The sequence below is a fragment of the Tamandua tetradactyla genome, chromosome 9, assembly GCF_023851605.1.
Source record: "Tamandua tetradactyla isolate mTamTet1 chromosome 9, mTamTet1.pri, whole genome shotgun sequence".
Lineage (NCBI taxonomy): Eukaryota > Metazoa > Chordata > Mammalia > Pilosa > Myrmecophagidae > Tamandua > Tamandua tetradactyla.
The window spans coordinates 60,875,350-61,163,707 of NC_135335.1; the positions used below are offsets into that span (position 1 = coordinate 60,875,350).

The window sequence follows — 288,358 nt, forward strand, 5'->3', positions numbered from 1 at the left end:
CCAACTTGTTTTGCTGGGTAATGCTGTGAAATGTCGAAGCATGCATGTGTGTATGAGTGCATGTACCCCCGTGGGTGTGGCTGTGTGCGTATGTATATGTGTGACTGTGTGTGCATATGGGGACTTAGCAAATACTTATTTCTCTCCAGTGACACAGATCATGATGCACAGGGTTTCCTGCCATCCAGGTTCTTACTCCACATTGCCACATCAGTTACCCAGTTCTTATTTATTTTGTTTGTTTATTCATTTATTGCGAAGTTGCAATGTGTGCCTGTCTGTTTCCAAAGCAGTTCCCCATTCCTGGTAATCCCTGTTGGTCTCTGCCCTAAACTGTGAGCTTCGGGATGCTAGAGACCTCATATGTTTATACGTTGCTTTGCAACCAGCATTTAGCTGATTGCTCTGCACCAATTAGGCACACCATAAATATATATTTAATGAATATGAATATGGAATGAATATTTAATGAATACGCTTACAAAATTCTAAAATGTTGAAAACTAAAATAAATCCCATAAGGAATTTCTGTGGCTTTTCACAGTGATTTTAAGAATATGTGCTTCTATTACACTTATACGCCTTTCATTTGAAAATGAAACTCATTCGATATATTTTGATTTAATTTCATACATCAATGTAAAGTTACTGAAAGATGTTTAGCATGGCTGGAGTATCAGTTCAATCCTCTGAGGCTTTTTAGCAGTTAATCCCATTCAATATGTGCTAGATAGTATTTTCAGACCTAGACCAATGAGGCAAATGGAGATTATGTTCTAATTCTATGTGGAATTTGAAATATCCTAATGGATCTGAGGGCTACATAAGTAAATTGTATAAGCCCTGTATTTACTGACAGATATTTATATCCCATCAGTTTTGGAAAAATATTTTTGCCATCTTTGAGATGTAATTCAGGTAGCTTACTACAATACCATATCTCAATATTTTCTCAAATTTATAGTGCTTTTTTTTTAGCAAGAGTGGAATAATTATTTTCATATATTTTGCAATTGATGTATAATAGATTTTTTCCCCATAACAATACCTAACTCATGGAGTAACTGTTTGATTTGGGTTCTATTTTTTATGTATTTTATTGGCAAACACTTTAAAATAGCTTCATCAAATATAAATTACAATGATTAATTTAATACAGCACATAGAGTGAGATAGGAATGAGCATTTGCTTGAGAAAACCCACTATTTTAGTAATTCAACACAATGGCTTACCAAATGGTTTCCTTGATGACAAGAGATAGTAAAAAATTATTTGTGAGTTTAAAATTGTGTTGTCTCAATTCGATGCACATTTTCATTGTTTTAATCTTGCCAGGAGAAAACTCTTTCGTACTAAACAAAAGCAGGCAAAAGAGCTGTGACCAATTTTAAAAGAACAAATTCTAAATTTACCCAGATAAAGAGAATACAAGGAAGATGGAATTAAGTAATATAGGCCAGGTTCAATTTAAGTTAAAAAATAATCATTTAGTATTTTTGAAAGCAACAAATAGTTTCAGAATAATAAAAATTGAATCAAATGAACCTAGGATCAAGGATATTGAAATCTGTAGGCTGTCCAGAGACATACCAAACATAGTTTCTTTCACAGAAAATGAGAATGATGATGATTTTATGTAATTATTCTCATTGACTATTAACATTATTATCTATTATTTGAACTACTTGTGAACTAGAACTACTGCATCTGCTATGAATATTTCAATTTGAAGTAACAGAAACCCCGACTCACAATGGCTCATACAGTAGGGATACTTATTACTTCACAGCAGAGGTTACCTGAGGTAACCACAGTGTTGACGGAAGCAGGTTATTTCTTTCCCTCAGCTCTGGTATTTTCCATGTTGACCTCATCCTCAAGCTATAGCATTTTGAGGGCTCATATCCCGGAGCCAGAGAGGAAGAGTATTTATTCCTATCTTTTTCTTAGACTTAAGAAATGCCTTCGCAGGAATCCCACTATCAGACTTCCCTTCACTTCTCAGTGGCCAAAATCAGGTCACATGCTCATTTCTGTTCCAATCACTGTCAAGAGGAATGGGGAATCTCAGCCTGGAGTGATTGTCTGATGAGAGATACCTGTTTTGGTTATGGTTGACTAGCCATAACCAATCATATTTTAGCTACATTTTTCATATAGCTCTGTGATTATGCAGATTCGACTTACAGATTTTGTTATTTATTTAAAAATTACTGATAACCACGTAGATATGCCTCAAATCCTTAACTTTCTATTCCTTACTAGGTGTTTCTACCTGGATCTGACCTAGCTCCCTGAAATTCAACATTTGTAAAACAGAATCCTTACACTCAATTTTTCACAAAATCTTGGCGGTTTCACCCTAAACTGTTGGGCCTCAGAGTCATCCTCTCCATTCCAATTACTGCTTTCTTGATCTAGACCCTTTGATTCAAACACAGTGAAGGGATGCTCGTCCCTGCCTTTATTCTGCTCACGTGCCTCTTCACTTCTGAGGCATACTGTTTTGAAGCAAATTTTTTTTTTCTAAAATTCAAATCTGATCATTTTGCTAACCTACTCAAAATTCTTCAAAAGGACATTCTTTAGCTGATGGATAAAAATTTAGTTCCTTGACAAAGTCTATATCTGTGTGTGTGTGTGCATGTGCGTATGCATGCATGTAAATAAATTTGTGATTCTCTATTACCTCCTGTCATGCCAACACCTCTTTCTTTGATAAAACTGTACTTATAAATTAATTTCCTAAACAAGCATGATTTGTTCCAGCCCTCGGCTGCTTCCCACACTAATCATCATCCAAGAACGAAATTCCTTTCTCTCCATGAAACAAAGGTTTCATTAGTTAAGGCTCAATCCAAGCTTTAAGTCACTTGCTAAATCTTCTGGGGCCTCTCCCTTGATCCCAGAGAAGGAAACATTTACTCCTTCTTTATTTTTAATTAAATCTCTCTATATGTATATATTCATTTTGTCTAATAGACTTGGACTCAAATGAGGGCTAGAACTAACATTCAACTTCACATCACAGAGGTTAACAGGGTCGCTGTTACTTACGTGATGTTCAATGGAAAGCTGTAATGGTGATTTGATAAACTGGTATTTATTTAGCCCTTACTATGGTTTCAGGACCTGTACTAGGATTTTGAAATTACAAGGATTTACAAATTGCCAAACAATTTAAATGGATTATGCTCTTTAATACTTCTAAAAACCCTATGAGGCATGTGATATCATTGCCCTTTTTTTTTTTACTGAAGAGGAACACAGGTATAGTAGTTTAAAGTTGTATGCACCCCAGAAAAACATGTTCTGAAAGCTAATCCATTCCTGTGGGTGTGGATCCATTGTAAGTAGGTCTTTTGGTGAGTAGGATCTTAAATTGAAATGTGACCCACCTCATGCAGGGTGGATCTTAATCCTTTTACTGGAGTCCTTTCATGAGGGGATAAAGACAGAGAGAAGACACAGAAAAAAAGGTGCAGAGAAGCTAAGAGAGGACACACAGAAAACAAAGATCACTGAAGCCAGGCACTGGAAGCAACAACACCTGGGAAGGAAGGGAGAGAATAGCTGAGATCACCATGTACCTTGGCTATATGTCAAAGAGGCTGAGGATCATCAGTAGCTGGTCTACTCATCTACTTCCTGATCTATCAGGAAGATAACTTCACCTGTTGTGCTAATGTGAAATTGTAATGTACCCCAGAAAAGTCTTCTTCTTCTAATCCTGGTTCAACATTGTAAATTGGTAACCTCTTGATTAGATTGTTTCCATGGAGATATAATCCACTCAATTGTGGGTGTGACCTTTTGATTAGATGCAGCTGTGACTCCATCCATTTAAGGTGTGTCTTGATTAGTTTAATGAAGTCTTTTAAAGGGGGAAGCATTTTAGAAAGAGTTCAGAGCTGACAGAGGCAACCAAGCCAGCACACACGGGGCCCAGGTGTCTGGAGCTGCAGGAGGAAAATGCCTGTGGGAAAGCTGTTTGAAACCAGCAGCCAGATAGTTTCAGCAAATGCCAGTCACATGCATTCTTGGCTGACAGAGGTGTTCTGGACTCACTGGCCTTTCTTGAGTCAAGGTATCTTTCTTCAGATACCTTAGTTTGGATATTTTAATGGCCTTAGAACTGTTAACTTATAATGTAATAAATTTCATTTTTAAAACCATTCTATTTCTGGTATATGGCATTCCAGCAGCTTTAGCCAAACAAAACATCTGTTAATGCCTTAATTTGGTTTTCTCATGGTCTCAGAACTGTAAACTTGTAATTTAATAAATCCTCATTGTAAAAGTCACTTCCAGTATATTACATTTCATTAGCTTTAGCAAACTAAAACACCAAATATTAAAGTGAATGGTAGTAAAGACAAGATTCAAACTGAATCCAATATATACAATCATAAAGTACTGCTTTTATGAATAAATAAATCATTAAATTAATGACTCTGCTGCATTGTTTCACCATCGCACTGAAGGATTGTCTAAAAAAATGCTATGTCTTTTTCCTACTTGCTGAACAGGTCTTCTTGCTCCCTGAATTTTTTCTACTACATATAAATAAAGCTTCAAATAATTATACTTGAGATACATCCAATGACTACCAGCTTGCATGCATGTGTTCATACATGCATTCATTCAGAAAGCACCGGTTAAGTTTGTATTTATTTCAAAACAGTGTAACATGTGAAATCCTGCTTTTCACAAAAACAATGTGGCAAAACTCGAGATTAATTTCTAATTAAAGCCAATAAAATGACAATATTCCTAGGTGATTGGAATTCATTTTCTTCGTTAACTTTTTACTGATGCTCACTCTCTAACTTCTTACATTAAAATCGATTCGCAAGTTTATGACTTAAATTATGTTAGGTTGACAATTAGTGTATACATGTATGTGTATGTCTAAATCTGGAAATCTGCCCCTGTATACTTTAATTAAGATAGACTTTGCCAATTTTAAAACAACAAGTAAACCAATAAAGAAACTAAACTTACTAACAACTGATGAATGCTATTCTTAAAAAATGCCTTCAGTGAATTAACATTTTTTACAAACATAATTTATTTCTTTCATGGAAGTGAGGATATTATCACTACTGGAAATCCCCATTATCATGAGAAGTCTGTCTTAAACATTTCTTTTTTATTACTTTTTTTCATGTGCATTTATCATCACAATTGACTTTTTTTTCTTTTTTGTGAAAAATAATGTATATACAAAAAAGCAATAAATTTCAAAGTATATTGAAACAGTTGTGTGGAATATATTTTAATATATTTTAGAGTTCGGTATGGGTTACAATTCCACAATTTTTGGTTTTTACTTCTAGCTGCTCTAAGATACCGGAGACTAAAATAAATATCAATACCAGGTAGGCCATGGTGGCTCAGCAGGCAGAGTTTTCACCTGCCATGCTGGAGACCCAGGTTTGATTCCCAGTGCCTGCCCATGCAAAATAATAATAATAATAATAACAATACCAATATCATGATTCAGCAATCATGCTTGTTCATTAAACCCTAACTTCTCTGTATAACTCCACCATCACCTTTGATGTTTCTCCCACTCTTTAGGGGTATTTGGGCTACACCCATTTTAACTTTTTCATGTTGAAGAAGCTATCAGTAATATAGAATAGGCAGATCAAACTAGCTCATGTTCTGGAGAGGCTGGCCTCTCTAGGGTTCAGGACTTATCTGGTCCAGGAACCCATCTGGAGGCTGTAGGTGTCTGGAAAGTTATCCTAGTGCCTGGAACCTTTGCAGAATCTTATATATTGCCATAGGTGTTCCTAGGAGTGGCAGGAATGGTTTTGGCTGGAGTTCAGCAAGTTATGGAGGGCAGCAATATCTGACTGCACTTGCATAATAGGGACCTCCTGAGTAGCCTCTAGATTCTATTTGAACTCTCTCAGCTACTGATACCTTGTTTGTTATATTTCTTTTCCCCCTTTTAGTCACGATGGCATTGTTGATCCCATTTGCCAGGGCCAGGCTCATCCCTGGCAGTCATCTCCCATGTTGCCAGAGAGATTTTCACCCCTGGATGTCATGTCCCATGTAGGGGGGAGGCAATGATTTCACTTGCAAAGTTGGGCTTACAGAAAGTGAAGCCACATCTGAGCAGCCAAACAGGTCCTCTGGAAGTAAGTCTTAGGCATACCTACAGGTAGGCTAAGCTTCTCTGTTACTTATGTAAGTTTCACGAGAGCAAGCCTCAAAATCAAGGGCTTGGCCTATTGATTTGGGTGTCTCTAATGTTTGAAACAGAATCTGGGGTTTCGCCAGTGGTAATGTTTAATGGTTCCATATTTTTTCTCCCATCCCACAAGGGACTTTGCCAACAGTTTTTGATTATCTGCTTAATGTACTCTGGGATGTCTCCAGGTATTACAGGATTAAAGCCTCTCATTCTTATTCTGGGCTCCCTGTGTTTCAATTGTTTAAATGATCTATCCAGACAGGTTGAGTTAGATTATGTGCTACAGAAAATTGAAGTTCTAGACAAATAAACCTTTCTTCCTTTGGTCTCAGAGAATAGATGAGGTACTAAATATAGACAATGTCTTCCTTACGCCTGTGTTCTGAGTTACCTTAATACAGCTTGATCAGCTTCATTCTTATCTCTAAATACCAGGTTATACATATATTAAAACAGCTTCTCAAAATCCAGAAATAAGAATTACCACTCTGGACTAAACGTGACTGCTATAAGAGTTTATAATCTAGGCACCTTTTTTCTTATAAATATTTTCTAAATGAGACCGTACAATATTTGTTCTTTTGTTTCTGGCTTAATTTGCTTCACCAAGTGTCCCACAGCTTCATTCCCAATGTTGGATGCCTTACAATTTCATTCCTGTTTGTAGCAGCACAATATTCAATCATACAGGTACGTCATTGTTCACAAATCTACTTCTCAGTCAGTGTATCCTTCAGCCACCTCCATTTGTTGGGCATCATATATAATGCCCAAAGTCAACAGTCCGTCAGCACTCTTAATTTTTAGATAATTTCATTGTTCCCAAGAAAAAGATAACCATTAAACACACCCTCAGCAAATAGAAAATCTAAACTTCCCCTTAACTCTTGCCCCCCCCCCCCAATATTTAACCTTGGTGTTGCTGTGGTACTGTTAATATTTCACTATTAAACAAAACTCATAGCATGCAATAGCAGTTTTCCCCCTATACCCTGAACTTATACACTCTTTGCACAAGATTCATACCTTTGCAGTAGTTCTTGCAAGAACTTATTTGTATTTGGGGTGTTAATCAGTAGGGCACATGGGTTTATACAACCCCTTTCAATTATATTCACCTTCAATATGGTAATATTACTTGTAGACCTGCTAGTGAACAGCCCTCAGTTCTATCTATTCCCTTACATTTAAGTTCAACCTCCTTAGCTAACCGTTTACCCATTTCTAGCTTCTGTGTGTCTCTAGGTCCCCTATATTCTGTATTATAAGACTGTTAATCATTTTTTAAACCTCAAGGAATTAAATTAACCACTTAGATAAAAGTGCTAAGTTGATCTAGGGTAGGTAATCCTTTTTAAATTTTAAAAATTTTTGAAAAGCAATGTGTCTTGTAATGCATTAATAGGATAAAATTATCTAGAAAAAGTTTATCCTGAAATATGTCTCTCATTGTGTTACCTTTTAGTAATTAGAATGATAAGACACCTTAAATGGATTATAAAACATACTACAATAGGTAAATGTTTCCAAGGACTCCAAGTTTACGCATGCAAGGTAGTTTAAAAGTATTTTTATGTCACATTGAAGAATGGTGAACCAAAATCTAGAAGTTACTTTGAGTAGAAATTAAATAGAAAATGAAATTTTTAAAGGAAAGACACATGCACAAACATGCACACAAACACAAAGGTCCTCTAGATTTAGAAGATCAGAGGTTTTACAAACTGAAAAATGTTGAACTATATCTTATCTCTGCTCATGATTTGGATGATGAATTAACTGATCACTAACCTTTCCATTCCCAAATTCAAACAGAAAGGCTGTTGAAAGCAGAGATTCTTCTCTGAAGTCATGCAGTAGGGCTGCTGCAGTACTGTCTTTTGATAATCCAGAAATAGTTGCTGAGATCCAACCCTGCTTCTGTTACCTATCTCACATTCAAACTGCAGACATCTGTGAAAAGGAAAGGAACACAATATCATTTGGATAAGAACTCATTTCATTATACTTACTTTATCTGCACCAAATGCAAATACAACCTCAGACACTACTGTAACCTTATCAGTGAATTGTTCTCATTCATTAAGACTGTCAGAAGACGAGAAGGGGAAAATGAGAACACTGCAGTATTTTCCTATTTTACTCTGACAGCTGAAGCAACCCAAACTATTTCAAAATCCAACCAGACATCTCTCTTAGGTTTGGGGCCTCCTCTGTGGATGGAGACTACATCCTCCATAGGCTCTGCCTTATGGATCCATAAACCTCCAGCCTCTACTTCTGTTCCTACAGCTCCAATTTCTGGGCTTCAAAGCTTTTCCCTTGGAATTGCCCTTCCTTTTTTCACGATAGGTAGCATGCATTTACAGCTGAGTAATATTATTAGCTTGTTTATTGCCTGTAGAATTTTGGGAGTCCAGGACCCTTCTATCACTTCATGCTATCTCTCTCTCTGTGAGTCCAAGATGGCAGTGTTTCTGCTGATGTAACATTCTCATCGACCTTTTGGGTCTCACTATATGTCATAGGAATTCATGCTATTACATATGACGGCCATCCACAAACCTTTCCTGGGTAGTTGCATCTTTATTCCTAGCTTTGACTGAGTTGGTTGATAGACTCCATGAGACATACCTTAACCTCATCAACCCTAGCAAAAGTATAGACACATGCTTGGTTTTACTTCCAGAGGACTTTTTCCAAGTAGTGACTATCCTAATTTTAACATTTTTTAACAATCTGGATTGGCTGAAATTCTCAAATCATCACGTTCTTGTACCTTTTGCTGTACAGTTTTTTCCTTCAATGTATCTCTTTTCTCTTACATTTTACTATAAAGCAAGAAGAAACCAGGTCACATTTCCAATACTGCTTAGAAATATCCTCAGCTAAATATCCGAGTTATAAGATCTTCTTTACACACAACCATAGGACACAAATCAGCTTAGGTTTTCTGTCACTATGTTACAAGGATTTCTATTATCCGGTGTTGAATATTTTGTCACTTCCTTTTGAGCTCTCACCAGTAGTACCTTTAATGTCCATATTTCTATGAACCATCTGTTCATCTTTTGATTCCCTCAATTTTTCTAGCCTATACAATTATCCAGTTCACAAGCCACTTCCACAATTGTAGTTATTATAACAGCACCTGTTACTAAAATTAGCATTCATTTCTCATGGCATAAAACAACAGAAATTTACTCTCTCACAGTTCTGGCAATGAGAAGTCTAAAATCAGTTTCACTGGCCCCAAATTAAGGTGTCAGCAGAGTCTTGCTCCCTCTGGAGGCTACAGGGGAAACTCTGTTTCTTGCCTTTTCCAGCTTCCAGTTTTGTTTTGTTTTTGTTTTTATTTTCATTTGAATATATGGCTGTTACCTGGGCTGTCCTAGGCAAGTTACTTTTTGGAAGAATTAAGATTGTGGTGGTATTATATAAACACAATAAATGTTTTTATGTAGACAAGAGGTTGTTTTTATAGTATCTGGATTACATATGCATGACCTCAAGAAGATGGCAGACAAGGCATGCAGGTTATTAGGCCAACCATGGGAGACCTGCTCTGCATAGCAATAAAATAGTAGGGAGGCATTCAGGGTTCTTAGCTGACCTATGCATTTGTGTGCCATCTGCTGTGTGTAGTCTATAAACTATATATGTGCCTGCCTTAATGCATACAGAAATGAGCTGTGACTGGGGCATATCAGAATTCTATGTTCCACAGTGTTTAATTAGTAAATGCAACTGAAGCAAGGATTCAATTATTGGGAAAATGCTTTGAATATAAAAAAAAATACAAGATGCAAAATGAAGCCAGGAAGGGTAAAAGCAACACATTTTCATGAACTATAGCATAGCAATTAACTGAGCCAGACTCAGATGTGGAATTATCAGATAATAATTAAAATAAATATGATTTGTATGTTAAAGGTCTAGTAGAAAAAATGGACACTAGGCATGAACAGTTGGAAAATTTCAGCATGTACATGGAAATGACAAGAAAGTGGCAAAGAAAAATGCTGCAAGCAATGTCATATTTAAAGAATTCCTTTGGTGGGATCATAAAAATGCATGGTTGGGGAAAGAATATGTGTACTTGAAAATCTGTTAAAAGAAAACAAAATTCATGGAAAAATATAAAAATATTTTAAAAAATCGGAATAGAAATTCCAAGAGCTGTGGGGCAATATCAAATGATCTATGGTACACTTATTTGGAGTTCCAGTAGAAGAGAATGGGACAGAAGAAGTATTTGAATAGAGAATAAACTGAAAATTTCCAAAAATAATAAAAGTCAGCAATCACAGACATAGGAAACTTAGGATAAAAATGACGAAAATGAAAAACCCGTAAACAACAGATTTAGAAAAATTAGAGTCACGATGCTGAAAATAAAGAGGAAAGAAATCTTGATGGTAGTCAGAGGGAATAGATCACATTATCTATAGGGGACCAAAGATAAGAATGATAGCAGAGTTCTTGTCAGAAACTTTGAAAGTCATAGGAACATGTAATAATATTTTAAATAAATGGAATAAAAAAACTGTCAATATAATTCAGTGCCTAACCAAAACATCTAAGATATTTGAAAGTAAATGTGTAGCAACATCCACACAAAGGAGAGCAGGAAAAAACTGGAAGTACACTTTTGTAAGATTCTTACATCATATGTGAAGGTTTATAATATCATTTGAAAATAGATTTTACTAAGTTGTAAGTTGTAAAATCAGAGCATCAATTAAAAATAGAAAGAGGTATAAGTAATAAGCCAAAAGTGAAAATAGAGTAGAATAAAAAAAATTTCAAAATTAATCCAAAAGAATGCAGAAAAGGGGAGGGACAAAGAATAAATGTGGCCAATGGAAAAGAACCAGTAAGATAGTAGAATTGCAAACAACCACATAAATTTACATTAAATAAATTTGTCTAAACAACTGGCAAGATGGGAGAATAAAATCAATCCACATAAAATTGCATTATATGCAAAAGTCTAAACATTAAAATTGAAAGGTAAAGATTGCCAGATTGAGTAAAGCAAGCAAAACTCGATCATATACATAACTATTTTAAATATAAAGAAATAGATAGGATAAAAGTAAATGTTCTTGAAATCAGCAAAAGAAAGATGAAATGGTTATACTACTATGAGACAAAGTAGACATGACACCAAGAGTAATAACATTAAAGGGGCCAGTTAATAAAGAAGACATAACGATTCTAAGTATGACGATAATAAGTTCAAATTACCTACAATTGGAGATGAAAGGGGAACATCAATGCTGTGCTCCACTCTCAACAAAGCAAATAGACATAAAAGGGAGAAGGGAATAGAAGACAACTTAACCTAATTGACATTTATAAACCAATGCACCTCAAAACAATAGGGTGCACACTTTGTCCATGTACATATGGACAATTCATCATGAAAGTCTCTAAATCAACACATAATTTCACCAACGTCCTTTGTATGAACATTTAGACATTTGACAGTTATTTGCTATTTTAAACGATATATCTGTAATCATTCTTTTGCATGTATGTGTATATAAAATCACCCTTAATCCATTTTCTTCTCAGAATATGTTCATTGATATGGAACAGCTGGGTTAAATGACATGCACATGTTAAATGTTCTGAACCAGAAAACAAATCTGAAAATAGTTGAAATCATATAGAGCATATTATCTGATCATATTAGAATTTAATAGCAGAAAGATATTTAGAAATATCTGGAAATTAAATAAGCACATTTCTGAATAATTCATGGGTTAAATAGTCCTAAGGGAAATTACAATATTTTTTGGATTGAATAGATATAAAAATTTGTTGGATGCAGCAAAAGCAGTATTTTAGAGGCTATTTATTATTTTGAATGCTTGTAACAGAAAGTAAAAAGATTTAAAATCAATAATAAAAGTGTTCATCTTAAGAAACTAGGGAAAGAAGGTCAATGTAAATCCAAAGCAGAAAAAAATCAGGAACAATAAAAAGGGGAAATACATACAATTGAATACAGAAAAAGATAGAATTGATGAAACTAATGGGTGATTCGTTGCAAAGATCAACAAGATTAATAAATCTGTCTCCATAAAAAATGCAAAAAGAAAGACAACACAAAATGTTCAACACTGAGAAATATGGAACATCAATAAATATCCTATAGACATAACAAGGAAAATAAGAAACTATTTTGAACAACTTTAGATCAATAAATTGGATAACAGATGGAATGGACACATTTCTCGAAAGACACAAACTATAAAAGCTCGCTCAGGAAGAAATAGATACTTTTAAAAGGTTATTTTCAAAATGAATTACTTTTAGTAATAGATAACCTTAAGTCTCTGTGATTGGCTCTTGCAACACCAAATCCTCTGATCTGGGAATATAATTTTCCTGGGGATAATTATTCTCAGTGTTGAGGTCTGATTTGTACTCTAAATTTGGTGAATGTGGGTCCCAAATTGGGAAAACCATGGGGCTTTATTAATTCTTTAAACACTTTAAAAAGTGAGAAGTGCATCTGGAATTTAGCATTGATGTGATAAAGTTCAGAAGCTGTACAGGAGCCAATCTCAATCCAGGGAGGCGAAATCAGGCAGTAGTAGCTGTAAGAAAACTGCCACCATCCAGGGTGGGAGAGAATCGCTGAATAAGAGTCAGTAGAATAAGAAAATGGTGCATGGAGGCAGAATTTGTTTGTTTGGGAATTTAAGATATGCATTTTTTTTTTTTTTTTACTTTGAGTAAGGATCATTATTCCTCATGCCACATAAAAACAAGATAATTTAATTTTAGACTCTAATTTCTTTGAATTTTCATACCTTAAGGAGATTTAGTTATTATAACAGTTTAAATTTTTGGAATTTCTATGTAGCTGTACTTCATAACTAAATCTTTTTGCATGGCATTTAGTCTCATTGTGGGTTTTGATAGGCTATGGTCAACAATTTTGGATAAAATTCATCATGGAGTAAGTTTTCAGACTTGGTCAAAGAAAGTCTTGGAATTGATTCAAATACATTTCAGAGTCTTTGGTGGCAAATCATGATTAGCCAATAGCAATTCCTGGGAGATCCACGAGTGAGCTGTGGTAGGGGGACTGGGCCCTGTGAATGCAGGAACAAGATGGCAATGCTGTGGTTTTGATAATCTCCCTCCAGAAGAATAGACATCAATACATGCAGACAGAGGAGAAGTAGACTCAGTATTCATGAATGCGTTTGAATATTGGTAATGTTGGAAGAGGGCGTTATTCCTCACACCTTATATTATTATGCAATAGTATTTTTCTTAAAAACTGCTAGTCTCTTGCCCCTTTTCACACTTCTCCAGAGGAGGAAGGATCACTTAGCTGATTGGAGTGTTTGAGAGAAGGCACTGAGAGACCAGATATTTCCTCTTTCCTTTTCTTAGAAGCCAGATTTCCAATTGATTTGCTTCTCTGTAAATGAAATTCTATTAACTACTAGTAACCCCATGATTGTCCTATTGCCCTAAGAATGGTTGAGTAAAATGCCTGATTTTGAGGTAGAATGCAATATTAGGAAGCCTATTGTTAATTTGCAAATAAGCCATGGCCTCAAACCACTACAAGCTTTATAAATAATATTGGCAATATTTTCTCCGCATTTGATTTATTCTTTTTTAAAACTTTCATTGAGTTCAAAACTTAAGCTATGGCGAGAAAGGGTGCTTATTCATCAATCTCTCTTATCATCTCCCAAATATGTTTCCATCTCTGTGCCTTCTATTGCCAAGAGATGATTGTGAGTTGGCAAAATACTTGACTATGTAAATCATATGAATTTTGTTGAAGAAGAAATGAGTTTACTATAAAAATTAGGACTTTGAAATCTATATTAAAGGGATGAATATTTAGTGGTAACTGTTGTTACTATATGCTTTAAAAATTCAATAAGATGTGTCCTATATAGTCAGTACTTTGTGACAGAGAGAACAATTACTAGTGAATAACATTTTATTTTGCTATATTCTGTTGTCAAGGCGACCTTTCATTTTCTATTTAATTACAAAGCAGTAGCAAAATTATTGTTTCTTAGTCCCATTTACATAATTGAACTTGCAATATGCATTGTTTTTAATAGTGGTTTTCTAACCTTAAACTAATCATTAGAATTGCTGCACTTTAAAATGATTCAAGGCGGTGTAGATGGTTGTATCTGTATAAAAATTTTAGAACAACTAATTTAATTTTAAGGCTATGTGAAAGTTGGGCACCCATTTCACTAAGGTGTAAAGGACTTCCATGAAGAAAACTATCATAAAAGTAATGGCATCATGCTTTGTAACTCCTAAAGGCACTATTATAGAAAATCTTCTAATGATATAAAAATGCATATCTTAACATGAGGGAATATTTACTATGTAAGAGAATCTTACAAATAATACATTTCTCTGAGTACAGAGCCTGATGTGACCTGTGATGATAAAAGTTTTCTACCTTCTTCTACTAGACTGGTGTTCTCAAGGTCAGTACATTTACTAGTTTCTTGTATGTTCTTATCAGTAGGTAGGTAACTGTATAATTAATTAATACATTTATTTCCAAATTACTTTTATAAATATTTAAAAAATGTATTTTAGGTGTTATGTACTAGACCTAAAGCTGTGAGGACAGATAATTCCTCTGTTATCATGGAGGAATGTAGAGGTGCTTCGTCCCCCACTTCTAGAAAAGAGAGCCAACTCAATTATTCAAACAAAGTGAAAAAATGTTCTGGAATTATTAAAAATTGTGTTCAATGTTCATTTTAAGCTTTGCATTTCTTTGGTATATATGTCACAGATAAGATTATGAGTTTCTATTATAAAATGATAAATAATAGAGTGGAACCATAAGCATTTTAAAAATCCTGCTTATTTTCTGTTTCCTACTTCCTATATTAGTTAACTATGTAACAGTTTTGTATGCATTTCACTAAACATATTAATTTTTCTTAAAAATTAAGAAAATATGGATTTATATCTTTATTAATCAGATTACAACTGGAAATCAATTATTTTCTTCTTACCTTTTTACACATATGTTTTACATTTATATATTTCTTTGTCAATTAATATAGCACTAAATCTTTTTTTGTCTTCACAGAAGGAATTTAGTGTCTTACAGTGTTGGACGTTGGAAGTCTGAAATGAAGGCTTCAGCAGGACCACGTTTCTCCGAGAACTCAGCTGCATTTTGGTGCTGGCGGGCTGCGGTCCCTGGGCTTCCTTGGCTTGCACTTCTACCTCCTGTCACATGTTAATGTCCTTGAGCTCTTCCTGTCTGTCTGCTCTTCCTGTTCCTTCTTGACCTGTGGCCTTCTCTGATGGGCTGTGTCCACATTCCTTCTGCTTCCCTAGAACCCCAGTACTATGGATTAAGGCCCACCCTGAGTCAATTGAACCGCATCCTAAATACCAATAACTTCTGCAAAAGGTCCTATTTACAATGGGTTCACACCTGCAGGAATGCAGATCAAGAATGGAACGTGCCTTTGTCGGAGGTACATACTTCAATCTCCCAGAACTCACAAAAGAAAAATGTACAAAAATCAAGAACAGATAATTTACACACATTTAAAAAGTGCAAATCGTCACTAAACATAGGTAGATAGCCTTTTCCTCAGTAATCCAAGAAATGCAAATTAAAACAATGAAATCCATTATTTTGCAATGAAATTGAAAAGTACTTTTAAAGTTAAAACATCCAGTAGTAGTAGGTATTCGGGAAAACCAAACAGTTTGATAACAAGCATACACTTGGACCCAACATTTGCATTTCTAGATATTTACTCTAAGGAAATAGGGACATATACTGAAATTAATGGCAGAGACAGTCACTAAAAATTTATTCCAAATTTAGAAACAACCCAAATGCCCAACAATAGGTGATTATTTGAATAAATTATATTACTTTTTTACTTCTTATTTTGAAATAATTTTATATTTACAGTTTCTGCTTTATTAGCAGAACAACTTTCCATTGTTGCTAAAACAAATTACCACAAATGTAGCAATTTAAAAAATCACAAATTTTTTACCTGCTAGTTCTGGGGGGGTGCAGAATTCTAGCACAGAGTGTGAGTGTGGTTGAAAGGGAAAGTTTAAGACATGTATGTCATTGAAAGGAAATCTAGAGGATGGGAGTGTATGGGACTGTATAACATAGTGAGTCCTGTTGTGAATGATGGTGGTGGTTCATGGTACAAATATAAGAATGTTCTTCCATGAACTAGAACAAAGTATGACACACCTACAAGGCATTAATAATAGAGCGGTATATGAGAAATAATACAACTAAAGCAAACTATGGACTGTAGTTAGCAGTAACATTGTAATATCCTTTCATCAATTCTAATATAGATACCATACCAATGCAAAGTGTCAGTAATTAAGAGGTATAAGAGGGATGAGATTTTTCTTTTTGAAGTAATGAAAATGCTCTCAAGTTGATTGTAGGGAGGAATGCACAACCCTGTGCTGATACTAACAGCCATTGATTGTATACTTGGCATGTATCATATGGTGTGTGAATAAAATTGTTTTTGAATAAAGGAGGAGGAGATTATCTGAATTAACTGGATGGACCCAATATAATCACAAGGGATCTTAAAATTGGAAAAGAAAGGACAGTTATTGCTGGCTTTGAGAGGGAAGAAGGAATCCAAAAGCCATGGAATGTGGGCAGCTTTTAGAGGCTGAGACAGGTCTCAGCTGATGGCCAGAAAGGAAATGGGGTCCTCAGTCCAAAAATTGTAAGGTGTTGAACTCTGCCAAAAACTTGAATGTGCAAAGAATATCCAATTCTCCCCTAGAGTCTCTGGAAAGAGTGCAGCCTCGCCAACACCTAAATCATTATTTTAAATTGATGCTAAGTATTGCACAGAGTAGTTAGGTCATAGTCTCTTTAACTATTGGAAAGTTGTCAATTGGTATGTCTCCAAAGATTTATTATTACAAAACTGCTGTACAGTACTCTGCTGTATTAGTCAGGATCCTCCAGAGGAGCAAAACCAAAATAATATATTGAGATTTATTATAGGAATTGGTTCATGTGAACTTGGGTTTTGGCAAATCTGAATCCATGGGGCAAACCCCAAGTTGGGAACTCTGATGAAGGTGATTATAAATTCCCTGAGAAAAGCTGGCTGGCTGAAGTAGAGATAGAATTTCTTCTTACTGACTGCTGAAATCCTCAGTTCTCCTATTAAGGCCTTCAATTGATTGGATGAGGAAACTTCTTTCATTGCTGAAGGCATATCCTTTGTTAATTGGAGATGTGATCAACTAAAGATGCAATCAACCAGCTAATGATTTAAATCCATGAAATACCCTCACAGTGACAATCAGGCCAGTGCTTGCTGACTGAACAACTGGACACTAGAACCTTGCTAAGTGGACACATGAACTTAACCATCACAAATATTATGCTAGTTTCTTCGTCTGTGTGGTAGTATATGCCTAAAAGAATTGCAGAATACTGTGATCTATAAGCTTTTAAATTTGTGAGATATAAAATAACCATCCAGAAAATCTGCACTAACTTAAACCCTCCATGAAAAATGTATAAAGATTTGTATAAAAACTTCCTCACACCATTTCAATACTGAATTGTATCATATTAAAAATTATAGGTGACCAAATTATAAGGGAAAATTATATACAATTTTGTTAAAATATACATTTTCTTGATAATTACTAAGGCTGAACATTTTTTCATGCTTAGTCATTACTATTTTTATGGATTTAATCTCCGAATTTCTTCTTCATATTCCTTGCCTATTTATTTTAGCATAAATAATCTTTTAAAATTCTAAGAAATTACAAGTGCTATGAAAGAAGGTAAAATCTATCCAAATCCAACCAGGCAGGAGAAAACTGCCTTTAGCTTGCTGAGAAATAACTTCTTTCCTCAAACATACCCAAATCAAAAGGCATACATTATGCCTACAGTTTTCTCAAGAGCTTTTTCTTTCATTCAAATATAAGTTCTGGTTCTTTACTCTATCAATTGCCACACACGGTCAAACTCTTTTTTAATGGCAATATATGCATCTCTTGTCTGGATGTATGCAATTTATTTAACCATTGTCATATGAGTGACTATGTATTGACAGTTATTTGCTATTATAAGCAATACCACAATGATCATTCTCACATGTGTGCCTGTATGTTTGTGTATGTGCATGAAAACATCCCTAATCCATTATCACCTCGGGGTATGTTCATTGACATGGAACAACTGGACTAACTGTTATGCACATTTAAAATATTGATTGACATCATAAAATTGTCCTTGCTGAAGGTTAAAATATTTACAAGTTAATATAAAACTGGTTTACATATGAAATTGCAATTCTCAAATAAGCTTACTGTTTATTTTGCAATCATTTAGATGGAGAAACTATTTTAAGTTTGTGAGTTGATTTATGAATATGGTTAATATATGTTGAGTAATTATGGTCAGTTTTATTTCTTCCTTTGTGAATTACTTGTCTGTGTTCTTAAATTTCTTGTGGGAAATTTTCCTTGTCATACGATTTGAAAGAGCCCTTCTTAATTTTTTGTCTATGATAAGATGGAATACATTTTTGTCATTTAAATTTTTTAAAAAATATTTGTACAATAAAAAATCTGTAATATTTATGTAATTTAACTTATAATAGCATTATTATTAATATATTATTTTGTTTTGTTCTTTAATTTTTTCCCATTATTTTAAGAATGGATCCTTTAACTCAAGATTTTATATTTAAATAGATATTTTTATGCTGGTATATTTCTAAATACTTTTTTATTTATGTACATTTATCTGTCTTTTACTGTTGTCATAGTGTTTAATTAAATGTACTGTATTTTGATTGCTGAGTAGGAAGTTTTTTCTGTATGAGTTTTTATTTTCTTGCCATTTTCCAAAGTTTTTTTTTTTTTCTTTCAGGCTAACTTTTAAAGCATTGTAAAATACTATGGAATGGGCAGGCCACAGTGACTCAACAGGCAAGAATGCTTGCCTGCCATGCCAGAGGACCCGGGTTTGATTCCCAGTGCCTTTCCATGTTCAAAAAAATACTATGGAAGTCTAGAACTCAGTAAATTATTTTAATATATAAAAGTATTGTGGATATATTCAAAGTAATTCCAATAATATTCCAGCAGATATCTAAGAAGAAATTGAAAAGCAGATTCAAATTTTATATGGAAATGAAAAAGTACCTGTAAGAGATAAAAACAATTTTGAAAAAGAACAACATTAGAGGCATTATTCTATTTAATATTAAGATTCATTGAAACTCGGTGTAATCAATGTGATATTGAAATAAGGTAGAAAAATAGATCAATGGAAAAGAATAGGAAGTCCAGAAATAATTCCACAAATATATGGTCAACTGATTTTTGAAAAAGTTGCTGAGGTAACTCAATGGGGAATCAATATGATGTTTGAGTGTATGGTACTGGACCAATTATATATCTTTTAGGAAGAATAAATGAAACTTAGTCCAACCTCCAACCATGCACAAATTAATCATGATAAATCTTAAACATAAGCATAACCCTGGAAGCACAAAATTCTCAAATAAAGCATAAGAGATTATATTTACAAACTTGGGGTAGACAGAGATTTCTTGAACAGGGCAGAATGATCAAGCCATGAAAGAAAAAAAATATTAACTTTGACTTTATCACAATGAAAGATTTCTACTGTGTAAGATAAACTGGTAAGAAAATAAATAGAAAAGCCATAAGCTTGGAGATAATATTCAAAATGCATATATCTAGCAGAAGACTTGAATCCAGAGTATAGAAGGAACTCTTACAACTCATTAAGAAAACAAAGCAAAATATGAAATAAAGGGGCAAAATCTTTGAACAGACTCTTCATAAAACAAGATATGCCAATAGTTAAGAAGCACTCATTGTTGTTAAGGGGAATGCAGATTTTAAGCACAAGAAGGTATTACTTTACACTGATGAGAGTGGATAAATTAAAATGACTTGTAAGGGTGTTGTGGTAGGCCTAAAATGGTCTCAAATAATCTGCACCTCCTGGAAGTCACAGACTTCATAATCCCCTCTCTTTGAGTGATTTGCTTCTAATTAACAGAATATGGCAACATTGAGAGAATGTAGAATCCATGGTTAAGTAACAAGAGATTGTAACTTCTACTTTGACCTTAGACTTTCTTTTGCATGCTTTGATGATACTCATATGGCAAACAATTGAGGACAACCTCTGTCAACAACCAGTAAGGAAGTAAGGCCCTCATCCTGACAATCCTCAAGAAATCAAATCCTAATAACAATTATGTTAGTGAGCTTGGAAGTAGACCATCCTATCCCTAATTGTGTTTTCAGATGAGACACTAGTCCTCGATGACACTTTCATTGTGAGAGACCATGAGCTAGATGGCCCAACTAAGCCATCCATCAATTCCTGACCCACAGAGACTTGGAGGCAATAAATGTGTGTGGAATTAACATGCTAAATTTGGGGAGAGGGTAAATTTTGCACAACAATAGATGTCTGATATAGATGTGGAACTGGAAATATTACACATTTCAGGTGAAAACACAACATATTTCATTGTCATTGGAAAACTGTTCAGCGTTATTCACATAATTAAAAATATACCCACCCTAAAAAATAATTATTCCATCCATGGGTATTTATTGAAGAGAAATGTGAACATGTCTACAAAAAGAATTCTAGTAGAATATTCATAGCAAGTGTTTTCATAACAGCCCCAAATTGAAAACAACATGAATAGCCACCGCAGATAAATGTATAAACCAAGTATGACATATTTATACAAGGGATTGCAATTTAGTAATAACGTGAATAAGCTACTCATGCACGCCATGGCATGGGTGACTCTAACTAACATTATGTTAAGCAAATAAGTCAAACACAAACAATTATATGTCCATAATCCCATTCAGACTAAACACAAGAAAAGGCAAATTAATCTATGGTGCCAGGAATCAGATTATTGGCTGTGTGAGAAAGAGGAGGAGGGAAATTCTCTGCAAGAGAAGGCATAAGGAATTTTATATTGGAGAATGTAAAAGCTAAGTGGTGAAAATGTTCAGTATCTTTACTGAGGTAGTGGTTAATGGAGAGTTTTCATTTGTCAAAGCTTGAGCTCTACATTCAGAAATCTGTTTGTCCTGGTTTGAAACTCTTATGTACCCTAGAAAAGCCATGTACTTTTAATCCAATCTTGGGGGACAGACCTACTGTTGGGCAGGAACTTTTGATTAGGTAAACTCCATGAAGATGTGACCCTGTCCATTCCATGTAGGTCTTAATTCACCTACTAGAGTCCTTTAAGAGAGCTGATACAGAGAGTAGAGAGAACACAGCTGCTTGGAGACAGAGTTGCCCCAAGAGATGCCAAGCAAGGACCCACAGAAGCACAGAGAAAAAGCCACTGGAATCAGAAGCTGAAAGCAATGCAACCCAGGAGCAAAGAATGAGGACATGTTAGCCACATGCCTTTCCAGTTGACAGAGGGGTTCCAGATGCTTTTTCTTCAGAGCCAAGGTACCATCTTGCTGATGCCTTAAATTTGGGCATTTTCATGACATAAGAATGGTAAATTTGTAACCTAATAAATCCCCTTTAAAAGCCAATCCTTTTCTGGTATATTGCATTCCAGCAGAGTTAGCAAACAAAAACAGGTTTTGGTACCAGAGAAGTAGAGTGTTGTGAGAAGCAAATATCAAAAATGCTGGAATATCTTTCTAAACTGATGAGGGTGAAGATTCAGGAAGAATTGGGAGATGCTTGATAGAGAAGGTCTGGTTTGCTTTGAAGAAACTATGGTAGAAAAAATGATGCTCAATGTTCTTCCAATGAGGCCTTAGATAGAAAGGATAAATGAGTCATTGCAAACTGGAAGAAAGGCAATGCTTATTTTATAGTGGCAGAGAATTTAGAATTGAGTTCTGGTGTTGATGGGAAGTAGGATTTGAAAGCAATGAGATGGGATACTTAGCTGAGGAGATTTCCTAACTAAGTGTGAAAAATGCAACCAGACTGCTTCTTGCAGTTTATATTAAAATGTGACAGGAAAAGGATAAGCTGGAAACTGAATTCCTGGGTACAAAGAAACCAGAAATTGGTGGCCTAGAAAATTATAAGCTTTTGGATGGTGAGACCCCAAGGCCTAGTGACCCATGTGAGGGTTTAACATGGAACCAGTTGGCTATGTCAGGACAAGCTAAGATTGGAAATGAAGTTATCCAGAAGAATTTGTGGAAAGTCCTGTTGTGTGATCATTTTGACCCCTGAATGATAAATGCAAAGTTAAAAACTATTCTGTGAGGTCTGTATAAATGGAACCACTTCCAGTCTGGACTAAAAGAGATAGAGAAGGGACAGATTGAAGGAAAAATAACTTCAAAGGCAGAACCATGGAAACTAAGATCTGAAGCCAGGAAATCTCTGGCTGGGGGAGTGGATTCATCCTTGCATGTGGGAAGAATGAATCTGACCCTGAGACAGAGGGTCGGTCTTCTGCTTCATTGCTGAAGGAAGCGTTTTCCTCCCTCAAGCCTCAGAGAGGGCAGAGTGCATTCTTCAGGGATTTGAGGGAGCTTAGAGTCTATCCCATTTTCTGAAAGGGTTGAGCATGTGTTATGGAGATGGCATTGAGTCCAGCGCTGCCCTGATGCTTAGAGAGGGTAGAACCGAAACTAAGGTGGTCTCCCCAACGTGGAAGCCCTCATCCAAGTGCTGGGAGAGAACAAAGCTGCAGCATAAGCTCTTGTAAAGCACGAGACTGCTACTGTCTCAAGCCCCAAGAATAAATGATTTTCAGATTTTGAAATCTAATGAAGTTTGCCCTACAGGTTTTCAGAACTGTTTGGAACACTTTGACCCCTGTTTTTCTTCCAATATTACTCTTTGTGATATGTTTCCTATGACCGTCCCTCCTTTGTATATTGGCAGCAAAGAACTTGTTCTGAGTTTCACAGGTTCACAGCCAGAGGAGAATTTTGCCTTAGGCTAGACCATGCTTGTAATGGGCTTTGATGAGATTTTATATTGTTTTTGATATGGTGTTGTTACTGAAATGATTTAAGACTTTTGTGATGATGGAATAAGTATATTGTGTATATGGAAAGAAGATTTCTTTGGGGGGTCCAGAGGATGGAATGTGCTGGTTTGAAACTGTTATATACCCCAGAAAAGCCATGCTCTTTGGTAATCCAGTCTGGTGTGCAGCAGGTCCACTGTTGGGTAGGACCCTTTGAATAGCTTATCTCTCTATAAATGTGACTCCACCCATTCAAGGTGAGTTTGAATTTGCTTACTGGAGTCCTTGAAGAGAAACAATTGGTGCATTGTGTAAGTTATTTTCTGCAGTTTTACTAGACAACTGTATTATCAGTGAGGAACATAACAACAAGGTTCATATAATTAAAAAGAAAATTAATAGATCGTATGCGAATATGCTCACTATTTGAATACAGAGAGGAGTTTTCAAAGTTTAGGATCTTTGTTAATATTTTAATCTTAATATTTTTTCATACCCAGGATGAGCTATTGCATTAATAAAGCCTCATTCTTTCATGCATTCACATATTAATTTATTCCAGAGCATTTATGTATAGCTATTCTATGCATGAGTACTGTACTTGGCATATGATGCATAAGACAGAAAACATGGAATCTACATTCATGGATCTTACAATTTAGTATGGTTGACATAAATCAATTAATGAAGAATCATTTTGGTGATCAGTGCTAGTATCATTTACTCTGGCTATATAACAGACAACCCCACATTTAATGGTTTGAAACAATGGCCAATTCCTTTTTTTCCCATTATGCTAGTTGTGTAAAACTTTTTAAGACTTCTTTTCTCTCCTCCACCTTTTGTCAGCTGGGGTGGTTCTATGGCTGGGAATTCTAAGCATCTGAATATTTGCCTACTAACTTTTGGATGTCTGGGGTAGGAAGAGTCAAACAACTGGGGACTGCAACTGATAGAGCTGCTTCTTTTCTGTGGCTTCTGCAGCTGGTGTGTCCAGAATGGAAGTATCAAGGTAGTCAATCTTCTTATCTGTTAACTCAGAACTTTCAAAGTGTAAGATGCTTCTCTCAAGAGAGCAAGCAATTGAAAGAAAGAGACAGAGATGGAGAGACAGAGAGAGAGAGAGAGAGAAACAGAAACAGAAAGGGGGGTACAAATCAGATGAAAGCTGGATCATATTTTTTAACCTATGCTTGCCAATCCCACATTACTTCTAGTGTGTTCTATTCTTTAGAAGACAAACATTAAGGCTGGTGTATATTCAAGGAGAAGGGAATATGCTTTTTTGGAGGGGAATGTCAAATATTTTGCAGAAATGTTGTAAAGCTCCTGCAGTGCTCTATATGACATGCAAGCTATATGTTAGACTGAAATTGTAGTACTGCATTAGAGTCAGAAATATCAGCGTGAACTCATTATATATGTTTGTGTACATACATATATATTTGTACGCAATTATATTTTGTATATACATACACAGAAGTAAACATCAATGTGTACATACATTTGGGTTGATGCATACATTTCTCAGCTATGTCTGTTGAGATGGACTAAAATCAGTGACAACCTGGTAGCAACACTGACAGCCCATGCTTAGATATTGTTTTCTAAATACCATTCCTCAATAAAAGGGACCAGTACTCATTGACGGACTGACTGATTCTAGAGCTGGGCAAGGAAAATAACCCCACTCTAATATTGAGAAGAACAGAAGACAAACTCAAATTGACATACATTCTAAAAACTACATTACCCGTACTTAATAAGGTCATGGAAATCAAGACAAGACTAAAAAACCTATACCAGAAAAGACAAAGGAGACACGATGACTATCTATGACTACCCTGGCTTGGATCATGGTAGAGAAAAAAAAGAACATTAGTGGAAAAATTGATGGAATTCAAATGAAGTCTGGAGATTAATTAAGAGAAATGTATCAAAGCTTGTTCTTTTCAAATGTACTATGTTTATGTAGGATATTAAGGGAAACTGTGTGAGGGACATATGGCAACTTTCTGCAATACTTTTTTCACTTCTCCATTTATCTAAAATTATTCCGAAATAACCAGTTTATTTTTTAAATCAAGATATTGGACGGGCTTATATGATATTTCATTTACTTTGGATGGTTTAAGAAAGCTTTTGGAATTATAGCAAATAGAAACATCAAAAGAAGCCAACCACACCAGCCATGAGGACTGGAGCCTTCTGAGCAGAACAAGGAACAGGTACTGAGAAGTGATGTGCCTGGGGTAGCAGGTGGAATGAAATAACTTCAGGACGACTGGAGAAGAGTAGTTGAGAGGGAGCGTGACATAAAAGTAAGCTAAGAAGCAGACAAGGAAGAGTCCATGTAAGAATTAGAATTTAAGTAAAAAAAAACACTTACTTAACACTTTCTATGTTCCAGGCACAGTTCTAAGCTCTTTTCATAATTTCATGCCTTTAATCTTCACCTCAACTTTATAAGGTCTGTTATCTTATTATTCCCCACTTTATAGATGGAAGTACTTACCCAGAAAATCAAGTGACTTAAACAAATCACTCCATTACCAAGCCACCTAGCTGAGCAGTGTGCTTCAGAGTCTGCTCTTATCTGTCATACTGAGGCCCCAAATGCAGTAGAAGTCACACAGACTCACCATTTAAAGGCTAAAACTTCAGTTCATATGGGATGACATTGATTTGGGTTGAGATGGAGAGAACTGGATGGGCTGATTTTACACTTTCCAGGTAAAATCAAACTGGAATTGGTGGTAGACCAGATGCAGGTAATGAGGGGAAGCAAAGACAATGTCAGGAATCGGCTTCTGGCTTGATTGGATTATTTAATGGAATAGGAACCAGTACAATAAGATGTTTGGTGAGAGAAATCAAATTTCAGTTTCTTTCTTAATCTTGAGATACTAAAGAAACATCAAAGTGGATGTGTCAAATGATCAATTCTTCTGTATTTCTTACCACTCTTTCCAAAGATGGAGTAGAAGTTTTTTGAAACATTTTTTCTATTGTACCATTATACTACAGTGTATTTTCATTATTGTTGTTTTACAGTGACAAGAAGTTAGATGTTAGTTCATGGGAGATAGTTCATAGCCATTTTCACTATCCCCAAACATCAACTACTTATGGTGAAGAGGAAGATGGCCATGATGCCATGTGAAGGTGTTTGGTAGCCCTCCAGGTCATAACAGGTGACTGACTCCACTGGTTTCCAGGGATGTTCTTGGAGCTTTATTCATGCATGCATTCTTTCCCTTCAAGTCTCATTCTGCATTACTGACCAGTTTGACTTACCAACCAACTCATGTTGACTCACCAGTTAGCTCCTTCTGTATGCCTTACGGGAAATATCATCCCTTCCTTGCTATGGCAGAGTGGAGGGGTTTCTGAGGTGCTTATTCAGGTGCTTTCATTGCTTAAATCCAACACAACACCTCTTTACTTTGATGAAGACCCCATGAGTGGGGGTTTCTTCTTCAAGAGTTACAGAGAGCCAAGAACACAAGTATTTTTTTTTAACTGACTCTTCTATCTAATTATTTTCGCCCTAAAGTCAGGACACATGATGGATCACTTCCTTCTCTTCCTCTTTACAAGTAGAATCAGAAGATATTATTTTATAATCCCTGCCTTCATGTGTCCCCCTACATCACATATTCTTTCCCTATAGCTTCTAATCCTCATATTTTTCTTTGGGGATCAGAATGCTGTAATAGTTCTAAGAGAAGGTAGAGTTTTGGGGAAATGAGTAAATACATCTGAAAAATTACAATTAAGTTTTTTGAAACAATTTTTCTATTGTATCATTATACTACATTGTATTTTCATTATTGTTGTTTCACAGCAACAAGAAGTTAGATGTTAGTTCATGGGAGATAGTTCATAGCCATTTTCACTATCCCCAAATTTAGTTTCAAATTAGGGAATTGAAGATCTCTTTACTCTCCAGATGAATAAACATTTAAAGTGGTTGAATGAATTTTAGAGAGTAGACACATTTAAGATGCAAGATCTGTTTTTTATATTGAGGACAAAACAAATGCTTCACATCATGGGACATTAAGACAGATGTTAAATTTATTCCATGTGAAATTTTCAATCTTTGAAAATGATTATATTTAAGTGAACTTCTCATGGTGCTTTGACTGAGATACCCTGTAAGAGCTGCCGTCTCCAAGTACAAAATACAATTTTGAAATACAAAACCTATTTTACTAATAATATATCCAAACCAGTGTATTTACATCACTAGACTAAATTTTTCAAGAGTGAATAGTATGAGTTTGAGAAATCTTAGTTGTTTCTTTCTTTCTTTTTTTTTATGCTACCCCTGGTAACATTATTTAAATAGACAGCGTCCTAGATTTATTTCTGCATGCCTTTCTCATATTAAGATCTCTTCTACCAACACCGCAAAGATTACATACAGCTGCACACTAAAATAAACATATTTATTTACCTGTGCATTGACCCTAGAACTGTTCCCAATTTGCTGATCTCAACTTGCTGCTAGAGAGAAAGCAGTCAAATTTAACTCACACACACTAAAGGGTAAATGACGTACCAAGCTAAGCCTATTAGTTTAATTGCTTTTTACAGTAAATAACTTAAATGTACGTAGAAACTGTAACGAAGACCAGAACGATTAATTGAGTCACAAAAGAAAGAATATTTGTTTTAAATATTTTTCAAAGAGAGAGAATGCATATGCAATAAAGAGCATCAAGTATGTTAATATGAAGCTCATAGTCCAATGATTGTATGTATGTACACATCTATGTATACCGGGTTAACTTCTATTCAGATAAATAGATAGGTCATAACCAGAATTGGATAAGAGTCCCTCATTTACTTCGCAGACTATACAACATCCCCCCAGTCACTGAAAGTAACTCCTATTCTGACATTTAATTTTTTTTTGTTTGTTGCTTTTCTCTTCTGTGTTCATATCTTTTTTTCTTTTTACCCTTTCAAAAACTTTTACATACCCCCCCATCCAATTCTCTTCCTCTTTTAATGTCTAATCTGCTTTCTATCTCTGTGAAATTGCTATTTCTAGTTGTCTTTAAAGTCACCCCGTAAAATATTTGTCCTTGTTTGTTTGTTTCACTGAGCATAGTGTTTTCAAGATTCTTCATTTTGCGGCGTGTTTCAAAACTTTCTTTTATTTTATGGATGAATAATATTCTACTGTGTGTGTATAACACATTTTGCTTATCCACTCCTTCCTATATAGACATTTGGTTGTCTCCAGATTTTGGTTATTGTGATTAGTGCTGCTATAAATATTGGTGTAAAAGTATTTTTTGTGTGTGACCCCATCTTTCCTTTTGGAAATATACCTAGAAATAGTGTTTCTGTATTGAACTTTCTGAGGAACTGACATTGCTTTTCATAGTACTTGCACAATTTTACATTCGTATCAACAACACACTAGAGTTCCAGTTTCTCCACGTTCTCTCCAATACTTATTTTCCATTTTTATATGATAACCATCCTTGTGGGTGAAACGGCATCTAATGACATTTTAAATTTGCATTTTCCTGGTGGCAAATTGTGTTATGCTTCATTTCATGTGTTTATTGGCCATTTTTATATCTTCTTTGAAGAAATGTCTGTTCAAGTCCTTTGTCCATTTTGTAATTGGGTTGCTTGTGTTCTTTTGTTGTTTGACTGCAGGAATTCTTATATATTCGGGATATTAAATGCTTATTTGATATGTGGTCTGAAACTATTTTATTTCATTTTGTAGTTGTCTTTTCACTTTCTTAATAATTTTCTTCAGTGCAGTAAAGGTTTAAATTTTGATTTGTCTATTCTTAGATTGCTTTTTAAATAAAATATTTTATGTTCCTTTATGTCAGGTTTCTTTCATTCAGTATATTTTCTGTGAGGTTCACCTATGTTGTTTTGTGCACAGTGGTACATTCTTGGTTTTGTTTTGTTTTTTCGTCACTCACTATTTATTGTGTAACTTATTTTACTTTTGATGGGTCCTTGAGTCATTTCCAGTTTGGGCCAATAATGGATATGCTGCTATGCACTTTAGTAATAGATTCCTTGTGTAAATATATGCATCTGTTTCTTTAGGGATGGAATTGCTAGGTCACAGAGAAAGAGTATGCTTCACTTTATTAAAAACCCTCAACTTATTTTAAAAAACAGTATTATCATTTTATTTTACCCTCCCACTAGAGAGCTTTTGTTGCTCCACATATTCATCAATAGTTGCTATTGCCAGTTATTTTAGCTACTTTGGTGGATGTGATAAAAAATGTACCTTTTTTCTGCATGAAAAAAGAGAGAGCATGAAAATGCAAGGTGTCCTAGAGCCCCTGAATTGTTTAGTGTTCATATTTTTCAAGATTGCTTTTATTTCCATTTTTATCCTTCAAATATTATTTTTTTCATATTTTAGCATTTGTGTCCTTTGGATTTTCTTATGCCTTAGGACACCTACAGCTGTGGTTAAGTAAGCAGCCACTATTATGTCATCAAAATTAACTATGTGCAATGATAAGCTTGGCCATAGCATTGCTGATTGTCATCTCTTTAGTTGCAGTTAAACTACATGCATTGTGTTTAATTGCCTTTTGAAACATGTTTGAAAAGATTACACTATTGTTTAGTGCTAAAGAAACATTTCTGTATATAGAGAAAGGCATGAAATAGAGCAGTGGGTAATACTGGTTTACAATATTCATTGTAAGGAGCATATCTTCAATTGCCCATTTTATTTTATTTTTTTGACAAAGCAATACTTGACTGATTTTGCCTGTATTTTCATTTTTACATATGAGCAAGAGAGATAAATTATAAATACCTTTTCTAAATGAAAATATAAGAGATCTTTCAATAAGGACAAATTAGAAAAATCTAAACGATCAAAAGCACTATGTCATAGTTCAATTGTCACTGCTTGTTTTCTTCTTTTTAATATTATATAAAATAACTGTGACTTGTAAAATAATTAGCATCTTAAGTGTGATAAATTGTGGTATTGCCCTGACTCAGGTCAGCTCCTTTAAATTGCTTATACTTTTTGGCGCTTTACTCATTTCCATAACTTCCACTCCCTACTCCTGCCTCCTACCCCTGGATCAAAAAGGGGAATTGATTGGTCTCTTAGCAAAGAAATATGGGCTCTGCAGCTGGGAATGGGAGAATCTGGCTTAAACTTTTTAGATAGAAACCATTTTGCAAATTGAGTATTATCTACAAACAGCATTTATGGAATTAAGAAATTGGGGATGACCCAATAACAATCATTCCTATTTGTGACTTTTCTAGATTGGGCCTGTCCATTTTTCATGTTCATTTCCATTACTGTTCACCAATTTCTCCAATTTTATGTGAGTCATTTTTAGCAGTCAGCAAGGGATCAACTTTCCCATTTGGGGGCTTGTATTTGCCAGAGGCAGTTTGAAGTCACATTCACTTTTCTACTATTTACAATAGGTCTCGATTCTGTCCTCCTTGTTTTGCCTGAGAGTTTGCAAGTCCTGTGAGGTCTGCACAGTGGAGCAAGTCTCTGGTGACTATTTTTATTGTCGTTGAGCTGCATCCAGAGCCAGAGTGGGTCGTGTTGCAGTCTTTTTGTAATACTTGCCCCACTGCCCCTTTTTAGTTTGAAGATAAGTCATAGAAACAGTGGATTTCCGAACTCTCTACAAAAGTACTGAGAAAGCATTTCTGTTTTTAGCATGGAACACTTTTTCCTTGAAGAAGTTGACTCATCAGTTCAGAAAGCATATTTGAAATTTTCTAAGAGCCCAAAGATATTTTGCACTTTTCACAAAAGAAATCAGCATATAATGAGCATTCTTATTTTAGGTTGGTGAATATTCTGAGAGAGAAACTACTTTATCTTTAAATATATATATATGGAGGGATATATTTTATTTCTAAGCTTTAGAATTAATTTATACATCATATTCAGGGTTAGGCAGGCAGTGGAGATAGAAAAGATGAGAAGAAAGCATCTCTTTTTCACCAGTTCTTTTCTCCACATTAGTCCTCTCTAAGTGTTTGTGTTATCTTTTTTTAATATTGAAGTTAAAAATTTTTAAACTCCATAAATCTTGAAATTGCATACTAATTTGAACGGGATTAAATTGCTCTTCTGGGGAGGTCAGAATTGATCACAAATGACAACGTCATGAGATTCAGCATAACACATGGAAAGAAAAGTCAATTAAACTTTACAAGGGACCATAAAGAAATAATAAATACCAGTATTTTAAGTATGATTTGGAACCCCAAATTAAGAGACTACTTATTATTCATGTTGGTATAGTATATTCTTACCATATATGTTTTCTCGGGGGGGGGGGTGCATGGTCTGGGAATAGAACCCAGGTCCCCGTTATGCAAGGTGAGCATTCTACCACCGAACCACCCGTGCACCCCTCTTACCATATTTTATATACATAATACATGAGGGAAAAGTTCAATTATAAATAACTAATTAGCAGCTGGGTTAATCCTTCTAAGGCAAAGGGATATATTTATATTGGAAATTAATGACTAGCAGAGTTGAATATTTGTTGCATTAGAAGATTCACTTAACTTGACTGAATTTTAGTTTCCTTTCCAGTAAAATGATTATTAAAAAAAGAAAACTACTTTCTTCACAGTGCTGTTGAGAATAGACGATGGGGTCAGGAAAGGAAATAAATGTAAGAATTGTTATATAACTTAAGGGGTTATGAGGATTATATTTTCCTTAATAATTTATTTAAAGATGTTAGATACATTTGATATTTTTTTATTGTTGTCTAGGGAAAGCACTTGAAGCTGGCAGAAAGAAGACACCGGCCCACTAACCCTACTTGACACGTCTGCAATCCGACACCCTGACAGACGTTGGGAGATGACAATACTTCTCTGAGAAAGAATCAGCCCCTTCAAAATGGCCATTTTCAACCTGGTTTTTGTGTACACAAGAATTCTCTCAAGAAAAGGAGCATCTCTAATAAAAAATAAATAGAACCTGCTATTTGGGGGAAGTGAGAATGGATTTCAAAGCTGAGCAAGAAAGGTAAGGTAAAGGTTACAGATAGTTATCAGCCTATGTTTTATGTGGAGCCACAATACCCATCAGCTTTGTGGAATTTCGAGTCAGGAAAAGGTTTCTCAAATATATGAGATGCTTATATTGTCAAAACCTATGCTGCATTTGTAGAGCAAATACCATCCTGGGAATATTCTGCTGCCACCACATAGGACAGCTGGTCTAGATTAAACAACTTGATTTTGGAAAAGTCATTCTTCTTGATAGATGTTAGGGCAAAAACAGCCTCTGTTATGAGTTGTAGTATCCCAGTGATGGGGGTGGGTGGGTTTGGGGATGGTACTCTGGAGTCTTGAAGGAGATCCTGCTACAGAAATGATAGGCCTGAGAACATTTCCCCTTGGTGCATTGCAATTATAATAAGCTAAGATGTATTAAATCACAATTTATGGGCCAGGTTTTGCTAAAGTCAGTTCCAATGCTTTCTGTTCGTATTCCTTACAACAACTGGATGATTTCATCCTACACGGGTCTCTTTCTATAAAACACTAACTCAGAGAAATAAGCAGATTTCTTAAGGTTAAGCACATGGTCATGGCCAGTGTTAGGATGAGCTCAAGACTGGGCTGTCTGACTCCAGAGTCAGCCCCTTATGCCAGATGGCTGTTCCAGCCTTTTCGCAGTACTTCCCTCCTTACCATACCATTTTAGCATATAACTTAACATGGTTTCTTTCCTTAGTGTTTCCTCCCCCATTCATAAAGTCTAACACACCCATGAATATTTAGATCCCAGGATAAGTGAGGGATGCCAGGATAAGGCTTCCCCCATGCCTGCTGCAACAAAGTGCTTGCTGAGTGTTGTGCTGGACAGTAAGATTTTCCTGCATGCCACGCTGTGACCAGCAGTGTAGCTGGGCAGAATGGCAAGAGCAGATGATTGAAAAGATGGGAGGTTAAATGGATAATTTGGGAATGCCTAGGATACAGGCTGCCCCCTGCCTTTCTATAAGAGGTGTACTATCTACCACAACAGTCTTAGCATATGAGTTCTTGTAACCCTTAAAGGGAAAGGTAAATTGACACTGGAGTTAGACACAAAGAAAAAAGAAAAAAAAGTAGTAGCTCGGCATGACTTGAAATTTTTCTAATGAAAAAACGTTTCAAGAAAAGCAAAATGAAAAATGACCAGAAATGATATCAGATATTTATTGTGAATTTTATACTTCCTCATTTTAGATCTTTCAATAGCTTTCATATAATATTGATATCTAAAAAATATGTAGTGATTATAAACCACTCTTTCAATACTTGTTAATAAACAGGCAAAAATACTACAATGAAATGATTTAGTTGATTATATATCACATCTTGTAATTGTGCTCCTTTCCACCCGCATTTTAGCAAGAGATTTCCATAGCTTCCTCCTACATGTGGAGCTTATTCAGTATAACAAAAGCTACTCTCTTAAACTTGACAATTTACAAAAGGGCATTGCAAAATTGAGAGATCCTGTGTGTGAGAGTGTTTTGCACTTGTTCTGAGAGAAGAATGAATTTCTTGGCTGCTATAGTTGTTCTCAGGAACTATTACTTTTCTTGGCTGTTAAAGGTATCTACTGATTTGTGTCACTAAGTGTAAGCCATCCAAAGCCACAACAAAGACCACAGTACATGGCTTGCTTGATTGCAGCTATTGTTTTTCCCTCTCTGGTGGCATATTGGAGACTATTATAAATCCTTATAACACGCGGTTTGTGAGTGTGTGGAATAGCAGGATTTCTCACATTTTAGGATTCTAAATCTGTGTCTACAGGATCCTAAGTCTATGGACCCTGAGGTTGCCCCTATGATCCCTCCTTCTGGGTAATCAAGCCTTGGGGCAGTCAAGCTTCTAGGTAATCAAGCCCTTGGACAATTCCCTTGAGTGTTGGTGTAGTGTGAGGCTTGCATTTGACCAACCGATTACGTGAACCATGCTTATGTGATGATGATGATGTGACCACATTATATAAGGTGTAGTTAGAGCCCATCTTATTACTTTTGATAAAGTGATGGCCATGTTGCATAGCCTACATGTTATAAAGCTGATATTTCCCTCTAGGTATCTTTCAGTTTGATAGACTGAAAGAAAATGAGGCCCTTAGATTTTAGGTGCAAAAAAATGAATGCTGTCATCAGTCTGAGAAGGGTTAGATGTGGGTCCTTCCACAGTCAACGTTCAGATGAGAGCCTGGCCCCAGCACACAACTTGACTGCAGGCTCCCCAAAGATGCAGCTGAACCATGCTGAGACTGACCTGGGGAAACCGTGAGACAAAAAATGTGTTATTTTAAGTCCCTAAGTTTGGGTTATTTTATTATACAGCAATGGAAAAATAACACAATATTTATGTAGAAAAGATGAGTGATATTTATAGAAATAAACATTAATGAACAACTGAATACAGAATTTCTCTTTTAAGAATGTATCTCTCAGTTGTACTCTAGATATGTGCAAACATATGTACAATATTGTCTATTATTGCTAGTTTTTATAACATCAACAGAATGGGGAATCCCTATTGATAAATACCTAGCCAAATATTAACAGATTATAGTACATTAATTAAGGAATATTATAAAGAATGAGGATAGTATGTATATTTTAAAAATCTCCAAAATATATTTTCAGTAGAAAAATATGCAACCTAGTATCTGCAAGCACGCTATCACTTGTAAAAGGTCAAAGAAAAAGAATGTATGTAGTTAAGCTTGTATAGCTTTATGTTATTTTCAGAAAGATATATGGAATAAGTAAAATTAGTTGTCTCTTTGAAACAACTAATTTGTTTCAAATTTTGCCCTGGAGGGCAGGGTTAGAAAAATTAATTTAATTTAGTCAATATAAATTGGATTTTTCATTATCTGTATATTTCATGTTCAAATAAATTATTTAAAATGATTTTTTCTAGAATCAGATATTATTCAAATAGACTTCTTCAAGAAACTATAACAACTAATATTTTCCAGAATGTATGAATGCTAGGGATGGTGTTTTAGTTTGCTAAAAGCTGCTGGAATGCAATATATCAGAAATGGATCCTTTTTTATAAAGGGGACTTATTAAGTTAAAAGTTTCAGTTCTAAGGACAGAAAAATGTCCAGTCTAAGGCATCCAGCTAAAGGTACCTTTCCTAAGAAAAGCAGATGTCTGTCACATGGGAAAGCATATGGCTGGCGTTGCTGTTCCTTGTTCCCATTTCCACTGCTTCCACCTTCTGATTCCAGTGGCTTCTTCTCTAAACATCTGTGGGTATACATTTAGCTGCTCAAGTGCAAATCTGTGTTTTTTTAATCTCTTAGCTTAACATCTCGCCAGACAGGAGATTTCTTCTCTTCAGGTCTGGCTATTGCTGTGAGGCCTTGCTTAGCACCTCGGTTATTTATGTCTCAATCTCCAAATACCTCTGTCTGTGTTGCTTTTGAACTTTGTGCAAAATGTTTCCCTTTTTAAAGGACTCCAATAAACCAATAAAAACCCACCTTGAATCTTTATCTAATCAAAATGTCACACCTACAATTAGGGTGTAACATTTCCATGGAAACAGTCTAGCCAAAAGGTTTCACCTTATAATATTGAGTCAGAATTAAAGAACATAAGTTTGGATCAGGATTGAAAGAACATGGCTTTTCTGGGAGTATACAGCAGTTTCAAACCAGACAGATGATAAATCTTTTGATGGTCAATGCTTGCGAAAAAGTCTTGATCTTTCCTTCACTCTTTAGGTAGTTGCTGCATTATTCGTTTACTAAACAAATATTAGAGTGCTTGCAAGATGTTTGGTTACTTGCTGCAGTTTTAGGTTCTGTGCAGAATTCAAATACGAAGAAGGTAAGAGCTTTATTCTCAGGAGTTTATAGCCTACCAGCGGAGATTAGAGAAGAAAAACCTAATTATAATTCAAGGCAGTTGAAATTTTATGTGGTTAGAAACATCAATGAAGCATAGGAGTTCTGTGAATACTTACAGAAAGACCTGTTTCTGTCTCTTTTCATGAGTATTCAGGCCCAGAAAGGAAAGTGCACTGAATCTGAGATAGAGTGTAGATAAAATATCAGAATTTTGAAATGCTCTCAGAAAGGCATTTCAAACAGATGGGACAAGTGATTCAAGCCATGGATCTGTGGAAAACTGTTATAAGTTCTCAGAAAAACATGCACACACTTTCTGACTGGAAGGCAGAGCTCTTATAGGTGGGTACTGAAAAGTGAGGTTAGATAGCAAATACACTTCTAATTACAGACGGGTTTAGAAATGTTAGGAAAGTTCTTTGAAAGTAAGAAATGTTAATATGAAATGATGAGCAATATAAGGTTTCTGCATCATGTAATACGACATTCAGAACTGTGAATCAAGAAGAATAGTCTAACAGTGGTGCAGGGGTGGCTTAAAGTGAGACTGCGAGGGTTAGATTTATTGTGTCAAATTCGCCAGGTGATGGTGCTCAGTTGTCTGGTCAAGTAAGCACCGGCCTAACTTACTCCAAGGAAATTTTGTGGACCTCAATCATCAGTAAGGTGATTGCATCTATGTATGACTCATTATATTTACAGTCAACTAAGGAGTGTGTCTTAAGTCATGAGAGACACTTAACCCAATCAACTGAAGACTTCAAAGAAGTCAGGAAAGAGAATCTCTCTCTCCACCTAAGCCATCCACCCTCTTCTGGGGAATTCATTGAAGATCTTCATCTTTGAACTCGTGTTTTCGCACAGTTGCATGAGACGCTTTTATAAAATCTCATATTTACAGATATCTCTTGTTGATCTTATTTCTCTAGAGACCTCTGACAAATACAGAGATCGATTTTGTGTTATCTTGAATTTGGAATTGTGGTATTATATATGAGTTACAATTGCAGTGATGAGTTGGAATTGTGAAAATGGAACTCAGTAGAAGGGTAGGTGACTATAGGTGAGGATTTATTTGGAGAGCATGTGATCACTGGAAGAAGGAAAATAAGAAGTGTGGAGCTCTTTTGGTTTGCTAAAGCTGTCAGAATGCAATATACCAGAAATGGGTTGGCTTTTACAAAGGGAATTTATTAGTTTACAAATTTACAATTATAAGTCCATGAAAAAATGTCCAAATTAAGGCATCAGGAGGAAGATACCTTCCTTCAGGAAAGGATGCTGGCATCCAGGGTTCCTCTGTTACACATGAAAGGACATGGTGACTTTTGCTGGTCCTTTTCTACAAAATATCTCTGGGTGTTTCTCTCTTAGCTTCTCTCTGCTCTCTCCAAAACATCTCTGCTTTTTATTCTCTCATAAAGGACTGCTATGAAGGAATTAAGACCCACCTTGAGTGGGTTGGGCCACATCTCAATGGAAAAAACCTAAGCTAAATTTCCCACACACAAAAAAGTCTGTTCCCACAGGGATAGATTAAAAGAACATAGACTTTTCTGGAATAAATAACATTCAAACCAGCACAGGAACTTTGGGAAAGCTTTTGCCTAGGAGACAAAAGCAATCATAAAAGCCTTTAGGATAAATATAATAAGGAACGTGAGATTCTACATCATCAAAGGGAGCTGAAAAGTTCACAAAGAAACACTCACATCATAATGAACTAATATGTTGTAATTTTTATTTGAAAAACTATTATATTGACAAAAATAGTTATATTTTTCTGTAACAATCTCTCTGTTTTTAACAAGATACAAATTTCTAACACATTAGTTGCTACCATTTCATTAATTTTTTGTTGAAATAAATTTATTATAGAATATTGGGTATTATCTATTATATGCTTGAATTTGGATTTTATTTTGAAAATTCTAATTGTAACATGAGGTTTGCAATATATAAATTTTTCAGTATGGGATCTGGAGGGAAAAAAATTAAAAAAAACACATCAAGTGTAAGAATACTTCGTGGTCCCACTGAAATTGAGCTTATTTCTCTAATTCAGAATTGGACACACTTATACCATAAATTAGTTGAATATTTCATCAGTCATATTATGGGAAAAATGAAATAAGAGAATATCAATCAGTAGATAATTTCAGAGCTTTTTTTAACATGGAAGGGAGAAAGGGAAGGTTAAAAAATTCCTCAGCAGTCTAGATTAACATTCAAGATGGATTGAAGTTGAAGTTTCGATGATTTAGTGCATTCATTCGCATGTCAAGTTTTCAGTGCATGAGATGACTTCTTTTTTAACAAAAGATAAGTTGTACTATAACCTCTATTGTTATTTAAGTGTCTTTTCATAGTGCCAACGCTTCCCTTTCAAGGTAAAATGGCATTGTACATTGCTAAGTTTTCTCTTAGCAAGTATTTCTGTTATCATCTGTTCTGTAAACAATATGAATTTCCATTTTGTAAAAAAAAATCACTAGTAGACATTCATTTCACAAAAAATATAGAAAACATCTATTAATACCCAGCATTCTGATGGGTTTGTAACATATAATGTGGTGAAAACAGAAATATTTCCTGCCTCGTACAACCTAGAGTACTGTGTAGTAGTGAAAAAGTCTTCAAATGTATCCTAAAAAACTAAATGTTCGAGAATTAAAAGGGGTGTTGATTTAGTTTAAAATGTCAGGAATAGCTATGGAACCCAGAGAAGACAAATTCCTGACCTAAGCAATATCTTTAACTCTTGCTTTAATAATAAGTATTGTTTATATAAATGTCAGTGCCAGTTAGAGACAGAAAATACAAGAAGAAAGGAAATTCTGATATGAAGGGGTATGTTATGCAACCTCCCAAGTACACTACAAGGCCAGGTATTCTAGAGGCATTGGAAAAGAAAGACTCACAGACCAAATAAAGAAGATAAATTACAAACTTACATTAATTCATTTATAATACACATGCAAAGCAAGGAATAAAAGACTCGGTAGGTTAACAACCTTAAGAAAGGAGAGAAGAGAATAGCAGCACCATACTATCTGATCCCGGGTTATGGAATATTCCTGGGATCCATCTCTTTGAAACACACCAGTCCTCCCTGCTGTATTAGTTGGTATTTTCCAAGGAAACACTACTGACAGGCTATACTAGGAGATTTATTTTAGAAATTGGCTCAAGTGACACGGAGGGTTGGCAAGTCCAAATTCTGTAGGGCAGGTGGTAAATTGGAAACTTGAAGGTGAAGTCAAAGTCCTCAGTAGAAGCCACAAATTGGAAACTTCAATGATGATGCTCATCTTTCATTAAATACCCCAGAAAATGGTAGCTGGAGTAGAGATAGAAATTCTTTCTGGCTGCCGAAACCTTCTGTTCTCATTCTAAAGCCTGCAACTGATTGAATGAGGAGACTTCTCTCACTGCTGAAGACAACCTCCTTTGTTGATTGTTAGTGTATCATCCATGGATGCAATCAACTGACTAATGATTTAAATCCAGTTGTGAAATAACTTCACTTGACCATCAACTGGGCACGATAACCTAACCAACTTGACAAATAAAATTAACCATTACACTCACAGATGGTGTGACCATAAGAGATAGAACTCAGGTTTAAAAAGGGGACTCTGCAGTAAAGAATACCTGGAGCCAATCTATGCTGTGCTGGCAAGATGCAGGCCAAGAATGCACACCACATCTTTAGCTCACCAGTGAGCCTACTGAGTAGTTACATATTTCATCTGATTTTATTGGGCAGAACATGGGGCAAAAAATGGGACTATAATGGGTGCCATCAAAGAGTGGGTAATTTAGGGATGCCATAGCCGTTTCTCTTGAGGTGGTATGATGCAGACCTTATGACGTGGTATTTCTGGCAAGGAGTAAACAATGTGTAACAATGAGGCTTGAACAGTGTCCATTGATTTCATTGTCACGGTGTTTATGTTTATGCTTAGATGGGGATAGTTGAGTAAAATGGCAAAGAGAGGAGGCATTATTAAGACTCTTAGTGAATAAGTGTTTGGTAACAAAGTAGAGACAGAACTTGAAAAACTGACTGTGAATTGGCAGAGCACTGGAGGAGTGTGTAGGATTCATGGAGGTCTCTCTCTCTATATAGATGTATACATATTTAAATAATATTTATATTATTTATATATTTAAATGAGGGACTAGGGCAGGTTTAGATAATATGAAGACAGGATATGGAAAACCAGGGATTTCTGAAAAAGCAAGATATGGAAAACCAGAATACAGGGTAGCACAGTTTGCTTTTTGTAATAGGATGGAGAGAATTTTATTCCATTTTCATGTGGAGTGAGAAAGAAAGGATGGGAGCTGATATATTTCAGTTTTTATATTTGTGATGGTAAATTGAGAAATTTACTGTCTTGTGATTTATACTTTATATATCAATTTCCCAGTGAATAGAATGCCAAGAATTTTGTTTGTTTCCCTGCCTGTATGTTTAATGGTGTATGTCTTTTGCCTAGGTTAGTGATTATGAATTTATTGTCTTTCCAATCACTCTCACATTATGACTTTTTTCTTGTTGCATAAAACTGATTTGGTACAAGCATAGAATAGACTAGTGCCTTGTCTAGGATGGAAATAAAACCAGATAAGCATGAATGTAGACAACGGTGATAAATTAAGTTATCCTCAACACAGTAACTGAAATGGCAGATTTGGGAATCTACATTAAAAAGAGACTAAAGATAACATGGGGATGACGGATTTAAAAACAAGTAAATTGATTCATTGACAAAATTTCAAAACCCAAATAGCTTCAGATGATAAATTCCAGAAAGTAACTAAAAAAAAAAATGGTACTGAATTGACTGAAATAAAAAGTCACAGGGGATAATGATGATATGAAGTTGAGGTCAGAATCTCAATGGGACATCCAAGTAGACACAGAATTCCTGAAGGTTATGACATTCTTTGTGGTGGAAAGAATCTTTGTGAGCCAGATGCTAACCTTTCCATCAATGAGACAGATGAGTTGGTGGTCACAAGGAGATCTATAAGGAACTGAAAATTGCGAAAGAAAAAGTTGTTTATCTGAAAAATGAGAAATTTGAAGGAATATAATTTTCACAATAAAGCAGAAAAACATTAAAATAGAAGTTGAGAAGTGGTACTAGGAGTAATTTTACTAACTGAGTTAAAAGTATACGTATAGTTTTGTGGAAATATGCCAAGAGTGGTTCTGCACAGTCTGTTTAAAGTTAGGCAAAGCGACACAATATTCTTGAGACCATTCAAGGTAATATGATAAAATACATAATGAAATTAATGTTTAAATCTCAGAGTTAAAAGTCCATGTAAATTTTAAAACCTTTTAAAAATGGGAGAAATACGTTTAGTGCCAGGAAGTTTAAACATACACATTTTAGATTCTCATAAAATGCTGATCTTTGAATATTATTATTAAAGTATCCATAAATATTGAAAGAGTGTAGTGGCATGAGGAAAAATAGATGGATTAACAGAACAGATTATGGAGTTGAAAAATAGTTTTAAAATAGTTTTAAATCCTCAAAATATTGATCTTTACATCATATTAATGTATCTATAACAATTGCTAAAGTTATACCAGGATGAGGAGAAACAGATAGATTAATAGAACAGATTATAGATTTCAGAAATGGATCATATTTGTACTTTTTTGACAAGAGTACCAAAGCAATTCACTGGGAAAGAAAATTAATGTAACAAATGATTTTGGATAAATTGGATAAAATTATGGGAAAACAAAGAACTTCAACTCCTAACTCAGACCATACACAAAAACTAATTCAAATGGATGGAAGAGCTAGATATAAAATCTAAAAATTATAAAGCTTCTAGAAGAAAACATAGATGGCACAATTCTGTGATATTGAGATAGGCAAACACAAAAGGAAAACACAAAAAGCCAAACTGCAATAGACTTCAGTCTGTGATGTTTGGATTCACAAGGTTAAAATTTTTTTTTAACAAGGAGACTCTCATAAGAGAATGAATAAAGAAAGCCAAATGAGAGAGAAGATAGTTGGAATTCATTCATTCTAAAAGAATATTAAAAAACTGGATAAAGTCTTGAATATATTTCAGAAAAGAATATCTACAACAGGCTTTATTTATATTATCCCAAAACTGAAAACAGCTCCAATGTCCATGCGTTAGTTTTATGGCTGCTGTAACAATTTGGTGGCTTAGGATAATACAAATGTATTATCTTACAGTTCTGGAGGTCAGGAGCCTGAAACAGGTCTAACTGGGTTAGACCCAACTAAACTTATCAGTAGGGCTGCATTCCCTTCTGGTGCTTCTAAGGAAGCCTCTGTTTTCTTACTTCTAGAAGCTGCCTGCGTTCCTTGGCTCCTGGCCCCTTTCCACCTTCAAAGTCAGCAGTGGTCTTTCTGACATCTTGCCACTGTGACACTGACACTTTTACCTCCCTCTTTCACATTTAGGGACTTCTGAAATAACATTGGATTTACCTTCTCTTATTTTAAGGTCCACTGATTAGCAAACAATCCCAACTGCAGCTTTAATTCCCCATTGTCATATAATGTAACTTATTCACAAATTCTACAGATCAGGATGGGGACATGTTAGGAGGACATTATTCTGCCTATTACAGTTCATCACTAGGAAACCGGATAAACATGCTGTCTTATATATGTATATGGGAATATGAAACAGCAGGGTGGAAAAAGGATGAAATGCAGATATATGCACTCTCGAATGAATCTCAAAAACAGTGTGATGAAAAAAACAGACACACAAAAATTGAACCCTATATAATTCAATTTGTATGGTATTAATAATATTGAGTCTTCTGATTTATGGCTATTAGATATATCCCTGCAGTTATTCAGGATTTTTTTTTTTTTTTTTTAGATATCTGTTTTGGTTTCTTAGGTTGCTCAAGCAAATACCATGGAATGGGTTGGGTTAGACAATGGATATTTGTTTACTTATGGTTTGAGCCTGGGAAAATGTTCATATAAAGGCATGATCAGCTGATGCTTTCCTCCTGAAGATTGGCATTCTGGGGTTGGCTGCCAGTGACTCTTGTTCCTTCACTTGTCACATGAGGTGCAAGGTGGCATCTCCCAGTCTCTCTCTTCTATTTTACAGCTGCATCCAGTGTATTTCGGTAAAACTTAGGCCGATGTTATTGTACTTTTTAATTCCACAAAATTCTGTTAAGGTGTCAAAAATACTCTCATCCAGAGTCCTTTTATAAGCATTTGAGTAGCCATATCTAATGGTAATAGTCTGCATATCTACCATTAGTGTCTTTGAATCTTATCAGGTTAGTGAACCAACTCCAAAACCCCAGAACCAATTCAGAAATCTCATCCTTAAGATTTTGTTTCCAAGACTCACATCACTCTCAGTGCTAAAATCTGTGTTAGTCATAGATATCTAGGGAAGCAGAACCAATAGGATTTATATCCATAACTATCTGCTCTATATACAAAATAAATATTATGATTTTTTTTTTTAGAATTGGCTCATGTGATTGTGGGGATGTGTATGCCCAAATTCCGTAGGACAATTTCCCATGAGGTGGGAACTCTAATGAAGGTTTTTGATGAATTCCCTAGGACAAGCCAATTGACTGCAGTAAAGATGGAAATTCTCCTTTCTCCTGTAGGTTCTGTTGATGTTCAGTTTCTTGCTTCCCGTGGCTTTCTCTCACTCTCTCTGAATTTCATTTCACTTATGAAGGACTACAGTAATAGGATTAAGACCCATTCTCATTGAACTGAGCCATACCTTACCTGAAGTAACCTCATTGAAAAGTCCTTCTTACAATGAATTCATACCTACAAGAATGGTTTAGATTTAAGAACTTGTTTTACTGGGGTACATGCAACTTCAAACTACCACAGTATCCTTTAATTTTTCTCTTTTTTTTTTCAGATTTTAGTGTAAATCCTGGAATATGATATTTATTAAATTTATTCCTAAGTATTTTATGGTTATATTCTATTGTAAATGGAATGATGTCATAATTTCTTTTTCTAATGTTTTCAGTGTTAAAATACAAAATATAATTGATTTTGTGTATTTATCTTGAATCTTGAGGTCTTCTTATCCTATCTTCTGTCTGCTGTCATAAATTGTGTTTTTAAAAATCTTGATTGTCTAGATGTGTTAAAGTTTATGTCCTATTGTCTTATCATCTTTCTGATAACTGTAGGACGTACAGTGATAAATCTCTTTCATTTCTCATATTTCTAATTTGTGTTCTTTCTCCCTTTCTTTCCCTTTCCATGATTAGATTAGGTAGGGGTTTTATTGATTTTGTGACTCTTTTCAAAGAATCAGCCTTGCCTTTTTAATTTCCTCTAATTTTTGCTTTCTAGTTTATTGATCTCTGATCTTATCATTATTATTTTCTTTCTTCAACTTTAATTGGGGCTTATTTCTCTCTCCTTTATCAAACTTAAGATGGGAACTTGTGTCATTTATTTTAGCCCTTTATTTTTTGTCATCTAAGCATTTAAACTTATTAGTTCCTCAATATTCAGGGTTTTGCCAAATTCAATGATTTTAACACGTTGCCTTTGTATTTTTCATTCAGAATGTAGCATTTTCTAATTCCTTTGTTATTTCACCTCAGACTAATGGATTGTGTAGAAGTGTGTCTTTAAATTTCCAGATGGCAGGGATTTTTCCTGAATATTTTCCTTAAACGAAAAATTTTTATTATGTGCTTAATGATTTTAATCTTGTTACATTTTAGATTCTTATTTTGTGGTCAATAATAATTCTTATCTTTAGGAATATGCTATGTACATGTGGAAAGAAAGTCTTCTGCTTTTTAGTAGTGCAGTGTTCTATGAATGTCAGTCTGTTATATATGGTTGGCAATATTGTTTAGATCAGTAATGTTTTTAGATAAGATTCTTTTGTTTAGCTTTTCTATCAATTATTGAGAATCACAATTATGACTTAAAATATCTGTTCCTTTTTGAATTTCTACATCCTGTATCTTGAAGTAGCCTGTTATTAATGTAAATACTTTTCTGATTTTGTCTTTTTGATGAGTTCAGTAATTTAATTTTATGAAGTTGTTCTTTTTTTTTTTTCTGCTAACATATGTATATATTTTTTTGCATGGGCAGGCACCAGGAATCGAACCCGATTTCTGGCATGGCAGGCAAGAACTCCGCCTGCTGAACCACTGTGGCCTGCCTTCTGCTTATATACTTTTTCAAAATAATAGTCTCTTTTATCTGCTATTCACACAGGTTCACCAACCTTCTACTGATCAATTATTTCATGGTATGTCTTTTTCTATCTATTTTCTTTTAATTTGTCAGACTCTTAATACTTAAAATGCATCTCTTGTAGTCAATAACTAGCTGAGTATAGTAATTTTATACATTGGGTAAGTCTTGGCTTTTTGGTCTATTCACATTAAATATACATAATTATTGACATTATTGAATTTGGTTCAACCATTTTATTTCTTTGTTTTCTGTTTGTTTTTCTCCTTTCCTGCCTTTTAAAAATTTGAGTATATTTAAGAATTCTGTTTAATTTACATCTTGAATTTGTGTCCATATGTATTTATATTATTATTTAATTTCTTGCTCTAGTGGTGAAAATATACATCTTTAACTTCTCACAATATACTTAGAGTTAACATTTTACTGTTTAACAAAAAAGGTGGGCATCTTACAAAGTTATAGGTGATTTTGTCATCTTTTGGCTTTCATTGTGTAGTTGTAATATATATATATAGATTATATTCATGTATGTTATAAGCCCCACAGGGCAATATTATAGTTCTTTGAATAGTCTTGTATATTTTAAAGAAAGTAAGAAAATAAATTTTATATGTATGCAGATGTGTATTTTTTCCAGTGCTCTTCATCCCATCCTAAAACAACTGAACAAACCTTGGTTTCCTTTTGGTATCTTTTTCCCTCAGACTGAAAAGCTTCCTTTACTAAGGTACAAACATGCTGCAACATTTTTGCTTAGTTGTGTTATATCACTAAAAGTCTCTATTTTGCCTTCATTCCTTATGGATGTTTTTCCCAGCTAGAGAATATGGGTTGGTATTATTTCTTTTAGCAATGAAAGCATATTATTACATTATCTTCTGATCTCCACAATATCTATGACCATCTGGTGTTTTTTTCTAGTTGCTTTCAACTTTTCCTCCTTTTTTTTGGCTTTCAGCAGTTTCACTGTGGTGTGCTTAAAGCCATTAGAAAAACTTGAAGCACAACAGGATTTCAGTTAGGAATAAATTAAACAATTGAGACTAAATGTAAACATCTGTTTACCTCATGCTATTAAATCAAGTATCTTTCATTATTTAATGATAGTATTAATCATAACCATTTCAAGTACATTACAAACTCGATATCCTCTAGGTAAAAAGACCTAATTAGTGTCTCTCTCTCTCTTTAATTTTTAAAATCAGTATTCACATATTTTATATCTAGACCAAGGATTTTAAGATTAACATGGCTAACCTGTATCATTAATTATTTGTCAAAACGTGCACTCTGTTGAAATATATCCTCTCATTTTTTATTGCTTACAAAACTATATATTTTTTCTTTTAAATGTGGGAAAGATATTTAACTAAGCAATTTGGGATATTCCTGGACAAAAATAAATTGACAAATAGAAAGTGAGTAGTTGGGGTTTTTAGTAGCAAATTAAGTACTCAAAAAAAGATTTAAATGGGGGAATAAAAAGGTTAATTCTGCAATTTGAGGAAGATTTGGGGACACAGCTAGTGAGCGGTTATTTTTCATGTCATGGGAGAGCAAAAGTAAAACTTAAATGTAAGGAGATTTTTCATCGTTAACCACTTTTTGACCAAAAGTAGTTGGTAATGAGAAGTCAGAATGAACTCCATAAGATGGATACGTGCCATGAAATTTTCGGACATGGACAGCTGTCCCAAATTATAAAAGATCCGACTAAATAGTTGATGAAGAATATCCCACTTATAGAATTTAATTAGCTTGGTTTAGAGGGACAATATTCGACTTTGTAGTCCAAATACTTGTATTTGAATCTTAATTCTGCCTAGGAAATTTTTAGCCTGAGACCATACAATTTGACTTTATCAAATAATTATTGAGTAAATACTATATTCCTGGAAATCTGTTAAGATATGAGATTCTAATATTATAATGCTAATTTATTTTACAGATCTAAAATTAAGTGCCTTAAAGTTGTATTAATTCATTTACATATCATATACTTACTGAACACTTGTATGCGTTGAAAACTGTGGACTTTGAGAGTTTAATGATAAAGATGCAACTCCTACACTCTAAAATTTTATGGTCTGCTGGGGAAAGAAATAGATATGAACTGTACCTTAAGGTAATGGGTACTATAATAAAACATTATAGTGGAAGATCCCAGGTGAATTAAAGACATTTTGAATGCAGAAGCTCCTTCAAAAGCAACTGCTTCAAGAACCTCCTTCAAAAGCAACTGCGTCAATGAATATTGGCAGAAAAATATCATTTAGCAAATGCAACATAATCACCTCATCTGTGCTTCTTGATGTCACTTGGCAGGGCAATCAAAACCCACTATTGTCAATTAATCAAAGTGTGGCAACAGTATATTGAAACAAACATCTTATGTGGGAAGAAGTCAAATAAACAAACCCAGAGCAAAGATGTTAAGTTCATTTAATATTTGATAATCATTAATTTATTAATGCTCCTAAGGTGGATAAACTGTCCATTTTTGTTTAAATATGTCTTTTTTTAATGCAGACACATGCAGTCACACACAGAAACACACATGCATGAAATCTTGGGAATATTTTAGTGCATTTCACTTTGCTCTTTGTAGTTTCTACATACCTAAAAATTGTTTATTTTTGTGTAAAAAGTCTATTTACATTTGTATTTAAATCTATATAATATTTTCCCACGTTCCTTTTTCAACACTTAGTAGGGATACCATATCAACTGTGAGAACCCAAGATGATAGGTTCCCTGTTGAGGAGGATGTCATTTTAGAAACACATATTTTGAAATGATGGAAGAACATTTTTGCTTGAGACATGTATATTTGAATTTTACTGCCAAAACTTCTATTATCTTAAAACAGTCTTTTAATGGATCTATTTTATTATTTTTATTGAAAAACGATACAATTAAGATTAATTATAAATTCCTATTAAATGTACATCAACCAATTGAGGGTCTAATTAAAAATGCCCAGTGCGGTTTCTTTCCCTCTGCTACCTGTTTTCCTCCATCTGTCTTTTCCTCTAATCATAACATGCAACAGGGAGAACACATAAAGCATGTAAAAGGAGAAAATACTGAGCTGAGCCTACTCCCTCCACGAAAGTAAGATATTTATGACGTGTTTAAAAAGTTGTTTTCTTTATTTTGCTGTCACATTTCAATTTTATATAGTATATATTTTAACTACCATCATCATGATATTGCTTGCATCCTGAAGCTTTTCGGATTTATTCCTTTCTATTTAGCAAATGTCAGAAACAATCTTCCTGCTTATTTTATATTTACAGCACACAAAATAATATAATTCAAAGCATACACTGAATTTAGATGATGGAAATAATGTACTCATTCTAATTTCTATAAAATAGAAGTTTTTACTCTGAGGAGGTTCTATATGCATTATAGAGGGAAAAGATGATCAGATATCTGAAATTAAGCTCACATTTCTGCAGAACATTCTATTCTTTGGTTAGTATCACATTTCTTTCTGAAATGGCTTTTTCTGATGTTATTGAATTTGCACGCCTATTCTATTTGAATAACCTCTTTATGATTTAGAGGAACAAAAGCTTGCTATGAATAAATGGTTGTTTATTAAATGTTTTATTTGAATCTTAGCTTATCACAACACCCTACAAGATGCAATTTTTTCTTTTCAACTATTGTCTATGATAAACAAATTTGTAGCGACTATGTGCATCCCACAAACAGATGAGGTACAATTTAAGCATCACTAAAACATATTCTATGTTTAGTGACAGATAGAAAATAATTGGAACTCCTTGGAAATTTCAGTTTTAGTTATAATAGAATCAGAAAACTCCAGATATGAATGATCTATCCACAAATTATTTATTTTATTCTAGGACATAATTAATAAAAACAAATTAGCAATGCCAACATCTATTTTGGTATAGTTTTAAGGTCTTAAAAATCAGGGTACATTTACACTCACCATAAAAATATAAAGGATTAAAATCAGAATACAAATATTGATTCCAGGTGGAAATTAGAAGTGTAAGTTGTGTCTATTTGTATACAAACACATGAGTTAATAAGAATTGAATAAATAGTGAAACAAAAACTAGATCACTTCCCAATTATAGTTTTCTAGAATTTTATTTCCCCTTTCCTGTAGCTATCATCTTCGTTATGACTGTCCATGCAAGGATTCAGTTTGTGAGTCATGGACAGAATAGCTTAGTCAATCTTAGCAGTTAACTCACTTAATTCCAATGTCTGTTAAAATTTACTTTAGCAGAGTGGGCTTTCCTGGCAATTCTTTCTTAAATATTGACCCATCACTTATTTTGCTTCATTATTTTTTATTATGGCCCTTGTAACCACCTAGCATATTGTATATTAATTTGCTTCTTTGGTCATTATCCATCTCCTTATGCTAGAAAGTAAGCTCCAGGAGAATATGGATTTTGTTTACTTAGTTCCATCACAGCATCATCAGGGCCTCACTAGATGCTCCATAAATATGTATTGAGTGGATTACTGGATTTGTGGTAGAATGATGTATGCATTCCTTTTTGCATCTAGGTGGTAACCATAATTATACTAGAGGACCAATATTCTGAAAAACGACACAACCCCCATTACCCCGCAGCAGCTCCCCCTATTATTCCCAGAAGGATTTACACTCTCTCTGAGCTGTTCCAGGTGCTTACCTCTTGTAGCCTCTTTACCTAGACAGGGTTCTTCTGCTGTTTCCAATCAAGCATTACCTCCACTGTGTGTCCTTTGAGGTTTCACTGTGTCACCCAAGTCCTCAGCTCAAACTCCCCTTCCATCCTTGCTCCATCCTTCTGCAAGTTGTAAGAAGGACTTCTGCTGTTTGGTCTTGGCATATCCTGCCAGGATCTGCTCTGCAGTCTACAGTTTATTCTCTTCCTGTGTCAGATCTATTGTGCTTCCAATTTCTATGTTTATGCTTTCTCCACCGAGGCCAATAAACATAACTTATGCCTTATGACAGTACAGTACTTGAGTTCCATATACTTGAGTACATATACATATTTTTCTTTATTTTAAAGACTTGCTTCATTAACAGGGAAGTAACACTCTGGCTATTTCCAATCATTATTCCCCTTAAAGTCTTATTTTTTGAAGAAGCACTTATTCTCTGACCTTTAGAGAAAACTACTTCCCTCCTTCCTGTGTTCCTTGGCAAAACCTCTTCTCCAAGAGAAGCTCACCTTAAATTTTCCCCTAAAATCTTATGGTTTGTCTCTCCAAATATCATTTGCAAATACCCCCACAGTTATGATTCTTATGCTTCCTGACATAGTCAATCATATTCCATCTCTAATTTAATGACCTGCATTGCTTATGCCGGGTCATATGTAACTGAGATTTTAATAATTAGAGATAATAATGATCTAATGATAGTAGCATTCATTGTATACTTAATAAGCTGTGGCCTTATGTGTTCAGTAACTTACAAATGTGATATTATTTTTCCCTCACTAAAAATATAACAGCAATAACTTTACTGATGGAGAACTAGGTACAAAGGAGTTAAGTAATTTCAAAGGACACATAACCTTAACTAGTTAGCTGAATATAGGTGCTCTGATCCACTGTTATTGAAAATTTTCCTGCCCTCCTCCTGAACTTCTTTCAGTCATCACGAATCTGAATGCCTTTTCCTAGTGGAGCTCATGTATTGGGTTGCCTTAGAATCAGAGGAGATGATGTATCCACACTGACGTGTGCGTATAAGATGTAACACTGAATTTGGCATTAGGTCGCCTGGAAAAATGAAAATTAAAGGCTGCTATATACCTTCCCAAGTTCACTTTGCTGCTTTGGTGGGATTTTGGAAGACTGAATGCCCTTTCATGAAAGAGCTTATTTGATTCATCTACACGTGTTCCACATGGATGCACTCTGCCATTGAGAGCCCATTGGAAAGTTGTGAAAGGCCCTGGGTACATCTAAAGAACATGACGATTTCAAACTGAGCTAGTGGGAAAAGAAAAATCATTCAGGCTGCTTATTTGCCACTTGGGCATAGATTTTCAGCAGGATCGTGTTTTCCCTTTTTTTTTTTTTTTTTTTTAATCTGTCTTGGTGAAATGTCAGTTGCATCATAGCAAGAAAATTTGGGTCTCTGCTCGATATTAATGGAGAAAGTTACCAGTGAATTTATGCACTTGGTTTCTTCCTCAGACATCATAAACTTTGGCATTAGGCACTAAAGTTAGTTTTTTTACAGACATAAAAATCAAGAAGGTATTCATTTTTAAATAACCTAAGATCTAAAAAATAAGGAGTTACTACTATATGAATGGGTTAAACTGGCAGTTTGATTAAAATGAGATAAAATAAATTTATATTGGATCCTTTACCAGACCACAAGTTGTGAAATACTCATCTTCAATAACTTTGGCAAATCACTTTCTAAGATTTGAAGTTTTCTTCTTTAGCATTTAAATTACAACAATTAACATTAGCAAGTACATCTAAATAATGAAATTGCCCTATTAAGTTGTCTCTTTTTATTTATTCTCTTTGTAGTATTTTTGAATAAGGTTAAGTATAAAAATCTCGTTGCCTCATTTGATTTGTAAAATTAGAGTTTGCTCATAAATTTGACAGTGTTAAAAAAATTTGTTATCAAGTGCTTGGCGTATTATGCTAGACCTTGAAAATGCAAAGAATAGTAAGAAAAGAGACCTGGACCCAATATGATTGATCATAGTGAGAGAAGGAGATGAAAACCAACACCAATATACACTGTCATAGGCATATACCAACTGGGTCATGAGAATCTTTGTTTTAATTTGAGTGTGTTTGGCTTAGAGTTACACAGAAACTCATAAAAACAAACAGAAAGGGAATCTCTGTGAGTCTTACATAATTTTGGCTAGAGGAACAGATGATTCTTTAAGGCTAGGACTTGATATTGGAATCTATTCTCCAATATCCAAGAATATTACAGCTTGTGTAGATATCCAGAGACTAAATCTTGAAAAGAGAATGGTAGTGAAGAAAATAAAGCCTGGTTTTTGTTTGGGTAAGAAAAATACATTAGCATGGCTCAAACAATGAACTTTATGAAATGTGTTATCTTTACAAAATTAAAATCACTTTAATTTTATATGTGATCAAGAGATATATAGAGGACAGAGAAAGGGGATTTAGAAACCCAGTCTTGCATGTGTTTGAGCCAGAGAGAGAGAGACCCTTGCTCAGTCTTCACTATGTGATTGTGTTACTCGGAAAGCTCATTGTAGCAAAATCTCTGCAGAGAATCATCAGAAAAATCTCCCCATCATAATGAAATAATGAGTTGGGAACGACAACAGAGTTATTGTATGAAAAATTCCACAAAATATGGAGTTACAATATGAGACAATATGAGGAATTTTTGAGAAAATGACATGTATCATGTAGAAAGGAAGGAGTCAAGCAACTGCAGATTTCATGGGGAACACAATTATATACAATTTTATTTTGCTTTGTTCTAAATATTAGAACTGTTATATAACTGCTGTGGCACTTGCTTTGGATACAGCCATAGAAAATGCACTAGGTTCTGATTAAGTGGATTTAAACTCTTGAGCCACACATTCAAAGCTCAAGACCCAAATCCTTTTAGCATTTCTGCCAAGCTTTATGTCAGCTTGATCACCACCAGGGGGTGGTAAATCATTAGAGGACTAGTATCATCAAAAATATCGTGACATTTTCAAAGAAATATTATGCAACTATTAATAATAATGAAGTAGTACATATGCATTTAGCAATGCTTTTATCTGGAAGATGACATAGAAAAACTAGGATATAAGAGAACGTGTGCAGAAACATTATTTTTGTTTCGTTTTTGTATCTGTGTGTTCTCCCCACTTTCATATGCCCTCACAAAAATCAACCCATAAAACCAAGTAACAGTCTGTAGCCATCAAAAAGAAAGACTGAAGAGCAGAAAAAAGTTAACAAATACTTTCCTTTAAGAGCATAAAAAGTGCCACTGTCATGTAACACAATGCATAATAGCAACGCAGATGTGGTTCTGAGCATGCTCTGGAGGCCCAGGACCAGGATTGGGGAATCAAATCTCTTTTAAGAGATTTCCCATATAGAGAAATATTTTAAATCTTTTAAGCAAACGAAATTAAATTGCCAAGCTAAAGTGGGATAGAAGTGATATTTTCTATAGGGCAAAAACTAATATAGTCATAGGGATAATGCATTTGCTTTTCTTCTTTGTTTCAATTAAATTCAGCTAGTCCTTATTCTCCATGGACCCAGCATTGCTTAAAAGTGAGTGCACTACTGCTAAGTTTAGCAGGAAACATTTATTTTATGAGAAATTGATCACATCCTTTGCATTTTCTAAGTAACATTGTGCAATGTTAACCTCTGAAAAATAGCTATTGTTTTTTAAGACATATGAATGCTTTTTAAATGATACATTCAGAATCTGTTTCTGAGAAGACAAACGGTGCATTTTTTCCAAAGTTTAGGTCTATATAAATCTTTGATTTCATTGACTTTTATGTTCAGGGCAAGTTTCTAGGAAACAAAATTTACTCAATTCAGTATTGGTGGCATTTGAAGTTTTCTTGGGGATCCTAACTGAGATTTAGTAAAGAGGACCAATCCCACATTGAGGAAGGAATGGGGAAACCACTGTCTATAGTAATTGTGTGGCAGTCTGGCTCTTCTTCTCTATTCAAGTATTAAATTAAATTTGAGTTGACTGGGAACCCTCTTTAACACGCTAACTCCTCTCTTAACCATATGATATTCTTGTATTCTTAATTTATTTTTTATTTTAAATGTATGCTATTAATATACTAATGAACTGAAACATGCATGTAAAATAGGATAGTGGAAAATCCCCCCGACATAAATTTGGTTACCATTTAATAAATCTGATTTAAGCTCTGGCATGTTATCTCATTACATTTTTTGGTTCATTTTACAGATGAAGTGAGATTTGTTAAAATTAATCAGGTTGCACTTTTTTTTTTTGTATGCTGTATGGTGGAGTCACATTTCACTCTTTTTCTGTGTGAGTATCCTGTTATGTAGTACCATTTGTTGAATTTTTTTTGAGTGCGTATTTGTCGTTGCTGCTTTCTTTGTTTGTTTGGGAAGTGCATGGGCCTGTAATGGAACCTGGGTCTCCTGCATGACAGGCGAGAATTCTACCACCGACCCACTCTCACACCCTTGGGTTGCAATTTTGACCTGTGCAATGTTCTTGAAATAGTCAACATTTCAAACATAACTCAGAATAACTGACTCAGCAAAAAGTGGAAAGAAAATATAATTTGAAATCATTAATGGGAATTCAGGAAGGAAAGCTTTTCCATGTTCTGATTATTTATCTCTTTCCTCCCTTTGTATGCCATTTGGAGTCTTCTCTGTTCTCTACTTTCCCTGTGATAATGACAATACTCTTATTTCCCAGCAGAAGAAAAGCTCTAGTCATATATTGAAGCACAATTGGTGTTTCAGATTATCTTTATTGAGAGAGGTAACTAAGTACTTTGCATTTGTCTGTGATGCCATTTGGGCAGCAGGAAGCACGTGCAGTAAAATTAAATAAAAGCTTTCTGCATCCGTACTGATTTAGCTTTAAATAAGGAAATGAAAGCAGCAGTTGCCACAGACAGTCTAAGATTGGCTTTATATTCAACCTGAACATTGGATGTAAAATCAAGTTCTCCCTAGGTACCCATCTACAAGTGTATAGATTTTACAAGCATCTAGTTAAGGGTTGCAAGTCTTTATATTCCCAACAGTACATGTATTATTGCTTTAAGGAATATGCCTGGTGGTCTGTAAGAATTTTATTTCTGCAACTGTTACTTAAAATTATAATTTTTCTTTTTAGGACAGCATTGAACTGATTTCAGACTGATTTCATTATGCTCTGCACAGCACCTGACACACTGCCTTGCACACCTGAGTGCTTAATAATGTAATTCGATGACAAATTCTTATTATAAACTCTTCATGGAATTCAAAAACATCTCACTCTATGATTTGGGTTGCAGCACTTGACTAAACTCCTTTTTTTACTTTATTTATTTAATACATATTTATTGAGGCTTCCCAAGGTCATGGTTTTTAATTATTGGCTTTGGAAGTAGCATAGAAGGAATCTAATAAGTGTCCGACATTTTTCTGAAATCATATAAAGTCTGGGGAAGACCATGTAATTTAAATCTATTAATTCAACTTATATACAAAGCAGTGCATAAAGTTCATGCCCTGTCCTTTGAGAAAAGGGGCACTGTTTATTTCACTTTTGAATAATGTAAGACAATTACACAACTATCCATTCAGCAAACACTGCAGCACGAATGCATAAAGGTCTCCTCTGAATTCCCTCCTACCTCCTTCTTGGTGTATCTGTTCTGTCACTCTGGCCAAGTCATTTTTTCTATGTGCATTTAATTCTGAAACATATTTTCAAAATATAAAATCAAAGTGATCACATAGATGTTAATTTTTCTTTTTTTAATCTATTTTTTTTATAAATGGACTTGGCCAGCCAACTGAAAATATGATTGCTTATGATAAAAGCTTTTGTCTATTTTAAGTAAACACTTTTCCTCCTGGTTTTAAATACCTTTATTCCACAAACAACATGGTGACTAGTCTCACGTAGACCTTTGAGGGTGACACAACTGTTATTAAGTATTCCCTCTTCAATGAATAACTTTCTAGACCACATACCTCGTTGCATGTAGAGTAGGAACGTGAAAGCAATAAGGTTACATTTCTTTAGCTACAGATTGAACATTTCAAATATTACCATCTTCAAAAGCCATTCACCCTTTTGTTCTCCACTGGCCAATTCAGTTTTATATTTCAATTTCTAATGAAATTAAAGTGTCGGCCTTCACGCCAATCCCCGAGAGTCACCTTCTTTAATTTTGAGAAAAGGGATATGTGGCGGGTCTGCCTGGATTCTCCCCCTGTGTCTGGCTTCTGCTCATGCCGGCAAACCTCCCTTTCAGGACCAACGCTCCTGGACAGCGGCTGGCCACACGCGGATTCTGCTCATCCTGAGACTGGGTCCTGCGGCTTAGCTTCTGAGAAGGGGCCATGAGAGAGGAGAGAGGCCACACCATCTTTGTGGTATGAGGCGGCCCCGTAATTTATTTTACCTCAGCTGATATACTACGGAAGGCTCTCATTCCACCTGCAAGCAAATTCTTTTAGTTCCCAATTAAAAGTGTTAAAAACTTGACTGTTTTTCTTTTTTTCAATGTATTGTACTACATAAACAGTGCTGTGCATATTTGGTACTGCTTTTGCTAAGATTCTAAACATGCATTGATATTCTAATGCCCTCTATGTCCTTTAGCAGGAGAAACTTTATGCAACATGAGGATTAAGTGAGATGATTAATTTATTTCCTAGGTTGTAAAGGTATCTCCCATTATTCAAACACATCTTTTTTTTTTTTTTAACTCTCATTAATTGCTCTTCAGATATAAGTAGAGTCAAAAATATGTTTGGAGTTGTAAAGACCCAGTTTAACCTGAAATAAGGTAAGTGATAGGATTAGAATCTGGATTTTAGAGTTGAGTTTATTTATTCTTAAAACTTGTTAGTTACTGAAATTTGAGTTGTGGTTTCTGTATACTGAATTATCTACTGCTGTAGTGAAGAGCCTTACTGTGTATCTGTGTGAACTAATAAGATCTCTTGCCCTTTGTGGAAACACAAGGTCTCTGGAGAAATTAAACAGGTTAAAGTAAGTTGTTATTACAAGGATGAGTACATTGGTGGGAAAATGGGTGAACTGATATTGAACATGAGGAAAATAGAAACTCCTGGAATATTTAATTATGTAAGCCTGTACTTAATAAATTTTGTTAAAAATTACTTGTAGAGCAAGGATTTGTTTATCCCTTTCTGCCTCCTCTGACCCCATCAGTCCACCTGACTCTATCCTTTCCCTAATCCTTCCAATGAATGAGCTGATAATCCCATTGGTTTCAGCCTTTCTTGCTCTCTGGTGATAATAAAACACCAGAATCTATACTGAATTCCATATACTCACTGCAAATGATGTTGATATAATTGGCCATGAATATACTGAATGTCTGAATTGCTTTCTAATGGTTTAGAATGGAGTAGGAAACTATATTGACTCATTGACCTTGTATACCTCCTGGAGATTTTTAGAATGAGAAGTTTGAAAACTATTAATTCACTGTTGCCAGGTAACATCAGACAAAGTAAGTCATCTATCCCTGGAGGAAATGGGCTACACCAATCAAAATTATATTTAATCTTCTCTCCAAAGAGTAATTAATGTGCCAGAGTGTAAATCAATTTTTATTTTAATGCAAACTGTTTTCCTTAAACTAAATAATGTTTTATTATAAATACTTACATCTTAGAAATATGATTGCACATTTTCTTTGTGTTTAAATTTTTTATAACTTATTTGACTAATTTTAACATATTAAAGTTTTAAACAATAGTTTCCTTTTTTACCATTATAAAATATACTGCACAATCAAATAATCTGGAAAGTTTACTGCTGCTTTTATTTTAGCCTTCACTTCCTTCTACGAGGAAGCACTTGTTTCCACCTTAAGGAATATTAAAGAACAATGGTGGTCTCTTAATTTTTGTTAAGTCCATCTGCAATTTCTGCAAAGGGTGCATGCTAGTCAGTTGCATCAATTCGGATTTGTGCATTTGGAGGAAATGTTCACATCTGAACTTAATCAAAGTTTCAAACACTTCTCATAGGACTGGTGAAATCATCTGCAGGTTCAAAATAAAAATTCAGTTCCCCTTGTTTAAAAATTGTTAAGAATTTCAAGACAGCCTTCAACCAAACAAAGACCTTCTAAATGAGAACCCTGTGGATTATACAGGTGAAATGTCCATAAAGGCAGTTGTGGCTCATTATTGTCTCCCTGTTCTCATGACCATTCTAGACTTTTCTTGCCCTCAGCCAATACCTCTTCTGGACTTGGTGGCTTAAATGGTAAGGTAGAGATTTGAGTGCCTGGTCATCGCGCTTGCTCGTGCCAAGGTTGCTGAACTTGCCCATTTACAACCAATATTGATTGTGAGAAAAATTAGAGTTTCCTAAGAAGATTTCCCATTGAAGCAGGATAAAATAGAACAACTGTAAGGCCCTGGTTTCCTATCCAGCTCTGAAAGAGTTAACAGACAATGCCAAGTCCCTTGTTTCTTATTTAGCTCCAAAGGAACTAATAAAGAACTGCAGACTTCAGCTACAAACTTCCTGGGACAAAAATTTCCCTAAAGCCCTCAAAACTCCCCAAACTATTGAAACCTCCCCAAACCATAAACGCTTGTAAAATTCTAGGCCTGAAACAAATTTTTCATTAATAATAGGAAGCATAGGGTCATAAAATTGTTAACCATTTGCCCAAGGACAAACTTTAGGTATATACAACAAACCATGAATTCTGCTAGCTATCTCCTCCTAGAACAAAGAAGACACTTAGTATTCAAAGGCTATTATGGAAACCTGTCACTGGTAAAACTGTCCTATTAAACAAACTAGCCCACTTCACTCAGTGTATGTCGCTCCCTTGGGCACTTCTGTGTTGAGATTTCTAACCTGTACTCTCCATTTTTGATAAATCTCTCCTTTTAATAAACTTCACTATGTATTCCTACAGACCCTCTCATCTCTAAAGGTTTTTTAGTTTTGAGACTATTGAATCTGGATCAGAGCTCAGCTGGCACCATTGCCAGCACAGCACTGGTTACACCATCACAATGTGTTCCTTTTTGTTCCTATGTGTGACAGCAGCAATATTTCCTTTTGATGATCAGAATCAATCATACCTGCCATGATAGTGTCTTCTCTGCTTGCCTGCTGCTCAGAGGACTCAAATGCAAAATCTTGGCAAACGATTGTGTTGTTTGCTTATGCCTACTGGTTATCCTTATGTTTGATCATGGATAAAAATTCCAACTTACAATGAATTGTTGCTGAGTCCATATAACCTTGAGACTGGGTAGGTCTAACAGATGCCAGCTCATGATGTGTTATTCTGGCTGTTTGGTCATTTTGGTCACTTGTTGTCTTATGAACAAGTGTCTCATTTCAACCAGGCCCTAGTAACATGCCTGGAACAGTTTTTAAAAAGCCATATAATAATCTGCTGCAAATGGTAAAATGACTGGTCCAGAATCCTAGGAGGCTCTGTAGTGACATACCAATAGAGCTGTGAATAAACATCATATAACATATTTTCCCACCCAGATACCTCTAATCTTCCCTTCTGTATGGTGGGACTTGCAAGATGAACTGATTTGTCCTTTATCTAGGGCTTAAAAAGTCATTTTAAAGAAATTATAAAAAGAAGAAAAATATATTTCCCCACATGTTTTTATTTTCTTGCACTCTTTATTCCTTTATGTGGATCAAATTTCCTTCTGGTACATACATTTTTAATCTACCTGAAGAACTTATTCGGTTTACTAGGATAGTAGATCTGTTGGCAATTGATTCTCTGAATTTTTATTTCTCAAAAAATGTTTTAATTTTTCCTAAACTATTGAAGGCCATTTTCTCTGCCTATGTAATTGCATGTAGATTTTTTCCTAGCACTTAAAGTTACGGTATAATTTTCTTCTGGCTTGTATATTTTATGTTAAGAAGTCTATAGGTATTTTTGCTTTTGTTTCACTGTAAATACATCTGTTTTTCCTCTGGTTGATTTGAATTTCTTCTTATTTCTTCACTAGTTTTTAGGAATTTCATTATGTGTCTTGAGGCTACTTTCTCTCCTCATCTTTGATGGTGTGGGGTACTATGTTTATCTTGTGTTAAAGATTATTTGTTCCTAGTATTTATTATCAAATTTGGAATATTTCAGCTGGTATTTCTGCAAACATTCTTTCTGTCACCTGTCTCTTTTCTCTCTTTCTGGAACTCCAGTTGCACATATGTTAGACCTCTTGATATTGTATAATAAATCACCTAGGCTCTCATTTTGATTATTCATTGAATGAAGGCTACCTTTGGAATCAAATGTGACCTTGGGGGAGACTTTTTTTTTTTTCAGTTGAGGCAATGCTGAAAGATCACTGACAGCTAGGAGGTATGTTCTGGCAGCACTTTCGATAGCTAACAGAATAAGTCCATTACTAAAGGGGGATCCGGAGATTGCATCACAGAGGCAATCACAAATGGAAATTTAAGAATTCACATATCCATCCATTTACTCATTTATTCAATATCTAAATAATCTTCATATGGAGCTTTTTAAGTGCCATTTTCTTGCTGGATTACATGCACATTGACAAAGATCATGCCCTGTATTCAAAGACTTTGCAGTCTAATTCTAATTATGGGCTTTAGGATGAAGGTCATTTATGCACAATAAAAGGAAAAAAAAACTTAACCTGAGGTAATACAAGTAGCCAAACAAAGGGGAAGAAACTGTGGAAGAAATAGTTTGTACAAAGATACGGAAGCAAAATATTTAAGGGAAGTTCTCTTTTGGGGAAGTCCCATGAAAAATCATGGGATATTTTTCCAGAAAGATCTACTTATGATTCTCATTACTTCATTACTGAGAATCAAGGAAGATTCTCAGCACTTCCTTGAAATTTCTTCAGAATTCACACTGATCAGAAGACTGTGTAAAATGGTCCCTCAGGGGGATATTTGGCACAATAAACATTAGTTATTTTGAAGTGGAAAATGTTGAAGCCCGATGTATTTTTAAAATGTCATACATTTTATACCTATTCATTACACATCCATGTTTGTTTTAATAGAAAACTAATATTTTAAATATTTTTCAGTAGGAATGATGTCTGGTTAATTTTATTGCAATAAAGGCAGATTGAGCCCATCCCTTCCACAAAGCCACCAAATCAACAAAATGATGACAGACATGGAAGAAAATATTTTCAGTAGTAATAGGAAATGGTCAAAATATTAAACACCATCTTCAAAGCATACATACCGCATATTGTGATATCTAGATAAAGACAAAAGAGGAAGCTGAGAGCTGACAACAGCCTTCAGCTCTTGAGGTGGAAATATAATTCTTCAAAATTAGGTTTGGCAGTTATGAGAGTCCTATTCTGTGATCCTGGAGCACAGCAATGCATTTTAGGGGCATGTGCCGGTGGAGACTCAGGATATTTACCTGAAAGATCAATTGACAATTAAAAGAGATATCAGACTGACCCTTGTTTCCCTTGTGGAGAATTTTCCATCCAAGTCTATGGACACTGGCAAATGGGAGGCATTTGAAAAGAGGAAGAGAGCAATATATTGCAATAGAAAGAACCTGTGATTCAAGAATTTTGAAGTGAGCAATACAGAATTCTTAAATATGCCAAATTAAAGGTTAAGACACCCAGCTAAAGGAAAATCCTTTGGAAGGGTTTTTCAAGACAGCAAGGTGGAATTAAGGTTCTATTAAAATAAAATACTTCACTCCCAAAGTTGGCTATGCATCAGAAAAGTACCAAATACTTTCACATAGATGCGCTAATAAAATCAAAACCATGAGAGCAAAATGCGAGGAAAGCATTTTCAGCAAAAGGTTGATAAGAAACATTGCCCAAGAGGGGGATTTCACAGAGAGATGCAAAAGTACTTCAGAGAAATTTTGTTGCATAAGCTCAGTGAAATGACAAACAATACATTTATTCTTGAAATAAAAAAAAGATCAGATTACAGATATGAGTTCAAAAATATTATCATAGGACAACCAGAGGAGATAAAAATTGAGCACTGACTTCTGGGCACAAAGGGAAAGGAATAATAAAACCAGCACAGGGTGAAAGCACTTCAGAAATGACAATAGCATAATCATGGTCGATGACGGAGTCAGAAAAATGAGAGCAAAAGAAATCAAATGCTATTTACATAGAAAGAATAAGGATATGAAGCAATTGTGGAGAACATGATGGCTATAGACGTGAGACAAAAGAAATCCAACCGTGACATTGAATTTTTATATCCACATCTAAAAAAAATGGAAACAATACATATTCAAAACTGTGGTGGAAGAAAATGCTACTGAAGTAAAAGACATACGTAAATCTGCAGATTAAAAGTCATATCATATGACAGCAGACATAGGTGAGTGGATGAAGGAAGGAAAGTGGGGAGTCTGAAACAAATTACCCCAAAAAGACATATGCTGGTAGATTATAAGGAATGTAAACATTGAAGGAAATATTTGTATGTCTTCAGATTTCTCTAAAATCACTTTTAACGCCAAATGATATGGGAGCAGCATCTACATATTTCTGAGGAAATATGTCCGAAGAGTTTTATATCATCCTAATTACATTTAAAATACAAAGTCAAATCATATTTCCTCTCAATTTTACTAGATTTTAGAGGAATTGGGTGAAAAATATAGAACATAGAAATAAAATAATAAGATGACCGATGAAATCATTGTCTGATCGATGAAATCATTATATCCCTAGTATAAATAACTAAAGCTAAATAGCTATAAGAAGGATATTTATACAACAGACTAGAAAGGCTATAAATAATTATGGTATAATAATGATACAAATAGACTTAGAATTAAAATAAGGAGAGATCAAATGAAACAAAAATGCACATTTTTCTACATTTATCATAGTAGGGGTGATCATTAAACAGCGTCTAAAATTAAAGCAAAAAATTTAATCTCTTGATATTTTTTGTAATCAGCTTTTTGACTTTAAGTAATATGGCACTTCATTAAAACTAAGAAGCCATGGATTATAACATGCATGATTATTTTGTGTACCACTAAGAAAGAAAAATAAAGGCTACAAACAAACCATGGCACATTACTAGAGTATCTTTGACTGTAAGAGCATTCTGGTTTCAGAAATCTTGAAATGTGGAAAATCAAGTATCTTTAAATGATGTAGTACCATCACTCTTTTAGTGAAAGATTCATCTGAAGTTCAAAAATTAATTTACTTCCACATCAATGCCTATGTAACCCATTATGTTTAAGTAACCACAATGTTCACAATCTTTACTTAAAAACAAAAGGTTTATGCTATTCTTAACTAATCATATATTTCTGTAAGTGAAATTATTTTCTGTTTTTATAGCTACCTATCTATATATTTACTCATTACTCTATTTATCCCCACATCTATCTCTATCCATAGAAAGATGTGTGTAATTGTCTTCATCAAATAGCAACTAAGGTTGCTGGTGTGGCTGTATTTAACATATTTGTAAATGTGTGTATGCCTACTGCTTCCTTTGTTCTTTTGTTCCTTCCCAAAATTTTTGTAATGGGTATCTATCAAATTTGCAAGAACATCATTATTCTTAGAAAAATTCCTTTCTATCCAGGAACAGCAATCTCAAAAATGTTTTTCCATTTTTCTTACAAGACATTGTTGCATTGTCTCCCAACTGAAGATATTTTTCTGATTTTAATAGGTGTGATTGTACATGGTTTGATGTCTGGCCAATTCGTTTAACCGCTTTTGCCTTATGATATTTTAAGAATCTATATATCTGTAAATACTTACAAATATGTAAAAAAATAAGAACTTTTTTTCGCTGTCCTTTATCTAGGAAATCACCAAGGAGCAATATTCAGAAAGCTGCAAAGAAGTAGCTGAATATAAAATAGAGTTTTCAGGCTGCTGAAATGCTGGTGGACATTTTTATTGGCTTATCTTCTTTCTGATAGATTGAGTTGCTCATTCATATGGCAGCTTGTAAGGGTCTCTGATCCAGGCTAGTCAATCACTGCACTGCCTCCGAGAAATAATTGTCATGTGATTTTTATCATTGATAAATGACATGGTATTTTTTATCCTATGAGTAATAAACCAAGTTTAATCACAAGTAAACACACACATGGTCAAATAATTTTTGGCCTATAAAATTAACTTCAAATTTGGGCAAAACCAAGGGAGGATGATGTTAAGGAAGCACACAGAATAAATAAACCAACCAACCAACCAACAAAGCGCTTGTCCATTTCTATTAAAATGCATTACTGGGAAATTTATTTAACTTCTTGAAACCTCATTCCTCTTATCTATAAGAAGATGTTGTAAGGAATAAATAAGACAATGTGTGCTATCATTAGCACCGTTCTGTACCTGACATATATATCTAAGAAGCATTAGGCATACAAATGCAGTATATGTATGTGTCTTTGTAAAAATGGGCATTGTCTAAATGAATCCTAAGCAAAAAGCTCTCCATGGAGCAAAGCAACATTGAAGTCTATGAACAGTGAAAGGGATCAAAACTGTCCCGAAAGTGGCAGGACCACTGCCCTAAGCGGGGGGCTGCAGTAAGGCTCCCCCATTGTGGAAAGAGACCATTAGAGAGATGGAATTGCAAAAAAGAGGAGAAACTGCTCTAGAGCTAGGGACTGGTCCCAGGAACTCACTAACATGGGACTAGATCCCCAGTAGTCTCAGGAATTTACGGCCCCTAGGCCTGAAATTTAGGACCCGCACAGAACTGCAGCATTTGGTGATCTGGAGAATACAATTTCAAACCAATCGGAAGAGAAATAACACTTTTGAGTTCATCCCCAAGTACAAAACACCCCGCTCAATATGTGCTTATTCATGAAAAATTAACAGCATGTTATAAAGACAACAAATGCAACAAATTTAATCCAGAAGAAAGTGAAAAGTGAAAGCATCTGGGAAGAACTGACATAAGTGTATTTCTGATCCGTAAATAATGGATGGAATGTTATCCCAAAAGGACTGGTGCTCATGTATCACTACCAGGAAAAGTGGATAGGATATCTTGGAAATAATAGTGGAAAATAAAGTGAAACAGAACTAAATAAAAACTGCTATTCTCAAACTTCATTTTTATCGCAGCAATCCTCCCATGTGCAATGAAGGCTTTCACAGTTCTTTGCACCTGTTCACTCTGGCTTTGCATTACTAAAATGGTTAAGCTCTTAAGAGATTTCTAGGTGCAAACTCTTACCTGACATATGAGTTTGGGCAATCTACTTAACTTCTATCTACTTCAATTTCTTTACTTGAATATTGTTAACAAATAACCCAGTCACACATTGAAGATTACATCAGCTAGTGTAGTTTACTTCATAGTAAACACATAATGCTAACTTAATTACTGATTGGCAGTTTTCAACTTTGAAATGGGCCTTCTAAATAAATTATTCTGGGTTTATTTTGATGAATAATGAACTCATTCCTTTATGTTTTTTTCTCTCATGGTTAAGACATTTTTCCCATCATGAAGGAAAATAATCATTCAATACTAAATTTAAAATCCCTGATCAGCATCTTCTTCCAGCTAAGTTAGTGTATTTTTAAGGGGTATCAGAAATCACTGTTGGTTACACAACAAAACTGTCAAGGTAGAAGCTTGCCTTGCTTGGTTTCACACACTCTCCTATCCCCTAGTAGATGCTGGTCAACGTAGCACTCTATAAGTTGGTTTGACTAATAGATGAAATACAACTCTTGTGGGATTCTGTATAAAATCCTTCTGACATAGGCTGATTTCTTTTTACTCTTTCAGGCTGCATTTGGAATTTTACATATTTATTGGGTATAAAAAATAGATTAGAACATGGTATTTGGGAACTGTACCAACTGCGTCAACGTTACAAAGCTCTGAAATTTGCAGAATGTGTGTGTATATGTGCGTGTATATATACATATACCTATATAATCATTTTCAGTCGATTTAAAAGTTCTCTGTACCTAGCTTCACAAAATTGACATAAATACATTTCTGGAATAGTTTAGTTAAATCCTTGCGGATAATGTATCAATGCATTTCTGATTCAAACATAAGTTGCAGCATCTATCCTCTAGAGGGTTTTAGAACTAAATGTATTGTTTTAAACTTATACCATAGTTTTAATTTTTGTAGACCTATTTGAATATTCTAGACATTTCATTTTACTATTTTAATCATATTAATGCTCAATACTTAAAACCTAATACATTTTAATTTGAATCTCTTAAAACTGATTTATATATTTGGCTGCCTAAAGGGTGCCTTCAATTTTTTTACGTGTGAATTTTGAATTACCACTAAGTTACATCTAATGGTTTTTAAATTCATTATCTGCAAAGAAAATATATATTGGAAATTATATATTTGTATAAGGGAATTACAATATTTGAAGTTATATATACAATATTTATATAAAATTTTAAATTATTTTTTACTTAAGTATGCTCATTTAAAGAATGCACCTTTGAAAAGTTATGTTTTTCTCATTTTATAAATGAAATGAGTGATCAAAATCAAATATTTTTTTATCTCCTAACCAAATTTAATGATTAAAGGACATTTTCAGAGGAGCGCAAAACTTGAACCAGTGACGCATTCACATTTCTTCCAAATGTAGATCATGATTTTACTGTTAAAATTTGAGCGTGTTTTAACATTAGATTTTTGCTGATTAGCTAACTAAATCAAATTATGCTTACTTTGCAGGAAGGAGACATGTTTAAATCTTAAATGTCCATCATGTATTAAAGATGTTCTATTCCTTAGTATGACATTGGCACTCTGTTAATGTACTCAACAGAAAATGAGTCAGAATTGGGTTTTTTAAAGGAAACAGCTGCTTGCCTGGAAGTGTCAGCTCCCAAAGGAGGAGCTCTTCTACCAGAGGACACAGTAAAGCATTGTTTCCATTAAAATGGAAACTCTTCCTTCCAAAGTGATCTTCCAATCTCATACCCTCCTTGTAATCACGACAAATCTGTCCTGAGGGGCACTGGACCAGTTCTCTTTAAAACCATCCAGGTCATCAAAATAAAAAAAAATCTGAATCACAGCCATGAGACGTTCAAAGAGACATGGTGATGAAATGTAATGTGGTATCTTGGATGGAATTTGGAGCACGAAAAGGACATTAGGGAAAAACTGAGGATGCTTCAATAAAGGATAGATTTTAGCTAGTATATTGCTATTGGCTCATTATAAGGGCATTTTCTTTACTATCTGTACAACCTTTCTATAAATCTCAAAGTATTATAATGTAAAATGTTTATTTAATTAAAAAAAAAAAATGGAAGGCAAAACTGACATTTTGCCACATTGGCATCCTCAGGCTAATGAAGAAGTTACTGCTTTCATTTTTTTTTTTTTTTTTTTTTTTTTAAAGAGAGAGGGAGGAAGGGAAGGAAAGACAGAGAGAAGGAAGGAAGAAAGGGAAACATCTTTAAACATTTTCTTGTTTTTATTGTATTTTGTTTGTTTGTTTGTTTTTTACATGGGCTGGGGCCGGGAATCGAACCGAGGTCCTCCGGCATGGCAGGCAAGCACTTTGCCCGCTGAGCCACCGCGGCCCGCCCCTACTGCTTTCATTTTGATGGAGAAAATTAAATCCATCTTAACAGAGGAAAACTGCTTGCTCACACAATAAGGGTAAGGAGGCATATTTCTGGAATATAAGACAGCGTTTGGGGCCCCTCTAAGTACTACCATGTCCTGAGATAATTGATGAGAAATTATAGAAACCCAGTATAGTCAGACTACTAATTTCTCAGACCTTTCTAGAATGAAGATTTGTTTCACCTCAAGATAAGGAGGCACAACCAGCCAAGACAATTGCAGAGAAAATGAGGCAGGGGTAATAACAGAAAAAAAGTTTTGAATGTGGCTATGACCATGTGACCAATTATAGAAATGATATTGTAATAATAATGAGTATTTTTTCCTAATTTTGGTATGAATTTATCAGTGTACAATTAAGCAAAATTTCCCCTTCTCCCATACTCCTAATATCTCACATAAAAAGCACAAATAATGCATGCTTTAATTTCCTGGCTGCTAAAACAAGTGCCAACCAGTGGGTTGAATTAAACATTGGCTCAAACTTTCGAGGCCAGGGAAAGTTCAAAATTAAGGCATCAGCAGGGCAGTGCTTTCTCCCTAAGTATTGTGGCATTCTGGGGCCAGTTGCCTGTGATCCTACTTCCTTTGTTTTCCTTGTCACATGGCAGTGCACAGGGTGGCATCTTCTTTTTCCTCCAGGTTCTGATAACTTCCAGTTTCTGGCTGCTCCCTGTGCCTTCTCTTCACATGCCTGCCCATGTGAAAAAAAACAAAAAAAAGCATAAGCTTCCACCTTAGTATTTAGGTTATAAGCTATTTAAGGCAAATATGACTCAGCTGAAAGAAAAGAGAACCTCGCCCAAAGGTATATAATGTGTATTATTTGAGGAAGGCAGTTAGAGTGTCCTCCCCCGTATGAGTAAAGGTTGGCACGTTATAAGGGGAAACACAGTTTTACTTATTTGAAAATTGAGTAGGTTAAGAGAAGAGTACACGGAAGCCAGGTTAACAAAAGGTAGATTGTGGTGTATTGTAGTCAACTTAGCTATGTTTTCCAGAATTCCCTTCGTTGCATATACAGGGTTAGAGGAAGTTGTACAAAATTTGAAGGCAAAAATGGAGCAGCAGTTGTTATGGTCAAAGATCACTGTGGAAACACAGGGACACTGTATTTCATATGCATCCTTGATGCCCTACTAGATGATTAGATGGGTCGGATGCTCCTTCTTTCACTCTCCACAGGCTGAGTGAGATGCTTGCATGAAGGGGACCAGCATCCTTTGCAGATCCTTTGTATTATAAAGTTGGACGCACTGGGGGGCACACAATCTCCTGGTTGTTGTTGTGGGTTCCAGTTTGACTTTGTGGGTCTGAATGTGTCTTTGCTGTTCCTGCTGCACTTATAACCTCTGCTTACCCTCAGATCCAGTACAGGCAAACCTTTCCAAAGCCATCTTAATGAGTTCTTACTGTGGGCAAGGATCAATAACCATAATAACTGCCATATTTCAAAGCATTCATAGTGGTTCTGCTTCTCTGATCAAATAAGAACTGATATAAAACACACAAAAGGAAAATTGTGAAGGTGGAAGAAATTCTGAGTTGCTACAAGCTTAGAGCAGATGGATGTGCCAGAATGAAAGGCCAGGTAACAGCACTGAGTTTCCCATTTGGAACAAAAATCTGGAGAAGCAGGTCAGTTTCTCCTTATCCACACTCCAAGACAGTTAGAAGAAGCAGAGGTTACAGGTGTGTTTGCCTCAGAAGGAAAGCTGCTTTCAGTGGCTGGAGTTTCTAAATAAGGGTCTGGGACCTGGAAGAGACTGAGCCCCATCGAGGAGGCCAAGATGCCAACTCCCTGAAGCAGGCAGTGTGGTCTCCCCAGTCTGTGCAATTACCAGAAACAAGCTCCCGTGATCAATCACATCTGCACTTGCAGACAAGTGAACAAAGTTATCAAATTAAAAGAAAAGTAGAAAATCAAACTCACTAATTACTCAAGGAAAAGCATTACCCTGGAAGAGGCAGCAAAGTTAATGAACAGAATAATTAATTAACACATGAATGCTCAGGAGCAAATTCAAAGCATTTTGATTCTTAAAACAAATGTTTTTAGAGACATTAGAGAGGGCTTTGTTCCCACAAAGAACAGCATTACAAAGAGAAATAAATATATCGAAATGTTGAACATTACTGTCTAAAAATAAGAATGAAGACAATCTAATATAAAGGATGAAGAGAAGAATGGAGACCGACCTTACCTACAAGGGAATGTGTATTAAACTCATGTTGAAATGTTCATAAGATTACATTGAATATGGGATGATAAAGCAATGTCTTAAATATTCTCAGGAAGAATTAATTTGTTAAAATAATTGTTAATTTGAAAAATAATTGTTGCTATTATTTAAAAAGAATCTAGTAATAAAATTCCTGGGGACCTCAAAACAGAAAGTGGTAGGAATAGGAAAGCAGAACAGTGACAATATACTAAGATTCCTTTACTATTCAGGAATATGGTATATGTGCTATTTAACTTGTGATTTTACTGGAAAACATTTGTATGTGTGAGATGAAGTAAAACAAAGAAAATTTGTTCAAAATACAAGTAGAAAAACATGAGGAAAAATAAAATGGAAAGCATAACTAGAAAACCTGAACAAAGGAGATAGGAACATGATCCAGCAAATCTAATAATCATAAGTATGAATTTTAGATAATCTCAGAGATAAACTGAAGAAACGAACTAACAACCTGAGCAGTGAGCTGTTTATGAGCAATGATATTAAAAAATCAAATAATTTAATCAAATATTTGGATATAAATGCTGGGTTCTACAAAGAAAAAGGAACTATGCATTGTAATATTCATGTCAGATATAATAAAATTGAAAACTTTGCAAGGTTTAATTGAGAGGATGGAGCTGAGCAAAGTGTCAAAATCTGTGATGAATGAGGCACAGTGTTCATGTGCTCAGTGAAAAACAGCAACACAATGGGGGAGAATTTGGAGGGCCTTATCACATAAATATCAAAGAAAATGTTTCTATTCATGTGGGTTCTCTAGGGAAACAGAACCAACAGGAATATATATGTGTGTGTGTGTGTGTGTATGTTTATATATGTATATATATATGTACTTGTATATATTGTGTAAATATATATAGACTGTGTATATATATATATTGTGTAAATATTATGAGAGTTTTTATAGGAATTGGCGCACATGATTGTGGGGATAAGCACATTTAAATTTCACATGGCAGGCCACAAAAGCTAACTTTGGTGGTTTTTGATGACTACTCCAGGAGGAGCTGACGGAAGTAGAGATGGACTTTCTCCCTTCTGACTGCTGACATCATCATCTGTCCTTTTAAGGCCTTCAGTTGATTGTATGAAACTTCTCTCATGGTTGAAGGAAATCTCCTCAGTTGATTGTACATGTAATCAGCCATAGATACAATCAACTTGCTAATCATTTAAATCCATGAAATATCCTCATAGGAACCATCATGCCAGTGCTTGCTTGATGAAAAACTGGACACCATAACCAAATTGGCACTCATACACATCTACTTAAACCATACGTAATCACTAAATACAAACAATTACTGTCATCTTTTTTTTTTTACCTGAAAATACTCAACTGTCCTGTGTACAAGAAGAAACACACTAAATATCCCCAGAATATCATATAAGTCCTTGGGTAATATTCATTCTTAAATTTGATATCTTAAAAGTTAGGATAGTCTAAGTACTGTTACATGAAGTTAGTAGTACAATTTATGTCAATTTAGGGAATAAGATAGGGAAGAAAACAAAGATATTTGCTTTATACATGTACAAATATGTTCATAACAAAATAAGGAAGGGAGAAATGTTCATAACCATTAGAGTTCTCATTTATTTAGCTCGTCACATGGTCATAGCTCAAATGTAAAACTACCTTCTTTCACTACCCATTCCATATTCCCTTTACTCTCAGAAAGCATTTCAGTTGGTTGTGGTTCTTTGCCTGGTTGGGTGACCCAAACCTTCATTCCTGAAGATTTTGGGCCACTAATAACACCATCTGGATTGGTTTTTGCAATTTTCCATTGACTTTAATTACACGATAATGTAATACTATGAACCCACTTAGGGGATCTCCTGTATTCCAGGCAAAGTCTTCTTTAACTCCATTGTGTTGTAGCAGTCCTATTTCCCCCTTGCTAATCACGATAATCATCCCAGCAAGTTCAGTAATTCCCTTCTTTGCCTATTTAGATTCAGAGACATGAAGAGCCCCAAGTAACAAGGTGGCTATCTTAACTTCCAGTTCAGTGATCATTGTTGAGTTTCCTGGTAGAAATAATCTTCTTTTTATAACTAAGACCTGTAGATTGGCAGAGCTTAAGGTTGCAGGGATAAGAAGCAAAAAGTTTTCTAGTGTATCACTAGGGGTAATAATGAGTTGTGTCACTCCCATTTCTACCCCTTGACTCCTGGTCCCATGAATACTACTATGGGAGAAAACCATAGATTGGATGCCGATTTAGTGCATACGTGGCTTCCTTGAAAACATTGCCCCGACCCTGCAAGGGCTGTAATTGAGTCTTCCAAAAACCATATCAACATCCTTTCAGTTCAGTTGCTTCAGGATGATGGGAACATGGTAAGAGTAGTGAATTCCATGTACATGAGCCTGTACCCACACTTCATTTGCTGTGATGTGGGGTCATTGATCAGAAGTAGTACTGTGTGGAATACAATGATGGTGGATAAGGCATTCTGTAAGTCCATGGATCGTAGTTTTGGGAGAAGCATTCCCACTCCTGGTACCATTTTATAACAGTTGTGGTTGAGAATAAGATGGACTCAGTTTTCCCCTTGTGTATAGAGAAAAACAATGCAGCCTTCAAGAAAGAAAATTCCAGGGGAGCAGTATTTTTAGGGGAGAATCAGATTTCAATTAGGCATACAAATATTCCAAAACTATGCTAATGAGAAAGGTGAATTTGAATATTATTAATGAAAGCATGGAAAGAAACTGGGTATAAAGAAGTACAGAACAGTATGGAACAAGTGTCCTGAAGAGCACAGTTCCTCTGAGAGTTTACCCTGGGGTGTGAGGTATGCCAGCCTTAGAAAAATCAAACCAGAGTTTGTCCCACATTGGCTTTCCTTTCCCTTCATGGTATCAGACACAGAAGTGAGGGAAGACAGAATGCCTTTAAAGTAGGGCTAAGAAGACACAGGAGCACTTTCTCAGGGTACTGGGTTGACTTTCTGCAATATTTGGTGGATGATACTCACAAAAGGAGGGGAAGGGTAGGAGGCCGGTCAGATTATGCCCTTTCCCCACTGTGTTCATTAATTTTATGTGTCAACTTGGCTACATTATTGTGTTCAGTTGTCTGATCAAGTAAACACCGACCCAGTTGTTACTGTGAAGGTATTTCATAAGTGCCTTTGTATCTTCTGTCAGCCGGTGTACATCTACAGCGGATTGCACCTACAATTAACAAAGCGGATCACCCTCAGCGATATGAGGAATCTCTTTCAATCTCATTCAATGAGTGGGAGATCTTTAAAGCCAGAACTAAGGGTTTCAGAAGTCAGAGAGAATTTCTTCCTCTACTTCAGCCAGCCAACTTCTCCTGGGGAGTTCAATTTCACCCTCACTGGAGTTTCCAGCTAGCAGCCTGCCCTACAGAATTCGGACTTGCCAAACCCCATGGTTGTGTGAGCTAATTCCTATAATAAATCTGTCTCTCTCTCTTTCCTCTCTTCCTCTCTGTATGTCTGGTATCGCTATCTAAATCAATATCTGTATCTATATCTATAGTTGTGCTTTTTTTTTTTCTTTTTTAACATGTGCAGGCACCAGGAATCAAACCCAGGTGTCCGGCATGGCAGGCAAGAACTCTGACACTGAGTCACTGCTGCCCACCCTATATATCTCATTATATATATATCCTGTTGCTTCTGTTTTTCTGGAGAACCCTGTCTAATATACACACTTTGGATGCCCCTTGAGAAACTGTGTTTCAGAAATATTCTTGAAATTTAGCAGTTTGTAGCAATAGGTCTTTCTCTGGGAATTTAAGGGAGAAGAATTATGATATTTCTCTTGAAAAATACCAGTCTTTGGTGAAGGTAATCGTGAAAAGAAAGGAGTGAAGAGGCAGAGTTGGAAGGAAATGTGCTGGTGGAAATAGGGTATAGGTTAATTATACATATGCACGTGCACTTCCACATACTCACACATATTAAGCAATCTTGAAAATATGCTCACCACATCTACTGACAGTGTGGAAATTGGTAGGAATAAACACAGTTACATAGGTAGGGGGCGGGGAAGAGGTTGAGAGCTGAAGGATTTACCATTAGGTGGCATCCTAATATTTTCTCATCTAGTATAATGGATAATAGACTCTGGTTGTAGATACAGCAGGGTGAAATTCTGGCTCTAATATTTACTAGCTTTGTGATACTTGGCTGCAAAGTTAGCATGATAATAGCATCTAACTCATACCATCATTTTAAGAATTAGGTCAGATAAATTAAGTGGTGTGCTTGGGCTTAGATTTGACTAACAGAGAATGCCTAATAACAGTTATTATTATGACTAATGTTTTTCCTATTTGATTATTTGCCAGAAGAGGAAAAGAACAAAGAGATAATCTACAGACATGTGTCCAAAATATGGAATGTGGCAAAAATATGAATTTTTAATATGAATGTGTACTAATAACTAATAATATACCTGTCAGGGGATAATATGGAGACAAGTAAATCTATACATATACATATTTGCTACATAAAGGTGACTTGTGATTTCTCATAGAATGCTTTTCACCAAAAGAACACATTTTATTTATAATTTTAGCTCTGGTCAGGTATTGAAAATACATATATATATATATATATTAGTGCTTAATATACCCTCTCTTGTGCCTGTCTATCAAATAATAATAACAATAATAATACTAATGATAGAAGTTTCAAAGCAAATCCAGTTCTAGAAATTTTTATACTTCTAGTTAGATTCAGTTGTCAACTTGGCCAGGTGAAGGAACCTAGTTTTGTTGCTGTGGACATGAGCCAATGGAACGTGGACCTCACCCGTTGCTGATTACATCTGCAGTCAGCTAGGAGGCGTGCCTGCTGCAATGAATGATGTTTGACTTAATTGGCTGGTGCTTAAATGAGAGAGCACAACGTAGCACAGACTAAGCAGCTCGGCACACCTCATCTCAGCACATACGATGTACTGACTGGCTCGACTGCCCGAACTGGCTGCAACAATGCGCACTCCTGCCAGTATTGTAAGAGAGATCCCTTGTTCTACAGCCAGGCCAACACTGGGAAATTTTATTTTTTGTTTTATATATTTTTTTACCTTTAATCATTCTGATAGCTTGTAATGATAATATCTGTGGACTTATTGATCACTTTTGCACTTAATCATTAGAAGGTGTTTAGTTAATCTTTGCTGCACTGTCTGCTCATGATTCTTGATCTTATTTCTACAGGGTTTTCTAATTTTTTTGTATCAATTGGCAGTGTTTGGATTTTTCTAGATATGAGTCCTTCATCAGTATAAGTCCTACAAACATCTTGCTCCTCTCTGTATTTTGTGCTTTCAATCTATTAAAGGTACTTTTGATAAAGAAAAGTTCTTTTTTTTGCATGAACAGGCACCGGGGATTAAACCTGGGTCTCCAGCATGGCAGATGAGGACTCTGTCTGCTGAGCCACCATGCCCCCCCCCAGTTCTTATTTTTAAGTAGTCTAATTTCCAGATTGTCCATTTCAGCTGAATAGAAATAAAATAGATTTATTTGTGCATTGATCGTGTATCCTGCAAAACTGTTGAACTTATGTTACAGTTCTAATAGTTTCTGGTATGTTCCTTAAGAATTTTCTGCATACTAAAATATCATGTCATCTCTAAGTAGAGATAGTTTTCAATATGTCTTTGTAATATGGATATTTATTTCTTTTTCTGCCTTACTTTCCTGGCTAGAGCCTTCACTACAGTATCAAATAGAAGTGGTGATATTGGATCTTGTTTTATTCCTGATTTTTGGAGAAAAACAACCAATCTTTCACCCTTAAATATGTAAGTTGCTGTGGGTTTATCATAGATGCTGCTTTTCAAGGTTGAGAAAGTTCTCTTCCATTCCTGGATGGTTGAATGTCTTTGTGATGAAAGAATATTGGATTTTCTCAAATACTTTTTTTTATATCTATTGAGATTTTAATGCAATATTTATTTTTTTAATGCTTTGATATCTTACATTAATGGATTTTTAGATGTGAAACAAAAAATTTCCATCATTGGGAAAAATTACATTTGATCATATTGTTAATAATTCTTTTCATATATTTCTAGATATGGTTTACTAGTGTTTTATTGGGGGAATTTATACTTATACTCATAAAAGTTATCGGTCTGTAGTTTACATGTGATATATTTATTTGATTTTAATATCAAACTAACAGTGGCATCAGAGAGTGAGTTGGAAAGTTTGCATACTTCCATTTTCTGGATGCATTTTGAAGGATTGCTAATGATTCATCTTTAAATGAATCTATGGTAAAATTCTATGGTTAAGTCATCTGGCCCTGTGATTTTTTATAGGGACATTTTTCATTACTAATTCAATCTCTTGTTATAGGTTTATTCAGATTGCCTCTGTTTTCTTGTGTCAGTTTTGGTACTTTGTATCTTTCTAGGAATATGCCCATTTCATGTAAGTAATATAAATTCTTGGTGCACAGTTTTTCATACTCTTCTTTTTTAATCCCTTTTATTTCTGTAAGTTCATAGTAATGTCTTTTCTTTCATTTATGATTCCAGTAACTTGAGACTTACGTCTTTTCTCTGTGTTATTATTGATTCACTAGTTTTCCTCACAAAATCATGTCTAATTCTCAACCTGGGCCCTGTGCATGTGAACCCATTTGCAAATAGGAATTTTGATAATGTTATTAGGTAAGGTCAGACAACATGAGTCAGTGTGGGACTTAATGCAGTATAACTGGAGTCCTTACAAGCAGAAGAAATTAGGACATAGTGAGGAGGAGGAGACAGGAGGAGACAAATAGGGAAAGAGCTGACCATATGACTGAGGCAGAGATTGAGTCCTGCATTGCTAGCAAGGGGCCATCAGAATGCTCGAGCTTTCTTTTCAGAGAAAGCATGATCTGCCATCGCCTTGATTTTGGACTTCTCTGTGGTGATTTGTTACAGCAGCCCTTAGAAACCAACAAAGTGAAACTAGCCAAAGGCTTGCCAATTTTTTGATGTTTCCAAAGAGCCATTATTGATATGATTATTATGATCAGAAAGTTAAAGCATAGAAAAAACTAAAGGCTGTGACTACATATAGATCTTTATGTGACCTTAAGTGATTTCTCTTACTGCAGGTAATAAAATGACCACAAGCCTTCTACGACCAATATGGAGACCATGGGTCAAGAAAGCAATTATAGGAGCTGGGACTTTGGAAACTGAAGTCATTTTAAACAATCACAGATGGACTCAAGAAATATTTGTCCAGAAAAATAAATGAGATTTGGTGGTGCTTACTTGTTTATTCAATTATTCATACAATCTACAATTTGATAAGCTGGAATTCATCTACAATTTGATAAGCTGGTTTAAGCATGCATACTGTGTTACTACATGTGCTATTATATATAATACATAATTATAAATGTGTATTACTATTCTCTGTGCTGCTATAAATGTTAAACAAATAACATTTTAAGAAAGTGATTTAGTAGGTGATAACAGAAGCAGAAAAGTAAGATTCCTGTGTCCTACAAATTTTAATTCAAAGTAGGTGTTTTCACCAATGCTCAGAGTCCCAAAGCCATTGGCCTGAAAGTGATTATTGGAACCCTGGAAGTGAGTGAAATGCCTCACTAGAAAATCAAGATTATTTTGGAGAAATTTTTAAATGTACCTGTCAGGGAAAGATTATTTAGTCTCTCATTTGCCTTAATATTTTCTCTAATGAAAGATTCACAATAAAACCATGGCCCAAAGTGTGGGGAGATAATGGCCAGGAGTGGGTCTGAAAGCCAGTGCTTTCTTACTCTTGTGACTCCATAAAATGCCTCAGACCCCATCCTGTAACCTAGCCCCAACCCCCACCCCCAGTCCCAAGGACGGCCCACACTTCCTTCCAGTAGGTATACAACACTCTTGACAAAGATAACACCTGAAGAAAAATTTGTAGAAATGATTTTATGTAATGGGATTTCACTTTTAGGCTCAGAATCAGTGCCAGTCATTTTCATTCAGAGGGAATGAAGGAAACTATTACATTAGGCTTGCTGTATATAAACATCACTTAGACCATTATTGTTCCTCTGGAGCCTGGAGAAACAATGCACTGTGAATTATTCAATATCACAAGGTATTTGCTGGTTTGAAAGGATGCATGCACCCTAGAAAAGTCGTATTTTAATCCTAATTCCATTTTGTAAAGGCAGCTGTTTCTTCTAAGCCCTATTCAGTACTGTATGTTTGAAACTTTAACTAAATTATCTCCTTGGAGATGTGACTCAATCAAGAGTGGTTATTAAACTGGATTAGGTGGAGATGTGTCTCCACTCATTCTAGGTTGGTCTTGATTACTGTACTGGAATCCTATAAAGAGAAATTCAGAGAGAGCAGAAAAGAATGACTGAGGCACGAGAAAGGCAGAACAGAGAACACCACAGAACCATGAAGCAGAGTCCACCAGCCAGTGACTTTTTAGAGATGAAGAAGTAAAACGCCTCCCGGGGAGCAGAAGAGGAAGCTAACAGATGACACTGTGTTCACTATGTGCCTTCTCACTTGAGAGAGAAACCCTAAACTTCATCGGCCTTCTCAAATCAAGGTATCTGTTCCTGGATGCCTTAGATTGGACATTTCTATAGACTTGTTTTAATTCGGGCATTTTCTCAGCCTCAGAACTGTAAACTAGCAACTTATTAAATTCCCCTTTTTAAAAACTGTTTCATTTCTGGTATATTGCATTCTGGCAGCTAGCAAACTAAAACAAGGAAGAAACTGCTGTTAACATAGAAAATATTCAGTTAAAAGAGCATGCTTCAGATTTCCTATAAGTGACATAAGGTAATCTTATGGAAAATTGAACAGATGCTTTTTTTTCTCATAAGAAGTCATGTGGAGTGTTTGAAGTAGGCTGCGCTTTGATGTCATAAAGCCTTACATCCATCTCCTGGACTGACTGCAAAGAGTTGTGATTGATCGCAAGTCACTTAAACACTCTCAGAATCAAATGTCCACTTATAAACCTGGGATAATAATACATCTCCCATTGTGGGGCTTTCAGGATGAGGAGGACAAGGTGTGTTATATGTGAGGAATGGTAGAAAGCACTATTTATTGAAGGGGAGTTGCTAAGTTATTTTCAGTTATGATTATTTTTAATGTAAGAGTGATAAGGCAACTATAAAACACCTGGTCAATATTTTATGGAATTTTTGTGTCATTGATGATAACACAGCACATAAAGATGCATTTGTTGACAAAAGTTTACACGTTTCTGGGATAATTAATTGAAGATATTGATTTAGCAGAGGAATAGGAAAGGAACGCAAAATATAGTTTGTTCACGTAGAGATGAATTTCAGCATTCTGCTTTTGACTTCCCCTAGTGAGTTGATTTAATGCAGAGGCTATGAGAAAATGATTCATTCCTATGTAAGCAATTTAATGTCAAAGAATATCTTGCACAACAAATATACATATATGAAATATGTCATTATTGAATAACATGGAGAAATTTTATAAAAAGAAGCACTTAGAAGAACATATATTTAACACATAAAATAAAGACGTTCTGAAGATTTCTTCTAAGAAAGTATGCACATTAGGTATTTAAGGCTCAATTTTTTTATATGTAACATTAAAGATGATACTAAACACATTTCCTATAAAATGTGCTCAAGATAGCAATACTCCTAGACTTTCAAAATCATACTTCATCTAAATGCTGCAGTATAGATCTGTATATTCCCACCCCCATTAAAATAGCGTACAGAGCTTTGAAAGCTCGTCAACACAGACTTTTCATATATACATGCTAGCAATCAAACACTACTGAAATTACACAAATATAATAATTTGCCTTCAATATTGTCTTTAGTCTGACAGTGGTTCTATGACAAATACCATACAATAGATTAGCTTAAACAATAAGCATGTATTCTCTCATCTTTCTGAAAGCTCAAAGGCAAAAATCGCTTTTTATTTTAGTTTTTTCACTCAAAATTGAAAATCAAGGTGTTCGCAGGGTGGTGCTTTCTACCTGAAATCTGTAGCAGTCTGGTGCTTGCTTGCTGCAATTCATCGCTGCCCCCCATCACAGGGTGATACTCTTGAACTCCTCCTGTGGCTTTCTCTGAAGTCTATTACATCTGCCTCTTTCTTCTTTTAAGGCCTCTAGTTTTATGGATTAAGGAACACCCATTCAGTTTGGCCACACCTTAAATAGAATCTTCAAAGACCCTATTCACAAATGAGTCCACACCCTGATTTACCTTAATATATTCAAAGATAGTAGTAACAAATAAGTTTACACTCACGGGGCTGTGGGTTATGATTAAGAACCTATCTTTTTGGGGATACATTATTCAATCTACCAAAAATGCCATTAAAAAGCAAATAATAGCTAAACAAATGATCTAGGATTCCTCACTCCCAGTTCTGTTGATTAAAATGCAATTCTTTATCGAGCAGTACATACATTGCAAAAATAAATAGCCTCCTGTAATAGGTTTTTGTGGTCAATTCCAGATTGTATTCTTAAATTACTATTGGAGGATATGATGCATTCAAAATGTGATTGTCATATAATTCCTAAGACCTGGAAAAAATTAACAATAGATCATTATATTCATGCAAATGCTATTTTCCTGCTTTTTCTCCACTCTGGTGAGTAATTTCTACAATGTTGATGAATTTATTAAATTTCCTGTGCTCCCGATCAAATCCTTTATATTCTGGATGTTCAAGTACTGAACTTTATGTCTTCTAAGTACATTTGATAGTCTCAAATTATTTCAGTTCTGTAGAGGAAATGTGTTTTCTAACTTCTTGTAGTCTCTGACGCTTCCCTTTGCCCAGTTTAAAGGGCTTTATATTCCTAAGACTTTAATTATCCTGGAAATGTTAATAGACCCTAAATTAGTATCCAAGTCCCAAACCTTTCTTTCATGAACTGACATTATATAGCTAACGCCTTATTTTGATGTGTGAATTTAGCTAAATCACAGAGAGCTCAGACTAACACATTCCAACAGAAGCCTTAATTTCCCCTCCCAAGTCTATTTTGGCCCTTTCTTTCCCATTTCAGCAAACGGTGCTGCCAACTACTAAGTGGTTTGATCCAGAAACTTTAACTCTTTCTCATTTCCTCTTTTTCTATTAGCACACACATCATAACCATCAGCCAGACCAGATGACTCTCTTTCCAGAATATATTGGGAATGTTTTAATTTATCACTACCTTCCCTGCTAACGTGGATATAAAGCATTATCATTTCTTATCACTGCGGAACCTTCCTGTTTTTATGCTTCTATTGCGCCTCCCAAATCCCAAATACTCAAAATTGCAAATGCTTTTTCTAAGACGTAAGTCAGATCATGCACGTATACCCTTTCCAAATGTAAAATAAATTTAAGAGAAATCACTTGGTACACAGATGTGTATAAACAGTTGCCTCTTTTCCACTGCAAGTATTGATTTATTTCTAAATATTCTGCAATTATTGAGTCTTAATACAGGTTTTTTCCTACCTTAGCATACTAGTGCCCCCCCCCCCCACCTCTTCAAATTCATGGTCCCTTCTTCTTCTTTTGGTGTTAACATAAACTCTTTGTTAGTGAGACTGTCCACAACATATAGCCCATTGTGAATATATGATAGTTCAGTGTACAGCAAAACTCACAACCTCATTCTATTGTCCTTTCATATAAAGAAGAGAAAGGAATGCCAAAAAATAAAGTTTTTCGAACTCCATGTATCTAGGTGTGGCCGTGTGGTAAATTTTAGCTAATGGGGTCTCAGCAGAAAGGATGTTTGTGAGTTCTGGGTCATACATATTAAAAGAAAAGGTGAACTCTTGGTGATATTTAATTTCATATGCCAACCTGGCTAGGTTATGGAGTCCAGTTATTTAGTCAAGGAGACAGTCACCTGATTATTACTTTGAAGACATTTTGTAGATGGATTTGCATGTATAATCATTTGATGGCCTCAGTGGTGATTACATCTGCAATTAAACAGAGGAGATTGCCTTCAGCAATGAGAGAAGACTCCTCACCCAATCATTGGGAGCCTTAAAGAGAAAACTGAGAATTTCAGCAGTCAAAAAGAATTCTGTTTTTACTTCAGCCAGCCAGCTTTTCCTGGGGAATTCATCACCTTCACTGGCATTTCCAAATTGTTGTCTGCCTATGAATTTGGACTCATCAAACCTGTCATGTTTTAGACGGTAGCGGACTGAGAAATCAGAGAAACTGAGTCTGAGTTTAAAATTTTATTGTCCAGGGGCGAGATTCCCGGATCTGGGTGCCCAGGGTGCGGGCCAGGGAAGTTGTGCCCCCTAGGAGTGGCGGGGTTAGATATAGGCTAGCTAGTGGGGGTGCTGACAATGCCTACGAGGCCTCCTGTGGTAGGTTAGGAGTTTCACTCTAGGGCCAGGGGCATAGCTATGGGCTGTGTGCAGTGGTGTATGCCCGGATGTTCACAGGTTTTAGTTCAGGTGGGGGCCTTCCATCCAGAGGCTACCGGGCCAGGCCTTACAAAACCCAACAGTCATAGAGCCAATTCCTATAAAAATATCCTAATATTTACATATAGGCATATCCTGTTGGTTCTGTATAGACTAATGTACCCTCTACTTCTTCTATCTGCAGGTTAGATTAGGATGTATTGGGGTGCAACTTTGGAACACAGGAATTCAGTGAGCCCCCAAGAGATGGTGGAGCAACTGGATAGAGAGATGTGGATAGTCAGTGAAAATACATGCCTGATAATAAATACGTGGTGATTAGTTACTCTTGCTCTTAAGCTGTTTAGTAAGAAAAGAACTGATGTATATATATATATATATTTTTTTTCTTGATAAATCCTCTCTCACTTGAAGGTCTCTGTTATAACATTTGAACCTAAACCTTAATTAATAAAACCCTACTGTCTTTCTTTATCTTTCACTTCAGGGTTCAGTTTATTTCCTCCACATTTTGGCTCAACTTTGATTATCCAGTGTCTAGTTCAGTACTTAGTTCATAATAGGCTTTTTTCTCGATTTCACTTTTTAATTTAAAATATTTATTGAGTTCTTACTATGTGGCCAGCATTGTGTCAGCCTCTGGAGATACAATAAGAGAAGAAAGAGGCAAGGGATATGCTCCTGAGGGGTTTAGTCTATACAAACATTTCATACCTTTCATTACCAACTTTCACATGATAGGCTTTTAATATACATTTGTGAATGAGTAGATAAATATAAATGGAAGAATTTTAAAAAGTAAGAATTAATTAAAGAAATACTTAAAACTTCTTAACATAAAGCTACTCTTTATATATGCTATTCTTTGCATATATAGTATACATATGTACATATGGGAATATATGTGTGTGGGACCTATTGCTTTCAGTGATTGCAGAGATTTGGTGGAACTTCTGGTTAGGTCTGATTATAGAAACAATTTCTAACCTGGTCTATTTTGTACTTCCCTTTATTTCCATATTAATAATTCAATAAAGTATTGCTTGTATTTCTCTGCCTCCAAAATTGTTCTCTGTCAAAATTGACAGAGATTGTACAACATTTATCTACACAAAATGATTGTATCAATGTCGTAAGCCATGCAATATATTCAACATTGCAATTATAGAAATTTAAATTCTATGTTAGAAACTTTGCATATTTTAAATGTGATTATGTAAGCAAAAGAAAGTAAGTTTCTTTTATGTTTCTTATATTTGAAAATGGAATAGTAAATCCTTTCCTAGAAAAGAGGATAAATTAACTTCTAAAAAGTTGTAGCTTTGCAATGCAAATTCGATCTAACATGGTCCTTATAAGCTACTTACAAAACAGGAATACTAGGTAACTCCTGATTTTGTTATATATATGTATATATATATATATATACACACATATATATACATATATATATACATATATATTCACACACATAAAATTTCTACTACCAATATATAGCAATCAAAATTTTACTACATATATACTGAAAAATATCATTTTACAGAAACGTTTTTGAATGTTAAGTTATTATTAAAACAATAAGAAGCTTTGATAACCTTAAGAATATTCCAAAGAATAATGTAACATTTATAATCATGATGCAAAGCCACGTACTCAAGTACAAACAGTAATTCCTATATTCATTGTTTACTCCATTTCTTAAATCTGTGTATGATAATTTAAAGGTCACGAGCTTAGGAGTCACAATGACAAAACAAGTCTGCACACTGCTTTTGTGCATTTCAAGACAAAGTTTATAAATATAATTTGTGAAAGTGCCTTAGGCCTTCAACAAAATATATTGTTAGTTTTGCATATCAGGGAAAATACGAGGAATAGACGGGAAATTTCTTAACATTAAAGGTAAAGATAAAGGCGGTGCATGAAAAACCTACACCTAATATCTGTTGAGAGACTGAATGCTTTCCCTCTAAGTTAAACAACAAGATAAAGATGCCCAATGTCACTGCTCTTATTGTACTGGCAATTCTAGTAAGAGTAATTAGAGAGGAAAAATAAGTAAAAGGTATACAAATCAGAAAGGAAGAATTAAAAATTTCCTTATTTGAAGATGATATGATCTAATGTATAGACAATTCTGAAAAACCTACTGCATAGAGCTAATAAATTCAGCAAAGTGGCCAGCTGTAAGATCAATATGCGAAACTTAATAGTGTTTCTATATACCTGAAATGAACAACCTGAAGAGGAAATAAAGAAAAAAAAATCATTTTAAATACAACTACAATACTCAAATACTTGGGAACATATGTAAATGAGTATGTAAAACTTAATGCACCACAACAAAAATTTTCTGAAAGCAATCAAAAAAGACCTAAATATGTGGAAGAATATTCTATATCCATGGATTGGAAGACTAAATATTGTTAAGATACAAATTCCACCCAAAGCAATCTGTAGATTCAATGTGATCCCTTTCAAAATTCCAACTGACTTCTTTGCACAAGTGGAAAAATTAATCCTTAAATTTATATGGAAGGGTCGGGGGCCCTGTTTCAGTTTTCTAAAACTGCAGAATGCAATATACCAGAAATGGATTGACTTTGAAAATAGGGATATATTAATTTAAAATTTACAGTTCTTAGGTAGTGAAATTGTCCAACTCAAGGCATCAACAAGATGATGTCTAGATTTTGAAGACAGGCCACGGGCATCCGGGGCCCTCTGTTACATGGCAAGGCACATACGGATGTTTTCTGGCCATTTTCTTCCACGTCTCATTGTTTTCAGCTTCTTGCTTCAGTAGCTGCCCTCTCAGCTTCTCTGGTATTCTTCTCTGTGAGCTTCTCTTAATTTCATCTCTTAGCTTCTGTATGTGCTTTATCCTCTTAAAAGGAATCCTTGAATGTGGTGGGTCATCTAATCAAAAGGTCCCCTGCACTCACAGGAATGAGGTAAAATAATATGGCTTTTTCTGAAGATGCAAAACAACTTCAACTACCATAAGCCCCAAATAACCAAAATCATCTTGAAAAAGAAGAATGATTTTGGTGGACTCAGACTTTCTGGTTTTAAAACTTCTTTAAAAAGTTATAGTAACCCAAGAATCATGGTACTTACACAAAGACAGGCATATATATATATCAATGCAATCAAATTGAGAGTTTAAATATAAATGCTCATATCTATAGCCAATTCAAGTTAGACAAGGGTGCCAAATCCAATGAATTGGGAAAGAGTAGTCTCTCATACAAATAATGCTGGGGAAACTGGATATCCATATGTGAAAGAATGAAGATGCACTTCTGCCTCACAGCATATACAAAAATGAACACAAAATGGATCAAAGATCTACGTATAAAAACCAAACTTATAAAACTCCTAGAAGGAAAAACAGGGAAGCATCTTAGGATTCTATGTAAGGCCATGGATAGACTTTACTACAAATGTATGAACAACAAAAGAAAAAATAAGTAAATGGAATTTCATGAAAATTAAAAATTGTTGTGCATCACACAGCCTCATTTTGAAACTAGAAAGACAGCCTAAAGAATTGGGTAAATATTTTGAAACTAAATATCCAGTAAGGGTTTAATATCCAGAATCTACAAAGAAAACCTACAACTCAACAACAGAAGGACAACAATCCAATAAAAAAATGGGCAAAAAATATTGGATAACATTTCCCCAAAGAAGATATAAAAGTGACCACAAAGCACCTGAAAAGAAGCTCACCACAATTAGTTATCAGGGAAATGAAAATCAAAACTACATGATTTACCATTTCGTATCCACTAGAATGGCTCCTATTAAAAATGGAAATTCATGTTGAAGAAGATGTAGAGAAATAGGAACACTCATTCATTGCTGATGGGAATGTAAAATCATGAAATCACTGTGGGAAAAAGTTTGGCATTTGTTCTGAAAGTAAAGTATAGAATTTCTATATGTCCCAGCAATCCCACTCATAGGTATAGACCCCAAAGCATTGAAAGCAGGAACTCAGACAAATAATTACACACTGAAGTTCATGGTGGCATTGTTCACGATTGCTAAAGAATGAACAACTCAAGCATTCAAGAAGAGATGAATGGATAAACAAAATTTGGTATATATACACAATGGAATATTATTTAGCCATTAAAAGGAATTTAATTCTAATATATACAACAGTATGGATGAAGCTTAAATAATCATATTGAATGAAATAAGTCAGACACAAAATGACAGACATTGTATGATATAATTGGCATGAAATAATTAGAAGAAGCATATATAGAGAGTGAGAAACTAGTAATACAGGTTACCAAATAAATAATGTTTTATTTGGTGGAGAATTTCAATTTGTGGCAATGGACAGTTTTGATTCTCTATGTGTGGTAATAGTAGCAAATCCTGGTGAGAATGACTAGCACCACTGAATATTATATTGTTTGTGATTAAAAGGAAAACAAATTTAGGTTGTATATGTGTTACTAGAATATAAATTTAAAAACATAAGACTGTACAACACAGTGAATCATAATATAATATATGGATGTTGTAGTTAGATTCAGGCGTCAACTTGGCCAGGAGATGGTGCCCAGCTGTTCTGTTGCTATGGACTTAAATCATCAGCATGTGAAATTCATCTTTGGCTGATTACATCTGTAGTTGGCTAAGCAGAGTGTCTTTTGCAATGAGTGAGACACAGAATGAGGAGTCAGAAGAGAGGAACTCAGAGCCAGCTTAGACCCAGATGTTTGGAGATGGAGAAACAACAGACCCCAGGGAAAGCTATTTGAACCCAGAAGCTAGGAGAGAAGCCCAGCAGATGTTTCTGTGTACCTTCCCAAATTAGTAAATTTGAAACTAATTAAATCACCTTTATAAAAGTCAGTCAATCTCAGGTGAATTGCTTTCTGGCAGCATTGGCAAACTAAAGCAATGGAGTCCAGTTACATACAATTACAATAATCTTTCATCAATTTTAACAAAGTTACCTGTTTTAGTTTCCTTGGCTGCTCAAGCAAATAGCATGTTAAGGGGTGGGGTTTAATGGGATTCATTAAATGGGAATTTAATGAATCATAGTTTTAAGGTTAATAAAAATTGCAAAAACAGTCATTTAGGCAATGCTTCCTCCTTGAAGACTATGGCGTTTTCTGGGGCTGGTTGCTGCTAATCCTTGGTTTTAGGCTCCTCTGTCACATGACAACATGCATGACAGCCTCATCTGGCTTCTCCCTTTTCTTCCAGACTCCATTTATGTTCAGTTTCTTACTGATCCCTTTGTGTGTTTTCCCCTCTGTGTTTCATTCTGCTTATAAAGGACTCCAGTACTAGGAATAAGACACATCCTAGGCCACACCTTAACTGAAGTAACCTCATCAAAATATCCTACTTACAGTGGGTTTATACCCACAGCAATGGATTAAGTTTAAGAGCATGCTGTTCCAGGGTGCACAGGGCTCCAAACCACCACAATGCCACACTAATGCAAAGTGTTATGGTTTATGGGAACACTGCATGTTCTGCATGGTTTTTCTGTAAACCTACAAGATCGCTACAAAAATTATAAAAGAAGAAGAAATTTTTTGAAGTACTTGTCATGAATTAAATACACAAATGTATGCAAATAGGTAGAACTAGACTTTGTGCCTTGGTATCACTAATTCCATTCACAGGATATAGATATAATCTCAACTGTGGGTAAACCTTTCATTTTTCAATGCTATACAGACTAATTATCACATGAATTTTGGTCGTAATCCCCATGACCTTCCTTAAAATCTTTCTGGGTTTTCAAAAATGAAGGATTTACAAAGGTTCTCACCACTCAATATGTCTAATTAGTTTTCTTTGTGCTTTGAGACCGACAAAGCCCTTTCAAGATTCAAGGCTAAAGTTAGAAATTTCAAAATGATACCAAAATCTAATCTTAGTTATTTGATTTTTAATATAAAATGAAATGCTTAAGAATCACTAGGCAAATTATCATGTTAAATCATAGGCATCTGTCAATGTTTAAGCCATTTCATTGCAAGTTATTGAGATAATAGCAGAAAACTATGACTTTTCATTTTAATAGAAGTATGAAAAGAATGAAATTATAACCTTGAGTTAAATACTAAATACAAAATGGTCTTTCCTTCTTCCTTTTGCATAGCATTATTGTGTGTGCTATACCCAATAACATGTCTTTGTTACAATATTAATGCATTTTATCCATATGTATATGAAAGAAATGCATAAAGATTAAAGTTGAAAATATAAACAGATGGCTCTAACAATATCCATCTCTAATATGTCTTGAAATCTGTACCTAGTAGCATCCATTCAGACAGAGCAAAATCACCATTAACATATCCATAAATTCTTGTCATTTTGGAAAAAAATATTGCTTGGGGCAAACTCATACTATTATTTATTGATTGTTTATCTGAAATTTTAATTTAACTGGGCATCATATTAGTAATTTTGTTTGCTAACTCTGGCAACCCTGTTTAAGGTAGTAGACCTTTGGAAGCAACCTAAATGTTCATCAATGAGGTATTTTTATACAATAAATTATTATATATCATTTTATTATATAAAAGTCAGGTACCATTCTGAGAACATCGCAGATTTCTCTGACATGTTTTTTGCACTTCTAATCTAATTTTGGCTTTTTCTTAGAGGACCCAAACTAACACAACTGTTCCAGTTGATATATAGTGTGGGAGATGGGTTGGGTTTCAATGGCCCTTCTTATGCTATGATTTGATTGTGGTACTATTTTCATATTTTGGAGCCATTGGGCCATCCTCTCCTGAATTTTAATGTCATTTCTATCAATATTCTCTGTGATACTGGTTTCTTCTTCTGGGAAAATACATAGTTCATATAGTGACATCAGGAGAGCTTATTTCTACCAGTCTTGGCAATTCTAGTAGTGACTTATATGTTTCATATCAATAATTTATAACTAAAGTAAGGCGCTTCTTTTATTTTCATGTCTTGACATATCATGAGAGTTTTTGCATGTCAACACCACCAGTCTTCCTATGCCTGTGAAACATGATATAATAGAGCAATAAATAGTTAAAACCTTAACCTGTATTAGAAAAGGACATCATTCAAATTATTACAAAATGAAACCAGGAAAACTTAAAAAATAATCATAGAGAAATCCTGAATATGAAAATATATCAGAATTTTAAAATAACTCTATTATTCAATCACTATTAATTTCTAGTTATTAAAATATTAACAGAATTTTCTGACAATTAATCAGTTACTGGGTAGTAGATTCTGCAATGATTATTTTCTGGAACAATTTGGCTTGGTAAGCATGTGAACATGGTAGAGATTATTGTAAATATGGCTCATTGGAAAAAAGATCCAAAATCGGTGGAAGTTAGAATTACTATGGAATGTAATTCTGCTGAATACATGGGTCATTTACAAAATTTCAAAGCATATTAAGCATTCCATTGGCTTGATCTACAGAAGACAAAAATATACTTCACACCAGATAAAAGAGATATAATAGGACAATTTGCAAAGGAGTTTGTCATAGTTTAAACATTTTTTTTCTTGGAAGAAAATATTAAAACATAAAAGCAGATAAACTTGAAAATAGTCATACAGAATTCCTGGACATTGAAATTAATATTTTAAATAAGTGTACTTTATTATATGGGTTAACTGTTAAAGAATAAAAATGGCTGAAGAGACTATGAGTGACTCAAAGGACAGATCTGAAGAAATCACTCATAAAACACTGAAAGACATATAAAGAGAATAAAATGTAAGAGAAATGTACTGGTTTGAAACTGTTATATATCGCAGAAAAGCCATAATCTTTTAATCCAACCTTGAGGAGCTACCTATTATTGGGTGGGACCCTATGATTCGGCTGTTTCCATGGAAATGTGAACCTGCTTATTAAGGTCGGTCTTAATCAAATTACTGGAGTCCATTAAGACAGCTGAGAGAGTTTAGAGAAGCTAAGAAAGAAAGTGCGCCCAGAGAAGCAAAGAGAGGACTCACAGATGCTTAGAGAAAGAAAATGCCCCAGGAGGAGATAGAAGGACCCACAGGAGCTGAGAGAGCCATTTTGAAACCAAGACAGAAGGGGCAGCAGACATTGCCATATGCCTTCCCATGTGACAGAGAAACTTCGGACGCCATTGGTCTTTCTTGAAAACCTTAATTTGGGCATTTTCATGGCTTCAGAGCTGTTAATTTTGTAGACAAACGAATCCCTTTTGTAAAACCCAACCCATTTCTGATATATTGCATTTCGGCAACATTAGTGAAATGAAACAAGAGACTAACTAAATTGTAAGATATATTAGAAGTTAAAATATATTCCAAAATAAATGATTTAAAGATTGTGGTTGTGTGCTACTCATTGGGGTGTTAACAAATATTCATTTCTACTCTTTGCATGTTCTTTGTAAGACTTGCCTCCATTGAGTAAGTATATCCATGTGACTTGACTTGGCTTATCATATGAGAAAAATTGTGTAGTTCTATTTCCAGTTATGCCAGAGTATTTTGGAATTGAACAAACTTCAACAGAGATAAGAAGCAAGGCTGGCTATGTTTAGAAGTAGTATAGAACTAGCCAAGGCATTTAAGGCTTGAGGTGCTATGATCCTGGAATGTAGGGAAGCACAAATAGGTGAGCTTCATTTTCAGATCTTCTTTTCCATATCAGGCATTTACTGATCTCACTTGAGGGAAAGGCTGAGGAACTGAACAATGTTCTTAAGTGTATCATGTATTTATTTACAGGTCAGGACAAAGAAATGAAGGAAGGCCCTAGTAAACATGCCAGGCTTTCAGTTAGGAATTCTGTAGGGTTAACACATAAGAGGAAGAAAAAGCCAAAAATGTAACAACCTTCAAAAATCCTAGATACCAGCTACCAATTAGCTCAATCTGATTGAATAGAGATATCCTACCATTACATTAATTGCATGCCAGAGGAGAAATTTACTTTTTTATAGAAAGGTAATTTTGCACATTTTACCTAAACTTTTTTTTTGAGATAATTGTAGATTTAAATGCAGTTGTAAGAAACAATGCAAAGATTCTGAGGCATCCTTTACCCAGTTTCCCTAACAGTGACATCTTGCAAAAATATTGTAATCAGAACACTGACATCGATACAGTCAAGTCATAGAATAATCCCATCACCAAAAGGAATGATCATGTCGCTCGTCCACATCTATAAATACTGTGATATTTCTTCTTTCTTGGTTTTCCATTATTCTTTCATAATTTCCTTTTTATTTAGAGGACTTTTAAAGTTTTTCTTCTAGAGTAGGTCTTCTTGTAACAAATCATATTAATTTTCCTTCATCTAGGAATGTTTTGATTCCCCTGTCATTCTTGAATGGTATTTTCTGTGGGTATAAGGTGCTGGATTGTAATTCTATTCTATCAGTCCTTGAAAAATATTTCACCACTACTTTCCAGCTCTTGTGGTTTCTGATGAGAAATCTCCTGTTATTCAAAAGGATTTTATTCCTATTGGTAAGATTCATTTTTTCTTTCTTCCTGCTTTCAAGATTTTTTTGTGTTTTTAGTTTTTAAAAGTTTGGCTACAATTCACCTTGGCATGGATTTCTTTGGGTATGTGTCCTATTTGGGCTGTGTTCAGATTCTTGATTCTGTTAGTAAATGTCTATTGTCAAGTTTAGCAAATCCAGTTATGAGCTCTTTGAGTACTTTTTATCAACTCTGTCTACTTTCCACTCCTTTCAGAACTTTGATACTACATACAGTAAGTGTTTTATTTCAGTTACTCTGTAGCTGCCTTCAATTATTTTTCAATGTACTTTCTCCCTGTTGTTCAGATTATTTTATCAATACTCAATATCTTTCTTCAAGTTCACACATCCTTTCCTTTGTCCCTTCCATTCAGTTGTTAAGTTCATCATTGGGTTTTTATTATTTTATTTTGCTTTTTAGTTTTAGAATTTTTATGTTAATTTACTTTGCATAGTACATTCATTTGCTGAGACTTTCTTTTTATAAGCTGAGACTTGTTTTTCATTTGTTTCAGATGGATTTACAATTGCTCACTGAGATCATTTTTATGATGGTTGATTTAAAACTTTTTTCAGATAATTCTAACATCTCTGTCATCTCAGTATTGGAAAGTATTAATTGCCTTTTTGTGTATCCTTCCTGGTTCATTGTATGAAAAAAGATTTTTGATTGAAATCTGGGTATTTGGGGTCTTATGCTGTGAGTCAGTGGATCTTATTAAACATTATATTTTAACTAGCTTTTCTGACTCTCCTTCCCCAGGAAGAGTGAATTAAAATTAAACACAATAATTAGGGAAAGGGAAAAACATAGCAGACAAAAAACAGGAGGGCTTTCATAAGTAAAAGAGGAGAATTAATGAAATAGGAAAAATAGAAATAAGAAAGAGCTAAGTTTGGTTTCTGGACCATGCTTCCCCCGAAAAAAGAAAGATAGCTAAAAATCAAGTTAATTTTGTCCTAAGGATTTTTCAGCTGAAGCTATAGAAGCAAACAATTCTTCATATTTGATTAAATGTGTTCCTCAGGTTAGGATATTGCATAGCTCTTTGGAGTCCTGAATAGTAATTCATATTTTTTATTTGTCTGGAAAATCCTCTAGGTATATACTATACCCCCTTGAAAGCTTTACAGTGATGGCAGCTTTATTCCATAGTACACAAATGGCTAGGTAGACTGCCCCCACGTTCCTCCTGTACATGTAAAAATGAATCAATTAATTCAATGGACATATATCATGTTTCCATAGTATGTGAGATACAACCCATGGAGTTTCATCCAGAGTATTTCCTTGTTAGCAGTGACTTAAAAAATGTTATGACTTACATATTATTAAAACTACTTTGAAATCAGTGATGATTTAAGTTGACAAATTTCATTTAACAACATTCATAGAAAAGGGACTCATATATTTGATATTTTTATTCACTCCTTAATTTATTGTGTAGGTATTTCTTAAACACTCTCTGAATCAGGCACTAGTTAGTACAGTGGTCAGTTTTGGGTACCTCAATTCAGAGATAAATTGTCCAGCTGGTCAACCAGAGAAAAAAGACCACATTGTTTAAACTCCCCAAAGAAATAAAAGCTACTATCTAGTTCCTTGGGTGCATTCAACATTTCCTTCTAGTAGTGCTTCCTATATATAAAAAAAAAAAAAAAAAAAAGCAAGCCACCAAAGCAAACCACCAACCCAGGTGCTTGCTCAGACTTGAAACCTGGAAATCATTTTTGGCCTTTCCTTACACACCACTCTCCCTCTGATTAATCCACCTCCTCAATATTTCTCGTATTTTGTCACTTCCCAACCATCCTCAAACAGGACACCATTACCTGTAGCCAGCATAACTGAAACACAGTCATCAGAAAGAACTTTTAAAAGGAAATTTTCTCATGCTATTACCTTATCATAAAATAAACCACATTAAACTGCACCAGAAGAAGCATTCAGGAAAAAAACACTTATGCACAATAGTAATAATATAATATATTAAAACATACGATTATGTAGTCTTCTTATAATGATGTCCAATGTGCACTACTCATGGAGTGAACCATGGACTATATGCAATCCTTGAAATACTTGCTAATGTTCCAAATAAGGTAGGCATACAGAAATCAGGAGTAAGATTTAGAAATGTGTATAGCAATTTGATAATTTATTTATTGTACAAAAAAACTTGCTGGACAGATTGGAAAAGATAAAGAAAAACAAAAAAATCAGTAATTCCAAAAAAATAGTTTAAGAAGCATGGTCTAGCCTGTAGAACTACTAAAAATTAGGAAAAAATTCCAGTTCATCATGTTTTACAAGCTAGCTGCTCAATGAACTGTCATTCTGGTTCATATTACATAATATCTTGTGGGTCCGATTTTTGGAAAAAATCAGGAATCAACTAAATGACTAATATTGAAGCAAGAATTCTCAAAGTGTACTGGAGGCTGGCTTAGTCTCTAAATTTCCTCCCAATTCTCTTTTTGTGTGTACCAAAAGATCAGGTCTAATTAGTATTTTCATTTCTTACGAAGTGAGGTTATTTGGATTCATGCATATGGAAACTTCATATTTATGTGTCAGCAATAGCATTGCAAACTAGGCTTCTCTTTTGGTCAGTAAGGGAATTCTCAGTTTGAAAATATTTCTGTCTCTGCTCAATATGACGACCCAATTGTTTTTAACATTCTAATGTGAAAAACCCATAGGTGAAAGCATTAGTTTAGCTTGATTTGTAACACAGATACCTGTTAACTGGGAACAGGAACTGGCATAGGTCAGGAAACCAATTACTTTCACACTTTTCTCTTTATAATTGTCAGACTCAGGGAATTTCTGGCCTCTAATAAGAAAGTATAGTTAACCAGTGCTTGTTGGGAATAATTTGCAATAGGTTTCTCTTCCAGTTTATTGTTTTCCAGAGGCTTATATCTTCTCATTACGTTCTACTAATTTCATTCCAAATTGCCATCGTTGCTTTGAGCTCGAATGTATTTGTTTTTTTTTACTGTTTGAAAATTAATCCAGTTCTTGCCCTCTGTAGCAGAAACAGTAAGGCAATATATAATCAGAGTATTACTTTTTATTGCCCCCAGAGGGATTTCCTTCCTGATTAAAAATTAAAAGTAGCAATTAGATTTTTAAAATTCCTTTTAAGTGAAAATATTTTTTCTATCTTGAATCTCGGTCATAATGAGTAAGTATGGCCATTATCCAGTATAAACTAGCTACTGTACTGTAACTGAAATAGCGGTGAGGTGCAGAGGGCTACATTTATGTAACGTGTTCTGAGAAAGGTCAAGTTTTACATGCAAAATGAAGATATATTGTCCAGCTGGTCAACCAGAAAAATATGGATTTTAAATATGGATTTATACATCTGTGAACTTTCAATTAATCAACAAATGTTTCTGGGCATCTGTTAAGAGTCTCATGATTTTTACAGTACTCTGTAGGGTACATTGGAAGATATGCAGTTATGACAGGAATTTCCTACCACTCTTAGTCTGGGAACTGAGAAATATTTTATTATTCAAATGTAAATGGATTAAGCAGAGAGGGCGGTAGCATGATGCATACAGAAGCATGTTATCAGAGACTGAAAGAAGAAAAAAATCAAGGTGGGGAATAGTTAGAGAAGTCTTTGTGGAGGTCAAGACATAGAAAAAGAATAACCTTCATAAAGTCAAGGTTTTTTAGTCCAGTGAAACTGGGAAAACTTTATCAAAGGAGTGCCTAACACTTGTAAGAAAGAGAGCATGTATCTTGTGTGTACCCCCATGTTAGAGATGCCAGAAGATTTTCAGTTTCATTCAGCCACTGACCTTGTCTGGAGAGACTGATTCTACCCTTTAAATAAAGCAAAAACTATAAAATTAAAAGCACAATATGAAAAAGCATCAAATTTACCTTTGGAAATTACCTTTTAGCGTCAAATTTTGGTTTGTACAGTTGGAGGAGATGGTATAAGTCCCTACCACTCACTGAGTGCTTCCCAGAAGCTAGCAGTAATATCTTATTTGAGCCCCAACAAATTCTGCAGGTTTGATGTTATTTTTATTTTATTTTATTTTTTATATTTTGTATGCTGTATGGCAGGGGCACATTTCATTCTTTTTCAGTGTGAGTATCCCCTTATTGCAGGACCATTTTTCAATTTTTTAAATTTGTTTGTTCATTTATTTGCTTCTTTGTTTGTTTGGAAAGTGCATGGGCCGGGAATTGAACCCAGGTCTCCCACACGGCAGGTGAGAATTCTACCACTTGAACTATCCTTGCACCTCCGGTTTGATGTTATTATATACATTATTAACTTTCCTTCTTGGTCCATATTTTAGATAGGTGGGAAGATAAGTTTGGCTGGTGACATGTATGGAGGTGAAAGTGGCTTACTTACGTATTTTGCAAAATGCTCAGCATTTTTGACACAATATATTAGAATAGTGATAGAATCAATAGGGATTCCATTGGAGAGTTGAGGGAAATTGTTAAAGAAATGGCTGACAAGGACATTTTTGAACAAAACTGGATATATTTTCTCCTGCATGTCCCCACCACTGAGATAACTGATGAGAAATAAGGTTTGGGGAGACCTGGTTCTAGAAAACACATTGTAACCTATTGCTAGAATTCAGGCCACATGTTAGAAATTTATGTTTCACCTATAATAATGCCATACAATTCTCCTGTCATGAGAGGAAAACATTACTCCACAATTTAGTATGTATTGTAGTACTTTGGTGAATAGATCTGGTAGAACTTGTACTTTAAAGTCAACAGAAGAGCACTACTTTAAAAAATTTGCTCACAAATAACATGAAAATAATATGAGAAAGTACATAAGTTCAAGGTGTCCATTTACATGCATAAAACCCAATAATAAATACATGAGCCTTTTATGTGTTTATGAGTGCATATAAGAACATTTATCTTATCTCAATATCCCTAAATTTGAACCATATATGAAAATTACAGGATCCCAAATGTGTAGAATATATGGAGACATGTAAGCGCATATAATTTGAAAAAATAACACCACATTAAAAAAGCATTCCCATAATTTCAGATCCCATAATTAAGGCGCAAGTGCAAAGAAGTGGCCATCTCTTTTATTACAGTGTTAACACTGGCTTTGTCAGCAACAAGCACTGTTATTTGCTCTAAAATAACAGATTCTGTTTCAATTTCCCAACTTTGAAAATTACCTGGTTTTTATGGGTTTAGATATTTTCTACAGTCCTTCTAACTCTAAAGTTAAATAGGGTACAATAGTCCATGTATACATGTGAGAACCAGATGTCATATTCAGTATGTCTAATAGTTCTATATGTTGTATCATTTTTCCTCTAATTATTGAATAAATGCACAGTGCAATATTGCTTTGAGTACAATTTGTGAGTTGGTCTACATGAGAAATACAGTTAAAGGAATTGCGGCATGTGCAGATTTGATTATATAACATCCAATGATTATGAAATGCCTATATTGACAGTGACATTTTGAGAGGCTTCAGGGCATGTTTCCTATGTTGTCTGTTTGCAACCTTGATACACAAGTCAGGAATCTTATAAGTGCACGCATACGATGGGATCTTATGCTGTAAATATTACAACTATGAGGTGAATGAAAGTGAATAAGTCCAGGAGGGCAAAATATTCTGTTTTGGAAATCATTATGATGACAGATTTGTCTACAATATCTTTTTTTGGATAATGTTTCCTGTATATATATTTTTTGTATGGGCAAGCACTGGGAATGTTTCATATATTTTAAATGTCCTTTCTATTTATTCACTTGATGAAACCAAGAAAAGTCTCTAAAAAGAGCTCTTGGTGGTATGAAGAATTCAAACTTGGGTTTAAATTTTGCTAGAGATAATAGACAGAATGGAAAATCCATGGATAGGTAAGTGAGAATTGAGGTTATACTCTATTTGTACTAACATAATATATGATACACCAAAATTCATTTTCTAGTTTAATATAAATGTCAAGAATTCTTTTTGAGTTCTCATCCAGTCTTCAGTCCTGTATCCTTCTGGATTTTCTTCCTTTAAATAATTAAAAATTTTTTTTAAGTACTAAGGAGTCTGATTCCAATAATCAGAATGACACTGCCAATCCATGGAGTAAGTTGGCAAAAGAAATAGTCAAAATATCACCATTCGATTCTTCTAATGTTTCACTTGTATGAAGCCAGGCTCTGGGGGATAATGTTTTTACACCTTCACGGAGTTCTGTAAAAATAGGAAGTATAGAGATGTTGACTGGTTGTTGTTTGATACACTGTATACATTAATGAGTGAAAGGGATGGGCTTAAGGTTTCACAGGAGAAGCTGAAGTGCCTTCTAACAGATGTAGATGTTTCTGTGAGTGTCCTGAAGGAAAAATCTTATTTCCAGTAGCTGTAGACTTGAGATCTCTGAAAATCAGACTCAGAATTTTATTGTTAGAGTAGCAACTTTACAACATAAACTGTAATCTCAATGTTTCATGGTATCTGCCGTTAAAGTAAGGGCATTGATTGGAAAGGAATGGGATCCTGAAAAATGGGATGGTGACATATGATTGATAATCATGTGGGGGTGACGTTGAAATCCTAGGTCATGCTGAGTCTCCTCTAGATAACCCTGCAATAAGGACATAGCTGCCCCACCTTCAGTCTGCCTTGAGGGGTTGGCCACCCAACCTCCACCTGAAGGGATTAGTCTTAGAGTGGTTAGTCCTATTTCATCAGATGAAACTGCAAATGAATGCCCTGAAGCAAATGGCTTGGAAGATACTTCTACTTCTTTTCATGACCACCCCCACTACCTGTCATTTCTTCCAGACTTACAACTAGACTAAAGCCCCAAAAGGCCCCTAAAGGTGAGGTACAAAGTATCACACATGAGGAGGTACGTTATATTCCAAAAGAACTGTGTGAGTTTTCCAATTTATGTAGACAGAAATCAGGGGTGTATGTGTGCCAATGGATTTTAAGGGTGTGGGATAATAGTGGGAGGAATATAAGGCTGGATCAGGCTGAATTTATTGATGTGGGCCCACTAAGCAGAGATTCTGCATTCAATGTTATAACTCGAGGGGTTAGAAAAGGTTATTAGCAGTTTGTTTGGATGGTTGGCTGAAACATGGATCAAAAGGTGGATGACATTACCTGAGGTTGAAATGCCAGAACTGCCCTGGTATAATGTAGATGAGGGGATCCAGAGGCTTAGAGAGATTGGAATGTTGGAGTGGATTTATCATGCAAAGCCTGCACTTACACCCCAAGAATGTCCAGAGGATGTGCCTTTTAACAGAACAGTGCAAACTAAATTTGTGAGACTAGTGCCATCGTCCCTGAAGAACTCTGTAGTTGCACTTCTCTATAGGTCAGATATTACTGTAGGAAATGCTGTCATTGAGCTGGAATCCTTAAACACAGAGGGAATGAACAGATCCCAAGTTGGCAGAAGCCAGGTAGCAGCAGTTAATCACCAAAGATAGGGTGGATGTGGCTATTATAATAGACAACAAACTCAAAGCAGGTGTCAAAATAATCTGACTCGCAGAGATTTGAGGCATTGGCTAGCAAATCATGGGGTACCTAGAAGTACAATAGATGGGCAGTCTACTAAATTCTTGTTGGAGCTGTATAAACAAGAGTTCTAGGTCAAGGGAACAGAAGTCTAACCTGAATTACAAAAACACAGAGTCACTGCCCCTTAATCAATTTCCAGACTTGAGATGGTTTACAGACCCAGAGCCCCTTGAATGAAGGGGAGGACAGGTCCCTTTGGGGGAGAACCCTGTTACACTGCCACAAATTTATACTGTTAATCTTCTTCCAAACCTTCCCCAAGGAGACTGATGGCATTTTACCAGGGTAACTGTGCACTGGAGAAAAGGAAATGATCAGATATTTTGGGGATTATAAGACACTGGTTCAGAAATGACATTAATTTCAGGTGACCCAAAACGTTGTTCTGGTCCACCAGTCAGAGCGGGGGGTTATGGTAGTTAGATTTCGTCGCCAACTTGGCCAGGTGAAGGTATCTAGTTCAGTACCGAGAGTGGGGTGCTGTTGCAGTTTGCAAATACCAGATATGTTGAAATGGTTTTTTGGATGGCTAAGGGGAAGATTTTGGAGGAACTGTGAAGAAAATGATGGAGAAGTCTTGGAGTGCTTAAAAAGACTGTTGGTGTAAACAGAACCACTGCCAACCTGGACAAAGGTGGACACAAAAGGGAAAAATTGGAGTTTGCAGAGTGAGAACCATGGAAGCTCGGGTCTGAAGCCAAGAAACCTCAGCCAGGAGAGTGGACCCACCCACACACATGGAGTTTACCCTGGAGGCTGAGAGTGAGTTTAGCACCTCATTGCAGTGGAAGAGTCATGCAGCCTCAGGCCTTGGAGAAGGTACAGCACACTCCTTGGGGGACTGGGGAGAACCTGGCTGACACCATATGGAGGGGTTGAGCTTGTGCCCCAGAAATGGCAGAGAGCCCAGGCGTGGCCCTGATGCCTGGAGAGAGTGGAACTGAAAAAAAGTTGGTCTCCTCAATGTTCCCCGAGGTTGATTTGGAAAGAGGCGGGCCACTGCATAGGCCTTTGGAAAGGGTGGGGCTGCCACTTTCTAAAGCCGAAGAATAAATGACTTTCAGACTTTGAAATCCAATGGTGTTTGCCCTGCAGGTTTTCCTTCCAATTTCTCCCTATGGATCCTGTGACTGTCCTCCTTTGCATATTGACACCAGATAACTTGTTTTGAGATTCATAGGTCCACAGCTAGAAGAGAATTTTTTGCACCTAAATATTGTTTAAGGTGATGCATATAGTTGCCAAGTTGACAAGGGGTGGACATGTGGTAGTTAGATTCAGTTGTCAACTTGGCCAGGTGAAAGTACCAGTTATGTTGCTGTGGACATGAACCAATGATATGTGAACCTCATCTGTTGTTCATTACATCTGCAGTCAGTTAGAAAGCGTGCCTACTGCAATGAATGGCATTTGATTTAATTGACTGGTGCTTAAATGAGAGACTCAACATAGCACAGCCTAAGCAGCTCAGCATGTCTCATCTCAGCACTCCCAGCTCAGTCCAGGCCTTTGGAGATGCAGAAAGAAAACACCCTGAGGAAAATTGTTGGAATGCAGAGGCCTGGAGAGAAGGCCAGCAGAGATCACCCTGTGCCTTCCCACATAAGAAAGAACTTCAGATGAAAGTTAGCTGCCTTTCCTCTGAAGAACTAATGAAATAATTCCCCTGTTATTAAAAGCCAATCCATCTCTGGTGTGTTTCATTCTGGCAGCTAGAAAACTAGAACAGGAGGTCAGATGACTGATGGAGTTTTAGCTCAGGTCCATCTCACATTAGAACAGTGAGCCCCTAGACTCATTCTGTCATTATTTCCTGAGTTCCAGAATGTATAATTGGAATAGCCATAATAAGCAACTGGCAGAATCCCCACACTGGCTCTCTGACTTGTGCACCAAGGACCTAATGAGAAAGACAGTAGCAACTACTCTAGACTTACTGGTAAGGGATTTGCGTGTGTATCTTTTGAGGAGATAAATCCAAAAAAAAAAAAAAAAAATACGGGGGCCTTCCACCTCAGTGAAATTTCTAGGTGTCCAATGGTGTGGGGCATGTCAAGATATCCCTTCTAAGGTGAAGGATAATTTGCTGCATCTGGCCCCTCCTACAACCAAAAAAAGAGGCACAATGCCCGGTTGGTCTCTTTGGATTTTGGCAACAACATATTCCTCATTTGTGTGTGCTACTCCAGCCCATTTGTCAAGTGACCAGAAAAGCTGCTAATTTTGAGTGGGGACCTGAAATAGAGGAGGGTCTGCAACAGGTCCAGGCTGCTGTACGAGCTGCTCTGCCATTTGGGCCATATGATCCAGCAGATTCAATGGTGCTGGAAGTGTCAGTGGCAAATAGAGATGCTGTTTGGGGCCTTTGGCAGGTCCCTATAGGAGAACCGCAGAGCAGACCCTTAGGATTTTGTAGCTAAGCCCTACCATCTGCTGCAGATAACTAATCTTCTTTTGAGAAACAGCTTTTGGCCTGCTACTGGGCCTTAGTAGAGACTGAAACTTGGGCTACCAAGGTACCATGTGACCTGAGTTGTCTATCAGGAGCTGGGTGGTGTCTGACCCATGAAGCCATAAAGTTGGGTGTGCACAGCAGCACTCCATCATAAAATGGAAATGGTATATACAAGATAGGGCCAGATCAGGTCCTGAAAGCACAATTAAATTACATGAGGAAGTGGCCCAAATGCCCATGGTCTCCACTCCTGCCACATTACTTTCTCTTTCCCAAACTAGAGAAATGTCTTCTTGGAGAGTTCCTTACAGTGAATTGTATGAGGAAGAGAAAACTTGGGCCTGGTTTACAGATGGTTCAGCATGATATGCAGGTACCACCCTAAAGTGGACAGCTGCAGCACTACAACCCCTTTAGGGGTGTCCTTGAAAGACAGTGGTGAGGGGAAATCCTCCCAGTGGGAAGAACTTTGTGCAGTGCACCTGGTTGTTCATTTTGCTTGGAAGGAGAACTGGCCAGAAGTGCGTTTATATACTGACTCATGGGCTTTTGCTAATGGTTTGGCTAGATGGTCAGGGGCTTGGAAAGAACATAATTGGAAAATTGGTGACAAAGAGGTCTGGTGAAGAGGTATGTGGATAGACCTTTCTGAGTGGGCTAAAACATGAACATATTTGTGCCCTGTGTGAATACGCAACCAGAGGTTGACTTCAACAGAGGAAGGTTTTAATAATCAAGTGAATAAGATGACCTGTTCTATGGATAGCAGTCAACCTCTTTCCCTAGCAACTCCTGTCATGCCCAATGGGCTCATGGTCATTGTGGCAGGGATAGAGGTTATGCATGGGCTCAGCAACGTGGTCTTCCACTCACCAAGGTTGACTTGGCTACAGCCACTGCTGAGTGCCCAATCTGTCAGCAGCAGAGACCCACACTCAGCCCCTGATATGGCACCATTCCCTGACATGACTAGCCGGCTACATGGTGGCAGATTGATTAGACTGGACCCCTACCTTCATGGAAGGGGCAGCGATTTGTTCTAACTGGAATAGACACATACTGTGGATATGGGTTTGCTTTCCCTGTACACAATACTTCTGCCAAAACTACCATCCGTGGGCTTACAGAATGCCTTATCCATCATCACGGGATTCCACACAGCATTGCTTCTGATCAAGGAAAACATTTCATAGCAAATGAAGTGCGGGAATGGGCACATGCTTATGAAATTTTCTGGCCTTACCATGTTCCCCATCAGCCAGAAGCAACTGGGTTGATAGAATGGTAGAATGGCCTTTTGAAAACTCAATCACAGTGCCAACTAGGTGGCAATACCTTGAAGGGCTGGGATAATGTTCTCCAGGAAGCTGTATGTGCTCTGAATCAGTGTCCGCTGTATGGTGCTGTTTCTCCCGTAGCCAGAATCCACGGGTCCAGGAACCAAGGGGTAGAAATGGGTGTGGTACCACTCACTATTACCCCTAGTGATCCACTAGGAAAACTTCTGCTTCCTCTCTCTGCAACCCTGAGCTCTGCTGGTCTACAGCTTTTAGTTCCAAAAGGGGGAGTACTTCCACCAGGAGAAACAACGATTCCATTGAACTGAAATCTAAGACTGCCACCTGGTCACTTTGGGCTACTCATGCCCCTGGATCAACAAGCCAAGAAGGGGATTACATTATCGGCTGGGGTGATTGACCTGACTATCAGGGGGAAATAGGACTGCAAATACACAATGGAGGTAAAGAAGAGTTTTCTTGGAATATGAGATTCCCTAGGGCGTCTTAGTACTACCATGCCCTGTGATTAAAATCAATGGAAAACTGCAACAACCCAATCCAGGCAGGACTACCAATGGCTCTGAAACTTCAGGAATGAAGGTTTGGGTCACCCCACCAGGTGAAGAACTATGGTCAGCTGAAGTGCTTGCTGAGCGTAAAGGGAACATGGAATGGGTAGTGGAAGAAGGTAGTGATAAATATGAACTACGACCACATCATCAGTTACAAAAATGAGGACTGTGAAGTTGTTTTGTTCCTGTTATACTATTTAAGCTGTAAGATACCAAGTTTAAGAATGAATATTACCCACAGACTTGTACCCTATTCTGGAGAGATTTAATGTATTTCCAGTTATATGCAGGACAGTTGAGTATTGTTAGGTGAAAGAAAAAATGTGTGTATTATTGTTTTTTATTTAGAAATTAAGTTGGTTTAAGGTGATACATATAGCTGCCAAGTTGACAAGAGGTGGACTGTCATGGTCAGGTTCACATGTCAACTTGGCCAAGTGGGGGTACCTGTTTGTCTGGTTGGGCAAGTGCTAGCCTGTCTGTTGCATTGCAATGAGGACATTTCTTAGAATTATGGTCATGTCAGCTGCATCCGCAGCTGATTCATTTGTAATCATTTGTAAGGGCGTGTCTTCTGTAATGAGTGATGCTTAATCTAGTCACTGGAAGCCTTTTAAGGAGGATTCAGAAGAGACAGTCTCTCTTCCTGCTCCAGCCAGTGAGCTTCTTCTGTGGAGTTTGTGCAGACCCTCCATCAAAATCGTCAACTTCACAGCCTGTCCCGTGGATTTTGGACTCTACATTCTCACGGTTGTGTGAGACACTTTTATACATTTTATATTTGTGAGCATTTCCTGTTGATTTTGTTTCTTTAGAGAACCCTAACTAATACACCCTGCTTTCTCTTGTAATCTGCCTTAGTTTTGATGTGACTAACCTGATCATAAGACTCAGTGAAGGGGGAGAAGTACAAAGATTAATTGAACTCTGAGGACAAGGAGAAAATAACGTCCTAGAAAATGCTGCAGTTAGTTCAGAAGCCCAGCACCTGCTGCAGTGGAGGTGAGTTCTCCCAGCCAGGCTGACAGGTGTGGGCACTGCTGTCCAAGCCACCCCCCATCCCCTGCACGTGAACAGGGCCCTGAGCTGTAGTGACCAGGTGAAGTCAGCAAGAGAGGCCAGTCTAGGGACTGTGCTGACACATCTGTGTTGGGGCCCAGCAGTCCCCTCCCCAGCACATCAACCCCAACCTGCATCTCCTCTGGCCCCTGAGGGGCTCCGAGGACAGAGACAGGAATAGATATCTGCCGGGGCTTGTGGGGGGCTGAGAGCTGGTCCAGCGCTGGCCGGGGCAGTACCTACACAGGCAGATGTGGAAGATGAGCAGCTGTCCCAGCAGCACAAGGCTGACGGCGTCCAGCAGGAGTGTGGCCACCAGCAGCAGCAGGAAGACCGTGGTGCTGGCTCTCGTGGCAAAAGACAGCAGGAACAGCAGCCACACCGCAGGGTCCGGGTTGTCTGTCCGGGACAAAGGTGAGAATGGGTGCTGGCCCTGAGGCTCATGGGGTGTCCTGGGCCCTGGAGCAGAGAGCAGGACAGGGCGAGATGCGCCCCAACCCCCTCCTGCCCGGGCTTTGTGAACTCAGCCCGTCCACTTACAACTAGTGCCAGAGGGAGCCAGCGGTGAAGTAGCCCTGCAGATCCGCCCAGAACAGGAGCCCCGGGACTCTAGATTGGACCTGACGCACTGTCAAGGAACCCACCTGGGGCAGGGCATGTTTTTTCCACACCTACCTGGCCAGCACCCAGCCCGTGCCAAGCTCCTGACACCTGAGCAGGTGAGGACCAAAGCTGGGCCCTAACACACCCATCTCCTGGCACCTGGGTAGGTGAGGGCTGAGGCTAGGTCCTAACTTGGACCACCTCCTGGCACCTGGACAGGTGAAGGCCAATGTTGGGCCATGTCTGTGCCCACTTCTTGGAACCTGGGCAGGTGAAGGCCAATGCTGGGTCCTGACCTTCACCCACCTCCTGGCACCTAGCAGGTGAGGGCCAATGCTGGACCTTAACCTGTACCCACCTCCTGGCACCTGGGCAGGTGAGGACCAAGGCTGGGCCTTGACCTGCACCCACCTCCTGGCACCTGAGCAGGTGAGGGCTGAGACTAGGCCCTGGCCACGCCCACCTCTGGCACCTGGGCAGGTGAGGGGGTCCCTGGTCATGGCCTCTGGCTCAGGAAGCACCTGGGAGGAGCACCAGGGTGCCTTCCAGCTCCACCTGCCCTGCTCTACTGCCTGGCCAGTACAGAGGCATTGTGCCCAGATAGGTGCCCAGATAGGGAGCACCCCTAAACCCAGGGATGTCTGTGCAGAGTACCCCAACTGGAAGCAGCAATGCATCTGCAAAGTGGGAATCCATGTGGAGCTGCTGCCGGTCCACACAGCACTGGACCACGACGTACCTGATCACCACCATCAGGCAGATGAGCCTGGCCACGGCCGAGGCCATGGAGCTGAAAAACCACGTGTGGGAGGAAGCCTGAGCTGGGGCAGCCACGGCCACGGACCAATCTGCTGCCTAGACTGCACTTCCCGGGCCACGCCGAGGGCCCCCGAGTCTGATGTTTGTCCCCACGGGCCTCCCTGCACCTCCCTGTTGTGGCAGTGCCTTGAGAGCAGCCCTAGATGCTGCCTCGGGAGCGCATCTCCGCTGTGGGAGCCCACTGTGCTTTCCAGACCCCAGGGAAATGTCTTTACCCCAGTCTGCAGATGGAAGGTTGCCCATGAGCTTCGGGGTTCATCCCCTGGTCCCTTCCAGCATCCCGGGGCAGCCCGTCCTTGGATGCCCTCTTGCACTCAGGGAGCCACAAATGCTCTCTGCCACCTGCTGGGTGCTAGGCCCTCTGGCCACCCCCTGGGTGCTGGGCCCTTGGAGATCTTTAGGCCCCTGGACCCCACAGAGGTGACCAGCCCTCTCGGCGCTGGACATCAGGACCCTCTGCCCGGCCCTGATTTCATCTCTCCTGTTTGTTTTCTAAGTGGCTCTGGGGGACTGACTGTCCTGAGGCCAAGTTTAGTGACAGCTGCTCACTCCCATGGGGCTCACAGGGGACACAGCAGCTCAAGGTCCTTCTCCAGGAGGCCGGGGCTGCAGAGGCTGTCGGTGCTCCCGGCTCGACTAGGCGTGTCCAGGGCCCCTGCCCAGGTCAAGACTCAGACCCCACCCGAGGAGACCCCCAAGATGGGCGCGCCCAGCTCCTGCCGGGTGGGGAAGTGGACACGGACAATGGCCTCTACAGCCCTCCATCCCAGTGCCCGCCCAGCCACAGGTCTCCCAGCCCAGCAGCCTGGCCCTTCCCGGGGCCGCTTCTTCCCTGGCCGCAGCTCTTGCTTGCAGCTCGCCCCCCAACCCTGGTCAGGTCCTCTCATGAGGCCCCCTGCCCTGACCAACACCCCTCTTCCTTTCCCCACCCCCCCACCCCCTTGCAGGCCCTCCCCTCCTGCCCCCCAACCTCCCACCCAAATCTCCCCCATCACTCCCGCTCCCAGCCTCCCCCAGATGCTTGGCCTCCCCCTCCCCCCGCAGGCCCTATCCCCCCCAAAGCTCACTGCTAGTTCCTGCTGCCCACGCAGTTGCTGAGCCGCTTGCAGTGGTGGACAAAGCTGGACATGCACCTGTTGCAGGTGTGGCAGTGCTTGGCCTTCAGGCTCCTGGGAGGACACGGGGGAACTCAGGGAAGGCCAGGACCCACGCCCAGGGGTGCAGCTCCCATTCCCGTTACCCAACCCCCACTCCCTCCATTCCTTCCACTGCCCCACTCCCGTCCTTCCCCCACTCCCATCCTGTCCCATCCCCCCACTCCCATCCCATCCCCCACTCCTGACCCATGCCCCCCACTCCTGTCCCTTACCTCACTCCGTCCCTTTCCCCACACCTGTCCCATCCCCCACTCCCATCTTATCCCCTTCTCCCGACCCACCCCTAACTCCAGTCCCTGCCCCCACTCCTGTCCCATCCTCCACTCCTGTCACTTGTCCCCCACTCCTTTCCTATCCTTACTCACATCACATCCCCCCACTCCTGTCCCTTCCCCCACTCCCGTCCCCTCCCCACTGCTCTCCCATTCCCATTCCACTTTTCCATTCCTGTCCTTTTTCTCCCCAGTGTCCCCCCCTTCCATTCCTGTGGCTTGACCATGTGAGTTCCGAGCTGCTGAGTCTCCATGAGCTGGAGAGATGGTGTGGGGGCCTCTGGGCCCTGGCCCTGGAAGGGGAGTCCAAGGAGGTGTTGCCCCATGGGGACCCCCACAGGCCCAGGGTCTAAGGCCTCCCCAGGGCCAGGCAGGGCTGAGGCAAAGACCCTAGACCTGGTGGGGTCACCATAAGGGCCACCCAACCTCCCCTCCATCCAGGGACTGGGGTTGGGCTCAGACTCCCCTGGATCCCCTGCAGCCTGAAGCCCCCCGCCATGACTCGACCACAGGGCATATGCAGGTCTCAAGACCCCACAAGTCCCCGGAGACAGAGGCTCCTTTCCTGGAAGGCCAAGGAAGACAAAGTGTCCCTTGCCTGAGACGCTAGGATGAGGGGGTCCCCTGCAGAGCCCACCAGAAAAGGACAGCATCCAAAGCCAGCACTTCTCCTTCCAAGGAAAACAGCTCTTTGGAACTAGGCAGAATAAAAGCTGCTGCCCCTTCTCTGCACCCCACCTTTGGGGCAGCCACAGGCTTCTCCCAGCCCTCAGCTCTGATCTCTAACAGGGGAGGGCAGCCATCACTGTCGGGGCAGGGTGGGACTCACACGTTGACCTGGCACAGGTGGCAGTACTGGTTCTTGATCACATGAGCACGCAGGGCCACCCTCACAGCCGCCCCATGCAGGCCTGCGCCTAGAGAAATACACTGAGCTGCAAGGCCACAAAGGCGTTTATCTGGGGTCTTAGGACTGCAATTTGGGGAGCCCAAATTCAGGGAGCAACCCAATTTCAAAATGGACAAAGAGCTTGAATAGACATTTCTCTGAAGAAGTGTCCAAATGACCAAGAAGTACATTAAAAATGCTCAATTCGTCAGGAGGGGGCTGCAAACCAAACCTATGGATCTGCGTCCCACCCGTGGCTCAGCTATGGCTAGAGCCAGGGGGAACCTGGATACTAAGGGTGCGGCTATGGAGGGCAGGTTCCTGGGGGGATGAAAACCGCTGCTGCTGGGAAGTCTGAGAGCTCAGTCAGGTGTAGGTCAGGGCGAGGGAACTGGCCCATGACCCAGCACCCCCCCAGAAAAGCTACCCCCCCAAAGCTGAAAGCAGGTGTTCCAACAGAAATGTGTGAGCAGACGTGCAGCATGGTCACCAAAGTGAAAGGAAGGCTCAACCGACTGTCCCCCAAACGATGAAAATGTGGTCTGTCCAGCCATGGCTACTTCATCATCAAAAGGTGGAAGGAGGGACATGTCCGATACACGGCGAGTCTGCACCCACCATGCCAATAGAAATGCCAAGCACCAAAGGGTGAGCACTGCTGTGGGCTGCACTGTGCCCCCGAGGGCCGTGCTGACTCCAGCCGCGGCTCGTCCCAGGCCCCCAAATCCTGCTTGGTACTCAATGGTGACACACAGAATTCACCAGGTTAAAGGAAGGCACAGTCTGAGAAGCAGAAGGGAGACCTGGGCTGTAGAATACAATGAAACATTGTGCGGCTACTGAAAGCAACAAAGTCATGAGGCATGCAGCGAGGTGAATGGACCTGGGGGACAGTGTGTGGTGCAAAGTAAGCCAGGAACAAAAGGACAAATATTGTATGGTCTCACTTATGAAATACCTTACATTTAGTCCAGAGTTGCAATGGTTATTTCTAATTTTGAGAGGCTCTATATGCTCTGTATGTATAACCTGGTATTTCCCTGGAACACCGGGTACCTATGTGACACCCAAGACTCAGCATAGGAGATGTGCAGCTCTGCAAGTCTGCATTGCCTCATGCAACAACTGCTAAAGAAACCGCAAAAGAGATCAGGCTTCAGTTAGCGATAAGAATGAAGCAGAGTAGGTTGGGCCTAAGGTAAATCAGAATACAGGGGTAAGGATGATATGGTCTGTATTTTAGAACTTCACCCACTGTATGAGACCAAAGAAAGGGAGGTTTATTTTGGCAAAACTTACATTTTCTGTAGCACACAAGCTAACTTAACTTGACTGACCAGTTCATTTAAACAACCCAAACACATGGCGCCCAGAATAGGAACGAGGGCCTGTAATTCTGTGGCTGAATGTTAATACTCGGACACATCCTGGAGCACATTGGGCAGATAACTAAAAAATATTTGCAACGTCCTTTGAGGGAGTGGAGAAAAAATATGCAACTATTAAACTTTACCACTGGGAAACCCCTGATACTGTCACAAACATTAGGGACTCCCAAGTCAATAGGCCAAGTCCTTGATCTCGATGCTTGCCTTCAGGAAACCTATTTCTGGAGTGAAGAAGCTAAGCTTACCTGTAATGAAGCCTAAGAGTTACTTCCAGGAAACCTCTTTGGTTGCTCAGATGTAGTCTCTCTCTTCCTCTCTCTCTCTCTCTCTCTTCCTCTCTCCCTCCCTCTCTCTCTCTTCCTCTCTCTCTCTCTCTCTCTCTCTCTCTCTCTCTCTCTCTCTCTCTCTCTCTCTCAGCCCAAATCTGCAAGGAAAATCATTGCTGTCCCCTCTACATGGGACATGATGTCCAGGGGTGAAAGTCTCTCTGGCAGTGTGGGCGTGACTCCTGGGGATGAGCCTGGTCCTGGCACCGTGGGATCATACACAACTTCCTGACCAAAAGTGGGAAAAGAAACATAACAAATAAGGTGTCAGTGGCTAAGAGAGTTCAAATGGAGTCCAGAGGCTGTTCTGGAGGCAACTCTTCTTTTTTTTTTATTGTTTTTTATTGTGAAATATAACAAATAAAAGGAAAAATAAAGAAAAAGCAATAATCTTCAAAGTACGTGTCAATAAGTAAATACAGATTTCAGAGTTTATTATGAAATTACTCTGTTTCAGATTTTTCCTTCTAGCTGCTATAGAACACTGGCAGCTAGAGGAATTGCTAACACAGCCATTCAGCAGCCACACTTGTTTGTTAAATCCCATTTTCTCTGTTATACCTCCTCCTTCTTTAATTCTTTCTCCAATCTACAGGGAACTTTGGGCAATGCCTGTTCTGACTTTTCCATGTTAAGAAGGCATGTCCACACTAAAGGATGGGGAATAGAATTCATTGATAATCTTGGAAAAGATGATCCTTTTGGATTTCAGGATTTATCTGACCTAGAACCCTCTGGGAACTATATTGTACCTGGAAGCAACTCTTAGGCCTTGTTAGAAGTAGTATTAGCTTCTCCCCTACAGAAACAAGTTTCCTAAGTGCAAGCCTCAGTATCCAGGGCTTGGCCTATTTCTTTGGGAGTCTCCAATGGTTGAGAGGGAACCCAGGATTTCCCAATGGGAATGTTTAATGGTTCTATTTGTTTTCCTTTGGACCCCCAAGGGAGTCTACCAATACTTCTTAATTATCAGCCCACCATATTCGGAGATGTATCTGGGTATTACATTAAGCTATACAGAATTAAAAGGTCTTGTTTCCATTCTGGACTCCAGGAATTTGGGTTAGTTAAATGAGCTATTGTGTGATGCAGAAAATTTAGGTTCTAGACATAATAAACCTCTCTTCCTTTGGTCCATACAGTAGGTGAAGTTCTAGAGTGCATACATTATCATCTTTTACCCTGTATTCTAATTTACTTTAGACCCAGCCACATCAGCTTTGTTTTTATCTCTAATTGATCTCCTTTTCAGTTATTGTTTATAGCTGTGCCAACTTTCAGGGCTGCTGCTATTCATTCTTGGGTCTTAAGCATCACAGAGCTATGCAAAGCTCCAGAGAAATACCATCTGATGCACTTATAGCTCAGTGTCCCAGAATTTAGAAACACACAACAGCAGACATAGCGTGGCTGCTAGGAGGGCTTAAAATTTAGGCTCCAATTTTCTAAGTATTTTCTGAGGGAGACCTTAACACATTTGTTCTTTTGTTTCTGGTTTATTTTACACAACACAGTGTCCCCAAGGTTTATTTGGTTTGTTATGTGTCTCTCAACATCCTTCCTTTTTGAAACCTTGCCATATTCCATCACATAAATGTATCACAGTTCACCATTCTGCTTCTCTGTCATTGTACTCTTCCACTCCCTCCATCTATTGGGCATCATGGACAATGTCCAAAATAAACAAACCACATCTTACAGTGTCTTCCCTTTGTTTTGTACAATCAGCAGCACTCTCAATTGTAGACAATTTTCATTGGTCCAAAGAGACAAGGAGCCAATAAACACAGCCTCACCCAATATCAAATAAAAGCCTTCCCTAATCTCTTATCCCTTCCCCCCCACCCCAATTGTTGCCCCTGGTAGAGCTGTGGCAATGTTGATGAATTCCTCTTAACTATTGGCCATAGCATGCAATTTTAGTTTCCCCTGTACCTCTCTACTACTGACTCTTTGTACAATATCAAAGCTTTGAAATAGTTTGTGAGAACTTATTTAAAATTGTAGATTTAATCTGGTGCATACAAGGCACTATATATCCCCTTTCAATCATATTCACCTTCAATATGGCAATGTAACTTATAACCCCACTAATTGGTTGTCATCACTTCTCTCCGTTCCCTTGCATTTAGGTTCAACTTCATGGGTAGCTTTACCTCCATCTCTAGTTTTTGTGTATCTCCAGTTCGGTTACATTCAACAATGTAACTTCTGAGACTACCTTTACCAGAGTCATAATGGCAAAATCATACAGTAATTGTCCTTTTGTGTCTGACTTATTTCACTTAACATCATGTCCTCAAGTCTCATCCATCTTGTCATGTGCTTCAGGACCTAATTTTGTCTTACTGTTGCATAGTATTCCATTATATGTTTATATCACATTTTGTTTATCCACTCGTCTGTTGATGGGCACTTGGATTGTTTCCATCTCTTGGCAATTGTGAATAGTGCCACTATGAACATCGGTGTGCAATTATCTGTTAATGTCAATGCTTTCAGCTCTTCTGGGTATGTACCAAGTAGTAGAATTGCCATGTCATAGGACAACTCAACATTTAGTTTCATGAGGAATTGACAAACAGTCTTCCACAGGAGCGGCACTATTACACATTCCCACCAGCAGTGCATAAGTGTCCCAGTTTCTCCACATCCTCTCTAACATTTGTAGTTTCCTGTTTGTTTAATAACAGCCATTATTTTAGGTGTGAGGTGGTATTTCATTGTAGTCTTGATCTGCCTTTCTCTTATAGCTAATGAAAATGAGCATCTCTTTGTGTGCTTTTTCATCACTTGTATTTGCTCTTCCGAAAAGTATCTGTTCATATCAAATGCCCATTTTTAAATTGCGTTGTTTATTCCTTTATTGTTGAGCTGTATAATTTCTTTATATACACAGGATGTCAAGCCTTTATCCAATGTGTGGTTTCCATATATTTTCTCCCATTGAGTTGGCTGCCTCCTCACCTTTTCAACAAAGTCCTTTGAGGCACAGAAACTCTTGATTATAAAGAGTTATCATTTATCTATTTTTCTTTCACTGTTTGTGCTTTAGTTATAAAGTTTAATAAGCTACCTCCTATTACTAGATCTTGAAGATGTTTCCCTACATTTTCTCCTAGGAGTTTTATGGTACTGGCTCTTACAATTAAGTCCTTAATCCACTTTGAATTAATTTTTGAATAGGGTGCAAGGTAAGGGTCCTCTTTCATTCTTTTAGCTATTGAAATCCAGTTCTCCCATGCTCATTTATTGAAAAGATTATTTTGTTCCAGTTCAATGGATTTGTGGGTCTTATCAAAGATCAACTGTCCAATCAAATCAATAGGCTGACCCCTCAATCTTGGGGTTTGTTCATATGAAACTTATCCCCACAGAGGATAGGCTAAGCCTACTTAAAATAGGCCTAAGAATCACCCCCAGAGAGCTGCTTCTGTGGCTCAGATGTGGCCTATCTCTCTCTTATCTGGCATGGCAGGCAAGCTCACTGCCCTCCCCCTCCCAGCATGGGGCATGACTTCCAGGGGTGTAGGCCTCCCTGGCAACATGGGACAGAGATCCTGGAACAAGCTGGGACTTGGCATCGACGGATTGGGAAGTCCTTCTCAATCTAAGGGTGGTTGAGAAATGAGACAGGATAGAGTGTCAGTGGCTGGGACATTTCGGGCAAAGTCAAAAGGTTGTCTTGGAGATTGTTCTTATGCATTGCGTGGATATCTCCTTTTTGCTTGGGGTGTGTTGGAGGATGGAGGGAGGTACCTGGGGCTGTGGAGCTGTGTTCCGGTTTCTTGAAGATATATGTGTGGTGGGATGACTTTAATGTGACTCTGTGGCTGTGGGGGCCCTGTTTATGATGCTCCTTTTATCTGCCGTGTGGACAGATGATGAAAAATAAACAAATAATAGGGGGAATGGATATTGGAACAGATTGAGTAAACTAAAATACTTGTGATTAATGAAAGGGAGTGGTAAGGTGTATAGATAAAAAAAATAAGGGTAAGGTATATAGATAAAAAAATTTCAGCAAGGGTTGAAATGTATTGGGTGGGCCACGGGCAGGGGAGCTTGACTCAGGCAAGCTCTTGTGACGACAGAGACAGCCCGAGGGCTCCAGCCCTGCCAGGGAAGATCTTGCTGTACATGGGCTTGTGGTCTCCAGCACATGGAGCAGCAGCTTCAGGCTATTTGAAGCCACCCAGTCTGTAGTTTGTCACAGCCACCACAGAAAACTGGGACATTTTTATTCCATTTATAAGAAGTATCCAGAGCAGGTAAATCCAGAGAGACAGAAAATGGACTGGTGGTCTCCAGGAACTGGGGGGATGGGGAGGGGAGCGAATGTGTGACTGCCTGAAAGCTCCAGGGTTTCATTTTGGGGGGTGAGAATGTTCTGGAACTAGGTAGAGGGGATGGTGCATGACTTGTGATTAAATGTTGCTGAGTTGTAAACTTAAAATGGCGAATTTTATCTTACGTGAATTTTGCCACAATTAAATAAAAAGCAATTAAAGAAGAGGAATTAAAAACAAAGGGAGGTGGGTCAGATGGCTCTCTCCAGGTTCTGGTCATTTCCAACCTAAGAGGCCCCCTTTACCACCCTTCCCTACAGGCGCCTAGTGTCTGAGCTGGCTGGACAGGGCTGACTGCACCAAGTCTGAAGGGAGGCTTGGGGTCTGCACACAGGTGGGCCACCGACAGGCCCTAGCCTCATGGAGTCGGGCTCAGCAAAGTGCTTTCCATTTGATCAGCGCGTCCCTCCATGCGGGACCCTCTTGGAGGAACTCATCGTGGCCCTCACAGAAGAGGCCACCCACGTGAAGGCCGGAGCACAGCTCACTGGCCTCCCTGGTCTACTGCACCCCTCGCCAGGTCACCCACGGTGTGCAGTGGAAGAGTTAAAACTGCGCCCAGTCTGATCAGGGAGAAGAAACAAGCACTACCGGTAGGGTCACTTGAGGTCCCCATGCGTTTGCCTTGAGGTCACCATAAGGCCATGGAGTTTATCCCAAGGTCACTGCAAGGTCAACATAAGTTTGCCCTGAGGTCACTGTGTTCCTCCTACTGCCCGCCATGACCTGCTGCAGTGAGTTCTTGCTGGAAGTTCGGAGTTCGGCTCTACCCAGGACCCCGCCTTCTGAGTCCTGGAAAGCAGAGCCCCCCTCCCAACCCAGACGCTGGACACCCGGAACCTCCTGCCCTCCCGCTGGGTACTAAACTGGACACAAGGGCGGAGGACACCTGGGGGGCGGGGTAGTCGTGTGCGCAGTTGAGAGGGGGACGCGGCAGCGCCGAACAGAGCCGGCATTGGGGCCCAGTCCTGGGGAGGTCCATGCTCGTGCTCCTGCGGCCTGCTTAGCTCCGGAGCAGGTCTCCTGCTCTGCCCAGGCAGCGGGGCTGGCCGCGATGTGTGCTCGCCTCAGCGAGTCTGCGCCCCTTCCTCGGAGTCCCCCGCCCCAGCCCAGTGTAGCTTCACCCTCACTACTCCCCCCTCACCCGCAGCTCCCTGGCTTCCTGTCGGCTTGTGCAGCAGAGTGCCCAGCAGGCCCTCGGGGTGACGTGCACCGCCCAGAGGCGCCACGGTGGGCCCCAGCTGGGCAAGGAAGCTGGGCGGGATGGACACACAGCCGCACGACAAGGGATCGGCTGAACAGCACCTGGGGTGGGTGTCGGTAATTAACACAGGCACGTTCCTGTACGTCATTTTATTAAGATCTGCATTGATCATATTTTGCAAATATGTAGTCATCCAATAAACACATTCGGAATAAAACATGATTTATGAACATTTCATTTGAAAAGGTAGGACAATTTATTCTTCTCTAGCAGAGGAGAGTCTGGCATCTCTCCCAGGTGCTTTTCTGTCGGGAGCGGTGAGAGCTGGTTCTGTGACAGAGCTCGGATCTCTCTTCTGGACCGAGCAGGACCTACTGGGATCGGAGTTCCTGAAGACGAGTCTACGCCGTCAGTCGTCTGTGTGCTGTCCCTGAGCGGGCTCCGTCCTTGGCCGTGCCCTAGGGGGCCTGCCTGGAGGCGGTGGCTACCGCTCTGGCCTGAGACCAGCCCTCAGGCTGGCCGGGCCTCTTCAGTGCCCCTGGCTCTCTTCGGGGCTCCACGGCGAGCGCACAGTTGCCCCCTCCTCGGTGGAGACAGCACAGGGTGCTGGGGTGGCCTGGGAGACCTGCCCGGCCTCTCCCCCGTGCCTCCACCTGGAGGTGTGTGCACACCTGCACGCTGACCAACGGCCTTGCTGACTGCCCGTTTGAAATGTACTCGTTAAGACGTTGGGACATGCGTGTCACCCTCGCGAAGTGCCACGTGTGAGTCCACCAGCACCGAGTCTCCTCGGCCCCTCTGTCGTCTTTCCGCCCAACTTTCCCCAGGCAGCCAATGCCCTGCCCGGCGGGTCAGCCCTCGCTGGGGGCAGTCACACGGGCTGCCGGACGAGCACCCGTCTCGCGTCTGCGTGTGAGCAGATTGGGTACACACCAGGGAGCCCAGTGCATGCCCAGCGCTTCAGAAACTGCCAAAGAGGTTTTCCAAGAGCTGGCGCCGCGTTGCACCCCGAGCAGCGAGGGAGACCCCCGCCCCCGTCCCCCGCCCAGGCACAGCGTCTTCCTTCCTGACCTCACTGGCTCTGGCGGGGACACAGTGGCGTCGCCCTGAGGCTGACACCTGGTGAGGTGCAGCAGCTTTCTGTGGCTCACCCAGGCAGCCTCTTTGGTCCAGTTTCTGTTCAAATCTTTTGCCCAGTATTTTTGTTTGTTTTCTCATGGTAGAATCTTCCCTCCCGTAAGCAGTGGCTCTATCCATTTTTTTAGCTCTTTAATTTCTCAATTACATTTTTTGTGGTTTTTCACTGTGTAGGTTTTGTATATATTTTTTGTTGCCATATTTAACCAACCCTAAGTATTTCAGCTTTTTGCTGCTGCTGTAAATAGGTTTTTTAAAATTTTATTTTCCAGTTCATTGCTAGTATATAGAATTCATCTAGTTTCTGTACTTTTTTAATATTGCATATGTGTATGTTTTTCTTGTTAAACTCAGTGATTAATTCTAGTGACTTTTTTTAGATTGCATTAGATTTTTTATACAGACCCTTGTAATGTCTACAATAAAGGGACTTTTACTTCTTCCTTTCTGATATGGTGGCCTTTTATTTCTTTCTCTGATGTGTTTGCTCAGAAGCTATAGCACCGCCTTGCCCTGTGCTCGGTCTTAGGAGAAAAATATTCTGTCTCTTGCTTGGAAGTACAATATTAGCTGTAGAATGTTTGTAACTGTCCTTTATCAAGCTCAGGGAGTTTTGTCCACTTTGAGTTTGTGGAGAGTTTTAAAAAATGTTTTTAAAATCAAGAATAGGAGTTATATTTTGTCAGTTTTTTTTTTGTATCTATTGAGATGATCATAAAGTTTGTCTTTTTGTAGTTTGTTAATATGATGAATTACACTGACTGATTTTCAGATATTAAACCAACCCTGCATTCCTGGATGCTGAGCTCAGTGATTTGATACCTTCTTTTCTATGTAGATATTGACTGCTATAAATGTCTCTCTCCATACTGTTTTACAGCATCCCATAAACTCAGATCTGTTCTTTTTTTTTTTATTATTTGGTTAAAATGTTCTCTAATTTCACTCTTGATTTCTTCTTTGATGATCTATGGGTAATTTAGAAGGGTATTATTTAGTTTCCAAACATTTGGGGAGTTTCCCAGATATTATTGTAATTAATTTTTAATTAAAAACCAGAGAACGTATTTTCAGTGCTGTGACTCTTGAAATCCTACTGAGACTTTCAGAACCTAAATTTTCAGTAGCACATAATCTAACTCAACCTGTCTGGATAGATCATTTAAACAACCCAAACACAGGAAGCCCAGAATAAGAATCAGGGTCTTTAATACTGTGCAGCTTAATGTTATGCCTGGATACAGAGTACATTAAACAAACAACCAAAAAAGTATTGGCAAAGTCCCTTGACAGATGGGAGAAACAATATGGAACTATTAAACTTTAACACTGGGGAAACCTTGGATATTGTGTCAAAATTTAGGGACACCCAAATCAACAGGTCATACCCTCGATCGTGAGACTTACTCCTGTGAAGCTTATGTATGGAGTGGAGAAGCTTAGCCTAAGCTTAGGCATTCCTAAGAGTTATTTCTGGAGGATCTCTTTTGTTGCTCAGATGTGGCCTCACTCTCTCTAAGCCCAACTCTGCAAGTGAAATCATTGTCCTTCCCCCAACATGGGACATGACATGCAGGGGTGAAAGTCTCCCTGGCAATGTGAGGGATGACTCTCACTGATGAATCTGGTCCTCACCCTGTGGGATCAAAAATTCCATCCTGACCAAAAGGGGGAAAATAAGTATAATTAAAGTATCAGTGTCTGAGAGAGCCCAAATAAAGTCAAGAGGCTACTCTGGAGGTTGCCCTTATACAAGCTTCAGGAAGACCTTGTTACCTATCATATCCTGGCAACCCCCAACCAGAACCATTCCAGCCAATCCTAAAGAACACCTAGGGCAATTTATAAGATTCCACTAGTGTTCCATGCACTAGGGTAACTTTCCAGAAACCCGCAACCTGCAGATAGGTCCCTGGACCAGAAAAGTCCTGAAACCTAGAAGGCCCAGCCTCTCCAGGACATCAGATAGTTCCATCTCCCTACCCCATATTATTGACAATCCCTCCCAACATGAAAAAGTTAGAATTGTCATAGCCCAAATACACCTAAAGAGTGGGAGGAAGATTATGATGGTGGAGTTATACAGAGAAGGTAGGGTTTAAAAAATGAATATGATCGCTGAATCATTAAATTGATATCTCTTTTATCTCTAGTATCTTAGAGTAGCTAAGGTAAAAAACTAAAATTGTGGATTTGTAACCCATGCCAAACTTTCTACATCTATTTGGACTGTGCTTTGAAATTCATTGTGTTTTTGTATATACACTATTTTTCACAAAAAAGAAAAATAATCAATCGTGATGATAAAAAAAAATATTCCTTCTAACCTCCCATGTTCTGCAGCAGCTAGAAGGAAAAATCTGGTATGGTAGCCCATGACAAACTCTGTGATCTGTCCTGTAACTACTTGTTAAAGAATGGTTTGAAAAAACTATTGTTTTCTCCTTTCTTTGCTTTGTATGTATGTTATGCTATACAATAAAAAAGCATTAAAAAAAAGATTAGAACCCAATCAATAAAAACCAAGAGTTCTCAAAGTGCTGTAAGTTTGGTAACTTATTATGAATATTTCTTGAGTATTAAATACTTTCAAATGCTTATGTCATTATGATGCTACTAAGCTTTTGACAAATCAAACAGTTCTTCACTTCTAAAGGCAAAACAAAAACCGTGAAGAAATGATAAGAAGCTTTGAAATGATTCCATCCAATATAAATTGCTGTAAACTTTATGAATTATTTAAAAAAAATTTAAGATTATGGGGACAGATGCACAACTATGTGGCAATATTGTGACCATGTGTTGTATGCCATGTCCTGATTTGTCAATAAAGGTATTTGTCATGGTCAGGTTCATGTGTCAACTTGGCCAGGTGGTGGTAGCTGTTTGTCTAGTTGGGCAAGTGCTGGCCTGTCTGTTGCTATGAGGACATTTCATAGAATTAAATTATGACCACGTCAGCTACATCCACAGCTGATTCCATTTGTAATCAGCCAAGGAGAATGTCTTCTTCAGTGAGTAATGCTTAATCTAATCACTGGAAGCCTTTTAAGGAGGATTCAAAAGAGACAGGTTCTCTTCCTGCTTCGGCCGGCGAGCCTCTCCTATGGAATTCATCCAGACCCTCCATTGGAATCGGAATGTTGTTTTGAAAATGGTCACATTGTAATTTCAGTCACGTGTAGGCAAGTTCTTAGGGTGAATTTTTCATTTCTCCAAAGAGAAGTTTCCTGTAATTTCTGGGATTAGAAATTCAGCCCACTTTGTGTTTTGAAAATATTTTAAAAGTTGTCTCTTTTACTGCCGGGCAAGCAAACACAGCCACATAGCATTTATTTATCAAGGTCATGACTCCCATTCACTTAATGGAATTGTGGTCCTTGCTTTTTTAGGAAATATGTTAATGCTGCTTTTAGTATTTATAGGATTAATCTTGCTCTGCAATATTTTAAAGTCGTTTTGGCTTATACCAATGTTAGAAGAAAATAAATACTACATTAGGAGCTTGAAGGCATTTTTTCAAGTCAGGTGTCCACTACTTACTAACTGTGCAATGTGTGACAAATCACTGAACTCTCAGAGGAAATGTAGGCCTGCTTATCAAATAAGATTAAAAAAAACCTTTGACTAGCTCTCCTGACTATAACCTGAATTAAAATAGATAATACATGAACAATTCTGCTCAAATCTGTAAACTATGTAACAATCTCAAAGTCATTTCAATTCAAATTAGGGCATTTTGAGTTTATTGGATGCCTGACAATAGTCTATTATTATCAAAATCTTGGTTGCAGTGCCAAAGTAATGTGAAATTTACATATTTATTAGAATTTTTTAATCAGTTAATATAATCCCAAGAATTTGCTAGATGATTTAAGGGATTAAATGAACATGAACACACACACACACACACACACACACACATATACACACAAACATGGTATGACAACTGCCATGAAACAATTTACAATCTATTTACAGGTTCAAGATGAACACTCATAATGTATAGAGTTTAACCAGAATCCTATATATTTAAGTGTTAATTTAAACTAAATGCTTATGGGATTTCAAGGCAGAGGTTATTTCTGTGGGTAGCACAGCCTCTCAGGCAATGTTGTAGAAATTTCTGAATAATAGTCAGGGTGGTTCAGGTTTGCTACTCGACATACGTCTATCCTTTTTTCTTATTCTCTAGTGTCTGGACTCTAATGTCAGGGTTACTCCTGCCTAGAGCATCTTCTTTTTTCCAAAATGCTCTTTCTTATAAAGGTGACATGTTTCACTTCCCCCTTTATTCTGCTCTCTCCTTGTAGGTCAGATCACCTGGGACCTTCCCCTACCACTCTAGACAAAACAGCTGTCCTGCTCTGACTGCCCCAGCTCCATCTCTGGTCCTCACCCTCCTCCATTGCCTTCAAAGCACTTAACGCTCTATGTGCTACATAGTATTCAAGCATCTGAGATAAGGAAACTTGATTTGCATTTTCAGATTGAGAAATGAGAAGCTGAAGAATTCAGCCTCTTTTCCAAGGCCACATACTTGACTGTGGGGCCTGGACTTGAGCCCTTTCAGACAGACACCAGGTATTTGTAATTTATCCAGCTTTTCTAGCTGATGTTACAGGTACATGGGCCTGGTGTGTCCTACTCACACCCACATGCAGTGATTTTTTAATTCACATGATATTTAAGCCAGGAAAGTCATATTTGAGCTAACAATTTATCAAATTCAATTCAAAAATAATTGAATTGAATTCAAAAATAATTGAATTGAATTCAATTGAATTTTGAACATTTTCAATTCAAAAATAAGCATAAACAAAGTTTCTGTCTTTCTTTTCTGTCTTTTAAAAGCAATTTTCTTTTTGTTGTTTTCTGTCTTTTATTCCACACTATCTTCAGCATATTACAAATGGAGCCATGGTTAATATATTTTGCAAAATACTGGAAATGATCATGTGTTAGTTTGCAAGCTGCCAGAATGTGATATACCAGAAGTGGAATGGCTTTTAAAAAGGGGCATTTAGTAAGTTACAAGTTTACATTTCTAAGCCTATAAAGGTGTTCAAGTAGGCATCCGGAAAATACACCTTAATTCAAGGAAGGCTGATGGGTCTGGAACAGCTCTTTCAGCTGGGAAGTTACGTGGCTGGCATCTGCTGTCCCCTTGTTCCTGGGCTCTGTCGCTTTCAGCCTCTGTTCCTGTGGGGGTTCCTCACTTTGCTTCTCTGGGGCTTTCATCGCTGGCTTCCCGTGGCTCTCTCCAGGCTCAGGCTTGCTGAACATCTCATGGTGATGTCTGCTGGGCTCTGAGCATCTCCAAACATCTGTGCCTCTGTTCTCCATGGGTTGGCATCTGTCGACCATGCAGTGAAGTTTTTGTTGGCTGTGAGGCTTCTGTTGCTTCTGGTTTTCTCCAAAATCTCTCCTCTTTTAAAGGAGTCCAGTAACAATCAAGACACACCTGGAATGGGTGGAGTCACACCTCCATCTAATCAAAACTCACACCCAAGGAAATGCGTCACACTTCCAAGGAGATAATCTAATCAAAATATTTCAACCAACAGTATTGAATTAAGATGAAAAGAAATGGTTGCTCCCACAAGTTTGAATCAGAATTAAAACATGGCTTTTCTAAGGTACATAATACTTTTAAGCCTGCACATTGATATACTGATGTACAGTTATATATTAATAATAAATTATGATATTGTTCACATCATTTACTTTTAAATGCTTATCTTAAAAATCTTGAAAATAGAGGGTAAGCAGCTTCTCATAAATTTCATAAATGGAAAGTCGATCCTTTTAACTGTCTTAGTCTACCTCCTGAAATGAAACCAAATATAACATTTGTTGCAGATAATTTTCATTTCCTAAATTTCTTTAAACCTAGTTATCTATCCATTCATTATTCTTTCTTAATGCATACAAGCAAAAGTGTGAACCCACTACATTAAAACTTCTGTGAAATCAATCAACATTTTCAATTCAAAAATAAGCATAAACAAAGTTTCTGTCTTTCTTTTCTGTCTTTTAAAAGCAATTTTCTTTTTGTTGTTTTCTGTCTTTTATTCCACACTATCTTCAGCATATTACAAACTATCTGCTTAGAATTTTTCATATTAAACCACGTAAGAATATTAAGAAATAATAAGCAAATACTCCAAAGAATGACATCAATATCGAGATGTATGATGACATAGGCTCAGCTGCTAATCGGATCAGACAGAAAAGCATGGCTTTTATTTTACAGAACTTGAACACACTGATGTAAAGTGAGGAGAAGAGGAAACGTCTAGAAGATATTCACATGGGTTTGTATGCATTTTCTTATATGTGTGCACAGTTTAAGAAAATGATCAATGTCTTGTGCCCCTGAAGTAATGACATATTGTTTTATCAGGAAGGAAAACACAGCCAAAGAAGAGAAAGGATAGTAGATTCTCTGAATCCCTAACCACTAGGTGATGTCTGGATTCACTTGTAAATCATCAACCTGCCACAGCCTGAGGTTCAAAGGCAGAACCTCTGTCTTCAGGCAAAGGAGAAAGAAGGACCAGGGATGTTTTGAAGGAAAGATTTCATTTTAAGCACTGTATTAAAATGAGAAATGTATAGTTGGTCTTAAGGCTAAAATAGAGTTACATAAATGTTGAGTTTTGTCCGGTGAGAGAAGATCTTAACATTTACTGAGAGCTAAGTTCAGGCATTTGCTTACAGAAGAAAAAGGTCAACCGAGGATATTTTGGGTCCCAGAAACTTGCCATCACAATTTGGTAATGTTAGAAGAAAGATGCCAACAAATTAACAAACAGTCTGATATCATCTCGTCATGATTAGATATAAACTAGTTAAGATTTACTGGAGATTAGGGAAAAGATACGAGGGGAACAAAGTATTAGTGAAAATTGTCAAGTGGTTTGCTTGTAAATCCACTTGAAAAATTGGGAATGTATTTTTTTTTAAGAAATGATCTATAGGTTGTACAAAAATAATCCTTCATTTGTTTCCAAGTGTGGTCTCACTGGTATTGTGATTTCTTAATTGGTTAATCATAATAGCTCTATTGGCAATGGTGAGTTATCATCAATAATATAAGAATGATTAAATCACTGTGAAAATTAAACTTTTGAATCACATCTCCACTGGGAGGAATGTACTTCATGCAATTGAGGTATCATCTCATAGAAAATAGAAACTTTAGTTAGGGGATAAAATTTGGCATAGAATTGAATAGCTGTTTCAATAGATTTTTTTTTTGCTAATAAAATAATGCTTTAGCAGCTAAGAATGGCTGGCACATATCAAGGGTTTTCACACCTAGAAATATGATGTAGCATTCTTCACAGGAAACAAAATGGACTTCACAACAAAGTACTAATCTTTCAGTAATTATTGAGTAGAACACTTTTGAATTCCAATAAGGATCAGCTTGTATTCAAATTTTTTATTTGGTTATATTTTTAGTGGTTCTTTCCCTTATTTGAAGCAATATGATTCCCCTTGAAAAAAAGCATGTAGTAATGTTAGTGTTAGAATTCTTACCTAAATTCATGTATGTAGAATATGGCAAAGAAGGAAAATGTCAACACTTGCTCCTTTTCAATTGCTTTAATATTCTAAAATGTCACATTTATAATGCATGCTTATTTCCTTGAGTTGGGTAATATAGTGATACTTGTCTTGTGGTCAGATATATTAAAGATTTTTATATACTTTGACTTTTTGATTTGGCTGTTCCACCAATTAGCTTGGTGACATAAAACAAATAATTTAAACTTAGTTAAGTGTTTGAGCTTTCTTCTTCTTGTCAGTTGTGAATATTATAATTATGAAAAGTATGGTGAAGAAGGAAAAATAAAACTCATAGGCGTAATTTCAGGAAAGTAAATTTTGCCAGGTTACTACAAGGTGGGGTATAGAGAGGGGAACAGAGAGAGATACATGCTGAGTAATAATACAAAAATATGAAATGTGCGGGGGTAAAAAATGTTTTGCCATGTTGCAATATGTTGCATTTGAAACCTAAGTTTTGTAAACAAAGAGGAAAAGTGTGATTGGATTATAAATATGGCATAGACTCTTTTAAGTTAAAAATATCATATCTGATGGCGGTTATATCTTCAACTGTAGAATTGATTTCCAATATTTTCATCAAAAAGCTTTAAAACAAAGAAATTTGATTCGATTTCATGCCCTTCCTTGTCTTGTCTAGTATATTCAGGCTAATTCTACTTGAGGCTTTGGTGATTTTGGTGAGTATTACTGGGCATTCTTCCTGCTCTGATGAGAAAAAACAAAACTCTTTGACATCTTTGAGTTCTTTAAAATCTGACATCACTCTAGATATTAAAACTTTGCTAAAATTTTTTTGGAATATGTACACCAAAATTTTATACTTGTTCTCCAATAGCTGCCCTGCTTCCATTTACATAAGTTTCTTTATGTGTGTTATATTGTAAATAGCAGTGTTACATTTTTTAAATGTACAGAAAAGTATGTGAATAATATAACTATTAATAATGTACACACGAATTAGATATAGCGTTTTCATATGTTGTCGTGTTCACGTCTGTTAACATTTTTAGACTTTCAGTGATGTTTATGATGTGCATGAAGGAAATTCCAAACAGCAAAAGGTAAAGACCATTTAATCACCATGGCATGACACGTACCTGTAATGCCCAGCCAGATTGTCTAAGGTTGGGATCAGGGAGTAGCATGAGAATTGCTCATCAGGAAAATCTGTGAGGCAGGAGTGAAATATGAAAGAAGTAACAAGGATCTCCCTCAATGGACTCAAAAAAAGTTTAGTAACAACTTTATCAATAGGGAAAAGGTCTGGAGAGTATACTGTACCAACGACAAGATAGCTGGCATTTTGCAACCAGCTGGGATCCTTCAGGAAAAGGGAAAGACTTGTTCCCTCATAGGGTAGCTTTGTTCGGGTGAAGGCAGGGCAGCAGAGAAGAGGTATAGCTGGGAGCAATTAGCAGCCAACACTCACAGCAACTGAGGTTCTGGCAGTACTTTACAGGGCAGCTGTCTTCCCTTAGGGGAGGGAGAAGCTCAGGCATCTTAAAGGCAAGCTCCTAGTTGGCACAGTACCTTCTTTTCATATGAGAAAACCACAGCCTGCTTCGATTTAAGAGCAGGGGAAATTAGGCTCCGATTCTCATGTAATAAGTGATATCTTGAGTAAAGATATCTAGATAAAATATTGCAGTCAGCCCCAATTTCTTGGAAAACTTCCCTAGTTCTAATGTTAAAACTGGGCAGAATATAAGTGACATTATCATGAAAATAGGAAAGCAAAGACCCCCTGATTAAGATGTACTTCGTAGGAAAATATTAACTGAGAGGGATTATTGCAGCTATTTCAGATCTTATAAAAATTGTTAAGTATGGTGCATAGTTTAAGTGCTTTGTAAATAATCTATCTTTTTTTAATTCACATGTAAAAACAACACTGCATTGGCCCAGAGGGCCCTACCTACAAGGTAGCATTGGATTCGCTTTCCCACAGTGAACTTTGGCTGAACATCATCATTTGAATTCGAGTGCTTCCTCTCTCTGTAGGACTGGGTGGGATAGTGGAGTCAAGTGTGTGTAGTCATTATGGTCAAAGTTTGCTTCTCACCTCTCCCCAAGATTCCCCAGTGTACTCACACAGATGCATATGGTATTTAGCCCCTTTAGGACAAAGAGATTTCAGTTCCACCTCTAATCATCCGTATTCTAAAAGAGCTCCTGCCAGGGTAGGTGGAGCGATCAAGGGCATACCAGTAAGCATGGTGCATTTACTTCCATTTTTTTTCATAGCATAGGGGCTGAATGTAGTTAGAATAAACAGAACTCCAACTGATCCACTCAAAACCCTATGTCAGGTAGCCAGCTCATCACTCTCGGCACACCTGTTTCAGCTTTGATGACCCCTTGATTCAACAGCCACATACATATTACTTTCTGTTTGGAGACCCAGTATTTTTTGGTTGACTCAGGCTTGACTCATACGGCAGTCATATTTTCCTATGAAGTACATCTTAATCTGGGGTCTTTGCTTTCCCATTTTCATGATAATGTCACTTATATTTTGCCCAGTTTTAACATGAGAACTAGGGAAGTTTTCCAAGAAATTGGGGCTGACTGCAATATTTTATCTAGACATCTTGACTCAATTCCTCATCATCCAAGTTGTCACCTTCACTGGTAATATATTCCAACCTAAACCAGTAAGAGCCAAATATTAGTCAATCCTTCATCTATTGTTTCTCATTGGATTTTGCCCCAGGGTAATCTCCCCTAAAGGTCAAAGATCCCCCCTAATAGAACCCTCTGCAAAAGAAATGTGAGAACTTTCATTGTTATGTACAAACAGATCTAAGATTTACGTGATGGATTGCTGGAGGGTTGAGACATAAGCTTTTTTAGCTGTTGCAATTCTTCCTTGGTAAACAATATGCTTCCTGCCCTCTTTTCCTTCAAGCTAGGTTGTCAAAGTTCTAACAATTTGTAAAGGGTGGATAGTAGCAGCTCTGACAATGAGTTGCGCAGGTTTCCCAATGTAAAATGTGTAATGGATTGGCAGTCCAAGCTGCTGCCCCACTGAATCAACTGCTGCTTTCAGATCTAGGACGGTCTTCTGGTGGACTGCTCCAAAGAAATGACTGAGCATTGCAGAAAGAGTAAAACAGGCTCATTGATGGGTTCTCTCCCTATAGACATCTTTGACTCATGTCTCCCATCAGTCTGGTCAAACGTTACTTGAAACTGTACTTCTGTTGTACACTCTTCCCGTTCATTTCTTTTCACTTTCCTTTCCTTTCTCATATATGTTAACCTTGCACTGCAATTGAAGAGTTGCAATCTTCAGTTGCAAAAGTTGAAGGTCTATCTGCCTTCTCTTATTCCCTTGTCTGATAGACCTTAGGTCTTGTCTTGGCAACATCTTCTCAGAAACACACTAATGTTATTAGGTGGAACTATATATTTTTCTTCTGAATATGAAGTAGAATGAGGATAAAAATACAGAGTTGGGATTTTGGAGATATTGAGTAGAGTTTAATGTATCATTAACAAATGAACCCCAAGATCTCCATGTTGTAACAAAATAAAAGTGATATTATTGTTCCTATAACATGAATATGGAACTTCTTAGTTGGAGGGTATCTGCCAACTGATGATTCGGAAACAGAGTGTCTTCCATCTTGGCACTTATCCATATTATTCAATAGAACAACATGAAATTTCTGGGTCAACAGTTGTCAAAATCATTGTATATACCAAGTTCAGCCAAAGAGTCAGATGTATTCTAAAAGATGATAAAGCATTGAGACTTACACAAGGGAGGTTTTAGGTGGTAAGACCGCAAGTACTGACTTAACCTCTATCTTTGCTTATTGGCCTGGAGTCAGTCATTTAACCAATTCTAACTGGAGGAAGGTTGGTTTATGCAGTCTAATTAAATGAGCAGTTCGGGTAAAGAGATTTGGTTCATCAGACATCAGTAGAAGCCACAGTTTGTTAACAAATACCATCTCATTCTTCTTCCCACTTTCAGTGGTTGCACCTAATTCCTGCATGTGATCACGAATCAAAGGTATTGAAGGTTGCGAATCCTTGGCATCAGTCCCAGTTATGGAACATCCAAATACAATGATCTAAAAGCTAAAGATGGGTGGGCCACAGTGGCTCAGCAGGCAGAATTCTTGCCTGCACGCCAGAGACCTGGGTTCGATTTCTGGTGCCTGCCCATGCCAAAAAAAAAACCCAAAAAAACTTTAAGAGTTCAATTATGTGCCCTCCTGTCCTTACCCATATAATCCCAATATAGAATGTTGAATCAGGGACATTATATCTGAACTGAAAACTTATGTTTTTATTTCCTGGCTTCATAGTTTTTCTCTCATATGCTTGTCCTTACCTTGAATATATTATTATTAGAAATAGTAGCATTAGGTGAGAAGGCCATACTTAAATGTACATGACAGGGTGAAAATTACTAAGCCTTTATACACCAACACCATTGAAACTTGTCCCATACATTTTGAGGTATAGAGGCCATCAGATTTTCCAATTTTTAAAGGCCGTAAATTACAGAACTATCTCTATTCACTCTGTTTTACATGCAAAATGGCTAATCTTTCCTGAATTCCTCTTTTCTTGTATCCCCTTGCTAAAAGCCAAGAGTAAAAGCCAAAAACCACATTGCTCTGAATCTTTGCAGCCTCTTTCCCTAGATACAGTAAGCAATCAATGGAGAAATCTTAACGCCAAATAGGAATAATTATTTTAATGTCTTTATTCAGAAACAGCTAATTAGTTTTTAAGTTCAAGAAAAATAGACTTAATGCATTATATTTTGATATTGTATCTTATTATAATAATGATATTGTTCAGGGATGTGTACATAATTAGAATAAGTCAGCTTTTTGGGTAAAGTGCTTGGAAGAATGTGAATCCTAACAACCACTGGAGGATATATAGCCCTGCTAGAGAGAATTAGCTGTATTTTTAAAATAGCACAAGTCTTACAGTCAGTAATATGAAATGATGGCGTATTTTTCATAATCCAGCTTTGCACAGAGCATTACAAACGTTTTGTAGAAAATTATTTTAACTTATTATTTTATTTTTTTCTTTTGGTTGATCAGAATCTGGTTATTACTGAATATCTTAAGTAAGAGTGAGCATTAGCAATAATTTAGCTGCAAAATCACAATCTGAATTTAAAGGTATGGCCAAAAATTAATGTCTTTTAGAATCTCAAACTACTTTCCTCCCAATTTCCCCAACAAGTGTTAGCAAGCAATAAAAGTAACTGAACTTTTCCACTTATTATATACTAGAATATGCTAAATTCATAATAAATCATTTCCTATGGATCAGAATATTTTATTTCTGCCACTGAAGACATTATTTTAATGTTTTGTGAAAGTGAACTAGATTATTATACTAACTCAGAATTAATCAAGCCCTACAGGACTTCTGCCCCTATCTGATTTACCTGTGTGACTTATCTCTTGTCAACTAAACACGCACACACGCACACCCTTCTTTGATGAGCTGGGAAATAAGCACTGGAATGATTAGATACTTTTTCAGAATTGCATTGCATTGCTTTTTTGATATTTTATTGCCTTGTTTTCAGTGGGTTCAGGTTTGGTTATTGTGTCCTGGGTCAGTGTCATCAAATAAATGTTGTAATCATAGAAAAATTTAATGTGTTTAAAGTCAAAGTGAACCACATTTGAATTTTTTAATGTAATATATCTGCCTAAAAGTAAGCTGATTAGGAAACATTTAAAATGAGAATAATTTTCTATAGTCTATATCTACTTTATGTTTGATAGGTAATGTTCTAGTTTGCTAGTTGCCAGAATGCAACATACCCTAGATGGATTGGCTTTCAATAAAAGGGGATTTATTTAGTTAATGTATAGTTCTTCACAGGAAAGGCAACTAACTTACAACTGAGTTTCTTTCTTATGTGGGAAGGCATGGAAAGGCACAGGGTGATCTCTTCTGGCCTTCTCTCCAGGTCTCTGAGTTCCAACAACTGTCCCCAGGGCGATTCCTTTCTGCATCTCCAAAAGGCCTGGGCTGAGCTGTGAGTGCTGAGATGAGGTATGCTGAGCTGCTTGGACCTGGGCTGAGCTGCTTGTGCTATGTTGAGCTCTCTCATTTAAGCACCAGCCAATTAAATCAAACATCATTCATTGCAGCAGGCAGGCCTCCTAGCCGACTGCAGATGTAATCAGCAACAGATGAGGTTCACCTGCCATTGGCTCATGTCCACAGCAATAGAACTAGATGCCTTCACCTAGCTAAGTTGACAACTGAATCTAACTACCACAGGTAATATCAAATATATTGAAAAATTAAAAAAAAAACTTAAAAGTATTCTATAGAAATCTTTAATATTAAAATTTGGACAACCTCTTTTTAAAGTCTTCTTCAGACCTGTGAGGATCCAAAAAGCAATTATTGAGTGACTACTTTATACAGGTCTTTATGTTCACTCATATTTTTTGTTATTACATAAAGTCAGTTAATTTTGTACTTTAAGAGCTATTCTTGGTGTGGAATTGCATCACAGTGTATCTGATTGCATGCATGAGTATCTGGTATTTTTCTATCATTACTAATAACTTGCTATTATGATTCTGTGAAGAGTAACTTAAATAAATGATTTTACAGTGTGGTCTAATGACTCAAAATGAATATTTTAACAATGCTATTTATTAGATTTAAGTTAATAAGATTTTTCTAAACTATAGGCATTTATTTGTTCCTTCATCTATACTTTTCTAAACTTGTATCTTCAATTATATATCTATATCTTATCTATACAAATATAAATATGGTAGATATGTATTTGTACCTATATATTAACTTATAATATATTTGGTAGATTTTCATATTCATTAGCTATGATTGTATCTCATACTGACAAGTCAATTCACTCAGCTTTGAGGGATTATCGTATTAGTCACTGACATGTTTTATTCCCTTCACTTTCTAAATATGCTATTTTTGTTGTTTTGTTTCCTAAGAAGGTTTTAACTATAAATATAGATGAAAGGAAAAGAGGTATTCAAGTTATCAGCCAAAGTGTGCCCTTAATTGGAGTACTGACATTTCAATGCCAAAAAGTGGTGTAGCAAACAATTTATCGTTCAATTTAGTTTCTGGAAATATTTGAAATTTAAATATTAAATACTTAGCCTGATAGTTCTTATCCTTTTGTTACACGCCATGTAACAGAATATCAAGTAGCAGATTGTTAGGAACTTTTTTCTTTGGGACTATAATATGATTTCTCACTTTTGAACAGATATGCTTATGGAGGCATCTGTCTTACTTTACAGTTTATTCTCCTGAGACTTTCAGTTTTTAAGGGATTAGGTTAAAAAGAGAGAACCACTGAGATTGCAAAATTGTGCATTGCTATAAACCTGAAATTTTACTGGCACTAGATATTGAACCGCATGCTCTCTACATGCTAATGCTGAGTATTTCTTCTAGAGTTCATTTTTCCTTTGCATATATTTGTTCAATCTTTTCTTAGCTGGTTTGGCCAAATTTTAGGTGTTAAATTCAGTATCTATGCTCCCACATGAAACAGCCATATCTCCTGAGTAAGAGCTGTGCCATTTTCATAAAGCATAGTGGATGATTATAAATAATGCAGTCATGAATTAACTAGCCCAGGCAGAACCGCAACCTATCTGTGGCTTTTTCTCTCAGGCATCCTGCCTAATTCTAACCCTCTCCTAGCAATCCAAAAGTGAGAAGAGGACCAAAGACAATTACAGAGCAGGGTCTCCAAAAATATAGGGATATTACCTCAATGCAGGTTTAAAACCCTCCCTACTACTGACTCAATTCCATTTTTGACCTAGGAAAAAATTGGTTGTGCCTTCATTTTTTGAGGATAGAATAGGAACTGAATATGTGCTTTAAATTTTCTGAGTAGAAAAGAGATAGGATGAGTAGTGTTCCAGTTTGCTAGCTGCCAGAATGCAATATACCAGAAACAGAATGGCTTTTAAAAAGGGGAATTTAATCAGGTGCTAGTTTACAGTTCTATGGCTGAGAAAATGTCTCAGTTAAAACAAATCTATAGAAATATCCAGTCTAAGGCATCCAGAACAGACACCTTGGTTCAAGAAGGCCGATAAAGTTCAGGGTTTCTCTCTTAAGTGGAAGGGCACATGGTGAGCACAGTCAGTTTCCCTCTCATCTAGAAAGGCACATGGTGAATATGGTCAGGGTTCCTCTCTCATCCGGAGGGGCGAATGGTGAACATGGCATCATCTGCTAGCTTCTTCTCTCCTGGCTTCCTGTTTCATGAAGCTCCCCGGGAGGCATTTTCCTTCTTCATCTCCAAAAGTCGCCGGCTTGTGGACTCTCTGCTTCGTGGTGCTGCAGCATCCTCCACTGTCTCTGAATCTCTTATTCTCTAAAATGTTTCCTCTTTTATAGGACTTCAGAAACTAATCAAGACCCACCTGAACGGGTGGAGACATGTCATCACCTAATCCATTTAACAACCACTCTTGATTACATCACACCTCCAGGGAGATGATCTAATTTCAGTTTCAAACATACAATGCTGATTAGAGATGAGAAGAAATGGCTGCCTTTTCAAAATGGGATTAGGATTAAAACATGGCTTTTCCAGGGGACATACATCCTTTCAAGCCAGCACAAGTCAGATAACCTATAATCAATAATGAAGGAAGATCAGAGAGAAAACATAGAAGCATGCAAATATGCCCTATTCTGGTTACATGGCAAAATGAAGGTGTCTTTTTTTCCTTCTGATCACTTGTCTGAGCAAGAGCTAGCACTGTCTTCCAGGTATATTTGTTGATAATTGAGATCACTTTCAATTCTATCAAAGTGGTGTGTTCTTTGTGTATTCAACAAGTAAAATACTTATTCAAATAATGATTGTAATTTTCCTCCAAAGTGCTAATCAAGTGAGATATCGATTTTGAGAAGACTTATCTGGAAAATAAAAGAGTGGATATTCTCATGATCAAGACAATACTTTAACGTTTAATTTTTATTGCTTTATCATGAAAACAAGGATGAAAAATATCTACCAAGCATTAGGGTGTACAAACACATTGCAAGTGGAACTTTAAAGCCAAATAGAATGAGTCACATGAAGTTTACATTAAACCAACTAAAATGTTTTCGTTTTAGTGCATGCGTTAGTACTTCTGTGAACACACTCAGTAATATTTTCTCATTTTCCCGTAGATATCCTGTTTAAGGGCTAGGGCTATGGAAACTGCAATGAACATAATCCTTGCTCAATGAGAAAATAATAAAATATATTCCAGTGGGGAAAATTAGAAGAAAAATAGTACAGAAATACAGAAGCAACATATTATGTGTTCATATGTGATCCTTTAAAGTCATAAAGCAGAGTAGGAGGAAAGACCATGCGAGGGGGATTAGTGATCTCAGAAGTGGTGGTCACAGATGTCATCTCTGAGAATTCAATATGTGAGCAGATTCAAACTATACGGAGACCCGAGGTTAGGACTGGCTATGTAATTTGTGGAGTACAAGTGTAAAATGAAAGTGTAGGGCTCCCTGTTCAAAAATCCATTAAAATTTCAAGTACTGGCAACAGGGTATTAAATCAAGCATGGGACATTCTGAGCATAGGGCCTTGTGTGACCACACAGGTCTCATATCCATGAAGCCGTCTTGAACAAAATTTTCATTGTAGATGCAGGAGTTTGCCTAATAATTTTAAAAAACAGCAAGGAGGTCAGTAAGCTGTGGTAGAGTGATGGGGGAGGGACGTGATCCAAGGTGAAATGAGGCAGGTAGCATTGGACTAGACCATGGGGAGAGCCGCAGGACATGGAGAAGGCTTTTGTTTTCATCTCCATGAAATGCAATCCATTCACTGGATTATTTGGAGCAAAAGGATAAAATTCTATGTATCCCATGTTTTAAAAGATCCCTCTGTCTTCTGGACAGACTATACTGGAATTCAAAAGATTTAATAACAGGCTATTGCACAATCTAGGTGCAAAATGATGTAAAGTTGCACTGGTATAGTAGCTTTGAGATACCATGAAATAGTTGAATCCTGGTTTTATTTTGATGTGAGTGAAATGGATTTTCATATGCATTAGATGTAAAGTCTATGAAAGTGAATTAAAAAGAAGTTGTTCTAGTTTGCAAAAGCTGCGAAAATGCAATACACCAGAAACAGAAAGACTTTTGAAGAGGGGACTGTATTAATTTGCAAGTTTACAGCTCTAAGGTCATGAAAATGCCCAAACTAAGGCATCCAGAGAAAAATAATTTGGTACAAGAAAGATGGATGGGTCCAGACCACCTTTGTCAACTGGAAAGGCACATGGCGACATCAGCTAGCTTTCTCTCCCAGCTTCTTGAAGGACTCCCCCTGGGGCATTTTCTTTCATCTCCAAAGATCTCTGGTTGTGTGGGCTTTCCTGGCTCTAAAACTTTTTCCAAAATGGTTCCCTCTTAAAGAACTCCAATAAGCAACCCCATCTTGAATGGGTGGAGACACCTCTCCATGGAAACTATCTAATCAAAAGTTACTACCCACAATTGGGTGGGTTGCATCTCCATGGAAACAATCAAAAAGATTTCATCCATCAATATTGAATGGGGATTAAAGGACAGGGCATTTCTGGGTACATAATAGTTTCAAACTGGCACAGAAATCAAAGATGCCTTCAACATCTGGGGCCTGAGACAATTCAAGAATTGAGTTTCCATTTACAAAGTAGGGAAAACTGTGGGAGGAGGAAGTAAAAGGTACATGATGATGTTGGCTTTGGATATTTTAAATTGCTGATATATGAAATTAGAGATGTCAAGTTAGCAGTTAGATTCTTGAGTCTGAAGTTCAAAATGAGTAATGGTTTGGAGGTTTTATGGACCCCAGAAAAGATCATGTTCTTCAAACAAATCCATTCCTGTAGATATAGGTCTGTTGTGGGTGGGACCTTTCAATTAGGTTATTTCATTTTAGGCATGCTTAGGTGAGTCTTAATCCTCTTATTTGAGTTCTTTATAAGAGAATAATATCCAGAGAAACTCACAAAAGCTGAGAGAGAAAGCCACAGAAGCAAAAGGGAAGATACTGAATTAAGAAGCTGAAAGCAATCCATCAATTATCAATATTTACGTAGTATAACTTCCCTTTTTAAAATGAACAGATAAATCAATATATATATATTTTGTATTCTATATGATGGGTATCATATTTCATTCTTTTTCCATGTCAGTATCCTGTTATTGCAGCAGCATTTGTCGAATTTTATTTGCATGTTTGTTTGCTTGCTTGTTTTGTTTTGCGTTTTCTGGAGAACTGCATGAACTGGAAATCAAACCCAGGTCTCCCACGTGGCAGACAAGAATTCAACCACTGAACTACCCTTGCACCCCCTAAATCAATATTTTATATGTGGCCATGCAGGAAACACAAAGACAATTTAGGCATAAAATGTATCTTAAAACTTAAAATTTAAACATCTTAAATCATTCTGAATTTTGGACCTGAATTTAGGAAAGACAAAACTCAAAAAAACTTCCAAAAAAAGGCTTTAAAGCTAAAATATCTAAACCCTTCAAATTAATTTGAGTCAGCCCTTATGATTTGCAATATTATAAGGATTAATTTTTAAAGATATTAACTATTACCAACTAATTTTTCTGGGTACATAATTTGGACTTTTTAAAAAATCTTTCTAATCTTAAATAAAATGATGCTAACTTGATCAAAACCAATGAAAAAATTGGGGAGATTCAAATTTATAATATTTTCCTAAGGAAAGAAAAACAAAATTGAATAGCTATTATATTAACACTATTTTTAATGGTAATACAATAATAGAAAACACAGAGAGTGATTTTAAAATACTAATTATTAAATCAATTTGAGTTGTCTATAGAGTTGCCTTGATTATAAATATTTTATGAGCTTATTTCTTATGAAATATTTAACAGATGCTACTTTTAAGTTGCTTGAAAGGTAGTTTATGTGTGCTTTCTTATCCTGAAAATGTAAGTACCCAAGACTATTATTTTAATGCACTTTCAAAATATTTTACTTTCTTTCTTATTTACCTTTTATTTGCTTTTTGCTATTACTTCATTTTTCTTATACCCTCTTTTTTTTTGTCCTTTTATTTTAACTTAACGTTTTTCTTTTTTTTCACATTAACAACTTTTGGGGGGAACCTAGATAACTTTCCTTTATGGAAAAGTCAGGATAAAAGTTAGAATTATAGAATTTCTCTTGCTTAAAAATTATTTAGTCACTTAATTCTAATATTGTTTCTAAAAATCAATACAAGCTTATACATTTAGAATGTTAGAATTTAACTAATTTCATAATATGATTTGTCAATCCTCTCCAGTGTAGTTATATCGATTTGGATAAAGACTTTTTCATATTTTAAAATGAAAAAATCTTTAAAATATAATGTAAGTTAGAACAGAAAATTTTGATGAAAAAGCAGAAATCTGGAAAGGTAGAAACAAAGATATCAGTTTCTAAAGAGAATGTGGATCAGTTAAAAAATAGACATAACTAAATACTTAATTCTTGAAGGAGATTAACATTGCCTTCTGAATTTAGCAAAGCAATCTTTTTAATATTTTTGCTCACATAAGTCATAAAAATGACAATCTTCATTCCATTCTTTAGCTTTAATTAAAGCTTCTTAATGAGGCATTAGTTTTGGAATTACTCAGGTTTCTAGTTCAACATATGAGTCAAAGAAAGTCATTGCAGTCTGCTGTGTATTTAGTTTGTGCTTTTTATTGCTTCAGGACTTTGTAGATGTAAGTCTTTCAGAACTCATGTTTATGCAAACTCAAGCAACATCAATGCAAAGTATTTTATCAACAGTCAAAAAAACCCCACCAAAACCTTTTTACTTTATGCTTTCAAATATCAATAAATATCACTAATCTCATGGAACAAACACTATTAAGGAAACCAGAATAGGCTGCCATCTGAGAGAATAACTTGATAGTTTAACCATAAAATAGAAACACTGATTTCACTACTGCTGTGATTGATAGTATGAAATCAGAATCCTTTTACCACATTTTGTGTGTCTCAATTTCTTGTTTGTGTGATTCTTTTTATTATGAGATATTGTTTAAATTTTTTCTTCTCCTCTGTCTTGTGGTTGACGAATTCTCTTTAGCCGGTCTTCTCTACAGTTAATCTATTTCATGACTTCTGAATTTTAATTCTTGCTTTAATTGAATCCAGCATTTGCATTTTGTTGTGATAACATCAAATTTTCCAATTAAATACATCTTGTCATTTAATTTCTTGAAAGTATCAATTACTGTATTTTTAAAGTCTTTTCCATTAGTGTTATTATAGAAATTTCTGTAGTCATTTTTTCTCCACTAATTTTTCAGACCATTTAGTATTTTTGAGTGCCTGTTAGTTTTTCCTCTGTGTTGGGTATTGTGGTGAAAAAAAAATTTAATGATCTAATTCTCTGCACGATGTTTTCTTTTTGTAGAGAGTTTTGTTTACGGCAGGCAGTTGAGTAAAGGCAGCTCTGTGAAGCTGATTTATTTATGTTTCCCTTTTATTCCTAATGCATAGCCCTTCACTATTCTCAGATAATAACCTAGAGTGTTTATAGACCCTGAATCCCAAATTTGTTCCCCGTCTCAGTGAAACAACCAAAAGCTTGAGGTAGAAAGTGATATCGAATGTAGGGCTCACCTCCTCGGACTCCTGTCTTAGCTGGGATCCTTCAAGTCCTTCCTCATCCCACGAGCTTGACATTTGCTTTAAGCATGCCTTCAAACAGGTGTGCGTGCATGCATGTGTGCGTGCACATATGCTCGTGTGTGTTTTGTTCAGTTTAGTCTGAAATAAACTAATCTGAAATTCTGGTCTCAGGTATCCCTTATGAGGAGACAATTTGTAGTAAAGCCAGCACATCTAAGAACATAGGAGAATTGGCATTCAATTACACTGCCCTTTATTTATACTGTCCTCCGCAGTATACATTGATCTGCTTACCCAAGTCTGGTTATTTTTCTTCGCTTTAAGGGTATGATTCAAGACTGGACTTGCAATCCTAGATTATGAGGCACAGTTTCTAAAATTGTGCAATGAAATTTTAATGTATGTGGGAGAGAAAAATGTAATTTTTTCATCTCTTTTGATTTCACAAATATTATTACTTAATAATATTAAATATTACTTGAACTATTAGAATAATTATTTACTTAAGATTATGATAAATTCAGAAATGATTCTATAGTTTGGAATACAAATAAATTGTTGTAAATGCTGTCTGCAGCCAAGTAAAATTTTGTGAAGGTTTTAGGTTAAAGAGTAGATTTTGTGATAGGGAGTCCAGTTTTTCTATTGTTAATAGAATTGGACTCTGAGTAATTGGAAACAAAGGTACCTTGATTTGCAGGGAGTAAAATATAGAGCTTGACATTAGGAGGGACTTTGGGTATTGGTACAAAACAACTTCAGTGAATTTTATTGAATATGGCAGACAAATACCTGGTCTAAATTCCCAAGCGAAGGGTGAATTTTGTTCCTGGGAGTTCCTGGGAATAAGTTGAGCACAGGAACAGAGAGGGGGCACTGTCCAAGCACCTAGGAGTAAGGGTGGGGCAGAATCCCTGCCAGCCTGCATTGTAGTCTTCTGGAAAATGAGAATCTCATATCCCCTGCATGTCCAGGAGACCCCCTCTGCTAGGAGTGAAACCTGTTCCCTCCAGGATCTCAAAAGTTGTTTGTCCTGGAGGAGAAGTGGTCACTTGCTCATAGAGATTTTGCCGACTCTGTCCTATAGCTCTGTGTGAAAATCACAGCTCTGTGCATCAAGGTACATCTATGTTTCAAAGGATTGTCAAAACATACACTTGTGTGACGTCTTGAGCTGAACAAGTGAATGCAATGAAAACTGAATGCAATCACACAGTGATGAATTTATAAGAGAAAGGCTGGGATAGAAGAAGAAACATATATGGGTAATGTGTACATATCCATACCGTATGTTAGTTTACTCTTCATGTGGCCCAACACTTATTCACATGAAATTTAAAGGAGACAAAAAGAACTCATGGTTGTTTTAATGTTAAAATATAAAAATGTTCTATTTTGTCATTTAAAAATGTAACTGTTGATTTACGTTTATGTATCAATGAGTATCTGCATATCTAATTTATTATTACCAGTAGAGAAGTGGTCTGGGATAAAACAAGAATCATTTATAAAAATATAGTTAACTGTGCAGCAACAAGTGGTTTAGGGTCAATAACAATGCAATTTAATTACTGTACCAATATTGGTAAACAGAAAGTAGTAATTGTACGTCATTGAGAATGTACAGCAATTTAAAAATGCTACATAATTTGAGCAAAAAACATTTTTTCATATGTACAATTATAAATCCTTAAAGAATCATTAAAATACCTTGGAAATTTTATACTCAGAGCAATATTATTGTATGTCTTTTCATTTATATAATAAGTATTTATTCAGTGAATTCCTATTATATGCCACACAGTATTCTAGACACAGAGGATACAGGTATAAACAAAACAGGTAAAAATCCCTGCCTCAAAGTTGTTTATGAAGCTTTCATTCTGTTACGGGGGAAATGTACAAACACACACAAGGGTATGCGTTGTAGAATCAATAGGTTTATTTTCCCCAAATCAGCAGTAAAAACAAATTGATATGTCCATTCAAAAAAGAGCAGAAGCAGATGGAAAACAGAAAGAAAGGAAAGGCATATTAAAACTTGCATGAATGAGCTCCAGTTCACTCATGGGACTCTTTAAATTCTTGGCCATGAACTTCAAGGAGAACTTCAATGCTACTCAGCAAATGTACTTCTCTTCTGAATGTGCCAAGATTCTATGATTATTTCGTTTTCTTCTCTTTCCACAAAACTCCATACTCACTCTTGGCTAATGACTAACATATCTTTTTCTTTGAGTAAACTGAGTTAATCAGAGAATAAATCCCGTACAATTTCACTGCTGCAATTCCACACCAACCAGCATCTGCACATCCCATTCTCCATTCTCTGCCTGAACCCAGACCCAGGCTGTTGCCACACGTGGTTATTGAGCTTCGGAAATGAGGCAAGTTCATATTGATGGGCTGAAAGTCGGAAGTATTCACCAGATATCAAATAAATATAATGTAAAATATTTCATTTAATTTGTTATATCGAGTATATGTTGAAATGACAATGTTGTGGAAATATTGGGTTAAGTAACATATTATTAGAATAAAGTTCAACCTGTTTTGCTTTTTTTTACATTAAAAAAAGTGACTATATAAAATTTAAAATGATCTATGTCGCTCACATTATAATTCTCTTACACAGTACTTTTTAGCTGATCTGTCTGGACTTTTCTTTTAAGCCAATCTTTTCAACTTTTGTAGAAGATACTCAAGAATGTTGCCCCAGCATGTGCCCCATCTCTCTCCTACATAGTCAGTTGTTTTCCCTCCTCTCTCCTGGATCATTTCTGATGTCATGTACCTGTGTTGTTTTTCTCCCATCTTTTAAAAGACCTTCCTATAACTCCTCTTCCCTTGACAATTACTATTTCATTTCTTTGGTCAATTTTCAGCCAAACTTTTAAAAACCAGGATCCTATATTCTCAGTTTGCAAATCTTCTGCTTTCCATTCTCTCTTACAGCTACCTCTCTGAGGCTTTGCCTGCACCCCTCTCCTGCACTACTGACTTTCACATTGGAAACACCCAGTGCTCAGTTCTAAGTTCTAGCAGCAGTCTTTGAAGAGTTGATTCTGTGCCCTCCTCAACACGTTTCTATTGGGTAGCTCTCCTTCAACCCCTCCAATTGTGCTCCTTCTCCATCTCTGATGCTGGAATCTTTTCCTCCTAAATACGTGTATTGGGAGTACTCTGTTTTTGTCATCGTTGCATGAATATTTACTTCCTTAGTAATCTCATGGAGTACCAAGAAATCTCAAATGTTTATCTTCAGGCAGACCTCTGAAAGAACTCCAGGTGGGCACATGAAGTGATTTCTCATTCTATGTTCCCAGTTAGCCTTTCAAGCTTAAGCATTTCAAAATGGGCCCCCCTGGCCCTTGACCCCAAGCTTTGAATTTGTTCTCATCTCAACTGATAGCTACTCCTTCTTGTTGCTCAGGCCAGAAAGCATAGGAAGTCATTTCTGACTCCTCTTCTTCTCTCACTCTCTGTATCCTACTAAGCAGTAAACCTTCTGGGCTCCAATTTTGATACCTGTTGCAGCTGCTTCTCACCACATTCATGCCCATCACATGGGACCATACCACTAACATCTCTTGTCCCATTTCTCAGCTACTCTACTACTCATAGAAGTGTATTCTCCATGTAGTATTCAGAGTGCTCCTTTGAACACAAATTAGATCATGTTATTTTTTTTTAGTTGAAACCCTGCAATGGCTCCCCTTCCATGAAAAGAAAAGCCCAACTACTTGGGATGGTGAGCCTGAGAATCACAGCACATCTGCCTTTCCACCCCCTCGTCCTTCCTCCCTTTCCTCTCTGTACTCATTTTCCTCTAACTTTTTCCTTTCTAGTTCTGCTGAAGCTCACTTGTCTCCTTGCTTTTCTTTGAAAAAACACAGAATAATTCTCTTTTAGAAGTTGGGACTGGTTGTCTTTTCTGCCTGAGTAGTGTTCTCTCTTGGGCATTATGTAGGGTTAACTCTTTTACCTTTTCCAAGGCTTTGTTCAAATGTCATATTCCCAATGAGGACACTGGCAAATTAACTGGGGTCCCCTTGGCATTCCCTCTCTCTCATGCCTTTCTCCTAAACTACTCTCTCAGTAAGACACGGAAAACCCTGGTATTTTACAATCCAAATATGTGCATTAAAACGTTTAGTTTAAACAACCAGTGTTCCATTACCCACTTTTCTGATTTTAGTAAAATTTTCTCTCTTTCTTCTTTTTTCTTTGCTGTCAAATTTCTCCCAGGAAGCTACAATAAATTATGAATATTTCCAGTTATGAAGTTTCTTTGAACTTTAAAGGGAAAAGGCTGAGAAGTGGAAGAAAAGGGGAGAAAAATTGGGGATTTCTTTGATAAGGGCATATACAACAGGATGACAGTTGATTAAATTATAGGGAGGTCTCCTTTGGATTTTGTATGTTCCTTGTTGCCTGAACTGCCTGCAGCAAAGCCTATACCTCATGGGGAAACCTACTGCTTCGCAGGCATCCTCACATACTCTTGGAAACCAAGATGCGTTTTGCAATCAGAGAGGATTCTATTTCACTGTTTCTTTAAAAGAAGATGCATCCTGGTGAACATGCAAACCTCCAATAGCGCAACCTGCTGCTACCGTCATTGTTATCCCTTTTAATCCACTTTATTTTAAGTTAAAGAAATTCTTAAAAAAAAAAAAAAGAAACAATAAAAAGTTCAAATAAGAAGGAAGGAGAGCCTATCTCAGAAGAATTGTTCATTTCAGCCAAAGTAACCTTTAGAGTATTTTGCCTCTCATTAGTGGAAACATTTAGAACCTCTGAATAATGCAACTTGCTTCTTTCCCTTTCTTGTAACTCTTAGGTTTTAATTAAAACATTCTTATCTTCTGCAGCACATATTGCTGGTTTGATTTGTTAAGTAATTATCTTCTGTAGCACATATTGTGAGTTTGATTTTTTAAGTAATATTTATTCATTAAATAAATAAATAAATTTATTTAAAATAAATTTGCACTAACCATACTGGGGTCTTAAAGGGGTTGACAATATTTGATCAGATCAAACATATGTCAGAAGGCTTATTTTCAAAATTATCCAAACCTAAATGCATTGTTACCATTTTAAGAAATTATGCACTATTAAAAAATTTGACTATATCAACTCCTCTTATACTGGAATAATTTTTTATAGATTAACATGGTGGAATTAGATTATCCCATTTAAAGTGGTCTTTCCTCGTGGTGATTTGAACTTTTATAGAAAAGACCTCTGCCACCCGTGATTCCATCTATATATACTGCATATATATTCTTTTGATTTTTTAACCCACTTTATGGACCAATGGAAATATAGAGAATAGGATTTAAGATAAAATATGGCTAGTGTGTATCTTTCTTAGATTGTTAAGTGGTATAAGGCTTTTTGTTAAATGCTGCAAAGCTTTTCCACAAGAATTTGTATCAATGTTCCAGGGACCAGCTACAGCAGTTTTGGCATGGCTTGTCTTTAAAACTATCTCACAATGCTGCTTCTACAGATACTCAAAATTAATTGTAGCCTAAAATAATTGCCTTTTAAATTAATACAATTAAAGTTTGAAACATGAGACCAATAATAATGCACAGAATTTTATTTATTTCAGTCTAAATGGGGATGTGTGTAATTCGGATGAAACAAGGGACATTTTTGCCTATGTTTTTTCAAGTGCTCAAATAAAATAAAGTGGTATAAACTTTCCCTACATGATCAAAAAATATAATTAGATATTTATCATTCCATGCTTTTCTATAATGGTTCTATTATCAAGATTAAAATATATTATTGCTATGATAGTTAAAATATAAGATGAAATTTAAAAAAATGTACTAATAGGAAAGATTGCTCTCAAGAGGGTATGAAATAGCATTAGATTTCTTTTACCCCTACAATATCTTTCAACACATGTCAGAGATGAATGCAGATTTAATCATATGTCTATATGCTGGGAAGATAGTTAATAAGCAATGAAATGTCTAATGTTAGAAAACTATTCCAGGCAGTTCCATATTTTTATAATTATGAATTTTTAATTGTAAAAGTAATGTATGTGCTTTGGTTTGCTAAAGATGCTGGAATGCAATACAACAGAAATGGGTTGGCTTTTATAATGCAGATTTGTTAAGTTAGAAATTTACAGCTCTAAGGCCATGAAAATATCCAAATTAAGTTATCAATAGAAGGATACCTTATATGGAGAAAGACTGGCGGCATTAGGGTTCCTCTGTAACATGGGAAGGCACATAAGTAAAATTTGCTGGTTCTTCTTTTGTGGATTTTGGTTTCAAAATGGCTCTTTCCACTCTTGTGAATGCTTCTGTTTCTCCTGGGGTGTTTTCTTTCTCTCTGTTCGTCCTTCATTTGTTTTCATCTCTCTGCTCTTTGTATTGGCTCTCTCAAAAATGTGTTCGTTTGTTTCTTTTCTCGGAGCCCTCATCCTTTCACCTCAAATAAAGGACTCTAGTAAAAATGATTAAGACCTATCTTGAATTGGGTGCATCCATCTCTATGGGAACAACCTAATCAAAAGGTCCTGCCCACAATACGTCTGCACCCACAAGAATGGATTAGAAGAACATGGCTTTTCCAGGGTACATGCCAGTTCCACATCAGCATGAAATGCTTCTCATAACTGATCTGGAAATTTCAGAAAAAGATGAAAATTAATGTTCATTAATTCTACCACTCACATATCAACTGTTTTGACAGTGTAGTCCACTTTATTCTGGCATTTTACATGAATATATGTTATAGATAAGAATTTAAGTGTTTTTATAAAATTAAGGTCTTATTTATTATAATTTTGAGTCTAGATTTTGTCTAGTTTATGAAATCCTTTCTGATCCTTAGTTTATATGGAGATTTCTCATTTTCTTCTAATAATTTTATTTGCCCTTTTAAATTTAAGCTTTTAATCAGTCAAGATTATTTTGAAGTATCATGTGCAAAATGAATTTTCTATAATATATACCATCTAATTTATATTTTCCAATATTATTTTCTAATAAAAATTGAAGAGATTTACCTATAATCTTTATTATACAATTAACATTTACCATATTGCTTTATCATTCCCCACTTCATTTGTTGATCCCTCTATTCATTTATTAACATACCTTATTTCTGGATGAATTTCTAAGTATATTGCAGATATCAATTCACTCTCCTTAGATAATTAGGCATGCATAATTTTAACTAGCGCTCAATATGTAAGAATAGATTTTTTAGTAACATTTACATACCACAAAATGCACAAATAATGCAAGTACATAGTAATCATAGTTACTTTACTGTTCCTGACTAATCAATAGTTCCATGTCTGAGTCCTTTTCTGGTGCTTGCCTTGTCATTTTGTGTGTGTGTGTGTGTGCTGTATGATGGGGGTCACATTTCTTTCTTTTTCCATGTGACTATCCCATTATTGTAGCACCATTTGTTGAATTATCTTTGGGTGGGGAGGATGAGTGGATGTGCATGGTCCAGGAATTGAACTCGGGTCTCCCACATGCCAGACAAGAATTCTATCACTGAACTACCCTTACATCCCCTTGCCTTGTCTTTTTTTTTTTTTATTAATTAAAAAAAGAATTAATAAAAAAATTAGAAATCATTCCAATCTACATGTACAATCAGTAATTCTTAATAACATCACATAGTTGCATATTCATCATTTCTTAGTACATTTGCATCGATTTAGAAAAAGAAATAAAAAGACAGCAGAATAAGAATTAAAACAATAATAGAAAGAAAAAAAAACAAAAAAAACAAAAACAAAAAACCTATACCTCACATGCAGCTTCATTCAGTGTTTTAACATAATTGCATTACAATTGGGTAGTATTGTGCTGTCCATTTCTGAGTTTTTATATCCAGTCCCATTGTACAGTCTGTATCCCTTCATCTCCAATTATCCCTTCTCTTTTTTTTTTTTTAATTAACGGAAAAAAAGAAATTAACCCAACATTTAGAGATCATACCATTCTACACATGCAATCATTAATTCTTAACATCATCACATAGATGCATGATCATCATTTCTTAGTACATTTGCATTGGTTTAGAAGAACTAGCAACATAACCGAAAAAGATATAGAATGTTAATATAGAGAAAAAAATAAAAGTAATAATAGTAAAATCAAAACAAAACAAAACAAAACAAAACAAAAACCTATAGCTCAGATGCAGCTTCATTCAGTGTTTTAACATGATTACTTTACAATTAGGTATTATTGTGCTGTCCATTTTTGAGTTTTTGTATCTAGTCCTGTTGCACAGTCTGTATCCCTTCAGCTTCAATTACCCATTGTCTTACCCTGTTTCTAACTCCTGCTGAACTCTGTTACCAATGACATATTTCAAGTTTATTCTCGAATGTCCGTTCACATCAGTGGGACCATACAGTATTTGTCCTTTAGTTTTTGGCTGGATTCACTCAGCATAATATTCTCTAGGTCCATCCATGTTATTACATGGTTCATAAGTTTATCTTGTCTTAATGCTGCATAATATTCCATCGTATGTATATACCACAGTTTGTTTAGCCACTCTTCTGTTGATGGAGATTTTGGCTGTTTCCATCTCTTTGCAATTGTAAATAATGCTGCTATAAACATTGGTGTGCAAATGTCCGTTTGTGTCTTTGCCCTTAAGTCCTTTGAGTAGATACCTAGCAATGGTATTGCTGGGTCGTATGGCAATTCTATATTCAGCTTTTTGAGGAACCGCCAAACTGCCTTCCACAGTGGTTGCACCCTTTGACATTCCCACCAACAGTGGATAAGTGTGCCTCTTTCTCCGCATCCTCTCCAGCACTTGTCATTTTCTGTTTTGTTGATAATGGCCATTCTGGTGGGTGTGAGATGATATCTCATTGTGGTTTTGATTTGCATTTCTCTAATGGCCAGGGACATTGAGCATCTCTTCATGTGCCTCTTGGCCATCCGTATTTCCTCTTCTGAGAGGTGTCTGTTCAAGTCTTTTTCCCATTTTGTAATTGGGTTGGCTGTCTTTTTGTTGTTGAGATGAACAATCTCTTTATAAATTCTGGATACTAGACCTTTATCTGATATATCATTTCCAAATATTGTCTCCCATTGTGAAGGCTGTCTTTCTACTTTCTTGATGAAGTTCTTTGATGCACAAAAGTGTTTAATTTTGAGGAGTTCCCATTTATTTATTTCCTTCTTCAGTGCTCTTGCTTTAGGTTTAAGGTCCATAAAACCGCCTCCAGTTGTAAGATCCATAAGATATCTCCCAACATTTTCCTCTAACTGTTTTATGGTCTTAGACCTAATGTTTAGATCTTTGATCCATTTTGAGTTAACTTTTGTATAGGGTGTGAGAGATGGGTCTTCTTTCCTTCTTTTGCATATGGATATCCAGTTCTCTAGGCACCATTTATTGAAGAGACTGCTCTGTCCCAGGTGAGTTGGCTTGACTGCCTTATCAAAGATCAAATGTCCATAGATGAGAGGGTCTACATCTGAGCACTCTATTCGATTCCATTGGTCGATATATCTATCTTTATGCCAATACCATGCTGTTTTGACCACTGTGGCTTCATAATATGCCTTAAAGTCAGGCAGCGCGAGACCTCCAGCTTCGTTTTTTTTCCTCAAGATGTTTTTAGCAATTCGGGGCACCCTGCCCTTCCAGATAAATTTGCTTATTGGTTTTTCTATTTCTGAAAAATAAGTTGTTGGGATTTTGGTTGGTATTGCATTGAATCTGTAAATCAATTTAGGTAGGATTGACATCTTAACTATATTTAGTCTTCCAATCCATGAACACGGTATGCCCTTCCATCTATTTAGGTCTTCTGTGATTTCTTTTAGCAGTTTTTTGTAGTTTTCTTTATATAGGTTTTTTGTCTCTTTAGTTAAATTTATTCCTAGGTATTTTATTCTTTTAGTTGCAATTGTAAATGGGATTCGTTTCTTGATTTCCCCCTCAGCTTGTTCATTACTAGTGTATAGAAATGCTACAGATTTTTTAATGTTGATCTTGTAACCTGCTACTTTGCTGTACTCATTTATTAGCTCTAGTAGTTTTGTTGTGGATTTTTCCGGGTTTTCGACGTATAGTATCATATCGTCTGCAAACAGTGATAGTTTTACTTCTTCCTTTCCAATTTTGATGCCTTGTATTTCTTTTTCTTGTCTAATTGCTCTGGCTAGAACCTCCAACACGATGTTGAATAATAGTGGTGATAGTGGACATCCTTGTCTTGTTCCTGATCTTAGGGGGAAAGTTTTCAATTTTTCCCCATTGAGGATGATATTAGCTGTGGGTTTTTCATATATTCCCTCTATCATTTTAAGGAAGTTCCCTTGTATTCCTATCTTTTGAAGTGTTTTCAACAGGAAAGGATGTTGAATCTTGTCGAATGCCTTCTCTGCATCAATTGAGATGATCATGTGATTTTTCTGCTTTGATTTGTTGATATGGTGTATTACATTAATTGATTTTCTTATGTTGAACCATCCTTGCATACCTGGGATGAATCCTACTTGGTCATGATGTATAATTCTTTTAATGTGTTGTTGGATACGATTTGCTAGAATTTTATTGAGGATTTTTGCATCTGTATTCATTAGAGAGATTGGTCTGTAGTTTTCTTTTTTTGTAATATCTTTGCCTGGTTTTGGTATGAGGGTGATGTTGGCTTCATAGAATGAATTAGGTAGTTTTCCCTCCACTTCGATTTTTTTGAAGAGTTTGAAGAGAATTGGTACTAATTCTTTCTGGAACGTTTGGTAGAATTCACATGTGAAGCCATCTGGTCCTGGACTTTTCTTTTTAGGAAGCTTTTGAATGACTAATTCAATTTCTTTACTTGTGATTGGTTTGTTGAGGTCCTCTATGTCTTCTTGAGTCAAAGTTGGTTGTTCATGTCTTTCCAGGAACCCGTCCATTTCCTCTAAATTGTTGTATTTATTAGCGTAAAGTTGTTCATAGTATCCTGTTATTACCTCCTTTATTTCTGTGAGGTCAGTAGTTATGTCTCCTCTTCCATTTCTGATCTTATTTATTTGCATCCTCTCTCTTCTTCTTTTTGTCAATCTTGCTAAGGGCCCATCAATCTTATTGATTTTCTCATAGAACCAACTTCTGGCCTTATTGATTTTCTCTATTGTTTTCATGTTTTCAATTTCATTTATTTCTGCTCTAATCTTTGTTATTTCTTTCCTTTTGCTTGCTTTGGGGTTAGCTTGCTGTTCTTTCTCCAGTTCTTCCAAATGGATAGTTAATTCCTGAATTTTTGCCTTTTCTTCTTTTCTGATATAGGCATTTAGAGCAATAAATTTCCCTCTTAGCACTGCCTTTGCTGCGTCCCATAAGTTTTGATATGTTGTGTTTTCATTTTCATTCGCCTCGAGGTATTTGCTAATTTCTCTTGCAATTTCTTCTTTGACCCAGTCGTTGTTTAGGAGTGTGTTGTTGAGCCTCCACGTATTTGTGAATTTTCTGGCACTCTGCCTATTATTGATTTCCAACATCATTCCTTTATGGTCCGAGAAAGTGTTGTGTAAGATTTCAATCTTTTTAAATTTGTTGAGACTTGCTTTGTGACCCAGCATATGGTCTATCTTTGAGAATGATCCATGAGCACTTGATAAAAAGGTGTATCCTGCTGTTGTGGGATGTAATGTCCTATAAATGTCTATTAAGTCTAGTTCATTTATAGTAATATTCAGATTCTCTATTTCTTTGTTGATCCTCTGTCTAGATGTTCTGTCCCTTGATGAGAGCGGTGAGTTAAAGTCTCCAACTATTATGGTATATGAGTCTATTTCCCTTTTCAGTGTTTGCAGTATATTCTTCACGTATTTTGGGGCATTCTGATTCGGTGCGTAAATATTTATGATTGTTATGTCTTCTTGTTTAATTGTTCCTTTTATTAGTATATAGTGTCCTTCTTTGTCTCTTTTAACTGTTTTACATTTGAAGTCTAATTTGTTGGATATTAGTATAGCCACTCCTGCTCTTTTCTGGTTGTTATTTGCATGAAATATCTTTTCCCAACCTTTCACTTTCAACCTATGTTTATCTTTGGGTCTAAGATGTGTTTCCTGTAGACAGCATATAGAAGGATCCTGTTTTTTAATCCATTCTGCCAATCTATGTCTTTTGATTGGGGAATTCAGTCCATTGACATTTAGTGTTATTACTGTTTGGATAATATTTTCCTCTAACATTTTGCCTTTTGTATTATATATATCATATCTGATTTTCCTTCTTTCTACACTCTTTTCCATATCTCTCTCTTCTGTCTTTTTGTATCTGACTCTAGTGCTCCCTTTAGTATTTCTTGCAGAGCTGGTCTCTTGGTCACAAATTCTTTCAGTGACTTTTTGTCTGAGAATGTTTTAATTTCTCCCTCATTTTTGAAGGATAATTTTGCTGGATATAGGAGTCTTGGTTGGCAGTTTTTCTCTTTTAGTATTTTAAATATATCATCCCACTGTCTTCTAGCTTCCATGGTTTCTGCTGAGAAATCTACACAAAGTCTTATTGGGTTTCCCTTGTATGTAATGGATTGTTTTTCTCTTGCTGCTTTCAAGATCTTCTCTTTCTCTTTGACCTCTGACATTCTAACTAGTAAGTGTCTTGGAGAATGCCTATTTGGGTCTAATCTCTTTGGGGTGCGCTGCACTTCTTGGATCTGTAATTTTAGGTCTTTCATAAGAGTTGGGAAATTTTCAGTGATAATTTCTTCCATTAGTTTTTCTCCTCCTTTTCCCTTCTCTTCTCCTTCTGGGACACCCACAACACGTATATTTGTGCGGTTCATATTGTCCTTGAGTTCCCTGATACCCTGTTCAAATTTTTCCATTCTTTTCCCGATAGTTTCTGTTTCTTTTTGGAATTCAGATGTTCCATCCTCCAAATCACTAATTCTATCTTCTGTCTCTTTAAATCTATCATTGTAGCTATCCATTATTTTTTCTATGTTTGCTACTTTATCCTTCACTTCCATAAGTTCTGTGATTTGTTTTTTCAGTTTTTCTATTTCTTCTTTATGTTCAGCCCATGTCCTCTTCATGTCCTCCCTCAATTTATCGATTTCATTTTTGAAGAGGTTTTCCATTTCTGTTCGTATATTCAGCATTAGTTGTCTCAGCTCTTGTGTCTCATTTGAGCTATTGGTTTGTTCCTTTGACTGAGCCATATTCTCAATCTTTTGAGCGTGGACAGTTATCTTCTGCTGCTGGCGTCTGGGCATTTATTCAGATTTCTCTTGGTGTTGGACCCAGTAAGGTTGTAATATTTTTCTGTGAAATCTCTGGGTTCTGTTTTTCTTATCCTGCCCAGTAGGTGGCGCTCGTGGCACACGTTTGTCTGCGGGTCCCACCAGTAAAAGGTGCTGTGGGACCTTAAACTTTGGAAAACTCTCGCCGTCCTGGGGGTTCGCTAGCCGAAGCGGCTTGAGCCGGCCCGGGGTCCGAACGCAGGGAGGGTTGCTGGTCGCCGCAGCCAGGGAAAGAGCCCGTCCGAATTTCCTAGTCGGCCCTGGGCAACAAGCGTGGCGGGAGGGCGCCAGCGGCAGCGGCCCGCCCGAGAGAGTGCACTTTCCCCGGGAGTCACGAGGTCACCGTTCTCCGCGGCCTGGGGGTTTCCGATCCAATTCTCTCAGTTGGTCCGGGGGCTGCGCGTGGTGTGGGCGCCAGTCGCCTTGGTTTCAGGGGACCACCTCTTCAATTCTCCCAGCCGGCCCGGGAAGGGGGAAGGGAGTAACTCCGGCCGCTTGCCACCCCGCCCGGTAAGGCCCGCGCGCCTCGGCTATCTCACCCGAGCTGCTTCTCTCAGCCAGCCAGCCGTTCCAGGATGGGGTACGCTGTCTTTTTTATCTCTGTTGTGGCTTTGGGCGCTTTCTGTATCGTTTCTACTCCCCTAGTAGGTGTCCTGGAGAAGAAACTAAGATCCGCGCGTCTTACTAAGCCGCCATCTTCCAGGAAGTCAGCCTTGCCTTGTCTTTTGACAAAAGAATGTTCTTGTTTGTTTTGCTGTGTGCATGTTTGTGTTCCATGACTTTTGTTTAAATGGCAGGCACTATTGGTGGAAGAATGTTAGGAACTATGGTTAGTGGTAATTATACCCACTAATGGGTGCAGCTTTACATTTGTCAAGCAATTGGTATGGAGATTTGAATCAACCTTGTCCGTACTCAAACTGGGCTTGGCTTTTATTTTTGCTATAGGGACTGTGCAGGCTTGAAGCTATTATATACCCCAGAAAAGCCACATTTTCAACCTGATTAGATCTTGTGGAGGCAGTGGTTTCTTTTAATCTTGATTCAATATTTTAGGTAAAAACTTTTGATTAGGTTATCTCCATGGAGATCTGACACTCAATTGTGGGTGTGTCCTTTTTACTACATGGAGATGTAATTCCACCCATTTCAGGTGGGGCTTGATTAGTTTACTGGGGTCCTTTAAAAGAGGAAACATTTTGGAGAGAGTCAGAAATGACAGGAAACTACAGAGCGAACAGAAACTTCAGAGCAGAGATGACACAGATACCAACACTTGGAGAAAAGAGACATGGATGTTTGGAGAGGCTTGGAGCCCAGCAGACATCACCATGAGATCTTAAGCAACCTAGAACCTGAAGAGAGCCAAGGGAAGCCAAGAGATAAACACCAGCCCAGGGGAAGCAACGTGAGGAACCCCCACAGGAATGGAGGCTGAAAGCAACAGAGACCAGGAGCACGGGACCAGCAGATGCCAGCCATGTGACATCCCAGATGACAGAGGTGTTTCTGACCCATTGGTCTTCTTTGAATTAAGGTATCTTTCCCTAGATGCCTCAATTTGGAAATTTTTATAAGCTTGGAAGTATAAACTTGTAACTTATTAAATCCCTTTTTAAAAAGCCATTCCAGTTCTTGTATATCGCATTCCAGCAGCTTGCAAACTGGAATAGATTTTGGTAACAGAGAAGTGGGGTGCTCCTGCAGTTTGCAAATACCAAACATTTTATAATGACTTTTTAAATGAATAAGGGGAAGATTCTGGAAGAGCTGTGAAGAGCTTGATAGAGAAGGCCTAGAATGCTTTGAAGAGACTGTTGAAATATGGACTCTAAAGATACCTCTGATAAGGCCTTAGGCAGAAATGATCCATGTGTTATTGCAAACTAGAAGGAAGGTGATCCTTGTTTTAAAGTGACAAAACATCTTGCAAAATTGTGTACTGCTGTTGGCTAGAAATGAGAATTTAAAGGTGACAACCCAGGATACTCAGCTTAGCAAATTCTAAACTAAATGTGGAAAATGCAGTCTGGCTACTCTTGCAGTTTATAGTAACATGTGAGAGGAAAGAGGTAAGTTGAGAACAGAACTCTTGGATAGAAAGAAATCAGAAAAAGGTGGTCTCCTCAATGTTCCCCAAGGTTGATTTGGAAAGAGGTGGGTCACTGCATAGGCCCTTGGAAAGGGTGGGACTGCCACTTTCTAAAGCCGAAGGATAAATGATTTTCAGGCTTTGAAACCCAATGGCGTTTACCCTGCAGGTTATCAGAACTGTTTGGGTCTTGCGACTCTTGTGTTCTTTCCAATTTCTCCCAATGGAAATGAAAAGCTGTATCCTGTGACTGTCTTTCTTTGTATATTGGCACCAGATAACTTGTTTTGAGATTCATAGGTCCACAGCTAGAAGAGAATTTATTTTGCACCTTAATATTGTTTAAGGTGATGCAAGTAGCTGCCAAGTTGACAAGGGGTGGACATATGGTAGTTAGATTCAAGTGTCAACTTGGCCAGGTGAAGGTGCCTAGTTCTGTTGCTGTGGACATGAGCCAATGGTACGTGAACCTCATCTGTTGCTGATTACATCTGCAGTTGGCTAGGAGGTGTGCCTGCTGCAATGAATGATGTTTGACTTAATTGGCTGGTGCCTAAATGAGAGAGCTCAACGTAGCACAGCCCAAGCAGCTCAGCATACCTCATCTCAGCACTCGCAGCTCAGCCCAGGCCTTTGCAGATGCAGAAAGAAATCACCCTGGGGAAAGTTGTGGGAACCCAGAGGCCTGGAGAGAAGGCCAACAGAAATCACTCTGTGCCTTCCCACATAAGAAAGAACCTCAGTTGAAAGTTAGCTGCCTTTCTTCTGAAGAACTAATGAAATAAATCCCCTTTTATTAAAAGCCAATCCACCTCTGGTGTGTTGCACTCTGGCAGCTAGCAAACTAGAACAGATTGTCTGAAAAAATTTGAACTCCAGAAAGTGAGACCCCAGTGAATAGGGCCTGACATGAAGATTTATCCAAGCATCATGGTAGTCAGCCATTACAGGACATGCGAGGATTGGAGATGTAGCTCTCCAGAAAGTATTTGTGGAAAGTCCTTTTGTCTGATGGGCACAATCTCAGTGTCTTGCATAGAAAACCAGCAAGAGTGTGGTGGGAACTGTATAAAGAAAGAAAGAATCACTCTTATTTAAAGACCTTATAGGACACACACACACACTTCTATCAAAAATTAATTCTAGAAAATTAAAACATTATAAACTTCTCCATCCATTCTGTATTTCTGTTGGAAGTATTCTGTATTCCTAGCAGCTTCTGTTCTTCTGGAAATTATACTGTTGTGTTATAGAACTGCAGTTCTATGAATGTTCCAAATGGACATTTGTTTTTTTTCAAAACTATGATTATAGTAGCCAATTATTTTCTGAATATCAGAGTTACTGTTTAGAATTCAGATGTTTGATTTTAATTCTTTTTTAATTAGCATTTTCTCACTATTAACCTTAGGTTCTCCTCCTTGTTTTCAGTGTTTCCGAAGTATTAATTCAATTTATCTCAGTGCCATTTTATTTTATTGTTCTGTTAAGATTTGCTTTACTTTAAAAAATGTATGGATTTTAGGCTGCACAGTTCTAGAAAATTCTTAACTATTCTTCTCTCTAGTCTCTCTGTCATCTTTTTCTGACACTCTAAAAAGAATTTTTGTCTTCCATTCTTAAATTTAGATCTATAGTTTCCATTTTTAAATTCCCAGTGACAGTAACGTCAGTGTCTCAGTAATTTTCCTCTTCAGTTTTTTATTATATAATCTTTCTTATCATTGGTTTTGAAATGTCAGGTATTATAGTTTGTCCCTTAATACTGTATAACTTTACACAAATATATTTGTTTATATTTATAATGTCTAGCTTCATAATTTATAGTCAATTTATTTTATATTTCCTTAAACATTTAAAAAATGATTATTTATTTTTTATTACATATTCAATAATCCCAATTTAATGTTCTATTTCCAAGTGCTCTGTTTGCTTTCTCTGGAGACCCTTGTTAATGTACTTTATTTCTTCTGACTTTTGTGATTCTGTGTTTCGAATATGCTTATTTGAACTTGTATTTAAAATTATTAGAGAGATGATTTGAGTCATTTTCATCCACAGAAGATTTTTATCTTCTTCTGAAGGGTAATTACTGGGTTCACGTAAACACATTACTAGTATTTTTGTGTTTGTAATTCTGCAATCAGTACATCATTTGGGTGCAAACCTGCATGGAATTTGGCTATAATCATCAATATGCAAAGAAGCCATCTGTTCAAGCATGTTCCCAGGCCAGGTCAGACAAAATATCACAGGGTTTTTATTTCGGTGTCTATGTATGTACATGATTTTGAGGATATTTGAAGGGGGTATTATAGTTAGATTCATGTATCTAATTGGCCAGGTGATGGTGCCCAGTTACTTGGTCAAGCAAGAATTGGCCAATCCATTACTGCAAGGAAATTTCAGGGCTGGTTAATATACCAAAAAAACTGTTTATTAAATCATTAGCATGTTTAGTTCATTCGTGGCTGATTACATCTACAGTCAGCCAGGGGAAGGGTCATTCTGAATTAGTGATATTTTATCTAATCAATTAAAGGTTTTAAAGGAGAAGCTAGAAGTGAGACAATTTCTCTCCGCTTGGGCTCTCCAGGCTGTGGGGGATACATTGAAGACCTTCATAGAAGCTGTCAGCTCACAGCCTGCCCTATGGAATTTGAGCTTGTGCATCCCCACAGTTGCATGAGAACATTTATAAAATTTCATGTTTACAGATATCTGTTTCCCTAGAGAATCCTGAATAATACGGCTTGGTACTAAGAGTGGGATGGTTCTTGAGAAACAGAATCTTAAAAATGGGTTTTTGCGATTGGTTTTCTACTCTGATTAGACTCAAAGGCACTAATGACTCTATTTCCAATAATCAAGATGGCACTGACAATCCATGTGCAAGTTGACAACAGAGATATGCAAAATATCACCATTTAATTCTGCAAATTGCTTGCTTATATGAAGCAAGGTTTTGGGTGACACTGTTGACACCTTGACAGTTTTGTGGAGTTTAAAGGTAAAATGATGTTGACTGGTTGTTCCTAGATATGCTGGATATAGTTATAGTAGAAATGAATGAGCTGAAGCCTTCAAATTTGAAACTTAAATGTTGTTTTAATTTGCAAGCTTCTGATATGCAACATACCTGAAACAGAATGGCATTTAAAAATAGGAATTTATTAAGTTTAAAGTTTACAGTTCTAAGGCTGTGAAAATATCCAAATTAAGGCAAGGCTATTAAGATGTTCAAATTCAGGCATCCGGGGAAAGATATCTTGGTTCAAGAAGGCTGATGATGTTCATAGTTCTCTCTCAGCTGGAAAGGCATGTGGCAATGTCTGCTAGTTTTCTCTCCAGGAATCTTCAATGGCTTCCCTGGGGCTCTGCCCATTCTGTGGTGTCTGTTGGATCTGTTACTTTTTCCAAAATGGTTTTCTGTTTAAGGGCTGCAGTAAGCAAACCCACCTTCAATACGTGAAGAAACAGCTCCATGGAAACTATCTAATCAAAAGGTACTACCCACAATTAGGTGGGTCATATCTCCATGGAAACAATAACAAAGAATCTCCGCAACAACATTGAATGAGGATTAAAGGACATGGTTTTTCTGGGGGTACATAATAACTTCAAACTAGCACAAATGCTGTATGAAAGATTAAAAAGTTTCTATGTGTGCTCTGAAAGAAAATCTTATTTCCTGTAGTTGCATAGTTGAGATCGCTGAAAAGCAGACCCAGAGTCTCATTGTGCAAGTAGCAGCTGTATTAAGTAAGCTACAATCTCAACCTTACGGTGTGTCTTCTGTTAAAGTAAAGGCGTTGATTGGAAAAGAATGGGAACCTGAAAATTGAAATGGGGACATATGGGTTGATAATGATGGCAGTGGGGACATTGGAACCCTGGATTCTGCTGAGTTTTTGCTAGATAAATTTCTAATGTGGTAACAGGATTAATATCTCTATACAGTAGTGAAGGCTGTTTCTCCAGGAGATGTAGTTCCAGGCTTAGCAGGAAAGAAGTGTTAATCTCCTTAGGTGAGGCTGGATGGCAGAATCATTAAGGCAGACTGGAGGTCAGGAAGTTGAATCCATAAGGCAGGCTGGAGACCAGGATCTTTGAAGAAGCATGATTGGAAAATTGGTGACTGAGTTGTCTGGAGAAGAGGTATATGGATAGACTTTTCTGAATGGGCATAAAAACTTGACCATATTTATGTCCCATGTGAATGCTCACTGGGGCATGACTTTGGCAAAGGAAGGTTTTGATAATCAAGTGGATAAGGTGACCCATTCTGTGGAAACCAGTCAGCCTCTTTCTGCAGCAACTCCTGCCACTGCCCAATGGGTTTATGAACAAAGTGTTCATGGTGGTAGGGATGGAGGTTTTTCATGGGCTCAGCAACATGGACTTCTGCTCACCAAGGCCAATGTGACTATAGCCACTGCTAAGTGTCCAGTCTGTCAGCAGCAGAGGTCCACACTCAGTCCACAATATTGCACCATTCCCTGAGGTGATCAACCTGGTACCTGTGTCAGATTGATTACATTGGACCATTTCTATTATGGAAGGGGCAACAATTTGTTCTAACTGGAATAGACACACACGCCGGATATGGGCTTACCTTTGCTACATGCAATGCTTCTGCAAAACTACCATCTGTGGACTTATGGAATGCCTCAATTGTCTTGATATTCCACACAGCATTGCTTCTGATTAAGGAAACAACTTCACAGCAAATGAAATGTGGGAATGGGCACCTGCTTATAGAATTCTCTGGTCTTACCAGGTTCCCCATCATCCAGAGGCAACTGTGTTGATAGAATGGTGGAATGGCCTTTTGAATACCTAATTATGATACAACTAGGTGGCAATACCTTGCAGGGCTGGGATGATGTTCTCCAGTGTATGCTCTGAATCAGCATCTTGTTTTTAGTGCTGTTTTTCCCATAGCAAGGAGTTATAGGTCCAGGAATCAAGGGGTGGGATCCTACTTATTTAGAAAAAATTTTGTTTCTCATCCCTTCAACCTTAAGCTCTGCTGGCCTAAAGGTCTTAGTTCCAAAAGGAAGAGTACTTCCACCAGGAGACACAGTGATTCCATTGAACTGAAAGTTAAGACTACCACCTGACTATTTTGCTCTCCTCATGCCTTTGAATCAACAGCAAAGATGGGGATTACTGTACTCGCTGGGGTGATTATTCATAACTCCCAAGGGGAAATAAGACTGCAACTACAAAATGGAGGTAAATAAGAGTTTTCCTGGAATACAGGAGATCCCCTATAGTATCTCTCAGTACTTCCATGCCCTGTGGTTGAAGTCAATAGAAAAGTGTAACAGCCCAATCCACACAGGATGATTATGCCCCAGAAACTTCTGGAATGAAAGTTTAGTTCACTTTATAGGAAAAGGAACCATGGCCAGCTGAGATGTTTGCTGAGTGTAAACGGAACATAGAATGAGTTCGAAGAAGAGGTAGTGATAAACATCAACTGTGACCATGTTACCAGTTACAGATGTGAGGACTGTAATAGTATGAATATTTGTTTCTTATGAATACATTTGAATTTGTATAAAGCAATATCTTTGTTTTCTTCTCTGTCATATCCCCTTATATGCCATAACTTGGATTGTTCATATTGGAGTATTTAAGTTACAGGATATCAAGTTTAAGATGAAAGTTACCCAAGGACTTGTACCCTATTCTGGAGAGATTTAGTTCATTTTTCATTGTACACAGGACAGTTGAGTACTGTTAGGTAAAAAATATGTCCGTTATTGTTTTTTATTTAGAGATTAAGTATGGTTTAGGTGATGTGTATAGCTACTAAGTTGACAAGTGGTGGACTGCGATGGTTATGTTTATGCATCAACTTGGTCGTATAATGGTTCCCAGTTGTCTGGTCAAGCACGCAGTGGCCTAACCATTACTGTAAGGATACCTCATGGACTTATAAGTAAGTTGATTGCATATGTTACTGATTATATCTATAATCAATGAAGGACTGTATCTTCAGCAGTGGCTGACGTTTCGTCCAATCAGTTGAAAGTTTTAAAAGGAAAAGTCACAAGAGAAAATTTTCATCTTTACTTCCCCCAGCCAGCCACTCCTAGGGAATTCATTGAAGGCCTTCATTGGAGTATCCAGCATGTGGCCTGCCTTACAGAATTTGAACTTTTGCATCGCCACAGTTATGTGAAACACTTTTATAAAATCACATATATACAGATATCTCCTGTTGATTCTGTTTCCCTAGAGAGCCTTGATTAATACACTTGGTAATTCGGTGTTTAACTTTTTGAAGAACCACTAGACTGTTTTCTACACAGGTTGCATCAGTTTTACATTCCCACCAGCAATTCACAAGATTTCTCTTTCTCCACATCCCTGCCTACATTTGTTATTTTCCTTGTGTTTTTAAAATAAAACCCATCCTAATAGATGTAAAGTAACATCTCATTCTGGTTGGTCTTTTTTTAAATCATTAAAACTGAATTTCTGTTGATTGCATTGCTGCCTTTCTGATCCTGAGTATTGGATCAATTTGATGAGATATCAGAGAGTTACAAGAGAAAACTTCAGATAAAGTACAACTAAAAGTCACCCAACAAATTATAAAAGCTTTTTATTCATTTGTTTAATATCTGAGTTAAACAACACCCATTTTAAGACAAAGCTCTTCAAAATTGTTTTCCAGATTAAAAAATTAAAGATTTAATTAAAAAATAAAAAAATAAGCTTTATCTTGAGATACCAGTATCTTTCAAGATGACGTAAATTTTAAGACAAGTCTACAGCAGAAAGCAAATCAAGGGAAACAAGCCTAAGCCACACTAATAGGATATAAATCTGTGTTATACTGTTTATCAATTCTATGCATTTGCTAAATATGATAACTAAGGATGGTGATGTCAAGCCTGAAGTACGAGCTTAAATCTGTACTGCAATAAACTTGATTTTTCCAGCCGTTATTTGGCTAAATAGCATATTACTCCTAGCATCGACAGCTGGTTTGGAACAGGGAAAGAGATTGAAGCTACAACTATTTCAAAGAACAATTAAGTGCTTGGCATTTTATGTCCCAGTTTATTTTCACACTTGGGTGCTCATAAAGACATAATGAAGTAGATATTTTATCAGATTTTATTTTAAAGATGAATCTTACTGACTGTCCTAATTTTAACCAAATGCTGTGGGTCCTACTTGATAGGTCATTCTTATATCTCCCTCATTTTCTTTTTTTATTTTCTATGACGAAAAGTAACCAAACCTTACTTATTTTTTTCACTGCGTTAGTAAACTAATTTATTTGGGCAGTGTGCGTGTGCATGTGTGTGTGTGTATATGTGGTGTTATGCAAAACTTTGCTAGCAATTACTGAAAGAGAAATGGTGAATATAATTTAAGAGATGACTAAAATGAATGTACTTGTGATTCTGGAAAGAAGACAAAACACCTCTGTATGAAACAAGGACCAGAATCCAGTAAAATCAATGAGCAGGTTAGTTCACTTTTCCAGGTTTATTCAGAAAAGAGAGGGAACAATGGACAGTGAAAGTAAAGAGAAATACAAGAGAGAAGGAGAGAGAAGATGAGTGGGAGCGAAAGACTGAAAGCGGTGAGGGGAGAAGCAAGTGAAAGGAAGTAAGCTCATGGTAAGAATGAGAATTTCGGAAACAGAATTTCTCATTTTACCTAATCTGCCTGCTACCAACTTCTTTGTTGCTTTGGGTTAGTAACTTTAATTTGCCTCATTTGTAAAATAGGAACTTTGCCAGCACTTATTTCATAGTTGTGAGGTTGTGTTGCATTACTATAGTAAGTACAATGGAAATATTGTTACTGACAATATTATTCTCCATATCTTTGTTGTTGTGAGAATTATGTAACTTAGTGCTCAGGTAGGGCCACTTCTGGTGAATAGGACCTTTGTACAAAGTCAAAAAAGATGACAATCTCATGGTAATTAGAGAAAGGCTCCTGTCTTTGTGGGGACACAGAAACTCGCAGGCTGGTCCTGCACGTAGGACAATGTCCAGGGCAGGGTGTGTGCTGTCTGTATCTTTTATTCCTTGTGACCCTGCATGGAGGCTGCCCCTTGGTGAAGGGCATTTTCAGCACTTTTGCTTTACCTACCAATAATGATGCTTCTCCCTTCTTGTGATGGTTTGAAAATATAGGTACCCCAGAAAAGATCATGTTCTTAACTATAAGTCGTTCCTGTGGGTATGGATCCATTATAAGCAGGATATATATGTGAGTGAGATTTTAACTTAAGCTGAGGTGTGACTCATATCATTCATAGTAGGTCTTATCCTCTCACTGGAGGACAAAAGAGAGAAGATACAGAAAAATAGCCCCAGAGAAGCTTAGAGAGACAGAAGCTAAAAGAGAGAAACATATAGAAGCTCAGACAGGAAGCCACTGAAGCTAGAAGCTAGCAGCAATGAAACCTGGAAGAGACAAGTAGATGTTCCACGTGCCTTCCCATGTCACAGAGGGGCTGAGAATGCTGGCAACCATTCTTCAGAGTCCACGTTTCATCCTGTTGATGCCTTAATTTGAACATTTCACAACCAAATTATAAACTTTAAGTTAATAAATCCTTACTGTAAAAGCCAACCCATTTCTGGTATATTACCTTTCATAAGCTTTAGCAAACCAAAACACTACTCAAGTAGAAACAGTTTACTATCACCTTCAGGCTTTTTTTCTTGATATCCTTGAGAATTAAACTCACTTATCCTCTTGTCCACTCCCAATCCAAATTTGTCTGTCCCTCCCCTCACCTTCCATCTCTTCCTCTTATTTCTTTTTCCTCCTTTCCTTTCTCTGTTGATCAAGCCTCAGTAATGCAACTGTCAAATGTTTAATGTAATTAGGGCTCAAGAGGTTGATTGAGTACTCATAGGCAGATGTGTCTGCAATATTTTTCTATAACAGCACTCTGTCATTAACATGGAATTTTGTAATTAAACTTGGAAAAAATCCTAATCACTTAATATTTTAGAAATTGTAAGAAGATGAGGTGATATATTCCATTGTCTGTTGCCATGTACAATTCAGCTTAAGAAGAGAAAATTGCCTGTACTGCATATGACTTATAAATTACAGAATAGCTTCTTAAGTGTGATATTAAAATATTAGAGGCACATATATTAGTATCTGTATATATGAATATATATGTGAAATGATATGATTACCCTTTTCAAATGTTAACACATATTTATAAAAAAAATTGCCAGTAGAAATAAATAGCAACCATAGGAGAACAGAATAGTGCCAATGAAACCCATTTTAATTAAGTTTCATATTAGTGGGAGAAAAAGAATCTTTCCCTTACCGATGCTATTTTATTTCAGCAATGACAAAAATGCTGTCATAACAGAAAGGCAGTATGTTTCCTTTTATATACTAAAAAGTAGCTCCAAAAATTTCTTGCAATTTTCTAATGCTGCCATGCTCAAATTTATATGTATTATTTTTGCCCTAATTAAAATATATACAAAACAATAGGAAGTAAAATAGGACTTAGGGATATATATATATAGAAGAAAATTCTACTATAAGAAATATAAAGTGATCCTGTCCAGAGAAACAACTAATCAAACAAAAATTACTGCTAGCTTGCTTCTTTTCTTTATTATGTCTCAAACTTGGTGTTTGCAAACATTGTTTTAAGAGTTTGTTTTCTGGAGGCCTAGAGTAAGAGTAACTTCTTTTTCCAGGGGAGATTTCTGTTTGCTTCTCATGTATACATCTCAGGAGCATTAGTGGTCTGTGATCTCCTGACCCCAATTTCACAGCCTTGAAAGTTCCTGGTGCTGTTCATATTTTTCCTAAAATTCTTAGCAGGATGGCTGGTTCAAATTCCCTTGCCTTCTATACTGGGGGGAGATATTTCACATTTTTTCTTATTTTAAATCTATCTATCTATCTATCTATCTATCTATCTATCTATCTATCTATCTATCTATCTGTCTATCTATCTAATGTACTTTATTTTCTAGGTGTGTTGGTTTGGAGCCATGAACCCCGGGAAACATGTTAAACTTAATCCATTCCTGTGGATGTGGACCCACTGTGAATAAGATTTCTTCAGGATGTTACTCTAGATAAGTCATGGCCCAAATGAATCAAGTTGGGATTCAATATCTTCTCTAAAAATGGAGGGAGCAGTCAGAAACTGAAAGTTAACAGAACATGGAAGAGAAGAAAGAGACCAGGAGAGGCAGCCATACCTTTACCATGTGACAGAAGCCAAGGACCAAGGATCACCAGAATCCATCTCCAGAAGACCAGTCTGGAGAAGAAGAAAGCATCACCTTGATGACACTTTGACTTTGGACTTCTAACCTCAAAACCTTGAGCCAATAAATCCCCATTGTTTAAGCCAACCCATTGCATGGTATTTACTTGAGCAATGAGAAAACTGAAAGACTAGGCAGAATTCATTTTTCTTGGCATTTTAAAGTTTGTGAAAGGAGATCAGGCAAGTCAAGGCAACATAATCAGTCACGAAAATTAAGCTTTTGGTAAATGTTTTGTTCAATATATTTTTATTGCTAACATTCTAATAGCAGTAAATAGAGCAAAAGAAACTATAAACAGAAATGATCATCAGTCTAGATCTTTTCATGACAAGCAAAATATAGTGACCTGGAGTAAATATTCATTACTTCACTCACTTGCTCACACACTCTGTAAATTTTTATTGAACACCTAATTTGCATCTGTCACTGGCTAAGCATCATCAGGGATTTAGCAGAAACATAACACATACGAATTCTTTCCTCTATAGACAACTTAAAATACAGCAAATGATGAAAACTGCATTTCATATTCCTGGGTACTAAAGAGTTATCCATGACATAGTTTCAATTTTAAAATTCAAATAAGCCTTAGAAGTCACTTAGTTAAATTTCCTCTTTCTACAGAAAAGGAAAAATGTTTCTGACTGAGGTTCAGCGAATTTTGCAAGGATTTAAAAGTAGTTAATGGATGAGAATAGAACAAGAATCTTTCTCCTGACACTAGGCATTCTTTTTGTTATATTACAAGGACTTTTAAACAATAGTGCTTCGGGTCATTGTTGCAAATATCTTTTAGATATCTATTGAAAATGATGCAGTCTCTGAATTCAGAGGCATAATAACTGAAATGCCATTTTTGTTCATATGACTCCCCAAAGTCAATAATTTAAAAATAACATTTAAACTAAATCGGTCTACTATAATCAAATTAACAAACTTATATACAATAAACTTGAAAATAGTTGGAGCAAACATGTATGAGCAATTGAAGTGATATATATTAGCTATTATTCATAAACCTAAAGCAGCTGTTCTCAGAAGTTGTTTTTTAGATCACTATATTCTGCTAGCACCTTCTAATTTTTATCATTATTTTCATCATGACAAGATAATGATATGACAAGATGAAATAAGACATGATACGACAAGATAAAAACTATCAGTTTTATGTGTGTTTTCATAATGTATTAGCAACTGTTGGGATATAATGAAAACCAAATAACTACCTTATATAAACCATGCCACTGAAATATCATATACATAAAAATATTAGCTATAGATCTGTAACATTTTTCTTAGTATGTTATAGGTCTCTCAGTTTCATTAGCACTTCCCAGATAAATTTCTGTTGTTTTTATCTTTATAATAGAGTAGTATTTAATATTTCCATTATGGATGATCAGTTATTGTATTTTAAGATAAGTAAAATAGTAGCTTATCTACCACATAAAAAGCCATTTTTTGTCCTAACAATGTTTGTAGAAGGTTCATATGACAAGTTGCATTTTGAACCAAAGTTTGTGAATCCTTGATTGCAGTAAAGAAAATTCCAGTATTTTATAGAAATCAACAACAACTCATATGATAAGGGAAGGGAAAAAATAAAATCTTAACAATGACAAGAAGAACAGTGTTACATTGTTGGAACACTAATGATTCTAGCTATTCAGCAGGAGATTTATCTCCCAAGTACCTATTTTAAGTGAAGAGCTGTAATTATGTGTACATTTTATTTCACCAAATGGTCCACAGTTTGCTAAAATATGAAAAATACAACAACCCATCCTCATTTCTAGCAAAAGAACATGAAAGTTACAATTTTTGTCCTGCCTTCATATTCCAAATGGCATATTAAAAAATGCAAGAGTCCAGAATTAAGTGGGAGAATTGAAAAAAGTCTAAATTTAACTAGCTTTTGTACCAGGATGAAAGCTGCTAAGGACATTTTAAAGAATGAGAAACATAATAGTTCTTTGTATTGCAATCCCTAGTGAAATTTGCAAGAAGAAAGTGCAGTTTCTATTATGATAAATAAAATGAAAGCAAGTTTTACAATATATGCTTTCCAGAATATAATTTTGGCAGAGTAACATGAAACGAATAGAAACTAGGATTTTAGTTCAAAATACAAAATTTATCTGAGTAGATATAACAAATTATTTATACTTTTATTTTGCACTCATCCATAAAAAATCCATTCTCATGCCCTCATAAGACTTTCACTCGTATTGGGAAAAATTGTCTTTTCTAATGATAATATTATTGAAGCAATACACAAAAATATTACAATGTCATCATACTTGCTGAAAAGAAATTTGAACAATGAATTATTGAGAATTCTCATTAAAAAAAAAATTTTCTCACAAGCCACTTGAGATTCTTAATATCTTCATCTCCTTCTGTTTGTTCTCTTTTGGCATATCCAGAAACTTCCATGCATTTCTTAGAGAAATAAACTACTTTCTTTTAATGATCCCTAAACCGCAGAATGCTAGATAACTCCTTCTGCCTTCGTGAGATTATAAACAGAATGCAGGAGATATTGTATTTTTTTTTCTTGGTTGCCTTCCCAAGTTCCAAAGTGAGCAGAAGAAATTATACACACCAATGAGGATTGTCAAAGTTTGTTGGCTAGGGTACAGAATATTTTTCACCCCCTCAAATATATTTTTATAAAATATCATTTATGACTTCAGTAATGAGCAAAAGATCAATGAATTTTTTGAAGTGAAAATAAGTATGGGGTAACTTTAAAAGCCTGAGAATTTTACTGACGAGGTTATTCTTGGCTTTTGGGAAGTTGGTGCATTGTAAACTCAAGCTAGTCTATATATAGGGTCTAATAGTTTCCTTTTGGTACTTCCTGACAAAGCTACCTCATTTCCACTGGTTTTCTCCCTCAGCCAACTATCAATTTACTATCACTAAAGAGATTGCACAGTGTGGATGCTTACACAGAGCTAGGTAGAAGACATGAGTAGATTAATCCTATTCGGTTATAATCAGTAGAAGATCAAATGATTTAAGATAACATATTTTTCATTAAATGTTTATCCTGGGCTCTAAATTATTTTCTGAACTATGAGGAAGCACCAGAGTGAGAAAGAAGGAATGGACATTGGAATCCAGAGTCTGTTTCAAATAGTGCACTAAATATGCATGTGCTGTAAAACAGTTTACTTTTACTAAAATTCACCTTTCTTGCTTCTATCTAAATGTGATAAATCATGTAAAGTAGTTAGTCTAGTGTTGGTGCATAGATACTTCTCTATAAAAGGTAGAAACCATTATAAGTGATGAAATAATCAATTGATAAGTACAGGAGTTATCTCTTGCCTCTATCATGCTGCAAAACAAATCTCCACAAAATGTGGGGAGATCAGGGTTTGTCCGGGTCTGGATCAGCCTCAGCCCTTTCAGCTGATCTTGCTTATGTCTTTAGGACCAGCTGGTGAGTCAGCTGGGAGCAGACCAATTAACTTAGTCTCAGTTGGGAAAGCTCACTATTTTTGCACTAACTGGTGTCTCGGTGGCAGACTAGCAAATTGCAAAGCTATTTCCATCTCATTCTGTTGTCCAAAGGAAGCCACAGGCTTAAGTGTTGGGGAAATAGATGCCTCTTGTGAGAAGCTAAAAAATCATTAGCATTTGTAGTTATAAGAAACCATTAATTAGGGTCCTCAAAGCTATCAATCTTCCATCTTGCAAATGTTGTGAGACATATTTAAAATGAATATAAACTAAAATCAATCTTAAAATTTATGTTTAAAATATTAATTTAAAATACACCAGTAATTTGTTTGAAAGTAGAAACTTTGAAATAAGGATAGTGAAAATGAACAGGATTTTATACACTACAACTCCCTATTATAAGATATTACTCTAAAATAGATTAAATAGGGTGGGAAAAGGAATACAATTAGGAAGACACTGCTTTTTGTAGAAAAGGAATACATTTTTTCAGATACATATTTCAAATGTTTATATGGTGATTTCACAAAACTTAGGAATAACATCAACATGATCAATAGAAAAATAACTTTAAGTTAGAAGTACTTAACTGCCTTTTGCAGTAATCTATTTTCTCCTTATGTACGACCTAAAAAGTTTGCAATTTTGCAAAGTTCTCAGTAATTATTTTTTCAGATATTTCTTCTGCCCTCTAAGCACTTTCTTCTAAACTCCATGATGACCCGTATGTTACAGCATTTATTATCCCATATATTTTGGATATTATATTAGTTTTCTCAGGCTGCCATAACAATGTACCACAAACTGGATGGCTTAAGTCATTAAAAATGTTTGCTCACAGTTTTGGAGGCTAGAAGTCTGAAGTATCCGCATCAGAAGGACAATGTTCCCTCTGAAGTCTGTAGGGAAGAATCTACTCAATGATTCTACCCTGGCTTCTGGAGGTGCTTGTCCATCACTGGTTTCAATTTCGGCCTCAGTTGTAACACGGCTTTCTCCCCTCTTTCTATAAGAACACTGGCCATGTTGGATTAAAGGTCTACCGTACTTCAGTGTACTCTTGTATTCACTTGCTTAACTCCAGCTGTAAATGTCCTATTTTCACATAGATTCGCATTAAGATATACTGTAAATTATGACTTTAACATATCTTTTTTGGGGGACACAATTCAACTTACAACAGATCATTCTATCTTTTTACTTTTTTTCCTCTTTGCATTTCAGTGTGAATAATTTCTTTTGACCTGTTTTCCAATTCACTGAGTCCTTGGCTGTGTGAAGCTTACTTATGAACCTGTTATAGGTACATAAGCTTTTCAGTTATTTTGCTTTTAATTTCTAGCATTTCGTTTTGATGCTGTTTTATAGTTTCCATTTCTCTGATGATATTGCTTATCTGATCTTGTAACTTTTCTACCTTTACCTTTACTGTTTTTAAGTACTTTAAACTCCCTGTCTGATAGTTTCAATATCTATGGCACATCTGAGTCTGATTCTGAAGATTGCTTTGTATTTTCGTACTATCTTATTCCTTGTATTTTGGCATGTCTTGTCATTTTTTGTTGAAAATGGATATGTTGGACAGGGGAGTAGATGCTAAGGTGGGTAGACTTTACTGTGGGAATTTTTGTTAATTTGCCTGCATGTGGGCTGTATTTGAAGTTTGCTACTCTATAAGGAACAGAGACTTCAAACTCCTTTAGTTACCTTCTTTTCAATTGCCTTTCTGACTTTTGGGCTTCCCTTTTTGCTGCATCCCATACAAAACTGTCTTTTGCAACTCAACCAGTGATAATCTGCTGTTATGACTGATGAAGGCTGATTAGCATGGTTATAGGATATGGGAAGAGGGGGCAGTCTCTATTTTTATTCTTCAGTCTCAGTCTTTGGAACATATTGAGGACCTGTGTCTTAGTAGTATGACCTTCCCAAGTGTTTCTGTCCCTCCTCCCAGTGATAGAGCTTTTTCTCCTGCCTCCTGAGCCCTTCCCTGACTTTAGCAAATATCCCGCAGTATTTCTAATCTATGTTATTGAGATGTTTATCTTCAGACTTTGACTTCTATGTGATCCTAAGTGAGACTGGAGGCTAGGTCTGCATCGCGTTAAGTTCTGCCAATTGCTAACAGCAATGAAATTTCACCAACTTGCAGATTGATGCATTTTATCACATATGGGAAAAGGGTCTGCGTGAATTTTACTCATTCCTTCCCCAACTCAGCAACATGGCAGGAAGCATGGTCTCCAAATTTCTTTATTTATGAAGCTTTGGGGTTCTTGGACAAAAGGCTTGCAAAAGTTTGGGGACCTCCCTATATCTGTTGCTAGCCCATATTTGGCTTCCAGCAAATTGTCAGAATTCCCAGTTTAATGTTCCTCTTGGTTTATATGAGGTCCAGTTGCTTCTCTTCCAGGTAAGCAAATTCTCTGTTCCTTTCTCACTGCAGGTCCCTGAGGAATGGTGGCTTGTCCTGAGACCTTGGGGTCAATGAAAATTCATTGATTCTTTTCAGTTTGCCACACTTTCTCATATTGTAAGTGTGAGAATTATGACTTCCTTTCTCTTTATATATCTGAGTGGAAATTGAAAACATAATGAAAGATTTATCTTTCAAGTTATAGTCTCACATGCCAGGGAAGTTCCTTGATGTTTTATTTACTGTAATAAATATAACAAACTTGGTCTATGCCTTCATAAACTTTAGGGAAAGGAAAAAATGAATTGAAGTAATTGAGTCCTATGCTTATAACCTATAACATATAACACATATTAAAGGCATTAAGTACATATTTTCGGCTATCAAACAATAATAGGACATTTTAGAGTCTTCTGAAGATTTATTTTTTTAATTTTTTTGCATGGGCAGGCACTGGGAATCGAACCTGGGTCTCCAACATGCCAGGTGGGAACTCTGCCTACTGAGCCACTGTGGCCTGCCCAAGAGTCTTCTGAAGTTTAGAATAATGAAAAGTGGACTTGAATCTTTACAAAATTGAGTTTTAAAGTCATAACTTAGTTGAGGATGCTTGAAGAAAAAGTGAGATTGTTGATAACCCTAGTTGTTGCAACATTAATCAGTATATCTACAAAGGAATCTCCTTAAAAATATCATATTCTTATTTTATCTAAATATTCACTGAACAACATATTCTTCGGAATTCTGACAACTTTTCAGTAGCTGTTGAACAACTCAGAGACTATCTGGAACCTCACTAATTTTCATTAGTACTATACTTGTATATTTCATTTTGGTTATCATTGTGAATTCTTACTGATTTTGGAAGCAGCTAATAATTTTTATTCTCAAAGTTCGAATTTTTCAACTGGAAAATTTCTTAAACAAATTTGGTTTTCTCATTGAGTGACTTTACAAAGAATTATAAATTCAAATGGTGAGGTCTTGGTCATTGGATTTTCATTATGTGTGATAGAATTTTGTGGGCATGCAATTTGTACTCCTGACAAAGGACAGTGATTTGTCATTAAAATAAGCAGATACATGCACTCAAAAACGTATCTGAATGCAGAAGTAAATGTCATATTTTGTCATGAGAAAAAAATAGTATTTAATTTCCTGAAAGTCAGACAGAATAAAAAAGTGCTGGGAAGAAAACAAACAAACAAAAAATCAACAACCTCTACCCTAGGACAGGGTTATTCTTTTCCAAGGAAGACTATAGTTTATTTAGTAAAGCAAAGGAGGAAGATGTTTAGCCATTGGACTGTCACAATTCTCTCCTATGCTTATTGATTTAGATATTCCTACCAGATTATGCAATAGCATTTCATTGGTGTCCAGATGTGGTTTCAGATTCTTTATGTACACAGTATTCCATATTGCCAATAGCAATTGCTAAGATTCATGTAATTTAATCATTAGGGAAGTAACTACTTGAAGACTGATGAGTGCCAAACTCTGCTCTAGGCACAAGGGAAATAGCAGGTGGGAAAGAAAGAACAGCAGCTGGCCCAAAGTTCATTAATCTCCCTTTACCAGGAGGATGTTCAGAAAGAAGGCTAGTGGCATTTGAATAGGAATTTTTTTTTTGTATGCTGTATGGTGGGGGTCACATTTCGTTGTTTTTTCATGTGAGTATCCCGTTATTGCAGCACCAGCTGTTGAATTTTTGGTTTTTTGCTTGCTTGTTTGTTTTTTGGGGAAGTGCATGGGTCAAGAATTGAACCCAAGTCTCCCACATGGCAGGCAAGAATCCTACCACGGAACTACCCTTGCACTCACCTCCAATGCCATTTTAAAAACATTGATAACTAATTTTATGACAAATAGACTAATCGTATCTGCTTGTAGGAGAATCCTTATCTATAAAATATTTATGTAGGATGTTTCTGATTTAGCACTGCATGTGGCAAACAAACATATAATCTATGGGGTATAGATCTTTGGAAATTTTCATGTATGTTGTAATTATCTTCGTATAAAATCTAGATGTTTATAATCTAGAAAAGAACTGGGGTGTAAGCTGGCCAGATGCTGCATTTCAGGACCTCATCTTTCAAACTGGGCTGGAAGCCCATGTCCAGCATGGGAAGAACGGACTGGGGGAGTCACATTCAACGCCCCAGACTTCCTTAAGCTGTGCTTTTGCCTCCTGGCTCATACTTTAGAAATGATTAATAAACCTTGATTCTGGATACAGTTTCTGATTTGTGAGTCTGCTTTGATAGGCCCATGCTTTGGGTTAGCTCAGCAATGTACAAAAAAGAAAAAAAAAAAGATAGTTGCTACATTGACACCGCTTGTACTCTGGTGGATGAAGATAAAGCAAATTTTTCATACCTTCAAAACAGTGTCCTGCTAATGAGGAGATAGGCCTTATTACTAAGCTAAAATTTGTAACAATTAGAGTTTTGTTTAAAGTATAAAATCTGCAAACCTGAATGCAATCTTCTGAAATATCACTATAATTATAGTTCTTCAATCCTTTATCTAAAAGCCTTGGGGCCAGATATGATTTGGAATTCAGAAGTTTTTCACATTTGAGAAAGGAAATACTGGCAGGTACTATAAATTATAAATTATACAAGAGATGCAGTAGAGAAAAGGGCAGCACTCTATACTCAATACTATTAGTATTTCTTAAAGAAAACCTATGAATATTTGAACATTCATGCAAAATATGACACGTACAGACTATAACGCATGGTTTTCTCTCAGTTCATATCATGCCACCAATGAGTTCTTTTTAAAGGTTTTTTTCCCCAGAGGATTTTGATTAATATCATTATATAAAAGGAGTTGCAGAACTTCATTATACTTAGTATTAATTTAAAGAATTTTGAAGAATTGTTTTCAAGAGGTTATGACTTACTCTTTTAAATTTAAACTCTATCACCTTCCTGATTTAGAATTATCACTTAAGATTCCTTTTACTATCATCTGCGTTTAGCTGGGTGCACAAATGCTTGTAGCCCATGACTTCATCTATTTTTCTTCTTTTTAGGTTTTCTAGAGTACATATTTAAGCAATTCTCTTCTCAAAATGGATAAGTGGGAGTAAATAGGAATGCTCTTGCAAGATCAAAAATATGTGTAATGTTTGTGCACCTAATTAATAATTGGGTTGGGTATAGAATTCTAGATTCAAAATCATTTCCTTCAGAACTGTGAAGATACAGTTCTACTAAACATTGACCCCAATGTTTCTGATGGTTTCTTTCATGACCATCTGATTTTTATCTCATTGCCAATAACCTAACCCTTCTTTTTGAAAGCATATGGCATCTTCTCTTTATCTTTTAGTTTTTTTAATTTCAACACGTTGTTCCAATCTTATTCATCTCGTTTGCTACCTAGTGGAGTTTTTCATTAAAAATGCTTCATTAAGATTTAAGAAATTTTTAAAATTAATCTTTTGAGTTCATCTTCCATCCGTAGTTTCTGTTCCTTCGTTCTAGTCAACATATTTTGGTATCCTGATTTAATGCTACATTAAATTAATGCTATTAAGAATATAGTTCTTCATATTTCATATGTAGTTTTCATTTTTATCCTCTTTAGCTCTGAATTATGGATTTATTCTTTGAATTTTAATATTATTTAATATCGTTTCTTTTTAAATATAAAAAATTCTTTATTTTCAGATGAGACAATGTCATCACTATTATATTTTAAGTATTAAAAAATCTCACTTAACTCTAAAATAGTAATTAAAATACTTTGAAAGATTGTTTCTGATCTCTAATTATCACTGTTTGCTTCACTAGTAAATTTTGTTTGTTTGTTTGTTTGTTTGTTTTGTCTTTGGTCTCCTCTCTCATGCTGTGAATCCTTCTCAAAAGTCTGATGGCTTCTTGACTGGTAGGAACAAAATCCAAAAACTGGCCTCTCTTGCAATGCTCAGATCCCCACATCCCACATTCAGTTGGTCATGATTCTTCAAGAGATGGCAGGTCACAGCTTTTAAAAGAGTAAAATTAAAAGGACTTAATACAAAGAGAGTAAGAGAGAAGCTACATCTTCCATGTTACATTTGTTCCTGCAATTACAAGTGATATTCACTTTCTTTGTCCTCTACGAGCCATGCTGGATTCCCTCCCCTTCAGCTAGCATTTCTGCTGACCAGGAGTAAAATCATTTTAACCAGGAGTTATCACCAGGTGCCTTGCCCCGTGACAAACTAAGAACCAGGGATTGCTGGCAGCCAGCCCCAGATAGCCCCAGTTTTCAGGGAGAAAGCACTGCCTTGATGACACCTGGATTTGAACTTTCTTTCAGTCTCAAAACTGTAAGCAAACACATTTCCACTGTTTCACCTGACCCATTTCAGAGTTTTGCTTGCGCAACCTGGGAAACTAAAATAGGCATTTCTGACATCCCCATCTAATTTGCTCAGAAAGGTGATGTATTTTCCCCCAAATCTCAAGGTGTCTTCCCACCACAGAAAGAGGACAAATGCAAATTACCTTCATCAGGATGCTAACTCTTGAATCATAAAACTGTTGCCCACTAGTCTTATCTCTACTTCTACCCCCAGTCCAGTACCCTCAAGATCCAACATCAAGCATATTCTCCTGGTCCCTACTTGTATCTATTGACCAAATATAACAGCTCCTTTGCTGAATGAATGAATGTCTTTCTTCTTGAAGCAGGTACAGTCTCCTTCCATCAGTTTATGCTAAAGCATGGCTCTAGTTATTACTCCAGAAGCAATGAAGCAAGGTGGAGGTATATTTAAGGAGAGCAAATATCATCTTATAAAACATATGCATCAGAATAATGTTGTTCATGAGTGTCAGGGAAGGGAAAACTGATATCCAGCTGTGAAGCGTAGGTGAAAATTGCAGATGTTTGGACTCTGAGGTTTCGATGTGTTGAAGAGCATCCACCCATGTCCCTGGTACCAGACAGGAAGTCCCATTTACTCCCTGCCAAGAGGCTGGATTTCAGTGTAGGAATATATTACTTTATATTGCTTTATAACAAAATACCACAAATTTAACAGCTTACAGCCATAGCTTCGGTTGTAAAGGGTGGGTCCAGAAAGGGGGAAAAAAACAAAACTAACCATAGGTCACTATAGTGAATGTCATAAATTTGTGCAAATATACGCCTTAAGTGGCTTCTCTGCTCTGAGTCATGTGAGTTTAACACTGAGGTATTAGCTGGGCGGTGTTCCCTGGAGCTCCTCCAAGCTCCTCCATGGTGGTGGCAGATTTCAGTTCTTTGCCATTGTAGGACTGAGGTATCTGTTTCCTTTCTGGTTGGCAGCTGGAGGTTCAGGGGAGAATCTCCTTCAGATGGGATCCTACTCACACTTTGAATCTCTTTTGCTGGGAAGAGGTTAGGCTTAGTAAGGGTTTGCCTAGTTATGTCAGTCCCATCAAGGATAGCCTCCCTCTCTTAAAGTCAAATGATTTAGGACCTTAATCACATCTAAAACTTTCCTCACAGCAGCACCTAGATTAGTGTTTGAATAAATGATTGGGATAAGATGTGTACACTGGGGGTAAGGATCTTGGAAGCCATCACTGAATTCAGTCTCTGGTAAGGACATCTGTTCAGGTTCTGAATTCAGCTTTCTTTGTACTCCATTCCCCTCGCCACCCATTCCTGGAACTGATTTTAAGCACAGCCACCAGTCCAGATACAAGAGATAAGGTTATCTTTAGACCTATGATAGAGTCCTTCTGGTTTTCATACCCCGCACTGAGTGTTTATTCGACTGACCAACACTGTTGGTCTTCCATCAGCACTTAAAAATCATTCAACAACAACAATCAGAAGGACAGGCCTCATGGTTATCGTGATGCTTATGGAGATAAGATATAAAACAGTGGACACCTCTCTACGTGTGCCCCATGCACATGCCCAGGGAATCGCTGTAGATGCCATAATACAGACAACCAAGGACTCGACCACTGAACACGGGAATGGAAGTGTTTTTGCCTTTCGGCCATCAAATCATCCAACTTCAGAAACTCATTCTGAAGAACTACTTTTTAGGTACCAACTGGGTTATTTATTTGTTTATTTTTGGCATGGGCAGGCTCCGGAAATCAAAACTGGGTCTCCGGCAAGGCAGGCAAGAATTCTGCCACTGAGTCACCATTGCACTACCCCCAACTGGGTTATTTAAATATCAGTAAACATAAATAGTATATACCTGTTACACTTAATATCTCTTTATGAAAAGATTCATGTAAGATGTTTAAACAACCCTTTTCAACTTTTAAGTCGTAAGTGATAAATTAGAAAATCAAACAAGTATGACAGCAACATATTCTTAATATTGGAAGGGTCTTCAAGAGACTTTTATTTTAGTTCTTATTTCACAGATGAAGAAAATCTGATGAAGGAAACAAAAAAAGCGTTTTGAGGCCAATTATTAGTTTTCATCAAAGCTTTCTCCTGATTTAACTATTTTTATAAAATAAAAGTCAGTATAATCAGTGATGGTCGTTTATTCCTGGAAAAGACTGGCTAGGTGTGCTTCTATTTACTCTTGTGTTATTTTTATTATGAGCCTTGTAACTGCTGATACAGAGTATGGAATATAATCATGTAAGGGTCACAGGAGACGTGTTAAAATTCTCTGGCTGATTCTAATGTTTTCTTTAGACTTCTTTTCTTCTTGCTTCAGCAAGGTCTATCTATTAAAAAACCATTGAATGTTATCATGGAGTTTTCCTAACGATCACCAATCAGAATTGATGGGAATACTTTGTTTCTATCACCTTAACTGAAGCCGATCATCATATGTCTATTATTTCTTTTTACCACAAAGCATTCAATAAAGATTTACCTAGCCCTAAATTAATATGTGGAAAAAAATAGTAATATAGGTTGTTTAAAGCATTGATCATATAAAAAAGGAGAGTGGAAGAGACACTAACATCCAATATAATAATGTGAAAATAATAACAGTTAACGATTGTAATTATTATTTAATACAATAAATCTAATGCCATAAAAATAAAAAAATATTAATTCTTGAAATGTATGGTCAAATTCAATAGTAAATAATGAATTGCAAATTAAATCCATGAACATGAATGCTTTTTCTCCTATCATACACAATATTACTTTCTCCTCTCACATCTGAAAAACCAGTTTTTTACTACTACATCTTTAAAAAAAAATCCTTAATGCGGAAATGATAGTTTAAATGCCTTTTCACTTAAGTCAAAGTTATCGTACAGATAAGTTATATCACTATTGTTATGTTTAAAAATTCACAATAATTTAGTTATTTCATCTTCTTCTATCCAAATGACAGTTATTATGTGCTTATTTTGAAGACTATGTCTTAGTGAAATATTTAGTATAGATCAGATTATTTTAAACAAGCCATATGGATGTCAAGCTATAGTACTTATACATATTGATGCTGATGATAGAATTCTCATTTGTAAATAAAGAGTTCTTTTGTATATTTTCTAATGAACTTTAATGACTAGTAGTAGAGAGATAAAAAATCCAAAGCATAGTATAAATTAATTTGTTTATGTTAAACATGTTTAATGTTAGAGACAGTAAAATAATGGAATTAATTAAGCCTCTGATATGTTGTTTAATGCTTTTGAACAGTATAATTTCCAGCTAATGCAACTTTAAAATCAAGAAATAATTGCCTGTGTGATATTGATAAGTGAATAGAGACAGGATTAGCATCTAGATTCAATTTTTATTAGTTGAATACCTGAATTAATTAAAGAAAGAATTGGTATTTTCATTTTAGAGAATCATTAGGAGGGATGTAATATTAATCTGTCTGAAAGAGATTTGAAGTTTGAATTATTTTGCTTGTGAGTATGTAGTTGTGTGTGTGTATAAGAATAAAATTACCTAGTTCACTTTTGATAAATATTTAGAGGTTATACCAAGAGCTAAGATACACAGAGAAGTTAATTATACATGTTTTAACATTTAAAAGATTGGAAGAAGCCATACTAGTTAGAAGACAATGGAACTACATATTAATGGTATGAAAATAAAATTACCCGAGAATTCTATATCTGCAAAAATATTCTCAAGAATAAAGACAATACAAAGATATCTTCAAGTGAAATGATGGTAAGAGAATTTATCAATTGCAGACCTGTATTACAAAGAAATGGCTAAAGGAAATTCTTCAGGCTATACAGCAATGATATCAGACACACCTTGAATTTTCAGAAAAGAATAAAAAACATTGGGAATGGTATTTGGCAAATATTAAAGTCTTTTTTTTTCTGCAAAATTCTGTACAAATATAGAAACCTCTAAATAAAAAAATCTATTAACAATGTCTTAATGTGTTCATAATATATGTAGAAGAGAGAAATTATCCTATCATTTTGAGTCCAGCAGTGCTTGAGAGTGAATTCAAGCAAAGTTGGGAAACCAGGAAAACTATAGACAAATTATCTCCTATGACTATAAACATAAATATCCTCAACATTATAAAATCCAACAACATATAAAAACAATAGTACAACACAACCAGGTGTGGTTTATTCCAGGCACAGAAAGCTAATTCAACATTCAGAGATCAATCACCCAAACACCAAAGCCAGATTAAGATAAGATTAAGATAAGAAAAGAAAATTACTGATCAATATCTTATATATCTCTCAATAATTTAGATGCAAAAATCCTCAACAAAAGCATATTAAAATAAGTATACACCATGATCAAGTGAGATTTTTGCCAGACATAAAGAATGATTCAATAAAAGAAAGCTAATTAATATAATGCAACATATTAATAGACTGAAGGTAAACATATGCACAAACACACATGCATACACATGATCATCTCAACTGATGCAGAAAACTCATTTGACAAAATACAGTACCCCAACCCTTTCTTAATTAAAACACTTAGAAAACTAGGAGTTAAAGGAAACTTCTTCAACATAATAAAATATACATATGAAAAACTCACAGTTATCATTATACTGAAAGGTGAAGGACTGAAATCTTTTCCACTAAGTAGCAAGATGAATAGCAAGAAAAAGCATACCCACTTTCACCACTGTTATTCAGTATTGTACTGGAATTTCTAGCTAGAATATGTAGAGAGGAAAAAGAAATTGAGGAATCTTAATTGGGAAAGAAGAAACAATACTTTCCATATTTAAGATGATATGATCTTATATAGAGATATGCAGAGAAAAAAATCTTGAAAAAAATCCACAACGAAGAATCAGCTGCAGGGTGGCACAGCAAAGAATTGGTGGTCAGGGTGGCAGGGTACAAGATTGGCACACAAAAATCAGTAGTTTTTCTATATACTAGTACTGAAAAAACTGATGAAGAACTCAAGTAAAAATTTCCATATTTAATAACATGTAAAAGAATCAAAAACCTAAGAACAAATTTAACCAAGGAATAAAGGATTCATACAGGGACACCTACAGAATATTCCTGAAAGAAATCAAAGAAGACCTAAATCAATAAAAAGATACTCCATGTTCATAGATTGGCAGACTAAAAATTCTTAAGATATCAATTCTACTTAAAGTAATTTACAGATTAAATGCAATCCCAATCATAATTCTAACAGCCTTCTTTGAAAAAAGGCAAAAGACCATCATCAAATTTACAGGAGCCAAATAACCAAAAAAGGAACTAATTTAGAAGACCCATACTTCCTGCTTTTAAAGATCGTTATTAAGCTATAGTAATCAATCATTACTAAGGTATAGTAACCAAACCCAGCATGGGCTGAAACAAGGACAGATATGTTGCTCAATGGAATTGAATTGAGAGCTCAGAAATAAACTGATTAATGTTTTACAAGAAAGCAAAATCCGCTCAATTTGGAAGGAATTGTCTCTTCAACAAAAGGTGCTGGGAAAACAATATTCACATGCAAATGTATGAAGATGGACCCTACCTCACAGCATATACAAAAATAAACTCAGGGGATGAAAGGTTAGTTAAATGATAGAATTCTTACCTGCCATGTGGGAAACCTGGGTTCAGTTTCAGGCCTGTGTTCTTTCCCTCCCCCAAAACTTCAACATCTAGTGCTGCAATAACAGGATACTTACATGGAAAACAATGAAATATGACCCCAGCATACAAAAAAAAAAAAGCAACTCACAATGGATCAAAGACCTCTAAGAACATAAACTATAAAGTTTCTAGAAGAAAACATTCTCATTTCCTCCTATAATAGAAGGTCTTCAGGTACCTTTAGTAGGTAATGGTTTCTTAGATTTTACCAAGAGCATAAGCAACACAAAAAAATAAAAATAAAAGGAACTTAATCAAATTAAAAATGTTTGTGTATGAAAGGACTTAAAAATTAAAATAAAAGGCCAACCTACAGAGCAGTAGAAAATGTTTGTAACCATATATTGAATAAGTGCTTCATATCTGGAATATAAAATAAATCCTATAACCCATCAACAAAAAGCCAAAACAGCGATTAAAAAAAAACCAAACAGGCAAATGACTCAAAGAAACATTTCTCCAAAGTAGGTATACAAATGGCCAATAAGCCCTTAATAAGATTCTCAATATAATTTGCCATTAGGGAAATGCATCAAAATCACAATGAGATATCAACTGATACCTACTAAAATTACTACTATTTAAAAAAATAAATCAACCATTGTTGGAGAGAATTTGGAGAAAGAGAAACACTGATTTCCCTTGTTTGGAATGTAAAATTGTACAGTGTCTATGGAAAACATTTTTGGTAGTTTCTCAAAAAGTTAATTACAGAATTATCATATAACCTTGTGTTTCAGTTTGCTAAAGCTTCCAGGATGCAATATGCCAGAAACAGACTGTTTTTCTTCCTAAAGGGGATTTATTAAGTTATAAGTCATAATTCTACGATGATGGAAATGTCCAAATTAAGGCACCAACAAGAGGATACTTTCCCTCAAGAAAGGCTGATCATGTCAGGGGTTTCTCTGTCACCTGGGAAGGCATGTGGCAACATCTACTGACCTGCTACTGGGTTTTGTTGTGTTCAGCTCCTGGTTCCAGTGGCCTTCTCTCTGAGCTTTTGTCTACAACCATCTTCAAACATTTGTGTTTTGGTTTCATCTCTCCACTTTCTGTGTGAGCTCTGAGCTCTCTGTATATTATCTGCCTTTTATGCTCTTCATACAGGGCTCCATTAAAAGGATTAAGACCCATCTGAATGGGCATGGACACATCTCCATCTAATCCACTCCATCTAACCCAAAGGTCTCATTAACAATTGGATGGGTCACGTCTCCATGGAAACAACCTAATCAAAAGGCCACACCCAACAATGGGTCTGCACCCACAAGACTGGATCAGGAGTAAAAGTATATGGCTTTTCTGGGGTACATAGTTACAAGCCAGCACACATGTCAAGCTCGCTTCTAAGTGATTACCCAAAAGATTTGAAAGAAAAGACTTGAACAAGTATTTGAATACTAATGTTCACGGTAGCTTTATTCACATTTGCTAAAAGTTGGAAACAACCCATGTCTGTCAGCAGATGAATGGGTGAACCAAAGGTGGTATCTACCTTAAAGGGAATACCATTCAAAGGCAAAAAGGAAAGCAGTTATAATACATATTACAACATGTAACATGTTTTGAGGAAATCAATTTGAGTAAAATAATCCAGGCACAAAAGAATAAATATTTTATTTTTATTGAAGATATTAGAATAAGCAAATTCATAGTGTCAGAAATTGCAATACAAGCTACCAGGGGCTGTATTGGGAGTAGGCAACGGTTATTTCATGCTTAATTGGTAGAGAGTTTCTTTTTGGGGTTATAAAAAAGCTTTAGGAATGGATGGTGTGATGTTAGGACAACGTTGTGAATGTAATTGACACCACAATTCTATGTATTTGAATGTAGTTAGACAGGGAAATTTTAGATTCTTTGTATGTTACAAGAATAAAAAGTTTAAACACCATAAGACTACGCGGCAAAACATTGACCCCTAATCTAAATTATCATCTATATATAGTTAACAGAATAATAATAACAATGATAATAATATTTTATCAGATGTTACAAAGATATACACAGTAATGCAAATTGTTTATGATTAGGAAAACTGGGTATCTGAAAGGGATATATGATAGCTCTATTGTTTGCATAATTTTTCTACAAATTCTCAAATTTAAAGCATTAAATTAAACAAAAAAAGCCCTTCCCTTCAAGTGTAGGTGTTTTGTTATGGAGGACTTCCTAGGTATATTTCACACTGATTATTCTTCCCCTCTGTCAGCAAGAGCACAGTGGAATTCTTTTCTATATTCGCTATGTGATTCTGGTGGGGTTCCTAAAGGAAAAAAAAAAAAATCTTTGAAAATGTACCCTCAGATTATTCTATACTCAGCCTCTAAAAATTGACAAAATATATCAGTTAGGTGTTCTCACTCATTTTTGGCGCCATCATTTTCTGTTCTATGTAGATAGATACCAACTGCGATTCCGGATTCATCTCTTTCTTCAGATTGCAGGGTAGTATTTACCCCGAAATCTGATTTCAGAAGTTTTGGAAAAAGTGGTCATTTCTAACCTGTTTGGCTTTTTCTTATTGTAAAGCTGGGAATGATAGCCTTCAAACTCTTTATATTTGGGAATTGAAATGATAACAATAAAGTTTTTAGAAAAAAATACAGTAAAAGGTTTGTTAGATAGTCTCAAAAACAACATAAAAATTTAAAAGTGATAAATTTGATTTCATCAAAACCAAAATCTGCTACTAATGAATAGGCAGGATACTGACTGAGAGAAATTACTTCAAAACATACATCTGACAAAATATGTAAAATAAACACTCAATAACTAAAAACCAAACAATGTAAAAATTGAGTAAGAGATTTGAATAGTTTACTAGTGTGATATACTAATGAACAACAAACTAATAAAAAAGTGCTCAATAATGCTACTCATCAAGAAAATGTAAATGTAAGACACAGTGAGAATGGCCAACATTAAAAAGACTGACAAAACTAAATCTTGGCAAAGATGTGAAGCAACCAGAACTTTCACGCAATGGTGGCTGTAGTATGACCACTTTTGAATAACGTCTTACAATTTCTTATTAAACTAAAAATTCACCTCCCATATGATCCAAGTATTTTATACCTAGATATTTATTCAAAGTAAATTATAACATATGTTGATGAAGCACTCATATATGAATAGTCCCACCATCCAGAAAAATTAGCATGGATCAACTGTGATATAATAATCCAATGGAATACTAACAGCATTAAAAATAATCTATGTATATATTCAACATCACAGATGAATTTCAAAAACCTTATGCCTTGCCACAAAGCATATAAGGTTATTCAGTTTTTAGGAGGTTCCAGAGAGGTAAATCTCACCTATGGTGGAAAAATTCAGGAATGTGGTTGTCTTTGTGTGAAAGAAAGAATTGACCAAAGATGGTAATGTTCAATATGTTGATAGAGTTTTGAGTTATACAGGGATATGAATTTGTCAATAATTAATGCACACAAGATTTATGCATTTCATTTTGTGAAAATTTTACATGAAAATAATCCATAACAATTATTAAACTCTATTAATAATAGGTATCCTGGAGTCCTTGAAGGGAAGTGAATTAATTTTTGCAATTTATTTTGCATTTTGTTGCTAAAATATGATGGATTGATGGATTGACAGAGGGACAAATGGATGGCAACACAGAGTACGAAAACTATAAAATCTGCATGGAGGATATAGGAGTGTTCACCCAAAATTCCTTGAAGTTTGTATACATGTAATTTTCTAACAGAATATTTTTAAAATATAAATCTTAACATCTCCTTGAATTTGATTGGACAAGGTCTACTGAAAACCAGAGCTGTAAAATAAGGAGGAAAATGTCAACCAGGGAATCCATAACAAGCCAACTTTGAAATGCACCATAAATTTTCAGACTGGCTCTAATTATGGCTGATTATGGAAACTATTACTTGCCATTGACTTCATCATTTGGAGTCAAGGTAAAGTAGCTCCATTTTGTTCAGACAGCTGACTGGTAGTTAGAATTAAATTTGCATCTCTGGATTATATGATTTTTGGATGTTTATATTTTATCAACTTAATCTTAGTATAAGTACCTCCATACTTACACAGTGTTCATGGAGGTAACTATACTTTGGGAAAATAATAATGGCTAAGATTTTTTATCATTTACTATGTGCCGTTGACGATTCTAAGTGTATTTCATCCTTAAAATGACCCTATAAAATTTGCATTCATATCATTCCCTATTTATAACAAATCAGGAAACTGTGGAACAGAATGCTCGAATGAATGCTCTAATGAGGGTCACACTTTTAATAGAAAATGCAATTAAAATTCCCTACCAGGGAATCTGAATCAGAGACTGTGCTCTTTATGAGTATGTTATGCTAATATCATACAACATAAAATGATGTAATTCAGTTGTGGTTGGAAAATATGGAAACAAGAAAACAAAATGTTTCATAAATTCAAATTTAAACAGACTTTTAGAAGATAGAAACAGAGAGGTTTTGACTGAATCTCTTTCTTGGCTGAAACTATTCTACTGAAAATAGCTCAACTAGTCGAATATAGTATATATGTGTTCTAGTTTGCTAGCTGCGAGAATGCAATATACCAGAAATGGAATGGCTTTTTGAAAGGGGAATTTAATGAGTTACTAGTTTACAGTTCTAAGGCCGAGAAAATGTCCCAGTTAAAGCAAGTCTATAGAAATGTCCAATCAAAGGCATCTAGGGAAAGATACCTTGGTTCAAGAAGGCCGATGAAGTTCAGGGTCTCTCTCTCTCAAGTGAGAAGGCACATGGCGAACACAGTCAGGGCTTCTCTCTCAGCTGGAAGGGCACATGGTGAATATGGCATCATGTGCTAGCTTTCTCTCCTGGTTTCTGGTTTCATGAAGCTCCCCAGGAGGTGTTTTCCTTCTTCATCTCCAAAGGTCGTTGGCTGGTGGACTCTTTGCTTCGTGGTGCTGCAGCATTCTCTGTTCTCTCTGAATCTCTCTCTCCAAAATGTTTCCTCTTTTATAGGACTTCAGAAACTTAATCAAGACCCACTCAAATGGGTGGAGACATGTCGTCACCTAATCCAGCTTAACTACCACTCTTGACTAAATCACATCAACCAGGGAGATGATCTCATTACAGTTTCAAACATACAGTATTGAATAGGGATTATTCTACCTTTAAGAAATGGGATTTATATCAAAACATGGCTTTTCTTAGGGGGCATGCTTCCTTTCAAACCAACACAACATGTTACTTAAATTTATTTGCTACTAATAAATCACAAATTGGTCTCAGACAACCAGTCGGTCAGAAGATACCTGAAACTCTTCCTTTTTGGCCAGAGACGAAGGTATGGAATACTGATTGGTTCTTCCATCAGATCCAAGTAAATCATATGTTGTCCAATGTAACAAAATTTAAACGTTCTTATTTATTTACAAGTATTGAACTTCACCTGGTGACATCTCAGGCATATCAGTCAATTAAAATGGGAGACATCCCTGTGATACTGAAACAATAGTTTGTATAATAATTTTAAGTGTGGGCCAGTTATTTTCTTTCTACAACAATTAATAGTGCATGATATTGGCAGTAAAGTCCTTCCCCCAGCCAACTTAGAGTGGAGCACTTCTTCCTCTGAAGTCTCCGAAAGTGGAAAGGATGGTGGGGAACTAGGGCAAGGAAAGAAAAAGTTAAAAAGAAGCTTAATGTCCATATTCTAACATGGTTATCATTGTTAAATTTAATTTTATATTTTAAATATTTACTTAAAACCATTAAGTAAATACAGCAGCGTTTTAAAATTTCAGTTAGAAGATAAATGAATTCAAGATTATAGACTCTCATTAATTCAACTATGGCAGTTAAGCAGATGAGCTTTCCACTAGCCAAAATAAAAGTACCAGTTGTCCATAGTTTGTCTCAAGGAAGAGTTTATGTTTTCCTGTTATAACTTATTAGCAAAATTTTATAAGATACATAAAGTTTATCCTTCTATGACAAAGTAATCACTGCCTTCAAGAGACTGGGGATAATGTGAGGTTAACAGGAAGAAAGATCTTTTTAAATCTATGCTTAGTGGGATCACCAACAGAGTTTTCTGATCACAATTCATGTCAAGGCTTGAATTCCCAGTTAGCAACACTTTACGGTGTAGCAGTGGAAATTTTCTGATCTCCAGGTAGAAATAATAATGCCACCAACCCCAAAAGATGTAAGATCGTAAAAAAAATATTACTGCCGGCTGTTACTGCACATGCCTCCTCTCAGCATCACAACTCCAACTTTTCTCATGAGTTGGAAATTTTATGGAGCTGAAAGATTTCATTTGGGACTTAACTGATCACACAATATTGAGACTGCAGTTATAATTGAATGTAAAATAGACAATAAAATATTAAAGAGCAGCAGAAAAAAAATTCCACAGAGACATAAGCCAAATTTAACTCTTGGATGTGAAATGGTCTCAAATATTTCGAAAATACTTTTATTAATCCTTTATTATGCGAAACATACACAATTATCTTTCAATGCTATATATTCTCTAGATACAGAAAATGGTATATAAACATATAGATGTGTATATGTAAACATTCACACAAGTATATATACATCTGTCCTTATATAGACATTCATATGGATTAGAATCCAATTTTTAATTAATATAATTGAAAGTAAAACTCTATTATCAGGATTTGATATTTTAAAACTCGATGTTAAGTCCTGTTGTGGATGGTTATATGAATAGGAAATCTTCCATAAATATATCTTTAAATTCATGGTGATACTTTGTTTGCAACAGGTTAATCATTCCAGTTTGAGGCCAGATGTGATAAAAATTTTCCAAATCTGAATTAGGTTACATCTTCAAGACTACTTTTTGCGGTGAAATTTGTCAGATATAGGTCTTTCTCAGCATTTCCTGCATTTATACCTGACTTCACATCTTTCTACCATGAATCAAGAGCCCAGGTCAGCACCTGCACTCTTATTCTTAAACCCATTCTTTCACTTGATCATGCATAGTGCCAGACATTCTCCCTTTTCTCTACTGCCTCATCATTTTTCCCTCTCTAATAGATAATTTCTACCAGCATATAAACTGTTATTTTACAATATTAAACCAAATCTCCAATGACATATATTTTAACCATTCATAAGAGTCAAGGGCAGAGGTGTTATAGTTTCATTAAAGGGAAAGACCAAGCACAGCACTGCATTCTACTCATCAATGCCATTTCTGGGATTGCTCTGTTTACTCTACAGCTCACTGGTACATTTTGCTGGCAAGATTCTCAATACAGAGGAAAATGAACCAGTCAGTGTATCAGTAAAATTTGACCAGTAATAACAGATAAAAAGCATCCTTGCCCCAGATAATGGAAAAAAATATATTATGATGAATCACTCCAGTGACTTCTTGCTCAACTGCCAGTCGATATATTCCAGATCCATTAACTCAGGATCATGGTGCCTTGTGCCTCTCTCTAATCTGCCAAGTGGCCAGTCAGTCTTCAAGGAAAACTGGCACCAAGATCTATATGGATACTCCTTGGACAATCCTGGGCTCCAGTTAGATTTCTGTCTTCTTCCTAAATTTAAATTCAGTTTATCAAATAAAGTAATTCCAATATCTATACATGAAACAACAAATATGAATCTCAAAGCATTATGTTGCAGAAAGGAAACAGACACAAAAGGCTACAAACTGTTATTGCACTTCTATGAAATTCTAATAAAATAAAATGCAGTAACAGAAAGGAGGTCAGTGATTGCCAGGGGATGCGAGGAACTATATTGACTCAAATTGAAAAAAGTAGATTTTTCTGGATAAAGGAAATGCTCTTTATTATGATGGCAGTGGTGGCTATGTGATGACATATATTTATCAAAGTCATTGAATGTTACATTTAAAACAGTGAAATTTTAAAGTGTACAAATCATTGCTCAATAAAAAATTATCAGAATTACTGTAATAGTTACAGATCTTAGATAGAATATATGTATCTAAAGAGCTTAGTTGCATTTGAGAATCCAGAAATTTCAAAGAATTAGTTCCATCATTCTAAAAGCAGAAAAAATAAACAAGCTATTTCCCTTCCTTGGACAAGTATCATAGATATATTCATTTTGCCTCAAAGAGGAAGTTACAATAGATCCATATTTTACAATTAAAAAGTCATGTAATTATAAAAGGCATAATCCAATCTTTAAAATATATCAATCTGCCATGTTATTTTTAAATACTTTTCATGCAAGTATGTTCACTGGTTGTCTCATAAAGTGTCCTAAAAAAATAATATGACGATTTGACCTTGAGATCAAATCTAAAACATAGATTGAAATAGTTACACAAACAATATTCATCCAAATTCCTAAATTGATGTCCAAATAGCCAACAAAGCTACTTCATATTCTGTAAGATAAACTATAAATAAGAATAATTATATTCTCTCTCCAGCCAATATGATGAGCAGCCTCACCACCATCCCCCTCTCTGCGTGGGACATGACTCCCAGGGGTGTGGACTTTCCTTGCAACGTGGGACAAAGATCCTGGAATGAGCTGAGACTCAGCATCAAAGGACAGAGAAAAACCCTAGAATGAGCTGAGAATTAACATCAAGAGACTGAGAGAACCTTCTTGACCAAAAGGGGGAAGAGTAAAATGAGACAAAGTGTCAATGGCTGAGAGATTCCAAACAGAGTCCAGAGGTTATCCTGGAGGTTATTCTTACGCATTAAGTAGATATCACCTTGTTGTTCAAGATGTAGTGGAGAGGCTGGAGGGATTGCCTGAAAATGTAGTGCAGTGTTCCAGTAGCCATGTTTCTTGATGATGATTGAACAATGATATAGCTTTCACAATGAGACTCTGTGAATGTGAAAACCTTATGTCTGATGCTCCTTTTAGCTACTATATCAACAGAAGAGTAGAACATATGGAATAAAAATAAATAATAGGGGGAACAAATGTTAAAATAAATTCAGTTTGAAATAGTGGTAAATGAAAGCGAGGGGTAAGGGGAATGGTATGTATAGTTTTTTTTTTCTCTATTATCATTTTATTTCTTTTTCCGTTGTCTTTTTATTTCTTTTTCTAAAAAAAAAAAATAAGAATAACTATATTAAAAAATCAAATGAACTTTACGTTTGTTGTTGCTACACTTAATCCAAAATATAAAATTGATATAACTGGGCGGGCCGCGGTGGCTCAGCGGGCAAAGTGCTTGCCTGCTATGCCGGAGGACCTCGGTTCGATTCCCGGCCCCAGCCCATGTAACAAATACGGAGAAACAGAATACAATAAAACAAGAAAATGTTTAAAGATGTTTCCCTTTCTTCCTTCCTTCCTTCCTTCTCTCTGTCTTTCCTTTAAAAAAAAAAAAAAAAAAAAAATTGATATAACCAATAAAAGTAAGCTAGAAATAGATAACAGATACATAGTTGGACCATTCCAAAGGTTTTGATTATGAAACAACAGATTTCTAATTAACACATGGCTCAAAGAAGTCTAAAGAGAAATAAAAAAAAATTTGGAAGAAAATGAAAACAGAGTGCTTAGAGGGAAATATATAGCATTGAATGCATATGTTAGAATAATATAAATACCCCAAAACAATTATCTAAGCACTCATCTTAGAACACTAGAGAAAGGTAAGTGATTTTAGCTTAAGGAAAGAACTAATAAATACAATAAAAATTGGAAAAAAAAGGACATTTGAAAACAAAGAAACAAAAGAAAAAATTAACAAAAAACAAAAAGACCAACAAAAAATTTGAGGCTTTTGGAGTTGGTTGAGCTTAGAATACTGGAAAAAGGTTGTGCCTCAAGAAAAGGGGCATGTAGAGCCAGTGTCCAGCTCCAGTTCTTGACTGGTGAGACTTGGGGTCTGTGAACTGGCTCTGAGAAGGGATTTTATTTTATTTATTTATTTATTTCTCTCTCCTTAAAGTATTCTAAGCAGCTCATTGGAGAAAGCCTCAGACTGTTTCAATTGTTTGTGCTGACCCTAGCAAGGGTGAAGTTAAGAGAAAATATAACAGGCCAAATGAAGGAGATAATTGCCTTAAGTGTGTATCTTCCTGAATAAAAGAGGTAGCACAGTCTAGCTCAAGTAGTGGCCCTCCCTCAGAGAATTCAGATTCCCAGGGGCTGGCAATCAGAAGCCTAAGCTTGCGTTCTACCTCAGACTCTGTCTCAACCAGGGACAGGGATTTCTGAGAATTAAAGGCACCACACATCATTATGCCGTTGGGAAGCTGTGGGCTGACAATTGACACCTCTTAGACAGGAAAGGAAAAGCACAAGTCTGGAGAATTCGTGGAAAAGTCAGAAAACCTGCTGAGTCTCCCCCTCCGTGAAGCCTGGTACTGATTACACCCTCTTCCTGAGACCAGGGCCTGTCTTGTCTGATTGTGACCAGTTATATCTGGGGAGACCCACTATTTTAGTTTGTAAGCTGCTGGAACGCGATATACCAGAACCAGAACTTTTAAAAAGGGGAATTTAATAAGTTGCAAGTTTACAGTCCTAAGCCCATAAATATTTCCAAACTAAGGCATCCAAGGAAAGAAACCTTAATTCAGGAAAGGATGATGGGTCAAGAACACCTCTGTGAGCTGGGAAATCATGCATTTCCAGGATCCGCTGGTCCCTTGCTCCTGGGCTCCACTGCTTTCAGCCTCTGTGAGAGTTCCTCACATTGCTTCTCTGGGGCTGGCTTTCATCTCATGGATTCCTTTGGCTCTCCCCAGGTTTTGGCTTGCTTAATAACATCTCATGGTGACATTTTCTGGTCTCCAAGCATTTCCAAATATCTGTGTCTCTGTTCTCCAAGTCAACATCTGTGTCAGCTCTGCTCTCTCCAAAATGTTTCCTCTCCTCAAAATGACTCCAGCAAACTAATCAAGGACAACCTGGAATGGATGGAGACACATCTCCATCTAATCAAAAGGCCACACCCACAATTGGGCATGCAACATCTCTGTGGAGATAATCTTATCAAAAGTTTCCACCTACAATTTCGAATCAGGATTAAAAGAAATGGCTTCCCCGCAAAATTAAATCAGGATTAAAACATGGCTCTGGGGTGCATAATACTTTCAAACCAGCACAACCTTCTCAAAAAAAGGGTTTCATATGAGCAGGGCAAGAACCAGGAAAACAAGAGCTGAAAAATTCTCATCATTTAAACAGATGTTATGCTAGAGGTGTAGAAAAAGTTGAACTGAATGCCAAAGAACAGATAGAGAACAAAGCCAACCAACAAGAAAACCTTGGGTAAAAGAGTGAAAAAGACCTACAGAAGAAACTAATCATGGAGTGGACAAATATAAGAATGTTTTTACATATGGGAGAATGAATGAATTTCAACAGTACAAGGTGCTGAAAATGGGATGGTATACAGGAAAAAGTACAATCAATGGACACTAGGGTCTACTGTTATTAGGAACATTGAAATATGCTTCTATTGAATGTAACAAAGGCAATATATTAAAGCTAATTGTCAATAAGAGGAATGTAGAAGGGAGGGGCATGGGATTCTTGGTATTATTATTTCTCATTTTTATTTTATTTGATTTTATTCTTCAATTTCCCCCCTCTTCTTTCTTTTTGGAAGAAATGGAAATGTCTTCATATAGACTGTGGCAGTGAAGGCATAACTATGTGATTCTACCAGGAACCATTGATTGTTTACATAAGATGGATTATATGGTGTGTGAATAAAACTGCTTAGAAATAAGCATAAAAGTACAAGTGGTGGAAAAATATGGATGGAAAGAGATTACCTAGTCACTCTTGGTAGGGAAATAGAAAGGTGCAGCCCTCTGGATGGCAGTTTGCTGTTTCCAAAGGACACTAAGTATAGGGTTGTATACAATCGTGCAACCCTGTTACTCGGTATAAACTTGGAAGAATGGAAAGCAGGGACAGGATGGACATTTGTACATAGGTGTTTATGATGGCAGTATTCATGATTTTCAATGTCTGGAGGTAGCCTAAAGGTGCATAGACTGATGAACAGATTGGCAACCTGTGTTGTATACCTACAATGGAATATTGAGTGGCTGCAAAAAGGAATGACGTTGTGAGGCATGCAATGAGGTGAATGAATCTGGAAGACAGTATATTGAGTAAAGTAAGCCAGAAATGAAAAATGTCTCACTAATATGGACTAACTATAATGTGTAAACTCTGATAATTGAATTTAAGAGCATAAGCTATCAGGGGAATGTTTATTGTAAAGCTTCCTATTTTATAAGCTCTTATAGCAATCACATCTATTTCTGAGTTGTAATGGTTATTTCTAAATTCTGAGATGCTGAGCTCTTTGTGTATAACCTAGTCACTCCCTGGTGCTTCAGGTATCTGTGTGACATCTGAGATTCAGATACAGGATTCTGCAGCTATGAAAGCCAGCATTACTCTATATAGTAACTGTTCAAAAAACTGAAAAAGAAACCAGACTTCATTTAGAGTTTTGAATGAAGCTGATCTAGCTTGGACTAAGGTAAGTCAGGTTAAAGAATGATATTGACTGTACTTAAAACCATCAAGTTCTGAGTGAGACCAAAGAAAGGGATGTTCATTTGTGCAAAAGTTTTATTTTCTATAGCACACTAGCTATACTGTCAGTTTGAATGATCAGTTTATTCAAACACCATAATTAAATGGAACCTTGAATAGGGAGTGAGATCTTGTTGGTTTGTACATGTTAGTGTGATGTCTCAATATGTCCCAGAGTAATCTGGACAGGTGTTAGAAAAAAATATTTGCAAAGTACCTTTGCAGGACGGGGGCAAAATGTTGAAATACTAAGCTTCTCTCCACCTGGGAAAGAACTGACATTCTTGGAAGCATTGGGGACTACTAGTTTAATAGGTCAAACCTATCTTGGAGCCTGCCCTTATGAAACTTATTATTGCAAATGAAAAGCTAAGAGTACTCATAATTTTGACTACGTATCGCTGCCAGTGAACCTCTTTTGTTGCTCAAATGTGGTCTGTCCTTCTAAGCCAACTCTGCAAGTAAAGTTATTGCTTTCCCTACTCCATGAAACATGGCTCTAAGGATTGTAAATATCCCTGCCAATGTGGGACCACCAGGGGTGAGCCTGGCTTTGGCTTTATGGGATTGAGAATGACTTTTTGTTCAAATGACAGGAGAGAAATGAAAGAAAATGAAGTTTCAGTGGCTGAGAGATTTCAAATAGAGTCAAGAGGTCATTCTGGAAGTTGTCCCATTTCAGTTTTTGATGTATTGGAGTAGCTAGAAGGAAATGCCTTGAACTGTTGGTCTGTAATCCAGCAGGCTTGATTCTTGAAGGGGAATGTATAAGTACATAGTTTTTACAGTGTACTCATGTGATCGTGAAAACCTGTTAATGTCATTCCCTTTATCCAGTGTATGGAGAGATAAGTAAGAAAATAAGGACAATGAATAAAGAAATAATATGGAATATGGAAGTATGGGACATTTTGGCTGTTTTTTTTTCTTACATTTACTTTTGTTTTTATTCCTATTTCTACTGTTTTTGGAGTGATGAAAGTGTTCTAAAATCTATTGTGATGCTGAATGCACAGCCACATAATGATACTGTGAACCATGGACTGTATAATTTAAATGGTTATATAACATGTGAATATATCTCAATAAAATTCCATTTCAAATAAATAATAATTAAAAAATAAAAAGAATGCAGAAGACCAACAAATATCGATAAAACTATTCCCAGGCTAACCAAAAAGAAAGAGAGATGACAAAAAATTACCATTTTCAAAAATAAAAGGTAGATGGGTGGGCAACTGTGCCATACTGGAGACCAGGTGCCATATTGGAGACCTGGGTTCAATTTCCGGTGCCTACCCCAAAAATAAAAAAAATAAAAGGCAGGTCATTATTGATCTCACAGACATATAAATGACAATCAGAAATATTATTACATATATTTTCACAAATTTGATGACTGTGATGAAATAGACCAATTTCTTGAAAGATGCAAATTACTAAAACTCACACAAGGAGAAATAGATAACATGAATAGCCTGATATGCTATTGATATGCTAAGTCAACTGAATTCATAATTAGCAATCATCAAAAAAATAAAGCATTAGACCCTGAGGGTTTCAATAGTGAACTCTACCAAACATTTAAGGAAGAAATGATAACAATTTTCTATAATCTCTTCCAGAAGTAAGAAGAAAACAGAACATTTCTTAACTCATTCTATGAAGCTAGCATTACCCTAATACCAAAACTAAATAAAGATATTTAAAAGAGTAAATTTAAAGATACATGTGATGGTTTGAAAGGATGTATGTCCCCTAGAAAAGCCATGTTTTAATCAAAGTCTCATTTTGCAAAGGCAGAATAATCCCTATGCAATATTGTATGTTTGAATCTGTAATTAGATCATCTCCCTGGAGATGTGATTTAATCAAGAGTGGTTGTTAAGCTGCATTAGGTGATGACATGTCTCCACCCATTCGGGTGGGTCTTGATTAGTTTCTGAAGTCCTATAAAAGAGGAAACATTTTGGAGGATGAGAGCAATTCAGAGAGAGCAGAGAATGCTGCAGCACCATGAAGCAGAGAGTCCATCAGCCAGACCTTTGGAGATAAAAAAGGAAAACACCTCCTGGGAAGCTTCATGAAACAGGAAGCAAAGAGAAGAAGCCAGCAGATGATGCTGTGTTCGCCATGTGCCGTTCAGACGAGAGAGAAACCCTGACTGTTCAACACATGTCCTTCCACTTGAGAGAGAAACCCTGAACTTCATCGGCCTTCTTGAACCAAGGTATCTTTTACTGGATGCCTTAGATTGGACATTTCTATAGACTTGTTTTAATTGGGGCATTTTCTCAGCCTTAGAACTGTAAATTTAATAGCAACTTATTAAATTCCCCTTTTTAAAAGCCATTCCATTTCTGATATATTGCATTCCAGCAGCCAGCAAGCTATGACAATAGGTATACTCAGGAACACAGATTCAAAATTCTCAGCAAAATATCAACAATTATATATAAAAATAATTATACAACCAAATGGCAATTATTTCAGATTTCTGGTTCAACATTCAGAAATCAGTTAATGTAATCCACCATATCAGTAGGCTAAAGGAGAAAATCTATACAATCATATCTGTTGACACAGGAAAAGCATTTGATAAAACCCAACACCAATTCATAATAACAACTCTCAAAAACTGGGACTAAAGGGATTTTCCTCAAGTTGATAAAGATCATCTCTTTAAAGCTCTGTGTTAAAGACATATTTATAGATAAAAACTGGATGCTTACCCCCAAAGATCAGAAACATGGCAAGTATGTTTCCCTCTCACTACCCCTAGCTAATGCAACAAAAAGGAAAAGAAAAGAAAAGAAAATGTATATGTATACTGGGAAGTAAGAAATAAGACTATTTTCTTTCTCTTAGATTATGTGATTGTCTATGTGAAAAACCCCAAAGAATTGACAAAACAATTTCTTAGAATGGACAAGCAATTCTAACACGGTAGTGGAGTACAGGGTTAATACACAAAAGTCGATTTCTTTCTCATATTCTAACAATGAATAATTGGAATTTAAAATTAAAAACGCCATACAATTTATGTTAGCACAAAAATTGAAATACTTTGGTATCAATCTAACAAAATATGCGCAGGGTCTATACAAGGAAAACTACAAAACTCTGATGAAAGAAATTTTTCAAGCATCCATGTTTTCAGATAAGAAGTCTCAACATGTTAAGATATCAATTCTTCCTAATGTGATCTATATATTCAATGTAATCTTACTCAAAATCCAAGCATGTTATTATATGGAGCTCAATAAACTGATTCTAAAATTTACAGAGAAAACGGAAAGACTGAGAAAAAGTGACACAATACTGAAAGATAAGAAAAAAGTCATAGGATTCACTATCTGATTTCAAGACTTATTATAAACCTGCAATATTTAAGACAGCATGATATTAGTGAAATAATTTAAACATAATCAATTGAACAGAATAGACAACCCAGAAGTTGACCCATTATAAATACAGTCACAAGATTCTTGACAAGGGGGCAAAGACAATTTAACAGAAAAGACAAACTTTTCAATAAATGGCTCAGGAAAATTTGGCTTCCATATGCAAAAATATAAATGTAGACACAGACCTTATACCTTTCAGGAAAACTAATAAAAATGGATTATTGATCTAAATGTAAAATGGTACCTCCATACAATGGAACGTTGTTCAATGATGATAAGAAATGAATCATCTAACCAAACATAGATATGGAAGAATCTTAAATATGTATTGCTAAGTGAAAGAAATCATTCTGAAAACCTCACCTGATTCCAGCTATACAATATTCTGGAAAAGGCAAAACCCCAGAGAAGCAAAAAGTTCAGTTGATTTTCAGGGTTCAGGGTAATGGGATGTATAGGGGGAGCATGGGGGATTTTCAAGGGGTGAAACTATTCTGTATTATACTGGATACTATAATAATTGATACAGGATGTTATGCGTTTGTCAAAGCCCACATGGTACAACACAAAGAGTGAAACAATGTAAACTGTGGGATTTATTTCATATGAATGTATCAATATCATTTTATTAGTTGTAACATATGTTTCACACTGATGCAAGATGTTAATAATAAGGAAGACTGTATGTTTTGTGGGGGGGAGGGGTAGTCTGCCTAATTTTCCTCTAAATCTAAAAAACATTTCTAAAAAAAATTAAATTAATTGAAAAAATATTTAATATTTGTAAAAGGCCTAATAATCTTGTTTGCAGGCTTACAGATGTTTGATCATTCCACAGACCTCATCTCTTCTGAAAGTGCTTGGCAACTTTAAATTAATTTTCTATACTGCCAATGTTTTTCATAAATTAAAAATTACTATTGCAAATGTAGTATATATTCACTTTATGTTGAAATGTAAAAAGATATGCACATATACTTTTAAGTGATAGAAAATATATTCAGAAAATATGCAAGCAGACACACAGGTGTTCTTGCAAAGATGGAAGTGAGGAAGATGAAAGGAGGTAGGCAATATGGGGCCATTTGCTTTCATAGATTAGCTTTTTTTTTTTATTCCCCTTCCACTTCCTTATTTGGAGCTTTCTTTTCCCCTCCCTTCTCTCCAAGGCAGTGCTTGCTGGTAGATAGTGCATTTGGATGGGTCAGTTGTCTTTACTCTTCTTCACAGATGACTCACTCAGGTAGGGTTATCTGCTTCTAGACGGGTTGGCTGCCACCAGATGCTTCCCGTAAGTGGGTAGCTCTGGGGCAGGGTGTCAGCAGGTACATGGGCCTTCCAGACCTTGATTAACCATCCTTGCTGAAGGGTTTCTTTAGACCCTCTTTCCCTGTTCTAGCCTGCCTCAACTTCGCCCTCAGAGAACTCTCACCCTTAATTTTAAGGGGTGCTAAGAGATGAGAGTCTGTCTTCTGTAGCTGTTTCTCACTTGTCAAGGGGTGTAGGCCCTGCCTGATGGGGCATAGAACTTTCTGGTTACCTCATTTATGTTGAGAGTGGAGAAGTCCTGAGGCATGGTTGGGATGGCTGAAATCCTCCCATCAGCATTAGTTTTGTGTGAAACGTCTTCTAGTCTGGAAGAGATGAACTTGGTGAGAAGTTTAAAAATGCAAGGCTGATCAATACCGAGAGGATAGAAGTGAACAGGCCTAGGAGAGTCATTGGCCATGGAAAAGGGAGAAACGACCATCTTTTAGGTCCAACAGTGAATCCTAGCTGAGTGGCTCATGCCTGTTTAACTGGGGAATAAGAGGCTGCATGTGGCAATTTAAGGGGTGCAGGAATGAAGCTTAGAAGAGGCTAGATTGATCAGATTGTAGCTTTTGCTGCTGTGTCAGCCCAGTTATTTCCTTGAGAGATGTAAGTATTATTTTTTGATGGCCAAGGCAATGAATTATGGTTATTTCTGGTAAAGTGCAGCATTTAAGAAATTGAATACTTCTTGGTGGTCTTTAATTGAGAGAAAGCCTTGTAATTTTTTTGCGCTACTGCAGGTATATTCAGGACAAGAAAGCTATGGTTTTTCCCTTTTCTTAATTCTAGAGTTCAGGTGAGGCAATTAGTTTTGTTTTTTGATCTGAAGTCCCTGAGGGTAGGGTTTTGGATTTACTCTGGTTTGTTGAATTGTGTGCCCCTATTGCTTAAGAGAATAGCAAGAATTCCCTCAATGGGGAAGTTCAATAATTTTACTTTTTTTAGACCTTCAAGGGGCTTTGCAAATACTATACAGATTAAATTAGAAAGTGTCTTATAGAAAATGTGCAGCTTTTTAATTGTTGTTGTATAGAGTGATGCTGACTTTTAGAGCTGGAGAACTTTAATTTTGAGTTTTAGGTGCCATACAGATACTTAAAGTTTTAGGGAATTACTAAGTTACACAAAGAGCAAAGCATTTCAGAATTCAGAAATAACAGCTAAAGCTCAGGAGTAAATGTGTCTGCTACAAGAGCTTGCAATTTAACCCTTAATTATTTATAAGCACTTTTCATGAAGGTACTTTTAGAAATAAAATCATTTGACAATTACATTGGGATTATTAACCACCAACCAAAGTAGAAGTTTTGTCCTATTTTATCTTTACACATTTACTAGGTGATAATTAACAGAATATAATTTATATATTTGCCTTGTTGCTTTTTTTTTTTTTTTTGCATGAACAGGTACCTGAAATTGAACCCTGGTCTCTGGCATGGCAGGTGAAAACTCTGCCTGCTGAGTCACCGTGGCCCACCTGCCTTGTTGCTTTTTTAAAGCCCTTTTTGTTGAAGATGAGGTTTTGACTTACAGCTGACCACATGTCTTTTTAGGGACATTTTAGAGTAAAATAGTGTAAGTGATAAGTTGTTTCTATGATTTATAGTTTTAGCATTATAAGATTAGTATTAGGAAATAACATTGCTTTTTTAGGAATTTTAAACAAGTTCTAAATATATAAATAGCATTTCACTCATGCAAATTTACCTAGCAGAAAGATAGAAAATTTCTTAATTATTGTCATACTTTGTAAATACCTTTTTAATGCAATATGTTAAAATATTTTAGTACTTCCCTTTGCAGGCTGAGAAAAAATCTTTGGTAACTATCTTCCTTTAAAAGTGAGAAGACTTGCCTTTTGAAATAAAAGATGATAATAAGGTCAACATAAAGAGTAACAAGGATATTCTTCTGATTGATACAAAATATTTTATCTTTTAGATAAAGTACTTGTATAATTAAGAAAAAATTGTTGTAACCTTTCATTAAGAGTAGACTAACAATTTAAGAAAAAAAGAATAGACTAACAATTTCATTATTTTACAGAGAAAACTAAATTTTAGTTTTGTATGCCTATATCGTTTTACAAGTTTCAAAAAATATTATAAATAAGCTTGTCAAATTTTGTTAAGCACTGAATATGATAGATAGAATTGACTTTCATAATTCTTTTAACTTCTTATAAATAACAGTGATTAGCAAAGTTTACTTTCTTAAATTTTGCATAACTTTTCACATTTATCCAGGGCTTGTAGTTTTAGCAATTGTTTATAAAATTCATGTACTTATACTTTTCGCAAGTTTCCATATCCATTCAGTTATCAGTGACCACAAGAAACAAAATTTGCTTTTATATTAATAAACACGAGTTCACAAAGTTAAGACCTTGCAAAACTGAGCTTTGAGGATTTGGATGTTATAAGGTCTGTTGCTAAGGTATTTTATTTTATTTTATTTTTTATTTTATTTATTTATTTATTTACCACATCTGGAACAGCAGCTGCAATTGGAGGCTAAGGCATTCTTAAAGGTACTTGAGGTAGCACTTTTAAGTGAGATGGGTGGGAATTTTGTCTCTAAGTTGTTGCCACTTTAAAGCAAATAGATATTAAAAGTCAGGGTGAAGAGGGATACCAAAGTGTACCCTTAAGATCTAGGAAGGAGAACTAGGATTTGGGAGTAGAAATTGGTTTTTAAGAATTTTTTTTTTTTTTTTTTTTTAGTTGGCTGAAGGCTTTTAACTTTCCCATTTAAAGAGATGCTGCTTTTGGTGGAGAAAGTTTACTCCAGACTTGACCTGAATGCAGACTCAGGCTAATTAGTTGTCTCACCATGGGATGCTTTCATCCCATACGGACAAGTCTATTTGCTTAAGGATTTCTTTGGGAATGTTAAGAAGCCTTGATTCAGTAGAGACAAGGAATAAACACTAGTCAGGTTTACTAGTCTAGAGTAGCCCCCAAGGAGTGAAGATCTCCCCCTAGAAGAGGTTGGGACATTTAGGGATAAAGAGAAATTGATGGGACACTAGACTGTTTTTAAGCTTACAATGGAGAGGGGTGGTGAAGGTATCAGTTATAGCTTTACCTTCAGCTACCATAACTAGGCATATCTGAAGGGAGGTAGACCCAGAGTGCCAGATAGTTAGTTTACAACAGAGTGGCTCCAGTGTTAATTAAGAAATTAATAATCTTACTTTCATGTTGAGTGTCACCTGGAACTCCTTTAAGTTGGTCAGATGTGAAGTCAGCAGAGCAACACAAAGTCTGGGATACCCTTAGTCTTCTTCACTTGCCATGAGCAGAGCTCTAAGGGCTGTCCTGCCCCCCTTCAAGTGACAGTGCAGTGCCTTGGTTTGAAGTCCATGTTGATGGTCCTTGGGGCAAGGCTCTGCTGGGCCCTAAGGTTGAAGGTAGTCTCAAGGTTTCTGGCAAACTCTTTGGCAGTGGCCTACTGACTCATGGTTGAGGCAAGGCCCTTGACCCCTGGATTTGGTGATCTCAAGAGGACAGGGTGCTACTGACAGCAATTGCAACAAGCTGAACATGTTATCTGGTCTTTTGCTTACCTCTCTTTACCATCTCCTCTTTCTCAGCCTTGTTTCGACTGTTAAAGTTAGTACAGGAAGTTTTGAATAAGTCATTAGTGTGATTATACAGGCCATGGAAAGCTTTTGCAACTTTTCCTGAATGTCAGGCACAGATTGGCTGATGAAATGCATGCCCAGCAAGATTTGACATTCCCAGAAATCTGGGCTTACATTATTAGCTTTTTAAGGCTTCCATTAGCTTCTCCTGGAAAAGAGCTGGGTTTTTCTTTCTCCTGAGTGATTTCCCTTAGGTTACAATTAACTAGCTTGGCAGTATATATTCTCATGTCTTCTAGCAAACAAGTACTTTCTTTTCTAAAGGAAACTGAGAGATAGGCATAGTACAAGTGAAAAGTAATTTATTTTTGGTTTTTGTCTTTTTTCTTTTTATAAGTCCTTATTTTGATAGAGAGCTGCAAATATCTGGGTGTAGGGAATTTCTATCTCTTTCCCTGTCTTTTATAGACTGAAGGAAGGTATTATAATTGAGATTCCCATTGGAGGGCTATGGTTCCCCATCTTTTAGCTTATATTGACTCCTGGCCTCTGTATTCAGCTGCAGTGGGTTTTAATAGAAGCTAAACAAGGATTCTGGGAAGGGGCTGCTACTTAAAAGAGCATTATTTATAATATTTGTCTCCTTTCGCAGAGTTATGAGAAGGAAGTTTTGTTAGTTCTCTTGGGCATTATATAGTTTACGAGAATCCTTCATGGGCTTATCCTGATATAAGGCCCTAAAAGCTATATGTAAGGAATTTCTTGCCACTTCCCTTCCCATTTACAAAAGAGATTTAATTCTAAGGTAGGATTGTAGCTGTTCCATCTGTGGGCTAATGCTGGCTGTCCTCCAGGCCGTATTGTGGACTGGCAGTATTGCAGTGGCCTTTTAGGTCTGTGGTGGGGAAATTATACCAATTTCATAACAGACAGCCCAGTGGGATGTTAGCCAGAATACTGGAAGTACTGCCTATTCTTAAGGAAGGGAGAGAAAAAAAGGCGAAATTCCATACCGGTTCCTAGTGTCCTGGCTCACCAGCCTGCCATTCCTAGCACTAACCTCTTAGTGCCATGGGATTAGGCTCCTTACTCCTGGGCGAACTTGGAGTCCTTGAAGACGCAGGACAGATGGCCCAGTATTTTCCTTAAGCTTCTGAGCTGACCCACTTGTTTTCCTGGGTGTTTGTGCTCTTAACTTTCTGCTTAGAGTAGAGTCTAGGTAGTTGGAGAGAAGCATCTCTTGGCTGGTGTTCTAGTTTGCTAGCTGCCAGAATGCAACACACCAGAGACGGATTGGCTTTTAATAAAAGGGGATTTATTTTGTTGGTTCTTCAGAGGAAAGGCAGTTAACTTTCCACTGAGGTTCTTTCTTACGTGGAAGGCACAGGATGGTCTCTGTTGGTCTTCTCTCCAGGCCCCTGGGTTCCAACAACTTCCCCCGGGGTGACTTCCTTCTGCATCTCCAAAGGTCTGGGCTGAGCTGCTGCATGCTGAGATGAGGAATGCCGAGCTGCTAGGCTGTGCTACCTTGCATTCTCTCATTTAAGCATCAGCCAATTAAGTCAAACCAGTCACTCATTGCAGCAGACACGCCTCCTAGCCGACTGCAGATGTAATTAGCAACAGATGAGGTTCACGTACCATTGGCTTATGTCCTCAGCAACAAGACTAGATATGCTCACCTGGCCAAGTTGACAACTGAATCTAACTAATACAGCTGGCTAACCAAACATGTTGCTGGGTTTTGGCTTCCAGGCTCTTTACCATGCCACAAGAAAGAATTCAGGAATAAAATATTTTGAAAGTGATTTAAGTCTCTCTGCAAATAAATGTCTACATATTTCAAATAAATATTAAATATACTACACTATTTTTTTCATCATTTTACGACATTTTTATCAGTTGTTAACTTTAATATGACTTATATAAAGGGCTTTTCTTATATAAAGAACTATATCAGCTTGTTTAATCAATAAAAGAGGGTTATATATTATTATTTACTCATGCACTTTAGCCTCGTACAAATTATGTTATTGCAGTTTAAACTTGAGATTATTTGGCTAAAATAGGCTAAAGAGCAAGCAATCTATAAAGGTTAAAGAAACTACAATAAACAAAAGAAAAGGTTTATGGTTTGAGAGTGAAGACTTTGCAAGTTGGGTACATTTTATTATTCATTTTTCTGGAATGAAAAAATGTACAAAACTCACTCTAGTTGCTCCTTACATTTATATAAGCTAGCTGGAATGGAGGCACCCTTTTTCTTCAAGTAGGAGAGCCAACATTTTAACACATCCTTGTAAAGGATCAGTGGCTTCAATACCTTGGCTGGGTCTGGGAGGATAGGTGGACTGACAGCTCTCTTGTATTCCAGATTCAACAACATGAATGTCATTGGTGAAGTCTGGAATAGAAATTTCAGTGAAATGGAAGATTGATAACTAAAGAGGACTGAATGGGAAGTGAGGAATTAAGGCCTGTATGTTAGTTTCCTCCCAAAGGGAATAATAAGTAATTTAAAAGAAGGTAATGTAGAACAAGAGTAGTGTTAAAGATTGAAGACACCTGAGCATTTTGAGGGCAAAGATTCAGCAGAAAAATGATAGGGCTGAGGAATATCGTGGATCCATTGTGGTGGAGGAACATGGCTTTACGGTGATAACAATCAGTACTATCCACAGTTTTCTCCAGCATTATTCAGCCTTTTAGGGCCCTCCTATGGGATGTAGGGTCATTTAAGAATGGGTTTTGAATGATCTGATAATGGAATAAAATGGGTCTAGGTGGGGAGAGATGTTTAGGGGTGTACATTAGTTTCCTGAAGCTGCTGTAACAAATTACCACAAACTTGGTGGCTTAAAACCATATGCAAGAAGGTGTGAGAAGGTGGCTCAGTGGCAGAGTTTTTGCTTGCCATGCCAGAGACCCAGGTTCGATTTTTGGTACCTGCCCATGCAAAAAAACAAAATCAAAACAAAGAAACAAAAATATGCAATTATTATGTAACTGTTCTTTGGTTCAGAAGTTCAAAATCAGTTTCACTGAGCCAAACTCAAGGAGTCCATAAGGCCACATTCTTTCAGGAAGCTCTGTGGAGCATCCTGTTATAAACTCTTGGGACCTCTCGTGACTGCCAGCATTCCTTGGCTTTTGACTGCAACTCTTCAATCATACCTCCATCTTCACAGTGCCTTTCCTTTGGGTGGTGTCTTTCACCTGAGCATCTCTCTTATAAGGATTCATGACTTGCAGTTAGGGCACACCTGGATACTCAGGGTAATCTTCTTATCTCAAGATCCTTATCTTAATCTCCTCTGCAGAGACCTTCTTTCCACTTAAAGTAATATTTACGGTTTTCAGGACTAAGACCTGATGTCTTTGGGGTCCCACATCAGCCCACCGTACAGTACTTGTAAGAAGGTTGATTTGAATGATGAGTGTGTGATAGGCCCCAAACTGCAGTAAAAAGAAAGAAGAGAGTTGATAAATGGAAAAGGATGTGAATAGCATTGTAAATGCATCTCCTTGTCAGTATATTAAGTGACAACTAGACTCAAAGCAGTGAAGGCTATTTCAATTTATATTAAGATCATGTATATATATATGTGTAGGTGCAGGTATACTACATACATCCCGAAAAATATGTTAAGTGACTGTTTCCTGGTGTGATAGGGTGAATTTTATTTTATGTTTATTTAGTTTGTATTGTTTCCAAGTTTAGCATAACCAGAACCAAACAGATTTAACTTAAAATCAACAACACACACAAAAATAAAACCCTGCATTATTTAATTTCATATATGAAACATCTTTTGATCTCCTGGAACCAAATGATATTTAACTTCAAATATTTGGAGTGAAATATGGCGGTGTGGATCAGACAATATCTTAAGCCCAGAAACAATATCTTAAGTCCACGTTTAACTGGTGCCTCTATGTTCAGTTAGAGTAACATGATCTTCTCCATCTCAAGCATTTTTCGTCCTGGGAAAGAACACCAGGTGGTCCTGACTACCTGTGGATTTGGACATCAGTAATCAGGTAGTAGAGGTAGCGGGTGTGAATTGTCAACACCTCAGGAATTTCTTTTCCCTAAATTAAATGCTCATTCTATTGCTTGCAGATATAATTCTTCAGCTCTCTCTTGATCTCAGTGGGGGGTCCTTGACTTGAGATTTCCTTGATGGTTTTAAATTAACTCAAACTCTTCAGTTGAAAGGACGTTAGTGCAAATACCAATATGCATTGCAATTATAAGTGCTCTCAATACCAAGGTATTTGCAATGCTCCCTGGAGTCAGAAGCTGGAAGATAGTTTGAATATAGTACTTTCAAAAACATTTGGAGTTTGGGAAGTGGTTTAGAAAGGTTGGTGAGGAAATATTGTCTAGAAGTTATGCATTCCAATTCTTTTTTAAAATTATGAAAGGAATCAGGCAATTACCCAAAGCAAGCAAACATATGAGGATATTAATTTGGAGCAATATTGACACAAGGGAATGTAATTGAATGACAAAAGTCTATGCCAGATGAAAGCAAGGTCATTAAATCAATTCCATGAAGATATTGCAAGATAGATCTTAGTGAATATCATTGTCAATATTGAGGTTATTTTGTAAAATAGACGTTTCTATTAGTATGTTCCCCATCATTATTATATATTGATGCATATTGATGTTAATCCTATTGCTTTTCAAAGATAGTATGTATATGCTTAGTATCTGCCTTTTACTTTTCTTAGAACTACAAAAATATTTGCACTACAGATTTTTATGATCATAATGCAGTCATGATGCGATAGTTGCCATATGATAATTTTTTTTCCAATTGCCCTTAAAGTGTCTTATTTGTTGTTTTACAAAATGTTAACAGAACCTCAAAGTGGCAATATTCTCATTGCTTTTAAATAAAATGAAGGGCATATTCTGATGGCTCAAAGGCTCTTATATCTGAATTTATTGACTTTTTAAATTCAAGTGTCAAACTTAATAGTGATACCAAAGAATGTCTCTATAATGAATGGAATTGATGAACTTTTGAAATAAGATTACAGTCAGTGGGTTAATAAAAATGAAGAACTTGGGGACAATATTGGGCAAAACTGTTTTGTATAATTTTAACCATAAAATAAATTCTGCTTTTAACATAGAGAGTAACTTATTCTCTATTAATGCTACCTAAATCATTTTTTTTTTGTAAGGTAATGTTACTGCATGAAATTGTTGTTACTTAACGCCAGATGAAGGATAAAAATACAAACTCATCAAATATTTCGAGGACCAAGATTTTCCCCTAAATGTAAGTCTACTGCTTCTCAAACTTTAATGTGTACATAATTAGTCTGAGATCCTGTCTCATATCCAATAGTTTCAGCAGTTTTAGCAAGTAGCCAGGTGAGATTCCTTCTATTGACTTACAGACCACATTTTTGAGTAGGAAGATCCCATAGTGGATCAAACCTTCTCAGTTTTTGTTGAACAGAATTATTGTTAGATGTAAACAGCATGGCAGTAAAAGCCCCTGACTATAGAAAGCAAGTTAGAGAGCAAATTGCGAGAGTCAGTTGGTAGGACTTACAAAAGCCTCCATTTAATGGCTAGACTAAATTTTTTTCTTTCATTTTTTTTTTAGCTTTCATCTTCTATTTATTGATTTTTTTCTTTATAAATCTTGGAAAAACAACAACATTATTAGAAATAAACGCTGTTCAAAAAGTTTTAAGAACTAGATACTTTCTATTGCTGGAAGATACCTGTGTTTAAGTCTGAAAAATACTAGCTTTCCATTTCACATATGCTAGTTTTAAGCTGAATAATGCTAAACATAAATTGAACCTGTTTTTCTTTCTGCATTTGGAACTAAACAGATTACATGTTAGTTTTTTAAAGGATTCTTAAATGCATCTTTTAAATTGTGTCAGTGCAAATGAATATAGACATTTTCAGCATTTAAAACTGCATGTGTAGAAATTAATTATTAAAATCAATTTTTAATTTCTCTGAGTATAAACAATTAACACTACTATAATTCTCATATTTTGGTTCAAATTCTGTGAGGAATATTGTGATAGTTTAATTCATGTGTCAACGTGGCCAGGTTATGGTGCCCAAGCACTGGATATCTCATGCATTTAGATCTTCCATAAATTGACTGCATTGAATACTGATTATATCTACAATCAAATGAGGAGACTGCCCTCAACAATGAAAGAAGTCTCATCCAATCATTTGAAGGCCTTCAAAGAGGAAGTGATGATTTCAGCAGTCAGAAGGAAGAATTTACATCAATTCTTCAGCCAGCAGCTTCTCTTTGGAGAATTCATTGAAAACTTTTCATCTGAGTTCCCAGCTTGTGGCTTGCCCTATGTATTTTTGACTTGCCTATTCTACAATAGTGTAAGTTAATTCCTATATATAAAAATATCTCATAATATTTACATTATATATATATTAGTTTATATATCCTGCTGGTTCTGTTTCCCTGGGGTACACCGACTAATACAAATACTATGTATGCTAAAGTAGATTTTTTAATGAATGTGAAAAAAAATCATTCACGAAGAGCATAGTAAAGCTGTTAGAACTCTTGACAAGCTTTGTTCCAGGTCTCTGTGTTTCTTTCACCAAGAGGAACATTTTAACTTCTCTGTGCCTCACTTTCCTCATCTATAAAACAGGGATATGTATCCCTACTTCAAAGGGTTGTTTCGAATTTTAATACATGGAGATCACTAGGAACAATGCTTGGCAGATAGTAAGTTCTCAGCTATCATTAGCTATTACTTTCTGGACTTTTGCTTAAGTTAAAATTATCTTTGTGAAGAATCAATATCGGAAATATCAGCTGGGCTAACTTCTAGGCCCAGTAAAATCAATGTGATCACATTGGTACTTATCATGTTCAAAGTTCATACTCTCTTCTACCTGTTGACTGCCAATTTTTCCTCACTAATAAATGAACCCAGCAAAAGTAAGTTTATTAGACCTAATGCCACAAGATAGAACACCACCCTGGCAGAATTTCAATAAACTCTCATAAGAGGGAGTTTGCAGATATATATTTTCAGGGTTTGAGTTCTGGGTTCAAGTGATAACAAAAAAGGGGAAACTGATTGTAATTGAACAAAATTCATGACATAATGATATGGGATTCATGGGTACAGAGGGAAAGGGGAGGTTCAAGCAAGACTTGATAAACAAACCTCAATTCCTTCCACACCCCCATAGGTTTCTACAAGTCCATTTCCCATTTAACTTTTGACTTCTGAACATCTGTTCCTAATGAACTACGCTATTTTCCCTGATAAGTTCAGAAAAGCAACTTGGAAATAGCCATATTCTGACAAAACTGAATTGAAGCCGAGTTGGCTACTACTTGTGAGAAGAGTTTGATATTCTAGTTCATGTATCTATTTGTATAAATAATGTTCATAGAATTTAGTGAGGTAGAGGCAAATTCCATCCCCCACTGGTACTCATTTCTGATGGACTGGAGTCACGCTGGCAGATGTTATTTGCGGTGGAGGAGGATGGGGAATCCTAGAATGAATGGCCTTGAAAGAATAAATCGTCTGGTTGGTCCATGAGAGAAGCTAGCTTTGAAAAGGATCTGGGCCATCTCAGAGTCTCCATGTGGGCCTTCACATCTTGGGCCACTGTTGCATAGTGATGGTCATAGTGTAGGTAAAAGTGACAGCAGTGAAGGGGATATATGCATTGTAGTTTCAGGTTCATATTCAGAGCTACCACTCTGTAAACCCATTTCCAGGAGAGTATCCATGCATACATTAATCACTATAAACATCATTTATGTATTTTTTTCTTTTTTACATTGAATCTGAAGGAGATACCATGACACAGAATTTTAGTTGAATGGTGTTTCATGACACCTGCTTGTGAAGCCTGATGACATATCTGACAGTGGACTCATTTCTAGAAAGGAATCCATTTAGTCTCACCAAACAAATGCCTTAAGAATTAGTAGGAAGTGCTTCCCTATGTACGTGTAGGGAATGAGTAGGAATGCTTGCTAACGATTTCTTACAGAATGAAAGAAAGAAAAAGAGGAGAGACGTGGCTGGCCAGAGGTGGGGAGGCAGATAAGATGGAAGGAAGGAAGAGAAAAACCATTCAAACAACACATCTATTATTAGGGCCCTTTTTTTGCTTAGACAGCAATGTCTCTGAATGGTATTACAGACGTGAAGAGAAAAATGGAGTTCTCTAGCTTCAAATTACTCACAACTCTTAATAATTCTTGATTATAGGGGATGGCCTATCTATTTCATGATGTTTGCAACATCTCCGTTGTCAACACATTAAATACCAGTTAGCATACCCCCACACCTGCTAGGACAACCAATGACATCTCCAGATATTGCCAGATGCTTTTTGGGGGGAGCAAAATCACCCTCAGTTGAAAACAACTGCTATAGATACAGTAGCAAAAATATGGTCAATTGCTAGCCTGCAGATACATATGTGTTTCTAGAGCAGTAGAATATTTGTTTACATTGCTTATCAGTATGAGTACCATGTTTCACTGAAATATGGACTAAACACATCATTTTGGAAAAAATCTGTTGTGTTTTTATATGTGCATGTTAACTGAACCCTTCTATTGAATCCTGGTATACAATTTATATTGCTATGTATTCTCTTGGAATGTTTAGGTAATGTTATGTGGTGATAATGTAAGACAAATTATTGATGAAATCATTTGGCTGAAACAAAAAAATTTGCATTTCCAGGTACTATGTAGAATTTATAATCTCATTGCATTGGAAAGAGCTTTTAGGCTCATGTGATAGAGGAATGAAGATTCACAATCCTGTAGTGAGAAGAATCCTTTGTTTCTTCGATTTCTTATCTTATGATGGGCACTCAAAGCAATTGATATCCAAATTTCTGTTTAGAAATTAGAATGCACAGTCACTTCTATAAATGAAGCACCAGGTGACAATCTTTATTCCCTCATACAGAATAGTTCATTTGAAATGATAATCAAAGAAACTAGAATTGACTATAGCACATTTCAACATTAAGAAGGCAAAAGGAATTTTGTAACATTTAACTGTCCTTCCCAAGGGGGATAAAATTCTTCAAAGTCGTATGAACTGGTTTGTGTTTTTCTTTCAAAATCTAGTTTCCGTGTGTTTTTTCCCCTCACTCTTTATTAAAGTGTGCTCAACTCTCTATCTCGTAGGTGGAATCACATTTATGACTATGTTACACTTGAGATTATCTGTAGTCTGAAGCAATAACTAAAATGATTTTTTCCCTGAATTTCCTCTAACTGAGATAAAAACAAAACAAAACAATCCCATGGAGTTCTTTATGTAGGAACTTGAGCATGGAACCCAAACAGGGAGAGTCATTTAATAAAATCAAGTTAAACTAGGTTAATTCAGGGTTTCTCTAAGTGTGATTTTCCACCAGCAGCATCAGTACCACCATAGTTTGTTTGAAATGTCAATTCTCAGACCTCACCCCAGACCTAATGTGCTGGACTCTGGTGGTAGAGCCCAGTAATCTGCACCAATAAAGCCAAAAACATTTGAGAATCAGTGGACTATATCATCTGTATCATCGTGCTGTCAACAGAACAGGGAGATTCAGAATTTGCAAGATGACTGTCTTTGTATACAGCACTTAGGGCAGATGGAAGAGGGTGTTTAAATCAGAAACTGCATAATATAGGACACAATTTAATGAATTTAAATAAATTTAATACAATTTAATAAATCTCATTAAGGACCTTCTAATAATCTCTTATTCAAGAAATTCCTTAGCTTTGAACCAGGTCCTCATTTCTTTTCCCTTCTCCTACTGGTGCATGTGTGGTTCCAACCAGTAGATCAACAGACCCTAAATGATCAGCTTATCACTATATCAGGGCTGGCCATATTATGATTCTCCTGGCGTTTCCTTCATGGCTAATCGACAATCGTCACATCTCTAATCATTATGCGCCAATGAAGTACTTGACATTTGGTGATAAAATGAGTGATATGTGCGTGTGCCTATATAAATGGTTTGTATATAAGTTGAAGGGGCATCAAAATTTTGCTTTGTCTTGGACCACTCTATGATTGGCAATGTAATCCTGGAAATAAGAGGAACACAATGCGGAGAATCATAAAGTTCAGGTGAAGCCAAATCCTATTCTCATGTCCTAATATTAACATGTATGTGAACATTTGTTTGAAATTCATTCACTGCATAAATAATTTTTTTATCAACCTTCAAATCTCTATCAGGTTCTGCATGGAGAAGTGTAATTCATACCAGCTTCATAATTTTTCTCTTTTATTAATATTTGTTCTCATGGGTACGAACGTAGAAAAAAAGTAGGACATTTATTTGATACTTCAGAAGTCATATTGGGGAAAGTCAGAGTAGAATTTGTAGCTTGTAATAGGACCATGTTAATGATTTGCAGCAGTTTGAACTTCGTGTTGTGGTCAGTATTATTTGGCTATGCTCATAGCATCCATGTTGAACAATTTCTGGACACTAAGTGCAGGTCAGTTTAGATCCACATTTGGAGAAACTCTTTTGAAATATGGGCAAAAGAAGAATGATTCTGAGTTTTTGAAATTGCATCTGTAAAACCTTGTAATAGTCTTTAATAATGCAGACATGCTCAAGTGACGACTTTGAAAAATACTGCTCCTAGTATAACTGTAAACTTGATGAAACTGCAAATGCAGCAAATGTATGTGATTTAGGAAGCCACCTCTAAGAAATAACTATACATAAATGATTCTTGGAGACATTTTTATGGGATTTGCAATTCTAAAATTTGGTGCTCGTACACATTAATTCTCAATCACAATATTTTTGTTAATTATTCTCTGTTATTCATTTAGAGAAGAAAATATTTTTCTCTTCCTCTAATGTAGCCCTCCAAACTGCCGGTTCTACTTTTAACATCAGGATAGAAAAAGAGAGTGCTTCACTTTTAGGGATTTTTTTTAAATGGCCTGACCAATAGCGTATTGAATCAATAACAACGTAAAATACATTATTTATACTCACATGCTATAAAACCACTTTATTTGATTGAATGATGGAAAGAATGAGGATTTAGTTAATTCTAATATGCATGTAAGGCAAATGTGAGTGTTACAGATCAATTTCCCAAAATGGTGACTGATTTGTAAAACTGATATAAAAAAGTTGCATTCAAAGGAGTGCTGTTGAATATAATAGAGAATTTTATAGGCTCTATTCCAATATACTACATTGCTTTAACCATTTTTGCAATTATGCTTGCCTTTGTTTTTGCAGCCAGAGTATACAACTTCTTTTACTATTCTTATTTTCAATATTTGCAGATGATAAAAATAGTAGATCCTAATTTAAGAACATTTAGAACGCTCAGAAAAACAAGAAATTAAGAATCACCCATAAAATGTGTTTTGAGAGATGAAGATAATGACTATCAACAAGTTCAAATATCTTTAACTACTACCTTTATAACTGTGGCAGATTATTATATTTATATGCACATATATATAAATTTGGATCATAATGTGAATTTATAAATGCTCAAGTATCGTTCCACATGACTAAATAATCCAGTGCAAGGATGTATATAGTTAGATACATAGATTGATCCTAAGATATCTGGAGTACAAAAAATTGAGGTACATATTCTTATGCATTCATTTTTTACACATCTCATTGTTCCCTTAAGCTATTTTCTATGAGAGAAATTTGGGGGCCAAGTAGCATGAACTTTTCACGTGTCACCTCTAAAATAGGACCACATTGCACTTTGAACATTGCCATGAGTCCTGCTACTCACAATAATCAGCTCTCAGCTCTCTCATACTAAATGAGGAAAGAATAATTAAAGATGTGGTGATTATCAAATAGCCATGAAGGAAACACCATGAGAATCACAACATGGCCAGTCCTGATGGTGTGAGCAGCTGAAATAGTTCCACTAGAATTCAACTTCAGACTTATTACGTGAGAAAAATAAACTTGCTTCTTTTAGCACGTTTAGTTGGGTCTTCATTTTCTCTTCTTTTGCCTTTTTAAAATTTACCATTCAATTGCAATTATTTTTAAATATTATATATTAGTATTATGTTATTAGCATTTTAACATCCTCAGTAGGGCAAATGCTTTTCATTATCTGATATGAAATAACAATACTTATTTGGAATTAAGTCTCATACATCTTACTAGTGATCATGTTAGAGAGACCAGATTAGTTTGGAACATAAGTATGATTTTTCCCTGGGAAGGCAAATATTGTTCAAAATCTTACAGCCATATTAGAGTATTTTTGAAATGGGAATTCCAGAAGTGTTTTGATCAGATTAGATATGTAGACTTCTAAAGATAGCTCTTCTTTAGATAAGCCTTCTCATTTGAGATTTTCAATTCTAGGGAGTATTGAGTGACAGAGATACAGAGAAACAGTTAACAGAGATAGTGAGAAAACAAAAGATTGAGATAAAGACAGTGAGAGAGGAGACACACCCACAGAGAGAGAGAGAGCTGGAATTAAGATAGAATGTTTTCAGTGATTTTGAAAGTGTCATCGAAAGGGTGTCTGGTTTATTTTCCCTCTTTCATATCACATGATGATCTTTAGCTACAGTTTAAACAACTATCAAAGTCATATTTCTCTTCTTACAGGAGGAAAATCTTATCCCACCTTGGGCAATTAACATGAGTAAGCAGAATAAATAGTTCACTCCAACTATTTCAAGTGTTCTGAGACCCAAAGTTTTCAATTTTAGAAGAAGGAAAACTTTGCTACTCTCCCTGCTATTGAAATGAATTACATTAAAAATCGTTTCTTGTTTTAAATTCTAGCTACCATAATAAGACACTGATATTATCCATCTAAAAAATGCAAATGACCATGTAACTGATGGACAAGATTTCTAACTGAAGTGAAAATAATTCACACATTTTTATATCAACATTTTCTTAAATATTTGGATGGACAGTATCGATGGGGAAAAATATCCCATAATATATAAATATTACTTCTGAGCAATAGCTGTTTGTATCTTTCCATATATTTTAGATTTACTAGTATCACTAATCCATTTTAAATTCTTGCACGTAAACTTTCACACCGTCGTCCTGGAATCTAGTCCAGTTCTCATACTTAATTAAAATTTCACCGTAGTCTCATGAACTCCTCTCTGGATTATTCTATCCATTGTTTACAAAACTTGACTGTGTTTAGATCTCTGTGGGTATAGATCCTGCCTAAATTCTGTCTTCTACACAAACTGCAGGGCCCTTCAAAATGCAACATGAGTCCTGAAGTCACTGCCTTTTCCCATTGCGTGCTTGTTTCCTAGCTCTGGATTTGCCCACCTTTCTCAAAGGTGTTTTAGCTTCAGGAAAACACTGTGCCGGCTCTAAAGAAATCATTTAAAAATAATTTTTGGATCTATTTATGAGTTAATTCATCTAGAAAATGACAGAGTTAGAATTCCTAGAGTCACATAGATGTTTTAATATTGTGTGATACTACAGTCCTAAATAAGTCTCTAATTATAACCCCCAGAGCTAAATGCCATCAGAATTACTTATTGTGTATTTTGGAGTTATTTCATGCAGATGCCTACGTGTGGATGATGCACACCAACTCTCTTTGCATAAATGAAACCACGAAACATTTATATAACAATAGGTAATCGACTTCAATTTTAAAGGGCTTTATGGTGTTTCATCATTGAACCTATAATTTCTTTAAATAAGTGCCTTCTTAATGTATATGAGAGTAGATTCCAGACTTTGCTATTGTATATGATTTTTGCAGCGAATACTCTTATATACGTATTTGCTTACTTCAAGAAAATAACTATAAAGGCCAAAAGGAAAGTGCATTTTAAATTTTGATAAGTGTTGCCTGGTATAGTTTCATTGTAGAAAGATTGTAACAACATATTCTTTCATTACAGTGTCTAGGAGTGTTAGTTTCCCAATGTGTTTTCTTACCATAATCTTTATTTTTACATTGAAATTTTGAGTATTTTTTTTTAAACATATATAAAAAGAATCTCTGGCCCTCATGGTAGTTCCTGTCTCAGAAATAGCTACTCATTGCTAAGGCCAAAAATCCTCAAGTTTTTCTTGACCTGTCTATTTCCTTTGCCACAACCACTGCATAACTAAATCTATAAGTTTTACCTTCAAAACAGGTCTAGTTCTCTCCATATCCACCTGTTATCACAGTAAAATAAAACTTCCTCTATTGCTTGATTACTTCAGCAGCCTCCTTGTCTTTCTCCTGCTTCCATGTTTGCCTCCCATCCACCATTCTAACTGTCCCCTCCTCACCTTACACTCACACACCTAGTTTCCATAAACAATGAGAATGACGTGTTTTAGAAATGTCTGATTCCTCTACACAAAACACTCATCTGCCAAAAAACTCAATAACTTCCCATCTCAAGCCCAACAAGATTTAAAAAAAAAGAAAGAAAGAAAAAAATGCATTGCTTGACAGGCTCTTGACTCTGGCGTTGCACACCCCTTCACCATCACACACCCCTGCAGCCACATTAGCCTCCTGCTGCCCTTAGGCCGTGCCAGGTGTGATCCTGCCTCAGGGTCTTTGCTCTTCTGCTCGTCCTGTGTGGAACCCAGCTATGACCACCGCATAGGACCTCACTCCATGTAGGTCTCTGCCGCAAAGTTACCACGACATAGAGCCTTTCCAAACATGACTCATGAAAATACTCATCCCACATCCTGAAAGGCTCTATGCTTAATAACCTGCTTTATTTTAATGCATGGCGATATCACATTCTTTCAATAAGTATATGTACGGTTAACTTCTCAGTTTATTACCTGCTAACTTCCAGACTCCACTCCATCCTACCAAAAAGATATCTTCTCTCAGGATTTCATTCAACATCATACTGGAAGTTTAAATGAATAAGATAAGACAGAAAAGGAAATAAAGGTTATACAGATTTGAAGCGAAATAATAAAATTGTCTCTCCTTGATGATGACATGATTGTCTACATAAAAAATGCAGAAGAATCTACCTGTTTAGGAATAATAAGTGAGTTGTATAATGTTGTAAAATAATCACCATGCAAAAATCAATTGCATTTCTATACACTAACAACAATCTCCTGGGATTTTAATTTATTTAAATATGCTACTTATAAAAAAATCCTACTTATAATTGATTCAAAGAAAGTTAAATGACTAAGTATAACAATGCATAAAAAGTATACAAGATGCATTAATGCATAAAAAGCGTATGATACAAAGATAGAATAAATCTGAGAAAACCTGAATGGATGTAATGGCATTTCAAGTGTATGGATTAGAAAATTCACAATTTACACAAGGTGAACTTAAATTAGATGTTGAATATAGGCATAAAAAGTACAATTATTAAACTTTTAGAAAAAATGTAGATAATATCTTTGGGATATAGGCCTAAGCAAAGATTTCTTAGACTTGACAACAAAAACACATTCCATGAAAGTAAAAATTGACAAGCTGGAATTCATAAAATCTCAAAGTACTGCTTTTTGAAGACTCCGTCAAGAAGATGAAACTACAAGCCATATACTGTGAAAGAATATTTTCAAGCCACTTATTTTACAAAAGTCTAATATTTAGAATATATAAATTTTCAAAACCCAACAGCAATAAGAAACAATCCAACTAGAAAATGGGTAAAAGGCATAAACACACATTTCAACAAAGAGAAAAGAAAGATGCAAATAAGCCCATGAAAAGATGTTCATCATCATTATCCATTGGGGAATTGTAAATTAAACCCACAGTGAGATATCATGTCACCCTTATAATAAAATGGTGGAACCTGCTAACGTCAGTGAGGCTATGGAGAAACAGTATCACTGTTAGGGACTGAATCATGCCTCCCGTAAAGACGTGCTAAAGTCCTTACTCCTGGTGGAATGGATATGAGACATTTGTAAATAGTGTCTCAAAGATGTTATTAGTCAAAGAGAGGACAAACTGATGCAGTGCGGGCATTAATCCAATGTAACTGGAGTCCTAATAAGCAGAGGGAATGTGGAAGTCAGTAGGAGACAGCCCCAACAGGGAGGCAAAGAATAAGTTACAGAGTGCGGGCAAGCTGCCATCAAAACACTACAGACTTCAAAATCCTGCTGACTCTGTGATTTTGGCTTTCTAGCCTCCAAAACTGTAGGACCATAAATACCTGTTATTCAAGCCAACCAATCTGTGGTACTCGGTCAGAGCAGACATGGCAAACTAAGCGAACCATTCATAGATTTCTGGTGGGAATGAAAATGATATGGCCCCATTGGAAAGCAGTTTGGCAGTTTCTTAAAAAAGAAAACTGAACGTACAGCTACCATATGACTCAGTAACTGCACTCCCGGGCATTTAGTTTAGAGAAGTAGAAATTTATATTTGTACAATATCTGTACATGAATATTTAAAATACTTTCATTTGTCCGATAGAGTGAACACAATTGTCCTACAAGGAGTAAATGATTAGAAAAACTGTGGTACATAAAATACTACTTAACAAAAAACAATTGATATATCACACACCTTGAATAAGTCTCCAAGGAATTCTGCTGAAGGATAAAAAGACAATTCCAACATGTTTCATCCTATGTGAATCCATTTATGTAGGATTCTTAAAATGACACATTTAGAGAAATGGGCAACAGGTCAGTGGGCTCCAGGGGTTAAGAGGGGTGGGGGCAGGAGGGAAGTGGGTGCAGTCAGAAAAGGGTAACAAAAGGGATCCTTGTGGTATTGGAATTTTTCTGCATCTTGACTGTTGTGGGGTCACAAGACTCTAGATCCTCATGAAAAGTGAATTGAACTAAACACACACACACGTATATACAAACTCAGGAGTACACATGACATCTAAATAAGGTTGATAGATTTTATCAATGTCAATTTCCTGGTTGTGGTATTAAACTGTATTTATTCAAGATATCATTGGGGAAAACCAGGTGAAGAGTATATGGGAGCTTTGTCTCATTTCTTACAAGTATATGCAAATTTTTATTACTTCAAAAGATTAAAAAATAAAACTCCAGACAAAGCCTTTCATATAATTCTAATTTTCAGTCCCCATCACCTCTCAGCTTTCTGAATAGAATATTTATTACTTTGTGCATCCATACTTCTTTATTTTACATGAGAATGTATACATAAAAAATACATGTTATTGATTTGTACCCTTTTCAACTTTATATAAATGAAAACACATATAAATGCAAGCAGTATAATGTAGCTTTCACTTTCAATTTTGGTAAACACTATGCTTGCTACACTGATGCATTTATTTGTATGGCATTCAGTTGTAGAATAATTCTATTATGTAGATGCACAATTTATATATCCATATTCCTGCTTATATATGTTTATTTTGTTTCTGATTTTTTAATATTACAAATAATATCACAATGAAAAAATATCTGCATTTTTATCCATGCCAAAACAAGAACACCTGAAGTATCAGAAATTGTTCTGATGGGGACATAATTGACATTATATAATGCCCATCACTCTTTTAGCTCCAGTATTTTCAGTACAAATCAGGTATCTTTCATTATAATGTTTGCATATTCTTTTTATCTACAATATTCTACACTGACATCTTACAAATGTATTCAACAGAAAAATAGAGATTTACCTCTGTATGTCAACACCTTAAATGGAATTCCATTTAAAAGCTCAAAACTATGATACGTTGATTTCAGAGTCGGCTACTGTAGCACCAGGACTGCTAAATTGTCAGAATTTAATATTGCAGTTGTTAGAGCCCCTGTTATAGAAGAACAGATTCAATCGTTTCTGGTGAGTTCAGTCTTTCTGAAGAGATGAGCATGCAGGAAAAATCCACTCATTCAAGTGAAGGCATAGCCACTGAGATAAAAGCACTGGGAGAATGATCCCTTCAAAAGGGAAAACCATGTTAAGCACAGCCCTGTCTGGAAACAATTCTGCAATTGGAATGAAGCTTGAAAAAGGCACGAGATTGACCATGCTCTCTGGCATTATTATGAAAGCTGAGTTTGGTTAAATGCCTTTTAGTACCCATCCGTAATAAGAATAAACTCAGTGAAGAGGAAGCGCTCTCCTTCCCATCACTTTCAGCTCACCCAGGTAGGAAGACTGGAATAAGGCATGGACGGGAGGTTTTCACTGCTGCTAGAGACCTCCACAAAGGGTCTCTTGTTCAAGGGTCCCCACTTCTTCAAAGGAAAGTACGCATCTACCCCTGGGTTTCAGACTTCTCACTGCACATGAATTATAAAGAAAAACTCATTCAGAGTATTAGATGTTCAAATTAAGTTAAGCCAAAATTTCCTTTCAACCCTGGACACCATTAACTATCATTTCCTTCATGTAGAATTTCATGTTCAGTTGTATCTCCAGGCATTCAAAGCCCTAGAAAAAAATAAGCATAGAAAATATTCACATCTTCCTCTTTGTAGGATATTCCACTTCTAATAATTGTTCCCTGAAGTTAAAATTGTAACTAAATTTCTCAAACTGGTTTCTCTAGAACACCTATGAGAATTGAACAGTTATGTCTTAATACAACATATTTGAGAAATAATGTTGAATTTGATACGTCAGAGTGGCATAGGCTTTCATAATAAATTATCCCTGTTAACTTAGTTACTTAACATCTAAAAGTTTATCATCATATATACAAATTCCCCAACAGGTGGAGCATCCCATCCAAGCGGTAAAAGGAGCATTCTGTGTGCTTCCGTTTTGGATTTATCGTTTTAAGATTTGGCTTCCAGGGTCACAGTGACAGGTGCAGAGAGAACTGGAGGGTTATGCAGAAGATTTTAAGTACATCACCTGGAAATAACACATGGCCCTATTGTTATAGCCATAGGTCAGTTAGCCATGTGGCTGCCTAAATTCAAGGAGACTTGAAAACATGGCCTTTCTATGTGCCTGGGATGGAAAGAAGAACTGGGTATGTGAAGGTAATAATCTCAATCTTTTTCCTGCCATCAAAAATTTGATTGCCTTTCTCCACACACGCTCCCCCAATGACCCCCCACTCCCCCCACTGCCAGGGCACATACTCAGGTTCCCTTCAAGGAGGAAAGCCTAAGAATTTCATCAGTCAATTGTGTGTACCAGGTCGCTCATGACTTACTATTGTCTACCATCAACTCTGAATCCAGCAATGCTTGATGTGCATATCTATGAATTATTGTCCCTTTATATATAATATGCCCCCTTTTACATACATACAAATACAGACACACATTAAAAAATTGTGTAACTGGGACAAATAGCCAACTGAACTCTTCCTTTTGAACAGAGGAAACAAAATAAAGACACATAAATTTGGTTCATGTATAGTAATTTCCTTTTCCTGTATTTTAGTATCTGCTATTTTGCAATAATATAGAGCAACAAGAGGGAGGAAAATTGATGTTTAATCTAATCCTTACTGAGTCATTCTATCCACAGTTGAGGTTCTGATGAACACCACATTCTTAATAACTTTTTTTTTGTCAGTTGAAAGTGTTATTTTATTTCTATTGCTCAATTATTCAAAAAATCCCAATTGTATATATTTTTGGATCTAGAATTGTCAGCATCAGCTTCCTGAATCATTCTGAAATTGTAGATTAAGCTTTATATGTTAAATATTCTGTTAAACTTGTTGGTTGTTTCTGACAGGATTTTAGGTCTGTGGGTAGCTAATCCATTAGATCAGAACCAGTCACTAATTACTAGCATTATACTAGAAAGGACTTCTTCACCTTGTGGATGGTTGGATTAGGTGAAACTAGAGGTCCTTTAGCCAATGAATATCAATTAGTAGAATGCATTTGGATAGTAGTGCAATGACAGGTAAAATTAAGGTTTTAATTTTATTTGAAATGAAACAAAAACTATTATTTAAGGAATTGACTGACAGGCGAAAAAAACTCTTTTCCTTTGTTTATAATTCAATTTCAGTTGTTAGTAATTATTTGCACATAAACTGCTAAGCTTATATTGTTACACTTATTGGCAATGTTGCTTCTCTTTTCTGCACTGATTTGATGATGCTTATTTAACGTATATTTGGTTAAGGCACTTAAAATTTTGCAAAGTCTGGACATCTGTCAAGCAACCAGCATTGTTGTCAGTGAACTACTTATGAGCTCAACATAGCAAAGATGTTTACATTTGCATAGATCCAGGATATTCCTCTGTGCATATTTAAATTTAAAAAATTCAAAACTCCTGAATATATTTTATCTTTGCTGTTGTGTGCTGTCAGTTACTTAGGTGGTAGTTACGTGATGCTGGAAAAAAAAATGCTTTTTCATTTCTTTACTTGCTCATTTTGCTCTAACCCTCCTCACTTGCTGTTGCTGCAATGGATGATAAAAAAGCAGCACGTGTACGTTGGGGATGATGTTTTCTATTAGTCATTTGAAATATAATCAGTGAAACTGATCTTTTTTGTTACAAATATATACCAATATATATACATCAAATAAGTATCATCAAAGTTCATATTGCAGAAAGGTATATTCATCAATATCAATTGACTTAATACCTTAAGACCTAACTATTTAAAATAGAAACAAAGCTGTGAATATGTATTCTTTTCTTATATGGCTTTGAGTTCCTTATGTTTTAACCAATTTATCAGTAATAATATTGTAGATTATCTTGATTTTTAATTAACTAAAATTTTAGCAGACAAATTATACAAATAATAATAGGAAAAATTAAGCAATTAATGAATAATTTAAATGAACTAGAAGATAAATAATCAGTTAACAGTCTGCTTGATTTTCCTTCAAATTTAGCAAAGGGAATCACAAACAGCAGCCCTCGATTTTCTCCAGATTGACCACCCTGTGCAGGCCTACAAGGAATGGAAAACTGATCAGGTCTGAAGTTTTACCACTTTGAGATGCTAAAGCATTAAATAACCATTCCCTGAGCAAACCCCCTTGAGATTCAAGAAAATGTTTATTTGGAAAAGACAAGTTCAACAGCAGCAAACTTGATTTTTATCTGTAGAGTATAATGATTGTATTATAAGTATCAGTAATTAGTTTACTAACATACATTCAAACCTTCTTTGACTCACTGCATCAAGAGAGGTTGATACAAACCAGGACACAACGAGAAAAGTTTGAGCATTACTGAAATGTGAAGACCTAGCAACATGACTGAAATTCTACCTTATGCATTTTTCACTATTTCAGCCTAACTATAATTTGTGATGCTTTTGGAAGAGGGAAAAATTGTAAAGCCAAATATATACTATGGTGGATGTTAGTGTACTTGTCATAACAATAATAAAGGAAAAGATAAAAGGATTTTAAAACAATTTGATAATTTCTCTATAATTTAATTTTAACTTTAGGGACTTCATATTTTCTTATAATGTTTTTAAGAATTGTTTGCATTTTTAAGTTCATTTGCTATATATGGACATATTTTTGGAGTTTCAGGGTGCCTATAAATTTTGAATTTCTTATGCAAAACAAATCTCTTAAAAATAGCTCTTTTTTAACATAATGAGGCAGTGATTTTTCATTACATCAAATTCAGTTTCCACATTCCAAGCTGTTTATATATATCAATTCAAAATTTTATGTATGAAAAATACCTTGTCAGTACCTTTCTTCAAGTTTACCTTCAGGTATCTTAATGAAAGGAAGGATTTCAATTCTTTTCTTTGTTGTGCTTCAGAGATTTCAATTAAGCGGAATAGTGGCTTTGGCAGAAATACTGGCATCTATTTATTTTTTTGTGAAAATGTGTGCAATTTTTATAAATATCTCATTAAATGTGTAATGTTTGGTCTCTTTGCTGTCATCATCACAAGGACAAGAATTACAACGAAGACAAACAAATGGAGAATTATTTTACATTTTGCATCTTTAACTTGAGAGTATACAAAATACAACAAAGTTATGAATAATTACAACAGAGAATAGTTTTATTTTTCTAGATTTGCATTTGACAGACTGAAAAGTCTTTACTTGCCAGAAAGTGAAAATCTAGCACTTAAGACGGCTCATTAAATTTTTAATCATGACCCTTTCCAACACTATTTATTAAAATAAATAACTATTTTCATAAAATACAAAATTATTTACAAGCAGTACTATCAACTTTCTCTTTTAAAATTATTATTATAATTATATATGAAATATGAAGTAGTTAATAAATTACATTATTATTTGCATCTAAAAATGCCTGGGCTGATTTTGCCCATGTTACTCAGGCAACTGTTGTCTGTGCTGTTTGTTCAGTGGATATCAGAAAAGAAAGGATCATCTGGAAATATTTATCTGATTTTATTTGGTATATAAGAGTTCATAAGCTGAAATTAGAATAACTGGCTTTGTTTATAGATTTTTTAAGAATATATTTTCACTGTAAAATATTATTAATATGTCCATGAAGTATATAATGCAAAATGAACTTTAAGGAAGTACTGACTAATAATTATTAATATCATCCAAATATCAAAGTCCAATATAACTTTCTTTTAATGATAAAGTGGATAACTGTCCCTTAGTAATCCATATAAACTACTTATCATTTTACATTGAAGATGTTAATTAAATTTATTGTTGCTATAACAAGGGAAGCAGATAAAATTTAAAAGCAAACATCAGAAAAGCTGTTGATGATTGCAAAATTTTTCTATTAGTTGCATCAATATTGATGTGAATCAGATGCCAGATGGAACATTTCTGCTTCTTTATATATATAGCTGTTATTGGCATGTTCAGACTCCATAGAAAGTACAATACCTTCCTCAAAATTTGGCAATTTCCTTGAGGTTTATGATTTCATTGCTGTTAGTGACTCCAGCATCCTGTCCCCCATTATTCTCTGATTATTATAGCTCTTTCATGACTGCCTTGACTTCTGCAGAAATATGATCTCAATATGTTATGTCTTTGGCTTATCAAGTAATGTCCTTAAGCAAAGAAAATTCTTGTCCTAAGAGAAAATTTTAAGCTTCTTTTAAGATACAATTTTTTTCCATTCAACTGATTTAAGCTTAAAAGGACATTTTCTCCCTATAGTGACTTAGTAGCTTTCTTGCATTTCCTCTTTTTTAATAGGCATGTATACATCTACAAATATATGTATGCACATATGTTATACATAGTGTACAAATAATATCCTAACCATATTCAAGCTGCCGCCCGTGACTCTGGAATTTCAGTAAACTCAGTAGCATGAAGTAATCTAGACCTAGGAGTACAAGTTTCCAAATGTGTTTGGGTTTGGTCTGTTCTCTGAATCATGGATAGGATGGACGCTTTTATTTTGTACTTTATTTTGCTATTTATTGTTTATTTATTTGTTATTACAGAAGTTGTAATAATGTAGAAGCTGTAGGTTTAAACAAAACCATACAGAAAATAGAGAGTTCCCATTAATGGCCCTCCCCCACAATGCAGTTTTTCTATTATTAACAGTTTGTATTCGTGTTGTACCTTTGACACAACTGATGAAATAATATAAATAAAAGTAAGCAATTAACTGTGGTCCATAGATTGTATTGAGGTTCACTGTGCTGTATATTTCTATTTTTCATTTTAAGTTTTTATTCTAATAGTATATATGATAACATATATAGAGCCTAAAATTTCCCCTTTGAACACATTCAAATACTAATATATAACTTATAATATATGATATATATTACATAATATATAATTCTGTTGTGTTAATTACATCTATAAATGTCTAAGGAATGGAGTAACTTGAATAGAAAAGGTGCTCAGAAAGTAGTTATTTATTATGGTTCTAATCTCAGTGTCAAGATGGCTACCCATATTTCAGTTGATCAACTACAATTCAAGGCTAGGGATTGAGAGATTGTCCTAGGGACTGAGAGACTGTCTTAATGTGCTCTAATATTCCCTATCAGGCTTAGAAGCATGCTTTGGAAGTATTTCATATGGAGTGTGTTTTGAAAGGGAAAAGGATTAAAGGAGATGGTAAGGAAAAATAGCAAACAGAAAGGAAATAAGGGGGATACAAGAAGGAAGGAAAATGATCTATTCAGAGAGTGTGATTTGGTTATCTTGTTTTCCCCTCCAGGTTCATATTCCACCTTTGTATGCCCTTCTCTGTCCTCCGTCTCTCTCCTGGATACTGACCTCAACAGCTTGCATGTCCTGGACTTCCTTCACTTCTGGCTTCTGGTTGACTATGCCCATGGGGCACCAATATGAAATGAGAAGATGGGAAGTAAGAAATATTGGGACATTTAACTCCCTGCTTTCCCTGATGGTATCACTTTGGAAGTGCTTATGTTTTTTTCACCTATCATGTCAGTTTCTGCCATGTGACTCTGCTCATGAATTATAGCAATATCTAGTTTCTAATAACACTGCTTTTCCTCACTATCCTTGCAATATAGGACTATTAATGATTTGCTGCTTTTGCTTGTTTCTGGAAGATATTCCATCCCTTCTTAATTTTCTTATTCCTACCAACAGTTCTGGAAATAATCCTTTTATTAATTTTTAAATTATGGTTTAGTTGGGCCCTCTGTTTTTTGTCAATACAAAAGATTAATATTGCAATTGGTAATAGGTTGGCCCCAATAAAAAGATTCACAACATTAAATAATGGAATAGGCATGTTCATTAAGGAATCCTCAGATAATGTCCATGCTGAAGGAAAATGAAAATTAATAAACTGTGGCATAGAATGGCATGTCACAAGTACATAATTATCACTGACAGTCACATGGAATGGACTGCAAATGCAGGGCAAAGCAATGGGGGACAGTGTTAATGACATTCAGTTGCCATGGTGACAAGGTTAGTAAAGTGACTTATATAAGCTGTCTATCTTTGATTAAACTAGAGGATATACACAGAGAACAATATAAGAGAAAACTTTAGATTCTGTCTTAGTTTGCCATGACTGCTATAATAAATACCACAGGCTAGTTGGTTTAAACAACAGGGGTTTATTGACTCACAGTTTTGTAAACTAGAATTAACAGCTCAAGATGTTAGCAGACCATGCTTTCTCTGAAGTCTGGAGCATTCTGGTATGATTTGTGAGCAATCAATCTTGATGCCCATCACAAGTGCTCTATCTCTTTCTGTCTCCTCCTCACTTCTACCATGCTCAGGTGCCCTTTGATTATAAGGATTGCAGTCATATTCGATTAAGACCTATCCTGCTTCAGTCTGGCCTCAACTTAATAAGAATTCAAAGATCCTATTAATAAATGAGTTCACTCCCATAGGAGAAGGGGTTAGGATTTAAGCATGTCTTAGTGGGGGACATGATCCAATCTACAACAGATTCTTATATTAAGGCACAGATCTCTGCTATAAGGCTACTTCCACAGCAGATAGAGTCTCAGGGCATGCATGGTTGAAGATTGACTACAAGGATTGACTGTAAGTTTTGAAGAGTTGCAAACCAAATAAATGCATGATATTTTCAGGGCTTTTATGCTGTGGTGACAGCACTGGTTAAGGGGGCATTGGTTGTTTCAAGACCTATAAGGGTCTAAGGACAGAGGATCAGTCAAGCAAAGAAATTGAAATGCAGTGCATTGTGTCTAAGAAATAAGCACCATCTACCAATTCCAGTGGAGAAGGCTGATTGCATGGAGGATGGCAAAGACCATGATCATGCCAGTCACAAAGAGCAGTAGTCTAAACGCTTCTGCCCAGTCCATGGTACCTGGAGAATCAGTGACCAAAGAATTGACATGACACATACAAGCACTGGTTGTAACAATGCTATACTCACATAGAGAAGAAACAGGACAAGCTCAGTTTCAGTAGTGGGCATCAGTCACCTATGGCCAGCAGGTCCTTCTGACAGCTAGGCAGTGCAATGGTTTTCCAGCAGCCTTCTTGTTTTAGAGTGAGGAGACACCATTCCCTCCCCACCCAGAACACCTATACTAGCTGTATTGGTCAGGTGTCATATAATGCACATGCTTAGGCAGCACAAAGGAGTTCACTGTGCACCAGAACGGGGAGGATCACACTATAAGGAAAAAGGACCTTGGCCAAGCCCAGCCTCCAAATGATGGACATCTGTGCTTAGGGCAAGAATGGAAAGGGGCAAGCCATAAGTCATGTGATGACTACTTCCTCAATGTATTGAAATGGAGTTTCCAGACAATTTTACAGGGATCTCTGAAGTTAGAATAGTCCTTCAGAGTATCCTTATTAAGAAAGGGAGCCAGGATTTGTAATCTCATATGAAGTACTCCTTATATGTGGTCTCTTGGGGGGAGGGGTGTCTGATATTTTTTCCAGTGAATATGAATGCATTAGAAACCACCCCAAATTTAGAAGCTTAAATAAAATAGAATTTAATGTCTTTCATGATTCTTTGCGTTGGCTGGATGATTTATTTTTTGTTCTCCCTTGGGTTATTTGTGTTGCTGCATTAAACTGGTGGTTTACTTGTGACCTGGGCTGAGGTGGGTTTTCACAGTTCTCCCTGAGGCTGACTTGAACCACAAGACAGAATTCTTTGAAAAAGAGTATTTCAAAGAGCACAAAAACTGAAAGCTTCGAGGGCTCTTAAATCCTAAGTTTGGAAACCAGGAACTATCTCTTATATCACAAGCTCTTGGTGAAAGCAAATAACAGAGGCAGTTGAGTTCAAGGGAAGAGAAATGGATGCATTTTCTAAGCTAGGAGTAAAAAATTCTCTTTGCAAAAGGCACACAGGATAGAAAATATTGTTGTGGCCAAATTTAAAAACAAACTACCCTAGCCTGTGACCTTGTGACAACTCTTTTTGGCTGATGGGAATACCAGAAGAGAGACTCATCCATAAGACATCAGCAGGAAAAGTTTCCTGCAGTTGGGAGAGTGAATGCTTTGGTCTGGAAAGTCCAAAGCAGTATATCAGAATATCCACCACTCTACCTCACCTACCTCTTCATTTCCTCCAAGTCCTTATTTCTGGTTGGACCCCACAAATCCCAAGATAGAAAAATGCAGGGCAAAATCTAAGAGCAGATAATTTGTACAAATAAACTCTTGACAAACTTTTTAACAAGAGTGTGAGAACTCATGGGAATGCATTCTGAATATGTTGGATAAAGGAAGACAAAATACAGGTTTGAACTTTCTTTAATTTATCATTATGATTATGTTTATATAGAATTATTAATATAATTAATTAACTTGAGGGATATTAATGGTCTGCCAAGTTGTTGAAGTTATGCTTATGTTTGAGGTTTGCCCTCAAAATTTCTGATTAATAGGTCTATAGTGGTATACTTACTTTTATTGCTTTGTAACAAATTTCCATAGTATTTGTGGCTTAAAACCTCATCAGTTTACTATCTCATGATTTTTATGGGTCAGGAGTTAAGGCATGCATTAATGGAGGTTTCTGCTTAGAGTTTTACAAATCTTTGACTATCTGTATTGTGGTTGTTCTGTAGAGTGTGGGTTCTTGCCAAATCATATTTTGGTTGTTTGTAGAATTTAGTTCCTTGCAATTTTAAGACTGAGACCTTCAGCTTCTAGAGGCTTCCCTTTCCTTAGACAGTACAGAACGTAGCAATTTATTGCTCCCTTTCAAGGTAAAAAAGAGAATCTCTGTGATGCTTTAACCTCTTTTAAGAGCATACCTAATTAGTTAAGTCCTACCCAGGATAATCTTCCTTGGGATAAACTCAAATTAAGCTAATTTGTACCCAAATTGGTGAAGTATCATACTCATATATCCCATCATATTTAGAGGTGTCACCCACCCTAGTGCAAGGGAATTATCAGGAGATGGACACAGGGTGTGGACAACTTGAGGGCCGTTTTAGAAATCTACCTACCTGAGATGGCACCTATGAATTTGAATTCACAAAGTTCAATTTTTGGTGCCGCTGTTGGTCTGATAACAAATGGATTAAAATAAATGAGTTTGGGATGTGCTTTAGTTTGTTAAGCTGCTGGAATGCAATGTATACAAGAAGCAGAATGGCTTTTCAAAGGGGAATTAATTAAGTTGCAAGTTTACAATTGTAAGGCTGTGAAAATGTCCAAATTAAGGCACCAACAAGAGTTGAACCTTCATTTCAAGAAAGGCTGATGCCATCTGGAACACCTTTGTCAGCTGGGAAGTCATGTGGCTGCCTTTGCTGGGGTCTTTGGCTTCTGGACACCATGTCAACTGGGAAGGCACATAGCAATGTCTGTTAGCTTTCTCTGCTGGCTTCAAGTGGCTTCCCCAGAGGCGTTTTCTTTATGTATCTCCAAAGGTCTCTGGCTGTGTGGGTGCTGCAATTTGTCCCAAAATTGTTCCTTCTTAAAGGATTCCAGGATACAACCCCACCTTGAGTGGATGGAAATACATCTCCACGGAAACCACTTAATCTAAATTTCCCACCCACAACTGGGTGAGTCATATCTCCATGAAAACAATAAAAAAGATCCCGCCCAACACTGTTGAATTAGGATTAAAGAACATGACTTAGGTACACGACAGTTTCAAACCAGCACTGGATGCTAGAACTTTCTTGGCATGATATAGACAAATGATTATAAAGACTCAAAGAGTTGGGGATGATTGAGTAGATCTGATATTTATAATCTTCTCAGCCATCCCTGATGAAGGAAGTTTCCTCCCTTCACTAACACATTTAGCAATACATTTATGTGGAGAGACATTTGTCTTTGAAAGTTTCTGTGGTGGCCAACCTCTACACTGCATCTATCATAGTTGGAGATGCAGGGATTTGGTATGTGGTGGTGTCCAAGTGATCAAAGACCCTAGGATTGAAGTATGAACAACCTTAAAAGGTGCTACATGACATATAGTAGCAGAAAAGTTCTAAGTCAAGTCATCATAATAAGAAATCCCGGCCTCTTCCCTGTTCCTTGACATAAGATAATTCAAAGGCAATAAATTAATTGTTTGAGGAAGTAATCTGACCCATTTATAAAAAACATGGTCCTGGGCGGGCCGCGGTGGCTCAGCGGGCAAAGTGCTTGCCTGCTATGCCGGAGGACCTCGGTTCGATTCCCGGCCCCAGCCCATGTAACAAAAACGGAGAAACAGAATACAATAAAACAAGAAATGTTTAAAGATGTTTCCCTTTCTTCCTTCCTTCTATCCTTCCTTCCTTCTCTCTGTCTTTCCTTTAAAAAAAAAAAAAAAAAAAAAAAAAAAAACAAAAAACATGGTCCTATATACAATTGCACCTTTTTCTCCAAACTTTCCTCAAAGAAGACTCAGAACAAATTACCAGGGAAAAGTGCACTGGAGAAAGGGAAATACTGGGGACCTCCAAGGGATATGAGATATTCAACTTAAATTAAAATAACATCGTGAAATAAATAAATAAGCAAAGAAAAGAGAAAAATAAAATTTCCCTGAGCAGATTTGGTATTAAGAGAGATCAGATGATAAATGGAGTCTTTGCCCAGGGTAACTTCTCAGTAGGTTCACAGTGCATAGGAACCCGGATTTTAATCATTTTCCTACTACTGATATGCATAGTGGGAAGAGGTATTCTTATTATCTGAAGGGTCTATTTTTGAGTCCCTGAGCTGTGCAAGAACGGCTGTTACATTCAGAATGTTCAAGAAGCAGTTCTTATAACTAACTGCCTATTGACTGACATGCAAAACTATATATTTAAAGGAATCCAAAATCACCAAAGGGATTTAAAAAATTAATATTATCGTCAAAGACTTCAAAAATTCAAGGGTGGTTATTTCTCTATTTCTCTGGCTATTCACCTATCATCTATTTCAATATCTTGGTCAATCTAATAACCTGTTCAGGTATAGGTACCAATTACAGATAATGTTCAAGATGTGCTATTTTAATTGTAGCAAAGTTCTGGCACCTGGCAGACAATTACTGACCTAGAAAAAAGTACGTATTTTCTATTTTCTCTGACAAAGGCAACGAGAACCAGTTTGCCTTCATTTGGTAGAGATATTAGTGCTTTTAGGATTTCTTATATCAAGACTCTAGTAGCTCTCCTGTTCTCTTTAATAGTCCACAGAGATTAATAAGCTTGATATCCTACAAAATTCAATAATGGTTTTTGTCCTTAATGGCCTTATGCTAGCTAGACGTTTTAACAGAGTGAAGCAAACACACACAATGTCTTATTAATATACATGTATGCCATGGAGTGGGCAATGAATGTGAAAGGTTCAGAGGCCTGCTAAATCAGTAATTATTCTAGAATCTCCATGACCTTAAATAATTGAAAGCAGGTCATATTAGATTGCAACCATTCTATTTTCCTTAGAATATTTGCCCATACCTCAGCTTTTAAAAATTTTTGCTATTTTTTTAACCTGATGAGATGAGCAAATCTACCTGATCCAAATTGTTATTATTATTTCACAATAATGCTGCTACTGAATGGATAACATTCAGGAGACTACCTGGACTGAATCTTAGAAATCCTGTATTCAATAATAATAGCCAAAGTAGGGTAATGAACAGACGCTTTTATATCATTTTTAATTTCACAACTGTCCAAAGTTTGGAAGCTATCTAAGTGCCCATCATCCAATGAATGGATTAAAAAAATGTGGTATATACATGTAAAGGAATATAATTCAGCCATGAAAAGGAATGTAGTTCTGATGCATACCATAACATGGATGAAACTAGAAGACATCATATTTAGTGAAATAAGCCAGACACAAAGGAGCAAATATCATATGATTTCACTGACAGGAAATAATTACAATAAGTAAATTCGCAAAGCCAGAAACTAGAGTACAGTTTTCCAAAGACCAGTGTGAGGATAAGGAAGGGAGAGTTAATGCTTACATTGTACAATTCCCTATACCTTCTCCTAACAGAGAAGGAAGGCATGTGGGCTTGTTTTACAAAGTAAACTTCCTGGTATGCAGAGACCAGTCAGAAATAGTAAAATACTTTATATAGTTCCATAAAAGAGTAGCCCAGAAGGGATAATAATAAAGAAAAATTACCTTAGCAGGCAGCATCATTAGAAAATGCATTGATTGTTTACCTACAGTGAATGAATAAATGTCCAGAGGTCCACTTCGGTGGCATTTACTGGATCTGCCAGCTGGTCAGAGATAAGGTGCACCAAAAGCAGCCACAGGAACGGAGTTCTCAAAAGTCGTATCTGTAAGTAAAGTCTTTCTGTGGATGAAAGTCAGTCTCATTCCCAAGCTGAAACTTACTGGGCTCCTGGTCCCGCTGAGTGACCAAGATCCCAGCAGCAAAGGACACTGCTGATATCTGTTGGGTTTTAAAGTTCTGGAGTCTAAGACATATAAGGACATAATCATCATTTTATTGAACTGAAATCTGAGGTTGGTTCCATCTACTTTTTTGACCCTCATTTCAATGAACTGATCGAGAAGATGTCACTATATGAGCCACGGCGATTGATTACAATTACCAAGGGGAATTGGATTGCTGCTACTGAACGGATAACATTCAGGAGACTACCTGCACTGAATCTTAGAAATCCTGTATTCAATAATAATAGCCAATAGGAAAGTCTAGAAAAATAGAACAACCAATAGTTTGGATCAGGTGGATTTGCTCATCTCATCAAGTTAAAAAAAATAGCAAAAATTTTTAAAAGCTGAGGTATGGGCAAATATTCTAAGGAAAATAGAGTGGTTGCAATCTAATATGACCTCTTTAATTTTACAGATGGAGAGATTATGGCAGTTACTTTAAATCTTCAATTAATTTTTGGCCACCCTCCTCCTTTTCAAATACGTTATGTGAAGAGTCCTAGGTATTTGTTTTGTAAACACTATAAGGATTCATGCATCTTTGGTACTTAAAGTGCCTAGGACATATTCATGCTTTGGCAATTAAAATTGGTGATTCAAGCTAAAATTGGATAATTTATCTCTTTTACGTTGAGCATGTGAGAAAAATAAATCTGATTTGTAAAGATCGTAAATTGTCCAAGTGGATTAAAGTTAGTATATTAGTGATTTTAATTTACCGAACTTATCAGACCTATTTAAATACACTGGAAGATTTTGCTGATTAGAGTTTAAGCTGGCCCAGGTAAGCCTTGAAAAGCTTTAAGATAGTATTGAATAGATTACAGTTTGAAATGCCATTTAAAATGATTAATGGAATTGCATGAACTAAGTCCATAAATGTGACTAAGAACTTCATCAGTCGCTGGTGCATTAATCAGATTTCCCTAGGAAATGTCCTAGAGTTATAAATGCGGTAATATGATGTGTATGTCAAGGAAAAATTGTTTCAAATTTGTTATTGCAAAAAATTAATGTTAATATTAAACCCAGGATACTAATAATGATCATTTTGTGTACAAAAAACCCTGGGTATTAGAATATAAAATCAATTCTTTGTATACGCCAGTGTCTCTCAATCATATGAAGAATTTTAATCCAATCTCATGACTTTAGCCTAGAAAACACGTTATACAATCACTGCATTTCTGCATTTGTGTCACTTAAACTTCTTGCTCTTTTGACATCTAACCAAGCCTCTTGTCAGCCTGGAACCCGGACACCAGCAGTTCCTTCTTCCTGGTGTGTTTTATTTTCACATCTTCACATGACCTGTTCTTTCATTTTATTTAGTTCTCAGCCTAAAAGTCAACTTCTAAAACAGGCTTTCCTTCAATCCCAGATGTTAAAGAGATTCTCAAGTACCTTCTCTTCCTGCTTTCTCCCTCTGTAAGACCTTCTGCTCCGTAATCTTCTCCAATTTTTTTTTTATTTTTGTTTGCTCTTTTTTTATTTATTGTATGTATCTGTAAACTGAAGGCTAATTTTGTGAGAGTTAAGTTATCCTCTGTCTTTTTCAGTGTGTGTTCTAGAAGCTAGCCTTTTGATTCTGGATCATGATATGTGCCCCGTAAATATATATTAACTGATGTCCCTTTCTCTTGGGCAGTATCTATCACCTGACTTCAGAACCTGGACACTTAACTAAGAATTTATTCTGTCCATGTTATGAAATTTACTTATTGGTTTAGGGGGCTAAACAGTGACATTTTATAAAACTATGATGGTCAACTTCAGTCCACAAGAGGAAAGAACCATCCAGATGATCAGACATAGAGATACATAGTTTAACATTGGTTGTTAGATTTTTTTAAGTATCAGAGAAAAATTGAAGCATTGTTTATGTCAAACTACGTCAGTATCATTTTTTCCCATCATGAAAAATTTTGTCACTGTATCATTTCTCTTCAGCATGCAAAAATTAAAAATTATATATATATATTGACGCTTACCAGCATAACCACTTGCTGTTCTGTTATCATTATATTATTCAGTGAATTTCTTTTGGAAATGCAAAATGACAGTAAAGTTCCATTGCCAAGCAAAACTTTGAATGAGTGAAAAAAGTTCTTATTTTGCGAGGGGGTGAAATACTTTTGAGTGTTCGACTTTGCCTCCTTGGAAAGAAAGACTGTTCAGGGGAACCAAAACATGACTTACTCTGTAGATATGAATTCCCCTTTGCTATACTTCCTGAAACATCTTATCTACCTACAGAGAGAGAGAGAGAGAGAGAGAGAGAGGTATATGACCAATTTAAGCACCATCATAACACTAACTTCTTAAGATTTGGGGGCAAGAAAGGGAAGTATTTGGCAGAGCTTTAAAAAAATATTTTTCTGTTTTAATATGTTTTATTTTATTTTTGTTTAAAACACAGAGAGAAAAGCTACAGTAGAAAATTTGACAAGCAGGTTATATACATGGCTTTCATTACTTGCTGGATATTTTTAGTTACATAAATGAGCTAAATATTTCAAGTCAAGACTTAGTAGGCATTGTTTGGTATTTTACTGGAGAAAAAACAAAACCTAGATGGTATTTTGGTCAAACTGCTACTTTCTAAAAGGTTAAAGTCAGAAAATTATGTGAACTTTCCAATACTTGAGGATGAGATGCTGCAGGCTGGAGTCAATAGTGATAAATCCCTATGAATTTCTGGGCAGACACAAGATTTCAGATATTAGAAATTACTGCAGGATGCTTTCTTAAGGTCATTTTTTGTTTAATGTTGTTTTATATTTCTAATGCCTCACTCTCTTCTGCCTATTTGTTATATGAACTGTGTTTTCTTTTATTCCTTTGTGTGAGTATGATTTTCTTCTGGTAAAAATGCCATACTCTTTGTTTATAGATATTATACCAGTTACCTTTATAACTTCATGTTATATTTACAAACTTATGAGTTTCTCTGTTCTCTAATTGTGGATGATTTCGACAGACTCATCTTTATTACTTACTCTGCCTGAGGTAGATGGCTTTTCCAACCTCAAATCTTTGCTTGTGGTGTTTTCTCTTTATGGAATGCTCTTCCTCAAAATACTTCCATGGCTCATTTGCACTTTTTATTCTGGTCTCAGCTCAGACGTTACTTCTTCAGTAAGGCATATCCTTATCAGCCTCTGCAAACCATGTCTGCTCAGAATCAGTCTCTTCAATTCACCAGTTCCTTCCCAGACTTCTTAGAGATTGTCATTTCCATGCTTCAATTATATATCTTCTCATTTTTGTCTGTGATTTGCTTTCTTCACTAGAATTTAAACCACACGGCATCATAAATAATGCCTGTTTTATTCCTTGCTATATTCCTTCTTAGAGGAGTGAAAGTTACACGGGAATTGCATATATGCTATCAGTTGAATGAATAAAATTATATTCCTTGATTTAATAAATTTAGATGATATGCTTTTTTTCTGCTATATGGATTTTGAAAACCTTAGCTAATTTTTTATTTCTCCCAACATTTCCTTATCTGACTTCTCCAAATTTTAATTTATGACTTTTTGTTCTTTCAGATATAAAGTATTCATGCCACAATTAGCCTTAATTTAATTTTAAAATTAGAATCAATGCAATAAAAAGCTATTAATTAAAAGTTACAGAGATTGAAAATAAGCACTGATGACAACTTTTCTTGGTTCTGTCCTCTCACCAATCACTTTTTACCTCCAAATTAATGGCCATTTTTATAACCTATTGTATATGTATTCATTTATATCAATACATGTATTAATTAAGGCAAATGAATGCTAGCTCCTTCAAAAAACAAAATATCAGTGACTTGACAAAGGTTTATTAGTAATATGTTTGTGCCTGAAGAAAATTAGTTGGGCCTTCAGAAACCATATTTTTGACAGCGAATCACGGATTCAGTTCATTTACATAGACAATGAAAAATTCAACATCATGTGGCCCCCATGATGTCTGTACCTGGAAAGGGGAAATTGTAAATGAAAATGAAGTATGACAGTCCCAAAGGTGGTATAAATCAATTAGCTTATATTTTATTTAAGATTAAATTAAGTGGAAACAAACAATCATCAAGGAATTTGGAAGATATAGTCTTATTCTGTGTTTGAACAAATAAGTAGAAATGAAGCTATAATAAAGATAAAAGTTGAAATTAATTAAATAGAAAACAAAAACATCAAATAAATCAAAAGTAGCTTTTTGAAAAAAATATAGGTAAAGCTTTAGCTGGATTTAACAATTAAAAAACAGAAAACACAAATAATTAATATGAGAAAAGGAATAAATAAGATATCATTACTGATTCTATATTTATTAAAATGATAATTTGGGGAAATAATAAATTTATGTCAATCAGATATGGTAATGCCTGGAGACCTGAGCTGCAAAGCCATGATGGCTGACCTCAGCTCTGGTCTGGAATGGATCTGGACCAGCACACAGTCCTGATGTACAGTGGCTCCAAGGAGCAGCAAGTTGCAGAGCTGAACCAATGGTATAAGGTGGTCTGGTGGTAGCCTGAGAAGTCAGTATTCATCCTAGACATGTCTCTGTCTCCTGGAAGCAATGGTGTGCATGCCTGTTGGAACCATGGCCCACTAAGCATTCAACACTTTACACAGGGCACAGACTGGTGAGGATCCCCTTGGTGTCTACAGAGGCCCCCAGCCAGAATGTAGGTGAAGTGGGGCCACAATTCCGTACGTTGCTATGTGAGAGTGGTGTGAGCCACTGCCCCCAAGTGACTCATGCCCTCCCAGGTGACTTGCTGTCAGGGAATGCCCCTCACCCCAGCCAAGGATGATGAGTTTCAAGGGGTCTCAGATGAGGCCCTCAGTAGAGCCTAGTGTTCCAGGGGTGGCCCTGACTTTCAGTGGGAATCTAGGGATGCTTGAGAGTGGGCCATCAGTTTCAGCTCCTGATGGAATCCCAAGGATATTCTACCTCGTGGTCCCAACGTCTTTTCTGGAGCCCCACCAGCACCTTCTAACAGGGCCTCATTAACTTCTGAACGCTATTCCCCCAGCCATGCCCACTGGGGCCCAGGCAATATTCCCCTCTTTGGCTCATATGTTGCCCCTTAAAGATTTCCATGACTTTGGAATGCCTCCAACTGGGTCCCCATCACTGCTGGCTTTAGAATCCCAGAATACTCTTATGAGCCAGCCAGACTCCTCAAAACCTCTCTGTGTTAGATGCCCTCATGTCTCTGGGGCCACCTACTTCTGTCAAGTTTAGCTAGATGGGAAGATGAAGCATAATAGAAAAGGGAACTTGTAAAAGCTTTTTGTCTTATGTCACTCCCCAGCTTGAAACCCTGTTGTAACACCACTTTGCTTGCTGGATAAAATACAAGTTCTTCATCTTGGTCTTCCACAGTTTCCAGAGCCACACTATGCTCAAATCCCTACAGACATACAAAGGGGTCCCAATTAAATTGAGTGCTGATTTATCATCTGAAATGATGGATGTAAGGAAGTTGTGGTTGAAAGAACATAGCTGCCAGCTAAGAAGTTTATATCCAGTGAGACGGTCTTTCAAAAATGAGGGAGAGATTATGACTTTGTCAGATAAGGAGAGTGAGGGAGTTCATCACTATAAGCCTCCCTTATAAGCAATGCTAACAAAATTCCTTCAGAAAGAAAGAAACTGACATTAAACATTTTTTTTCAAGGCAGAGTAAAGAAATAAAGACCTGTGGTAAAAAAAACCATTTGGGTAATTACAAATGCCGGTATTATTGCAATGTATTATTTGGTATGTGACTTCGTTTCTTACTTCTTCCAGGTGCCAAAATGTAAATACATTAAAATTAATTTTAAAATCTATGTTTTCTTAAACATCAAAGTACAAATATATAAGTGGTCATTAGAAAAAAGGAAAATAAGGGGAACAGAGGGGTATAGGCACATGCTACTGAAGTTTAGTTGGTATCAAACAAAACAGGGTTGTCATATATTTTGGATGTTAAACATCATCCATGTATCCTCAAAGAAAATAGATAAAAATATATCCAGATAGAAATGAGAAGGTACTTGATATGGTACAGCACACACACAAAAAATATATACCTAGAAGTTGGCATTAATGGAAGTGAAGGACAAAAAAGAGATAAGGAATAGAAAGGCTAAATAGCAAAATGGCAGAAGAAAATCATGTATTATCAGTAGTGACTTTAAATCTCAATAGAATAAACTCTCCTTTTAAAAGGCAGAGATTGACAGAACGGATAAAAAAGCATAACTGAGTTATAGACTATATGCAAGAGACTCACCTTAAATTTAAAGATACAAGTAGGTTGGCGAAAAGATGGAAAAATTTATCATTGAAGTCATGACCAAGATAAAACTATATTAATAATGTATAAAATAAACTTTAAGTAAAAAGCTGTTATGATGGACGAAGATGGTCATTATATATTGATGAAGGTAACAATTCAAAGGGGAAGTTACTCCCAATAATGGATAGAATATTTATTCAGAAGATTAATATGGAAGTGCAAGATACCCTATACCAACCAGACCTAACAGAAAGATATAGAACAGCTCACCCAATAAAAACAGAATAAACATTTTTCTCAAGTGCAAGTAGATCATTCTCCACAAAAGATCATATGTTGGGTCACAAAACAAATCTCGATGAATTTTAAAATATTCAAATCACACTGTATATTCTCTGACCACAATGAAATGAAGCTAGAAATCAATGAGAGAAGTAGAAATGGAAAATTCACAAAGTGGAAGTCATGCAACATAATTTTAAACAATCAATGGGTTAAAGAGGAAATTAGAAGCAAAGCTGGGAAATATTTAGGTGAATGGTAATGCAGACACAAAATACCATAACTTATGTGACTGACAAGAATGAAAACGGATACAAATAACTCAAATCAGAAATGAAAATGGGAACATTCCTATTGACCTCCCCGAAAAACAGCAACAAAACAGGACTGTAAGAGGGTACTATGAGCAACCGTATGCCCGTAAATTCAACCTAGTTGAAATGTACAAATTCCTAGAAATACAAAAACTAACTACATTGACTCAAGAAGAAATAGAGTATCTGAACAAACCAGTGAATAGTAAAGAGGTTGAATCAGTCATCTAAAACCTACCAACAAAGAAACCCCAGGAACATAGGTTCTACCACACATTCCAGGAAGATTCATCTCCAGTTCTGCTCAAACTCTTCCAAAAAGTTGAAGAGGCGGGAATACTACCTAATTCATTCTATGAGGCCACCATCAACATCATACCAAAGCCAGATAAGAATACCACAAGAAAATAAAACTACAAACCAATATTTCCTATAAATATAAATTTAAAAATCCTCAGTATAATACTAGCAAACCAAATCTAACAGCGTATGTAAATAATTATAAACAATGATTGTTTCAGTTTGCTAAAGCTGCCAGAATGCAATATATCATATATGGATTGTCTTTTATAAAGGGGATTTAATAAGTTAAAAGTCACACTTCTAAGGCTGTGAAAATGTTCAAATTAAGATACCTACAAGAGGATATCCTTACTCCAAAATGGCTGAATGTGTCCAGGGTTTCTCTGTCATATGGGAAGACACCTAGTGACATCTGCTCTCCTTCTTGCCAGGCTCCTGATTTCAGATGGCTATCTCAGCATCTCCAAGCATTTGTGTCTGAGCTTTCTCCAAAATGTCTCCCTCTGAAAGGGCTCCAGTAAGCTAATTCAGACTCACCTTGAATGGGCAAGGTCATAGCTCCATGGAAACAAACTAATCAATAAGTCCCACCTACAATTGGGTGGGATACTCCTCCATGGAAAAAATCTAACCAAAAGGCTTCGATCAACAACAGGTCTGCCCCCACAAGATTGGATTAGAAAACCATGGCTTTTCTGGTGTATTTAAACAGTTTCAAACCAGGACAATGATCAAAGGGGATTTATCCCTGGTATGCAAGTTGGGTTCAACATGAGACAATTAATGAATGTAATACACTACATTAACTGAACTAAGGGAAAGAAAACACATGATCATCTCATTTGATGCATAAAAGGTATTTGACCAAATCCAGCACCACTTCTTTTTACAAACATTTATAAGACTAGGACTAGAAGGACATTTTCTCAATGTGACAAATGGTATATATGGAAAGCTCCCAGCTAACATCTTACTCAGTGGTGAAAGTTTCCCTCTAAGATCAGGAACAATACAAGGATGCCCACTATCACCACTTTTATTCAACATTCTACTAGAAGTTCTTGCTAGGGCAATTAGGCAAGATGAAAAAATAGAACAGAATGAAAGTCATAACATCTAAGTTGGATAGGAAGAAGTAAAACTTACCCTATTTGCAGATGATCTGATCCTATATGCAGAAAATCTTGAAAAATCAACAACAAAGTTCCTAGTACTAATAAATGTATTCAGCAAAGTGGTGAAGTATAAATTAACACCCAAAAAATGAGTAGTATTTCCATACACAATGAATAATCAGAAGAAGAAAAAGAAAATAATTCCACTCAGCATAGTAACTAAATGAATCAAATACCCAAGAATAAGTCTTAAAGAGTGTAAAATACTTGAACACAAGAAACTACAAAACATTACTAAAAGAAATCAAAGAAGACCTAAATAAATGGCAGGACATTCTATGTTCATGAATTGGAAGACAAAATATTGTTAAGATGTCAATACTTTCTCAAAGCAATTGGTAGATTTAATGCAATCCCAATCAAAATTCCAACAATCTTCTTTGTGGAAATGGAAAAGCCAATCATCAAATTTATATTGAAGGGTAAAGATTCCCAAAAAGCTAAAAACAATCTGAAAAAGAAAATGAAGCTGGAGGACTCACACTTCCCAGCTTTAAAACTTATAAAGACAGTCACAGCAATCAAAATAACACAGTATTGGTACAAAGACAAGCATGTAGACCAATGTAATTGAAGTGAGAACACAACTATCAAAGCTCACATTTAAGGCCAACTAATTTTTGACAAGGTGGCAAAGACCACTCAACTGATAAATAATAGTCTCATCTACACATGGTGCTGAGAAAATAGATCTTCATTTACAAAAAAAGGAGGTAACATCTACCTACCACCATATACAAAAAGCAACTCAAGATGGATGAAAGACCTAAGTACATCAAAATCCTGGAAAAAAACATAGGGAAGCATCTCAGGGACATTGTGTTATGACTTGCTTTGCAATCAAAGGACAAGGAACAGAAGAAAAATAATTGATAAATAGGACTTCATAAAAATAAAAGCTTTTGAGCCTCAAAGACTTTACCATGAAAATGAAATGAGAACTTACACAATGGGGTAAAATACTTAGGAACCTCATACCCAATAAAGGTTTAATATATAGAATATTTAAAGAATTCCTTCAACTTTATAACAAAAAGACAACCTAATTTAAAAATGGACAAAATTCTTGAATAGACATCTCTCCAAATAAAAAATACATTTGACCAGAAAGTACATGAAAAGATGTTCAACGTTCTTAGCCACAGGGAAAATGCAAATCAAAAACACAATTACTATTTCATATTAAAAAATAAAAAATAACAACTGTTAGAGAGGATGCAGAGAAATAAAAACTCTCATTCATTTATGGTGGCAAAGTAAACATGGTGTCGCCACTGTGGAAGATGGTTTGGTGGTTCCTCAGAGACCTAAGTATAGAACTACCATATGACTTGGCAATCCCACTACTAGGTGTCCTCCCCATAGGACTGAAAGCAGGGATTCAAACATATATTTGCATACCAAGTTCATAATTGCATTATTCAAAATTACTAAAAGAAGGAAACAATTCAAGTGTCCATCCAGCAATGAACATATAAATAAAAATGTGATATATATATATATATATATATATATATATATACAATGAAATATTATCCAGCTGTAAAAAGTAATGATGTCCTCCTATCTGTAACAATATGGATGAGCCTTAAATACATCATGTTGAGTGAAATAAGCCAGACACAAAAGGACAAATATTGTATGGCCCCCACTAATATGAAACAATCAGAATAAGCAAACTCATAGAGTCCAAATCAGAATATAGGTTACCAGGAGACAGAGTGGGGCTTAAGAATGGGAACTGAAGGCTTAAAATGTACAGAGTTCCTATTTGGAATGAGGATAATGTTTTAGCAATGGATGGTAGTGCTGGTAGCACAGCAATGGGATGCAATTGACAGCAGTGAAATACAAAGACTGAATACATATACGGTAACAGAAAAACAAATAACTACGTGAACAGTGAATCCTAAATTAAACCAGTAGTAAAATTATAAAAAATGTGTTATCATCAATTTCAACAAATGTTCCATACTAATTCAAGGTATGAGTGGTAAGGTGGTATATGGGTATCTTGTAGTTTATGCATGATTGTTTTTAAACCCACAACTTCTCTAATAAAGAGATGCCTTGGTGTCGGACTTCTGGACTTTTGAACCGTGAGAGAATAAATCGATTTTGTTTTAAGCCACCAAATCTGTGGCATTTGCTTCTAGCAGCTCTGGGAAAACTAATATAACAAGTAAAAGTATTTCTGAAACGTTATATATCAAACACTCTTTAGAGAGTTAAAGTTAACAATTGTATTGGTAACTGGTATTTGTCAGAAATTAAGACATCTGTTCCACTTCATTTAAAATAACATTTCCCAAGTTTATTTTACTACTGTACCTTGGATCATATTACCCTCGTGGTGAGACAACACAATTATTCAAACTACATTTGAAAGCACATGGCTTTCTCTTTTAGTGATGCAGAGAAGTGATGTGGTTCAGCTGTTAGACACTGCCAAATATTGAACTCTGGCCACCACCAGTTATACAAATTTTTTATGCCCCTGCAATGTCCCCCTCAGAGTGTATATACTTTGTTATTATTATTATTATTCGTGTTAACAGTCTTTTTTCCCTAATTGCTTAGTCTTTCCTACTTTTCCTATGCTACTTGCTCCTTTTCAAGATTGCTACCAGATAAATGAAGACAGCACTTACCTGTATTGGGGAGAGTGGTCTGCTCCTTCTGCTCTTGTATATATATTCTCTCATATTCTCTGGATTAGGAGTAGCCAGTTAGCGTCCCTGGGCTTCTGCTCTTACACAGTTAGGGCTTACTTCTTTGGTTTGTTGCCCGCTGGCACGCTATGCTTTTTTCTGCTACGTACTCTCTCTGACATGAGCTTAGGCTGATCTCCTGGCTGTGTCTGCTCTCGCCACTTCGTCCCCACTCAGTCCTCATCATTTATAATCCAAAATTGGGAGGGAAATCAAAGTTATTTTGAATTTGATGTACCTTTCCCCCTGAGGATACAACAACCCCACACCCACATACTTTGAGCCCTCTTACTTAGCATCCCCATAGTATACCAGTTCAGAAGGGGAGATTTTCCCTTACATAATATTACCTTCCTCTCTTTGATCCACCCACTTTTCCTGAAAGTATAATGATGGGGATGTGAAAGGGTTTAAGAAGAAAGTATCTGCCATGCTAACAACACGTGTAAATAAAAACCCTGCTGCTGATAGAGCCTAACCATTGCTATTACACGCAGTTACTGGTATCACCCCCTTTAATCTCTCCTGCTGAAGCTCTCCATATACTTTCCAACATGTTAAGAAAAGTCAAAAGAGCAATGATTATGAGAGCTGTCCCTCTGTTAATTGCTCAAATTGCTTGAACTATGGATACTATTAGTATAGAACTTGGGCTATGAAAAATAGAATGCCAATTTATATATCAGTCCTCAGTATTCCAATCAAATGTGTCTATTTTCAATGAAGAGTTCCATGCCTGGCCCTACCAAATAATATAGCCTCACTCTTCTGGCCCCACAGCACAGCTACCATTTGTTGCTGGGCATTCGAGTGCTTCTCTCATTAGGTGTCAGCTCAACAAGGGAATTTTGCACCTGAAATCTGATATTTACCTTTCCTTTCATATCACAGATCTAACGCATATTCTAAAATGTTGGTTTAATGAACGTTTGTTAATGCATTGACATTACCTAATGAATGCTCTTAAACTTCTATGAACCCACCTCCCAAGTAATTGTTGGTTGAAAGAATTCAGTTATTCAGAGAAATTTTCTCTGTGTTAAAAAAATAAATACATTTTTACAGGTCAACATGCTATGGGAAGTGAACATACTGCAGAAATAAGGGGTTGATAATGCTTTCACTCTTGTCTGCTTTCAGATGGCCTCAAGAGAGAGAGTCCTGAGAAGATAAAATATCAAAACACTGCAGCCCCGCTTTCAATGGGTTTCACCCATTTCAAAACAGCCCCCAGTGGGTAACACTGACATACCAGTCGTGTTTATTACGAGGTTTTTTCCCCTCCTGCTTGGAAATTACAAACAACCATTGAAAGAAAAAAAAAGAAAGACTTATAGGTTGGCAAGTCATGTGTACAATTTCAGAAATTTCCCCAAAGGTTAGGACATAAGTACATTTCACTCATATCTACAGAGTTAAAATTATCTGCCAAAAAATTAGATGATGAAATGGAGTTTTCTCCTGTTTATGTATCATGGATTGTTTTACAAGGTGTTTGCTTAGAAGAATAGAAGGATATGTGGCTGCAAATTGTCCTAAGTTTTCATATCCTTGAAAATTTGCTGTCTTCACCATCATTTATATATTGTGAGGCAGTAGCTGTTCAGATTTTTCAAATTGATCAAATCACTTTGCAAAAACAAAGCAAACCATCTTCCTGATATGAGTTAAGTTTATAGTGATGCTTCAGGTCACTGGGAAATTGAAAAATGCAAGCTAGAAAGAGACTACAATGCCGAAAAGATGATTTGGGACACTCATCCAAAGGTGAAAAAGATATTTAAAGGAAACACAGTCCGTTATTATTTTAAAACATATTCACTGTTTTATAATTCAGAATGAGTACATGTAAAAGCATTTTTTCATGTACAACACAGTAAGACACTTCTAACAGATAAGATAAAGAAAAAATATATTTTTAGAATATTGACATAGCACCAAAATAAAGACCCATAATAGAAGTGTATCCATCAAATATAAAATACAGAGAAAAATACATTTCACTGACTTTCCAATTTTGTTCTTTATCAGGCTTATCTTCGGGCTTACTCTGGTACAATGCAGTATATCTTTCTCAGGAGCTCATGCACAGCCCATTGTTAAGAATACAAAGAGGTAAACCAGAAGCTATAAAAACAGACTTTATTGGTACAAAAGAATAGATATCTGTTATTTCAGCTGCAAATATAAACGATAAATGGTGCTCAAATCCTGATGGAAGATAGATATTTAGGTGACTGAAATTGTCAGTTTCAAACTATTAGAACTGAAGTAAATTTACTTATAAGCTTTGTGCTTGTTAGTATGGTCAGAATAGCATGCAAAATCTCGTGCATGGTCTGTCAATCAATATATTACAGTTTAAGTTTTTTTTGTTTTTTAATGGGCAGGCACCGGACATTAAACCCAGGTCTCCAGAATGGCAGATGAGAACTCCGCCTGCTGAGCCACCATATCACAGCACTGTCAATCAATACATTATAGTTTAGACAACGCAAAGAGAGGAAAAAAATGGTCTATTAAAATCACATAGTGCCATATACACAGGTAAATTTGATGACTATAATGTATACATCATATTTTATGTATTTGCCTAAGCGGCTGATTCTCTATTTTGCAGTGACTGTGTATCTTTCCTTCAGATATCTTAAATATTATGCCATGGGGTGGGGGGAGTAGCAATTCTAAGATGTAACCTCCTCAAATAACTTAGAAAATCTTTAAGGACAACTTATATTAGGTTGATCTGAGCATTTTTACCTAATTTTATCCTTATAAACTATAATACAGTATAAAGTATTTAACAATACACTTGTACTTAATTGGCAAAATGAGTTTACACATTTTTCTATTCTGTTCACCATGCGTATATGTGTGTATGAGTGTGTGTGTGAGAGAGGAGAGACAGTATGAGAAAGAGGGAGAGAGAGAGAGAGAATGTGTGCTTCTAACAGGATAACAGAAAGTTTTTCGGGCTATGGTGTACAAATACATTTATGTCTTAATAAACTGTAGCATATTATGTTATATTCAGGTGTAACAGGTGAGTAAATGCCTAAAGGAGTGTTTGCCGTTATTTATTATAATACTTCTGAAATAATAACAAGGTTCTTAATAAAAATATTCATTTCAGAAATATATTAATTTTTATATATTTCCTTGAGAAACTTTTAAAAGAAGTTTTATAAATAAATAACAAGACATATCCTCAGTGTTTTCAGTCTCTTTTTATATGACATATAAAAATTGGTAACATCCAATTCAAGTGCTTTAAAACCAACAAATAACAAAGTAGAGGGAAAATCTCAGTATTTAAAATAGGGATCATGGGAAATGCCTAATAGAATTAATTCCTGGACACTCTATCCCCCATACATTGCCTCTTGGGAGTCATGAACATAATATTCTGTACAAGGAATTTTAAGATGCATTAGAGCAGACTTATTCACCACTTATTTCCCTGTATACGCAATAATGCCATACCAGTGTGTGGATTGGGAACATGGTCTTTGCAACCAGAATCTGGGATTCAAATCTGAGCTTTACCTGGTGCTAACTGAGTGACTGAGTGAATCTCCTAGCCTCTCTGTGCCACAGGCGCTTCATCTGCAAAACGGGGCTGGCCGCAGTCTCTATCTCAGACAGTTGCATGAGGATTAAATGAGTTCATATGCAAAAAAAGTTCTTAGAAGATTCTCTGGTTCAGAGTACATGTTCTATCTTTTAGCTGTAACTGTGACAATAATAGCAAGTATTATTATTTTAAGACTATTGCATATATTTTGATTTTGAGTTTAAAATATAAACTAATAATTTATGTCATATCAAACCTATATGATCAAATTAGAAAAATTAATAGTGTTACACATTGTCTAATGCTAAATGTGTAGGGGATTATATGGGAAACATTTCTTTATGTGAATCTCAGATTAATTTACGTACTTAATGTTCATTTGATTTTCTCATGACTGTATAACATGAAGTTATTTCCACCTCCGTAAAGTATATAGAAAACACTATATTTAGTTAACCAGTTTCTTTTATTGGTTGTTTATCCTCAATGAGATTATCTACTGCCTTGACCTTAAATACCAAACATATTTGGCTGTTTCCATATCTATGCAGTCAACTAAGTATGCTACTGAATTATAAATTAATGGATAAATAGCTAGATAGATGCCTTGCTGGTACGTAAAAGCTAATATGTTAAAACGAACAGCTCCTGCTGTTTTATTTTTTTCCTGGGTGAATGCACACTTCTTTCCAGGCCTGACTCACAATCTGCATCTTTGACTTCATCTCTATCTTGGTTTATATTCCTCCCAATTCCACCTTCTAAAAAACTCTCAATCCCCTCATTCCTCAATCTTCATTGAGCCTTCCATGGTTTAAGGGACAATTGTCTCTCAGCTGGTTTTGCTAAAAAAGACCTAATTATTCTTCTCAAATTTCCTAGCTTAAAACTATTCAAAAATCTGTGTTTGCTTTAGTACAACGACATTTAAAATATTGAACCAGCACTTTGTGTTACACACAATTTAAACTACTTTACATATCTCATTAGTTCTCAAGAAAAGGTCTTAGGAAAAAGGTATTATTCTTATACCAATTTGCAATTGAGAAAACTGAGATACAGAAAGTTTAAGTAATTATCCTAGGTCATCCAGTTAGAAGGTGGCAGGAAAAATCACCAATTAGTTCTCAGAAGGTCCTCATGTATTTTCGTGCCCCAGGGCTCACTCCTGTGCGTTGCTTGGCTCTGATTTCAGCCTAATGTCTGGCCAGTGTGACTTGTCTCCAAAAACCAGGTGAGATCCTAGAATTCTGGGCTTCTAAAATCACATCATTGACCCACTTGTTCTAATATTCATGGCTACTCATTCTGGATCTATGCCCACTCCTAATTTATGCTGTTTGAGGGAGGGGTCTGGGAGCTCTCTTTATCACTTTAGCTCCATTATTTTTTATAGTGCCCAACCCATATAGCAAAATCAATAATTTCTGTGAAAATGAATCAATTCAGGTTAATCATATCACTTTTTGTAATGATTTACTGAATTTTTACCATTTATTCGTATATGTCACTGAAAAATATGCTGTTATCAATATAGCAAACATATACTTGGTGGGTGGAGGGTGGATAAAATAGCTGAAATGTTGCTCTAATATGAAATGGTCCCAAATATTTTTGAATGGAATGCAGCCCGAGGCCTCTTATCTCAGTTCTGGAGTAAATTCATGAGCCTTATCTGCTGTTATCTTTGGTTCATACCTTAGACTTTTTAAAAATGATCAGACCAGATTTCTGTGTTTGAAATTAGATTATCTTTCCTTTGCAAAAAAAAGTCTCTCTCTTTCCTTTATTTGTATCCAGTCATTCACCCTTAAACAAACTTTCAACATTTTCTTAACTTATTAACACATCTGAAAAGAAAAATGACATTTTATCACTCCTGAAAATTAATGTGCTAAACATCTTTCAGGATCAAATTGTAAGTTGTAAAGAATTTATCTTGTTATATATATTTGAAATATTATAAATATATATAATGTATATTATATACACGAGTATATAATATGTTAATGTAATCCATATTACCCAGGGTTGATAACTAACTCCAGTAATAAGGAAATAACACAATAACTAAGAAAGCTAAAGAAAGGCAACTTAGGACTGATTTACTCTGTCCCTAAGGAAAGAACAGTCTTGATTTGTTAATGATGGTTTTATGAAATATGAACTCTTGGCTGGAATGTGCATATCTGTGAAGGAAGCGCAAGTCAACTTGGAAGAAACCCATATTATTCATATGGACAGGAAAGTGGAAAGCATATGAAACTAATTTTTCGTAATTAATCTTGCTAATTAGTAAACGCTAGCTATTGGCCTTTGTGTGTTCTAAATCATACTCTTATTTACTCTTCTAAAAAACACTGAATTGCAGGTGAGGCAATTGTGACTGAGGTAGGACCTGCTTTATATACAGCCACTCAGGCTGTAAAAGAAATCTCAAGCCTAAAGACCACCAGGGAACTCTATGCTATGTTGAATTACAATTAAATATAATTTCCAATCTTTGCTATAAACCTTAGTTGAGAAGATGCATCATTTCATTAAAATCAAAGGCAGGCCACGATGGCTCAGCAGGCAAAGTTTGGTTCCTGGTACCTGCCCATGCAAAAAAAAAAAAAAAAAAAACAAAAAACAAAACAGAGTCAAAGGCAGTAATGAGAAGAGACAAATGCTAAGGATTTAAGAAAGGAGAGATAATTGTAGATTCACTATTAGAAAAATCTTCAAAAAATAGTGAAGGAAGTGCTTATTTGGAAACAATAAGATGGAGAGCAATTACTTTCCATATTATTAATTTTTTTAATTTTTATTTTTAATCCAGGCTTATACTTGGAAACTTGACATTCTCTTGACTGAGAAATTTCAACTTTTAGGCCAACTTAATAGATTTTGGTCTAGTAGAGATGCAAATAATTTCTTCCCAGTATAATATATATATATATACCACTAAAATTATGTGTTATGGCCCTGTTAGACATTAACCAATCTTTTATCTAACCTAACTATACTATCCTAACATTTCTTTTTTAAATTGCATTTATATATGCATATATGCACATACATATTTGTACCCATATATATTTGCCTGTAATTCATGGTTCTACGATTTCCAAAATTATACTTTGACATTGGTCAGGGTTGTTTAAGCAAATATTAAAAATAGAAGAAGTGAAGAAAAACAAGAAGCTAGAAGGAAATATATTAATTGCCATTTTTACAAGTATGGGTATCAGATTCATAAGAGGAGTGATGTAGCAGAACCACATAATGAAATCACGTCTCCTGAATCCTAGAAGACAGTCCTATTTGATTGGTGATTCTGGAGCCTGGGCACTTCCTGGGTCTGTCATCTCTGTTCTTCTACCTTTGCCACTGTGTCCAGAATTGCCTGTAAGATTCTGACTGCAGGAAACACAGGTGGGAAATTTGAGAGTTGAAGGAAAGAATAGAGGGTATTTCACTTCCTTCTCTAGCTTGAAATCTTTCACATCACATTTGTTTCAGGTCCAGAATTTCCCTGGTGTCTGCAGCCCCAACCAAGTTGCCTCTTCCCTGTGGTCCAGCTCAGCTATGAAGAAGACTTTCTTGCTTTTCTTCTAGTATTTCAGTTGCTAAATTGTCCCTTTGACTTTCCATGTTTGCATGATCTTTCTACCTGTTTTTCTGCATTAATAGCCACTGTATGCTGCTACTCAAGTGGTATTTTGGTTTGCTAATGCAGCCAGAATGCAACATGCCAAAAATGGATCAGCTTTTACAAAGAGAATTTATTAGGTTACAGATTTACAGTTCTAAACCCAGGAACATGTCCAAATTAAGGCATCCAAGGAAAGATACCTTGACTTTGAAGAAAGGCTGCCAGCATCTGCAACATCTCTGTCAGCTGAGAACGCATATCGCTGGTATCTGCTGGTCCTTGTTCCTGGTTCATTGCTTTCAGCTTCTGTTTCCAGTGGCTTTATTTCTAAGCATCTGTGGGCCCTCATGCTTCTCTGGGGCAAACTATGGGTTAGCATCTCCATATGTCTGTGTCTTGGTTTCATCGCTCTGCTCTCTGTGTTGGCTCTGAGTTGTCTCTTATAGAGGGTTCTAGGGAAGGAAAAAGATCCATCCTGAATGGGCGGGATCAACATATCTCCATGGAAACAACCTAATCAAAAGGTCCCACCTATAATTAGATGGGTCACATATCCATGGAAACAACCTAATTAAGAGGTCTAGTCATAAGACAGGATTAAAAGAACATGGCTTTTCTAGAGTACATAACAGTTTCAAAGAAGCACATGTGGGTTTAGTTTTCTGTTTGGATCCTGGTTGTTAAACTCTCTTTTTTTGTTGCATGGGCAGGTACCGGGAATCAAACCCAGGTCACCGGCATGGCAGGCGAGAACGCTACCTGCTGAGCCACCATGGCCCATCCCTGGTTGTTAAATTCTTAATGAACAATTTGATTCCCATTTAATTGAGAAAATTCTGTATTTTTGAAGGCACTCTAATTGACAAATAATTAATTCTGATAGATCTTAAATATCAAAAGAAAAGCTAGTCAACAATTGTGATAAAATTAGGGTTGGTAAATGCTAAATCAGCCAACAATATGCAATAACTTGCAAAAGAGTAAGACCAGACACAGCAACTGATGATGTCTGGTTAAGGAGTTGGCAATGGAATTGGCATAAACTGATGTGAAAATGTCAGGTGAGGGAGCAGTAGAGTAGCTTTGTAGGGTAAATGGAAGTGGCTGCTAAATTCTTACACTCCACATAAATCTTTGCAAGTTTGGGCATATTATTAAAACTTGTGGATTAACATTTATTTAGCTGCAACTTGGCACTACCTATTTTACAGGGTAATTTTTGGAATTGATATTGTTTGTAGAGCATTTAACATAGTTTCCGGCACATGATAGATGCTGAAAAATTTGTGATGTTATTTTATTTTATTTTTACTACTGTTATAAAAACAATTGCTTCTTTTGTTAATAAACAGTGTGAAATATTTTTTGAAACATAATCAGCAAGTTTGATAACTGAATAGGTATTAGAGAAATGAGAGAGGGAAGATTCAAATAGTTTCTGAAAATTTTAAGCTAAGGTTACTGGACTAGTCATGGAACTGATGTTAGAAATGGGGAAACCCCAAACAAATAAAAGAAATTCAATGTATTATCTGGTAAAACATAGTGTAGTTAAAAAAAAACAAAACTTTTCAACAGCATATATTCTGTGGATATCTCTATTAAAACACAGAAGAGAGAAGTGTATATTTATTTTTTGCATGTCATTTTCTTTTGTTTGGCTTATGGTTTCTCCCAAGAATTCTTTGGTTAACTGGCAGCTTCTGCAAAATCACTGAGCCAAATATTATACCTACTGTTTAATGGATATTGCAGAGTTTATAGGTGCTTAGACGTGAATAATCAGTGGGATTGAGGAAGTGAAATTACACCAGATAAGCAAAAATTGAAAGAGCCAGGGATATTAACCTTTGAAGTGTAAGCCTAGGCCAGAGTTTCACAAATGAAGCACTGCTGACATTTTGGCAGATGTGCTAGTTTGAAAGGATCATGTAACCTAGAAAAGCCATGTTTTAACACAGATGCATCTTGAAGAGGCAACTGTCTCTTTTAATCCTTATTCAGAACTGTAGGTTGGAAACTTGATTAGATTATTTCCATGAAGGTGTGACACACCCAATTGTGAGTGTTAACCTTTGATTAAAGGGGTATGTAGCGTACCTTTTCTAGACTTTGCTACAGGTGCAGTAAGGGGCAGAATTGTCCCTGATTGAGAATCACTAGTATTAGCTGACTTATTTTTGCATGACTTTTGTGACAGAAATATAGCTTTGTTTTATTTTGTCAAGAATCTTCTGCTTTAGAAGTCTCCATATTTTCTAATGAAAACTACTGCCTGCCCTACTCCTTCACTACCACCAACCTCCGCTGCAACCTGGATTCTATAGGGACATGACATTTTTAACATAGCCATGTCTTCATCTTCACCTGGTAAAACCTAATTCCTTATCCCTCTGAATCAATGGCTTGCTTAAAGGTCCACAGTTGACTGCAGATGGACTGGTAAAAAAATCCTATTCAGCAGTTTTGTACTGATGTAAAAATACGAAAAAAAAACATTCAAGTTTCTCAAGCCTGCCAGTAGTATGATGTAGCTTGCTGCAAGCTTATATTCCCATTAAATCTAGGTCTCTTATTTCATCTATCTTTTGATAAATACATTGGGTTATACTTTTTTTAGTATAAAATGTCCTTTTTAAGATATCAAGGAAAGGACTCATATTAAGTCATGATGTTTAATTCTGAATTATCACTGACAAAAGGGAAGTTTTACTGAATGTATAGCAAAGAATTTATCAATTGTGATTTATAAAGGCAGATGCTTCTGGACATGTCACCTAATGGCACCCAGAAAAGCTTTCCAAAGTTCCGAATGGAGATACCGTGTTGTAAAGGCAACATGATTAACAACTCTGGGTTAGGTACTGAAAGCATGTGGCAATCCTATCAATTAATAATTGTAGTATTATTGTTAAAATAAATGCCACATTTATGTGTTTGGTGATTTCTAATACCTGCTGACTTTGGGAAGCAAAATATAATTTTTCAATTCCAATGTATTTCCTTTTCTATGTCTCTAGTGCTATCATTTTAATTTCAAAATTTCTTAACCTCAGTTGATATGTAGAGCATACAAATAGAAAATCATGACTATGGAAAGGATTTATAGGTCAAAAGAAACAATTTAGTTTATGTTCCAGAGAATAATTTTATGATATTCTTGACTGTTATCCTCAGATATAGCATAAAAAGATTGTTTATGCTGAAGACTAGATTCTAGTGCCTTGACCAGGTCCAAAATCCTCAACGGTAGTTAACATTATAATTTATTAAAGCTTATATTTATGCAATTAATTTAGAAACATTTTATAGCAAAGAGTGAGGAGAGTTAGTAAATTAATTGCTATAGTAGTTGCCCTTTGGTATGTATTACAATCTTGTACTGACCATATTAATTGACCCTGTCACATAAAAGGAACCACCTCCTGGGTTTAGGCTCTTTGCACCCCTGAAACCTTGAAAAAGAGGAAAATGTTAATTAAAGGAATTATATAAGAGATGTTAAAAATAAATGTAAAGGTATTTGTTTAATTCCATGTATTTTGATGTTTGTTTAATTACCATTTTTCCCAGATGGATTTGTATTTTCTTTAATACTCTCTTTTTCATGCTTATTCCTGTGACATGCAAATACACTTTACCACTACAGGTTTTTAGACTCTCAGTTCAACACCTTGATAAAAGACACAAATTATTATTATTAAACATAGTTATATTTTGCAGCATTTAATAAATGAGGATAATCTTTTACTATAGCACAGGCAATACAACAACTAAAAGAAGTATGTCTTAAAAATTACCATGCTAATCTTCACAAGGGAATAAGCATTAGTTGTTTTATAATATTTGTACTAAGGCAACACATCCATGAAAAAGAAATAATTTTAGAGAATTGTGTCCCAGTATGCAACAAAACCACTAACTTTTTTTATTTGGTAGTGACCTTTAAATCCCTGGCGTTGGTTGGGAATGTTACAGCTGTCAAATGAACAGAAGATGCGTTTATTTGCAGAACAAACCTCATTAAGATCATCGTCCACATTTGACAAACAGGCTTTATTTGCTGCAAATTGGCTTTTCAGATCAGTGTGGAAGTGTTTCTATTTAATGTGTAATTACTCAGGGTCTTAATTTGCAGGAGCTGCTATCACAAATACCACAGTACGGTTAGGCTTAAACAGTGGGAATTTATTGCCTCGTGGTTTCAGAGGCAGGAAGGTTAAATTCCTGTGGGAGTCAGTTGCATTCTGATGTCTGCTTGCTGGTAGTCCTTGGGGTTCCTTGACTTGTATTTCTTTCTGTCACCTGGCAATGCCCTCTCCTCTCTGTGTCTGCTCTTCCATTTTCTGCTGACTTTCCACTTCTTCCTGTTCTCCCTGTGGTTTCCTTTGACTCTGGCTTCAAGTTTCTTCTCTTTTAAGTTAAGTAGTGTGGATTAAGATCCATCCTGCTTCGGTTGGCCACACCTTGACCAAAAATAATATCTTTGTACAAATTGCCATGGTATGCCAAATTCCAACCAAGAGTATTATTGAAAACCCTAAAGAAAACCCGGGGCTCTATCAAAGACTCTGTAAAAGTTTTACTTATTAAGTTTATTTTTTAATAACTTAAAACCTCCAGGTTGTTCCTATGCAGATAAACCTGAAATTAGAGATACCATTCTCTCCCAAAACATCAACCAGTTGCATTCCTTTATCATATAATGTCGACCCTCCTTTTCAAGCTGAAGAATTTAGAACAGTCATTGCCCAAAAATCCCTGAAGATTGATAGAATGATCAAATGAGAGGGAGGAGTTGTAACAGTGAAGTTAGGATTAACAGTGACTCTCACTGCTGAATCTTTTTATAGATATTTCCTTTCAGTTTCTCATATATTGGAACAGTCAGAAGGAAATTCCTAGAGTTGTAGAACTGTAACCTATAGTATAATTTGAAATTTATTCTATAACTACTTTGTTAAACTGGACTTTGAAATTTATCACTTTTCTGTATATATTTCACAATAAAAAATGTTTAAAAATAACATCTCTGAAAGGTCTTCTTTATAATGGGTTCACATTCACAGGTATGCAGGTTAATATAAGAAAATGTGTGCATTGGGGTTCATAATTCAACCTATCACACATAGCTTCCAAAATTCAGCAAAATAGGCTTAAGATATTTTCTTTGGGGAAAAAAAAAAGTCGCCCAAAGCTTTTGTTTATTTGTTTTAATAGTATTATTTCCTCTCCCACATTTTTATCTCAGTTCCATATTATACATACTGCAGGCTCTCAGGTACTCAATTATTGCTAAATGAATTAACATGGAATTCATAACGATTTCTCTTTACTTCTTCATTCCCATTTTTACTTGCTTCAGTTTTATGGGTCTAAATATAACAATAGGCAATTCATAAATCTGTGATTGAAAATATGTGATGAGCTTAAGAATGAAGAGAAACTTTTGTGATGAGATTTCTAGACTTTTCTTTCCCTGGGAGAACACAGAGACAAAATATCCTGATGATTCAACTTCAGTTGAATCAAAAATACTTTCCTCTTCATGAGATGATCAAAAGAAGTACTATTCTATTTTTACTAGTAATAAAAGCACTTTGTAACATTAATGTTCTCTATAAAAACAATATAACAATAGCAATTAAAATATTCCAAACAAATACTTGTGGTTCATACATAATGCAATGGCATGTTTTGCATTTCTAATAAGCCTGTATTTTACAATAGTCCTCCCTTTTCTTTATCCTAATACATAAAAACTAATTATTAAAATAGCAAAGTGTTAAGGCAAAATAATGGGATACTAGCAAGTCATTCACCATTTATTCTTCATGTTAAATTATAATTTCTAGAATTAAGAGAATATTTCTCCCATGAAATTGTTATGATAAGTTTTGAGTTTTCTGTTTTATTTGTTTGCAATGATAAGTTTTTTGAGGGTGAAATACTTTCCAGAAACAGGGATCAAACATTTATAACTCTCATGGGGGTAATATATGAGCTATGGTGTATTTGAAATAGCTTTAGGTATTACTGGTGACAAGATGAGTATAGTAGCTGTGCTTCATGAATAGATTGAGTTCAAAGTGATTGTGAATTTTGAAACAATTAAGAAAGGAACACTGCAAACAGCATGCTTGTTTATTCCCTTAACAAATAAGTTTGAATGTCTACCATGTGTGAGCAGCTATTTTCCTTGCTGTGGATATGATTGCCACGTAAACAAGACAAAGTGAGCGTGTGTCAGAAGTACCATGCCCAATACAAAGGTCACTATGCCTCAAGCCGTTTTAAATTTAAATTAAAGTGCTCCATATCTACCAGTGGCTTTAGGCCTACAAAGGTATTGTTGAAAGAACTGATGTAGCAGGATTAGTCAGTGATATTGACTTTGGCCAAACCAAAATAGATTGGCTCAACATCCAATTAACAAGGCAATTGGGGCAGCCAATTTCTAAGACAAGAACTTAAATCTATGGAGGAAATCCACAGGAAGTGAGTCAGAGAATGAGGGTATTAAACATACACTGGTGTGGCTATGTACACACACATACGCATCTAGCTTCACTATGTTTGAGTGAGAAGTAAGCATAAAAATACTTTTCTTTTTTCCTTGCATGATTTTGTTTGCAATTGTCTTTTGTTTCTTTCTGTATATATGAATGTTGACAGTTAGAAAAAAAAATCAAAACAGAGGCAGGAGCCTAAAGAAGTTGAAAATTCCCCATAAATGAACATTGCTATAGGGAAGAAAATATCCTCTTGGAGTGGGGGGAACAGACAAAAAAAGGAAAAGAAAAAAAGATAAAGAAACAGGGTACGGACAAATTCCTACATACAGCACCACAGCCAAAGGAAAAAAAAAGAAAGAATAAAGTAAGAGCTGTTCTTCAACAAGGTAAATGTCATTTTTTACATCGATTACTTACATTATAGTCCACCTTTTGTAAAAATGCACTCAGGGAAAGAGGAATAATTTGGGGACTCTCATGAAAGCTAATATGACAAACCCATAGTATGACACCCATCAGGATGTCCAGTCAGCTCAACTTCCAAAATATAATTAATTCCATCCATTTCTTTGTAGCTTCTGGAGGAAGGAACTGCTTCCTATGGAATTAATGAAGGTTAACCAGTTGTTCTGTTCTGATGCATTCAGGGTGAGATGCTAAGAGGAAATGTAGGGGGAGAAGTTGAACAGGTGCTTAGACATATGTGCCTGAACTTCAGAAGAAAACTCAGAGTTGTAGATTATGAGTTGGTGTCTTTAATGAACTTTCCAGCCCTGGAAAACATGGAGAGAGAAGAAAGATTAGGTCCAAGCTCTGGGATGCTCCACCATCAAGATCTGTGATAAAATGGTGGGACACATCAGATGTCTGAGAAAGGATGGCCAGTGAAGGAGGAGATAATCCAGACCTATCTGTTTCCTTGGAAGCTTGAGGAAAGGAGGTTTTAGGCAGGAAGATTGGTCTAGCCAGTTGAATGTAGCTGTCGAGAATCAGATACAAGCAAGAAGAGAAGTGACTACCAGATTTGTCAAGAGAGAGGTCACAGGTTACCTTGACAGAACAGGTTCAGCAGATTACAGGGAACAGAAATGAAACTATTATACACAGATCTACATCAATTATTTGGAAATCTTCAGCATTAGAAAATTGCCTTCTGTCTAACATTTATAGGACTATATTGGTATAGATCGATGAATATGCATTTTATACTCTGGATTATATTTCATTATTACTTTATTTGTTCTCAAATTGTTCCAATTTTGGCTATTGGGAGCTCATTCAGACATATACTGTGTACTATTGCCATATCTTCACCACTGTGTCTTTTTTTTTTTCTTTGCTGAAGTTTTTGAGTGCCTTCTCATTTTTTGAGAGTACAGGAACTTCTTGTATATTTCCTATAGTCCTAGAATCAGTCATTTCTCCAAGGATCTCTGTCTCCTTTAATTTGAGTAAGGTATCATAAAACAAGTGCTATGTGAGAGTGTTGGAACTGGGGTATTGTTTTTTCTAGTTCCTCTAAGCTGACAGAAGAAGGAAAGCAGAGAATATACTAACCATTTATATACACATGTCTATAAATACTTCTAATTATAACCATCTGTATCTATATTAAGAGAAACATGAGTTATCACTGATGTCTCCAACTCTAATCTGCCACCATTTCCTCTCTTTGGTTATTTATAATCTCCCACTGCAACAATGCCATCTGACATCCCTTTATTTAACTGTTGAATTCCATCATGCATGTATAATGTGCCAGAATGGTTAACCTTTACATCAATGGGAAACAACATTATAAACTAGAGTACAGTAGACATGTGAATCGCTTTTGAATCATCTGGATTTCACTCATTTTCAAAGTTAGATTACTGTTTTAATTTTCTTGGTTTCTCAAGCAAATATCATTCAATAGCTAAGCTTAAAAAATGGGAATGTATTAGCTCAGTTTTTTTTTTTTTCTTCTTTACAAGCAGTTCCAATTATTGAAGCGCTTGTAAAGATGATCCTATGTCTTTGAATGGCCTTTGCTTCTTTGTCAATGATCAGTTGACCATATCTGTGCGGGTTTATTTCTAGGCTCTCTATTCTGTTCCAATGATCTATGTATCTATCTTTTTTTTTTTTTTTTTACATACTAAGCTGTATTCACTACGGTACTGAGTATTGAAATTGGGTGGTGTGAGCTCTCCAATTTTGTTCTTTTTTAATGTTGAATTGGATTTTCTATGTTCTTTGACTTTCAATATAAACTTTAGAATTAGTTTGTTGATATCTACAAAATACTATGCTAGGATTTTGAATGGGATTGTGTTGAAACTAAACTATAGGTCAAATTGGAAATCATTGATAACTTAACAATACTGAATTTTAAATATATGAACATGCAATACCTCTCCACTTATTTAGACCTTTCAAGTCTGTTTGTCATGACAGTTCCGTAGTTTTATGCACCTAGACCTCGTACATACTTTGTTACATTTATATCTAAGAATTCACCTTTTTGGTGTTATTTAAAAATATTATTTGCTTCCAATTCTAGTTATTCATTGCTAGTGAATAAAAATGAAGTTGAATTTTGTAAGTTCAATTTGTATGAAGAAATCTTGCTGTGCTTGTGTCTTAATTGTCAGAGGTTTTGTTGCTGGTTGAATCTTTGGGATTTTCTGTATGTATGATAATGCCATCTTCAAAAAACAACAACAGCAAAAAAAGTTTTATTTCTTTATTTCCACTCTGGATATATTCCCCCAATTTTTTTTTTATTGCAGTAGCTAGGATCTCCAATATATTAAGAGGGCAAGGGAAGACATCTTTGCTTTGTTAGGTTGCTCTTAGATGAACAGCATCTAGTTTTTCATCATTATGTAGGATTTTTATTTCTTTAGATCTGTTCAGTCTACTGGTAAGCTTGTGAAAGGCATACTCTGTTTCTGTTATGATGTTTTTGATTTCTGAAGCATTTTCTTTTCATTTTTTTCTTAGAGCGTCCATCTGTTTGCTTACCCTATTCACCTGTTCTTGCATGCTGTCTACTTTTTTTCCTTATCATATAAATCTTAGTAACTCTTAATTCCCTTTATAAAAATTCCAACATCTGTGCCATATTTGCATTTGGGCCTGATTTTTGCTTTGTCTTTTCAGACTTTTTTTTTGCATGGGCAGGCACCAGGAATGGAGCATCGGTCTCTGGCATGGCAGACGAGAATTCTGCCACTGAGCCACTGTCGCACTGCCCCCAGGCTACATTTTTCTTTCCCTTTGTCATGCCCAGCAACTTGTTTCTGAAAGCCAATATATTGTTAATAGTTAATAAGAGAGATATATAGCCCTTTAATGTGAGGTTTTATGTTAATCTGGCTAGGAATTGAGCTGTGTTTAATGTTTGCTGTAGCTCTACATACAAGAAGCTTGAATTTTTCCAATTTCCTTGTTTTTGTCTTTGCTCTTCAGTTTAGGGCTTCTCTAAGTGGTGCTCCTTAGAGACAGTCATGTCTAGCAGTTCCCTTAACTGTAATTCACTGATACACTGGACATTAGTCAGTGTGGAGCTCAGGTGTGGAGTAAGGGAAGTGTTCTATAATCTCATGGTTAAATATCAGGCTTTTAGTGGATCTGGGTCCCTGTGGTGGGATGTTCACAAGTGTTTCTCCAGTGTTATATATCTCCCCATCTTTCCCTTAGGTGACAGAAAGGTAAGACATGGCTGGAATATAAGACTGCTCTTCCCTTGATGGTATGAGGCTCTCATAAAGCCTTTTCCCTTGGAAACGAGGTCTCCTTTATGCAGGACATTCTGAGCATATTTGACAATCATTACTCTTTCCTTTCCTTGACAGAGCCAGGAGGGATGTTCTCCAATCTGCAACAAAAGAACCTGTTGATATTCCTGGAGGTAAAATAAATGAGGATATCCCTAAGACTATCATCTCCTGGAGTTCCTCACTCTTATTTAAGTCCACAATAAGCCCCTCACAAGTTATAAAATTACCATTTAAATGTTCCTCCCACTTTGTGGTTCATGTGGCTTCTTCTTGAGGGAAGCAGAGCTTGATTTGTTCCTCTCTGTATCCATCATCATTCCAATTTTCAAGGTGGTAATTTACTCTGCAACCTTTGTTCTCTGTTAGATCCAAGAAAAGTTGTTAATGTTCAGTTTATTGAGCTTCTTCTTATTGCAAGGATGAAATAAGAACTTCTAAGGTCTTTATATGCTAGAGCTAAAATTGGCAGATTCACAGATCCACAGATCCTCTCCACTAAATTTTCCTTCATATCTTTAGGTAATATTCTCTCTATTTCTCTCTCTCTCTCTCTCCCTCACCCTTTCTCCTTATTCCTCTCCCTCACCTTCCCTTTTTCTCTCTCTCTCCTTCTCTCTCCCTCTCTATAAAGAGTTTTTACTTAAAATATACTTGCAGATGTTTTTTATAACGTTTATAGTTGTGGGTCTGTTTTTTATTCCTCTTTCTGGGCATCCAGAAATCATATTCACTCTGAATTTTTTTTCCCTTCACCTCTGTAAAATGTTCTAATTCTACTTCTTTGTGTAGGTGCTGTCATTCATTCTCTCCATTCTTATTCTTTAGAGTTCCTTACTGTAGGATTGTAGAGAAGTTAAAATACTACTTTTTGGCTTTTTATTTGGCTTGTGTATTCTTTCTTTCTTTCTTTACTTCATTCAATAACCTGAACATTGATCACAAGTGGGGGTTCTCTGCCAAATGCACTCAAACGCCTAATTCCTGAGACATCGGGGTTTCAAAGAGAGTCAAGAGTTTATTGTTAAGTGCAAAGCAGGTGATCAGATGGTCTATCAGCCTAAAAATGTGTCTACCCAAACTGCAGGAACTCTGATAGTTTTGTAGTAACAGAAGATGGACAGGTTTTAGGATGGTGAACACAATAGCTCAAGGTGGTTTAATCAGAGATGATTAATTATTGAGCATGCACAGATTGATTACATGCTTAGTTACAGAACATATATAAGAAAATGGTGACCTTAATATGATGTTGGGTATGATTTTTAGTATTATAGCGAGGTATAGTTCACGTATGGATTAACTTTTCAGCTGCTAGACATTAGGCCAGACAAAATAGGCCAGCCAATTTTGGTTAGATCCAGCTTTATCTACTAAGATAGTTTAGGAATTGGGGTGAGTTAGTTATGGATTGACTCGAGTTCCTTCATTAGTATACATTATGGGCTGTCTTTTATGATCCTAAAACTCTAAAGTTGAAAAACAGGATAAGATGATACAAATGAGTTCAGTAACGTGTTTTTTTTTTATAGTCAAAAGATAAAGGCTGTATAAGACATTACCAAAGATCAAAGAATTTGGGCAACAGTTCAGTAATTTCAGGTACTTTCTTCTGGCTATTCTGATATACTAGAAAGTAAGAAGAGCATCTATATAACAATTCAGTAATCATAATTATCTGTTAATTCTTATTTTCTCTGTTACAACCTGATTACAGAACTTCTGGGCAAGGGGATGTCTGGAAAGTTAAAGGAGTTAAAGTAAATTCCTAGTTTCTCTTCTGCTACTGAAACCTCTGCTTTCCCCTGGAGTTCAGAGCCTAAAAGAACCTTGCCTTGTTTAATACCTGAAGGATATGTAGGCTTAATAGCCCTTCTTTAAGCCTCCCCAAATTCTCTCATATAGTTCACATTTGTTTCTACTGCATATGTATTTATTCTTTATCTTTTTGCTGTATGTGTTTAGATTATAATTTTCTTCATTGGCCATTGATTGCATGACTCTCATTCAGTGATTCACTATATTATTAAGGTTTTAGTGGTGTTATTAAATGTCTTCTATTTTTCAAAGATTAAATTATTTGACAAAATTTTTTACCTAAAAATTTAAATAATACATAACCTTTGAAATATTTTTGGTAGCATAAAGAGAATAAAACTAAGCAGTAAAGTAACTTTAGTGCCTCACATTCATTGTTTATTTAATTTAGTCAGTCCTGATAATCATCCCATTAATCAAATATTATGTCATATACAAAAATTCCTTGATAAAATAATGTGACCTGGAAGTGTACAATTAGTTAGCTTGAGCACAGCTTCCTGTTGTTCCGATGATCTACACAAGTAGTTCCTTTAAAGCTAATGCCAATTCGAGAAATGTGAAATCTTTTTATATCATTTACACAAATTGGGATTGGAGGGCACTCTTTCCAAGACTCCTAAATTGATTTCCTCACAGCTGAATAACAATGTCCAGTTTACTGGTAAGGACTTACTTTAAGCAGGAAATACTCTCAATATTTGGGAATATTGGATGAATCTTCCAATCAGCAAATTTTCTTGACTCTTAATCTATATAGAGGATTCCTTTCTGCATAGTGGGGAATTAGAGCTAGACTAGCTCTCAAGGGAGACCTGGCTTTCTCTGCCTTTCCCATAAAATTCTTGAAAATAAAATTTATTTAAAAATATTTATTGAATACCATTTATTATTCTTCTATTAGTCAAACACTGTGAAATATTTAGGATTAGGAAAGGAAATCGTCCATGCTCCTGCTCCCTGGGCACTATCGTTCTCATGAAAGAGAATAGATGACAGTCAAATCCATCTGTAAATAAAAATGAAAGTATGTGGTAACCTTAAATATTACAGAAAAAAATTAAACCAAGTGAAGTGATGAAGAGGAAAGACTTTTGAGTTAAGCAACTATTAAGGTCTCATTCAAGTGATAATAATAATAGTCACTGTCCGAAGTTTTGTACTCTTATTAAATAATTTAATCTTCCTTTCAATTCAATGAGTTATGTGCTATTTTATTTTCATCTTTTGGGTGAGGGAACAAAGGTACAGAGGATGCCCGAGGTCAGGTCACTCAGATTTTTGATCCATGCCTTGACCACTGCACCACACCTCACTCCTCGTGAGGACGGTTAGGCAGAATCAAAATGACAAGAAAGAGTCAGCCATGCAATGCATGAGAAAAAATAATTTTGTTTTAGAAACAGCAACTCTTAACAAAGCTGGAGCAAGATATGAGTGTGGCTGGGCCATTGGAGTTGAGACTAGAGAGGAATCTAGGACCAAATCATTTAAAGCTTGCAGGCAATGCCAGGCTAAAAATATTATGTATATATGTTTGTATGTGTGTGTGTGCATACATATATATGCATGTTCATATATATATATATATATATATATGTTGAACAGTTTAAATTCCTTTGAAAAGTAACAAATATTTATGAAAAATTAAGATCGTCATTGCTAGTTGTATATACCAAGAAGACTATAATGTCATAAGAAGTTGTAGCATCATTATATGAAACTATTACTTGTTTCTATAGCCAATGAGATACACTGGCTCTAATGTATTAGAAACAATGTTCATAATAATAGGTTAATATAGGTAAGTATTCCATGACCAACACACTACTCTAAGTGTTTTACAAAAGATATCTCATTCATTCGCATATAAAATTCCTGAGGCAGGTATAATTATTAGCGTCTTTGTACAAAACCATGTATATATCGTCTCTGATAAAAGCATTTGATGTCCCTTGACAGTATATCTTTTAGGAAAAATGTATTAAGTTCTGCAACTCTGATTCCTTTTCAAGGTTATTTTCAAAATAATAATGTTATTTGCATTGTATACATGTAAATATAAAAAATTCCTAATATTGGTATATTAGGATAGTTAATTATATGGTAGGAAATTTTGTTACGAACAAAATTAGGTAGATCATCTTATTTTTATATGTCATCTCCCTTATTGCTATCACCAATGTCATTGATGATTCAAATGTGAAAAAGACTGCTTTGAATCAGAAATCCTAATCTAAGATGTAAATTTTGACATTGACCCTATTTTTCCTTGTTCTCATTTTTCTCTTTAAACCTAGTGATATAATTGTTTCTAAAGACATTAAAAGGTATCAGAAGTCAAAATAAGTTAGTAGCACTTGCATGAGATTTCTTCCTCATGCAAGTTCCACTCTAGAGAAAATAAACTGAGAAAAATAGAATCCAGATGATAACAAAAACTGTAAATGAGTATATTGGAGGTTATGTTGAATGAGATAGTAGCAGCAGGAGAGTAGCTCGAAAAGTTCCCCAGTAAACAGATTACAATTTAGCAAGTGCTTCCTGCAAATGCTTCTTCCTGCATTTTGAAGCTGAATTTCAAATAGTTTGGATGGCATGTATTCTTAATTTTTATTAAATAAAATAACTTTTTTCTTTTATTTATTATGTGTTTAATGTCATATCCAAGAAATCATTGCCTAATGCTATATCACAGAGATTTCTGTAATGACACACCTTCTAAAAAATGTCATAGCATTCAATTTTATATTTAAGCCTGTAATCCACTTTAAATCAATTTTTGCATATAGCATGAGGTATTGTGATGCTTAAGTTCATGTGTCAACTTGGCCAGGTAATGGGGCCCAGTTGTCTCGTCAAAGAAGCACTGGCCTAACTGTTACTGCAAGGGCATTTTGTGGACTTCAATCATCATAACTTGATTGCATCTATGGCTGATGACATCTACAATCAACTGAGGAGAGTGGCTTCAGCAATGAGAGATGTTTAATCCATCAGTTGAAGGTTTCAAAAGCAGAAGTGATGACTTCAGCAGTCAGAAGAGAGAACTTTTGGCTCTACTTCAGCCAGCCAGCTTCTCCTGGGGAATTCATCAAAAACCTTCCTCAGAGTTGCCAGCTTGCAGCTTGCCCTACAGAATTTGGACTCGTTCATCTCCACAGTTGTGTGAGACACTTTCTTTTTTTTCCAATGAGTGAGGCCTTTGCCTTTATTACATCTGTACCTACCCTTATTTTTATTAATTAAAAAAATTAACTAACAGAACATTTAGAAATCATTCCATTCTACATATACAATCAGTAATTCTTAATATCATCACATAGTTGCATATTCATCATTTCTTAGAACATTTGCATCAATTTAGAAAAAGAAATAAAAAGACAAAAGAAAAAGAAATAAAATGATAATAGAGAGAAAAAATAAAAATAAAAAAACTATACCTCACATGCAGTTTCATTCAATGTTTTAACATAATTATATTACAATTAGGTAGTATTGTGCTGTCCATTTCTGAGTTTTTGTATCCAGTCCTGTTGCACAGTCTGGTCTGTATCCCTTCAGCCCCAATTATCCATTATCTTACCCTATTTCTATCTCCTGATGGTCTCTGTTACCAATGACATATTCCAAGTTTATTCACTAATGTCAGTTCATATTAGTGAGACCATACAGTATTTGTCCTTTAGTTTTTGGCTAGTCTCACTCAGCATAATGTTCTCTAGGTCCATCCATGTTACTACCTGCTTCATAAGTTTATTCTGTCTTAGAGCTGCATAATATTCCATCATATGTTTATACCACAGTTTGTTTAGCCACTCGTCTGTTGATGGACATTTTGGCTGTTTCCATCTCTTTGCATTGTAAATAATGCTACTATAAACCTTGGTGCGCAAATGTCTGTTTGTGTCTTTGTCCTTAAGTCCTCTGAGTAGATACCTAGCAATGGTATTGCTGGGTCATATGGCAATTCTATATTCAGCTTTTTGAGGAACCGCCAAACTGCCTTCCACAGTGGTTGCACCATTTGACATTCCCACCAACAGTGGATAAGTGTGCCTCTTTCTCCACATCCTCTCTAGCACTTGTCATTTTCTGTTTTGTTAATAATGGCCATTCTGGTGGGTGTGAGATGATATCTCATTGTGGTTTTGATTTGCATTTCTCTAATGGCCAAGGACGTTGAGCATCTCTTCATGTGCTTTTTGGCCATTTATATTTCCTCTTTTGAGAAGTGTCTGTTCAAGTCTTTTTCCCATTTTGTAATTGGATTGGCTGTCTTTTTGTTGTTGAGTTGAACAATCTCTTTATAAATTCTGGATACTAGACCTTTATCTGATATGTCATTTCCAAATATTGTCTCCCATTGTGTAGGCTGTCTTTCTATTTTCTTGATGAAGTTCTTTGTAGCACAAAAGTGTTTAATTTTGAGGAGCTCCCATTTATTTATTTCCTTCTTCAGTGCTCTTGTTTTAGGTGTAAGGTCCATAAAACCGCCTCCAGTTATAAGATTCATAAGATATCTCCCTACATTTTCCTCTAACTGTTTTATGGTCTTAGACCTAATGTTTAGATCTTTGATCCATTTTGAGTTAACTTTTGTATAGGGTGTGAGATACGGGTCCTCTTTCATTCTTTTGCATATGGATATCCAGTTCTCTAGGCACCATTTATTGAAGAGACTGTTCTGTCCCAGGTGAGTTGGCTTGACTGCCTTATCAAAGATCAAATGTCCATAGATGAGACGGTCTATATCTGAGCACTCTATTCGATTCCATTGGTCGATATATTTATCTTTATGCCAGTACCATGCTGTTTTGACCACTGTGGCTTCATAATATGCCTTAAAGTCAGGCAGTGCAAGACCTCCAGCTTCGCTTTTTTTCCTCAAGATACTTTTAGCAATTTGGGGCACCCTGCCCTACCAGATAAATATGCTTATTGATTTTTCTATTTCTGAAAAATAAGTTGTTGGGATTTTGATTGGTATTGCGTTGAATCTGTAAATCAATTTAGGTAGAATTGACATCTTAACTATATTTAGTCTTCCAATTCATGAACATGGTATGCCCTTCCATCTATTTAGGTTTTCTGTGATTTCTTTTAACAGTTTTTTTGTAGTTTTCTTTGTATAGGTCTTTTGTCTCTTTAGTTAAATTTATTCCTAAGTATTTTATTCTTTTAGTTGCAATTGTAAATGGAATTCGTTTCTTGATTTCCCCCTCAGCTTGTTCATTACTAGTGTATAGAAAAACTACAGATTTTTGAATGTTGATCTTGTAACCTGCTACTTTGCTGTATTCGTTTATTAGCTCTAGTAGTTCTGTTGTGGATTTTTCCGGGTTTTCGATGTATAGTATCATATCATCTGCAAACAGTGATAGTTTTACTTCTTCCTTTCCAATTTTGATGCCTTGTATTTCTTTTTCTTGTCTAATTGCTCTGGCTAGAACTTCCAATACGATGTTGAATAACAGTGGTGATAGTGGGCATCCTTGTCTTGTTCCTTATCTTAGGGGGAAAGTTTTCAAATTTTCCCCATTGAGGATGATATTAGCTGTGGGTTTTTCATATATTCCCTCTATCATTTTAAGGAAGTTCCCTTGTATTCCTATCCTTTGAAGTGTTTTCAACAGGAAAGGATGTTGAATCTTGTCAAATGCCTTCTCTGCATTAATTGAGATGATCATGTGATTTTTCTGCTTTGATTTGTTGATATGGTGTATTACATTAATTGATTTTCTTATGTTGAACCATCCTTGCATACCTGGGATGAATCCTACTTGGTCATGATGTATAATTCTTTTAATGTGTTGTTGGATTCGATTTGCTAGAATTTTGTTGAGGATTTTTGCATCTATATTCATTAGAGAGATTGGTCTGTATATTTCTTTTTTTGTAATATCTTTGCCTGGTTTTGGTATGAGGGTGATGTTGGCTTCATAGAATGAATTAGGTAGCTTTCCCTCCACTTTGATTTTTTTGAAGAGTGTGAGCAGGGTTGACACTAATTCTTTCTGGAATGTTTGGTAGAATTCACATGTGAAGCCGTCTGGTCCTGGACTTTTCTTTTTGGGAAGCTTTTGAATGACTGATTCAATTTCTTTACTTGTGTTTGGTTTGTTGAGGTCATCTATTTCTTCTTGAGTCAAAGTTGGTTGTTCATGCCTTTCTAGGAACTTGTCCATTTCATCTACATTGTTGTATTTATTAGCGTAAAGTTGTTCATAGTATCCTGTTATTACCTCCTTTATTTCTGTGTGGTCAGTGGTTATGTCTCCTCTTCCATTTCTAAAAATCTTTTTTATTTGCGTCTTCTCTCTTCTTCTTTTTGGCAATCTTACTAAGGGCCCATCAATCTTGTTGATTTTCTCATAGAACCAACTTCTGGTCTTATTGATTTTCTCTATTGTTTTCATGTTCTCAATTTCATTTATTTCTGCTCTAATCTTTGTTATTTCTTTCCTTTTTCTTGCTTTGGGGTTAGTTTGCTGTTCTTTCTCCAGTTCTTCCAAGTGAACAGTTAATTCCCAAATTTTTGCCCTTTATTTGCTGTTATAGGCATCTAGGGCAATGAATTTCCCTCTTAGCACTGCCTTTGCTGCGTCCCATAGGTTTTGATATGTTGTGTTTTCATTTTCATTCACTTCGAGATATTTACTAATTTCTATTGTAATTTCTTCCTTGACCCACTTGTTTAAGAGTGTGTTGTTGAGCCTCCACGTATTTGTGAATTTTCTGGCACTCCGCCTATTATTGATTTCCAACTTCATTCCTTTATGATCTGAGAAAGTGTTTCGTATGATTTCCATCTTTTTAAATTTGTTGATACTTGCTTTGTGACCCAGCATATGGTCTATTTTTGAGAATGATCCATGAGCCCTTGAGAAAAAGGTGTTTCCTGCTGTTGTGGGGTGTAATGTCCTATAAATGTCTGTTAAGTCTAGCTCATTTATTGTAATATTCAAATTCTCTATTTCTTTATTGGTCCTCTGTCTAGATGTTCTGTCCATTGATGAGAGTGGGGAATTGAAATCTCCAACTGTTATGGTAGATGTGTCTATTTCCCTTTTCAGTATTTGCAGTGTATTCCTCACGTATTTTGGGGCATTCTGGTTCAGTGCGTAAATATTTATGATTGTTATGTCTTCATGTTAATTGTTCCTTTTATTAGTAGATAGTATCCTTCTTTGAATCTTTTAACTGTTTTACATTTGAAGTCTACTTTGTTGGATATTAGTATAGCTACTCCTGCTCTTTTCTGGTTGTTATTTGCATGAAATATCTTTTCCCAACCTTTCACTTTCAACCTATGTTTGTCTTTGGGTCTAAGATGTGTTTCCTGTAGACAGCATACAGAAGGATCCTGTTTTTTCATCCATTCTGCCAGTCTATGTCTTTTGATTGGGGAATTCAGTCCATTAACATTTAGTGTTATTACTGTTTGGGTAATACTTTCCTCTACCATTTTGCCTTTTGTATTATATATGTCATATCTAATTTTCCTTCTTTCTACACCCTTCTCCACACCTCTCTCTTCTCTCTTTTTGTATCTGTCGCTAGTGCTCCCTTTAGTATTTCTTACACAGCTGGTTTCTTGGTCACAAATTCTCTCAGTGACTTTTTGTCTGAAAATGTTTTAATTTCTCCCTCATTTTTGAAGGACAATTTTGCTGGATATAGAAGTCTTGGTTGACTGTTTTTCTCTTTAAGTAATTTAAATATATCATCCCACTGTCTTCTTGCCTCCATGTTTTCTGCTGAGAAATCTACACATAATCTTATTGGGTTTCCCTTGTATGTAGTGGATTGTTTTTCTCTTGCTGCTTTCAAGATCCTCTCTTTCTCTTTGACCTCTGACATTTTAACTAGTAAGTGTCTTGGAGAACGCCTATTTGGATCTATTCTCTTTGGGGTGCACTGCACTTCTTGAATCTGTAATTTTAGGTCTTTCATAAGAGTTGGGAAATTTTCAGTGATAATTTCTTCCATTAGTTTTTCTCCTCCTTTTCCCTTCTCTTCTCCTTCTGGGACACTCACAACACGTATATTTGTGTGCTTCATATTATCATTCAATTCCCTGAGCCCCTGCTCAAATTTTTCCATTCTTTTCCCTATGGTTTCTGTTTCTTTTTGGATTTCAGATGTTCCATCCTCCAGTTCACTAATTCTAACCTCTGTCTCTTGAAATCTACCATTGTAGGTTTCCATTGTTTTTTTCATCTCTTCTACTGTATCTTTCATTCCCATAAGTTCTGTGATTTGTTTTTTCAGACTTTCCATTTCTTCTTTTTGTTTATCCCTTGCCTTCTTCATGTCCTCCCTCAATTTATTGATTTGGTTTTTGAAGAGTTTTTCCGTTTCTGTTTGTATATTCAGAATTAGTTGTCTAAGCTCCTGTATCTCATTTGAACTATTGGTTTGTTCCTTTGACTGGGCCATATCTTCAATTTTCCTGGTGTGATTTGTTATTTTAGCTGGCATCTGGACATTTAATTACCTTAATTAGTTTATTCTCGAGATTGCTTTCACTTATCTTACCTAGGGTTTTCTTGCTAGATGAGTTTGTTGTCTATCTGTTCATTGACCTTCAGTTCAGCTTTTTCTGGGCCTCTAGCTTCAGATTTGTTTAACAGAGGGTAAATTTTCAGTTCTTATTTTCTTGTTTCTTGTCCTGCTTGTAAGGTGCCTTTTCCCTCCATACCCTTCGGAGGGTCTACATAGGTATTACAGACTCCAGCCGGGTTTTCCCGGACTAAGCTGGCCTCCTTTCAGGGGAAAGGAATCACCTGCATCAGTTTTACCTGAGTGTGAGACCCAGCAGGTTGAAAGACTTTCCTGTGAAGTCTCTGGGCTCTGTTTTTCTTATCCTGCCCAGTATGTGGCGCTTGTCTGTCTGCGTGTCCCCATGTGAGACACTTTTATAACATCTTAAAATATTAACAGATATTTCCTGTTAGTTCTTCTTCTCTAGAGAACCCTGACTAATACAGGGATGTATCAAAATTTGTTTCTTTATTTACATATTGATGCATATGTGTGCTCAATTTGTTCTAAAGATATTTTTGAAAAAACTACGCGATTGCTATTGAATTGTCCTGTCTTTTTTGTCAAAAACCAGTTGATCCTTTAAATGTGAATCTGTTTCTGACTCTCTTCTGTTCATAACAGTTTGTTTATTTTTATACCACCAGCATACTGTCTTGGTTAGTTAATGCTATCTATAATGTATCTTTGAAGTCAGGCATTGAACTTCACTAACTTCCTTCTCAAAATTGTTTTTATGATCCAGGTCATTTCCATTTGTTTATCAGTTTTTTTTATATTAGTTTCTTCAAAAAAGCTTACAAAAATTTGGTTAGGATTATGTTAATAAAAACTTTGGAGAGACTTCACATCTTAACTATACTGAGCTTTTCAATTTATGATTACTTTCATCTCTCTTTTTATGTCTTTAATGTCTGTCAGTGATATTTTCAAAGTACAAATTGAGGTATGAGATATACTTAGACATGCAACATAATTAAACAATGACATGGGTTCATAAATGATAAGGTATAATAACCTCAGAAGGAAATTGTGTGAAATGATGTTCTAGACTTACCTGCCCTCTACTGTTGTGGGGACACTGCTCCTCCAAAATGCAGTTACTACAAATATGGATATCTCTCCCTGCTCTTTCATTTACTCTTTCCTAAACAAAGTGTATTTTTATATGATTGGGAAAATAAAAATAAATAACTGGGCAGATGGCTCAATTATGCTGTTTTCCCATTAGGAGAAAACTTCACAGTTGGAGCAGGGACTCTGCTCAGTTATTCCTCAAACAGGCATCCTCATGAGGGGGGTATGTCTGGCATTCCTAACAGCATGTGATTCTGCCTAATTCTGAGGTTCAGGTAGTGTGTTCATTTCTTTCTCACACTGTCATGTACTTCCAATGAACTTTTATTGGGTATTCTTTATAAAGATGATAACAGTTTCTTCAAATGCCAATTTTGTATTACTTTTCACCATATTTAGATACAGGGAAAGGACGAGGGGTGCTATTTATTGATGATCCTTAGAATTTCCCCAAACAATCTCTGCATTCTCCTGATTAACAGCCAACTGAAAGCCTGAAGATAAAATATGTGCCTGCTAAGTTCTGTTCCAAAGTACAAATGCAAGGGGAAGATAAACAAATGTGTTGAGGTAGATGGATAAGTTAGTCAAGAATTTTGTAGCAGTGATTGGGAGGAGGCAGGAATAGATAGAGTTCTGAAACCATATAAATAATCTTGTTATACTCATGAAGAAAATTTAGTGGATAAAATCTCACCTATCATGAAAAAGTTGCTGATGAGATACATTGACAAATTTATACGAGGAAACAGAAGTCATTTTTATTGTACACATTCTTGAGTTTGTGAATATATCAAACAAAACATGAACTGTAAGAAATAAAATCACATTTAGAGTAAATTGAAGATAGACTTCATAGAATAAAGAAAAGGAATTAAGTTTGACCACAATGAAATTGGGATTCTTAATATTAGTAAGATGGCAGATTAATCCCTGCAAAATGTATTTTTAGATAGCGCACAATAACAACAATGAGGTTATATTTGAAAATTTAAGATGAAGAAAGAAAATAGATTAAAATAAGTTTAAAAGAGACTATTCATCTGGAAATATGCAATAGAGATACACAATGCACATAACTGATTTATTTGAAAAAAACAAAGCTGGAGCAATGAAATAAAATATTCAGAATAAATAAAAGAACATTTCCTATTCAGGAAGAAAAACTGAAACAGCAGGTTTAAAACACTTATTATTATCTAGTGACTGGAAAAAACATTTTTCTGGTAAACTCATTGGTCTTCCAGTTAATTGGGAAGCAAACCTGCAAACATCCAGGAAAGAAACTAGACGTCACTTAACAAAAGAAAATATGTAGATGATTTTAGATTTCTCAGGAACTTTAGAAAGTAGATGACAAGAGAGAAGCTCTTACAATATTTAAAAAAGAAATGAACAAAACCCAACAATTCTCTGGCCAGTAGACTTGTCACACACTGTCAAAATCAAAATGAAGAAGCATTTGACAAATCCAAGGTTTCAGAAAATAAAACATTCGCTCACTGTTAAAAGATACACTGAAAAAAAGATATACTGGTGAATGATGTTCATTTAAACAAAATTGTATCTAAATAACCATAATATTGAATATAAAAGCTATAATTTTTAAATAATGATTTTAAATATGATTAATAATTTAACTCTAATATACTGAATCAAAACTATATCTGGATGTTTTAGTCAATGCAGTTTGACAAGAAAATGACAAAAATAATTAAGAAAATATGTTTATTCATTTACTCAAACGTTTTAAAAATATATTTATTGAGTGTTTATAGTGTGTCAGGCAACTCTTGATGATGAAGCTATTGCACAGCAGAAAGACAAAAAGTCTTTCATAGTGGATCTTATATTATAGAAGGATATAAATAAAATTAAAAAAAGGATAAGGCTGTTTATAATTATGTTAGAAGATAATCAGTGTTATAGAAAAAACAAAGCAAAGAAAGGGAACAGCGAGTAATGAGTGAGGTTGTGGTATCGTTTTTACTTTTGGAGGTCTGTGGAAGCTATATAAGGAGTTATTTGAGCAGATAAGTGCATTGGCCTTCATTTCATCTTGGGAATCAGAGATCTTCACCCCAGTCCAAATCATTGTCCTTAAATAAGTGAGCATGGGCAAAGGAGAGGGTTCAGGGAACCAGCAGGACAGAGCAGAACCAACAGGCAAGTTTTTGCATGTAGTATCAGTTTTGATTAGCTGGCCATCCACTGTGACTCAACCAAACACATCTCCATATCCTCGTGGTTACCCCAATCTCTTTCAGATTTGGGGTCCCTTGATTCGGCAGTTATTGCCACTTTGCCTTTTTGCCTGGGGCGTTGGGGCTTGTTGTTACATCAATGTGAGAACCTCACTTCCTCTTCCTATACGGGGAAGACAGAACAACAAGCAAATCTCAATTCAGGAGGCCTCTTTCAATTTTACTTCTTGCTGTAGTCTGTAAACATTTATTAAGAGGTATGACACAATAATAATTAAATCGATGCAAATGTACTAAGAAATGATGGTCATACACCTATGTGATGATATTAAGAATTACTGATTGCATATGTAGAATGGAATGATTTCTAAATGTTGTGTTAGTTAATTTTTTTTTAATTAATAAAAAAACTAAGCATTTGTACTGTATCAGATTAGCAGTATGGACTTAGAATTAACAAATCAATTAAATTTATAAATGTAAATAATTATTTTATGATTACTATGGAAAATGAATATAATAGGAACAATAAAAAGTCACTATTCAATTAATTTGCATTTTAGTTTGGGAGAAAAAATGATGACTCTTCAAATAAATTGAGATTGTTGCAACCAGAATGTCTATGTGAATATTCATAAATACAATATTTGATTATCATAAACCAAAGATGTAATTGGCAAGCATCCAAAAAAGAAAAAAAAAAAGAGGTATGACAGCGGAGGAACCTTAATCTAAACCTCTCCCACCCCTTGCATGAGAGCATTTATTATCAGATCCCAAGGAATCTTTTCGTATCCTTTATCCCAGCCCAGAAGGACCTAAATTATTCTCCTTCAGAAAGCCATGCCAATGGAACCCTCTATCTTCTTCTCTAAAACTGTTAAGATCTGTGAGTGTTCTGGGAAAACACTCTACCGACAAGCCAACAAGTTAGCACTGAAGGGGTTCATGGCAGCTGGAAGATGGCACAGTTCTTCTGGGTCAGAGACAAATGTCAGCTTGTTATTGACAGCTATAGCAGTAATCAGAATATCATTATTTTATTGTGCCACTTCTTTTAACCTCAGTCTTCCCAAGGGCAATGTAATGAGAACCAAGTAAAACCTACAAATGCAGTGGGTTGAATTAAGGAGAGGAACCCTGAGCATAGGCGATTTCTATATTTCATAATCAACTACAAGCAAAGCTGACCAAATTTTACCTTGGAAGGGGACATTCCCATTATATTGGACAGGAAACTATGCTTCAGAGGGAGACACTATTTCTTCTTTCTGAGATTTTTGCCATACAATCATCCTGAAAATATGTTCTAGATCACTCACTCATTAGACATTCAGAAGTGCAAGCAACCCATGAAAAAATAATCTACCGCTGCTTATTTCCTTAAGAAAGATTTGCCTCCTTCAAAGTTATAAGTATATTTTTCTAAAAGTTTTATTAATGTTATACTTTCAAATTTATGTCTAAAATCTTGTTGGAATTTATTTTATATATTGTATGACATGGGGGAGTCAATGTTAATTATTTTAAATGAGAAATTTTGCTGATTCAGCATTATTAATTGAACAGTCCATCCTTTCCCCACTGTTAGCTAGTATTTTTTTCATAAACTGATATTATTTTATTTTGAATATTTTTATATTTTAGTTTGGATTACTTAATTTTTCCTCAAAAGTATTCATTCTAATTTGACATAAAATCCATTTTATTTCATATAGTTTAAAACATGAGAGGCACAAAAACTTTCATTAACTCTTAAAGTTTACCCATTTAAAAACAAATTTTGACTCATAGGTCTGCATTCTCTGCAGGCAAGTGAAGAGTTACAAACTCAATATCTACACGGTCGTGGAAAATGTCTATATATGTAGATGCCATAGCGATAGGAAGGGACACTTTTACCAGTGAACCTAAATTACTTTTTGAGGTTGCAGAAACTGAAGCAATGCAAATATATTTATGACTGATTTATTGTGCTTATCTGATTGCTTCTAACAACAGGCATAATATTTGATGATCCATATGCTATTATCAAGTACATGATGGTATATTAAAGGAGAACCATATTTAAATCACTGTTATAATGCTTAGTACCTGGAAAAGATATCATGTAGTGGTTAAATTCATGGTCTTTGGAATCTGGGAAACAAGTCAGTATCATGGTTCCAATAATTGCTAGCTGTGGTAATTGGATGAAACATGCAAGTGCTGTAAGCCTTGGTGTCATTATTTGTAAAAGGTAGACTGTAAGGCATATTATTGGATTAGAAAAAGTTAAAATAAGATTATTTATGCACAAAATGTTGAGTATACTGCTTGAACATAGAATTGCTCAATAAGGTTACCAGCAAAAATAAACTGGAAAGAAAATTGTGAATAATATGGGGTACTTGAACTTTAAGTATCAAAATGTTAGTGTGATGGTTAGGTTTCTGCTGTCAACTTGGCCAAGTGATGATGGCCAGTTGTCTGGTCAGGGAAGCACTGGTCAGACTGTTGCTGCAAGGATATTTTATGACTGGTTGATAAGCCCAAAGGCTGGTGTATTAAATCATCAGTCAGTTGATTGCATTTGTGACTGAGTACACCTGCTATCAACTAAGGCACAACTCCCACAAATTAGATAATTCAATCAGCTGAAGAGTTTTAAGGAAAGAGATTTTTTTACTGCTTCTTCAGCCAACAAACTCTCCTGTGAGTTCATCCAGACACTTCATCAGAGCTGCTGGATTCACAGGCTGCCTTGGAGGGTTTGGAGTCTTCCATTCTTGCAGCTGTGTGAGATACCTTATGAAATCTCATGTATACAGATATCTCCTGTTGGTTCTGTTTCTCTAGAGATCTCATAAAGTTTGTAAAAGCCACTGACTTTATATAAACACACAAATATATATAAGGATACATATCTATATACATGTAAGAATATAATGCAATATACTATATATCAATAAATACTTATATTTATAAATAAATATAAATATGTGCATATTGCTAGACATTGAATGCTATGGTATAAATGTTTTAAATATTTATACTATATATGCAGTGTATATATATATTTAATGAGGTAAATTTACATGCAATTTTTTTTATTTTTTACTAATACTTGTATTTATCATAATTTTAAACATATATATTTATATCTCCCCAAGTTCTTATCTGATACATTTAAATACCCCAAAGTCACATGATTCTGATATATCCTTTTATGTGTAAAAGAATTCTACTCATTTGTCATGAAAATTTAAGTCGGTCTACTTCACCAGTTTTGAAAAAGAGTGAACTCTTTTGCTAATTTTGTATAGTGGTGTTAAAGTTCGATATTTGATTTCAATAGCACTACTTTTACATTTGATATATTGTATTTTTATATTATTGGTTAACTCTATTTAGACGACGAATATCTTTCACTGCCTGTAAGTGACTTCTGCATCAGTAAACCTGTAGGGCAAGATGGGTGAAGATAAGATAGAAATGTGCAGCTACTGAAATAATGCATAGTTTGAGAAGACCATAACTAAATTTCAAATGTTATCAGGATTGCCATACACATTAACTCAGGATCATTAGTAACTTGATTGTGATTAATTAATTATATGCTCTAGCAGCCTTTAGAGTGTTATCAGCATTGCAGACAAAAGAAATAAAAATATCTACAGTCAGTACTGCAAAGGTATGTTGTTGAAGACAATGTGCTGACACGCAGAATGTGGAAGTAACTTGTCCAAAGTGACACAGAAGGCTCTGCATATTGTATACCAGACATCTCGAAACTTCCACTTGAGATTCTCTCAGCCTCACTGTCTTTGAAGTCTAAGCTAACTTTCCTCTACCCGATCTAGTACTCCAGTGAGCAATCATGTGCTGCCTCTGGAGAAATTCAGTCATGATAATGCAAGAGTGCATAACCCCATCCTCATGCCACACTCCACTGCCTTCTGATGGAAGATTTGCTGTTGACACTGAAGCAGGAGATGCCAAGGGTATGGATTGGAGTTCATGCATGTAGGCAATGAAATCTATGGGAATGAATGTTCCAGAGGGTACAACTTTGAGAAGTGGGAGATGAAAACTGTTGGCTATACGTTTTTTTCCTTCTACCACATATTAATCTCTACTGAGCAGCATCCTTTACATGGCCTCTTAGAAGAGGGTCCTATAAGAGTGAAAAATCAGTAGTGCTTGATGCTGAGTAATGCGAAATAATATTGGCTTTCTTTCCTTCCTCGCCTCACTCCACTTTTCCTGTTTTTCCTTGTCCTGTGGTTGCACACCCTAAAATATGGCAACTTTACACATTGTGTGAAATATAAATTTAAGAGTTACTAATGGTTCCCCTTAAGTCCCAACTAGTTTACTAGATGTGGATTGCTTGTAGTGCACCATAATGCTCTAAGGAGATAAAAAGCTCCATTTCTCCTCAGGAATTAAATATATACAAACCTATTAGAGAATGCCTCCAAAAGAAAAGAAATGTCCTGGATATAAGGTATCAGGTTCTTGAAGAACCTCTAGAGCAGTGATCAGTATTACCCAAAAGCAGACATTCCGTGAGTAACTGAGTATTTCTGAGGAAACTTGTGGACATGTCCAGAAGATAGCAATAGAAAGAGTTTGGCTTTAGACATTTTCCACAAAGTTCTTGTTTACATACTGGATTGAAAACTCATTATTTTCTACCAAAGAACAACTGAGAGAGAAAAACAGAAGCAAAAAATTTTATGAGGGAAGGAGACACTGAATATATTACTCAAGATAGGCATGAACGTTTATAATTTTGTGTAAGGAGCACTCTATACATAAGACCAAGGAATCTTATAGATTTATAGATATATCAAATTTCTTTTTTCTAATTAAAATTAAGTTTTCATGATGTAAGCAATCAAAATTTCTTTCTATAAGTTAAAAATGTTGCATTTTAGGAGCAAATCTGTTAATGTGTTAAGGTACGTGATGTAAGTGGAAACTTCACAAATTAGAAAAATAAAATATTAATAAAAATACAAAATAGAGTAAGTCAAGGGTGTTGCAAGTTTTCCATAAAATTAATATCAAATGACATGAAAAGAACATGATTTTAATGTAGACAGGTTGAAATTACATCCAAAATTAAAAAGAACTAGTGAATGTGATGAGGTTTCCTCAGTGTTTTGGTTTTTAAATGTTGCTGGAATGCAATATACCAGAAATGGAGTGGCTTTTACAAAGGGAATTTATTAAATTAGAAGTTTACAGTTCTAAGACCATAAAAATGTCCAAACTAAGGCATCTGGAGAAAGGTACCTTGACTCAAGAAAAAGTGCTATCTGTCACATGGGAAGGCACACGGCTGGTGCCCTGTTCTGAGGACCCTTGTTCCCGATTCTGTGGCTTCCAGCTTCTGATGCCAGTGGTTTCCTCTCTAAGCATCTGTGGGCTTTCATTTAGCTCCTCTGGGACACAGTTCTGGGTTCTGGTTCACTTAGCATGTCATGGGAAGGCACATGCCAATGTTTGATGTGCTCTGTGTCTCCAAATGGCTGCGTCTAGGAATCTGCTCTCTCTGTCAGCACTCCAGGCATGTCCAATTGACTCCATCCGCTTTGACGCAATTGTGTCTCCTGGGCTTCTGTGTTTCCAAATGTCTGTGTTTGCCTGTTTATCTCAGGCTTCTCCAAAATGTTTCCCCTTTTAAAGGACTTCATTAAACTAATCAAAACCCACATAGAATGGGAGGAGTAACATCAATCTAATAAAAAAGTCACACCCCAAATTGGGTGTATTACATCTCTATAGAAGTACCCTAATGAAAAGTTCACATCCACATTTGAGTGGGTGCATCTCCATGGAAACAATCTGATCGAAGTTTCCACTCCACAATATTGAATCAGGAGTATAGAACATGACTTTTCGGGGGCACACACAGGTTCAAATCAAAGCAATTGGTAAAGAGATTTAGACTCAGAATTCCAGAAGCCACTACTCAGGCCATAAGAAAAACAAGTCCCAGTATGGCTCCAATCAAACTGTAGAAATGTACATAGCTGTTCATTTTCTAATTCTCTTTATTGAAACTCCCTCCTAAAAACATAGCTGTAGCTTAGGGATTTAAGTGTGAGAGACAATTGAGAAAAGAACCAATTTTCACCCACAAATTAAGAGACAGGAAATATTTTGTTCTATATTGAAACATGATGAAATTAAAAAAAATCAATTCAACAATATCAATTTGACAGATATAGGTGAGGGTTTCACTTACTCTGAAACAATATAGAACTGTTAATCCAGTTAGATATCATCGTGAGATATTTAATATGACAGAGCAGCTTGTATTGGCTAAAATAATTATGTGGGTTTAAGTGAATCATAGTGTATCAAAATTACAGATTTAAGAACTTGGTCTTCATTTAACTTTTAATTTAAAATTAAAAATCAGCTAATAAAAGTAAAAGCAATAATTTTAGAAGAGTATTTGATAATGTTTAAAAGTATACATTTCTTTAAAATAAGCTAGTCCCATTCCAGATTTAATTCAATATTTTCCTTTAGGCATATCAAACTGTATTTATTTTCTATGCTTGAGTTTATTTTAAAAAGTCAATTGCTTCCTGATTGAACAAGTTTATAAAGCAAACATCTTTAAGTGTATAAATAACATATATAAATCCTGTAAATTAAGATTATAAATATAGTAAAATTAGTTCTCTAAAACATGCAAACACGTTTTACTATTTAATAAAATATTTTACATCTTTCATATTAAAATCATAAATCTGAAATCAATTCCATATTTTTAGATTGAGATCTTAAGGCTCTATCAGTTCTGTAATATGTTATTTCAAACATAAAAAGCACTTCAAATAACAGGTTTTACCGAACAGCAACAATTGTTAGTGTGATGTATTTGACTGCCTTTTATCTCTTCATCTCTATTTATTCACAAACTTGGAAAATCAGGTATGCCTTCCAGGAAGCAGAATTTCTACGGATAATAATAGGCATTTACCCAGTTAATCATTTAGGACCAACAATAGTGATGCACTTGGTGGGTGAAGGCTGAGATAAAGCCGTGAAGCATGCATTCAATTTGCCCCTTCCCTGTGACATGTGAACACACTGAGGGTTTGGTGTGTGTGTGTGTCATCTTGATGACAAAAGGCATCTGCAATGCTAAAGCTTCCACCAGTACCTTGAGATTGGTTTCAAAACGTTCATTTTCCTACTCCAAATTGTTTCCTTTTGCACTGTATTCCTGTGATTAGAATGGGTACAAACTGTACCAGCACTCTTGAAGATAGCTAATTTTACCAGTTAGTTAGATTTAGCCTTACACTAGAAAATTGATACATTTCTGATATTTTAAAGAATATTTAATGCCATTTTATTAAATTCTAAATACCTCTTATAACTTTATCTGTCTGCTAAAAATTTGAATGTCATGCAAATGAAAAAGAAAATAGAAATAGTACACTTGGAAAACCAGATTCTCTGTCTCATTTCAATAAAGCTGTACCAAGCCATCTCTCAATTATTTTAAATATGCTATATTTATATTCCCTAAGTAAAATTAGAATAATTTGTATCCATGTAGCTTTCCCAAAGGAAAAGAATGCACAATGCCACTGACCCATATAATAGAGGTATTCTAATTGTCAAAAACAAAATTAAAAACACTTTCTACAGTATATGCCTCAATCTCTGTGTCTAGTGCAGAATTCTGAAGATTTTTAAGAGTGAGTAATGTGATTGTAGTTGGATATTTGAAGGTAATCCTTGAAGCAGTATGGAGATAAACGGAAGGAGTGATGGCATTGGTGGGGGGGGGGGAGGGGCAAGGAGAGAGATTCCTTAAGAGGCTCCTGCAGGTGACTAGGCATATAATAATGCAATTTAGTGGGTTAGGATCTGGAGGAGGTGAATATGAGATTTTGCAACCCAACCAGGCAGAATTGAAGAAGTTGTTAAATATGTGAGTTTGGATCTTAGAAACCAGTCCTCAACTAGAGAGTATGATTTAAGCATCTTCATCTATGGATAAAGATGCAATTTTCAGAGGTTACTCATAGATTGTAAAGAGAATAGAGAAAAGTGGAGACAAATATTTAAAGAGTGGGGATAAGATGATGGACTTAATCAAGAGGGGAGGGAAAAATAACAGCAAAGAATTCTATGGTGCTAACCAAAGGGAGTGTTTGATATAACCACTAAGTCTGTTGCTCTCACAGGATTTCTTTTCCACTCCAAGAAGACTCTTAAATGACTTCTTTCAAAATTCCCACACTCTGTCTATTCACATCACACCATATATCACTTAGTAAATAATGGCAACAGATATCCATTCCACTCATCAGCAAACCTACATATCACTTTGTGTCTGCTCCCATTTTCTCCTTCTTCCTTCTTTTTCTAATGAAGGAATCAACTCTCCTTCTGCTTTACCTTGTGCCTGTGTCAATCCCTTACTGTGCAGGACCTTGATCCTTTGGTTACACTAATTCTCTTTCATCATTGCCTCCCTTTATGCTTGTTAAATATTTGTCCCAACACAAGAAAAATATGCTAAAATGTCTGCAATCGTAATAACTAGGATTTTCTTTCCAACAACAAAAGCTGCAGGAGAAATCTAGAATTAAAATGGTTTTAAAAATACTAAACTTCCCCCATAAGTAAAAACGTCTGAAGATAGGTGGTTACTACCTTGGTTCTTTCCACCATGCCAAGCCACTGTACCTGCAACATTATGGATTCTCTCATATTCTCATCTCCCTGAGATTGCAAGATGCAACATGCAGCTTCAGAGATCATTTCCATACTCAAGGTATGAATAACAGTAAAGGCTGGAACCAGAAAACTGACCTCCCTAGTTGAGTTGTGAGGATTTAATGTATAAAATTTGTAAAGCAGTTAGAAAAAATGTTTATTTATCAATAAATATTATATATCTGGTAAACAAATAGAAAAAAAAAGCATGGGAATAGTGGTGTCTATTCAACGTAGCTTTTAAAATTATTCCTTTACTCTAGTTCTCTGCTCTCTTTTACAGACTAACTTCATGAATTGCAACATCTTGTCAGCATTAAACTTCTAAGTCAGTTTGTTAAACCTGCCAAAGTGTAATATACCAGAAATGGGCTGACATTTAACAATGGGAATTTATTAGTTTATAAGCTTTCAGTTCCAAGGCAATGAAACTGTCCAAATCTAGGCATTCAAGATGATACCTTCTGCTGGATTGAAAGGATTATATACCCTAGAAAAGTGATGTTTAATCCTGTTCCAGTTTTGTGGGAGCAACTGATTCTTTAACTTCTTATTCAATAACGTAGGTTGGGATCTTTGGGTTAGACTATATCCATGGAGATATGACTCACCCAACTGTGGGTATTAACCTTAGATTAGAGGGAGATATGATTCCACCTATTCCAGGTGGGTCTTCATTAGTTTACTGGAATCCTTTAAAAGAAGAAGGGTTTTTGGAGAAAGCTTCAGAATGATGAGATCTGAGAAAGCAAGAACTATGAGAGCCCATGCAGCAAGAAAATGCTCCAGGAGGAGCCTCATGAAAGAAGAAGCCTGAAGAGAAAACTAGAAGATGTTGCCATGTTCGCCATGTGCCTTTCCAGTTGAGAGAGAAACCCTGAATGTCATGGTTCTTCCTGAACCAAGGTATCTTTCCTTTAACATCTTAGATTGGATATTTCTAAAACCTTTCTTTAATTTGATCATTTTCACAGTCTTAGAACTGTAAACTAACAACTTAATAAATTCCCCTTTTTAAAAGCTATTCCATTTCTGGTATATTGCATTCCGTCAGCTAGCAAACTAGAACATGCCTCTTTAAAGGTGGTCTGCTGATAATCTAGGGCTCCTCTGTCACTTGTTGGGGCACGTGGCAGCATCTGCTGGTCTCTCCTCTTTTGGATTTCATTGTTTTCAGCTTCTGGATTCGAGTGGCTTCCTTTCTCTTTCTGTAACTTTTTCTCTTAGCTTCTGTGTGTTTTCCTCTTCATTTCATCTCTTATAAAGGACTCTAGTAAGAAGATTTAAACTTACCTGGACTCAAATGAAATAATGTAATCAAAAGTTCCCACTCACTATAGCTCTATATATACCTGCTGGGACGAATTAGCTTTAAGATGATCTTCTGGGATATGTACAACTTTAAACCATCATGCCTCCTTTTTTTTTTTTTTTTTTTTCTGTTTACTTCAATCCAACCATTTTGTGTCATGATCAAGTCCCAAGCCCTGTCCATGTGGATGTGAACCTATTCGTACATAGGATATTCAAATATCCTTGTAGTGAAAGATGAGGTCAAAGTGAATCAGGGTGGGACTTAGTCCAATATGACTGGACTCTTTATTAGCAGATAAATTTGAACTGAATAGGAGACAGAAGGAGATAAATGGCCATTTGATGGAATCAGAGATTGAGTTATGGATTGCTCATGGGATTTTTATGGGAAAATCCCCACAGAATGCTACAGACTTCAGAGGAAGCACAGCTTGCTTGCACCTTGATTTTAGACTTCTAGCATCCAAAACTAGGGATCATTGAATTCCTGTTGCTTAAACAAACAGTCTGTGGTACATTGTAACAGCAGTTCTAACAAATTAAGACATGCTGGAATCCCCTAACAAATATATTTTTTGCTAATCAACATATATGATGTATATGCTTCCATCACCTCACTGAATCCGTCTCTAGTGGCATTTGACAGAAGTGATCATGTGTTCCTCTCTGGAACATGTATCTACCTTGGTTTCCTTGAGACCACACTTTCCCTCAGCTTCACCAGGTACTCCATTGCAAACTTTTCTGTTGGCTTTTCTTTCTATAATCATCTCCAATTATAGATATTCCTTGGACCTGGTCCTGTGCTGATTTGTTTCTCTTCCTCCATTTCATATTTGCCTCCCCAATAAACCTTAGATCTGTGTAATTATCTACATCTCCACTCAATTCTGTATGTTAACATATTGAACAGAATTTGAAACCCACCCCCTCTTTTTTCCACTTCCCTCATACTACTCTCCTTTGCACTATCAAACTTGTAACCACGCTGGCCTCCCTATTGCTCCTTGAATAAGTTAAGTTCTTACAATTCAATAGCTCACCTTCTCTATGCTGTGGCTTCTTCTAATAACTCATCCTTAGTAAAGATATACTTTATAAAGTGACTTCCTTTTATTCATTTCTAGGTTAGTATCCTTTATGTCTCCTTCATGGTACATGTCACAAATTTATTTATTTGTTTACTTTTCCCCCTCTTACCCACTCTAGACCACATGCCAATTAGCCTATTGCCTAAAGTCTAATTTGACCCTAGACAACAAGTGATAAGTTATTTGCCTAGTGTGGTGTTCCTAATTAGCGGAAGAGGAAGGCTGAGTAGATGGCAACTTACTATCAAGATGCCATTCTCTTTCCTTCTCTCTGTCTTCAGTAGTGGACACTGCAAAGGGTTTAATGATTGATTATTCTAACTCTCCCAAGTTTGACATCAGAACATTTAGCTTTCCACCTGTAGATCTGTTTGTAACTGCAAAATGTTAGGAATGTGTAGATGGTGTATGCTATAATAGCATATTCAAGAAATACTTAAATGCTTCTCATTTTATTTAGCCTTTTCACTCTTAGCTGTATTATATTATCCATTTCGTTTTATTTATAGTTAAGCTCTTAAAACAATCCCCAATAATTCACAACACAAATGATATTTTAAACTGATTTACCATTTCATTTCATAATTATTTTTGTAATCTCAAGTCCCTGCAAAAAATAACATTTCACAAACAAGTTTTTATGGCCTAGTAAAGCTCTTGCCTCACAGATGTTATGGTCACATATATTCTTTATATTTTATTTTTCACACTGTATTTATTGCAAATAAGGAAAAATCAATGCAATTGTGAATATATAAGGATAGCGATACAGGGAAATATAAATGGCCATAAACATATATTTTCATGGTTATTTATTTTATTTTGAATATTCATTCAGGAAAAAAAACACAAAGGAAGTTACCGGTTAAAAGTGTGAGTGCAATTGGATGATGCCAGGATCATGGAGGAAGTTGTCCAGAGTTATTGAAGTGTCTGGCTTTTCAAAACATGTATTTTCTTTCACCACTTGACTGTTTTTACTATAATGTTCAACTATGTGAATATGAGAATAGAGGACTATGGTATTAGATTTGATGAATTCCTTGGAAAATGGGAAATTTGAATTTCCATACTATTTAATGGGCAATTAAATTAAAATCTCTATATTAAATACTTTATGATTATGAAATCTGCCAAAAGAAAAAATTATCACATGAATTAATTTTTTTAAAATAGAAATTCATCCTGAGTTAATGGCAATGCTTATCTGAAACTAAAATCTTTATGTCATTTTATAGTTCAGTCTGAATGAAACATTGCTGTTAATTTTGAAAATTATGATCTTGACCCCTGACACAATGCTGACTCTGTCACCCACCAGAAAATTAATGATTTATTATCAACTTTGTTTCTTGAATATACTCTTTCTCAAAGGTATTAGCTTGAATTTGGTTAATATGAAATCCAAAATTCTTTCATTGTTAAGGAAACAAACGTTGAGACTATTTCTTAATTTACTCCTACATTGCATTAATCATCATCATTATTATCATTTAAAGAACTCTAGTGGGCCACAGTATAATTTTTAATGACTTTTGTCTTTAAAAATTCTTTCACAGGCTTTATTACTTTTTTATACTAGAATAGATCTGTTTTAAAATATTTAAAATAGTAAAAGAGGAGATTATGGAAAAACAGAACCATCCATGGTTCTCAAATTCTCCATCAAAGTACAAATTCCAGAGCAGGGGGATGCTTACTCTGGAGCCTGCTGGTGTCCAACAAAGTCATAAACTTTATTCCTCAAATATAAATCAGGCGATAATTCAGTTTTCTCTTAAATGGGGAGAGATGATGGGAACCTGTGAGCCCAAGTGTTTCTGGTGTTCAACATTCCAGCGGCTCGGAGATAGTTATCATAAAATCAGAGACAGAAATGGGCGAGAGGGAGAATGAGAGTGAGTGAGAAGAGACAGAAGAGAATGTGACTTCTTTTGGAGGTGCTGATTCTGGGTGAACTCTGATTGCTTGGGGGTACGTATTTCTAGTTCTTGAAGTTCTTCTAGTTGTCTTCTTTCACTTCTTTCAAAGTTTGGGTATCTATCTTCCCTTTTCTTTGTCAGCTAACCCAAGTCTTTCTGAATCAGTTTCCTTTAAAATATAGTCTGTTTCTGTCAGTAAGGTGTTTTGACTCTTGTATAAATCTGTTTCTGGGGCATTAAAATGAAAACACAGCCATGGAATGAGCCAGGGAGGAGATGCTAAGTCTTCAGTGATGGGCTGAAACTTCCAAGAGGCAGAAGACATAAAACCTCTAGAATGCTAGATCTTGACTTGATGATATTTATACATTGGCAATTATCTAATGGAATTCTAAGAACTAAGATCGAGATATGAAACTTGCTTAAATTGTATGGGTGATGAAAACCCTCCTGCCTGACAAAGAGTTTCACTGTTTCCCAATCTGTAAAGATTAGCCAGTTCCTAATAGCACCTCAAAAAGAAAGCAGCTTCTGAGGCAGTATCATACCAAAAGGGAGTATATTCTCTTGGAGAAGGACCTTGAAGAAGGAAGAAACTTGAAGTTTCAGACTTGATAACCAAAATTTTACTTCCTTCCATGAATTATGTTTAGCAAGCAGATTTATCTTGAATATACTTCTACGGTATATGCGGGCATAAGTGGGTTTTTAAAAATTTTGTTATGAGTTATTACCACTCTATATTGATTTCTGTTTTAAATTTTCTAAAGGGAAATTTTTGATATCTTAGATTAGTGTGTGTTATCCAGCAATTTTGGATTTAACCTGAATGGAGAATCAGATGTGACTTGGGTTAGCTTTCACTAGGGAAAGGTTTTGTTTATACTTGTATGTGAAGGCATATCTTTTGCAGCAGATCTAATAACTGGACTTTACTTGTGCTGAATCTATTCTGTTTTGCCTTTGGGGAAACTAATCTCACCCTACGTATGGTCTGACATTTGTACAAAAGATTAGGCTTCAGCAGGTCGAGATATACTTTATATAGCAGTAATT

At 36.1% G+C, this 288,358-nt stretch overlaps 1 long non-coding RNA gene and 1 pseudogene across 1 annotated transcript; both read left to right on the forward strand.

The window, feature by feature from the left end:
• Positions 1-101,399: 101,399 nt before the first annotated feature.
• Positions 101,400-206,094, forward strand: LOC143646124 (uncharacterized). The gene is made up of 3 exons (XR_013157303.1): positions 101,400-101,496; positions 123,324-123,384; positions 206,004-206,094. It is a non-coding gene; the product is annotated as an uncharacterized LOC143646124 (long non-coding RNA).
• Positions 206,095-236,582: 30,488 nt separating this feature from the next.
• LOC143645707 (Krueppel-like factor 17 pseudogene) lies at positions 236,583-237,276 on the forward strand (annotated as a pseudogene).
• Positions 237,277-288,358: the final 51,082 nt, after the last annotated feature.